General features: G+C 37.9%; 1 protein-coding gene across 6 annotated transcripts; it reads right to left on the bottom strand.

The window, feature by feature from the left end:
• Window positions 1–7,067: 7,067 nt before the first annotated feature.
• WNK3 (WNK lysine deficient protein kinase 3) lies at window positions 7,068–166,332 on the bottom strand. 6 transcript variants are annotated; one of them, XM_058535911.1, is made up of 23 exons: window positions 166,232–166,332; window positions 146,715–147,369; window positions 111,938–112,110; window positions 110,951–111,171; window positions 110,075–110,232; window positions 101,810–101,898; window positions 97,788–98,007; window positions 92,783–93,077; window positions 91,559–91,752; window positions 91,312–91,461; window positions 54,254–54,318; window positions 48,396–48,543; window positions 46,631–46,747; window positions 45,129–45,284; window positions 44,996–45,047; window positions 43,338–43,475; window positions 42,037–42,977; window positions 36,304–36,394; window positions 35,632–35,762; window positions 34,474–35,090; window positions 31,791–32,002; window positions 15,630–15,832; window positions 7,068–11,889 (listed from the first exon to the last, which is right to left on the bottom strand). In XM_058535911.1, the coding sequence occupies exons 2-23, from the start codon at window positions 147,249–147,251 to the stop codon at window positions 11,560–11,562; spliced, it is 5,238 nt and encodes a 1,745-aa protein (XP_058391894.1). In that variant the 5' UTR covers window positions 147,252–147,369; window positions 166,232–166,332; the 3' UTR covers window positions 7,068–11,559. The 6 variants fall into 6 exon arrangements, with proteins under 6 accessions (XP_058391894.1, XP_058391893.1, XP_058391895.1 ...); XM_058535910.1 differs by lacking the exon at window positions 166,232–166,332 and adding an exon at window positions 165,399–166,102; XM_058535912.1 differs by lacking the exon at window positions 166,232–166,332 and adding an exon at window positions 165,210–165,272.
• Between the last annotated feature and the right edge of the window lie 50,890 nt (window positions 166,333–217,222).

The raw sequence follows: 217,222 nt of genomic DNA, 5'->3' as shown, positions 1-217,222 counted from the left end.
TTCCAGCAAAAACTGTCAGGTTTCTATAACCATAGCTGATTGGGTGAAAGGTGGACAACTAATCCAAGCTGGGTTGATCAGAATCTCATTCTTTAGAAATTTGGAATTGGAGAAGAGAGATCAGTTTTTGTCTTAAGTGTAAAACTTGGAAGCTATCAGCAGTCAATTTTCCAACCACAGGGACAGAAGTAAAAGATGCTAGTCTGCAGAACGAGAAGAAAAATGCAGACTCTCAGAGCAGAGATGAGAGATAAGGAGTCTTCATTGTGTTTAAGTCCCAGGTTCTAGATCATTCCTGAGGCATTCTTGTCCTTGGTTTCTCTGAGGCAACCCCATATCCATATTATTACTATTTTTGCTTAAGATAGAGTTGGGTTAGAAACTACTTATGACCAAAAAGTATTAATTCAAGAACTGGTACCAGAAATGGAGTGTGGCAAATTACAGACCCTAAAATATGGAACTGGCAGAGATTGGAGATCTCCCACGTCAGTTAATGGGAAGTTGGCATTCTATGTTATTTGGCAGTGAAGCAGTTGCTTATTGCTTTTGAGACTCAAAACAGAGCAGCCCTTCTGCCTGTATCAAGAGGTCTGCAATTGCTGAGGGTCAGATATTCATGGGCTTTGCTGACTTATAGCAGTAGGACTCTTTCACTTCAAATGTTTCACTGATTAGGAAACTGGCATCTAGGCAGTTGGAATGAGGTTATCTGTATAAGCCTCCATAGTATTTCTTGTTCTCCAACTCCCGCAAATGTGATGTCTCCCTCTGTAAATGCATTCAGCTGAAATGCAAGGAAGAGAGGGCAAGTGTAACATTCCCAGAGCAGATCAGAAAAGAGGCTTCACAGCCTTGAACTCAGCCTATTATTCCGTATCCAAGCTCTGAATTGGAGACCTTGAGCAGAATGCCAGGGAGAATAAGCCAAGTCCTTAGGTAGGGTGCTAAGAAATAGAAGCTGCAACCAGATGAGCCAGGTTATTCTCTTTAGCAAATCTAAAGATTCAAAGAGCATAACTTGACAAGATTCTTGGCACTTGTTATTAGCTTCTGATTCTGAGTCCCCTCAAATGAAATCAGCAGACAGTCAAATGAGGTTTTGAGAAAGTTGTATCACTAGAAAATCATATCTGGTGGATAGGGACCATGAGCCAGAGCAGTGATTCTCAAAGTATGGTCCCTGGACCAGTACATCAGCATCACTGATGAACTGTTAAAAGTGTAAATTCTTGGGCCTCACCCCAGACCTCCAGAATCAGAAACTCTGGGGGTGGGGCCAGCAATCTGTGGTTTAAGTCCAAGATAAACTAAGTCCGACAGTTAAAGCAGTGAAAACAGATTTTATTCAGTAACTACTGTCAGTAGGGGAAAGAGCTGAGCTCCATTCTGATTTGTGCAGAGGTGACTGGGCCTTTTAAAGGGAGAATGAGGAAAGAGGCAGAAGAGCAAGCGGGGCTCAGTAAAGTCAGAGAAGTGAAAAACTACAAAGGGTTGGTCAGTGTAAATGCAATTAGGCAGCTGTGTCTGCTAGCTGGCAACTATGGAAGATAGGATTCTATCCTCCCACAGATACTGGGAGACAGAGGCCCTAGCCTTCCTGATGATTACATTTCAAAGGAATGGTCCTTGAGAGAGACACTCCAGAGTTGTAGGAGATACATATACAAAGGGATAGGGGAAGAATTCACAATTGTAAGCCCTTTTTAGTAAATGCTCTAAGAAAGGAGGTCAGGGGCCTATGTCAGGTGTCGGCAAGAGCAAACTATAAACTCTTCTGACAGCCCTGAGCTTTTCCAGATGGGAACTGGGTCATCCCAGGGATTCGGCCTTAGGCAGCTAGAAGCCATGCTAAAGTTAGGTCAAGACTCGTAGTACAGGCGTTTAAATGGAATGTTTGTGAGAGTTTTTGCAGGTCTCACTAGCCTTCCAGGTGATTCTAATGCACTCTCAAGTTTGAGAATCACTGCTCTTCTAGAGCGTTCCCTAGGCCCAAGTACAGACCGGTTAAGCAAGAAGGTGCATCAATAAATTGACTCCCATAAGTTTTTCTATGCCCATAATTTATTTCCTTTATTACTATCCAGGTGGAAATGGTGCATACTCAGACCTGGTGGCTGATAATGGTGTGCCCCTCTCCTTTCCTAAAAGAAAGTTTTGATTGTGGTTAATCTATCTTTACTATTGCATGTTAGATCTATTGGTGGCAGTTAAGTTGGTAAAAGGTTGCAGGATCAAGGGGAGCCACATTTAGATTGTCACTGAACTAGAGGAGGAAGGGGTATGTCCATGCCATGCCATTGCTTCTGGATGCAGTAGTTGCATGTGACTTGCAGTTGTCCATGGATTATATTAGGTGTGGGCATTTTTGGAATTGTAGATATGGGGAAAATGGCATATATGTTTATGGGGCTGTCAAGAGGAGGACTATAGGTAAACATCTATTGTATTATCTCCCCAGCACCCCTTTTCTACCACCTTCTCTACCTTAATCCTCCTGATTGCATCAGGAGCCATCCTTTATGTACCTTCCCAGAGAATCTGGGATTGAGCTGGAGGAGGAGAGATGAAACATCCTGGTTGCATTCGAGCACCTGATTTGTTCCTAAGGCCCAACTGCATGATCCTTGGGTTTTGTGAGACACTGCTATCTTTATAATAAATTCCTTTTTGCTTAAGCTTGTTCAAATTGGGTTTCTATTACTTACACACACGAGTCTTAATATATATAGTACAGGAGAAACTTTATGCTGGACATAGGCCATAGAGAGGGTAGAGATAACAGAGGCCAAAGCTCTGACAGCAGAAGGAGATAGTAGATGTCACAGAATAGTGGTTAAAAGTGTGTGCTTTGGAGCCAACATCTGGGTTCCAATACCGGCTCAACTCCTTATTAGCTATTTAACAAGTTACTTAACCTCTGGAGCCCTTACTATATCTGTGAAATAGGGACTTATGAATTTATTCAACAGATTTATTTGGTACCAACTACATCCAGGAATAAAGCTGGGCACTAGGAGAAAGCAGTTTTCAAGACAGTCACGGAGCTTAAAAGGGAGATGGTAACGATACTTACCTCAGAAGCTTATGAAGATTAAATTACATAGTAGAGTGCTTAGCATAATAACTGGCACAGAAAGCACCTAATAAATGTTAAGTCTTATCATGAAGGGTAGAGAGAAGGATAAGGAGGTTGCATGGAGAGTTCATATTGGACTCAGTCTTCTGACGTCTTCCACCTAAGTAGTAACTAGCTGTTCAGTTTCTGCAAGAGGCCCACTTAGCTTTCTCTATTGACCAAATCCTTGGGGCCTGTTTAAGAGGCTATCAGCTCATATGGTTATAGGAAATAATTCATTAGAAGGTCTAATGAGGCTGCTATATTGCTTGTGTTTCTTGAGCCAGCAACTGGCTAAATCGCAGGGAGGTCATTTGATTAGTAAAGGAAACAATGACAGTGCTTCTCAACCCTAGTTACATTAATATGTATATGTAACATACACATAATATATATACATAAAATATGTATACATTAATATGTATGATACTAATGTATCACATGGGAGGTTCCCCCCCCCCAAAGCCCCAGTAGATAGTTGTATGTCATAGCTGCACGTCCTTCTAGTTGCTGTATGTGGGACGCCACCTCAGCATGGCCGGAGAAGTGGTGCGTCGGTGCGCGCCCGGGATCCGCGCCCGGGATCCGAACCCGGGCTGCCAGCAGCGGAGCGCGCGCACTTAACCGCTAAGCCACGGGGCCGGCCCAATGGGAGCTTTTTAAAACAATACTGATGATAGGAATGGGACCCAGACACTAATTTTTTTTAAATTGTGGTAAAATACGTATAAAATTTATCACCTTAACCATTTTTTTGTGTGTGTGAGGAACATCAGCCCTGACCTAACATCCATGCCAATCCTCCTCTTTTTGCTGAGGAAGACTGGCCCTGGGCTAACACCTGTGCCTATCTTCCTCCACTTTATATGGGATGCCGCCACAGCATGGCCTGACAAGCAGTGCCTCGGTGCACGCCCGGGATCTGAACCCAGGCCGCCAACAGCGGAGCGCACGTACTTAACCGCTACACCATGGTGCTGGCCCCCATCTTAACCATTTTTAAGTGTATAGTTCAGTAGTGTTAAGTATATTCACATTGTTGTACAACCAAGACGCTAATTTTTTAAATAGCTCCCCTGGTGATTTTAATATGTAGTCAGGGTTGAGAACCTCTGAGCTGGAATGGAGAAACCTTACAAACGGTTAAATTCCTGAGCCTATTTCCTCATTTGTAACATGCATATGAGTGAGTCCTTTCCTATTCTTCATCTATCTATTCCAAGGTCCTGCTCCTATTTGGACCATCATCTATGCTGTACTTCTTCATTTCTGTCTTGAGCTCCTGTCATAAGACCCACCTTTTCCCCAACTACTATGACTTCAGCTCCTTCTAAACTCTTTAGTCACAGTCTTAATTCTGTCATCTCATTCTTTTATCTAGTGGTGCTCATTAATGATGGCACATTTTAAATGGGTTGTATGTTGTCTTATCCTCCAACTTAAACACTTTCACCTCTGAACCTCACTTTATTACATGATCTAGCACCTTTTGGGCCAATACCTAATCTCTTCTACCAGCAGACCTCACATTGACTCACAGGTTGGGTTGTTTTGTCACCTCTCTCTGACTGTTTCCTCTTCTCTTAAAATAGTGATATGTGAGGTCCCTTCAGTAGTCATTACTATTATTTGAGCAAACCTACTATATGCCAGGCACAGTGCTAAGCCCTTTATATGCTTTTTCATTTAGTCTCAAATCAACCCCACTGAGGCAGTTACCCTTTTTACAGATAAGGAAATTGAAGCTGAAAAGTTAAGTAATTTTCCCAAGTTCACAAAGCTAGAATACAAATCCAGGTCTGCTGGACTCCAAAAAGTATCTGTATTAACTGTAGTAAGAATCAGGGCCCATCTCCAAACCAGCCTGATTTCCCAAGTGCAAGTTTAATGGAAAGTCACCAGACATATCTAACAATAAGCATAATTAGCAAATTAGGGACAGGGGTAGCTGCCTTTACATATCTCATTTAATACAACCGCCTCATTTTACAAATGAGAAAATGGAGGTTTAAGAGGTCTGTAAACCAAAAAACCCATGCTTGTTCCAGTATGTACCCTGTATCCTCCCTTTAGGGATCACCTTAGATAGAATGCCTCAGAGTCACTGGGTCAATAAATAAAGGTAATAGATTTTTAAAAACACTTTAAAAATCCTCATTTAATCTTGAATATTTCTGATAGTTCTCTTACTCTTCCTCCAGGGCTGTTTGCATAAACATATGCATGATTCTTCTACATAAATTATCAAAGGAACAAGGGATCTGACCTCATTTGACAGTTTCCCAAGTCACTGTAGTGTGGTGAATGAGAGATGTGGGAGGAAGATTTCCAAATGCACTTTTTTCTAAAGGTGGACCATAAACGGTGTCAATATGAAAGGAAATACTACTTAATAAGTTTGTGCAAAGGACACATTTTGAATCCTTGCTCGTACCATAAACAAATACTTCTACTCCTGAAATTATGAAACAAACACTGGATATAACCTCATGAAAGATATATAAAAAGAGTACATGCTAATCCTAATAATTAATTGAAAATCTATTCTAAATGTATTAGAATTATTATTCATGCAGTACATCTGAGAGTCAGTATGGCCCAGGGTTTTTCCCATGAGCTTTGGAGTCAGACGGACCTGGGTTTGGATCCAGGTTTCATCATTTACTAGCTATGTTACCTTGGTAAATTCTTTAATCTCACTGATCCTCAAATTTTCTGTCAAGTGGAGACAGTAATAGGATAGCTTATAGGATTGTTTTGTAAATTAAAAATATCACAGGTAAAGGCCTAACTAACAGAGTAGGTACTCAGTAAATCATAGTGACTATTACACCTATGGCTCATTTACAGGTGTGGAGAAGAGGTCCAATTCAAAATTTGTTGGAGCTATAAATCAAGAGGTAACACACAGCTTGGTTAGTTTGTTCAGCAAGCATAATGTACAGGACTAAATTTTTAAAATCTGCTAACTTAGATATGGTAAATGAAGAACCAGTTTAAGCCAGATGATTGCGGTGACTATGACAGCATTTTAATAAGATAACACACTCATTTTAACACAGCCTTTATTTTCTTTTCAAAACAAAATTTCCAGGAAACAAAACAAACTACTTACAATGGTTGGGTACAAAGGAAATAAAAATCACAGTTTCAAAAACCAAAATCAGACAACTGCTTAAAGGCAGATCACTTGGTTTACCATAAAAAAAAATTTAATGTCAAGAATGATTAAAATTAAGTTTAAGAACATTCTATATAATGCTACATTCCCCAATTAAGAAAGGAGATTTCACATATACAACTAAATGTTAAGTGTAGAGAAGTGGCTAAAATCCTGCATACTTCATAGTAAATTATGCATGAAAGTTTATTAATTGCATAAACTTCCTGAGTGGCTCCCATGCTGTACTAGGTCTACATGCTTAATATTCATATCAAACAAATTACATCTTTAAGTGATTGAGCATGACAGACCTTGAACAACTAACTGCACTTTCCGATCAGTCACTATTTCTGCTGAGGGTATGTTCTGAATCACAAACCTCAATCTGAAATCTTAAGTTATAGTGGAAAAGAAATGCAACTCAAAAAAAAAAAAAAAAAAAAAGAAAACTGGAAGGATGACAAGCACGCATTTAGGAGTTTATTTTACACTGGCACATTTTTTCTCAAGAGCCCAGTTTCTCTCTTCCCTTCTTGCTTGACTTTCAGCCTTTTTTGTTTGAGTTTTTTTTTTTTTTTTTTAATTTTATTTATTTATTTTTCCCCCAAAGCTCCAGTAGACAGTTGTATGTCACAGCTGCACATCCTTCTAGTTGCTGTATGTGGGATGAGGCCTCAGCATGGCCAGAGAAGCAGTGCGTCGGTGCGCACCCGGGATCCGAACCCCGGGCCGCCAGCAGCGGAGCGCGAGCACTTAACCGCCAAGCCACGGGGCCGGCCCGAGTTTTTTTTTTAATTAAAAGAAAACCTTCCAGGATGGGAGCTGTTGGTTTGTACATTCTTCCACCTATCTCAGTTGAAAATAACTTCAGCATAACCTAGTTACTATCCCAGGCCCCAGCCTATGTTAGCTGTCAAGGACCCTGACCAATGTTTGTGTTCATCCTTCGCATACAAAGACTATTTCCAGAGTGACCTGAAAGCATTTGGCTCCATAAAAATTTCATACTAATTTCACTTCAAAGGATTTTACCAAGTTGGAGTGTCACCATTTTACACTCTAGATTGTTTGTTTAAAAAAAAAAAATTCAATCCCAAAAATTACATTTACCAAATCAATGGCCTTTTCTACACCCCATTCCAGCCCCCTTTTTGGTCTTCTAAACACAGTGGGGGAAAACAAGTCCCTAATAAACTACAGAATGAAAAATGAACAACCCATTCTAGAAAATGGCCTGCACACCACCTCAAATATCTCAAGTTTTTCTAAACCAAATAGATGATTAAATAACTGAATCCCAAACTGATGGCAAATATACCTCAGGAATGTACTTGTGCATGATGCCTGAAATACAGTATTTACTAACATTAAATATGCTCTAGTGTTACACAGTAAACATGTGAAACAAGTAACATGTGGTTTACAAACATTTGCTGAGTTTTCTGGGAAAAAAAAGGAATGCATCATTTTCATCACTCAGAAAAGAGAGCAAAGAAGAAAGTCAATGCCTCCAATAAACTTTAGAGATCGGATAAACAGTTACCACCAACTACAATTAAACTAAAAGCATACAGCCATTTTAAGGTAACAAAATATCACTGCAAATACCTAGCAGTATGCTAATATGCTGAATGACAGGCCACTGCTGTAGGATTTGTCAAATATTTCACTGTGGTAGTTAAAGCAATTTCAACCCATAGCCCATTAGGCACACAGACAAGAAATGCATCTCTCATAAAAGATGCAAAGTTACAGGCACTGGACTGTCTAATTTAGATACTTTCTTACTATTTGTTTATTTTACAAGTAAGTCCTCTGTTGCCACCAGCTGGATTTATTCCTCTGTTCTCCATTCCCAAATCCCCAAAGCTTATTTCGCAGAGGCACATGGCTCTCATCACTTAAACACAGATTGGTGGCAGAGTGATAGTCCCTCTTATCCCAAACTCATAGTTAGCACTGGGACAAAGAGGCAGGCCAGATTTATAACCTGAAAGAATACTGAGAATCAAGGCAAAAAAGCAAGTTCCAAAGGCAGTGTTTACTTGTGCACCCCAAAACAGCACTGAAAACGAGGTAGATAAACAAAAGTAATTGGACTGGAATTAAATCTGGGGCTCTAAAATGATACATCCCATCATACTGAACATAACACTCCACACTCAATCCAAAAATCGCAGCGGAAAAGTGCCTTTTAAACTTTCACAGATAATTTTGCTGTCAAACCATTAGAATTCATGCTTGATATAAAATTGGCAAGAAAAGGATGAAAAACAGAACGGATATTTGTTATATTACAGTAAATTACCTTAAATAGAGATTCAAGACTGCTACAAATATACACAGGGTTAATTGCATTAGATTTACACCAATACTGGTTTCATATTCTTATGATGTTACACCCAACTTCACAAACATAGCAGCAGGTACTTCATGATGAAATGCTCACATTGCCACATATGGAGATACAGTACTATTCATCAGACTTGCACTTTGAGAAGTAAACATGGTGGTTGGACATACAGACTACACCCCCAAATCAACTTTACAAGCAGGATGGTTTAGTACAACCTTTTTCTCTTCTACAAGAAGGAAAATGAAAAGGACAGGTTTGTGTGTTTTTTGGAAATGGGTAGAAGGCCCTTGTTATATATAGTAGGCTCTTTGTTAAGTAAGAAGGGAATTTCTGAGCTTTACCTCAAGAACTAATTATTTCTGGGAAGGAAAAGTACCTCAGCAAGGACTAAAACAGCACTATTATATGATTTAGCAAAATTATGAAATAATGCAAAACCCCTAGATAGAAAACTAGCCAACATTTACAGTCAAAGTGACTATAATCTGAATCAAACATTTAAGTAATGAGAAAAATAAATTAAAACCCACGGTGGTATGAATAACACTTTCTTCATTTCTACACAAACTCATTTTTTCTGTATTTTTAAACTTACACGTTACATATACATAACGTATACATAACATATATGTTAACCCAACTACTGCAGTCAGCATGGAGACAGCAGTACACTATTCACCATCTTCAAACTTTAGAAGACTACTTTTCTTTCCAGCAAAAAATCTGAAAAGATTCTAAATATTACAAGGCACTGCAAAAGTCTGCAGGCAAACAAATGATGAACTATATATAAAACAGAGGTGGTGGCAAAATGTGGGACATATGATGTAGAGCAGCCATTAATAAATGTAATTGTGCATGTCATCCATGGAGCTTTTTTCATCCTGGGGTACACTGTTTAAAAGGACTGCGACCAGAGAAGACGGGTTCTTAAAACCTGCAGTATTTTCACTTTAGAGGTTGTAAGTCTCAGTGTAATTACACAAAGCCAACTCTTATAATGAAACACGAGTAGTTTTAAAGAATACAGATTTTAGGTGCATTGTTTTTGTACACATGGAAAACACTCCAATGCAAGCATTTGCATTACACTAATGTCCTAAAATCACTTCAACTTGCAAACCAATACTGTCGAAGAAATTTGAAGAATCTGTACATAAGATTTAGAAAGAATCATCCAAACCAGAGTATGTTTTATGAAAAGAAACTATGGCTCTTATCAACAGCAATTCTCAAAATGCTGCCCTAGATGCCCCAAATGATGGCGACAGGATCATGATGGTGAGTGTGATGGTCAGGTAAGCAATATAAGACACATTTTTTGAAAAAGGGTACTGAATGTCTATGCAAAAAAAAAAAAAAATACACCTATTAAGTTTTCCTCATTACCTGGCAAACTCATGGAGTAAAATTTTTAGAGGAATATGGAGGAAAATCTGTTAACAGAAGGGTCGAGTGATAATTTGGAATGTTTACCAGTAGACAGAACTCATTATTAGGTAAAGGTGAACTAGAAATGACCTTGAAATCTTCAGAGTGGAAAGTAAGTGTTTTAAACATGTATATACGGTAGTCGATAAATACCATTTAAGAATTCTATTTGGGTTTCACAGACTGAGCATTAGGTAACTCTGTGACTAGCCTTTTAAGATTATTACAGTTAACCTTCTTAAAAACTATAAGTATATATTTTGACATTGCCTCCCCTCCTCCTAAAACTGGATAAAACCCAGTAAAGTGCAACTTGACAGTGATCTCGCTCAGATTCTAAAGAGGCTTCCAAAATCATCTAAGATCTAAAATCATCTAAAATGCTATAGATACTAACAAGAACTTATAACAACTAAAAAAATGGTAATCCAAAAAAAGCTAAGGGCAACTTAAATAGTATCCTTCTAGGGTCTGCTATCTCACTGCAGGACAGTGTATACCCCACATCTCTTAGAACCCTGTAAAGCCAGTGTTTCATGTGTAAGTCTCAAAACCTACCGTGTCAAGTAAATTTCATTTCAGAAGAATGGATCAATAGAGGTGAAACTTGAATCCTCTTTCTTAGGAATACAAAGATTCCCCCCAAAATGAGATTCGTATCAGCTGCAATATATCCCTTGCAAAAGAACGCAAGCCAACCAATGCCTCTCAGATGCTCAAAAACAATGCAGTGTGCACATGAGAACAAGGAGATAGCTGTTTTGAATTATTAGTGAAATCCTAAAGCGGCTACAGTATCTGCAGAATCGAGGAACTGTTACAGTTCTGTTTTTTCCTTTCTCTCCGCCTCACCTAAAACAAGGCTTCACTCCTACTGCTGTGAAGACGGGAAGAAAATCACATTAAAAGGGCTCATGTTCTATAACGGTTGACAAAGTTATTCTAATTTTATACACCAAAACATTTCCTGCAGCAAGTTACTCTGCCTTCTGTGAAAGGTAAACCTAAGATAAACATGTGAAGAATCCCATAAGACTCCGGCTGTTGGAGGGTCTCACTTCATCCAAGTTTGCGGAATATCAATTTAAATAGGTTTTATACATTTTAAAGAAAAGTATCACCAGCTGCAGGTAGCAGCAGTAAAAAATGGGGGCTTCTCAGCAATGCATGGAAAGTGTCCTGGAAATGGTAATGCTCAAGCCGAGCTTATTAAAGCATTCTGAACGGTATTTTTAAAAAATCAAGTATCAAAGAGGATAGGTTTTGAAGTGAAAAAACATTTCTGTGTGCAGTGTTCTATGTACAAACTGCACAGTTCTACAGAATGATGAGCTATATCAAATACCACATTGGAACAAAACAAATACAGTGAAAAGTAAACTCAAACGAGGGAATATACGGGAGAACCCAAGAACAAGCAAGTTTAATATCTTAGGTGTCCTGAAAATAATTCTGAAAAAAATCTCCTTTTTCTTCATCATCTACTCCGATTCATTTGGGACCAGGAGGGATCGTGGATGGATTCTGCACTGATGAAGCTGGAAACGCCTGCAAATTCATCCCTGGCTGGAACAGTCCCCCAGATTGAGTAGGAATTACTACAGACTGTTGTGGTGTTCCTGAAATTCCTACCCATTGTACTGGATACCCTGGCCCCCCCACAGCATTATACTGACAAACATGGGGCATTCCATATGAGGATAATGGCCTAGGAAATGAAGGGAGTGAGAGTCCTTGTGGCAAGGAGGTTGGGGCAGCTCCACGGATTTGGGACAGAGAAGAAATCCATGTTGATGTGTAGCCCATAGTAGATGGAGTATTCTAAGGAAAAAAAAAAAAAGATCAGTTTATTTGGTAGATGTTTTTACCCATCTGTATTCCTTCCTATTCTTTTTGGTTACCATTTTTGGAGCACCTTTGTGTGTGCTAAGCATACTTACATACCTTATTTCATTTCATCTTCATAACTACCCTGCAAGGTAGGCATTTTCAGATGAGGAAACAGAAGCTCAAAACTAGTAACACGCAACACCACTAAGCAAGTTAATAAGGAGGTGAAGATTTGAACACAGTTCCAGTTAACTCCAAGGCCCCTGCTAAATCTCTGTTCACAGTTTAGTGTCTCTTTTCCTCATGCTAGTACTACTCTTCTATTTTTATTTCCTTCTGCCAGTCCCAGGCATTATCTCATTCAGCGCCACAGACAATAGCCCATCTGACTACATATTTCTTGGGAAACAGAGGAGCATGATTTAATGTGGCACAGGGGAAAGACCCTGGCATATAGTAGGTACTCAGTAAATGTCACCTCCCTACCCCCTTCTAGTCACTATCTTGAAGTCTGACATTTCTGCTATATTTCTGAAAATTTAAATTCAAGACAATTACATTTTTGGCAGTGATGAGAAACTGTATTCCTGCCTGACTCTTCTTACCATATCATACTGTGATTATGCATATGTATAGAGATTACTGAAATCTTAGGCACATGGGAATAATAAGTCTAATGGAAATAAATAATTCTCACTTAAAAGAGAGCTTGGTATCAGTTCCAAATGCTTAGTTCTTTTAAATTGAATGGTCAAGCTAAAGCTCTTTCAACTAAAGTTTCAAACTAAATTTAGGGTAAACGTTTTTAGCTTGACTCAAGAATGAATGACACTATCTCTTGAGTTGAAAAAAGAACATTTATTCAAAGTTCAGTAATCCTTTCTTCATATCAGTGTTTTTTTCCTGTTAAAGTAAAATTAAATTTAATACTTTTGATTCAAAACAGCACATATAGGATGATCACATTTTTATAAACTTATTTCCATGTACCCATATACAGACATAGAAAGATATCTGAAATGATGTTTATCTAAAGTTAGTGACAATTGTTTCTGGGTGGTGGGATTTAAAGATGGTATTTTAAAATTTGTACTTTTCTGCATTGATTAATATTCTATAATATTATTTTATAAACAATAAAAATGCAATTTTTACTTTTAAAAAAGACTGAATTGGAGATGACTTGTTATACTTAATCTTCTCTTGGATATTTCAAAGGCATCTCAGATTCAAATGACCAAAACCAAACATATGATCTTTTCTCTACCAAAACACACTGCCTCTTTATTTTCCCCATCTTGGTGATTGGTACACTGGAATGATAGCCAGTTATACCAGCCAGAAACCTACCCTTGACACCTCCCCTCTGCCATACATCCATTCTATCCCTAAACCTGGTCTATTTTATCTCTTAAACATTTCGTGGAATCTGTTCACTTCTCTTCATCTCAACTTCTCTTTATCTGGATTACTATGACTAACTCTTAATTAGTCTACCAACATCTACCCTTACCCTCAATAATCTCTTCTTGCAGAGAAGAGTGATCTTTTCAAAAAGCAAATTGGATCATGTCAACCCCAGGGCTTCAATGGCTATCCATCTTTCTTAAAGACAAAGTTCCTTATCATCACCACTTTCAAGACCCTACCTACCTTCTTAGATTCGCTGTGCACCAACTCCTCTCTGCTCTCTTCACTTCAGCCAAACTGGCCTACTTTCAGTCCTTTCATGCTCCCTTTCCCCATACAGGGCTTTTGCATATGCTCTTCTTTCCACTTGGAATCATATTCCCTCCCCTTTTCACCTAGTTATCACCTACTCATTCTTCAAATCTCTGCTCAATCATCACATTCTCAGGGACACTTTCCTTGATTTTCCTTTACTAGGTCAAATTTCCCTTACTGTATGGTATCCTATGTCTCTCCTTTGTAGTCCTTATTACAGCTGCAATTTTGTATTTATTTATACAAGTCTGTTCATATCTAACTGTCCCACCAGAGTATAAGTTCCATGAGAATAGGGAACATACTTGTTTTTGCTCATCAAACCTAGTGCCTAGCAGAGGACCTGGCATAAAATTGTGGCAAAATTTTCTAATCAAGGCTACAGACAGTAACATGCAAGAACATTAGATAGTGAGATGGGCTCTCCACACAAAGATATAATCAACTGGACCTAAAAATACAAAATAATTACCATATGTAGGGTACTACTATGTGCTAGGCACTTTATAGGTGTTACCTCGTTTAATCATCACAGCAATCCTGCAAGGCAGGTAGGTATTATCCCTATTTTAAAGACATGGAAATGGAGGAACAAATGACTTATCTAAAGTCACACAACTAGTAAATGACTGAGCTGACACTGGAACCCAAGTCTGTTTAAAGATCTTCACCACTTTTATTCATACTCCATTTTCTACTCACTCTTCCTCCAAATATCCGCCATCATACTGCAATAAACCACCCTGTTACTAGTCAACAAAAGCCTCCATTCACATAGTACTCAGAGAATCTCTCAGTGGCAGCACAAACACATTTATGCCTTGAAATTTGCCTCTAAAGGCTTCCAATTTTTACAATGGTAATACTATCTGTGTATAAATCAGTGCCAGGAGTAAGATAAATACACAAGGCCCCCAAGCTTACACTGCTTACTAGTTTGGGAAATCCAGATTTTGGAAATTTTCATTCAATGTTAAGACTAAATGTATTTTCAGACTTTACCAAACTATATGCAATGACTATCCACAGACACATACATGTACACGAATTAACAAGACACACACACAGATATATCTCTTTCAAACATGAGGGTTCAGATTCTAAGCCCTGATTTACACTTTAACAGATTTACGCATTTTGAAAAAATGATACTTACTTTAAAAATTCAAAGACAGAAAAGTACAAAGTAAAATAAGGCCCAAATTCCACCATCCAGCATATTGTTAATGGCTTTTCCTATTTCTATGCATATAAACATATATCTAATGTATATAATTTTCCATAAATACTATATAAACACTGTCCTATAAGCCTGCCTTCTTCCCACTCCAGAATGCATTATGGACATCTCTTTACATTTCAATTGCATATATACCTGACTAAGGACATATGCAATTAACTAGGCATCTTGTCCACAAACTTAAGACGCCTTTTATAATATTCTAGCTTAAAGAGCTTTAAAATTCTTTTTCATACTGAACAAATAACATAACTTATTGGCTCTAAGAATATTGATGTACAACCTAAGATAGCTTTTCCTCAAAACTCAAACTGTTCTGGCCCCACAGGATTGAATTAACCCTTACTCCAGATGCCTTTTTTTTTTTATACTTGATGGTTTTTTTCAGGTACAATAGTCTAAAACAAGGGTCAGCAATCTATGGCCTGCCACCTATTTTTGCCAGTTGAGTTTTAATGGAACAGCCACGCCCATTCGTTTACGTGTTGTCCTATGGCTGATTTTGCACTACAACAACAGAGTTGAGTAATTGCAACCACATGGCTTGAAAATATTTATTAATTGACCCCTTCCCAGAAAAAGTTTGCTGACCCCTGTTCTAAAAGATAATTTGCTCAAAGACATAATAAATCTAGTCCAGAATAAAAGTCTTCATGTTGTCAAGTCACACCACTCTCTCATAGTGACTGTAACCACAGGCCTAATTGAAGCGATTTTTATGGTCTTAGTTCTCATAAATAAAGAGGATTGGGTATAAACAACTTACTTCATATACTTTGTTCCAGTTGTCTGTCTCTAGTTTGTGTTGACTCTGTTTAAGTTGGTTTAAACTTGGCTTAATAAGAGAATTTCCCACTGTTTCCTTTGTCCAGTCATCCACCAGTTTGTGTAAGTCATCTGTGAACATCCCCTTTTTACTAGCTGCAGATTGCTGGCATGATGCTGCATGACTCTCCACACAGAGTGGACCTATAAGAAAAAACAGGGAAACCATGAAAAGGAATTAAAACTGATAAATAAATATTCTTCTTTGGCCAACAATGGAGTTGACAAAACCACACATGGGGTACAGATAGGGTAATCAGACATTTTTGTTTATCTGAGACAGTCCTGGTTTAAAGCTGTTGTCCTGAATTAATTAATAACAGTATCCCTTTCACTCTCAAAAGTTTTCTCTTGTTTGGATGGCAAATTATATGGTATGGTCACCTTAGGTATAAGTCAAATATAATAAATAGTATCTCCAAAAAAATTAGTATCAACCCTAATCTTTTCATCATTTTTCTCAGATAGATACTTAGAGAGAAGAGTTAAAAAACAATCACAAAATGTTAAAAGTAGAAAGAACCTTAGAAGTCTACTCCAAACCATTTTCTTTATAATGGGGAAATGAGGCGCAGAAAAAGTAAATTGACATGCCTGAGTTCTTGCAATTAGTTACCAGCAGAGCCGGACCTGGAACTCTAAAACCTAGACAAGGACTCTCTCTCTTTTCAGTATACCATACTGACGTTCAACAAGCTTCAGAAAACTAGAATCTCATTTAATTTTTTTACTGATATTTCTGTTTGTTAATGATAAAAAGAATGTGTATCTATCCAACGAACCTGAAATCAACAATCCAAAGAGGCTTATGCACCCCTATGTTCATTGCAGCATTATTCACTATAGCCAAGAAGTGGAAGCAACCTAAGTGTCCCTCGACTGATGATTGGATCAAGAAGATGTGGTATATATATACAATGGAATACTACTCAGCCATAAAAAAAGACAAAATCGTCCCATTTGCAACAACAAGGATGGGCCTGGAGGGTATTATTTTAAGTGAAGTAAGCCAGAAAGAGAAAGACAAACACTGTATGATCTCACTCATATGTGGAATATGAACCAACACATGGACAGAGAAAACTGTATTGTGGTTACCAGGGGCAATGGGGGTGCGGGGGTGGGCACAAGGGGTGAAGGGAGACATATATATGGTGATGGACAAACAAAAATGTACAACCAAAAATTTCACGATGTTATAAACTATTAAAACATGAATAAAAAAAAAATAATGTGTATATACAAAAGCAGAAACAAGGATGCAGATGGTTTGCGAGGCTCATGAGTTCTGGAGCACAAGGTGTCCAAATAGAGAAAAGAAATCAATTACAGATGTCTCCATCAGTTTCCTAATCTGAATATCATACTAAGTGTTTAAATTATTTAGTACTATTATAAACACTTACTAAATCATTCTCATAGAGAAGATTCATAATGTTCCAATTCCTCTGACTGATTTACAAGCCAAAACTTGTAGAGTGGGTCTAAAATGAATTTTAGGACATACAGTCGTGAAATTTAAGCACAATAACATTTTCAGTGATTTAATAAATAAGCATGTCAAAATTTCTCATACATTTTTACGGTACCTTTTTTTTAATTGTGAAAAAATATGGAAAATGCTAAAGATAATGCAAGAAGCCTCCATATTAACACTTTCAAAGTACTCTTCTTTATCTTCTTTGAAACTTATAATAGGCCTGTGATATAGGTTCAGCAAGTATCATTCTATTTTTTGGATGGGAAGACTGGGATCCAGAAGGTAAACAGCTGGGGTGTCCTTTCCATTGTACCATGCCAACCCATGCAATAAACTGGGAAATGGATGAGGAACTTGCCTAATAACGAGGAACACGATAATCTCAATGATTGCTAACACATAGTCTGTGATTCTCCAAGAACTCTTCACTACTAAAAGCTTAGATTCAAGGAGATTAAATATGAAATGGAAACATATTAGCGAAAATTGCTTAAGAAGAATTTAACGAATTAATTGGAACATATTCACATATACAAAGGAGTTTTATAAAAATCATGTTTACTAATTTGAGGCAGCCATGATGTACCAAAATGACACACCAATCTTGTTGGAATTCCTACTTTTCTCAGACTTAAAACTCAAAGACACAAGTCAGCGTATATTAAAAATATGCATTTTTCCTGTTATCCCTCTGCACATTCATCTAATTCTCTGCCAGCTCCAGTAAGGGAACAAATAGCACAATAATGTTGGGGAACACTCTGGAGCTTGTGTTTGAAGCCTTTATAGATTGTGTTCTTACCCTGGAAAAACGTCAGCAGGTAGAAGTAAAAAGGAGAAGATAGCCAGAAACATATACACATCAGTGCCAGCGTTTCTGCCTACACAGCTTCTCTTAAGGAGTATTTTTGTGCTCATTCCTTTCAGTTTCTAAAAAATTTATTCCATAGAGATAAGTTTGAATGTCACTTCTTTAAGAACATTTCTGCACCAAGGGAAAATTCAATGTCAGGATTCTTCTTATGTACAACTCTGGTGGAACAAGTGATCTTGAAAAATCAACTGGCGGTCAATGACACTGATGCACTAGTGGCACAATAGCCAATAAGTGGAGGAAGAAATAATTAACAAACCAAAACAAGTATCTAAATGTAACAGGGGCTGAGGCAAGACTAATTCTAAGTAGGCAACAGAAACATCTACACACACATACCTTCCAAAAGTTACCAAGAACAATATGCCATACGAGAAGAAAAAAATGTTATTTGAATGTTATTCAGTGCCTAATTATGCTTTACACATTGAAGGAACATTTATTGATTGATTTCATTTAAAAGTTATCCAATAAATAAAGAGAAAGCTAAGAAAACCATCATATAGAACTACCAAACTGAATTGGTAGTCCGAAACACAGGGGACAAGAAACAAAGCAAATGCAAAAGAACTGGAAAATGAGTGATCAAATAGCAACATTAAGCCCTCATATATCAATAATCACTCTAAATGTAAATGGATTGAATTCTCCAATCGAAAGACACAGAGTGGCGGGATGGATTAAAAAACAAGATCCAGCAATATGCTGCCTCCAGGAAACACATCTGAGCTCTAAAGACAAACACAGGCTCAGAGTGAAGGGATGGAAGATGATACTCCAAGCTAATGGCAAACGAAAGAAGGCAGGTGTTGCCATACTTATATCAGACAAAGTAGACTTCAAGATAAAACACGTAATGAGGGGCAATATACAATGATAAAAGGGACACTCCACCAAGAAAACATATCAATTATAAATATACATGCACCCAACACAGGAGCACCAAAGTACATAAAGCAAATATGAACAAACCTAAAAGGAGATATTAACAACAACGAATAATAGTAGGGGATCTTAACATCCCACTTACATCAATGGATAGATCATCCAGACAAAAATTCAATAAGGAAATAGTGGACTTAAACGAAAAACTAGACGAGATGGACTTAATAGATATATACAGAGCACTCCATCCAAAAACAGCAGATTACACATTCTCCTCAAGCACACATGGAACATTCTTAAGGATAGACCATATGTTGGAAAACAAGGCAAGCCTCTATAAATTTAAGAAGACTGAAATCATAACAAGCATCTTTTCTGACCATGACACTGTGAAACTAGAAATCAACTATAAGAAAAAAACTGAGAAAGTGACAAAGATGTGGAGACTAAACAACATGCTACTGAACAACTAATGGATCGTTCGGGAAATTAAAGGAGAAATGAAAAAATACCTGGAGACAAATGAAAATGAAAATACACCATACCAACTCATATGGGATGCAGCTAAAGTGGTCCTGAGAGGGAAACTCATAGCAATACAGGCCCACCTTAACAAACAAGAAAAATCCCTAATAACCAACCTTAAACTACACACAACAGAATTAGAAGAAGAAGAAACAGCCCAAAGTCAACAGAAGGAGGGAAATAATAAAAATTAGAGCAGAAATAAATGAAATTGAAACTAAAAAACAAGTAGAAAGCATCAATGAAACAAAGAGCTGGTTCCTTGAGAAGATAAAATTGACAAACCCTTAGGCAGACTCACCAAGAAAAAAAGAGAGAAGGCTCAAATAAATACAATTAGAAATGAAAGAGGAGAAATTACAACAGATACCACAAAATACAAAGGATTATAAGAGAATACTATGAAAAAGTATATGCCAACAAATTGGATAATCCAGAACAAATAGATAAAGTCTTAGACTCATACAACCTCCCAAAACTGAATCAAGAAGAAACAGAGAATCTGAATAGACCAATCACAAGTAAAGAGATTGAAACAGTAATCAAAAGACTCTCAAAAAATAATAGTCCGGGACCAGATGGCTTCTCTGGAGAATTTTACCAAACATTCAAAGAATATTTCATACCTATCCTTCTCAAACTATTCCAAAAAATAGAGGAAGATTAAACACTTCCTAACACATTCTATGAGACCAACATCCCCCTGATACCAAAGCCAGACAAGGACAATACAAAGAAGGACAATTAATGGCCAATATCACTGATGTGTCCCATCCCCCCCTGTACCTAGCCCCCAACCCTCTTCCCCCTGATAACCACCAAACTATTCTCTCTGTCCGTATGTTAGTTTATCTTCCACATATGAGTGAAATCATGTGGTGTTTGTCTTTCTCTGTCTGGCTTATTTCACTTAACATAATACCCTCCAGGTCCATCAATGTTGTTGCAAATGGGACAATTTTGTCTTTTTTTATGGCTGAGTAGCATTCCCTTGTACATATATACCACATCTTCTTTATCCAATCGTCAGTCGAGGGACACTTGTGTTGCTTCCACTTCTTGGCTATAGTGAATAATGCTGCAATGAACATAGGGGTGGATAACCCTCTTTGGATTGTTGATTTCAGGATCTTTGGATAGATACCCAGTAGTGGGATAGCTGGATCATAGGGTATTTCTATTTTTAATTTTTTGAGGAATCTCCATACTGTTTTCCATAGAGGCTGCACCAGTTTGCATTCCCACCAGCAGTGAATGAGGGTTCCCTTTTCTCCACAACCTCTCCAACATTTGTTATTTTTTGTCTTGGTGATTATAGCCATTCTAACGGGTGTAAGGTGATATCTTAGTGTTGTTTTGATTTGCATTTACCTGATGATTAGTGATGTTGAACATCTTTTCATGTGCCTATTGGCCATCTGTATATCTTCCTTGGAAAAATGTCTGTACGTATCTTCTGTCCATTTTTTGTTTGGGTTGTTGGTTTTTTTGTTGTTCAGGTGTGTGAGTTCTTCTCATATTATGGAGGTTAACCCCTTGTCAGATATATGCTTTTGCAAATACTTTCTCCTAGCTGGTGGGTTGTCGTTTCATTTTGATTCTGGTTTCATTTGCCTTGTAGAAGCTCTTTATTCTGATGAAATACCACTTGTTTATTTTTTCTTTTGTTTCCCTTCTCCGTGTAGACACAGAGTTTGAAAAGATCCCTCTATGGCCAATGTCAAAGAGTGTACTGCCTATATTTTCTTCCAGGAGTTTTATAGTTTCAGGTCTTACTTTCAAGTCTTTGATCCATTTTGAATTAACTTTTGTGTGTGGTGAAAGAAGATGGTCTACTTTCATTCTTTTGCACGTGGCTGTCCAGTTTTCCCAGCACCATTTATTGAAGAGACTATGAGCAAAGGTATTTTTGAACTCCTGAGTTCACCACTGAACTGTGCATACGTGAATCTGATCCTATTCAGCATACCAAAGACATGAGAAATTAACTAACAGATAGACATCTGCCTAAGACTGAGACTGACCACTGGGAGACCCATATGTGGGACACATCCAAAAAGCACCACAGAGGCAATGCAACTGAACTGCTTTTGGAACAACTGACTACAGAAGATAGAGGTTGGAATTCATAAGGTAAAAATAACTGAGTCAAATACTTCCTATAAAAAAAATCAACATTCTACAGAGAATTTTAAAAAGACACCAGAATCTCATAAGAGAATATTCAAAATGTCCAGGATAAAATCCACTATGACTTGGCATACACAGAACAAAGACAATTTCAACTGATATGGGAAAAGACAATCAACAGATACTAATTTAAGGATGATACAGATGTTGGAATTATCTGATGACTTTAAAGCAATTATTATAAAAATGCTCAAATAGGTAATAATGAAAACTACTGAAACTAATGAGAAAATAAAGTCTCAGCAAAGAAATAGATATCGAGAACATAAACAAAATTTTAGAACCAAAAAATACACCATTAAAAAAAAGACCCACAAAAACAAAAACCTCTTTGGAGGGACTCAACAGCACAAGGGAGAGGACAGAAGAAAATTCAATTTTAACAACCAAGAGAAATAAGATTGAAAAGCAAACATGACTAGAAACTAAGGGACCTATGGGATAAGGGCAAAAGGTCTAAAATTTGTGTCATCAGAGTCCCAGAAGGAGAGTGAAAAAAAGAGTGTGATAAGAAAAAAATATTTGAAGAAATATTAGGTGAAAACTTGATAAATTTGGCAAAGGACATAAACCTACTTATTCAAGAAGCTCAGTGAACCCAAAACAGGAATAAACACAAAGAAACTCATGCCTACATACATAATAATTGCTGAAAATTAAAGAGAAGGAAAAAGTTCTGAAAGCAACCAGAGGAAAACAATGTATTTCATATAGGAAAACAACAATTGAAATTTTTGTGGATTTCTCATCACAAACCAGGGAAGCCCGAAGGAAGTGGCATAATATTTTTAAAATGCTAAAAGATGTAACTGTCAACCCAGAATTCTATATACAGCAAAAGTATCCTTTAGGAATGAAGGTGAGAAAAGACATTCTAAGATGAAAAAAGTTAAGAGAATTTGTCAGCATCAGACCTGTTCTCAAAGAATAGCTAAAGAAAGATCTTCAAACAGAGGGAAATGACACCAGTAGGAAACATGAAAGAGCAGGAACAAAGGAAGACCAACAGAAATGGTAGCTATCAGGGTAAATGTATTCTTCTTTTGAGTTCTGAAACTCAAGCAAAAATGAAAATTATAACACAGTGTGATGGAGTTTTCCACAGGTGTAGATGTAATACATAACACAATTATAAAGAAGGAAGAAACCTATATGGATGTAAGGTTTCTACATTCCTATTGAAGTGGTAAAAGATTTAAGTAGACTGAAAAGTTAAGTATATATATTATAATCCCTAGAACAACCAATAAAAACTATACAAGGAGATACAGAAAAAACATAATAGACAAATTGGAATACCAAAATACATTCAGGTGAAATAAATGAATAAAAAACAGAACAAACAGAAACAGATTTAAAATATGATAGACCAAAATCCAAACATATCGATTATTACATTAAATTTAAATGGCTTAAAAATAACTGAAAGACAGAGATTGCCAGATGGATATTTTTTCTTTTTTTGTGTGAGGAAGATCAGCCCAGAGCTAACATCTGTTGCCAATCCTCCTCTTTTTGCTGAGGAAGATTGGCCCTGAGCTAACATCCGTGCCCATCTTCCTCTACTTTTTATGGGACACCGCCACAGCATGGCTTGACAAGCAGTGCATTGGTGTGCACCCGGGATCTGAACCTGTGAACCCTGGGCCGCCGAAGCGGAGTGGGCACACTTAACTGCTTGCACCACCAGGCTGGCACCAGAATGGATGTTTTTTTAAAGAAACATGACCATAAGCTGTCTGCAAGAAACTCACTTCAAATATAATAATATAGGTAGGTTAAAACTAAAAGGATAAAAAAGATACACCATGCAAACACTAAGAGAAAGATGGAATGGGTATTTAATATCAGACAAATTAGACATCAAAGCAAACAAAAATAACCAAGAATAAAGAGGGACGCTACATAATGATAAATGAGTCAATTCACCAAGAAGATAGAACAATGTTAAAAGTGTGTTCAACTAACAAAATAGCCTCAAAATACATGAGGCAAAAAATAACAGAACTGAAAGGAGAAACAGACAAATCCACAATTATAGTTGGAGCCTTCTACACTCTTCTCTCAGTAAACAATAGAAGTAGTGGACAGCAAATGAGGAAGGATATAGAATAATTGAACAATACCATTCAAATATCTAGATCTAACTGACATTTATAGAACACTCTACTTAACAACAACAGGGTATACATCCTTTTCAAGTGCACATGAAACATTCATCAAAATAGACCATATCCTGGGTCATAAAACCAATCTTAACAAATTGAGAGGAATCAAAACCATTGAAAATACATTCTCTGATCATAACAAAGTTGAAGTACAAATTGTAACAAAGAGATAACAACAAGAAAAATCTTGAAACACTTGGAAATTAAACAACAGACTACCAAATAAACCATGGAACAAAGAGGAAGGCTCAAGGGAAATAAAAAAATTTTGAACTGAAAAAAATCCCCGAAAATACAACATATCAAAATTTAGGGGATGCTAGAGAACAAAGAATAAACCTTAATGTGAAAATTAAAAAAAAAAAATCATCAGGAGGTCACGAGATCCCAGGATGGAATGCATTTGTCAAAACGTAGAGAAGTTTACAGCACAAAGAGTGAACTTTAATGTACGAAAATTTAAAAAATCATTTAGGAGGTCAGAGGATTCCAGGATCGAATGCAGAATGTGACAAAAGAATCTAATCATATTACAAATGTATTAAGGAACCTCACATAAAGGGGTAGGGGAACAAGTGCTAATCTATATAACGTTGTAAATGAGTGGCACTTATAATATTAAAGGCAAAAAGAACTGTATATAAACACTGTATTCTAGTTGATAAAGGCGTTTCTCACTGGGGTATAAGTTAACAATTCTGAAACCACTATACCTTATACTGGAATTGAACAACTAAGTAAATGGATGGAGTATGGTGGGAGTCTGGTTTCTCACTGTTGGAGTGGGAGGTTACAGATAAGCAAGGAAAGAAGGCTGTAATGATCCATACGGTACAGTATTAGAGTTGGAGATATCAATATGAATGCATGTTTACCTTAATATATAGATGGTTACATATAGAAATATTCACAGATATGGACATATATGGGTTAGTATGCATACATATATTTCCTTATCTGTCAGCTAAGAGGGCCTAGAAGCAACAACACCCCAGCAGCAATGAGCACACCAAGCACTCAGATCTTGGTCTATAATCCATTCTCCAATAAAAGGAATTAGGACTCCTTGTGGAAATGGTGGCTTCTAATATTGGGCCAGGAAATATACAAGATAAGCCTAGAGCATCTTCTGATGCCAGTAAGTAAAAAAGTGTTCAAAAACAAAATTCTACAAAATAACTGACTGGTACTCTCAAGACTGTCAGGGTCATCAAAAACAAGGAAATTCTGAGAAACTGTTAGAGCCAAGAGGATTCTAAGGGGATATAACCACTAAATATAATGTGGCATCCTGGATGGGATCCCGAGACAGAAAAAGTATATAAGGTAAAAAATAAAGAAATCAGAGTAAAATATGGACTTTAGTTAATAATAATGTATCAAGATTAGTTGTGACAAATGTACCAGACTAATGTAAGACGTTAGTAATTAGGGAAACTGGGTGTGGGGTATATGGAAACTCTCTGTACTATCTTAACAATTTTTCTGTAAATCTAAAACTGCCCCCCTAAAATTGAGCTTAATTTAAAAAAATTCTTAGTAGATGCAGCCAAAGTGGTACATATAGGAAAATTTATAGCATTAAAGGATTGTAGTACAAAAAGGTCTCATATCAATAATCAAAGCTTCCATTTTAAGAAACTAGAAAAAAGAGCAAAATAAAAACACAGCATGTAGAAAGAAAGAAACAATAAAGAGCAGAAATCAATGAAATTTAAAACAGGAAAACAATAGAGAAAATCAATAAAAGCAAAAACTGGATATTTGAAAAGATCAATAAAATTGACAAAACTCTATCAAGACTGACAAGGAAAAAAAGAGAAGACACAAATTACAAATATCAGGAAGGAAAAAGGTGATGTCACTACAGATTCCTAACACATTAAAAAGATAATAATGGGGGCCGGTCTGGTGGTGCAGCAGTGAACTGCACACGCTCCACTTCGGCGGCCTGGGGTTCGCAGTTTTGGATCCTGGGAGCGCACCGACGCACCACTTGTCAAGCCATGCTGTGGCAGCATCCCATATAAAGTAGAGGAAGATGGGCACGGATGTTAGCCCAGGGCCAATCTTCCTCAGCAAAAAGAGGAGGATTGGCATCGGATGTTAGCTCAGGGCTAATCTTCCTCACACACACACACACAAAAAGATAATAATGAACAACTCTAAACACAAAGATTCAACAACTTAGATAAAATGGACCAAGTCCTCAAAAACCACAAACTACCAAAACTCACCCAACAGGAAAATCCTATAACTACTATTAAAGAATTTGAATTTGTAGTTGAAAACCTCCCAAAAAAGAAATCTGAGCCCAGAGGGTTTCACTGGAAAATTCTTCCAGACATTTAAAGAAGAAATAATACTAATTAAAACCCAAACATTTTCCAGAAAATAGAAAAAGAGGGAGAACAACTTCAAAAAATACAGAGTAAAGGACTAGGTGAACTTGCTCTTAAAACAATGAAAATATGGGCAAAACAACTAAAACCAACCATTTCAGAACTCTGACAATTATCCAAAGACAGAGAAGGAAATAAAAATAATTTACCCAAGACAAACTACAGTCATGCACCACATAATGATGTTTCAGTCAATGACGGACTGCATGTATGACAGTGGTCCCATAATATTAGTACCATTATGGCCTAGGTAACCTACACATCTAGGTTAGTGTACACTCTATGATGTTTGCACAACTATGAAATCTCTTAATGATGCATTTCTCAGAACATAGCCCCATCCTTAAGTGACACATGACTGTACTGAGGTCTGTGACATTCTAACTTGTGGCAATTCACATCCCTCCTTCTCCCCAGCTCAGTGTTGTGGTGGCCAAAAGCCAGGAGCACTGCAGCCAATGGAGAGATCAAACCTCTTTTTGAGCTCCCTTAAAAGTACCATCCCCAGAGCACAATCAATAGTTTGTCTGAATTTGCAGCAACCTGGAAAAATCTCTATTCTCAGAGTGTAGAAGATACTTGATTTCACTCAGAGCTCAGCTCAGCCCAGTCAGGCATGAGTGTAGGGGGTGAGGGGAGGGTAGGAGGCTACCCTCCAGGGCATTACTAAAACAATAGGAAAGTGCTGGCAACAACTCGGATGCCTAAGGCTATGATTTCAGTTGGGGAAAACGAGAGCCTGGCCTAGAAATGAAAAGGAATTCTAGGACAACTAGATAACCATAGGAAACTTTAAAAGCCTCTGACATATTCCTGGAAATATAAATGTCTGGCATGCCAGGAAAGACCTGAGAAAGGAGAAGGTACCAGTCACTCAATTCTGGCTGAACTTGAGTTCCTGGGCTAACAGGTGGTAAATTCAAAGGCTGTCTTGTAAACTGAAGCTTGAAGGTGTGCCTTCTTACAGAGATACCCTTGGCAAGAACATCTAGACAAGGCATTTAATGAAATCTTCGATCACCAGCTCACCACTAAATGTACTGGCCCAGGTGTGAACCCTAGCATACCAAGCTTAATATAAAAACAAATTTTTTTTAAAAGCTGGCAAAGAACTCAATGGCCATACACTACAGGGAATACAGAATTAGTCTGGGATTAGGAAAATCACTAAACAAATAAGCAGCAGCAAGAAAATACAATAGCAATAACAAACAGACAAAATACAGCAATACACCAAACTTTGTCGAGGAAGGGGGTAGAAGAATCTGATACTAGAACTGTTGCAATATATTATCTGTAATGTCCAGTTTTCATCACAAAATTAACAGACATGTAAAGAAAGAGGAAAGTATGCCACATACACAGGAAAAAAGTCAACAAAAACGTCCTGAAGGGGACCTAGATTTTGGACTTAGTAGATAAAGCCTTTAAAATCAGCTATTCTAAATGTATTCAAACAACTTAAGGAAAATATGCCTAAAAAATTGAAGGAAAGTATAACAATGTCTCACACCAGATAGAGAATATCAATAAAGAGAAAAAAATCATTAAAAAAATAGAAATTATGGAGTTGAAAAGTACAATAACTGAAACAAAAAATTCACTAGAGGTGCTCAACAACAGATTTGAGTGGGCAAAAGAAAGAATCAGCCAACAAGATCAGTTAATGGAGAAATCCACTCCGAGGAACAGAAAGAAAAAGGAATGAAATAAAATGAACAGAGTCTCCGAGACCTGTGGAATACCATCAAGAATGACAAAATATGCATAATGGGAGTCCCAAAAGGCGAAGAGAAAGGGGCAGAAAAAATATCAATGAGATCCATACCTATACATATCATAATTAAATTGTTGAAAGTCAATGTGTCTAGGTATGGATCTTTAAGTTTACTCTAGAGAAATTAGAAAAAGAAGAATATGGGGCCATCCCGGTGGTGTAGTGGTTAAGTTCACACGCTCTGCTTCGGTGACCCAGGGTTCGCAGGTTTGGATCCCGGGTGCGGACCTACGCACCACTCATCAAGCCACGCTGTGGCAGTGTCCCACACACAAAATAGAGGAAGATGGGCACAGATGTTAGCTCGGGGCTAATCTTCCTCACCAAAAAAACAAAAAAAAAGAAGAAGAAGAAGAGTAAATTAAACTCAAAGCAAGTAGAAGGAAGGAAATAACAAAGATTAGAGTAGAAATAGAGAAGAGAAAAGCAATCAAGACAATGAAACCCAAAGTTGGTTCTTTGAAAAGATCAACAAAACTGACAAAGCTTTAACAAGACTGACCAAGAAAAAAAGAGAGAAGACTCAAATTACTAAAATCAAAAATGAAGGAGGGGACATCACTACAACAAATCTTACAGAAATAAAAAGGATTATAAGAGAATACTATAAACAATTGTATGCCAACAAATTATATAACTTAGACGAAAGGGTCAGATTTCTATAAAATCACAGATACTGACTCAAAAAAAGAGAAAATCTTAATAGCAAGCGAAGAGATTGAACTAGTATTTTAAAAACTTCCAATATATAAAACCAAGATCCAGATGGCTTTACTGTTTCATTCTACCAAACATTTAAGGAAGAATTAACACCAATCCTTTATAAATCCTTCTAAAAAAACAGGTTACACACTTAGTGAGCACTTACTGAATGCTAAGTATACAGCTCAAAACTGCAAAATTTTATTCTGGTCAGAATTTTGTCTTTAAAAACTGGGGAATCAAATCTTTGTCTACACTAAAAAAAAAAAAAAAAAAAACAGCTTACAAAACATGGCAAAAGACTTGAATAGGCACTTCAACAAAGAGGATATATTGATCACAAATAAGCACAAGAAAAAGACGTTCAATGTCACTAACTGTTAGGGAAATGAAACTTAAAACCACCACGTTATACATCTAATAGGTGTATGGTACCTATTAGATTGGCTAAAATAAGGAATACTGATAATACTAAGTGCTAAAGAGCATCCAGAGAAACTGGAAGTCTCATACATTGCTGATTGGAATGGAAAATAATATAGATGCTTGGGAAAAGTTTCACAGTTTCTTAAAAATTTTAAATATACATATGACTCAGCAATCTTACTTCTGGGTATTTTATCCAGATGAACTGAATACTTATGTTCACCCAAAAAGCTGTACATGAATATTTACAGCAGCTTTATTTGTAAAGCCCAACACTGGAAACAACCCAAATGTCCTTCAACAAGTGAATAAACAAACAAGTTGTGGTACATCCATACCATGGACTATTACTCAGCAATAAAAAGTAACAAGATATTATAACACAAAATAAATTGAAGAATCACAAAGACAATGTTCTGAGTCAAAAAAGCCAGTTTCAAAAGGCATGTTTTTACCACAAGATGCCATGCTTCTGGCTCTGGTTGATTTTAAGAGGTGGTGTACTGTAAGTGCCTGACAATAAGCTTTTTTTATTGTAATGTAAGTGACTGACATTAAGCTTCCGAATGCCAAAGCATCCATTTCAAAGACATCCATCTGGAATAAACACATATTGCTAGTTATGCAACTAGAGAAACAGCTAGGCTGCCCCACCCATGAAGTTTCCCTTTTAGAAGGCCTGGTTGACCTAGATAACTGATCATTTGAGTGACCCTAGTTTTCCCTTCCCACACCTTTTCCCACTCTTATGTTTTAAATTCACGAGTCAAGAGTGAATCTGTGAAACCCTGGGTATCCCACCCTCGATTCTAATAAAGGCAGAACCCCAGGTCTGCTCGTTCTCTTTCTCTCTCTCCTTGCAACCTCTCACTGTGTGGCCACAGACATGCCCCATACCCTCCAGAACCTGTGAATAATAATCCTTGCTTTATCAAAGTTCCCTGATAGTTGTTGCTGAGGTGCATCTTGCAATCATAATAAGAACCACAAGGGCCGGTCCAGCCACACATTGGCTCTAGTCAGGGGAAATGTTGGGAGCATTCCTAGCTGATGGCATCATTTTTGATAGGCTGAGACACAAAACAGGTGGACACCTGACTGGAGAAGAGTCCAACAACAGGCCAGGCAATGGCCTCTAACCCATTACTTTGCATGAAAAGATGAGCAGGGTCAGTCAAATTTTCTATCTCTGGAATCTGACAAAGGCTAGTTAAACAGGGATCTGAAAGTAAAAGAATGCTTTGGGATCATAACAAGCCAAAGTCATCTGAAAGTCAAAGTTCTGGGGAAACAGAAACTACATAAAAAGAGCAAGCCATTTGGGAAGAAAACAGAAGAAAATAAAGTATAGCAATTAACGGTAGAGCATTAGACTGAAAGTCCACATGCTTCTGCTATTAAATCCCCAAAGCTGCCCTCAATCCAAGTCTACCCTTCAGTTCTATCTTTATGAGGATCAAAGTACAGTTCCTGTTCTTGAGTTCTGTATTAGTTTTCTATTGTTGCTGTAACTGATTATCACAGATTGATTGCTTAAAACAACACAAATTTATTATAGGTATGTAGGTTAGAAATCTGACATGGGTCTCGCTGGACTACAATCAAGGTGTTGGCAGGGCTGTGTTCCTTCTGGAGGCTCTAGAAAAGATCTGTTCCCTGGCCTTTTCCAGCTTCTGGGGGCTGCCTGCATTCCTTGGTTTGTGGCCCTCCACTTCCATCTTCAAAGCTAGCAATGTTGCATCTCTGACACTGCTTCCCTCCTCACATCTTTTCTCTGCCCCTATCCTCTGCCTTCCTCTTCCACTTTAAAGGACCCTTATGATCATGTTGGGCCCACCCGAATAATCCAGGATAATTTCCTATTTTACGTTTTTTATCTTTTTTGTTTCATAGAAGAGAGGAATTTATTTATTTATTTTTATTTTATCGAGGTCACATTGGTTTATAACATTGTGTAAAACTTCCCTATTTTCAAGTCAGTCCATTAGCAACCTTAATTTCATCTACAACCTCAATTCCCCTTTGCCATATAACCGAACATAGTCACAGGTTCTAGGGATTTGCACACGGACATCTTTGGGGGGCCATTATTCTGCCTACCACAAATTTTGTTGAGATCTCACATATATCACCCTCAAATGCCCACCTTGACTATGCACAGGTAACCAAGGAAGTCTGACCTGATTAACAACTTCTTTATTAGTTAAGTAGAGACTGATCCTCTTTTTTTCAAAATCACAGTAGGACATTTTTCTAATATTCTCATAAATAAATCAACAAAGATCTCTTACATCAGACAGAACATGACTATATTTTTAAGATTATCTTGATTAGCAACAAACTCATCAACAAACTCTAAATGCTAGACCGTGGCTCCCACTGACTGCTAACACTTTAAAAACTATTTTGGGGATTGAAATTGGGCTTCCAGGTGTTTGTTTTCCAAATGAAAACATAGAAAACATTCATCTGCTCTCTAAAATCTATCATCTATCTTTACCATTATTTCATAAAACAACCTTCAACACCAAAAAGGTAGAAAAAAAATCTCAGAATAATGTGTACTTCTTTAACTTATCTTAGCTTAATAGAAAATAAATTATATTATAGTTATTTTTCTAATTTTGCTGATCTTTGACCAGTTGTTTTTAAATCATTTTAAGATTGATTTACCTGTAGCAACTGCACCATTATCCGCTTGTGTCAAGGACTGGGGGCGACTGCGAAGTTTGCTTTTGAAAGATCTTGGTCTACGTGGTGATGCAGGTGGCAGAGGAATCTCTGATGATTGGATTTTGCTATCTTTAATTGCCCGAAGGCGGTCATAGAGCTCCTGCAGCTCCTTATTCTGCTGGGTTTGAAGATTTACCACCTCCTGAATGTGTCTGAATGAAAATCATGCAGAAAACATTTTAATGGCCCTGGCACCATACAGGTGAGCCAAGAAACTCTACACCAGTACAAGTAAACTTTAACAAGGAATTTAGATTAAGAATGTGGAAATACAGAATATTTTCACAATTTTAGGATGGGAAATGCCTTCCTAACCATAACATAAAACTAATCAGACATAAAAAGGTGAACAAATTGACAAAAACAAATTTCTAAAACTTCCATATAGTGAAAAACAATAAAACAAAATTTAAAAAGAAACGTGGTATTGAAAATATTAACCTTTTCTTTATTATATGTTGTAAGCATAAACAGGAAGAAAATGTTAGCAACATATAGTAAAAGGTTAATATTTAGAATATATAAATAGTTCCTAAAGATCAATAAGAAAAAAAGAAACAACCTTATAGGAAAAAGAATATGAAAAGGCAACTCCAAAGAAGAGTTATCAATAAATATGAGATGATGCACAACCTCACTATTAATTAGAAGAACACAATTATTTATTTATTTTTTTTATAATTTTATTTATTTTTCCCCCAAAGCCCCAGTAAATAGTTGTATGTCATAGTTGCACATCCTTCTAGTTGCTGTATGTGGGACGCGGCCTCAGCATGGCCAGAGAAGCGGTGCGTCAGTGCACGCCCGGGATCCGAACCTGGGCCACCAGCAGCGGAGTGCGCGCACTTAACCACTAAGACACGGGGCCGGCCCGAACACAATTATTTTTAAAAATATTTTTAAATTAGGGCCAGCCTGGTGGCATAGTGGTTAAGTTTTCGCGCTCCGCTTCAGCATCCCGGGGTCCGAAGGTGCAGATCCGGGGCATGGACCTACACACCGCTCATCAAGCCATGCTGTGGTGGCGTCACAATACAAAATGAAGGAAGATGGGCACTGATGTTAGCTCACAGCCAATCTCCTTCACCAAAAAAAATAATAATAATCTGATTGGAATAAAAATGAAAGGATCAGTAATATCCAGTCCAATGTTGTTAAGAAGTGGGAAAACAAGCACTTTCATATATTTTTGTCTGGTGTGTAAAATGGTATACCTACACTGGATGACAATTTTAGCAGTACCTATCAATTTAAAATGTACACATCTTTTAACCCAGCAATTCTACTTTTAGGTATCTACCCTATAAAAATACTCACATAAGTGTGTAAAAACACAAGGATGTTCACTTCAACATTGTTTACGTAAGCAAAACATGGGATAAAACTGAAATGTCCATTAAAGAGAAATTAAATAAACTTTAAATGGCTACATGCTATTCCAATGTATGGAATAAAGATTATTTGTGCAAACATGAATATATATATACACACACACATACAGGCGACAATGTTAAGTCAAAAAATTGTAGAATAACATGTATATTATGATCCCACTTTTATAAAAAGCAAAAACTATATATTTGTAAATGCACAGAAAAATAACAGGCAAGATATATATATACCAAACAGTTCACAGTGGTTGCCTGTGAAATGAGATTAGGGCATGAGAAATAGGAGATCATTTTGTGTGCTTTTTTACTGTTGTGGTATTATGATTTATAATAAAAAACATATATTTGGTCTTTGTCTCTGTTTCTGGCACACAGCTCCTAAAACCCTTGTAATTTCCTAAGTGATAAGAGTAATGGGAAAATCTTTTGTTATAATATTTGGTCTTTTGTCCTCAAATAGCTCCAGTTCCTGAAATAGCTCCAAAGTGATAAAGGTGAAAGGAGTGTCTTGTTACTCATAACAAGTCCCTTTGAATCACAACTGAGTGTATGTTAATGAAGTGACTTTTGAAAAGACCCTAAGAATGCGAGGCTGGTTGCCAGGAGAACCAACCACGTGATTATAGGGTGGGAACTTTCAGCACCTCTCTCTTCACCTCTGGGAAGGGTAGAGGAGCTGGAGATTGAATTGATAATCAGTGGCCAATAATTTAATCTATCATGCCTACCGTAATGAAGCTTCCATAAACATCCCTGAACTACGTGGTCTGAAGAGCTTCCAGGCTGGTAAACACACGGAGGTGCTGGAAGAGTAGCACTCTCAAGACATGCCCTTTCCCTTATACCTTGCCATCTGGCTGTTCCTGAGTTGTATTCTTTTACAATAAACTGATAATCTATTAAGTAAACTGTTTTCCTGAGTTCTGTAAGCCACTCTAGCAAATTAATCGAACCCGAGGAGGGGGTCATGGAAACCTCCGATTTATAACAGGTTGGTCAGAAGCATAGGTGACACTACCTGGACTTGTAATTGGCACCTGAAGAGGGGGCAGTCTCGTGGGATGGAGCGGAGCCCTTAACCTGTGGGATCTGATGCCATTCTTGTAGTTTTCAATCATAAAAAGTTTTCAACCATTAAAATGTCGCCAATTCTAAATTAGCTACATACCAAATACTTAGTTCTATAAAACCCAGGGCAACCAGATTTGTGACAAAAGGGAAACAGTCCTTACTTTTCTCGCAATCTTTGAAGCTCCACCTTCAGGTCCTCATCCTCTATTTCTGACTCATCATCACTGCTCATTGGGGAAGATGGCGAATAGAAGAGTGAGCTCTGTGTTTGAGTATAGGCTTTTTCTTCACGGAGTGGTAAGCACTGATCACTCTCTGGACCAGTCTTTGCCACTGACTTCCCTCTGCCAGCAAGAGTGGCTGAAAATTCACTATCAGAGCCAGGCTGTTTCCCAACAGTGAGTATCTCTCTCCCTTTAAGCAACAGTTCAGATCCAGACTGCATGCTACTTCCTGTGGCTGAATTTTCTTCCAATTCTTTATCTGGGGTGATGGAAGATACATCAGTCTCACAAGCTGTGTTGAAAGATGAGAAGTTGTCACCTTGTTTGGGAATTCTTTTGTCTTCTTTAAAGATTTCGTGAGGAGCTCGTAACTTCTGAGAAGAAAATGAAGTTTGTGGATTATGTGCAGCAGGTTCCACTTCTACCAAAGGAGACTTTGCTGTTTCAGTAAAGGCTTCTTCACTAGAATGGCTTGTAATTTCATTGAATGCTGGTATGTGCTCTATTCCAAAAGATGTCACTTTCACTGACTGCTGCTGAGGAACTGTAATCACCTGAGATACAAAAAGGCAAAAGTGGCTGGCTCTGCATAACCAAAGAGTAAACCCATAAAGAAATTCAGTATCAATATATGGCACAGACAAGTGGATGGTCTGCTGTGATGTACACGTATCGATAATACAAAAACTTAAAAATGTCAGCTATACCTCCCATATTCAAAGTCTTTCAATTGGGCCTCTTGGGTAAACATAGTTGGCTTCATATTGCTCAAATAAAATTCCACAATTAAAAAAATTCCACAATTAAATTTGTTGCGATTCTAAAGGATATGAAATAAGATTTATAAAAAAGATGACCCAACCACCCACCAAAAAATGACCCATTTCTGTGCTCTCTTCCAGCTACCAAAATCCCTGTTTCTTTAGACTCACCTTTACTAGGTGGTTTCAAAAGGTGAGGGGATGTGTATAAGGGAACAAATTAAATATGACAGTGTTCTACATTTAAAATAAGCATCATCTACAGACCAAGATCTTCAATACTGTTACCTTTTATAATGCCTTTGTAGAAAAGAATTCAACCAAAGACACAAACCTGGAACCGACCCCGCTGAAATGATCCACTCATCGCTTTACATCTACTCAAAGCCCTAGTATCAGCTGTGGACTCTCCTGTCAGAGGAATGGGATCGCGAGCAACTGCTGATCTCATATCTTCTGTTTCCACTGCAAGTTTTGCCAAATTGTAAGCAGAAAAAAGAAAATTGTTTGTTAAGAGTAAATTTGTTTACATTAACCAAAATGAAGAAAAGGAGAAAAAGCTTAACTCCTGCTAGACAATTAAAAAGTGTTAATGTAATAACCAACACTGTAGAAGTCCCTAACTCTAAATCAGACATTGCAAGATTTATCCCGAGGCTTAGTATCTATATGAAATGAATAACTGTAAAACCAAATTAGTTACAAAAAGAAAAATAAAATGGCAATGACATTAATGGGACATGTCACATACATGGGCTATGTGGAAAAAGTGGCAAGATTTGCGTATGAACAACAACAACAAAAAAACATAATTAAATGAAAAGTGATGTTACCTAGTCTATGTCCCTGACTGTAAGCACACTACCTTGACGGACTTTTGATCTCTTGAAAAAGCTGGTTGACTGCCGTAGCCTGTATGCCCAGCTTTTTAATTTGCGAGTCCAGGATTTCTTGCTAATAGGATTTTTGAGACTAGGACAAGTAAAGCTTAGGCCAAAATATCCACCTCCTGTCTGCAGATGAATGGCTCCACCGCTTGACACAGCAGCAGGATAGGCCTCTGGATCCCCTGGAAGTGAAGCATCTGGGGACATCTCCTAATGGAGATAAAAAGAGAAAAACCAAAATGGTAATAATTTAGGTAAGGTAGAGTAGTTTTTTATACCATTGGAGTTCTTGTATGGACTAATCAGTAATCAAAAATAGAATGCTATGTATACTTACATTACTAGTACCTTATCAGACTGAACCCGAAGTATTCGACTTATAGGAATTAAGCATTCCCCCTTCTTTAAAAATATTATTTAGACTTCAGATAAATAAAAGAGCAGAATATTAATCTTCCACCCTAGAAAATTTTTCATTATAGTAACTGTGAAAACTGAAAATTAAAACTAAAATTATTTCCTTCATATGCACCAATTTACTAAAAAAGGTTACTGAAACCCTATGCTCTTGAAATGAAATTTTTCACTTATGCTCATATTATTTAAGAGTGTTAGTTAAAGATGCCCAACACACATGATAACACAGAAAAACAAGATATCTAGGCATTAAGATTTACAGAGAAACATTACCAAATCAAGTTTCTTACTTTATGTAAGCACACAGAAATTTACAATGGACCTCAAAATTATTTCAAATTCATGCTCTAAAAATTGTTAACATCAGTCCATAGCTGGCTATAAAATCACTCTCTCCTCTACTTGTCCTCCCATCCCTCCCTGCAAAAAGCCAGAATTAACTGTTGTATTCTAAATGAATACTTTAAAAATAAATTTCCTGTAATAATTAATATAAAAATTAACATATACAACCACAAATACTTTGGGAAACATGAGAATGGTCACTACTAATCTAGAAAATTAAAAGAGTATTTAAAAGCTCAAAGAATGAGATTTAGCATTTGTGTAAAGGAAGATAGCCTAAGCAGCACTAAGTACACTGCAGTCTTGGGTAACCATTATTAACACTTAGGGCAGGTCAGCAGTTATTGAAAGTAAAATTCTGAACAATCAGTTTTTATTTTCCAAAGTCCCATTTTGGACTAGTAATAATGTCACTGACTAATTGCCCCAAGGAACTCAAGGGAGGTTTCAGAAGCATTTAACTGTTTCTCTAAATTGTTTTTTTCTTTTCTTTGTTATGTTAAGAGATGCAATCACCAATCACCCTGAACCAGTCCAAACCACACCACAAGAGCCATGCCTGCACAGATGGGCTGAAAAGTGCCCAAGAGATGACATTTGCCTCATTTTTTTTTTTCGTGAGGAAGATCAGCCCTGAGCTAACATCCGTGCTAATCCTCCTCTTTTTGCTGAGGAAGACTGGCTCTGAACTAACATCTATTGCCAATCCTCCTCCTTTTTTCTTTTTTTCCCCCCCAAAGCTCCAGTAGATAGTTGTATGTCATAGTTGCACATCCTTCTAGTTGCTGTATGTGGGACACGGCCTCAGCACGGCCGGCGAAGCGGTGCGTCGGTGCGAGCTGGGATCCGAACCCGGGCCGCCAGTAGCGGAGCGCGGGCACTTAACCGCTAAGCCACAGGGCCGGCCCCCCTTTGCCTCATTTTTAATGCTAAATCTCCGCCCTGGGAGGAGCTTAGTCCTTATTACCATAACATGCAATGTATGTGGAAGCATGTTTTCCAACTGAGCCTGCGTAAGCGATTACCCACCTCTCCCTTTTGAATATTCATTCCTAATCTGAAATATAAGGCCCCTGCTGTCCGGTGCTAGGGGCATGACCTGGGAAATGATTCTGCGAGGTCTCCAATTTCCTGCAAATAAACTCTACTTTGTGTTACAACTACTTCCCGTGGAGAGTCTGATTTTAACTCACCAGGAAGCAAACCCACTTTGGTTCGATAACAATACTGCTACTTTCATGAAGATAAAAAAAAATCTTTCAATAATATTACAATTTAGAAAGTGTTACAATACTTCCACTGAAATTGCGGAAAAGATTTTTAATAAGTAATAACTGGATCAAGATGGTAAGTTAAATACAAGTTCTAGCCTCCCTTACCAATTCAAATCCACAAACGTGACAGAAAAAACATATGTAGACACATGCATATATGATTAAATGAGGAAAAAGCAGCCCATGACATATGCAGGAACTGTTTCAAAATGCTGCAAACGTGGGTGGCAGATATGGGCAGCAGGAGAGGGCCCTGGCCAACCAAAAGGATGGGTGGTTGGTTAGAACATTTACAAAGCTGTACGCGATCAGTCTCCTATCTGTCTCTTCAACATCATCTTGTTAACTCTCCTACTTACAGGCCTTCTTTTGGTTCCTTGAACAGCTCTCCACCTGTGAATGTTACCGCCACATACAGGTGCTTCCTTGACCACCCTACATAAAGTAACCCCCCAAGTCTCTCTATCATAGCCCTTTAATTACCTTATTTGTTTAGGGTCTATCTTCCCCCACTAGAATGTGAGCTCCACAAAAACCGAGATCTTGACTTATTCGCTGCTCAGTAGATATTCACTGAATGGAAAAACGAACTGGCTGGGGTACCAAAGAAGGAACAGTCAGGCAGTTCTGCCCCTTTCCTCCCCATCCATAGCAAGCAAAAGACAGAAGAGGCATCTACTCCCAAATAAGAGTGGTGAGAGGAAAATGTTTGTGGCCAAGAGAAAGGTCAGCAATGTACAGAGGAGACCACATCCAGGAGGAAGAGGAAGCCCTTCTACCTTTGAAGACTAGCTACTGCGCCACCCTCTGGGCAGCATTAAACACAAGTTGCAATAGCCAGTGCCAGGCAGCATGTCCCACACCTTTCCCACAACTACTAGAGGAAGGCTACAGTAATTATACATAGCATTTACAGACAGAATCTTATGGGGAAAAAAGAAAAGATCAGTACCAACTAAGAATCACCAAACACTTATGGGAAATCAACACTATAAGAAAACACTAAACTCAACAAACAGAAGAATAACCAAGGACATAGCATTAATAACCTAGAGTAAGACTTCAATATCTTCAGAGAGATGTGTGAATATCCATAAGAAAAAGAATGAACTACAGTTACTAGAATTAAAAATGTAACCCTTGACATAAAAAAACAGCTGAACAGGAGATTGGAAAGAGCTTAAAAATTGAAAAATTCTCCCAGTACAAAAAGCAAAAGGACAAAGAGGTGGAAAGCATGAAATGAAAAGTGAATAGATAAGAAAAACAGGAAATGAAGAAATAAAACTATCTCTATTCACAGATGATATGATCTTACATATTATATAGAAAACCCTAAATAAAACACCAAAAGCTATTAGAGCTAATAAACTCAGCAAAGTTGAAGGACACAACATCAACACTCAAAAATCTGTTGTATTTCTATATACCAGCAATGAAAAACTTGAAAAGAAAATGAAGAAAACAATTTCATTTATAACAACAACAAAGAGAATAACAAATGGTCCTGGAACAACTGGATAGCCACATGCAACAGAATGAAGCTGGACCCTTATCTCACACCATATATAAAGATTAACTCAAATTGATCCTACCATCCGTACTTAGTCAATCAAGTGTGATGCAAAATAAAGACACTTTTGGACATTAAAAAAAAAAACAAATTAGTCACCCATGCAACATATTTAAAAATATTACTCATAGAAACATTTCAGGGTGGGGGAGAGGAATTCTAGGACATCAGATACAGTGGCAGGTTAAGTTTGATTCAGCTGTAGCAATGGACACTTAAACAAAAGAATCCATTTGACCTTGACACTTGGAAGAGTCTCCTTTGAGCAATAAAGTTTAAATGACAGAATTACATTTCATTTAATGGTTCTAGTCACATTACATGATCATCCAATAAAATATAATCATAATATATATGGTATTTATTGATTTTCAATTCTTCGAATCAACCTACAGACCAAGTGCAACCAAACGTAGACGTTATAAACTTTGCCAATGTTAAAAAGTAATTTAAGTAATAAAAATTGGGAGGTGTAGAGGAAAGAAAAGTGGAGGAAATGGAAAATATAATAATTTCCTCACTCTTCACAGTAGTGAGTCAATAGCTATTGTCTAAAATTACTAAATCATCTATGGTGACAAATGGAAACTAGACCTTTGGTGGTGAACACGATGTAGTCTATACAGAAGAAGAAATTTCAGTTCACCTGAAATTTATATAATGTTATAAACCAATGTCACCTCAATAAAAAATATATAAATAAAAACTTAAAAAAAATTTAAATTACTAAATCAAAAAATAGATAAATAAGTATATTATTTACAAGTTATTTATAGCAAAGACCACAAGAATTAAAACCAGGAACTCAGTATTTGGGGAGTGGGATGGGGTATGCGAGGGTGTTAACACAACAATTACTTTTAATTTTCTATCCATCTGAATTGCTTTCGTGTTTATACATTAATTGCATAATTTAAAATTACTAGTTTACCAAAAAATAAATAATTAAATTATATCTATTCAATGGAATATTATGCCATTGTTTAAAAAAGTTAAGTGAGGTGGAACTATGTGTACTGACGTGGATAAATGTCCATAAGTGAAAAAAATGCAGAACAGCACATGTATGTAAAGAAGAAGTACATGTATATAAATGTATAATACGTATTAATGTCTTTATAAATATATAATACATATAAAGAAGTATTTCTATATAAATATTTGTATGTTAATTAAAACCATGTCTAGAAAGATTTATTAACAGTTATGTCTATAGGTTTGGAAGTGGGGTGGATTTTACTTACATACATGCATATACTACCTATATAATAACAATAATAAAGAGATACAGTGCTAAAGATTTAGAAATATGTCTATGATATATGATATGAAAAAATCAACTTGCAGACCAATATGTATAAATAGCACAATCCTATTTTTGTGAATAAAAAGTTATAAGCTGTAAATAGATCTGTGTAAGCTTAAGTCAAGGATAAGTACTAAATAGTGGAAAAGCACCAGATAGTGGTTACCTCTGTGATTTGAAGGAATAGAAAGGAGAAATTAAATTCCTATAGTATATAACTTATAAAAAATAAGTCATGAGACTATGGATAATTCTTACTCTCTTCTTTTAAAGATTTTTCAAATAGGGGCCGGCCATGTGGTGCAGTGGTTAAGTTCATGTGCTCCACTTCGTTGGCCCAGGGTTCGCAGGTTTGGATCCCAGGCACAGACCTATACACCGCTCATGAAGCCATGCTGTGGCGGCATCCCACATACAAAATAGAGGAAGACCGGCATAGATGTTAGCTCAAGGACAATCTTCCTCAAGCAAAAACAGGATTAGCAATGGACATTAGTTAGCTCGGGGCCAATTTTCCTCACGAAAAAAAAAATTCAAATAAATTAAAACCCGTAAAAACAAGATTAAATTAAAACCATAAAATTTTTTAAAAAGGAAACTGATACCAGGCATTTTTAAGCGGAAATCTAAAAGTAAGTTCTTCCTACTTACTAAAACAATCTATAAATCAGTCGTGTTCTGTCATTAATACAAAAATAGATGTTGCTCGCAAGTTCCTAGCTAATTCACCAGAGGGCTCTCTTACCAAAGATAGTTCTACCATCTCTATTGGGAAATTCTGGACACCTGCAGCCTAGGTCAAGGCCTTCTTAAATACCTGTGACCTCAAAATCTTGTGACATAGACAATTTCATTTCAAAGGACAGAACTTCAGGAAAAAAAGGCATTTCTTTAAAAGCATACAGATAAGGAATTAGTTAGAAAGAATGATACTTACATGTAAACATAATTCGCTGGGCACAGAAGTTATCACATTCAGGTCCCTTTTGAACACTGATATGTTAGTAGGCTGACTTGCAGCCACATTGGACAGAATCTTAGAGCCTGTCTGCTGAAAATTAGGGGACCGTGCAGGACTATCTTGAATTCCACAGTGACTGATGGCTATGACTTCTGGCACTGGACAAGAGAGTGTATCTTCCGCAGAGGAAGAAAATGGAGAGTCTATGCTTTGAGTATCCTTCTGACTCTCAGGATAGATGCTAGATATACTATGCTCTTGATAGAGCAAGTTTCTTAATTTTTCATCCAGAGTTTTAATTCGATTGTCTGCAAACTCCATTTTTGGAGGTCTTTCCCCATCTGATTCCAGGACAGTAGTGGGTAGAAGGGTAGTTGGTTCAAGGCTGGGGGTCTGAGTGGGAATGACCATCTTAGGAGAACTTGATTCAGTGTTCACTGTGGTTTCTCCTTCTTGGGAAATAAACTCTGCATCCATAGTCAGCTGCTCCACTGATAAGGATTGAGGATTTTGATCAGACATAAAAGCCGGAGTTGTAAGAGAGTTACCAGCAATCTGAGTTGACCCGCCAGGAGGGGCCATAAGTACATCAGCCTGACTGGCAGCTTGGTGACATGGATACACAGGTAGGAGTATGCCTGCTTGGTTGGTGAGTCCCTCACATTCAACTGGAACCGCACGAACTGAAGTAGCAGTATAACTGGAACTACTAGCAACTGGTGCCATTATCTGCCTGTCATCTTCCACTTGATATAGTATAGCTGGCTGCTTGGTTTCTACACTGGCATATTCAGAAATCTTACCATCGACTACATCCTTGTGTTCTGATTTGGAGGTGAAAAGTGCACGCTGGCATGGATTTTCGAGAGTGAGCAATGTGTCCTGTGATATTTCCTTATTACTTGTGTTTCTTGGACCTGGAGCAATAACAAAGAATGGCTAAGCACGTATTGATAAGTACAAAGCATGGACTAGTACCCAAACTCAAAAGGCACAGGAGGAACAAGGGGGAAATAAGAACCTGTATGAACGTACTCTTATAAATAAGATTCAAAATACACAGGATCCAACCTGACAAGGGAAAAAAATCTTTTTTTTTTAAATAAATATTAAATAAAAAATGGCTTAAGTTACACCCTAATGATAACATCTTCAAAAATGCTTATGAAAATTCTCAAAAGTATAAAATACCCATGAAAACAAGTTAAAACTATGGTATATATTTTGCATCCCCATCCTCCAAGTATGGATAAAGTTGGCAGAGAATGAACGCTTACTAGAAAGTGGATGTAGCCCAGGAACTGTAGACATGGACTCCTGAAGAGAAGGGGGAGACTGAGCTTCACGGTTTCTTATTGTCTGATTGATACAGAATCGCCACCGACCAACTGGGGATGACTGAGGAGCAGATTCATCTGTAGAAAGAATTAGCAAAAATTAATATGCTAGGCAATTGTCAATACATTCACCTTATTGACTAAGGAAATCAGGTTAAAACACCAATTTGTCTTGTATCTCCATTTCTAACAGCACTATGACATGTGTAATTTATAAGACCAGACCTCCCAACCCTGACAAATACTCTAAAGAACTAAGCACAAGATATCTTTTTTTTTTTTAAATAATTTTATTTATTTATTTTTCCCCCAAAGCCCCGGTAGATAGTTGTATGTCATAGTTGCACATTCTTCTAGTTGCTGTATGTGGGACACGGCCTCAGCATGGCCAGAGAAGCGGTGCGTTGGTGCGCGCCTGGGATCCGAACCCGGGCCACCAGCAGCGGAGCGCGCACACTTAACCGCTAAGCCACGGGGCCGGCCCAGCACAAGACATTTTTAGAGAAGAATTTTAGATTCTACTGAAACAAACATCGTATCAATAACAATTAGAAGCAGGGCACTTTTTAGGGAAAAAATGGAAAACAATTTTTCCATTAAAACCTACATCTCCTGTTCTGTGTCATGATTACGGTGGTGCTTACCTAAATCTAGATGAGTATTAAAATTTACAGAACTATATACCAAAAGAAAACAAAGTCAATTTTACTGTATGACAGCTTAAAAAATAAAGTTAAATAAGCCCCTAAATCTTTATTCTTCCTTTGTAAACTTATTCAAATAAGTAATTCTCTTTTAAACTTTACCCTACTTTGTCAGTCAGAAATCTGTTCAGACTCCTGGCCAAAGAGAAAAAGAAGATCGAGGAGGGCCCTAGCATCCTAACACAAACTGAATTTCAGCGTAAATGGTATCTGGTTCCATGACTCCCACACCACCTGTGGCTTCTTGATGTTGTTATAATTCCTTCAGAGGTCCTCATTTGTCTATGGCTCTCTTCCCCCTCCCAGATACTCTAAATATACCCATGACCAGAGCTGAGAAGAATGGAGAGATAAACTCATCAGAAAAGAAAAGAGAAGACCCCATTTTTAGTCCCTGGAAGTTTATCTGGTATCTGATTTACAAAAACTTATCAGTGATCAGAGCAGAGAGAAGCATATCACTAGTGGAATGAAATCAAGATATGAATGACTATTAAAACATAAGGCAAACTTAGAACACGATGATTTTAGTTAAGAAAGTTTCTGTCCATTTCACATCAGGGGGAAAATAAAACTTACCAGCTAAGTTCAAACAGTAAAGCTGTTAAAAGTCATCAGTACTGTGACTGCTTTTCTGGTAACATACCATGTGACAACTCAGAAATAAATTAATCAGATAAAGAACCAACACTTGGAGGAAATCTGGAGAATGGTTTTACTTCTACTTTTTACTTATGGGTGATAAAGTCCTTTCAAAGTGTGGGAAAACCTACATTAACAATTTATCAAATTCCTTTATTGGCTAACATCTTTCCCAATTAAGATGTGTAAATTAAAAGTTTCCAAATGTCTTGCTTCAAAAGCCAAAAGGTAAATTTTATTAAATATACTTACTGCTGGTTTGAGTGGATGCAGAATTTATCTGTACTTGTTCAGATGATCCTGTCTGAATTAAAAATGAATAGATAAATAAAGAAGCTCCTGATACATATGCAAGAAGACCTATTTGCTAAACAATTGCTCTTACTTGGCTACTGTTGCATTCCACGGTAATAGAGTCAACTCCAATGGTTCTTTCTGCAGCAGAGTGGACGTGAAGGATCTCCAGGGCTTGACCTACAATAGCCCTCAATTCTTCTACAAATTTTTCTTTCTCACTTTCCAGCACAAAGTTATCTTCAACCTGTCCAAAAGTAAAAAGTAAGTCTATGCATGAGAATAAATTTAGTTTTTTCAAAATTATAATATTGTATCAATGGTGACTACCCTAAAGAAAAATAAATTAAAATTAAGTATTTAGATCTAAACGTCACAACAGAATTATCAAAGACCAGCAATAAAATGCCACACAATACATTAAATTATTCTTTCTATTTTTTTTATTATTCTTTCTATATTGAGACCACTGACATTTGTCAGATTGGCACTACCTACCAGAGAAGAAGCCAGCATTTAAAAAAATATCCAGCATTCTAGAAATTGCATGTCATTTGAAGAACATAACTGAGGCAATGTTTATGTTTAAAACTAGGATGTTCAAACCCCAAAGCTTTTATTTATTTATTTATTTTGGTGAGGAAGATTAGCCCTGAGCTAACATCTATTGACAATCCTCCTCTTTTAGCTGAGGAAGGTTGGCCATGAGCTAACATCTGTGCCCATCTTCCTCTACTCTACACGTGGGACGACTGCCACAGCATGGCTTGATAAGCGGTGTGTAGGTCCACGCCCGGGATCCGAACCTGTGAAACCTGGGCCTGCTGAAGTGGAATGTGCAAACTTAACCACTACCCCACCAGGCCGGCCCCCCCAAACCCCAAAGTTTTTACATCACAAATCACAAAATGAAACATCTCTAAAAGATGATAAAGAATGGCCCAGAGACAATTCAGAAAATACTATGTTAAACAAGGCAGAATTGACAAAATTATTAACTTTTAAAATGTTTAATTCTACTTGGCCAGGAATGCATACCCAAAGAAAACTGGCAGAAACAAAAGCATTATATACTTTCCTTGATACCCTAACCCATCCCGATAAAAAAAAAGGGAAAAATACTAACTTAAGTGTAACAATTCAAAGAAAATATGAAAACTAAATGAAATGATTAACATTACTTGAACACCTATATGTAAGATGTTATATCAGTAGCTAACATATTAGAATTACCTGGGGAGCTTTACAAACCATTGATGTTTATGTCTCACCTCCAAAGATTCTGATTTACTTAGGGACTCAAGCAATGGAATTGTTTTAAGCTCTTCAGGTGACTTTAGCATGCAGCCAGGGATAAGAACCACTTACCTAGATCATCTCTTAATTAAATCTCCTAATATTTTGCAGATAAATATAGTGAAACCAGAGGAAGCGCAGTGACTTACTCTTGACCATAACCAATTTAACTCTGTACAAATTTTAAAAAGTAACAGTACCCTAAAAAGAGATGGCTCTGAATAAATGAGGGGAGAGTTAGAGGGGAAAACAGAGACAGAATGCTGAAGGGAAAATAATTTGTTTTACTGTACTTACCATATAGTCTGCAATATCCTCTGGAGCATCACCATCAACATCAAACTTGAAGGTGACCATCTTGTTATTGTGTGTCTCCAGTTGACACTCCACCATGTTGTCTCCAGAGGTTGACACCTGGGCACAAACATTTCACCAGTTTAAGAATCAGTCATTGTCTTCTCTTTGCAAATGGTACAGGGAACATCTAGATGAACTCACATACAGTATGGAAAAAATGGTTTAAACTGTTCAGAATCTAACAAGATTCTGTCTTTCCCATGGTGAAATACTGCCCAAACAGCCATTCTATGACAAATCTAAGGCTCAAATTACTCAGCAAAAAATAAGTTAGAAATGTGATCCTGCGGGAAAGAAAATGGAACACAACTTTTATAAAAAGGCAAAAAATAGTCACTATAGCTATCTGCAATGCAAAGATCTAAGTTCGGTCATTCATTTCCAAAATTCTCTTCATCCCACAAATTGACTCTTTAAGCAAAAGAAAATGCACTGCTAATGGAAATATAAACTGGTCTAACCTTTCTGGATAGTGCTCTAGCAACATGTATCTAGAAACTTTAAAAATATTCATACTCTTTGACACACTAATTCTACTTCTAGGAATTTAGCATAAGGAAATGATCAGGGATATATACATAGATTTGTGTTCAAGGGGGTTTGCTGGAGAGAGAGAAATAGACAGACTCAGAGAGAAAGACAGAAAGTTAGAAAAAAACAACAGGCTGGCAGAAAGAGACAGATAGGCAGACAGACAGAAAGATACAACCTAAACGAAGAACAACAGAAGGAATCATTAAATTATTATACCTCTATACAAGGGACTACCTAAGGCAGCCATTTAAAATATCAGTTATTGAAAAATTACTTAATGACACAGGAAAATGCACATGATATATATTAAGTTTTTTAAAGGGCAGAATAATAAAATTATATATAGGGAAGTTTAAGCATCCATCCGAAACATATACCATATTGGTTAGAGATATGGGCTTTAAAGTCTGATCTGGGTTCAGATCTTACTATCACTTGCTAGTTGAATGACCTCAGGCAAATTACTTTACCTCTCTAATCTTCAGTATTCTCATTTGTAAAGATGAGCATACTACCACCTACCATATACGGTTATTGAAGGATTAAATGATAAAATGAATGAATAACATTCAGGGTGTCTACCACAAAAGAATTCAATAAAATTTTGCTACTATCACTAATACTATTACAACTTTTATAAGGCAAAATACTACACATATATACAGAAAAAAAGAGATAAAAGCAAACTAAAATATTAACAGGAGCCATCTCTGAGAGGTGGTTATAAGTCATTATTATTTTCTTCCTTTTATTTCCCCTATATTTCCTAAGTTTAAAAATTAACACATAATACTCTTATCAGAAAACTTTTTAACAGAGGAAAAGTTAACTTAGAGAGAGTTTCACAATATTCTATCTTCATCTCTGCGGCAACATTGCCCCTCCCTGACTCCCCCCCCCAGACCTCTACACACATTCTTTTTTTTTTTAATTTTATTTATTTACTTATTTTTCCCCCAAAGCCCCAGTAGATAGTTGTATGTCATAGCTGCACATCCTTCTAGTTGCTGTATGTGGGACGCAGCCTCAGCATGGCCGGACAAGCAGTGCGTCGGTGCACGCCCGGGATCCGAACCCGGGTCGCCAGCAGCAGAGCACACGCACTTAACCGCTAAGCCACGGGGCCGGCCCACTACACACACTCTTAACCAAACCATATTTACACACTGACCTGAAGGACAGTGAGCTGGAATTTAGTCCCCTTCTCCGGTCGAGGACAGGAAGCTCTTCTCTGTTTGATCCGATCTTGTTTGCCATTTCCGCTTGGGTTATCAGGGGTATTGGTGTTTTCCTTCAGAGCTGCCACATCATGATCCAAACTAGTAATTAAAAAAACAAAAGCAACTTCTATTCAATTTTTCAGAGCAGACATCATTCTGTGATTCTCAAAGACCAATATTTAACCCAAATCCGAGTTAACATCTGAAGTTCCTTCGTGGCTAGAATCATTCCATCTTGATGGTAAAATTCTAAGAGAAACTCCCAATTATAAAATCATAAATAATGAGTTTAAGGAAAATGAATGAGTACTACAATATCTTTTAAAATGTTATGACTGCACAACTGTGCAAATATACTAAAAGCCATAGAACTGTACACTTTTTAAATGGGTGAATTTAATGGTATGTAAATTATATCTCAATAAAGCTGTTTTTAAAAGTTATGAAGGGCCGGCCCTGTGGCTTAGTGGTTAAGTGCGCGCACTCCGCTGCTGGCGGCCTGGGTTCGGATCCCGGGCGCGCACCGACGCACCGCTTCTCCAGCCATGCTGAGGCCGCATCCCACATACAGCAACTAGAAGGATGTGCAACTATGACATACAACTATCTACTGGGGCTTTGGGGGAAAATAAAAATAAATAAAATCATAAAAGTTATGAAAAACTGAGATCATATTGTATTTATGTGGCAAACATCTTCTCATAGTAGTGGGAGTAAAAGAAAAACACTGCCAGTGATGGATCTCTGTGAAACCTTTTATCAGGGCATGCTCTTGATCAATTTTATCTTCTTTGTTTTGGGGATTCTTATTAATATGTTCAAATAAAAACCAATTCTCACTCAAAATATACCTGTTTATGTAATGAACTCAACAGGGGTAGAGAGACTCGGTGTGAGAGACAGGAATAGTGCAGGAGGCAGAACAAGAAATGAAAATGAGATGTGTATATATATACACACATACATACATACAATGGAATATTACTCAGCCATAAAAAAGAATGAAATCTTGCCATTTGTGACAACACAGATAGACCTTGAGGGCATTACGCTAAGTGAAATAAGTCAGAAAGAGAAAGACAAATATCAGATGATCTCACTTATATGAGGAATCTTAAAAAAAACAACAAAAACAAAAAACCCAAGGTCATAGATACAGAAAACAAATTGCTTGTTGCCAGAGGTGAAGGTGGGGATGGGGTGAAATGGGTGAAGGGAGTCAAAAGGTACAAACTTCTAGTTACAAAATAAATAAGTCATGGGGATGTAATGTACAGCACAGCAACTACAGTTAGTAATACTGTATCGCATATTTCAAAGTTGCTAAGAGAGTAGATCCTAAATGTCTTCATTACACACATACACAAATTTTATAAGTATATATGGCAATGGATGTTAACTAGGCTTATTGTGGTGATCATGTTGCAAAATATACAAATATAAAATCATTATGTTGTATACCTGAAATGAATAATTAATTATAATTATACCTCTATACAAGGGACTACCTAAGGCAGCCATTTAAAATATCAGTTATTGAAAAATTACGTAATGACACAGGAAAATGCACATGATATATATTAAGTTTTTTAAAAGGCAGAATAATAAAATTATAATTAAAACTAATTTTTAGGTAAAGTACTCTCTCCTAAAAACTAATGTTGAAGTATCTGTATAAAGATATACAAGAAGAGATCACAATAAGTTCTAAAATTTTTTCTATGTCCATGTGAAAAAGAATTTGCTTAAATACAAGTAGTGGAAGAAGATACATTAATACTGATCTTAGTTTTTTAATACTCAGAGAAATAGCAGTAACAACACCTTCAGAAGATAAAAGGGACATAATTCTAGTCAATGGGGCTATATCATTCACTTTGCAAAGTTACCGTAAAACACTAGTTTAGGGTTTGGGACAAGATGGCAGAAATTCAACTCTCCCTGTTCCTTCCCGCTAAGTACAACTAGAAAATCTGGAAATAATACAATAGACAATCACAGGACAGCACTGACTGGCTAGGGACTCCCAGGACTTGAGGAAAAACATAGCAGCTTGGCATCTCCCGATTATCCAGCCAGCAACAGACAGCAGTCCAGGTTCAGCATCTCCTAACTCCCAACCCAAAGGCAAAGGCAGCCCAAGCCCAGTGGTCCCCTGACCCCCAACTCAGCAATGGAACGTGGTTCAGGTGGGCTTGTCCTCCCCTGGTGATGCTGGCAGGAGCTCCATCAGTAGCATGTGGCCTGGAAAGCTGGCCTGGGGCAGCGGGCCTGGAGAAGTGTTCTCCAACCCCTCACTCCAGCCATGGGGCCCTGTGGTGGGGCCCAGTGGTGTCAGGTGAACCAAGCAGACCAGAATAGTACTACAAGAACTCTGAAAACTAAATTGTCATTAGAACCACAGCCCACAAAAGTACACCAGGACCTATGCACCTAAACAAGGTGACTGCCTGCTAAAACAGAATATTTAAATAGGATCCAGAGTCTCTAACATAATATCCAAAATGTTCAGGAGACAAATAAAAATTCCTTGTCATACCAAAAACCAGGAAAATCACAACTTGAATGTGAAGAGACAATCAACAGATGCCAACATCAGGATGAATCAGATATTGGAATTAGGGGCCGGCCCCGTGGTGTAGCAGTTAAGTGCACGCACTCCGCTGCTGGTGGCCCGGGTTCAGATCCCGGGCGCGCACCGACACACCGCTTGTCAGGCCATGCTGTGGCAGCGTCCCATGTAAAGTGGAGGAAGATGGGCACAGATGTTAGCCCAGGGCCAGTCTTCCTCAGCAAAAAGAGGAGGACTGGCATGGATGTTAGCTCAGAGCTGATCTTCCTCACACACACACACAAAAAGATATTGGAATTATATGACAAGGATTTTAAAGCAGCCATAATCAAAATGCTTCAATGAGCAATTACAAATACTCTTGAAGCAAATGAACAAACAGAAAATCTCATAAAATAATAGAAGATATTAAAAAAAGAACAGAATGGAAATTATAGAACTAAAAGTACAATCATAGAAATAAAAAACTCATTGAATGGGCACAATAGCAGAATAAACAGGACAAAGGAAATAATCAGTAAACTTGAAGACAGAACAATAGAAATTACCCAATCTGAACAACCTAAAGAGAAATATTTGTTCACAACTACCAAATAATAACACAATTATATATCTGGTTATGATTTATTTCTTTAGATTAGCTGGAATTTTACTGTAAATTACATTATGCATTTCTTTTTTTTTTTGAGAGAATTCATTGTTTTATTTGTTTCATAACTTCAGAAATATTTTATAATGTAAATTATACATACATTTTATAAATTATTTTTTTTTATTGGTTTATAACATTGTAAAAGTTTCAGGTGTACATCATTGTACTTCTATTTCTGCATGGACTACACCACGTTCACCACCAAAATACTAATTACAACCCATCACCACACACATGTACCGAATTATCCCTTTCAGCCTTCCCCCTTCCCCCCTTCCCCTCTGGTAACCACCAATCCAATCTCTGTCCCTATGTGTTTGTTTATTGTTGTTATTATCTACTACTTAATGAAGGAAATCATACGGTATTTGACCTTCTACCTCTGACTTATTTCACTTTGCATTATACCCTCAATGTCCATCCATGTTGTCACAAATGCCTGGATTTCATCGTTTCTTATGGCTGAGTAGTATTCCATTGTGTATATATACCACATCTTCTTTATCCATTCGTCCCTTGATGGGCACTTAGGTTGCTTCCAAGTCTTGGCTATTGTGAATAATGCTGCAATGAACACATGGGTGCATGTACCTTTGCAAACTGGTGTTTTCAAGTTCTTTGGATAAATACCCAGCAGTGGAATAGCTGGATCATATGGTAGTTCTATCCTTGATTTTTTGAGCAATCTCCATACTGTTTTCCATAGTGGCTGCACCAGTTTGCACTCCTACCAGCAGTGTATGAGAGTTCCCTTTTCTCCACATCCTCTCCAACACATATTGTTTCCTGTCTTGTTAATTATAGCCATTCTGACGGGCGTGAGGTGATATCTCACTGTAGTTTTGATTTGTATTTCCCTGATAGTTAATGATTTTGAACATCTTTTCATGTGTCTGTTGGCCATCTGTATATCTTCTTTGGAGAAATGTCTGTTCAGGTCTTTGGCCCATTTTTTAATTGGGTTGTTAGTTTTTTTTGTTGTTGAGATGCATGAGTTCTTTATATATTTTGGAGATTAAGCCCTTATCAGATGTATGGTTTGCAAATATCTTCTCCCAATTGTTAGGTTGTCTTTTCGTTTTGTTGATGGTTTCCTTTGCTGTGCAGAAGCTTTTTAGTTTGATGTAGTCCCATTTGTTTATTTTTTCTATTGTTTCTCTTGCCCGGTCAGATGTGGTGTTTGAAAAGATGTTGCTAAGACTGATGTGGAAGAGCGTACTGCCTATGTTTTCTTCTAGAAGTTTCATAGTTTCAGGTCTTACATTCAAGTCTTTAATCCATTTGGAGTTAATTTTTGTGTATGGTGTAAGGTAAGGGTCTACTTTCATTTTTTTGCATGTGGCTATCCAGTTTTCCCAACACCATTTGTTGAAGAGACTTTCTTTTCCCCATTGTATGTTCTTGGCTCCTTTGTCAAAGATTAGCTGTCCATAGCTGTGTGGGTTTATTTCTGGGCTTTCGATTCTATTCCATTGATCTGTGTGTCTGTTTTTGTGCCAGTACCATGCTGTTTTGGTTACTATAGCTTTGTAGTATATTTTGAAATCAGGGAGTGTGATACCTCCAGCTTTGTTCTTTTTTCTCAGGATTCCTTTAGCTATTCGGGGTCTTTTGTTGTTCCATATAAATTTTAGGATTCTTTGTTCTATTTCTGTGAAAAATGTGGTTGGAACTTTGATAGGGATTGCACTGAATCTATAGATGGCTTTAGGAAGTATGGACATCTTAACTATGTTAATTCTTCCAATCCAAGAGCATGGAATATCTTTCCATTTCTTTGTGTCGTCTTCAATTTCTTTCAGCAATGTTTTATAGTTTTCGGTGTACAGATCTTTCACCTCTTTGGTTAAGTTTATTCCTAGGTATTTTATTCTTTTTGTTGCAATTGTAAATGGGGTGGTATTCTTAATTTCTCTTTCTGCTACTTCGTTGTTAGTGTACAGAAACGCAACTGATTTTTGTATGTTGATTTTGTATCCTGCAACTTTACCATATTCGTTTATTACTTCTAAAAGTTTTCTGGTGGATTCTTTAGGGTTTTCTATATATAAAATCATGTCATCTGCAAATAGTGACAGTTTCACTTCTTCCTTTCCAATTTGGATCCCTTTTATTTCTTTCTCTTGCCTGATTGCTCTGGCTAGGACTTCCAATACTATGTTAAATAGGAGTGGTGACAGTGGGCATCCTTGTCTGGTTCCTGTTCTTAGAGGGATAGCTTTCAGTTTTTCACCATTGAAGATGATATTAGCTGTGGGTTTCTCATATATGGTCTTTATTATGTTGAGGTACTTTCCTTCTATACCCATTTTATTTATTCATTTATTTCCTTTTTTAACCCTTATAAGCTTTTCTTAAGAACAGAATATTATAATAATGAGGACAAGAAAATGGTCAATAATTTCACGATCCATATGATCCTCATTAACATAAAAAAGTAGAAATAATACCTACTATTTTTATTGAACATATGCACAAATAAAAGAACACAGAAGCTTCTATAGTCAAGACACGCTAAGCATCTAATGAATGCAAACTTCAACATACCTTCATCGTTTTCATGGTATTAATTTGAATATACTCACCTTCGAACTAAATCCGGTTTTAGAAGAGTTGTTTGTTGTTCAGCTCCAACTGGTTGGGATACAGGCTGTAAATAGTACAGAAATAAAACTTGTTATGGATAACAGCAAACTTTAAGCTAAAGACGCAATTTGCTATTATTTCAGAAAACATGATTGTTAACATTTCATATTTTGGTTACCTCACAAACCAGGTAAGAACATCTATACTATTGAATGTCTATGTCAATCCTATTATTGATGTTACTACCAAAGACAAAGAAAAGTAAAATGTAGCAGTACTCATCTTCACCAAGATATTTCATTAAAAAAAAGATAACATTGTTTTATATACTTTTGTTTGTATTATTTTTCAATGGAGAACACCGACATTCAGCTTCCAGTCCTGACTGTAAAACTATTGCTAAAAGGTTGCTGCCATTCCATAAGCAGATAAACCAATGCCTCAAGCTTTAACATATTGCACAGTCTTGCTCTTTCTTCTCTCTTTTCCCTCAACTACTGCCAACTATCCCTTTGAGGTATTAGTATCCAGCACCTGCAATACTGCCTTCTAGGAGAAAACTTTAAGCTCTCTAAGAAGGCAAATGCCAACCCTGTTTGAAAACAATTTTAAACATTTATCCAATCCATCCTATGCACTGCCAACTGGTGACAGGAAAATGACCTTAAAATGCAAATATACCAAAATCGATCACTTCTCTACCCAGTTTAAACGCTCTATGATGCCTCCTCATTTTCTATAAGGTCAAGTTCCTTCATATGGCAAATAACGTCATCAATAAACTGGTCCCTGCCTCATTCTCCAGCAGCATCTCTACTTGAAGCCACACTGAACTGTAGCTCCTCAGAATGAGTTGGGCTCTTCCATACGCTGTGATTCTACTTATGTTCCTTCATTTCCCTGGACTATTTCAACTCTTCCTCAGTCCTGTCCGTTTAGAAATATCTGGACAGAACTCCTATATATAAGAAGCCTCTATTACAGTAGGTTCCAGACAGACTAGCAAAATCACCTTGGGGACTCTTTAAAAAACATATACCTTAGCTCATATCTTGGTTTCTAAACTAAAAGAGATGACAGTTCCTTGGAGGAATGGCTGATTCCAGCACTACAGCAAGGAAAGTACAAGACGAGCGTGGATCATCTTGCTATGCCAAAAAGTAAAGAACTGCTCAAAGAATGATGGGAACATATTAAAAGCACATAGGAGCCAGCTTAAAGGGGGTCCCACTGCCCAAATATGGGACAATTAGGGCATCAAAATAAATAATGATAGGAACAGAATATAACTCATTCAATAAGAATCCATGAGTTCATACTGATACAAACAAACAAATAAATAAAGGAAAGCTCTTACAGTACCAAGCCAACTAATAAATATAAGGAATGATGAAGATAGAAAATCATCAATGGATGATAAAACTAGCGGGTGAAAGTTGGATGAGGAACAGGATATTTACATAGTTTCAAAATATCTCCCCACAGATTACTTATTAATTACAAAAGCAAAAAATGATCACTTTACAATGGAAGAACTTGGCAGGCCCCACTTTAACCAAGTAATTAAATTTAACCTCAGTAATATTGGGACAAACTGACATCACATGCCTCCAAATATGATAGGATGCACAAAGAACACATCATCACTTAAGGGTATTACTGACAAAAAATGCATGATCTGAATCTGAACAAGAGGAAATTTCAAACAAACTCAAATTGAAGAACATTCTACAAAATAACTGACCTTTATTCCTCAAAAATATCAACGGTATGAAAGACAAAGAAAGGCTGAGGAACCCTTCCAGATTAAAGGAGAAAGAGACAAACAACACAACTCAAGGCAATGCATGATTTTCAATTAGATCCTGGAACACGAGGGGAAAATTGCCATAAACGATATTATTTGGACAATTGGTGAAATTTTAATGTGGACAACAGATTAAATAATAGTATTACATTCATGTTAAATTTCCTGAATTTGGTCATTATATTGTGGTTAAGAAAATATTCTTGTTCTTATACTGAAATATTTAGGGGTAAAAGGGCATCATGTCTGCAACTAGCTCTCCCATGTGTCAGAGGGAAAATCATGTATGGCTGAATGGATAGATGGATGGAGAGATAGATGGATGGATAGATGGACAGACGGACAGATAGACAGATGAACCAACCAATAGATTGATGGACCATCATCCAGCAATGTCTTTTATTATGTCCCTCTATCATATGTGTTTAACATCTAACTCCAAGGACTTTGATTCATCTTTGTATTCTCAGTGCCCGTTAGCACATTGCCTGGCACATTTTAGGCTTCCAATAAATGTTTGAAGGTAGAAAGAAATAAGAAAGAAAACGGTGACATAAGAAGAAAGGCTGTAACATAAATATGTTCGTGATCCAATATTAGCAATTTTGGACATCAATCCTAAGGAAATAACATAAAGGAAGAAAAAAGTACAGAGTATAAAGTTTGTTTCCTAGTAAATGTCCAATACATGGTAGCTATCTCTGTGTTTTTATTGTAGTATTATACATGATAAAAATTAGCAGCAAGTTAGTTATCCAGGAATAGGGGAAGAGTTAGGTAAATATGAATAGTTATTGCACTATTGTGTGGCCATTGATAAGTGAAATTGTGAACGCCAAGTAAAGGCAGGGAAAATTATTTAATGATGAATGAAAAAAGCAGAAAAAAAACTGTAAATATAATTACAACCATTTATGCATATGACAAAAGCCTGGAATACTATAACAAATATAACCACTGTCATGTTAAGGAAAAAGCATTTTAGGTGATTTTTTTCCCATTTTCTTACTTTTTATAATGTTAATACATACATTTCATAATTTAAAACTTTCAAAAGATAGCAAATACTAAGTGTATAGGAAAATAGGTACTTTCATAAACCACTGGTGGGACTGTAAATGAGTAAGAGCGTATATACAAAGATTTAGCTACAAGAATGATCCTCACAACATGGACTATAGTTGCATATAGCAAAAAAAAATAGACACTTGTTTCCTTTACCTGCTCCATTAAATAAATAATGGTACATCCATACTAAAGGATATTATGCAGCCCTTTAAAAATGTGCTAAAACATATAAGATGTTATAAGAGAAAACGGATTATAAAAGAGTATGTACAGTATGGTTACATTAAAATTACATGTATGTATAAGCATATAAAATGGTCTGGAAGAATATACACCAAGGTGTTAAACAAGCTTATCTATACTCGTCTTGCTTTTTTTAATAAGAAAAAAATAAATTCAACTTTGTACAGATTTATCAACCTTCAAATATAGTAATCTCAGGGCAGGCCTTCATTATTTCAGTGCACAAAGTTATAGTAGTTTTAGACAAAAGTAAAAATGAAACATTTCACTAAATTTGAAAGACGTCTACAAAAATGACCCAGCATCTATTTGTAAATATTAGTTTTGAAACTCCTAGAAATATGACAGAACTTGATTTGAAGACATCATATAAAAAGGCAGATGAACCAACTATTAGCCATGATTCTGAGGGCCAACACAAACTAGCATTAATAATCCTGTTAGTAATTATAAGTGGTTATAAAATATAATTCCAGATTGTTGTCATAGTAACTATGTTTTGTTTCTCTCTACTTAATACACAGGCTCTGCCTCCAGATTTATGCAGCCAGATACCATGTCACTACTCCATCTTGCTGGGACTCACCATAATTCTTTAAAGTTTCTTTAATACAAACATTTGTTACATCGGATACATTTTGTTGAATCTTGTGTGCACAAAAACAGAAATCTCTTTGCCAAAGTATTTGCTCTCAATGTTCAAACAGTGATTATATTAAAGAGCTAGTTATTTAATCTATAATTAGAAGCTAATCTAGGTTACACCCAGGGAAAAAAAAATCTGAGTATGGGTTGACTAGATTGCAGGGGGAACGGGAAAGCAGGAAATGGTATACTGTGCTCATCTCTCCCCGACCTCTCACCTTCAAATCCAAAAGAAAGACAGGCACCAATCTCTTTTCCTAAGGAGACCTTGATATCTGGATATCTGAGACCTTAGTAACTTGCTAGCAAAATTCAATAAAACTAAAGTACCTCTGGGCACTTGCAGAATGAGGACAAGCCAAAATGAGAAGCAAAACTAAGCTTGGATTCCACGGGCCACACCATTCTCTCCTCTTTATCTTGGCACTTAAAACTCTCTTTTGAACTTGTTTCTAGCTCTTTCTCACCCATGATAACATGAGCTCTTTGAGGGAAGAGACAGAATCTGTAAGATTTATCACAATATTCCCAGTGCCTAAAGAATACCTGAGACAGGAATAGCTGTTCAATGTCTTTCACTATTATAATGTTCTTATTTTTATTATTGTTTTTATTTCTATTACAGCAACAAAACAACCACTATTTATTGAGTGTTTATTAAGTGCTAAGCACTTTATATACATTATTTAACTGAATTCAGCCCTTACAACTCTAAACGGTAGGTATTGTTATCTTCATTTTACCAATGAGGAAGCTGAGGCTATAAGTAATGGAGACAAACAATTGAGTCTGTAAAAGAAAGTGAATGAATGGACAAATGACACCAAAGAGTACTGAAGAGCAGAGACTCATTGTGCACACCATAGAGGCTTTTCTGTTAGTTCCTAACCCTTCTTTCTCCTTTACTTACTTCACTATTACTTGCCCTCCTCCCATCAGTGGTTCTCAGCCCTGCAAGCACTATATAATCTCAAGCGAAGGAGAGGAAGAGGGGAGAAAGGGAGGAGGGAAGGAAGAAAAAGAAAACAGACATAAAGAAAATCCAAGCTCATGCATAACATTCCAGAGATTCTTATTCAGTTATTCTGGAGTGAAGTAGACTAGTAAAACTGGGAAGGACTTTTGAACATTTCATAAACTGCCTTATTGTTTTATTGACACTAAAAAACATGTCTCTCCTATGAAGTACTTTTTAACAACCACTATTTTTATTGAGCACTTATTACATGCCAGGTGCTTCTCACATATATCTCATCTAATCCTAATTAGCCTGCAAGATAGGCATTTTTTCTGACATAATGAAAATTTTCCAACATACAGAAAAGTTGAATAATTATTCAATGAAAACCCATATATCCACCGCTCACAGTCTATAACATTTTATTATATTTGCATTAACACATATACATCTATCAATCCATCTTATTTTTTATGCATTTCAAAGTAAGTTGAAAATGTAAGACAGGCATTTTTAAAACTTCATTTTACAAATGAAAAGAACCAAAGCTAAAAGAAATTAAATGACTTTCCTCAAATCACACAGTAAATAATTCAAAGAGCCAGAGTTCAAACTCAGGTCTAACTAAAGACACAAACTGGCTCAAGCCTGTATGTGTGCTGTAGATATCTGTTTAACAGTGAAATTTTTGCTTATTTAAAGAAAATTATCACTGTATATGATGCCCACTTCCATATTTTTATACTTATAAAGAACCCTTCATCTATAAAGTCATTACTTATCTAAGTCTAGTTCTTGGCCAAGCCAAGATTCTGAATAATGAAATTTATACTAAGAAATAACTGATCCACAGTACAGTTCCTTGGATAAACTCATATAATGACGCCTAGGCTATTAAACACGCATAAAAAAAAGATGAAAACACACCAGCACCGCAAAGACTGACACGCAAGAGTGATAGAAACTAGGAAGAAGTTTCATTAATTATAAGGCAGGTAGAATTGGATTGACGAAAAAAATATACCTGGGCTTCATGCCAGGGCATCGCTAGGGATCACCTCATGAAAGGGGACCTAACTGAAAGGAGACTTATACTTCATACTTTCCCCCTAAAATCTGCCCCCAGTTGAGTTACCAAAGATCTATACCAACCAGCAAATTGATCAAGCACTGCTCTTGTCTCAGCCCTCCAAGTTTCCTACAGCTATTCAGAGAGAGCAACTGATGTTGTTTTTGTTTGTTTGTTTTGTTTTTTTTTTAATGGCAGGACTGAGAATGTATACTGGAGATGAAAAGGAGGGGACTGACTGAGCCATTTGGCAACCTGGGAGGTAGAGTCCCTACAAGTAAAGCCCAATCAGCAAGGATGCAGATAGGAAAAATTTGGTAGCCATGCATGTTGGAGATTGTAGTCTTTCATGTATTTGATTATAACAAGCACTAGAGAATTCATTATGGGGGTAAAAGTAAACCACACCTCAGTACAGAAGAACTACAACAGATCAATGCCTATTAATATGCAGAAAGTGAGGGGCCGGCCCGGTGGCATAGCAGTTAAGTTCGTGCCTTCTGCTTCGGCGGCCCGGGGTTTGCTGGTTCGGATCCTGGGCGTGGACCTACTCACCGTTCATCAAGCCATGCTCAGGCAGCATCCCACATAGAGCAATTAGAAGGATGTACAACTATGACATACAACTATGTACTGGGGTTTTGGGGAGAAAAAAGGAAAAAAGGAGGAAGATTGGCAACAGATGTTAGCTCAGAGCCAATCTTCCTCAAAAAAAAAATATGCAGAAAGTGTAGATATCCTTGTTAATATGCAGAAAGTGTAGATATCCTTGTCCTCAAGTTGTAGATCTGTGAAAGGATTTAATCATCATTCGAGGACAACAGAAGTTAAAAAAAATCTACAAGAAGTTAGAGAGTTGGGCAGGGAAGTCCAGATCCCGTAGGGCATTCAGGCCATTAAGTACAATATTGTGACTTTTACCATGAGTGAGATGGGCAATGGGACGTTTTGGGTAGGGTTGAATCATGATCTGACTTGCATTTTAAAAGGATCACTCTGCTTCTGATAATGAGAAAAAGGTTATAAAGGAGCAAAGGCAGAAGGAAGAACAACAATTAGGAGGCTGCTGCAATTACTCAGGTAAGAGAGAATAGACTAGCATGATAATGGTGCAGGTGGTGAGAAGTAGTCAGCTTGAAGATATATTTTAAAGGAAAAGCCAAAAGACTTTCTGATGATTTGATGTGAGATATGAGAGAGAGAGAAGAATAAAAGATGACCACAGATACATGGCTTGAGTAATAGGAAAACTAGAGTTGCCATTTGCTGAGATGGGGATAACTGTGGAAAGAACAGGCTTGGGGTGGTAGTGGGAGGGGAGTGCAAAAAAAAAAGTATTTAATTTTGGACATATTGAATTTGAAATGCCCATTATACATCAAGTGGAGATGTTGGGTGTATACTGGAGAAATAAGGCAAAAAAAATAAAAACAAAAACTCTTTCCTAGAACACAAAGTCAAAAGCAAAGTGGGCTGGAGGTATCAGTATAAAATACACACACACACAAACATGCATTCTCTCTCTCTCTCTCTCTCTCTCTCTCTTTCTCTCTCTTTCGTCTGTCTGCTGAGAGCCCTAGAAGCTATGATTCCCAAGTAGCAGCAAACATACCTAACATCCAGATTTTGGTTTCTAAATTACGTTCCCCACTAAAAGGAATCAGGGCTCCCTGGAGAAATTACGGATTCCAGGGCTGGGGTAGAGAAAAGTACAAAATGAGCCTGGAATATCTTGCTATGCCAGAAAGTAAGGAAGTGCTCAAAGAATGATGGAGACGTGTCAAAAGGACACAGAGCCATCCTGAATGGGCCCCCATTGACCAAATCTGGGGCACTTTAATGATCAGAATAAATAATGACAATCTTATATGACAACCTAAAAGGTCCCATGAGTCCATATTGACATAAGTAATTAAATAAATAAATAAGAATGGCCAACTAATAAATCTAAGGAGGAATGATGAAGTCAGAATATCATCAACAGATACTAAAACCAGTAGGTGAAAGTTTTTATGAGGAAAGGGATATTTACATAGTCTCTAAATATCTCCCTACAAATAACTCAAATTATACAGGGAAAAATGGCAACTTCATAGTGGAGAAGCCTGGCAGGCACTAATTGAACCAAGTAATAAAAGTTAACATCACCAATACTGGGACAAACTGACATGAGCTCTTAATATGATGCCCTGAGAAGAACACAATGTCACTTACATGTTATTCCTGCCAAAAATGCATGATTTGAATCTAATCATGAGGAAACTTCAGACAAACCGAAATTGAGGGGCATTCTATAAAAAACTAGTCTCTGCTTTTCAACACTGTCAAGAAAAACAAAGAAAGGCTTAAGAACTGTTGGAAATGGGCCGGCCCCATGGCTCAGTGGTTAAGTGCGTGCGCTCCGCTACTGGCAGCCCAGGTTCGGATCCCGGGTGCGCAGTGATGCACCGCTTCTCTGGCCATGCTGAGGCCGCAGCCCACATACAGCAACTAGAAGGATGTGCAACTATGACACACAACTATCTATTGGGGCTTTGGGGAAAAAAAAGGAGGAGGATTGGCAATAGATGTTAGCTCAGAGCCGGTGTTCCTCAGCAAGAAAAAAAAAACAAGAGGAGGATTAGCATGGATGTTAGTTCAGGGCTGATCTTCCTCACAAAAAAAAAAAAAAAAGAACTCTTGGTGATTAAAGCACACTAAAGAAAAAGGCAAGCTAATAAAAAAGAAGAGTAGGCACTTCACAAAAAAAGATATTTGAATCTATAATAATTACATGAAAAGATGTTCAACATCATTACTTATCAGGGAAATGCAAGCTAAAATCACAATATATATCAATCACATCCACCAGAATGGCTAAAATTTAAAAGAATGACAATACTAAGTGTTGATAAGGATGTAGAATAACTGGAATTCTCATATACTGCTGGTGGAAATGGATTTTGGCACAATTACTTTGGAAAACTGACGGGCATTATTTAGTATAGCTAAATATACCTTTATCCTGTGACCCAGCAATCCCACTCCTAGGTACACACACAGGAGAAATGAGTGCACATGTCCACCAAAAAAAAACATACAGGTACGTTCACAGCAGCTTGATTCATAAGAGCCAAAAACTAGAATAAATCTTAATATACATCTATAGGAGAACGTATAACTGAACTGTGGTATATTCTACAATGGAACAACTCACAGCAAAAAAATGAAACAAATTATTCATACAAGCAACAATGTGGATGAATCTCAGTGAACCTTCTAGGGAGCTGGAAATGTTCTATACCTTTGTTTGCATTTCATGGAGGAATATATATGTAAAAACTCATCAAGCTGTACATTTAAGATTAAGGTACTTTAATGTATATATGCTCTATATACTTCAATAAAAAAAGAAATATTTTAAAAAGCTGGTATGATCCAATTCTCATAAATACTAAAAAATGTGTTTGTGTATGTGTATGCAGAGAAAAATCCTGGAAAACGTCAAAGGTTTTATTTGTGAGAGGTGGGATAACAGGTAATTTTAACTTTCTTTATATTCTTCTGAATTTTTAAAAAGTATTTACAGAGGACGGAAGTCAGGATGGCGGCGTAGGCAGACTCTGAACTCACCTCCTCCTGTGGACACAGCCAATTTACAACTACTCGTGGAAAAATTACCCCTGAGACAGAACTGAAAACAGGATAAGAGGAACTCCTGCAACAACGGACAATCCTAATTGAGGTGGAAGAGGCAGAAACTCCCTTCTGGAGAGGAAAAATGCCACCTTCACAAGCCACCAGCGTCACGGCCACCCGGGAGCAGCCCACAGGTATGCAGCCCTCCCTGGAGGAGCGGGGCCCTGAGCCGGGGAGCGCCCCCGCTGTGGGCATTTTGTGGACCCAGCACAATCGAGACGAGTGGCAGAATATCTGACCTTGCCTGCTACGAAAACATTTGGGAGTACCCCCAGAAAAGCTGGTGCACAAAGAAATTAAAACCAACTCCTAAAGGGCCCACGTGCAAACTCACCCATTTCAGAAAGCAACCTAAACTCACCAGAAAGAAAGGTGCACAGTGCTTTGGTGAAAAGAGACTCACCTGATAGGCTCTGAGTGCACTGCAGTGAGAGGTGAGACCTCTCCAGGGACTGGGACATTGGCGGCGGCCATTGTTGTGGCCTGGTGTGGGCGTGCTGACACAGACACAATGAGAGTTCTCCCTGGGACCTGCTAGCCAAGGGTCTGCCCCACCCGCTAGAGCACCGATTTAATCCAGCTCAGCCAGGGTAGGCAGCCCACCCTCGAGACAGGCCCCACCCAACAACAAGCCCTCAGGCAACTTGTGGGCCTGCATAGATTGGTGACTGGATTCTCTGTAGCCTGGCAACTGTGCCCACTTCAGTGGGGCAGGGCGTGCATAAGGAGCAGGTGGAGAGCTTGGGGAGTGGCGGAGTGTCTGGGCTCCCGCGGTGGAGAGACTGGGTCCACTTCAGGAGGTCGGGGCGCGCACACGGCGCAGGACTGTGTTGACTGTGTGTGTGGACCTGTGGGTGGCAGGGCTTGTCAGCTGCAGAAGACTTGTGCTTCTCAAAGGCCATATATGACAAACCCACAGCTAATATCATCCTCAATGGTGAAAAACTGAAAGCTATCCCTCTAAGAACAGGAAGCAGACAAGGATGCCCACTCTCACCACTCCTATTTAACATAGTACTGGAAGTCCTAGCCAGAGCAATCAGGCAAGAGAAAGAAATAAAAGGGATCCAAATTGAAAAGGAAGAAGTGAAACTGTCACTATTTGCAGATGACATGATTTTATATATAGAAAACCCTAAAGAATCCACCAAAAAACTTTTAGAAGTAATAAACGAATATGGTAAAGTTGCAGGATACAAAATCAACGTCCAAAAAGCAGTTGCATTTCTATACACTAACAACGAAGTAGCAGAAAGAGAAATTAAGAATACCATCCCATTTACAATTGCAACACAAAAGAAGAAAATACCTAGGAATACACTTAACCAAAGAGGTGAAAGAGCTGTACACAGAAAACAATAAAACATTGCTGAAAGAAACTGAAGAAGACACAAAGAAATGGAAAGATATTCCGTGCTCTTGGATTGGAAGAATTAACATAGTTAAGATGTCCATACTTCCTAAAGCAATCTATAGATTCAATGCAATCCCTATCCAAGTTCCAACAACATTTTTCACAGAAATAGAACAAAGAATCCTAAAATTTATATGGAACAACAAAAGACCCCGAATAGCTAAAGGAATCCTGAGAAAAAAGAACAAAGCTGGAGGTATCACACTCCATGATTTCAAAATATACTACAAAGCTATAGTAACCAAAACAGCATGGTACTGGCACAAAAACAGACACACAGATCAATGGAATAGAATCGAAAGCCCAGAAATAAACCCACACATCTATGGACAGCTAATCTTTGACAAAGGAGCCAAGAACATACAATGGAGAAAAGAAAGTCTCTTCAACAAATGGTGTTGGGAAAACTGGATAGCCACATGCAAAAAAATGATAGTAGACCCTTACCTTACACCATACACAAAAATTAACTCCAAATGGATTAAAGACTTGAATGTAAGACCTGAAACTATGAAACTTCTAGAAGAAAACATAGGCAGTACGCTCTTCGACATCGGTCTTAGCAACATCTTTTCAAGCACCATGTCTGAGCCAGGGCAAGAGAAACAATAGAAAAAATAAACAAATGGGACTACATCAAACTAAAAAGCTTCTGTACAGCAAAGGAAACCATCAACAAAACGAAAAGACAACCTAACAATTGGGAGAAGATATTTGCAAACCATACATCTGATAAGGGCTTAATCTGCAAAATATATAAAGAACTCATGCATCTCAACAACAAAAAAACTAACAACCCAATTAAAAAATGGGCAAAAGACCTAACAGATATTTCTCCAAAGAAGATATACAGATGGCCAACAGACACATGAAAAGATGTTCAAAATCATTAACTATCAGGGAAATGCAAATCAAAACTACAATGAGATATCACCTCACGCCCGTCAGAATGGCTATAATTAACAAGACAGGAAACAACAAGTGTTGGAGAGGATGTGGAGAGAAGGGAACTCTCATACACTGCTGGTGGGAGTGCAAACTGGTGCAGCCACTATGGAAAACAGTATGGAGGTTCCTCAAAAAATCAAGGATAGAACTACCATATGATCCAGCTATTCCACTGCTGGGTATTTATCCAAAATACTTGAAAACACCAATTTGCAAAGGTACATGCACCCCTGTGTTCATTGCAGCATTATTCACAATAGCCAAGACTTGGAAGCAACCTAAGTGCCCATCAAGGGACGAATGGATAGAGAAGATGTGGTATATATACACAATGGAATACTACTCAGCCATAAGAATCGATGAAATCCAGCCATTTGTGACAACATGGATGGACATTGAGGGTATTATGCAAAGTGAAATAAGTCAGAGGTAGAAGGTCAAATACCGTATGATTTCCTTCATTAAGTAGTAGAATATAACAACAATAAACAAACACCTAGAGACAGAGATTGGATTGGTGGTTACCAGGGGGAAGCGGGGAGGGAGGAGGGCGAAAGGGATAATTCGGCACATGTGTGTGGTGATGGGTTGTAATTAGTATTTGAGTGGTGAACATGATGTATCTATGCAGAAATAGAAGTATAATGATGTACACCTGAAATTTATACAATGTTATAAACCAATGTTATTGCAATAAACAAAAAATTTAAAAAAAAAAGAAAACTTAAAAAAATAAATAAAGCAATGTTATATAATAATAATAATAAAAAAAGCATTTATAAGAAGAAAAGCTGGGGGCCGGCCCCGTGGCCTAGCGGTTAAGTGCGTGCGCTCCACTGCTGGCAGCCCGGGGTTCGGATCCCGGGTGCGCACCGACATACCGCTTGTCCGGCCATGCTGAGGCGGCGTCCCACATACAGCAACTAGAAGGATGTGCAACTATGACATACAACTATCTACTGGGGCTTTGGGGAGAAAAAGGCAAAAAAAAAAAAAAAAAGGAGGAGGATTGGCAATAGATGTTAGCTCAGGGCCGGTCTTCCTCAGCAAAAAGAGGAGGATTGACATGGATGTTAGCTCATGGCTGATCTTCCTCACAAAAAAAATTTTAAAAAATGAAAAAGAAAAGTTATTTTTAAAAAGCTATTTTCACGTGAGGAAATAAAAGGTCCATAATAAGATATATAAAAGATGTATACCAAATTTTCCCTTACAAGGATAAAGAATGCCACCTATAAGCACTTAGGAGGAAAAAGGTAACAAAAATCCAACTGGCTTAGACTTCTTTTCTGCAGCATTAACTAGAAGTCAACAGAACAAAATATCTTGTAGAAGGAAAGAAAAGGTTGTAAACTGATTTTTTTCCTACCTAGCTAAGTTATATTTCACGTGTGGATGTAAACAAAAAGTCAGTTTCAGATACCCAAAGAATCAAAAATTGCACACCCAAAGTAATCTTGAAAAGTTACACAAAGCCATTCTCCAAACTACAGAGGCACTTGGCAAAATTTAAGAATCAAGAAAAGGAAAGTTATGGTATAAAAACTGGTGTTGTATACTAAAACCGGTAATCACTTATTAAGTCCAAATTGTGAAAACCGTGTTTCAAAACTGAATGTACACATAAAAACTGAGAACGTAACATGTATAGTATGATAAAATAAAAAAAAATATTTTCCACAATTGCTATCCCCCAAAACAATAGTTTGCCTTTTCCTTAAATACCTTATAATAGTAATCCACAGATAATCAGTCTCTTAGCTCATTCCACCAACCTCTCAAACTAAAGATTTCAACTGTGCTACTATTTCAGAGGTTGGCTCCTTCCTGGAGAATGAGATCAACCTGAAAAATTCCCATCCCCCTTCAACATCCTCAATATTCCAACTAATTTACACTACAAAAGAGAGAAGGCTGAATAATGCCGCTATAAATCAATCCACATGACTAATGTCCTTATCATTACCAGTTTCAACGTTATGAAGATATACTAAGCAATATGTGCCTTTTGGGAACATTTTTTTGACAATGTTCAGCAAACGCACTCACTGTAAGACCAATTTTCCTTCAATTAGAGTAAAGTAATTTCACATAAACAAAATGTTGTGCTAAATAGCATTTTTACATAAATGGTCTAATACCCTAGAAGCCAGAATCTCTCTCTAGAGAAACGAGACATAACTGTAATTCTCAATTTTTACACAAACATTTTCATTTAATGGAATTAACTACTTTATAGAGAAAGTTACAGTGAAGATTAAATGAGATGAGCCTGCTTGACACATAGTAGGTTCTCAATGTCAGCTCCCTAACTATAAGATTTATTCCTTCAGAATGCCTCAGAAACTGGTCACATAATATATTAAAACTGTCTCTACCACAATAAACTCATGGATTGTTTTAATCACATTCACACACAGCAGGCCCATAGATGTTTCTGAACAAAATGAACATAGAGAATCTTTTGCCAATTAACATCAGCATTATCAACAGAGTCCATTGTTGATACAGTTTCTGTACTGTCTTGAAAGCACTAGAAGAATAGAAATGTAACCAGAGACAAAGTAAACATCTCAAAGGCACTGATATCTTCAGTAACTATCTTCACAGGTCTTAAACATGCTATGTTTAGAATTAAAATCGCCAAGACTTAAGTGTAAAGATATTAATTGCTTCACTGATTAAGAAACCAGAACTGAAAATTTTAATGATTCCATTGAGATCACCTATGAAATAGTAGTAAAATGGAAAATGCTAATAAGAACCAAAATTTTCAGAGTAATCTCACAAATATACAACTCAGATATGCTCATATGTAAATTTATCTGTGAAAACAATAAATATGATAACAAAAACATGATAACATTTTATTGACTCCTGATGCATTCAAAGTCTGAAATCTGGCCAATCCTGTCACTGCTTCTAAAAACAATATCAGCAAAACCTGAAGAAACACCCCTGCACCTAGTCGTCAATGCTAAACATTTACAACAACATCGCACTAAGTTATCTTTCCCTTATAATGTTAATTCACATCATTTATACAAATAAAAAAATTCTAAGAGACTGAATCAATATGGTAACAATGAACACAACATCCACTCTAATACTCTAGAAAGCAACAGAAATGATGTTTTCAAACAACTAGAATCACGTTGTAACATCCCAGGAAAACTAAAAAGTGCTATCCACAGACCATAAATGGTGGAGGATCTCCAAAGGAACAGAAACCAATAGATCATAGCCATAGGGAAACAAAATCTATGGAAACCAAAGCTTCAAACACATATATACAGGAGGAAACTACTACAAAGTTAGGAGTGACTTGGGAAGCATGAAACCTACTCAGAGGATACCAGAAGCATCAGGTGGCCTTGGGGATTCCATCTGGAAGATTAAATGGGAAGGTAAATGAAGAGCAACTGAATAATCCTATCTACTCCCAACCTCCTGCTGTGCTAAGCAGTGAGAAGCAAAGAAGTTTGCCCAAAAACTCAAGGTGGAGCCTGGGAGGAAGGACAAATCTACAGGTGACTACTGAAGAAACATACTCCCTCTACAACCTGCCCCTCTCTCACAATGACTGGAGGCAGGCAGGCTACTGTAAACAAATCAGGCAGGTGAGCAGGATCCTTAAATACAAAAGACCAGAAAACCAAGACTCACCAAACCCCTGAGAAACACCAAACCTTAGAAAAAGAGAAGCATCAAACTCAACAATGAGATTAAGTCTTTACAACAACTAACTTCAAGCAGGTACTTAACGCTGCCTGGCAATCTTACTACCATTCATTCTACCATTCTCCTAGAAAACTACGTTATACCTTCTCCTTTCTCCTCAAACTTTTAATACACACTCTCTCCCTCAAACTCATGCTCGGATGATGACCATGCTTCTATTTCACTGAGAAAATAAAAAAGCAACAAGAAGAGAATTTCCGTAAGCTCCCCTACCACGTCTACTCACCTAACAGCATTTGTGCCCATACTTTGCCTTCACCCATATAATTATGGACAACTGTCTGAGCTCCTATGCTAAGGCCAACCCCTCTATTCAGAAACTAAACTTTATCTCCTCTCACTTTCTCAAGGACATCACTCCAGTAATTAACCTTTCTCTCTTCTATCTCATCAATTTTCCCTCACTCTTAAATCACTCCTTTTATAAATATGAGGTTGAATCTCCATTAAAACAAACCCTCTCGACCAGGATTTGTTGAGATATGACCGATTATGAAGCTGGGGCAGGGAAGAACAGGATAGGCCTGGAACATCTTGTTTTATAAAAATAAGTTCAAAGAATGATGGGGACATGTCAAAAGGGCAAAAGAACCAGCCTAAAGAGTATCCCACTAGCCAGATCTGAGATAGTTGGTACATCAAAATAAATAATGATACTGTTGAATTATAACCCATAGAATAAAATAAAAATTTATACTGTTATATTTAAATAAATGAATAAATGGGGAAGAATGGAAAGCTCTAATTCAAATAATAAACATAGAATTCGAAAATCACCATAGTAATAACTGTTACAGGGAAGAATCTTCAATGGCTGCCAAAACTATAGGTAAGAGTTTTATGATAAACATAGCCTCAAAGTAATTCCCCACAAATCACTTAATCACAAAGTGAAAAAACAAAACTTTTCAGTGAAAAAGTCTGGTAGACACAGCCTTAACCCAGTGATCAAAACTAACATCACCAGTAGCAAGATAATGGACATGATGTGCCTCCTGACATGATGCACTGAAAAGAACCCAACATCACTTTTATAGTATTCCAGCCACAAATGCATAACCTGAATATAACTATGTGGAAACATCAGACTAACCCATTTTGAATGATATTCTAAAAATAACTTGCTCATACTCATCAAAATGTCAAGGTCATGAAAGACAAAGAAAAGCTAAAAAATTGTTCCAGATTAGAAGAAACTATTAAAGAAGCATAACAATAAAATGCAACCAGTTATCCTGGATTGGATCCTGAACCAGAATATTTTTTTTTGTTTTGCTATTATAAAGAAGATTCACATACTTAGAAGAAATCTTTGGAGAACAGTTAAAAATGAAGAATCTGAGAGACTTCTGGAACACCCCTTAAATATCCCACACAGTACAGCTAACTACAGAAGATATCATTGCTACTACAGGCATTCTTGAGATGCGAGGTGAAACATTGTTAACCTAGAAGTCACAAAGTTTACACACTTTAATTGAGGAAGCCCAAATCAGCTACCAATGCTGATAAATCAGACCTTCATTTTTAAATATAAAGCAACAACCAAAAAAAAAAAAAAAGACTAAACGTGGGAGGAGATTTAGCGACCATAAAATTAACAATACATACTCTATCCCAAAGGAATGGGCCAGGGACATGGAAAGAAGCAAGTTAATAGAAAGAACTCAATTGCACATCAATGGGAGAAAGGGAAAATGAATGAACTAGAGCTACATATATCAACATGGATGAATCTCATAAACAATGTTGATTTTTTTAAATATTGCAGAAGAAGGCATATGCTAGGATACCATTTCCACGAAGTTTTAAACCTTGCAAAAAAATACAGGTATCCAGGGGGTTGCAAATGCACTCGTAATTTCTTACGCTGGGTGATGGGTATGTGGGTGTTCTTTGTATTATTCTTGATATCCTTGCATATAACATAAAGATTTCATTATAAGTATTTTAAGTCAGGAATGTGGGTTAACTAATGAAATATTTTAGCAATATTTAATCCTGTTCTACAAGGGATTCTTACACGTACCAATTATGCAATCTTTAATATAAAAGAATGCACCTGACTTTTAAAAGGAAAAAAAAAACTATCAATAGCCTCATCAGTGCAGGTCAGATCTCTCATCAAATGAATTTTGGCAACAAACATAGGAAAATCCTTTCAATATCCAGAAACTTTTAGAATTAAGGTATTAGGGACCTACAATAAGGAGAAATGGAGAAATCCACAAAGTTGAAGTAGAATACTTCAACATATTTTTCTCATAAATTAAAAGAATAAATAACTGGATGAAAAAAGTAAGGATATAGAGAATTTGAATACTATAATTAAGAAGCATGATGTAATAAGTATATAGAGAACTTAGAATGCTCCTCCCAGAATGGAAAACATAAATCTTCAGCAAATAAGGCACAAAAAGTATCAAATTCCAAAAAGTAGAAAGCATAGTCTGACTATAATGTCATAGATAGAGAAATTAACAGTAAAAATCTATTCAATAAAAATTAATAATCATTTAAAATAACTTTAAGAGGAAATGAAAGCAAAAGTTTTAAACTTCTTATAAATAAAAATAAAGTAATTAAGGGCCGGCCCCATGGCGTAGCGGTTAAGTGCACGCGCTCCACTGCTGGCAGCCCAGGTTCAGATCCCGTGTGCACACCGACACACCACTTGTCAGGCCATGCTGTGGCAGAGTCCCATATAAAAAGTAGAGGAAGATGGGCACAGATGTTAGCCCAGGGCCAGTCTTCCTCAGCAAAAAGAGGAGGATTGGCATGGATGTTAGCTCAGGGCTGATCTTCCTCACAAAAAAAATAAATAAACAAAAATAAAAAATGTATAGAAACTATGGCCCAGTAATTTTGCACCAGTGTCTCCTCTAGCATGATCTTTGTCCATTGTAACATTAGTTAAAATAGTGAAAAACTGGAAACAGCCAAAATGGCCATCAGTAGGAGGAATAGCTAAATAAACTGGAGTATAGTCTTACCAATGACTACTACGGGGCAATTAAATAAAATCGAGTGTATCTATATGTAATAACATAGATATACTTCCAGGGCACATAATTGAGTAAAAAAAATTACCAAGTGAAACATGCAGTAGGATCTCTTTTATGTGCTTAAAGACAAAAACCAAACCAAAAAACAATACTATATATGGTCTAAGGGTACATATCTATGTATGTAACTACACTGAAAAAAGATCTGGAAGCATACACACCAAACTGATAACGGAAGGGACAAGGACATAGGGAGGGGTGGGGTCAAATGAGACTTCTCTGTATTGTTTTATATTCTCACCAGGAGTATATTTTGTCATATTACTTATGTAATTAAAGTAATTAGAAAAATATTTTTTTTTTTTTTTTTTTTTTGTGAGGAGATCAGCCCTGTGCTAACATCCGCCAATCCTCCTCTTTTTTTTTTTTTTTGCTGAGGAAGACGGCCCTGGGCTAACATCTGTGCCCATCTTCCTCCACTTTATATGGGACGCCGCCACAGCATGGCTTGCCAAGCAGTGCGTCGGTGCGCGCCCGGGATCCGAACCGGCAAACCCCGGGCCGCCGCAGCGGAGCGCGCGCACTTAACCGCTTGCGCCACCGGGCCAGCCCCTAGAAAAATATTTTTAAAAAGAAAAATAATGCAAATACTGTGGTACAGAATCAAAGTGACATTCAAATACTGTACTGAGTAGGGATGCAATTGCATACAGAATACTGAGGTTTAATATTTCCCTACAGAAACTGAAAACGAAACCATCTAAACAGATGTTTGATTAAATCACAACGTCAGCTGAAAAGGAACCAATCTCAACCACCAAAAGTACTAATGCACTAGTACTAACACATCAGACTACAAGAGGTAAGAAATGCTGACCTTGCAGTAGATAAAAATCAGAATAAGTAGTTTTCCATATTATTTGATAAAACAATCAAAACCACGATTGGCACATCCGAACTCATGATTCAATTCCTGTCTCTTATATGCCCTAGTCCATTGCTACACGGAGAAATAAGAACAGATCTTAGGTTGCTCACCAAACACAAGTTCATTATGAATTTGGAAGTGCTGATTAGGCCACAAGAATGATAAACATCAACAAAGAATCCTTCTCCCATTGAGGGCAGGCGGATAGAAATATCTACAGCCATTCTTAATTATTAATTTATTCAACAAACATGTAACAAGCAACTATTTGTATCAAACACCATGCTAGGTGCTAGGAATACAAAGATAAATCAGGTACAGATCTCTGCTACAATTTTCAGTTTTATTAGGGAGACAGACACAAACTACAAGCACAGCTTGCTATTTGACCAAGCTGAAGATCCCTCTCCCCTCTGCCTCAGCAGTAAAAAAAAAAAAAAAATCCAAACGTCAGAAATTCATTCCATCCCTTTGTCATCAACTCTTCAGGGTTTACTGATGGGCATACAGTGGTTACCTCAATTAAGTCAGGGATGATATTTTGCAATGACAAAAATTAGGAAAGAGAGGTTCTACTTCTGGTAACGGTCCCATTAGACCAACCTCCCCACCCTGACCCTGCATATATCAACAAAAAGTGCTGGGCAAATGGAAAAAGACAACTGCCTGAAGGCATAAGAGAATAACCAAAAGCAGGTAGAAACTGGTAGGAAGGTGACACTCGGAAGAAAGGAAGGACAGTGGATGAGTTTGCCATTTTTATGGCTTTTCACCTGAGGGCAAGCCCTATATCAGCTAAAACTCGAAAGAAAACCCACATTCTTACAAGATTAAAGCAACAGAGGAAAGAGTCTGGTAGTACAGAGCCTTCCAGACCCAGGAAGTTCCTGGTGCTCCACCATGCAGCAGAAAAAGATCCAGGCCAGGAGTCTCCTGACCCTTCAACACAATGGCAGAAGAGAACTCAGAGCATTATGTCCCTGCCCTCTACCCAGTGGCAGAGAGCCATGCAGACCCCACAACTCCTGACCTTCTATCCAGCAGTACACGGTGGCCAGGTAAGTACTTCCATACCCCAGTGACACTGGTAGAGATAGAGTATGAAGGGTACCAGCATCGGATGGCCAGAAAAGAGGCCAGGGGAAACACTCTCCATCCTATGGGTCCAGCATCCCCCATTCCCCAAATCTAACATTTGGCCGCCCAGAGAAGCACCTTCCACTCTTGGAGGTAGCATCAACAGGGACCCAGCGAGAGCTCAACCAGAGCCAGAAGACCAAGTAGACCAGAACAGCATTACAAGAGCTCAGAAAACTAAATTATCATTGGAACTATGGCCCACAAAAGTAGGGTAAGAATCCACAGGTTAAATGTAATAGGGCAAGTGCCTGCTAAAATAGATTATTTAAATATGATCAAGAGTCTCCAATCGTAATATCCAAAATGTCCAATATACAATAAAAAAAATCACATATACAAAGAATGAGAAAAATCACAACTCAAATGAGAAAAGACAATCAACTCACACCAATACCAAGATGAAACAGATGTTGGAATTACCTGACAAGGATTTTACAGCAGCTATCAGTAAAAGAGCCTCAGTGAGTAATTATAATTTCTCTGGAAACAAATGAAAAAATAGAAAACCTCAGAAAAAAACAGAACTTATAAAAAAGAACCATATAGAAATTATAGAACTGAAAAATACAATAACCTAAATAAAAAACTAACTGGATGGGCTAAATAGCAGACTGGAAATGACAGAAAACAGAATCAGTGAACTTGAGGAGAGACTAATAGAATTTACTCACTTTGAACAACAGAGAGAAGACAGACTGAAAGAAAATGAACAGGGCCTCTAAACCTAGAGAACAATAAAAAAAATTGAAAATTCATATCCAGGCATACCTCGGAGACATTATGGGTTTGGTCTTACACTACCACAATAAAGTGAATGTCGCAATAAAGCAAGTCACACAAAGTTTTTGGTTTCCTAGTGCATATAAAAGTTATGTTTACACTATTACACTATCCTATAGTCTAAGTGTGCGACAGTATTATGTCTAAGAAAACAATGTACATACATTAATTTAAAAATACTATATTGCTAAAAAATGCAAAACACCATCTGAGCCTTCAGCAAGTCATTAATCACTTTGGGGTGGAGGGTCTTGTATAAAACACAGTATTTGCAAAGTGAAATAAAGTGAAAGTGCAATAAAACGAGGTATGCCTGTAATTGGAGCCTTGGAAGGAGACAAGAAAAAATATTCAAAGATATAATGATCGAAAACTTCCCAAATTTGCCTAAGGACATAAAACAGATTCATGAAGCTGAGCAAACTTCAAACAGAATAAACTCAAAGAAATCCATGCCAAGATATATCATAATTAAACTGCTGAAAACTAAATTTTAACAGCAACTAGGAAGTAATGACACATTACTAATAGGGGAATACCAATTTGAACGACATCAAATTTGTCATCTGAAAACATGGAGGCCAGAAGGAAGCGGCATAACATTTTTCAAGTGCTGAAAGAAAAGAAATGTTAACCGTGAATTCTACATCCAGAAAAATATACATTCGGAAATAAAAGAGAAAAAAAGATATACTCAGACAAAAGAAAACTAACAGGAGAATTTGTTGTTATCAGATTTATCATTAAAGAATGACTAAAGGAAGCTCTCCAAAGAGAAAGGAAATAATAGAAGAAGGCTTGGAATTTCAGAAAGGAGAGAAAAACAACGCAGTGGATAAAAATAAGGGTAAATAAAGTACACTATTCTCCTTATGAGTGCCTTAAATCATATTTAAGGGTTAAGGCAAAATTTATAACAACATCTATTATGATGCATAACATATGTAGAGGAAATACTGGAGACAACTATATTTAAAAAGTAGGAAGGGTAAAGGGACTTAAAATGGAAGTAACGTTTCAATACTTAACTTTTAGTGGTAAAATGTCCATACCAGTATGGACCATATATATATACATGTGTGTGTATATATATAGTATTACCTAGACCAACCACTAAGTAAGCTATATAGCACAATACACTCAAAACAGTATTAATAAAACAAGAAGGAATTCTAAAAAATTTGCGAGTAACCCACAGGAAGGCAAGGAAAGAGAAACTTAGGAAAGAGAAACATAGGGAAGAAACAAAAAGCAAATAATAAAATGGCAGACTTAACTCCTAAGATATCAATAATTATTTTAAATGTAAATGTTCTAAATATACCAATTAAAACAGAGAGGAGGATTGGCGTCGGATGTTAGCTCAGGGCTGATCTTCCTCACAAAAAAATAAAAAATAAAATAAAAGAGAGATATTGGCAGAGTGGATAAAAAAACAACTATATGCTTTCTACAAAATCTCAGTTCAAACACAAGATAAATAGGTTGCAAGTAGAAGAATGGAAGAAGAGTATCATGCTAACACTAATCAAAAGAAAGCAGGAGTGGGTATGTAATATCAAATAATAGAGACTTCAGAGAAGAGAAAATTCCAGGGATGAAAAGGACATAATATAATGATTAAAAAGATCAATCCACTAAGAAGACATAGCCATCTTAAATGTGAATGTACCAAACAAAAGACCTTCAAAACAAATGGGAAAAAAACGACTGAGCTAAAACGAGAAATACATAAATCCGCAATTATAGTTAGGAACTTCAATACCCTACTTTCTCAGCAATTGATAGAATCTCTAGACAGAAAATTAGCAAAAATATAGAACTACAGACTAATATCTCTCATGAACTTAAGATCCAAAAGTCCTCAACAAAATATTAGTAAATTGAATTCAACAACATATACAAACAATTATATATTATGACCAGAGGGGTTTATTCCAAGGATGCAAGGCTGTTTCAACATTCAAAATCAATCAATGTAATCAATCATTAACACAGAAAAGGCATTTTCTCAGTGAGTCAGAAATAGCGGGGCACTACCTCAAGTTGATAAAGAGTGTGTATGAAAAATCTATAGCTGGTATCATACCTAATGGTGAAAAACTTAATGTTTTCCCCTAAGACTGGGAACAAGGTAAGGATGTTCATTCTCACCACTTATTCAACACAGTACTCAAAATTCTAGCCAGCACAATAAGAGAAAAGATTCCCAAATCCTCAACAAAATATTAGTAAATTGAATCCAACAACATATACTGAAAATTACAAAATGCTAATGAAACCAATCAAAGAAGACCTAAATAAATGGAGAGACATACTGTGTTCATGTACTGGAAGACTCAACATAGCAAAGATGTCAATTCTCTGCACATTTATATATAGGATTAATGCAATTCCTATCAAAATCCCAGCAAGATTTGTTGTAGACATAGACAAGCTGATTCTAAAATTAATATGAAAGGCCAGCCCTGGTGGCCTAGTAGTTAAGTTCAGCGTGCTCTGCTTCAGCGGCCTGGGTTTGGTTTCTGGGTGCAGACCTACACCGCTGGTCGGTGGCCACATACAAAATAGAGGAAGATTTGCCACAGACATTAGCTCAGAGCAAATCCTCCTCAAGCAAAAAGAGGACTGTCGATGGATGTTAGCTCAGGGCGAATCTTCCTCAGCAAAAGAATCAATCAATCAATCAATCAATCAATCAATAAATAAAATAATATGGAAAGGTAGAAGTCCTAGAATAGCTAAACTAATCTTTAGAAAAAGAAGACAGTGGCTGGCCTTGTGGCGTAGTGGTTAAGTTCACACGCTTGGCTTTGGCGGCCCAGGGTTCACAGGTTCAGATCCTGGGCACGGACCTACACACTGCTCATCAGGCCACGCTGTGGTGGCATCTCACATACAAAACAGAGGAAGATGGGCACAGATGTTAGTTCAGGGCTAATCTTCCTCAGCAAAAAGAGGAAGATTGGCAACAGATGTTAGCTGAGGGCCAATCTTCCTCACCAAAAAAAAAAAAGACAGTGGGAGTAATCACTTTACCCACTGTTAAGGCTTTCTATATAGCTACAGTAATCAAGACCATGTGTAATTAACAGAGGGACAGACACATAAATGAATTACACAGAATAGAGAACCCGGAAAAAGGCCCACACAAATATGCCCAACTGATTTTTGACAAAGGTGTAAGAAGCAATTCAATGGGAGAAGGATAGTCTTTTCAACAAATGGCACTAGCGCAATTAAACATCTACAGGCAAAAAAGAAAAAGAAAAACCCTCAATCTGAACTTCACACCTTATACAAAATTTAACAAAATAACATAGAACACACAGATCACAAATGAAAACCATAAAACTATAAAACTTAAAAAAATAGGAGAAAATCTCCAGGATCTAAGGCAGGCAAAGAGTTAGACTTCACATAAATGGCACAATCAATACAAAAAGAAAAATAAGAAAAATTGAACCTCATCAAAATTTAAAATTTTTTCTCTTAATTTCTTGAAAAATGTAAATGTCTATATAAGGCAAAAATTATAACATTGCACTGTGTGGGTTATGATATATGTAGGTGTTATATATATAACAATTATAGCTTAAAGCCTAGAGGGAATAAGTGGTTGCATGGTTCTTATATTTTACATGCTACACTATGAAATTACAATATTAATTCTATGTAGAAACTGAAGAATTAAGAATATAAATTAAAATCCAACCACAAAAAAATACTGAAAAGAGACACAAGAAACTTTTAAGCGTTTGGGAAATGTTGGGTATCTTGATTGTGGCATATTTCTGTCAACTCATTGAATTGTACACTATAAATATATGCAGTTTACTGTATACAAATTATGCCTGAATAAAAGTGGAAAGATCCACAGCTAACATCATACTTAATGGTGAAAGACTGAAAGCTTTCCCACTAAGATCAGGAACAACACAAAGATGCCCCCTCTCAGCACTTCTATTCAAGATGGCACTGGAAGTCCTAGCAAGAGCAATTAGGAAGAAAAAGAAATAAAAGGCATCCAAATTAGAAAGGAAAAATTAAAACTATCTCCATTCCCAGATGACATGATCTTATATACAGAAAATCCTGAAGAATCTACACAAAAAAAACCTATTAGAGGTAATAAACTAATTTAGCAAAGTTAAAGAATACAAGAGCAACACACAAAAATCAGTTGTATTTCTATACATTAGCAATAAAGAATCCAAAAAGGAAATTATGAAAACAATTCCAGGGGCCAGGCCGGTGGCGTAGTGGTTAGGTTCGCATGCTCTGCTTTGGCGGCCCGGGGTTCGCAGGTTCGCATCCCGGGCACGGACCAACGCACCACTCATCAAGCCATGCTGTGGCAGGCGTCCCACATAAAATAGAGGAAGACGGGTACAGATGTTAGCTCAGGGCCAATCTTCCTCAGCAAAAAGAGGTGGATTGGCAATGGATGTTAGCTCAGGGCTAATCTTCCTCACCAAAAAAAAAAAGAAAGAAAAGAAAACAATTCCATTTACAATAACATAAAAAAGAATAATTTAGGATTAAACTTAATAAGGACATACATATAAGACTTGCATCCTGAAAACTACAAAATGTTTCTGAAAGAAATTAAAGAACACCTAATTTAATGAAAAGACATCCCATGTTCATGGATTGGAAGACACTATTATTAAGAGACAGTACTACCCAAAGCAATATTCAGAGTTAATGCAATCTCTATTAAAATCCCAGTTGGCTTTTTTGCAAAACTTGACAACCTGATCCTACAATCATATAGAAAGCAAGAGATCTGGTCTTGAAAAAGGAAAACAAAATTGGAGGACTCATACTTACATGGTCAGTTGATTTTCAACAAGGGTGCCAGGTCTATTCAATAGGGAAAGAATAGCCTTTTCAATAAATGGGAGCTGGGAAAACTGGATATCCACATGAAAAGAATGAAATTGGACCCCTACTGCAAACTATACACAAAAATTAACTCAAAATAGATCAAAGACCTAAATTTAAGAGCTAAAACTTAAAACTCTTAGAAGAAAACATAGAGGAAAATCTACATGATCTTGGATTAGGCAATGGTTTCTTAGATATAACATTAAAAGCACAAAGCAATCAAAGAAAACATAGATAAATTGGACTTTATCAAATTAAAAAAATGTTATGCTGCAAAGGACACTACCAAGAAAGTGAACAGATAACCCATAGAATGGGGGAAAAAATTTACAAATCACATATCTGATAAAGGTCTAGTGTCCAGAATATATAAAGAATTCTTACAACTCAACAATAAAAAGACAAAAACCCAATTAAAAAAACAGGCAAAGGATTTGAATAGATATTTCTCCTAATAAGATAAAAGAAGATACACAAAGGGCCTACAAGCATATGAAAAGATGCTCAACATCATTAGCCTTCAGGGAAATGCAAGTCAAAACCACAGTGAGATACCATTTCACACCCCCTAGGAGGCTACAATCAAAAAGACAGATAACAAGTGTTGGTAAAGATGTGAAGAAACTGGAACACTTATACCTTGCTGGTAGGAATGTAAAATGGTATGGCTGCTTTGGAAAATTTGACAGTTCCTCAAAAAGTTAAACATAGAGTTACCATACGGCCCAGCAATTTCACTCTGGGTATATAACCAGATAAATGAATGTTTACACAAAAACTTGTACACAAATGTTCATACCAGCATTATTAATAACAAAAAAGTAGAAATAATCGAAATGTGCTGATGAATGGTTAAATAAAATATATCTATACAATGAAATATGTGCTTGGCAATAAGAAGGAATGAAGTACCAATCCATGCTACCACATGGATGAACCTTGAAAACATTATCATAAGTGAAAGAAGCCAGACACAAAAGGCTATATTATATGATTCCATTTATGTGAGATGCCTAGAACAGGCAAATAAATAGAAAGTAGGTAAGTGAATGCCAGGGACTGGGGGAGGTGGGGGTCGATAACGAAGAATGACTGCTAAAAGATATGGAGTTTCTTTTTAGGGTGATAAAAATGTTCTGGAGTTAGTGGTGATGGTTGCACAATCTCATGAATATACTAAAAACCACTGAATTGTACACTTTAAAAGGGTGAATTTTATGGTGTATAAATTATATCTGAATAAAAAAAATGTGCCTATATAAATAAATTTGGATAGAAATTGTTAGAACATAGAAAGAGTATATAGCTAAAAAGACAACAGAAAAATTGAAATTGGATTCTAAAAACAAGATTTTTACCCAAAAGAGGCTTGTCAGGAGGAATAAAAAACAGAGGGAAAAGAGAAAAAATAGTAAAATGGTTTATGTAAATCTTGCCATATTAGTCGTGGTCATATCACCATTTCAACAGATGCAGAAAAAGCACTTGACAAAATTCAATGTCCACTCAAGATAAAATATTTTTAGTGAATTAGGAATAAAGGGAAATTCCTCATCTGATAAAGGACATCTAGAAAATCTTACAGCTAACAGCATACTTCATGATAAAATATCGAGCATTTTCTCCCTAATGTCAGGAACAAGGCAAAACGTCCAGTATCTTCTTTACTATTTAACATTGTACTAGAGGTCCTGGCCAGTGAAATAAGCCAAAAATAGAAAGTAAAAACATAAAGATTGGAATGGAAGAAGTAAAACTGTCTCTATTTGCAGATTATATGATTACTTACATTGAAATCCCAAGGAATCAACAAAATAATTAGAACTAATAAATTGAACTTAGTACAGGCACAGAGTAGAAGGACAATACACACAAAAATTTTTTATTTTATACACAAACAGCAAACAATAGGAAAATGTAATTTAAAAAGCAAGGGTGGTGTGGGGGAGGGTGAAGGGGCACATGTGTATGCTGATGGATGGTAACCACACTTTTGGTGGTGAACATGATGCAGTCTACACAGAAGTTGAAATATAATGACGTACACCTGAAATTTATATAATGTTATAAACCAGTTACCTCAATAAAAACTAAATTAAAAAAAGAAAAGATATTGCGCCTCTAAAAATAAATAAACAAATAAATAAAAAGCAATTCCATTTATAGTATTGTCAAAACATAAAATATTCAGGAATAAGTTTACTGAAAGATGGGACCCCCTCCACACACACGCATATAAAAATATGCTAAAATCTCCGTGCTACAAAACATCGCTGAGAAATTAAAGAAGACGTAAATAAATAGAGAGATACGCCACGTTCCTGGGTTGGAAGATTCAATATTGTTATGATGTCACTTCTCCCCAAATTGATCTACAGATTTGACACAATCCCTACTTAAATTCCACCAGACATTTTTTGTACAAATTGTCCATCTGATTCTAAGATTTACATGGAAATGCAAAGGACTTAGAATACCCAAAGGAATCTTGAAAAAGCAAAGCAAAGTAGAAAGACTTGTACTATCCAACCTCAAGTCATACTATAAAGCTATGGTAATCAAGACAGTGTTGTACTGGCTTATGGATGGACAAATAGATCAATGCAACAGGATACACAGCCCTGAAACAGATTCACATTTATATGGTTATCTTACTTTTGGCAAAGGTGCCAAAACAATCCGATGGGCAAAGGAAATCTTTTCAACAAATGGAACTCAAACAATGGGGTAGTCATATGGGGAAAAAAATAACTTTGATCCTCTACTTCACACCATTCATAAAAATTAATTCAAGATGAACCATAAACCTGAATGTAAAACCTAAAACCATAAAACAGGAGAGTATCTTTGTAACTTGGGTTTAGGCAAAGGTTTCTGAGGGCAAAGAAATCAATAACCATAACAGAAAATTTTGATGAATTAGACTTCATCAAGATTAAATACTTTGTCTCATCAAATGAAACTATTACAAAAACAAATGAGCGGGGGTAGCGGGGTGCACAGGCCTGGTGGCGTAGCGGTTAAGTTCGCACGCTCCACTTAGGTGGCCTGGGGTTCCCGGGTTCGGATCCCGGGTGCAGACCTACACACCACTTACCAAGCCATGCTGTGGCAGCGTCCCATATAAAGTAGAGGAAGATGGGCATGGATGTTAGCTCAGGGCCAATCTTCTTCAGCAAAAAGAGGAGGATTGGCACTGGATGTTAGCTCAGGGCTAATCTTCCTCACAAAAACAAAAACAAAAAATGAATGGGCAATCCACAGATTGGAGAATATATTTGTAAAATATGTATTTGACAAAGGACTAGTATTATTCAGAATATATAAGAACTCCTGCGAGTCAATAATAACAACGCAAACAACGAGCAAAATAAAATAGGCAACTGCCTTGAACAGACACTTCACAAAGAAAGATATACAAAGGCCAATAAATACACAAAAAAGTGCTCAACATCACAGTCCTCAGGGAAATGCAAACAAAAACCATAATAAGATATCACTACACACTCGCCAGAATAGCTAAAATCAATGCTGGAGAGGGTATGGAACTCTCATATATTGCTAGTGTCAGTGTAAAATGGTGCAGCCAATTTGGAAAACTGGCAATTTCTTAAAAAGTTAAACAGCTATCCTACAACCCAGCAATTTTATTCCTAGGTATTATCCAGCAGAAATGAAAACATATGTTAACAAAAAGACTTATACAAGAATGTTCATAGCAGCTTTATTCATAATAGTCCAAAACTAGAAATTACTCAGGTATTCGTGAATAGTAGAATGGATAAACAAATTTGGTATATTCAAACAATGGAATATTAATCTGCAGTAGAAAATAAATAAATAAAAACTGATACACACAACATGGATCAATCTCAGAAACACATTGAGTGAGAGAAGCCTTACACAAGAGTACATATTTTATGATTCCATTTATATGAAGTCTAGAACAGGCTAAACTATGGTGAAAAAAATTAACAGTGGTTGATTCTGGTGGGATGTGGGGAGGAGACTGACTGGGGAGGGGCATGAGGGAACTTTCTGCAGTAATGGCAGTATTCTATATTGGGTAGGCAAGCTACAGCCTGCAGGCCAAATCTGGCACACCACCTGTTTTTGTGAATAAAGTTGTACTGGAACACAGCCACGCCCATTCTTTTACATATTGTCTAAGGCAGTTTTCATGCATGCAATAGTTGCATGCATGAGTTGAGTAGTTGCAACAGAGACTATATAGCCCACAAAGCCTAAAACAGTTACTATCTAGACCTTCACAGAAAAAGTTTACCCATACGTGTTCAATATTTTGATAATGGTTTGGGTTATACAGGTGTAAGCATTTGTCAAAACTCACTGAATTATGATCTGTGCATTTTACTGCACACAAATTTAAACTAAAGAAATATAAATAAATACTTGAGTTCTAGTCAATGATATGCATGCTGAAGTATTTATGAAGTATACTGATGTCAGCAACTTTAATTTTGAAATGTACCAGAAAAATAAGATGGATTGATAAATGGATAAACGGATGGACAGATATGTGATAGAGCAAATACAGCACAAGTTAACTGCAGAAACTAGTTGGTTAGTATATGGGTGTTCACGCTACAATTTTTTCAACTTTTCTGTATCTTTGAAATTTTTCTTAATAAAATGTTGGGGAAAATTTTTTAATTAGGTAAGGAAATATACAACACATGCCTACAGAAATGAACATTCCAATCTGAAATACTTTGTGAAGAACTTTATTCTAAAGAAATAAATCCCAGAATAGCATGCTTTGTCTGAAGAAACTTCAGCTGCAAAAATCTTTATTAATCTTTGATCATTCCTGTTAGGAGTCAGCATGCACACATTGGAATTCATTATAATTTATGCCCTTGATGAAGAGGGAATTTTATAAAATACACAATACTGAGATAACAGCTGTTTGGAATAGTAATATATCACTAGAAAACTCTTACTGTACAGCACACCTTTTATCTAAGGACCTCAAAGCATTTTATTAGCCAAACTCAATAAATTCAGAGTTCTTTACAGATATCTAAAGCAGGACAGAAGTGCAAAAAAAGAATAAACTAGATTCTCAATTCTTTCCTTTAATTAATTCAATCAATCCCCTGAGTTAACTAAATCTCACTGAAGTCATCATGCCCTTTTTCTCTAATTCTGTCAGGGAGGATAGCTATCTTACAAAGACACTAGATGGTGTAATGATTAAGGGCATAGCCTCTGCAGCCAGGTAGTCTGGGTTCAAATCCTGGCCCTCCTGTATGACACTAGCAAAGTTACTTAACCTCTCTGAACCTCAGTTTCCTCACCTGTAAAACTGGGGTATGACAGCTACTATTCATAGGGTTGTTGTGAGGATAGTACATGGAAAAACATTAGAACAGTACTTGGCACTGAGGAATCACTCAATAGAGCTTATTATTATCATCCCATAAAGGCAAATGCTTTATTTATAAATGTAGAACAATAAGACAACCATAGGCTCCTTATATTTTAGAACTAACAGCTACAGTGGCCTCCTTGCTATTCTCCAAACAAGCGAGACATACTCCTTCCTCAAGGCCTTTGCACTGGTTATTCCTTTTGCCTGGAATGTACACGGCAGACTCACCCTCACCTCCTTCAAGTGTTTGCTCAAATGCCACCTTCTCAACAAGGCCGACCCTGATCACCACCTTATTTAAAATTGCAACCCACTTTCCTCCATACCCTGCTCCACATTGCCCCCAATCTGCTTGCACCGTATCATATAGTTTACTTTTTATTATGGTTAGACAGACTCCCCCCATTATGCAACAAAAATCAATGATAGAAGGGATTTTTGTTTATTCACTAATATATCCCAAGTAAGTGCTCAAGTATTTTTTTAGTATCATCATCTGGTCTAACTCCTTCACTTTACAGATGAGGAAGCTCCAAAGAGACTTAAATCAAGGCCTCCCAGTGGGTAAGGAAAAGAGCCAGGAACAGGGACAGTGACTCCCAGTCCAGTGCCATTTCTACAATAGCTCACTATCTCCATGACCCTTGAACATTACAGAAAAATTACAATCATCCACATTCTTCCCCCAGGAGGCTTTACCTTTAGAATTTCTTGGCTCTGCAAATGCTGCTGTGTCTGTAACACAGACATGCTCTGAAAGGCAGTGGAAGTCTGTACTGGAATACTAAGTGTCAACAGAGGAACAGAAGAAGATGGTGGATTGGAAGGGCTAGCCCAGAGCTTTGATAGAGGGTCTGCTGTTGTAATTGTGTTTTTGATGACCCAGAAACAAGTGCTAAGCTAGAAGATGGCTGCCACTGTGGCTGGACAGCAGACTGCTGCTGAATGCACGGCTCGCTGGTGCTGTGCTAGGTTTATGTGCAGGGGACAAGTCTGACTGCTGTCTAATGCCTGAAGCACTGGAGGCTGTTCTAAAGGCTGTATTACATATTGTTATTCCACTGCCGCTGGTTGCAACTGTTCTTGCAAAGAAGGTGTAATCTGGACCATGTTTGTAATGGCCTTTAGAACACCTGGTAACGGCAGGACTTGCTTAGGTGCCTGTGAATGAGGTACCTGCTGCTGGAAAGCAGCATGTTGGCTTTACAAAGACTGCTGCTGATTTATGGGACATTCTTGAGTAGATAACTGAGGGCTTTTCTGTGCTTCTCTATGAGATGAATGAGTCATCTGGTGATGCTGAATGAAAGCAGAGTGAGAAACCTGGCTTGGTGTTAGATGTGATTGGGAAAGCTGTGCTGAGAAGTGTGGGGGATGGATCTGGGCCTGTGAGGAGACCTGCTGAATGAAGGACATCTGCGCAGGGTGTTGAAGCTGTCCTTCCACGGCCCGCTGAGATGTAATGCTAGTTGACTGGGCTTTGAGCTGCTCGTGTCCCAAATTGACATCAGCTTGGGATGGAGTGGCTGAGTGCTGGACGTTAAATAAAGGCTCAGTAGAATGTGTCTGTGTATCTAAGGTTGATGTTAAATATGTCTTTTGTTCCAACGCTGAAGAATTACTACCTTGGGGTTGTGTTAAATAGGCCTGTCACTCAGAAGTCTGTGCTACGTAAGGTGGTACTGAGTATAACTTCTGATCTGCAGAGTTTGTAATATGTACTTGCTTGCTATCAGGAGGGTTTACTGTGTATACTTGCTGGGTTATGAAGGTTGCCTGTTCAGTTGTCTGGATGGTGTAAGCAGTTTGTCCTGAATAAGAGGCATATTCAAGAGGCAGTGCCTGGTAAACAGGCTGTTCCACAGGTTGCACAGGGTAAGCTGCTTGGATCATATATGCTGGCTATCTGGAAAAGGTGACCGAACCAGAGGTTGTACTGGATAAGCAGGCTGTCCTTGGGTCAGGGGCAAATGAGAGGGCTGTACTACAGGTGGGACCAAATAAGAAGTCTGCATAGAATAGGTTGCCTGTCATCCCAGTGGTTGTACAGTGTAAAGAGGATGTTCCGGGGTTGGCAGTGAATAAACAGGCTGTGCTGGAGCATGGATTGGGTAAGTTGGCTGTGATGGGTAAGAAGCTTGTTCCTAGGGATGTATCACAAAGTGCAGCTGCTTAGGAACCTTCAATAGGAAGGATGGCAGTTCTGCAGGTGGTCCTGGATAAGTGTATTGAACAGAATAAGATGGCTGTTCCAGGGGCTGAATCACACTTTCAATACCAGCCTTTAACACTGTCGACTTGCAGGAGCTTCAGACTCTCACAGAATATAATCCTGCTGAACATTTTTCTGTGGTGATGCCATAATCTTAGGTTGTAAAATTAATGGCTACTGTTGAATAGAGGCTTGGAAATAAGGCTTCTTCAAATGTGCTGTCTGGCTTTGTGGCACTGAAGAACCTGGAGTTATAGACTCCTGATGTACCACTCGGTAAGGCTGTGATACTGAATGTATATATATATATTTTGTGTGTGTGTGAGCAAGATCAGCCCTGAGCTAACATCCATGCCAATCCTCCTCTTTTTGCTGAGGAAGACTGGCTCTGAGCTAACATCTATTGCCAATCCTCCTCCTTTTTTTCCCTTTTTCTCCCCAAAGCCCCAGTATATAGTTGTATGCCATAGTTGCACATCCTTCTCCTTGCTGTATGTGGGACACTGTCTCAGCATGGCCAGAGAAGCGGTGTGTCAGTGCACGCCCGGGATCCAAACCCGGGCCACCAGGAGCGGAGCGTGTGCACTTAACCGCTAAGCCACGGGGCCGGCCCTGAATGTATATTTTGTGAAGGCTCATGGGCCCCTGAATGCTTCCCAATGGAATTAAAAGGGAGCTGACCTGTACCAGCAACATTCTGTGCACTGCTCACATATTGGGCAGAAGAATGCTTCGACAAAGCTGGAGGGTGATTAACCAGTAAGAAACTAGAAGTCTGACTGGCACGGAGTGATTTGGTTAATGCCTGATTCCCATTTCTAGGGCCAGGCTCAAGATGAAGACCAACTGTTGGATGCTGGGAAGTCATTTGTGAAGCAGGCAACGTCTGAGAAGAAACTGCAGAAAAGACTGGTTGTGGAACTCCAGTAACTGACAAGTCTAAAGTCATAGGTTGGGCTGAAGTTTGTCCATCTGCTCCAAAGGTCAGCTGCAGTTCCTGGTACTGGTGCAAGGAAAATTCAAATTACAAATACATATACCATGCCTATTTTTATAGGACTGTCCCAGACAGAATGACAGATAAAATAAGGCTTTGTTCTAAAAATTTCAGCAATTTATCAAAAAGTTGCTAGGTATTGGGAGCAGGTCTAGTGGCGGAGCAGTTAAGTACGCACGCTCCACTGCGGTGGCCTGGGGTTTGCAGGTTCGGATCCCGGGCGTGCACCAACACACCGCTTGTCAAGCCATGCTGTGGCGGCGTCCCATGTAAAGTAGAGGAAGATGAGCATGGATGTTAACCCAGGGCCAATCATCCTCAGCAAAAAGAGGAGGATTGGCAACAGATATTAGCTCAGGGCTAATCTTCCTCATACACACACAAAAATGCTATACCCTAATGCTGGGTATAGCATTAGGCCTAAAAAAATCCTAATACCATGAGGAAACGCTAGTTGAATACAGTAAGGGGCTCACACCAGTCCCAACAATATACTGCTCATGGCTTCTCATTTATCGCACTTGCCACGTAACTCGTTCAAACCCCAGCAGATTTAGAGTAACTGAATCAGACACCTTCACACACCAGACAGTGGAAGTCCCAAGAGAAAGCTCAAAAGCATTTCAATATCATAGCTAAAGTGAACGTAGAAGCTCTCTTAAGAGAGGAGAGAGATTACTGAAATAAATACAGGTTAGCTGTAATAATTCCTAGAACTTGAACAACCATGCTCATAAAGAGATCCCAACGGTCAAAGTGCTTGCTTATGTATATTCTACATATTAGATGAAAAAGGCAGGCTACAAAATAGTATACATGTGATATACATATGTATATATAAACAAAATTATATATGTATATTTGGAAAAGAGATAAATGTAGAGGCTCTACTCTCAAATGTAAACAATAAGTTGTTTCTAGCTAGAGAGATAACAGGTGATTTTTCACTATCTTCTTTATAACTTTATGGGCTTTATTTTTAAAATAGTAAATAACACTTTTATAATAATGTTTTAAACTTTTTAAAAATTTTGGAAACACATTTTAAAATACACATACCCATATACTTATGTGGTTGAATCTAAGTTAATTTAAGTGTCCATTCAACACACTTTGCATTATAGTCTTAGAAATACACAAATCAAACCATAACATGAGCTCAATTATGAATATGTACCATAGCACCTATAAACACTAGCCAAATACCAGGCACTGTCAACTGTATCGGATTAAATCTACCCCCAGAAGACTTTAAATGCACCCGGCATTTGTCAAGTACATGTATGCTTTCCCCTACAAGACTGTGAGCTCCTTGAGGGCAAGGACCATATTTTATTTTATTTTATATCCCCAGAGATAGTGGTCATTAAAAGTTTTTCATGAACTGTGACTGACTATATACCAATTTCTTAAAGAAACAGATGCACCAGCTGCTCACTAAATCATATATAGAGAATGCCTAGGAGCTCAGACCATCTCATTCTCAAAGGGAGAAGGCATACACAGAGCATGGTAGGGTTGGGCAAAGAAAACGGGGTGATGGCAAAGAAAAGCCCAATCATGTGTCCAGGGTCCCTACCCTAGGGAACCAGGATATAGTCTTGATATATGAACTCTCAAAAAGACTGTTTACTCATTGTCAGAAATGAGTAATGCTGACTTTGAGAGTCTAAAAGACAAAACACTTATTTCTTCCACAGGCATAAACATAAATCAAAAAAGTCAAGAATTTAGATGAAAGTGCTAAACATTATAAGAGTCTATGAAATACTATTTCTAATTAACTGCAAAAGACATCCCTCTACATTCAAACCAGGCTGGAGAAGTTCAATACAAAGAACAAACCATCATTACCAAGAGAAAGAGATCCAAGTCCTAAATAAATTTTTTTATCCATTTGCTGAGTTCTCAGTTTCTTTTCCAATTATACAAGCAGTGTCTCAAGATTCTAGTTATACAATGTTAGGCACACCCTCAAGAAGAATGTCTTAGCTGAAGGAAAGCATAAACAACTTTTAGGGTTCAGTGACTTTTATATAAACTATGATGAACTTATAAAAGAGAGCCTTAGCCTGTCAGAAAGTCTACGCAGTGTTAAATATGTTTAACTGAATATAGAGCCTCTAAAATGTATCTTACCTTTATCTGTGAGACCTTCTGGACAGTTAATGGGGAAACCTGGGATTGAGAGATAATTGGAGGTCCAAGGACATGTACAGGCAAAACAGTGGACTGACCTTGAACCAAAGGCAAAATTTGGGGCTGAGGCAGCTTTGGCTGCTTCTGCAACTGTTAAATAAGAAAAAAAAAAAAGATTAAAGATAAACTCTCCCATTTACAGTAAAGATACTGATTATATATTTAAAAATATAACAGTTCACCTCACCCCTGAAATCTGCTGGTAATGTCCTACTAGCTGCTGGGATGGATAAATTTTCCCTGGAACATTTATTTCGGCCTGTGGAATGTTAGAAACCATTTGAGAGCCCATCGTCTGGTCTGAGGAACAGGCTATACTGGGCTGACTCGAAGTATCTGAGTGTTTAACTGATCCAGCTCCTGCCTCGGACAAACTGTCACCTATGACAAAGAAAATAAGCAACAGGTAGAAGGGAAACTCGAAGCACAAGGTCCAAATGGCACAGGAATTCGTAAGTGTTTCTTTAATTTTTTTTACTCTGACAACCTGAGAGAGCTTCAAATAAAATATGTACACTGCAGAATTAATCAAAAACCATAATGTAAACTCTCCTTGCTGACGGTGTAGTGTAACTAAAATTTTCTTAGTAAAACAAACCTAAAAACAAAGAATTACATAAAAATCAACTCCATTTGCTGGCCATTTCATGTATATCCCTAACTAATCTATACTAGCCATTAGGATTTCAGTAAAATCTAAGTGTCATAGTCTCATTCTCCTAGAACCTGGCTAGAAAATAATACTGTCTTTAAAGAACCATTGGTTATTACTATGAAAATACTGTGTCCTTCCAGAGAAGAGAATGTATTACAGCAGAAAAATTAGATTAACTGTTAATTTTATACTTGAGTCTAAAATAAAAGGGTCTTAAAGTCTAGAAAATTCCTTCTTGAAGAAATTGTATCTTTAGTCCGAAATTTTCTCTATTAAAGGATTTATGTTAGACCTTTAAAAATGGTAAAAAGATTATAATCCTTATTCAACTAGTATCTTGGACAAGTCACTTAGAACAGTTTCTTAATTTTTTTTTTATAATTTTATTTATTTATTTATTTATTTTTCCCCCAAAGCCCCAGTAGATAGTTGTATGTCATAGTTGCACATCCTTCTATTTGCTGTATGTGGGACACGGCCTCAGCATGGCCGGAGAAGCGGTACGCTGGTGCGCGCCCAGGATCCGAACCTGGGCCGCCAGCAGCGGAGTGTGCGCACTTAACCGCTAAGCCACGGGGCCGGCCCCTCCTAATTTTAAAATAAGAAAACTAGCTGGGTTTTCTATTTCAGGGATTTTGTAAAAAGACTGATGAAATGATAGATAACAGAATGCTTTGAAAAATACAAAAGTACTATTTAAAGATAAGGGAATACAATTACACATTTGTTTGCTTTTATAAATTGTAACTGTGTTACCTATAACAGAGGAGCAGTGCTGCCGTGATTTTCTTTGTAGAAGCTGTTGTCGAACATGTTGATCAACTTCAGTTTCTTCACATTCAGCTCCAGTGTGCTGAGCAGGAGCAGGGGGCAAAGTTGCATTCTGGTGCTGAGGGAGCACATTCCCTACAGACCTGCACTGGGAATCCCTGCGTTCTTCTAAACAGCCAGCTGGCTTCTTCTCCCTCGTCTTCTTTATCAGGGTCACCCTATCTCTAATGGACTTAGCAACAGCTTTGGAATCACTTTCATGGAAGAATCCTGACTTGACCTACAAAAAAAACCATAATAACCAAACTACATCTTTAACAGTTAAGATTTTAACTTTTTTTTACTCCCAGAGTTATTTTGTGCCCCAAAACTCCAGACAGAAATAAGTCAGACAGAGAAAGACAAATACCATATTGACTTCACTCATACGTGGAAGATAAACGAAAAAAACAAACACATAGATAAGGAGAACAGATTGGTGGTCACCAGAGGGGAAGGTGGGGGAGGGCAAAAGGGGTAAGGGGGCACATGGAAACTACGACTGGATGGAAACTAGACTTTTGGTGGTGAACACGATGCAGTCTACACAGAAGCTGAAATATAATAATGTACACCTGAAATTTACACAATCTTATAAATCAATGAGACCTAAATAAAACAATTAAAAAATAAATTCCAAATGTTATGAAATAACAGTTCATTTGTTTCTATATTCTTTCTTAATCAGACATACATAAATGCCAGAGCCTTTAATCAGCATAAGAAAAATAATACTATTACTAAGCATTGTTGAAATAATTCTGGCTTTAAACAAAAACAAATAACGATGTTTCAGTACATAGAGTCTTATTTACAGGTAATTTATGACTACCATTAAGTTTTGTGAAAGATTAAAAAGGTTTCTTTATTCAGAAACATTAAATGCCTACAGTGTGCCCAGTACTGGGCTCCAGAGACATATAAGTGACCGAACTGGTCCTTTGTCTTGTAAGAGCACACAATCTGGTAGTGAGCGATGGATACAAACTTAACTTAAAATGAAATAAGAGGTAGAAATGAGCTGCTGCAAAAGCCCTAAAGGAGCACACACTCTCTGAAAGAAAGTAGAGAAAGTGTCACAGAGGAAGGTAAACTCTGACTTGGATTAAAGCAAAAAAAGGAACTTGCAGCCTACTGAGGAAAGTGTAGATGAAGTTGAGAGATCAACACTCCAGGCAGAAGGAAGGAGGCTCACAGCAAAGTACTACACCTTACTAGGTATTAGAAGAGTGATAGAAAAGAAGTTAAGGACTGGTTGTCTGAGAAGAACAGGGCTGAGTAGCAGAGAAAATGAGGAGATGCCAGGCCATATCACTCTCAGTCCTACAATCTGCTTCTTAAAGCATGTCTTGAGGGTCTGCAGACTCGGGGAAATTTCATGGTAGTTGAAAGATGATTAAAATGTTAGATGGAGTCCATATATTCAATTTCACTCCCTCCCAAAGCTCCAAAAAAAAACTCATAGCAAATGGATTTTTAAGTTATAAACCCATAAGGACAGGAAGAATAAGAGACTGACAACAGCAACAACATTTTGGACACTTTGGAATATGGAAAACAAATAGGTAAGTAATAACTGATCTAGCAGACCCGAAAAAGGTGAACCAGGGAAAGCTGGGAATCATTCCCATTTATACTGAAGAATACCCATAAGGCACAGGAACTGGCAGTATCAGGTATTTCCAGAGCTGGGTAAAGTCAAAAGAGATGACTAACATAAGGAAGACTAAGTGAAAGGGTTTTGAGAAGCAATTAGATATTTAAGTCCCTGTGCCCCACCCTGCATTCCACCCCTTTGGGAAATTGCCTCTCCCCTAACCGAGAAGTCTGGAGTTCTGTTCTCTAGAGAGGGTGAAAGAGAGGATCTCTGAACTATGGAACACTAGGCATAGTTGAGGGTATGGCTACCATGCAGAAAACAAGAAGATTAAATGACCATATGCATGCTGAATGCCATATGCAGAAACATCCAGCCCTCTTCTTCACTTGGCTACCAAAAAAATATCAGTAACCAGAACCTTACCCTCAAGGAAGGACATTGAAAGATGCTTCTCTGGGGAATCTGGCCAATCCAAAAAGAAAGACCTAAGAATATTGATGTTAGAGATTCTCCAATTAATGGCCCACCCAGGGACCCCACAGTAGAGGTCAAAGTTAACAAGTCCAACACAAGCAAGCATACCATCCAATCAGCTTGTTAGTCCCCATGGTAGGCAAAATTATGGCCCCTCAAAGATGTCCTATCCTAATCCTCAAACCTGTAAATATGATGAAATATCACTCCCATTATTGTGCTATGCACAGTCGACCTTAAGATAGGGAAATTATCTGGGTGAGCCTTTTACCAGCTGTTGACACTAGAAAGATTCAACATGCCATTGCTGACTTTGAAGATGGAGTAGGGGCATGTGAAAGAACTGAAAAGCAGCCTCTAGGAGCTGAAAGTGACCCCTGGCTAACAGCCAGCAGGGAAACGGGGACCTTAGTCTTACAACTGCATGGAATTGAATTCCATGCCAACAACCTAGATGAGCCTGAAAGCAGATTCTCCCCCAGAGCGTCCAGATAAGAGCCCAGGCTGCCAACACCTTGATTTCAGCCTGTGAGACTCTAAACAGAGAATCCAGCAAAGCTCACCAGGACTTCCGCCCTACAGAATGGAGATAATAAATGAGTGCTATTTAAAGCCACTAAATTTGTGTTAATTTGTTACAGAGCAATAGAAAACTAATACAATCTCCCACTATTAATCATGAGCAGCCAGCCAAGAATTACCAGAAATATGAGAAAAGGCTCTAACAAGAAGATGGAGGGGGCCGGCCCAGTGGCGTAGCAGTTAAGTTCATGCGTTCTGCTTAGGCGGCCTGGGGTTCACCGGTTCGCATCCTAGGCGTGGACCTACTCACCACTAATCAAGCCACGCTGAGGTGGCGTCTCACATAGAAGAGCTACAACTCTACAACTATGATACACAACTATGTACAAGGGCTTTGGGGAGAAAAAAAAAGAGGAAGATTGGAAACAAGATGTTAGCACAGGGTCAATCTTCCTCAAAAAAAAGTTATAATAAAAAAAAAAGATGGAGCACAAAAACAACAAAGGAAAAATAGAAAAGAGACTACGCAGGAAGAACAAAAATGTCAAAAACACTCTCTTTAGTAATGTTACAGAGAGGTGTGATAATATTGCATCCACAAAACAAAGAAGATGTTTAAAAAAGGAACATATCAAAAAAAGAAGAGGAACTCTTGAAATTAAAAACATGATAGCAGACATAAAAATCTCAATGGAAGTGTTAGAAGATAAAATTGATAGTATCTGCCAGAAAGGAGAATAAAAAGACACAAAGATGGAAAATAGATAAGAACGTTGAAGAAATAGTCCAAGAAGTCCAACATTCAAATAATAGCAGTTCCAGAAAGAGAAAACAAAGAGGAAGAAATCATCAATAAACTACTTCAAGAAATTTCCCAGAAACCAAAAGACACAAGTTGACAGATTGGAAGGGTCCACTGAGTATCCAACACAGTGAATGAAAATAGACCCAAATCAAGACGCATCACTGTAAAATTTTAAAATACTGAGAAGAAAGAGAAGATATTATATGCTTCCAGAGAGGAAAAAATGGATCACATGCAAAAGATCCAGAAAACAGAAGAACTCTGCACTTTTCAATATCAATACTGAAAGCTAGAAAAGCATGGAGCATGACTCTAAATTAAAAAAAAAAAGCCAACCTAAAATGACTTAGCCAGCCAAATAATCAATTAAATATGAAGACAGAATAAAAATACTTTCATACATGCAAGTCTCAAAGAATTTACCTCCCATGTACCCTTTCTTAAGAAGCTAGCAGAGGAAATGTGCCACTAAAACAAAAGGGTAAGCCAAGAAAGAGAAAGACATGGGATTTAGGAAACATGAAACCCAATACAGGAGAGAGGCAGAGAAGTCTAGGAAGATAGTAAAGGGAAATACCAGGATGAGAGTTGTGCACTAAATGCCCAAGGCAATCATTTCAGATCAGAACAATGTGACTGGAAAGACAGACATGTTAAAAGCTATCAACTCCCAGATCCCCACTGTCATTGTCTCATCTTTCTTTTTAACCTAAGGACAGAACGCCCAGGTGAGCCTGGCTCAGAGTATCTGTACTTGGCTAATCTTGACCACGTGCTGCTGAAGTTCCTGCACAACCTCTCTTCAAGCACTGCAGCAGCCTGGACCAGGTGTGGACATGTATTCCACCCCACAGAAGTTATCTGCTCTCATTTACTCTTGGGAGCCGTGGTCATGGCGGGAAGTAGCGAAGTCAGAGGGATCCACTCCCCATCAAACCATATTGTTACCAGACAACTCATTTCTGGTCCACACAACAGCCCTGGTGCCCTAACTATGGTGAGCCATGTGTGTATTTCCCTGGATTCACGCATGACCTCACCCACTGACCTCCCCAGAAGTGGTTCTATTAAACTCTTAGGGAAGCTGAAGCCAGACTGAGACTGAGAGACTCTGCTCAGCTTATCTTCTCCTGGGCATCTTCACCGAATAGTAACTTCAGTCACCAGCTACGTGTGTGCTTGCCACTCAGGTTTTCAAAACAAAACAATATATTACTTAGGTAAACTATAACGAAAAGAAAGGAATGAGTAACACAAAAGTCAGAGTAGATATTATCTGTGGTGATGAAGGAGGGGAATGCAACTGGGAGGGGCACACAGGTGGCTTCTATGGTACCAGTAGTGTTTTATTTCTTAACAAAGGTAGTGTTTTATCATTCTTTATACTGTACATACAAATTTAACATACTCTGCTGTAAAGATACAAATTACAATAAAATCACAATTTAAATAAAGAAAAGGAGAAAAGGAGAGGAAAGAAAGCAATGAGAAGAAAGGAATCAATCCTGCTACTATAAGGGGTGGGGGAAACAGCAATAGGATTCACTTACCATTTCATACGCTACTTCCTCAGGTGTATCAGTTTCTAAATTGAAACTGAATTCTATAGCTTCATTGTCTTTGTGCTTGCCTTTCAATTTTTTAGGGTCCTCAACCCAGAGTCTTAAAGCCAGGAATGAATTTGAACAATCATATTCCTCTGCTAACTCCACCCTCAGTCCCGTATCCTCAGCAAAAAATGCATGGTTTAGTAGGTCTCTGACAGACAACCTAATAAACAAAATACATATCTCATTATCAATTCTTCCAATCATAAGCAAGATACAGAACCCTTAATTAGTAAAAATTAATTGTATCAAAGTAACAATCTCATTTTAAATTTTCTATTAATTAAATCATTAATCTGTCTTGTTATAAAAACCAAATCTTATATCCAACTTATGGATGCAAAGAAATCCCAACTAACATGCATTTGTGGTGACCTTAATTAAAGATTAATACTAGTAACATACCGAGATACTCAAGTTTAACATACCTAAAAGTATGCCTAGAGAGAAGTGGAGAAGTGCTACAGTACATCTTAGGTGGACTGAGTAGCCACTAGCTTAAGTTACCAAGACTCAAACAACAGATTCTCGGCAAAGGAAACTAAAAACTCGGAGGAGGGTGCAGGGGATAATTAGGCCCATGTGTGTGGCGATGGACTGTAATTAGTATTTGGGTGTGAACATGAGAACATGATGTAACCCATGCAGAAATAGAAGTATAATGATGTACACCTGAAATTTATACAATGTTATAAACCAATGTTACCACAATAAACAAAAAATTAAAAAAAAATTCTTCCAGATATACAAACTCTAAAGTAAATTAGAAATTCAAACTCTTTTACAAATGTTACAAATAGAAGTCATTGACCCCATTATCAATAATTAAGTTGGTGTACTTCACTGTTAAGAGAATGCCACAGGTGAAGCTAATTTATAATTTATTCAGCACAGTCCCGTGGTTTTCTTAAAGTATTTTAGTGTTTTAGGCCAAAGTATACATACAATGGATACAACTCTAGACTAATAGGGATTAACCATCTCTGAAGAGAAAAAAAGACAGGGATTCAAAAGATTCTTTTACAAGCTTGGGCAGTTAATTTCCTTTCCTTTTCTTTAATTTCCCAACTTCTAAAACCAATATATAATATCTAATCTATCTGTATTACAGACCAAGGAGAGCTAAAAGTCATGTATTCCATAATGTCTATGTAGAAAGCCCTTCCTGTACTATTTATAACAGATAAAGCATATTGACAGCATGGTATCCTCTAAGTCGAGGATTTTGAAGCTTCTACATTTTTAGTGATCAAGAGACAAATACTTAACTAAGTGTTATAAAAAGAAGAAGCTTGCTCAGACTAATTAGTTTTAAGGTTAAGGTGAGATGTGTTTAAAAAGGCACAACCAAGTTAAGCCCTCTGCCTCTCAACGAAAATTTTGCCTAGGTACTTTTACTAAGGAATAATTATAGCAATAGCAGCAGAAGATGCCATTCATTAAATACTTATTACTCTGTTAGGTATTTTATATGAATTCACTATCTTTTTAATCATCAAAATAGTACCTGTTTTGAGTAACAGCTAAATAACTTGCTCAAGATCACACTGGCTAAGTGTGAGTCCAGATTTGAATCTTAGTCTGACATTGAAGCCTGTGCTCTTTCCAATACACTAATATGTTACGAATCCTTTTGAATATTCCAGTGTTGTCTGGTAATAAATCATACTTAAAATGCTGTACAAACAACAATCAGAATCCAAACTAAAATGGCTACATCAACATAGTATTTTTAGCCTCAATTAAAAAAAGCACGCCTAGGGGCTGGCCCCATGGCATAGCGGTTAAGTGCACGCGCTCCGCTGCTGGTGGCCCCGGTTTGGATCCTGGGCGCGCACCGACACACCGCTTGTCAGGCCATGCTGTGGCAGCGTCCCACATAAAGTGGAGGAAGATCAGCACGGATGTTAGCTCAGGGCCAGTCTTCCTCAGCAAAAAGAGGAGGATTGGCATGGATGTTAGCTCAGGGCTGATCTTCCTCACACACACACACAAAAAAAGCACACCTCAACTCCCACAACTCAAAAACAACAACAACAAAACAGCCCAGAGCCAGCCCTGATGGCCTAGTGGTTAAAGTTCGGCACGCTCCACTTCGGTGGCCCAGGTTCGGTTCTTAGGCATGGAACCACACCACTTGTAAAAAGAGAGAAGATTGGCAATAGATGGTAGCTCAGGGTGAATCTTTCTCAGCAAAAAATAAAAACAATCCAATTTTAAAAAGGGAAAAGAACTTGAATAGATATTTCTCCAAAGAAGATACACAAATGGCCAGTAAGCATGTGAAAAGATACTCAACATCATTGGCCATTAGGGAAATGCAAATCAAAACCACAATGAGATACCACTTCATACACATTAGGATGGCTATTACTAAAAACAGGAAAATAACAAGTGTTGGTGAGGATGTTGAGAAATTGGAACCTTTGTATGTTGCTGGAGGGAATGCAAAATGGTGAAGCCACTGTGGAAAAAGTTTGGTGGTTCTTCAAAAAATTAAACATAGTATTACCATATGATCCAGTAATTCCACTCCTAGGTATATACCAAAAAGTAGTGAAAGCAGGGATTCAAGCAGATACTTGTATACCAATGTATACAAGTGCATGCAGCATTATTCACAATACCCAAAGGTAGAAATAACCCAAGTGTCTATCAATGGATGAAAGAATAAATAAAATGTGGTGTGTGTGTGTATGTATATATGTATATATACACATACATACACACAATGGAATATTATATTATTCAGCCCTAGAAAGGAAAGAAATTCTGATACCTGCTACGACATGAATCAACCTTAAAAACACTGTGCTAAGTGAAATAAGCCAGACACAAAAGAACAAATACTTTATGATTCTACTTATATGAGGTACTTAGAATAGGCAAATTCACAGGGACAGAATGTAGAAGAGAGGTTACCAGAGGTTGAAGGGAAGAAGGAATGGGAAGCTATTGTTTAATGACGACAGAGTTTCTGTTTGGGATGATGAAAATGTTCTGTAAATAGATAGTGGTGATGGTTGTACAACAATGTGAATGTATTTAACGCCACCGAATTGTACACTTAAAAATGCTTAAAATGGTAAATCTTGGGTTATGTATATTTTACCACAATTTAAAAAAATATATTCCTAGATATAGCCTGTTGGTACAAACACTAAGAATGTTCTCTAACAAAGCCGTAATTAAACAGCCTTTACCTTAGTGGCTTTGTATACGCTCAGGTATGCAAAACTAAAGAAACTTAGAAAACTAATAAAAATGAGGGACAGTCCATGAAATGTTGGCGGAAATAATTTCCATAAAGGACAGATCACCCTCATTAATCATAATCAATAAGGAAGTAAAAATCAAAAGACTAACCTACCAGTTAAGTCAGCAATTGTCCAAAGCTCAAATTAAAGGGAAATATAAGATAAAACTAAAGTGAGTTGTCCGTAAGAAAAACATGAATTGTGATAGAAATAAACCTAGAATACTATTTCTTGAACAAAAATAGCCCTATCAACTTTACCATTATCGTGACACAAGGACAGATGGTCAAATAAAAAACATCTGGTAAGTGGATGGTTAAATTTTTTTTTTAGCTATCATAAAAAACCATTTAAGTATACTTACCTGAAGGTGACACTACAGAAGCTCTCTACTATCAACTGTTAGGAGCAAATTAACCTGGGGGGGGATCCACTGACTGTTAAACTGATGGCTGAAGGTGATGAAAGCTTGTCACAACACACATAGACAAGCACAAGCCAAATGTCGGTTCAAGGAAAATTCAGCACATGATATCAAAGTCTAGAACGGCAATCAAGATGCACTGATACACTTCACTCTAGACAGTATGGTTTGGCTTCCACTCAAAAGACATGCTCAGCATGATTTAAAGGTCAGAAAATGACCCCGTGCAAGATAAGAGAAAAATGCATCCATCAGTTATGTCATTTCACTACATTTGCACCCACCTTTCAGATTTGTTTTGACGAATACATCCCTCGATGATTTCTTTCACTTCAGGATCGGTGACTTTATTGAAACTGGCTGGTTTTATGCCCTGGGAGAAGAAAAATGGTTTCTAGTCACAAATTAAGCAATTGAAAGCCCAAGTCAACGTGACACTTATTAAAATAATGATTTTTATCACTAAACCATATTCAAGTTTTAAATGAGATAAATATATACATATAGTATAAGTTGAACAACTTTTTTTGACAAGGATTTTTCATAGCTCTACAAATAACAGCTAAAAATTGTAAACAATCTAAATCTCCAACAACAGAAGCAAAGTTACATAAATTATGTGATATATATATATTAATATTACACAGAAACTAAAAATGTCCTCAAAGAAATGTAATAACATGGAGAATTCTCATACTGCCATTAAGTAGGGAAGAAAATAGGATCCCAAAACGTACATACAGTATAACCCCAACTAGCAAAATACAATAAGCAAGTATTTTTTGGAATCAGGAAAAAAACAATGCTATGAAAAAGCACATTTGAAAATTCCAAATAAGCACTTCTCTATAGCAAACATTCCAAATCAACATTATTTCAAAGACTTCTAGAATGGCTAGAAGCCATGAATAATCAATATATATATATATGTATGAAAAAACATATATATACACATATATAAACTTTTGAGAAATCAAAAGTTTTTTACCCTTAAGCAATACTAAAATATTGAGAGAACCTCAAGCTAATTATCGGGTTCTAGGAAGTCAGTAACAAATTAATGAGGTTCAGACAATTTAAAACATCCCTATAATAACTGTTAGCTGCCTGAATCTGTTTATTTTACATTCTATTACCCTTAATTTACGATCTTAGATTTAAAAAAATAATGCACGTAAGATCATTGCAGTTACTTAACAGAAAATTCCAAATTAAGCTAGAAGCAGAAAAGGTATAATAGAACAATTGTCATGGAATGAGGCAATCTAAGATCTAGTTCTGGGTCCATCACACTACCTAACAGGATGCAGAATCAGAAAGTCCAGTATCATATACTAGATAAATCCGGTGAGATTAGGAGTTAATTTGGACCCCAAATTCAAGAAGCCTTAATATAGATGGAAATCTGAATTGTGACACGGCATTTTTGTGACTTTAATATAAAATAATAAAGTCACCATTCAAAAAATGGAGTTATGTTATTCTACTTATAGAAAAAGCCCTCTTTGACCTTTCCATTGATCTCTTACCCACTCTCCAGCCTTCGGTAATTATTGCCTTTCTCTGCTCCTAGGTGAAAATAATTGGGGAGTTGCAACTTACAAAGTCAAGCACAAACTCTTCCACTTATGGCCATCCAACATATGGACCCAAACTAAACAGACATTCTAGCCTTATCTCTTTTTCTCAGCTCTTTGTTACAGAAATTTTCAAACATACTCAAAAGTAGAATAGTATAAGAAGCCCCACATAACTCTCACCAGCTTCAACAACAAGCAACGTTTTGTCAACCTCATTTCAACTATCTACCCCCACACCTTTTTTTTTTTTTTATTGATGTTTTAATGGTTTCTAACATTGTGAAATTTTGGGTTGTACATTTTTGTTTGTCCATCACCATATATATGACTCCCTTCACCCCTTGTGCCCACCCCCCACCCCCACTTCCCGGGTAACCACAGTCCAGTTTTCTCTGTCCATGTGTTGGTTTATATTCCACATATGAGTGAGATCATACAGTGTTTGTCTTTCTCTTTCTGGCTTATTTCACTTAACATAATATGCTCCAGGCCCATCCATGTTGTTGCAAATGGGACGATTTTGTCTTTTTTTATGGCTGAGTAGTATTCCATTGTATATATATACCACATTTTCTTAATCCAATCGTCAGTCGAGGGACACTTAGGTTGCTTCCACTTCTTGGCTATGGTGAATAATGCTGCAATGAACATAGGGGTGCATAAGCCTCTTTGGATTGTTGATTTCAGGTGCGTTGGATAGATTCCCAGTAGTGGGATGGCTGGATCATAGGGCATCTCTATTTTTAATTCTTTGAGGAATCTCCATACCGTTTTCCATAGAGGCTGCACCAATTTGCATTCCCACCAGCTGTGTATGAGGGTTCCTGTTTCTCCACATCCTCTCCAACATTTGTTGTTTTTTGTCTTGGTGATTATAGCCATTCTAACGGGCGTGAGGTGGTATCTTAGTGTTGTTTTGATTTGCATTTCCCTGATGATTAGTGATGTTGAGCATCTTTTCATGTGCCTATTGGCCATCTGTATATCTTCCTTGGAGAAGTGTCTGTTCATTTCCTCTGCCCATTTTTGATCGGGTTGTTTGTTTTTTTGTTGTTCAATTGTGTGAGTTCTTTATATATTATGGAGATCAACCCCTTGTCAGATGTATGTTTTGCAAATATTCTCTCCCAGCTGGTTGGTTGTTTGTTCATCTTGATTCTGGTTTCATTTGTCTTATAAAAGCTCTTTAGTCTGATAAAGTCCCACTTGTTTATTTTTTCTTTAGTTTCCCTAGTCTGGGTAGGCATGTCATCCGAAAAGATTCCTTTAAAACCAATGTCAAATAGTGTGTTGCCTATATTTTCTTCTATGAGTTTTATAGTTTCAGGTCTCACCTTCAGGTCTTTGATCCATTTTGAGTTAATTTTTGTGAATGGCGATAGCACATGGTCCACTTTCATTCTTTTGCATGTGGCTGTCCAGTTTTCCCAACACCATTTATTGAAGAGACTTTCCTTTCTCCATTGCATGTTCTTAGCACCTTTGTCGAAAATTAGCTGTCCGTATATGTGTGGTTTTATTTCTGGGCTTTCAATTCTGTTCCATTGATCTGTGTGTCTGTTTTTGTACCAGTACCATGCTGTTTTGATTACTATTGCTTTGTAGTATGTTTTGAAGTCAGGAATTGTGATGCCTCCTGCTTTGTTCTTTTTCTTTAGGATTTCTTTAGCTATTCAGGGTCTTTTGTTGCCCCATATAAATTTTAGTATTCTTTTTTCTATTTCTGTGAAGAATGTCATTGGGATTCTGATTGGGATTGCATTGAATCTGTAGATTGCTTTAGGTAATATAGACATTTTAACTATGTTTATTCTTCCAATCCACGTGCATGGGATATCTTTCCATTTCTTTATGTCATCGTGGATTTCCCTCAATAATGTCTTGTAGTTCTCATTGTATAGGTCCTTCACCTCCTTGGTAAGATTTATTCCTAGGTATTTTATTCTTTTTGATGCAATTGTAAATGGTATTATCTTTTTGAGCTCTCTTTCTGTTAGTTCATTATTAGCATATAAAAACGCAACTGATTTTTGTAGATTGATTTTGTACCCTGCAACTTTGCTGTAGTTGTTGATTGTTTCTAACAGTTTTCCAACAGATTCTTTAGGGTTTTCTATATATACAATCATGTCATCTGCAAATAGTGAGAGTATCACTTCTTCGTTACCTATTTGGATTCCTTTTATTCCTTTTTCTTGCCTAATTGCTCTGGCCAAAACCTCCAGTACTATGTTGAACAGGAGTGGTGAGAGTGGGCAGCCCTGCCTCATTCCTGTTCTCAGAGGAATGGCTTTCAGTCTTTCCCCGTTGAGTATGATGTTAGCTGTGGGTTTGTCATATATGGCCTTTATTATGTTGAGGTACTTTCCTTCTATTCCCATTTTATTGAGAGTTTTTATCATAAATGGATGTTGTATCTTGTCAAATGCCTTCTCTGCGTCTATTGAGACGATCATGTGGTTTTTATTCTTTGTTTTGTTGATGTGATGTATCACGTTGATTGATTTGCGGATATTGAACCATCCCTGCGTCTCTGGTATAAATCCCACTTGATCATGGTGTATGATCTTTTTAATATATTGTTGTATTCGGTTTGCCAATATTTTGTTGAGGATTTTTGCATCAATGTTCATCAGCGATATTGGCCTGTAATTTTCTTTCTTTGTATTGTCTTTGTCTGGTTTTGGTATCAGGGTGATGTTGGCCTCATAGAATGATTCAGGAAGTGTTCCATTTTCCTCTATTTTTTGGAATAGTTTGAGGAGGATGGGTATTAAATCTTCTTTGAATGTTTGGTAAAATTCACTGGAGAAGCCATCTGGTCCTGGACTTTTATTTTTTGGGAGGTTTTTGATTACTATTTCAATCTCTTTACTTGTGATTGGTCTATTCAGATTCTCCATTTCTTCTTGGTTCAATTTTGGGAGGTTGTATAAGTCTAAGAATTTATCCATTTCTTCTAGATTGTCCAATTTGTTGGCATATAATTTCTCATAGTATTCTCTTATAATCCTCTGTATTTCCATGGTATCCGTTGTAATTTCTCCTCTTTCATTTCTAATTTTATTTACTTGAGCCTTTTCTCTTTTTTTCTTAGTTAGCCTGGCTAAGGGTTTGTCTATTTTGTTTATCTTCTCGAAGAACCAACTCTTTGTTTCATTAATCCTTTCTACTGTTTTTTTGGTCTCAATATCATTTATTTCTGCTCTTATTTTTATTATTTCTCTCCTTCTGCTGGCTTTGGGCTTTGTTTGTTCTTCTTTTTCTAGTTCTGTTAGGTGTAATTTAAGGTTGCCTATTAGGGCTTTTTCTTGTTTGTTAAGGTGGGCTTGTATCGCTATGAGTTTCCCTCTCAGGACCGCTTTTGCTGCATCCCATATGGTTTGATATGGCATGTTATCATTTTCGTTTGTTTCCAGATAGTTTTTGATTTCTCCTTTAATTTCATCAATGATCCATTGGTTGTTCAGTAGCATGTTGTTTAATCTCCACATTTTTGTCACTTTCCCAGTTTTTTTTTCCTGGTTCATTTCCAGTTTCATAGCCTTATGGTCTGAAAAGATGCTTGTTATGATTTCAATCTTCTTAAATTTATTGAGGCTTGCTTTGTTTCCCAACATATGGTCTATCCTAGAGAATGTTCCATGCGCGCTTGAGAAGAATGTGTAGTCAGCTGTTTTTGGGTGGAGTGCTCTGTATATGTCTACTAGGTCCATCTCGTCCAGTTTTTCATTTAAGTCTAATATTTCTTTATTAACTTTTTGTCTGGATGATCTATCCATTGCTGTAAGTGGGGTGTTAAGATCCCCTACTATTATTGTGGTGGTGTTGATTTCTCCGTTTAGGTTTGTTAATAGTTGTTTTATGTACATTGGTGCTCCTATGTTGGGTGCATATATATTTATAAGTGATATGTCTTCTTGATGGAGTGTCCCTTTTATCATTATATATTTCCCTTCTTTGTCTTTCTTAACCTGTTTTATCTTGAAGTCTACTTTGTCTGATATGAGTATGGCAACACCTGCTTTCTTTTGTTTGCCATTAGCTTGGAGTATTGTCTTCCATCCTTTCACTCTGAGCCTGTGCTTGTCTTTAGTGCTAAGATGTGCTTCCTGAAGGCAGCATATTGTTGGGTCTTGCTTTTTAATCCATCCTGCCACTCTGTATCTTTTGATTGGAGAGTTCAATCCATTTACATTTAGGGTAATTATTGAAATATGAGGGCTGAATGTTGCTGTTTTGTCACTTATTTTCTGGTTCTTTTGCATTTCCTTTGTTTCTTGTCCCATTTGTTTTGGACTGCCAATTCAGTTTGGTTGTTCTGTCTTATGATTCTTCTAGTTTTCTCTTTGTTTATCATATGTGGTTTTGCTTTGATTATTTGTTTAGTGGTTACCTTGAGGTTTGGGCGAAAAATCTTCTGTATGAGATAGTCCATTTTCTGATAGCCTCCTATTTCCTTATACTAAGTCAATTCAGTCACTTTCCTCTTCCCCTTCTAAGTTGCTCTTGTTATACCTTATTCTATCTTGTGTTGTGGCTGTGTGTTTACAGTGATGAGGTTAAATTTATTTTTGGTGAATTTCTTCCTTTGATCTTTGAGTTTAGTATTTAAGTGGTTGCTAACCTATTCCGGTAAAGATCTACTATTTCTCTGATTTTGTCTACCTACTTTTCTCCTTCCTCCAAGCTTTGTGTTCCCTTTCTCTTCTTGTTTTCAGGCCTGAGGGCCTTCTTGAGTATTTCTTGTAGTGGCGGTCTCGTGGCCATGAACTCCCTTAGCTTTTGTTTATCTGGGAGAGTTACTATTTCTCCATCATATTTGAAGGATATTTTTGCTGGATAGAGTATTCTTGGCTGAAAGTTTTTGTCTTTTAGTATTTTGAATATATCATTCCAGTCTCTTCTAGCCTGAAAAGTTTCTGTTGAGAAATCCGCTGAGAGCCTGATGGGAGTTCCTTTGTACGTTATTTTTTGTTTTTGTCTAGCTGCCCTTAATATTGTTTCTTTGTCGTTGACCCTGGCTAGCCTTACCACTAGGTGTCGTGGTGAAGGCCTTTGCCTGTTGACATATTTAGGTGACCTGTTGGCTTCGCTTACTGGTATTTCCTGCTCCTTCCCCAGATTTGGGAAATTTTCAGCTATTATTTCCTTGAATAGGCTCTCTGTTCCTCTTTCCCTCTCCTCTCCCTCAGGAATACCTATAATTCTTACATTTCTAATACAGTTACATTTTCTAATAGAGTCCGATATTTCTCGGAGTCTTTCTTCATTTCTTTTTAGTCTTAGTTCTCTCTCTTCTTCCACCCCACACCTTTTTTTATCCTGGAATATTTTAAAGCAAATCGTAGGCATCATGTCATTTCACCCATAAATTCTCCAGTTTATATCTCTAATAGATATCATGTCATCATCCCACCTAAAATAATTATGAATAACCCCTTAGTATCATCTAAAATCCAGTCCACACTCAAATTTTCGAAGTTGTCTAAATGATATCTTCTTATAGTTGGTTTGTTCAAATTAGGATCCAAACAAGGTCCAGACATTACCTGTATGGTGCATTAGAGCTGGTGCATACCAGCTGACAAGAGCCAACTATTACATTTTCAGGAATTTTGCAAGCTGATTGTTAAACACAGCCATTTAAAAAAATTAAATGATATAAACTTATAATTAAATAAATTATATTACAAGCCAAGATAATAAATACTGAAAACACCACTCCCTAATTATTTTACTATTATTTATGCTCTTGAGGTTGTTTACATTTATTGTAACTACATGGTGGAAATACTATATAATGAGTGCCACTGTGCATCCCTTCCTAACCCTGCATTCAGTGAGGTCACATTGGTGACTTGAAATCAGCCATGGTGGGAGTATTTACACCAAGGAAATGAGCAAATGCTAGAAATCCGTACTTTTTCTTTTTCAGAGAATCAGTTGTTAAACATTTACCAGCTCACCACTACTTTTAGGTCTTTTGTATTCTGTAACAAGTCCCTCCACCATTTTTCTTTCATGAAATTGATTTGTTGGAGAAACTAAGTCATTTGTCCTACAGAATGTCCCACATTCTGGATATTGGTCTTATTTCTTATTGTCTCCCTACACAAACCTCTAGAGTCAGATAGACTTGGGGTCAAAATCCACCATTATTAGTAGCTGTGTGAACTTGAGTAAGTCACAACCTCTGATTCTCATTCTCATCATGCGTAAACTGAAGATAGCACCATCTTGTAGGGAAATAAAGATGAAAACTTGTGACATATAGCATGTATTTAAAAATGGTACCTATTAGTATTAGTTACCTGAAACACTCTAACAATCTCTTTCGTGGACTATCTTGAGCTACCCAACTGGATATGAAGTAGACCTCTGTTGAACAATCCTAACACTTTGTTTCTACCTCCCTTATGTCACATACTATACTCCCATCCTCTTATTTTTATGGTTATTTGTGAATTTATATTATTGTTGTACTAAACATGTGAGCATTTGTGGGTAGCAAATACTTCTTACTCATCTTTGTATTCCTTGCAATTTCTAACACAAAAAAATTACTCACAGCAAGGAATCAAATACTGTATCTGTTGAAGTATATTTTGAATGTCCTTTCATAATCAGGCTTTTAGAATTAGAGGAAATCGTCAAAACCATTTAGTCAATCTTTATTATTCAGCTTTGGAAAATAAGATCCAGTTAATAACCAAAAATTCTTTAGAAACAAATGGATAGAGATGATATTTGTACACTTTCCCAAACATACTAATACAGAGCATTTTATATGACCCCAATAGAGTATAGGTATATAGCATAAATATAAAGCATGTTTCATTACAGTTATGTTAAATTGAGCACTGTTATACAGAACTAGACCAAAATTAGATTTGACTAAGTTGACTTTACTAACTTCAACATGAAATGTGGAAATTTGTGAAGTAAAAAGAATAAAGTTATACCTACACTAGTTACTTTACGGTATATTTGAGCTGCATTCTGACACTCAGAATAAGGGTACTCCGAAGTAGCCATTTCCAGCATACACATTCCAAAAGCATAGACATCCACACACTCATCATAGTGTTCTTCATACATCTCTGGGGCCATAAATTCAGGAGTCCCTACAAAATGACACCATAACCACATTTATATTAAAAAGAAAATTTTATCCACCAAGATCACATTCTCTTTGCCATAAGGATTATGTGAATTAATTTCTGCTCCCTTAAAGAAAATGTATAAATATAAAATTTCTTGAACACGTGCTATATCTACATCAAGCAAGCACTTAAAGAATTTCCTTAACTTTCTGTACTGATAAAGTACAATTTGTAATGCTCAAGATTAGGTAATGATTATTAAAATCTATTTTCATTTCTATCCTTCCTTTTAGTTATTCAAATTTTTCTGAATTAAATTAGTAAACTCCTTTTCTTAAACCCTCAGAACCTTTCCATAATCTTAAATATCTCCCACAAAATAAATGCACTAGGATGCCTCTGAAATAAGTCAATATATAATAGATATTTCAAAGCAAATTCACATTCCAGGCCAGGGGTCAGCAAACTTCTCCGTAAAGGGCCAGATAGTAAATATTTCAGGCTTTGTGGTCCATATGGTGTCTGTCACAACTACTCATCTCTAACACTGTGGCACAAAAGCAGCCATAGATGATACATAAACAAATGGGTGTGGCTGTGTTCCAATAAAACTTTATTGAAAAAAATAGGCAACAGGACCAGATTTGGCCCATGGGCCATAGTTTGCTGATCCCTGTTCTAGACATACAATTAACAAGTCTCTCTTTACCCAACCAACAAACTATGAAATGTTAATCACCAATGACACTCTTAGCAAATGATGTGCGCATTAAGGTGGCTAGTCCTAGATCACCAATCTTCACAGATCCAGTGGGTCCCGTGATGAAAATATTGTCACACTTCAGATCCCGGTGAATAATAGGAGGAGTCCTAGTGTGCAAGAACTGCAACCCCTTTAAAATTTGCCTGCACCAGCTCCTTAACACCTTTGGTTTCATGACTTTAAATCGTTTTAAGTACCTACGCAAAGAAACAAAAGACATGTAAACAAACATACCTAGCTTACCGTATGAGCACTATTAGGGGAAATCATGGAAGCTAGCTGATGTTGTATGTACTATGATTGCCATCACTGAGTTGTTTTCTATTATCTGTTATAGCAAAAAATTTTAAATCTAAGGCCTCATTCTTAGAGAAGACATCCTACCAAGTTTAGCATTTTTAATCAAAAAAAGAATTTCATTCTATTCAGAGTGGCCTTTTGTGGAATGGCAGCACAATTTTAGAAAGAAAGTCCTTCTCTACTTCCTAATAACTACTCACACAGGGTCACCAGAGGGTTTAACTATATAAAATTTTAGTGCAAAGATGCTAGGAAACAGAAAAAGTTTACTCCACATTTAATAGTTACAAATATTATACCATCAAATGAAAAACTATAGTCAGAAACAAAACAATAGACTATAATTACACAGTACTGCTTATTAGATATGTGAACCTGGCAACGCCCCCAGCCTTTCATTATCTTTTACAAAATGACATTATATTATCTCTATAATGATTTCTAATTCTAAAATTCTATGATACCTCATAAATATTAATTTCTCAACATTCTTATTTTCTAACAAACTTCATTAACATCCTAATTTTTTAACCTGCCCTAAAACAGTCACTAGATTCAGATTCTATAAATTCTTTCCAGTAGTATTCTTTCACAAACAACTTTCATGACTCCTGAAAATTATTTCCAAATAAAACTCCACTGGCACTATCAGGGTCAACTTACGTCTTTAAAGTTCCTGATGTCATAAGTTCAGTTACTAATACAATACATTTCTTTCCTTTTAATATAGACTCCCAGGAATCATAAAACCGAACTATATTGGGATGTTGGAGACCCTTTAACATCTCTGCTTCTTCCTTGAACCTTTGCTGCTCAGCTTTGGTTAATTTCCGGTCCTGAAATAGAGGAACAAGTTCCAAATTAATGTATAAAAATTCTCATGCACATTTCTAACACCACTAAAAGGAGTGCTTTATTTTATTGTATTTATGTATGCATGTATGCATTTATTTTCACCAGTAAATTCTTTTCTCAGGACCTATATAATCACTGATATCCTTTGTCAGATAGCTACTTTGACTCCTCCCATACAGCAACGCAGCAGTTGCTATATTTTAAACTGTTATGAACCCACCTGCATAATAAATCACATACCTTGAAAAACAGTATGTTGGACTGAACTAAACTTTTTGTGGTAATCATTTCACAATATATACATATATCAAATCATTTTGCTGTACACCTTAAACTTATACATTGTTATATGTCAATTATAACTCAATAAAATTGGAAAAATAAATAAAAAGTAAAATTTCCTTGGCTAGAAAATAAAAACAATACCTAAAAATGAGAAAAAGTAATGAAACAGATAATAGGAAAGTTTCCCTAAAAAATCCCTGAATTTCCACAGCTAAAGGATCTATAATGTCAGGGCAGAAATACCAAAATGTTAGACACCTAGACATTTATTCTGGTTAAATATCTGAATTGCCACATATATTTCCAGACAGAAAAATAAGGTTAACAAACAGCAAAAGACCTTCAAACAGGCATTGGACCTCTAATCTGCTACATTAAATGCTAGGAGTCAAAGGGGCAATGATTACAGAATGCTGAGGGAGGACTGTGACCCTAAAAGTCTGAACCCAGACAAGCTATCAATCAAATTTATAAGGGAATAATACACACATTTGAATGAAAACAAGGAGACAGAAAGTACACCACATCACACACTCTTCCTGAAAATATTACTAAAAGAATATCAATAAAAATGTGGCCAAATAAAGTTGGGTAGAAAAGGAGGGTGTGGCATATGATAAATAGTAAGAAATTTCCAATAATGTTTACTCAGTGCTAAGTAATCATGGCTAATGTGCTTGGTAAAATTGAATGAATTTTCTGAACAGTAATTAGAAAATACATAGTACAAAAAGAACAGTCTGGAATTAAAATTCCAGAATATTTCATTAAAACCTAACAGAGAAAGAATAAAAACACTTTTTGTCTTGTGCAAGGGGGAGCAGGAGAGAAGGGACTGATAGAACTATTTTAAGTTTTGATGTTGACAGAGAAATAATCAAGTATGCGAGTTAAAAATTTAGGTAGGGGAGGGGTGACGTCAGCATCATGGTGCAGTGAGCTGTCCCCTTAGACTCTCCCTGCTAAGATACAACGAAAAGGACATTCATAGAGCAACAGAGGACATTGACACAACACAAAAGACGTCTGAGAGACCAAGGCAGACGTACGTCTGAAGGTGGAGGTGCTGGACCACCCGGAGGAAGTGGAAGGAGGCAAGAAGAGCTCCTCTCCCTCCCTGGGCAACCCTGGGCTCCGCTGCACACACCTTTGAGCGGAGAGGGAGGAGGGGCGGCCCACTTCGGGAACATCATCCCTCTCCAAGTTCCCTCACAGCCCATGGGAAAGCCCCATACAGAGGTAACTGAACTGTTGGGGAGGTATCTTCATCAAGCTAGCACCCTAGGAGAGCAGATAGTGAAGGAAGAGCAAGAAGCCCCTGGGATCGTACAGGCGAAAAGAAACCGACACTTCCCCCAACCAGCTTGGGCAGAGCGTCCGCGCACTCCCTAGGAAAGCAGCAGCTAGAGGCCAGGGAACACGGCGGGCTCAGGTTACACAGCTCTGGACCCCCAGACGGTGGCAGCAGGTGGAAGCTGCAAACAGACACTATCGCTATGCAGAGGCACAAATCCATGCCGTAAAACAGTATGAAAAAATATATTAAATCTCCAAGCCAGAAAGAAAATGACAAGCACCCAGAAATCAATCCTGAAGGCACAGAAATTTATACTCTAAATGATAGAGAATTCAAAGTAGCTATTGTAAAAAAGCTCAACGAGTTACAAGAAAATACAAATAGACAATTCAATGAAATCAGGAACTTCTTCACAAAAGAGATCGAAATGATTAAGAAAAACTAATCAGAAATGTTGGAGATGAAAAACACAATGGAGGGAATAAAGAAAAATCTGGAGTCTTTAATTAACAGAGCTGACAATATGGATGATAGAATTAGCAATCCAGAGAACATGGATACAGAAATGCTTCAGATGGAGGAAGAGAGAGAACTAAGATTAAAAACAAATGAAGAAATTCTCTGAGAAACGTCCAACTCAATTAGGAAATGCAACATAAGGATTATAGGTATTCCAGCAGGAAAAGAGAGGGAAAAAGGATCAGAGAGCTTGTTCAAAGAAATAATAGATAAGAACTTCCCAAACCTGGGGAAGGAGTTGGAAATACAATTGAATGAAGTCAACAGATCTTACAACTATATCAACGTAAAAAGACCCTCTCCAAGGCATATAGTAGTAAATCTGGCAAAAATCAATGACAAAGAAAAAATATTAACGGCAGCAAGGCAGAAGAAATTAACTTGCAAAGGAACCCCTAAGAGGCTTTCAGCGCATTTCTTAGTAGAAATCTTACAGGCTAGGTAAGAGTGGAGTGATACATTCAAAATTCTGCAAGACAAAACTTTCAGCCAAGAATACTCCACCCAGTGAAAATATCCTTTAGATATGACGGAGAAATAAAAATGTTCCCAGATAAGTGAAAGCTCATGGAGTTCATTGCCACAAGACCATCCCAACGAGAAATGCTCAAGAAGGCCCTCATACCTAAAAAAAAAGGGGAGGATGCAAAGCTTTGAGCAAAGAGAAAAATAGGTAAACAAAATTAGAAAAACTGCAGCTCTCTGTCAGAATAGGTTAGCAAACAATTATAACATCAAAGATAAAGGGGAGTGACGTCACCATCATGGCAGAGTGAACTTTCCCCTTTAAACTCTCCCCCTCAAAATACAACAAAAAGGGCATTCGAATACCAACAAAGGACACTTACACAACACAAAAGATGTCTGAGAGACCCACACAGCCGTACAACTGAGGATGGAGGAGCTGGAACCCCCAGATGAAGTGGGGACAAGTAAGGAGAAATCATCCCCCTCCCTGTTCGATTAGTGACTCCAGGTCCATGCAGCTCCTGGCGGGGTGGCCCTCTGCAGGAAAACCGTCATTTCCAAGTTCTCTCACAGCCTCTGGGACATTCCCATACGGAGCAGACTGAACTGTTCTGAGCACCCCAGAAGAGCAGACAGTGAGGGAAGAATGAGAAGCCCCTGGGAACAGGCAGGTGAAAGAGAGAGCCTCTCCCCGTGCATGCCTGGCGACTGAGCACAACCAGTTGGCCAGAGCACCTGCGGATCGCAGTGGGCTTAGAATACAGTCCTCTTGACTGTGGCAGCAGGTGGAAACTGCAACCAGATATTTTTAGGATGAGGAAAAATAAACCAACAACTGCAGGCACGATGCAAAAATATATTAAATCTCCAGACCAGAAAGAAAATGACAAGCACCCAGAAATCAATCCTGAAGGCACAGAAATTTATAACCTAAAGGACAGAGGATTTTAAATACCTATCCTAAAAAAGCTCAATGAATTACAAGAAAATACACATAGACAATTCAACGAAATCAGGAATTTCTTCACAAGAGATTGAAACTATAAAGAAAAACCATTCAGAAATGTTGGAGATGGAAAACACAATGGAGGAGATAAAGGAAAATCTGGAATCTTTAAAGAACAGAGCTGACAATATGGAGGAAAGAATTAGCATTATTGAGGACAGGAATGCAGAAATGCTCCAGATAGAGGAGCAGAGAGAACTAAGATTAAAAGGAAGAAATTATTTGAGAAATATCCAACTCATGCAGGAAATGCAACATAAGGATTATGGGTATGCCTGTGGGAGAAGAGAGAGAGAAATGAGCAGAGAGCTTTTTCAAGAAATAATAGCTAACAACTTCCCAAATCTGGGAAAGGAGCTAGAAATACCAGTGAATGAAGTCAATAGATCTCCTAAATATATCAACATGAAAAGACCCTCTACAAGGCATGTAGTAGTAAAGATGGCAAGAGTCAATGACAAAGAAAAACTATTAAGGGGGCCAGCCCTGTGGTGTAGCAGTTAAGTGCGCACACTCCGCTTCTGGCGGCCCGAGTTCGGATCCCGGGCACGCACCGCCTCACAGCTCATCAGGCCATGCTGTGGAGGTGTCCCATATAAAGTGGAAGAAGATGGGCACGGATGTTAGCCCAGGGCCAGTCTTCCTCAGCAAAAAGAGGAGGATTGCATGGATGTTAGCTCAGGGCTGATCATCCTCATTAAAAAAAAAAAAAGAAGAAAAATTATTAAGGGCAGTTAGACATACATACATACATACATACATACATACATACATAAATAAAGTACAAAGGAATTCCCATCAGTCTCTCAGCAGATTACTCGACAGAAACTTTACAGGCTAGGAGAGACTGGAAAGATATATTCAAAATTCTGAAAGACAAAAACTTTCAGCCAAGAAGACTATCCAGCGAAAATATCCCTAAGATGATGGAGAAATAATGACTTTCCCAGATAAACAAAAGCTGGAGGGGTACATTGCCACAAGACCCCCACTACAAGAAATGCTCAAGAAGGCCCTCATGCCTGAAAAAAAAAGACAGAAAGGGCATACAAAGCTTTGAGTAAGGAGAAAAATAGGTAGACAAAATGAGAAAAATTGCAGCTCTCTATCACAATAGGTTAGTAAACACTTAATTATAAAACATAAAGATAAATGGATGGAAAAGACCAAAAATAAATATAACCTCATCACTTTAAACACACACTCACAATACAGGATGGAATAAGTTGTGACAATAATAACTAAGAAGGGGAAGAGGAAAGTGATTGAATCAAATCAGTCTAAGGAAACAAGAGGTCATCAGATAATGGACTATTTCATCCATGAGATTTTTTTTATACAAACCTCATGGTAACCACTAAACAAATAATCAGAACAGAGTCACAGACGATAAAGAGAAAACTGAAAGAATCATGATACAGAACTACCAAACTGAACTGGCAGTCCGAAAAACACGGGATGAGAAACAAAGCAAATGCAAAAGAACTGGAAAATGAGCAAAAAAATAGCAACATTAAGCCCCTATATATCAATAATCACTCTAAATGTAGATGGATTGAATTCTCCAATCAAAATACACAGAGTGGCGGGATGGATTAAAAAGCAACACCCAACAATATGCTGCCTCCAGGAAACACATCTCAGCTCTAAAGACAAACACAGGCTCAGAGTGAAAGGATGGAAGACGACACTCCAAGCTAATGGCAAACAAAAGAAAGCAGGTTTTGTCATACTTATTTCAAAGTAGACTTCAAGATAAAAAATGTAAGGAGAGACAAAGAGGGGAAATATATAATGATAAAACGGACACTCCACCAAGAACACATATGAATTATAATATATATGCACGCAACACAGGAGCACCAAAGTACATAAAGCAACTATTAACAAACCTAAAAGTAGATATTAACAACAACACAATAATGGTAGGGGACCTTAACACCCCACTTACATCAATGGATAGATCATCCAGACAAAACGTCAATATGGAAATAGTGGACTTAAACAAAAACTAGATGAGATGGACTTAAAAGATATATACAGAGCACTCCATCCACAGATAGATGAGATGGACTTAAAAGATATATACGGAGCACTCCACCCACAGACAGCAGACTACACATTCTTCTCAACCATGCATGGAACATTCTCAAGGATAGACCATATGTTGGGAAACAAGGCAAGCCTCTATAAATTTAAGAAGATTGAAATTATAACAAGCGTCTTTTCTGACCATAATGCTATGAAACGAGAAATCAACTACAAGAAAAAAAAACTGAGAAAGTGACAAAGATGCCGAGACTAAACAATAGGCTACCGAACAACGAATCGACCATTGATGAAATTAAAGGAGAAATAAAAAGTACCTGGAGACAAATGAAAATGAAAATACACCATACCAACTGATATGGGATGCAGCTAAAGTAGTCCTGAGAGGGAAATTCATAGCAATACAGGCTCTCCTTATCAAACAAGAAAAAATCCCAAATAAGCAATCTTAAACTACACCTAACAGAATTAGAAAAAGAAGAACAAACAAAGCCCAAAGTCAGCAGAGGGAAAGAAACAATAAAAATCAGAGCAGAAATAAATGAAATTGAAACTAAAAAGACAGTAGAAAGCATCAATGAAACAAAGAGCTGGCTCCTTGAGAAGATAAACAAAATTGACAAACCTTTAACCAGACTCACTAAGAAAAAGAGAGAGAAGGCTCAAATAAATAAAATTTGAAATGAAAGAGAAGAAATTACAATGGATACCACAAAATACAAAGAATTATAAGAGAATACTATGAAAAACTATATGCCAACAAATTGGATAATCTAGAAGAAATGGATAAATTCTTAGACTCATACAACTTCCCAAAACTGAATCAAGAAGAAACAGAGAATCTCAATAGACCAATCACAAGTAAAGAGATTGAAAAAGTAATCAAAAACCTCCCAAAAATAATAGTCTAGGACCAGATGGCTCCTCCGGAGAATTTTACCAAACATTCAAAGATTTTATACCTATCCTTCTCAAACTATTCCAAAAAATAGAGGAAGACTGAACACTTCCTAACACATTCTATGAGGCCAAATCACCCTGATACCAAAGGCAGACGAAGTCAATACGAAGAAGCAAGACTACAGGCTAATATCACATAGATGAACATAGATGCAAAAATCCTCAACAAAATATTGGCAAACTAAACAGCAATATGTTTAAAAGATCATACACCGTGACCAAGTGGGATTTATACCAGGGACACAGGGATGGTTCAACATCTAAAATCAATCAATGTGATACCCCACATTAACAAAACGAGGAATAAAAACCACATGATCATTTCAATAGATGCAGAGAAGGCATTTAACAAGATCCAACATCCATTTATGATAAAAACTCTCAACAAAATGGGTACAGAAGGAAAGTACCTCACCATAATAAAGGCCATATATGACAAACCCACAGTCAACATCACACTCAATGGGGAAAAACTGACAGCCATTCATGTGAGAACAGGAACAAGACAAGGGTGCCCAGTCTTGCCACTCTTATTTAACATAGTACTGGAGGTTTTGGACAGAGCAATTAGGTAAGAAAAAGGAATAGAAGGAATCCAAATAGGCAATGAAGAAGTGAAACTCTCACTATTTGCAGACAACATGATTTTATATGTAGAAGATCCTAAAGAATCCATTGGAAAATTATTAGAAATAATCAACAATGACAGCATAGTTGCGGGGTACAAAATAAACTTACATGAATCAGTTACATTTCTATATGCTAATAACCATCTAACAGAAAGAGAAATCAAAATGATAATCCCATTTACAATTGCAAAAGAAAGAATAAAATATCTAAGAATAAACGTTATTAACCAAGGAGGTGAAAGACCTATACAATGAAAACTATAAGACATTATTGCAAGAAATCGATGATGACATAAAGAAATGGAAAAATATCACATGCACATGGATTGGAAGAATAAACAGTTAAAATGTCCATATTACCTAAAGCAACCTACAGATTCAATGTAATCCCAATCAGGGTCCCAATGACATTCTTCACAAAAACAGAACAAAGAATACTAAAATTCATATGGGGCAACAAAAGACCCTGAATAGCTAAAGCAATTCTGAGAAAAAAGAACAAAGCCGGAGGCATCACAATCCCTGACTTCGAAATATATTACAAACCTATAGTAATCAAAACAGCATGATACTGGTACAAAAAGAGAAACACAGATCAATAGAACAGAATTGAGAACCCTGAAATCAAACCACACATCTATGGACAGGTAATCTTCGACAAAGGAACTAAGAACATACAATGGAGAAAGGAAACTCTCTTCAATAAATGGTGCTGGGAAAACAGGACAGCCACATGCAAAAGAATGAAAGTAGACCATTTTCTTTCACCATACACAAAAATTAACTCCAACTGGATCCACAACCTGAAGGTGAGACCTGAAACTATAAAACTCCTGGAAGAAAATATAGGCAGTACACTATTCATTATCAGTCATAAAGGGATCTTTTCAAATTCCATGTCTACTTGGACAAGAGAAGCAAAAGAAAAAATAAACAAGTGGGACTTGATCAGATTAAACAGCTTCTACAAGGCAAATGAAACCAGGATCAAAATGAATGGACAACTCACCAGCTGGGAGAAAATATTCACAAATCATATATCCAACAAGGGGTTAATCTCCATAATACATAAAGTACTCACACAACTGAACAACAAAAGAACGAACAACCCAATCAAAAAATGCACAGAGGAAGTGAAGACATTTCTCCAAAGAAGATATACAGATGGCCAATAGGCATATGAAAAGATGTTCAACATCACTAATCATCAGGTAAATGCAAATCAAAACGACACTAAGATATCACCTTACACCCATTAGAATGGCTATAATCACCAATACAAAAAAGAATAAATGTTGGAGAGGTTGTGGAGAAAAGTGAACCCTCATTCACTGCTGGTGGGAACGCAACCTGGTGCAGCCTCTATGGAAAACAGTAAGGAGATTCCTCAAAAAATTAAAAATAGAAATACTCTATGATCCAGCTATCCCACTACTGGGAATCTATTCAACAAACCTGAAATCAACAATCCAAAGAGGCTTACGCACCCCTATGTTCATTGCAGTATTATTTACTATAGCCAAGAAATGGAAGCAACTCAACTGTCCATCGACAGATGACTGTGTAAAGAAGATGTGGGATATATATACAATGGAATACTACTCAACCATAAAAAAAGACAAAATCGTCCCATTTGCAACAACATGGATGGACCTGCAGGGTATTATGTTAAGTGAAGTACGCCAGACAGAGAAAGACAAACACCACATGATTTCACTCATATGTGGAAGATAAACTAACACATGGACAGAGAGAACAGTTTGGTGCTCACCAGGGTGAAAGGGGTTGGGGGGGTGGGCACAAGCAGTGAAAGGGCGCATTTATATGGCGACTGACAAATAATAAAGTACAAGTGACATTTCACAATGTTATAGACTATTATGACCTCAATAAAAAAAAAGTTAGGTATGATTTCTATTTCAAGATGGTTGACAACATATTAAATTATTTCCCCTCCATTCCTCAATCCCACCAAAATGGCAAAAGAAATATACAAATTATCCATAGTAGTGATGGAAATATAAGAAGGGTTCAAAAAAAAGATTTTTTAAAGTTAAAAAATATATACCTTATAGGAATATATTTTTATGAAACTCAAGACAGTAGAAGAAATGGTAACTTAATAGAAGCAAAAGGCTCCCATTAAAGAGTTTTGTTTTGTTTTGTTTTTTTTCCGTCATGCAATGGTTTTCATTAAAAGTCTATTGTGCCGCATCGCTAAACATATTAATACAAACTATCACCAAATTGGAAAAAATATATATATACGAGGCCAAAAAACTATTGGATTGTTTTGCGTAAGAATTAGGCTCAAAATGAACAATGTAAATGAAAAGTGTTATTTCTTTATCTTAAAGAGGTTTTTTTTTGTTAAGACTTCATAATAACCCTAATAAAGCAGGACACTAGAGCTCTGGCAATTTCATTTTTGGTTACTTTATCCACATTAGTCCTTTATGTGTATAAGGAAATATGTAAAAGGATATTCAATGCAGCATGGTTTGTAATTGTGAATAATTAGAAACAAACAAAATGTCAGTAACAAAGTTTATTACATGCCAGGCATTGCTTTAAAATTTTTATATATATTAACACATTTAGTTCCCACAACAATCCTTTAAGATAGGCATTACTACTATTATCCCCATTTTGCAAATAAAGAAACCAAGGTTAAGATGGTTAAGTAAACTGCCCTGAATCAAATGGGTCACAGTATGCTAAACTTGGTTATAAACAAATAACAGTTAAAAGAATGAGATAGAGCTATGTGTAGTAATATGGATAGACCTCTGGGACAATACTGTTGACTGAAAAAAGCAATCTAAAAAAAATTTACAATATGATACTTTGTACATAAAAAGAACCATCCAGACCAATGCTACATTTTCTAGTATATATATAATACATAGGGAAAGGACTAGAAGGATACACAAATGAGTAACTGCAGTTTTATCTGGAGAACTAGGGGAACATGACTGGCATGGAAGAGTCTTTTCTTCAGATGATGACCATTTGGTATACCCCACAGCCATTCAGCAATATCTTTTACTACATTGAATATCTATTATGTGAATATCTAAATTTTAGTCTCCTAAGACTTTTTTTATATTTAACTTTTTAATCCATCTGGAATTCATTTCTGTACATGCAGTATTTTCGTCTAGATGGTTAATCAGTTGTGCTAGCACCACTTAAACTGTTCTTTTCTCACTGAATTGAAGAACATGTTTGTTGTATATTACGTTTCCAGCTATACTGAGTTCTGCTTCCTTTCACCAATCTGTCTACTCCTATGGCAGTAGCTTTCAGTCCGTTTAATAATTGGTAAGGCAAGTCACTTTCTATTCCTCATTATTTTCTCGGCTATTCTCATCTATTTATATTCCATACAAACATTAAGATCATTTTTCCAATTAAAAGACAATCTCTTGTAATCTTAATTGGAATTACATATATATATATATAAATTTGGAGAAAACTGGCACCTAAAAGCCATCTAAGAACATGGTATATATCTTTCCACTTGTCCAGAGTTTCAGTAAGATTTTTTTGTGTGGTGGGCAGGCACGAGGAGAAAGCTGATACTCTCTCAGCTTCTTTTCTCCTGAGCCACATATTTAATTTTATTTTAAAATTTACATTTAGTAACATTGACTCTTTTTGGTGTACAGTTCCATGAATTTCAACAAATATATAAAGTCATGCAACCACTGCCACAATTAAAATACAGAACAGTTCTATCATTCCCCCCAAAAAACCTCCCTTGCACCATCCCTTTATAATCAAACCCCCTCCTCACCCTTAAACTCTGGAAGCCACTGATCTACTTAATATTTCTATAATTTTACCTTTTCCAGAAAGGCTTATAAACGGGAAGAAAGCATATATAGCCTTCTGAGTTTGGCATCTTGCACTTAACATGATGTCTTTTACACTGATCCATATTGTTGTAAGTATCAATAGTTTGCTGCTTTTAATTGTTGAATAGTATTCCACCTATAGATGTACCACAGTCTGCTTATTCACTCCGCAGATGAAGGACATTTGGGTGGTTTCCAGTTTTGGGTGACTACAAATAAAGCTACTATAAATACTCATGTACAGGTATTTGTGTGAAAATAACTCATGTACAGGTACTTGTGTGATCATAGGTTGTCTTGGATAAATATTTCAAGTAGGATTGATGGGTGATACGGTATGTTAAACTTTATAAGAAACTGACAAAGTGCCAAAATGGTTTTACCATTCTGTATTCTCACCAACAATATATGAGTTTCTCCGCATGCATTATCCTCACCAGCAGTTGGGACTGTCACAGTTTTCTTTGGTTGGTTTTTAGCCATTCTAATAGGTGTATTGGGGGTATCAGATTATGATTATAATTTCTATTTCCCTAATTGTTAATGATGTTGAACATCTTTTCATGTGCTTACTTGCCATATGTCTGTCTTCTTTGGTGAAATGTCAGTTCAAATCTTTAGTCCATTTTTTAATTGAGTTGTTTTATTTTGTTGAGTTTTGAGAGTTCTTTACAGATTTTAGATACAAGTCCTTTGTCACATATGTGATTTGAAAACATTCTCTGCCAGTCTGTGGACTGTCTTTTCATTCTCTTAACAGTATCTTTCATAGAGCAAAATATTTTTATTTTTATGAAGTCCAATTTATTGATTTATTTTAATGGATCATGTTTTTGTTGTAATATCCAAGAACTCTGTGCCTAACCAAAAGTCAAAAAGATTTTCTCATGTGTTTTGTCCTAGAAGTTTTACAGTTTTATGTTTTACTTTTAGGTCTATGATCTATTTTGAGCTAAATTTTGTATAACACGTGAGAGTTAGATCAAGGTTCATTTTTTTGAAGATGCACGTCTGATTGTTCCAGCACCTTTTTTTGAAAAGACCATCCTTTCTACGCTGAATTGCCATTGCACCTTTTTTCTCTTTTAAATCACTTGACCATATCTATTTGGGTCTATTTCTGAACTCTATTCTGTTCCACTGATCTGTGTCTATCTTTTTCCCAATACCATACTATACCTTTAGAGTAAGTCTGGAAATCAGTTAATATGAATTCTTCAACCTTGTTCTTCTTTATCAAAACTGTTTTAGCTATTCTAGTTCCTTGCTTTTCCATATTAATTTTAGAATCAGCTTGTCAACACCTAAAAAAAATTCCTGCCAGGATTTTGATGTAATTGTCTTGAATTTCTAGGTCATATGGAGAGAAATGACATCGTAACAATATTGAGTCTTCCAACCAACCCATTTATTTAGGTCTTTGATTTCTTTTATTGGTTTTTTTTTTTTTTTTAGTTTTCAGCATACAGATTCTGCACATACTTTGTTATATTTATATTTTAGTATTTCATTTTTTTGGTGCTATTATAAATGGTACTTTTAAAAAATTGCAATTTCCAATTATTCATTGCTAGTATATAGAGATATAATTGGTTTTTGTACATTAACCTTGTAAACCTGCAACCTTGTTAAAATCACTTATTAGTTACAGGAGCTTTTCTTAGATTCCTTGGGATTTTCTACATAGTCATGTCATCTGTGAGTAAAGACAATTTTATTTCTTCCTCTCCAATCTGCATTTCTTTTGTTTCTTTTTCATGTCTTATTTCACTGGCTTTGAGAGCCACGTTGAGAGCATCATACTGGAGGTGGTGAGAGCAGACATCCTTGCCTTGTTAGAGAAAAAGCATTCAGTCGTTCATCATTAAGTATGATGTCAGCTGTAGGGTTCTCTATTTTAATAGATGCCCTTTATCAGGTTAAGGAGAGTCCCTTCTATTGTAAGTTTGCTGAGTTTTTATCATAAATGGATATTGAATTTCTTCAACTGCTTTTTCTGCATCTATTGAAATAATAATGTTTTTCCTTCTATAGTCTGTTAACGTGTCAAATTACATTGATTTTCAAATGTTGAACAATCCTTGCATTCCTGGGAAAACCCCACACAGTCATCACATGTTATCCTTTTTATATACTGCTGGATTCAATCTGCTAACATTATGGTTGAATATTTTTTCATCTATGTTCATGAGGGATATTGGTCTGTAGTTTTCTTTTCTTGTAATATCTTTATTTGTTTTTGGTATCAAGCGGGTGGGCTTTGGTTTGACTCTTGCTCTGCTGTCTTGAGGCAATGATTGCTCTGAAAAAGTTAGTATATAAATGAAGGCTCGGGCCTCCACTTTGTCATCCTATAGCTTCTAATTTCCTCTCTAGAGGGTCTTCCAAAGAGCACATATAAGAGACTGAGATTTTCCAGGTATTACATTCTTTCATCAGCAGGAAGAGATAAAGTTACCCCTTTTCCAATGTTTCTACTGTTTATTTTCTTATCTTATTGATTTTGCTAAAACATCCACAACAATATTGAAAAACATAACGGTGATAACAGTCATCACTGCCTTTTATTGTATTTTAATAAAAACAGCTTTATTATCTCATAGCTTAGAATGTTTACTGAGTTTTGTTTTTGTTTTCACAAATAGTTTAACATGTTAGAGAAATTTCCTTACAATTCCTACTTTACTTTTATTTTTTAATTAGGAGTGGCTGCTGAATTTTATCAAATGTTTTCTCAGCACCTACTGATACCATATGGTTTGCTGATAGGTTCCTGACACAGAACAAGTCTTAAATCTTAAAAGGCTTTGGCCTAACTAGTTGTAGCATATTATTTTTTTGATCCACTGGTGAATTCTATTTGCAAAATTTTACTAAGGACTTTAACATCTACATTCACATGTGAGATTAAATTATAGTTTTCTTTTTTTGTACAATATAAGATTTGGTATTAAGATTATACTGGCTTCATGAAATTAATTGGGGTTAAGTAGTGTTAACACTGGAATCACTTGTCATTTAAAGGTTACCTAGAAATCAAGCTCTGAATCTACTTGCTCATGATGTGTTTTTCCTCTTTTTAAATTATATAAAAATTACGGCATAAAGAATAAGGTACTAACAACCAGCTTTGCTGAATTTTAACATTTTGCCAAATTTGCTTCATTTTAACAAGACATTACAAATATAGTTGAAGTCCCCTAGATACCCCTCCTTGATTCTATTCCCTTCCTTCTCTTCCCAGAAGTAACCACTATCTTAATTAGGGTTTTGATCCATGCAAGTTCTTAAAATATTTTAAATTATATGCTTATATCCATAAGCAATATAGTTTTACAAGTGTTAAAACTTCATAAAGGCAGTTACCATGCGGTATTTGTCCCTTTGCAAATTATTTAGCTCAATACTACATTTTTTATAGTTATCAACTTTGATATATATAGTTCATTTATTTTAACTATTGTGCAGTATCTCATTATATAGTTCTACCACAATTTATCCATTCACCCATTGATGTACATTTAGGTTGATCCAAGTTTTCTCTATTATAAACAACGCTGCATTGCATATTCTTAGATGCCTCCATGTCCTAGTATTAAGAAAAAAATAAGAACTTAAATCACCTTTCTATATCTTCTATAATAACTGGCCTATTCAACTTTTCTACTTTTTCTTGGGTACATTTTGGATTTATATTTTGTTTAGGAGTAATCCATTACTTGAGATTTAAAATGTGTTATCAATGTTAAAGATAGAATCTAGATGGTGAGTATTATGGATATTCTCAGCAAATCTTTCAACTTTGCTGTATATTTGAAATGTTTCATACTAAAGTGTTGGGAAAAATTTGTTGTCAAAGTTGCACATCCTATTCTCTTATAATTCTTTTACTCTTTTCCAGAGCATGGCTATGTTTCATTTCTTCTGTCATATATTTTTGCCCTCTCATTTTTCTTCATCAGGTTCATTAATCATTTTTCAGAGAGCCAAAAAGACTAGAATTTATCCTATTTTTATGATTATAATTTTTTATTAATTTCAGTTATCTTTATTAATTCCCTCTTCCTTTATTTTGCTTTCTTTTGCTATTATTTCCCTAATGTCGTAAGATGAGTACTAAATTCCTTCTAGTTATTGTTCATTAATAATGAAGACATTTTAGGCAATAAATTTTCTTCTGGGTATAGCTTTTGCAATGATCCACAAGTTTTGTTGTAATGCCTTCTCTTTTTCATTAATTTCTAGGTAGTTTATAATTTCAGTTTTGATTTTATTTATCAAAATTTATCTAGGAGTGTGATTTTTAATCTCTAGTTAAGAATCTTTCGGTTATGTGTTTCATTATTTATTTCCAATTTTATTGAGTAATGCAGAATATAAAACCTCTTTAACTTAAGATTCTCTTTGGGCCACATATTTAACCAACTTTTTTAGTGGCTTATAGACTATAAAAATGTATATTTCCTATTTGAAGGATATAAAGTTCTATATATCCATCAAATGGAGTTTGTGGATTATATTATCCAATTCCTCTATATTTATTTACTTTTTGTCTGCTATATTTGTCCTATGCTGAAAGAAATGCACCTGAAATTTCCTACTATGGCTATATGTTTATCCATTTTCCTTGAATCTATTAGAGGTTCTGAGTTTAAATTACTAGCCAAAATATTTTTGGTGCCTAGAGGTCTTGGATATATCTTCTTAAACTGTGAAGTAAATAACTTCACAATATCCTGGTTAATGCTTTAGTTTTACTTTTTTCCTTCTGTGACAGATATTAATATTGCCACTCCTGCTTTCTCTTTGCCTGTTTATACCTTTAGCTTAACCTTTCCTTATCAATGTTTTAAGTATGTTTTCAGTAAACAACACATGTGGGTTTTGTCCTTTAACCCTATCTAACATTCTGAGTTTTTTAACAAGCAAATGCAATATGTCCACATTTGATATAGCAAATGATATACTTAATTTTACTCCTTCCATCTTATTTTAGGTTCTTTATTTATTTTACTTTGTTGTTTCCTTTATTTCTGTTAACTTAGAAGTATATTATGTTTTTTTCCATTTTACTAGTGGTTAGCTTCCTTTTCTTAACACTCAAAATCAAACACTAATAAAGCAAAGTTGCAGATAACAAAAACAACACTCAAAAATCAGTTGTTTCTATACACTAAAAGAAATAATCCAAAAAAAAATTCCATTTACAATAGGATCAAAAAGAATAAAATACATAGGAAGAAACTTAAGGAGACGAAAGACTTGTAACACTGAAAACTACAAAACATTGCTGAAATTAAAGAAGACATAAATAAATGGAAACACATCCCATGTTTATGGATTAGAAGATGTAATAGTGTCAAGATGTCAATGCCAAAAGAGATCTGCAGATTCAATGCAATCCCAACAATATTTTTTGCAGAAATTAAAAAAAAAAAATTCTAAAATTCATATGGAATCTCAAGGGACCTCAAATACCTAAAACAATCTCGAAAAAGAACAAAGTTGGAGTTCTTGATTTCAAAACTTACTACAAAGCTACAGTAATCAAAACAGTGTGATACTGGCATAAAGACAGACATAAAGATCAATGGAATAGACTACAGAGTCGGAAATAAATCCTCGCAGGGGCCGGCCCCGTGGTGTAGTGGTTAAGCACACACGCTCCGCTGCTGGCAGCCCGGGTTCTGATCCCGGGCGCACACCGACACACCGCTTGTCAGGCCATGCTGTGGCAGGCGTCCCATATAAAGTGGAGGAAGATGGGCACAGACGTTAGCTCAGGGCCAGTCTTCCTCGGCAAAAAGAGGAGGATTGGCATGGATGTTAGTCAGGGCTGATCTTCTTCACAAAAAAAAAAAACAAGAAAAAAAAAAAGAAAGAAATCCTCGCATATATGGCCAACAAATGATTTTCGAAAAGGAGGCCAAGATCATTCAATAGAGAAACGACAGTCTCTTCAACAAATGGTTGCGGAAACTGGATATCCACACGAAAAAAGAATGGAGTTGGACCCTTACTTTACACGATATACAAAAATCAACTCAAAAGGCATCAAAGACCTAAACATAAGAGCTAAAAATATAAAACTTTTAGAAGAAAACAGAGGGAAAAAGTTTCATGATATTGGGTTTAGCATTAATTTTTGGATAGTGATATCAAAAGCACACAAGTAACAAAAGAAAAAGTAGATTAATTGGACTCAATAAAAACTGAAAAATTTTGTGTATCAAAGGCACTATTAAGAGAGTCAAAGGCAGGGGCCAGCCTGGTGGCGCAAGCGGTTAAGTGCGGGCTCTCCGCTGTGGCGGTTCCTGGGCGCGCACCAACAAACCGCTTGTCAGGCCAGGTTGTGGCAGGCATCCCATATAAACAGTGGAGGAAGATGGGCGTGGATGTTAGCCCAGGGCCAGTCTTCCTCAGCAAAAAAAAAGAGGAGGATTGGCAGATGTTAGCTCAAGGCTGATCTTCCTCACAAAAAAATAAAGAGAGAGAGAGAGTCAAAGGCAATCCACAGAATGGGAGAAAATATTTGCAATTCATATATCTGATAGGGAATTAATACTCAGAATATATAAAGAACTCCTGCAACTCAACACTCAAAAAGACAAACAACCCAATTCCAAAATGAGCAAAGGACTTGTCGGTCTGGCACTGTGGCAAAGTGGTTAAGTTCCCATGCTCCACTTCGGTGGCCTGGGGTGCACAGGTTGAGATCCCAGGCGCGGACCTACACACTGCTAATCAAGCCATGCTGTGGCAGGCATCCCACATATAAAGTAGAGGAAGATGGGCATGGATGTTAGCCCCAGGCCAATCTTCCTCAGCAAAAAGAGGAGGATTGGCAACAGACGTTAGCTCAGGGCTAATCTTCCTCACCAAAAAAAAAAAAAAATTAGCAAAGGACTTGACTAGATATTTCTACAAATAAGAAATACAAATGCCCAATAAGGACATGAAAGGAAGCCCCATATCACTAGTCATTAGAGAAATGCAAATCAAAACCAAAAGGAGATACCACTTCATACCCATTAGGATGTCTATAAAGATTAAATAAATAAATAACAAGTGTTGGCGAGGAGGTGGAAAAATTGGAATTCTTTTGCATTGCTGGTATGAATGTAAAATGGTGCAGCCACTGTCGAAAACAGTATGGCGGTTCCTAAAAAATTAAACATAGAATTATCATACGATCCAGCAATTTCACTTCTAGGTATATATCAAAAAGAACTGGGGGGGGGGCGTGGCTTAGCAGTTGGGTGCGCGCGCTCCGCTGCTGGCGGCCTGGGTTCGGATCCCGGGTGTGCACCGAGACACCGCCTCTCCGGCCATGCCGAGGCCGCGTCCCACATGCAGCGGCTGGAAGGATGTGCAGCTATGACAAACAGCTATCTGCTGGGGCTTTGGGGGGAAAAATAAATATAAATAAAAAATCTTCAAAAAGAACTGGGGGAGAGGGAACTCAAGATGGCGGCATGAGCAGACTCGGAACTCACCTCCTCCCGTGGACACAGCCAATTTACAACTACTTGTGGAAAAATTACCCCTGAGACAGAACTGAAAATCGGATAAGAGGAACTCCTGCAACAACGGACAATCAAAATTGAGGTGGAAGAGGTAGAGACTCCCTTCTGGAGAGGAAAAACAACGCCTTCACAAGCCGCCAGCTTCACGGCCACCAGGGAGCAGCTCACAGGTCCGCAGCCCTCCCTGGAGGCGTGGGGCCCTGAGCCGGGGAGCGCCCCCGCTGTGGGCATTTTGTGGACCCAGCACAATCCAGACGAGTGGCATAATATCTGACTTTGCCTGCTACTAAAACATTGGGGAATACCCCAAGAAAAGCTGGTTCACAAAGAAACTAAAACCGGCTCTTAAAGAGCCCACACACAAACTCACCCGTTTCAGAAAGCATCCTAAAATCAGCAGAAAGAAAGGTGCACAGTGCTGTGGTGAAAAGAGACTCACCTAATAGGCCCTGAGTGCATCTCGGTGAGAGGTGAGACCTCTCCAGGGACTGGGACATTGGCGGCTGCCATTGTTGTGGCCTGGTGTGGGCGTGCTGACACAGACGCCATTGGAGTGCTCCCTGAGGCCTGCTAGCCAAGGGTCTGCCCCACCCGCTAGAGCACCGATTTAATCCAGCTCAGCCAGGGCAGGCAGCCCACCCTAGAGACTGGCCCCACCCAACAACAAGCCCTCAGGCAACTTGTGGGCCTGCATAGATTGGTGACTGGATTCTCTGCAGCCTGGCAACTGAGCCAACATAGCGGGTGGAGAGTGTGGGGAGGTGGCGGAGTGTCTGGGGCTCCCGCTGTGGAGAGACTGGGTCCGCTTCAGGAGGTCGGGGCGCACACACGGGGCAGGACTGTGTTGACTGTGTGTGTGGACCTGTGGGCGGCAGGGCTTGTCAGCTGCAGAAGACTTGTGTTTCTCAAAGACCCACACAGGGAGTTTGCCCCACCTTCCAAAGCCTGAAACAATTGGGTGCTCCTGTGCCTGAGGCCAGCCCCACACAGCTGCAATCCTCAGAGAGCTGACAAGAGACCTAATAGGCTAGAGGCTTACAGCAACTGTAAGACCCTGAGCCAAACAACCTGCCACACTGGGGGCCTACTCACTTAAAAGAAATACTGCAACACAAATGTGGTATTAGACTTGCAGCCAACTGTGTTGGGGCTCCCCACACCTGATAAAGAGACTGAACGGCCCACAACAACTACAAGCAGCTGAGCATTACAACAGCTGGCCAGGAGCATAACTCAGCCTCCCTGGGCGCCTACAGGGAGAGCGAACAGGCCACAACAGAAGGACACACGTAGCCCACATAGGGGTCACCCCTGGAACATTGAGAACTGAGGGAAGCACACTGGAAGCCCCCTAAGGCATCACTTACATAAGGTCACCTATCCAAGAGCAGGAGACGTAGCTGACCTACCTAATACATAGACACAAGTACAGGGAAAGAGGCAAAATGAGGATGTAAAAGAATACATTCCAAGTAAGGAAAGAAGACAAAACCCCAGAAAAGGAACTAAGTGAAACAGAAATGAGCAACCTACCTGACAGAGAGTTCAAACAAAGAGTGTTAAGGATGCTCACTGATCTGGAGAGAAGAATAGATGAACTCAGTGAGAATGTCAACAAAGAAATGGAAGATATAAAAAAGAACCAATCAGAAATGAAGAATACAATACTGGAAATGAAAAATTCACTAGAGGGACTCAAAAGCAGAGGAGAGGATACAGAAGAATGGATCTGTGAGCTGGACGAAAGACTAGAAGAAATTACCCAAACTGAACAGGTAAAAGAGAAAAGAATTAAAAAGAGTGAGGACAGTCTAAGGGACCTCTGGGACAACATCAAGTGCACTAACATCTGTGTTATAGGTGTCTCGGAAGGAGTAGAGCGAGACAAGGGGGCAGAGAATCTATTTCAAGAAATAATAGATGAAAACTTCCCTACCCTAAGGAAGGAAACAGACATCCAGGTACAGGAAGCACAGAGAGCAACAAACAAGATAAACCCAAAGAGGCCCACACCAAGACACATCATAATCAAAATGTCCAGAATTAAACATAAAGAGAGAATCCTAAAAGCCGCAAGAGAATGTCAAGTTACATACAAAGGAAACTCCATAAGGCTATCAGCTGACTTCTCAGCAGAAACCTTACAGGCTAGAAGAGAATGGCATGATATATTTAAAGTGCTAAAAGGAAAAAACTTACAGCCAAGAATACTCTACCCAGCAAGGTTACCATTCAAAATGGAAGGAGAGATCAAAAATTTCCCAGACAAGCAAAAATTAAAGGAATTTGTCACCAAGAAACCAGTGCTACAAGAAATGTTAAAGGGACTGATTTAAGGTGAAAAGAGAAGACCACAAATAGGAAAAATTATCTATTTCCATGATAAGAACGTAATGGATACAAATGCACAACAAAGAGGTTAGATATGATACCAAAAACATGAGGGAGGAGGGGAGTTAAAGAGTACAGCTTTCAGACAGAGGTCAAACTAAAGTGACCATCAATTCTGTATAGAAGACGAAAGGAACAGAGAAGGACTATTAAAACACTGAGAAAAAAAAAGTTAAAAAAAGGCAGTAAGTACATACTTATCAATAGCTACTCTAAATGTCAATGGACTAAATGCTCCAATTAAAAGGCACAGGGTGGCTGATTGGATTAAAAAAACAAGACCCATATACACGCTGCATACAAGAGACACACTTCAGACCTAAAGACACTCACAAACTGAAAGTGAAGGGATGGAAAAAGATACTCCACGCAAATGGCAATGAAAAGAAAGCTGGGGTAGCAGTACTCATATCAGACAAAATAGACTTTAAAACAAAAACTGTAAAAAGAGACAAAGAAGGGCATTACATAATGATCAAGGGAACAATCCAACCAGAGGATATAACACTTGTAAATATCTATGCACCCAATGTAGGTGCACCTAAATATATAAAGCAATTATTAACAGACATAAAAACAGAAATAGACAGTTAACACAATAATAGTAGGGGACTTGAACACTCCACTTACACCAACGGATAGATCATCCAAACAGAAGATCAATAAGGAAACATTGGCCTTAAACCACACACTAGAACAGATGGACCTAGTAGATATATACAGAGCATTCCATCCAAAAACCGAAGAATACACGTTCTTTTCAAATGCACATGGAACATTCTCCAGGATTGATCACATATTAGGCCACAAAACAAGTCTCCATAAATTTAAGAAGGTTGAAATAATACCAAGCATCTTTTCTGACCACAACGGTATGAAACTAGAAATCAACTACAGGAAGAAAATCAGAAAAGCCACAAATACGTGGAGATTAAACAAAATGCTACTGAACAACGACTGGGTCAACGAAGAAATCAAAGAAGAAATCAAAAAATACCTGGAGACAAATGAAAATGAAAATACGACATGCCAGAACTTATGGGATACAGCAAAAGCAGTTCTAAGAGGGAAGTTTGTAGCAATACAGGCCTATCTCAACAAACAAGAAAAGTCTCAAATAAACAATCTAACAATGCACCTAAAGGAACTGGAAAAAGAAGAACAAACAAAGCCCCAAATCAGTTGAACAAGGGAAATAATAAAAACGAGAGCAGAAATAAATGAAATAGAGACTAAAAAAAACAATAGAAAAAATTAATAAAACCAAGAGCTGGTTCTTTGAAAAGATAAACAAAATTGACAAACCTTTAGCTAGACTCACCAAGAAAAAAAGAGAGAAGGCACAAATAAGTAAAATCAGAAATGAAAGAGGAGAAATTACAACAGACACCTCAGAAATACAAAAGATTATAAGAGAATACTATGAAAAGCTATATGCCAACCAATTCGACAATCTGGAAGAAATGGATAAATTCCTAGAATCATACAACCTTCCAAAACTGGATCAAGAAGAAATAGAGAATTTGAATAGACAAATCACCAGTAAGGAGATCGAAACAGTAATCACAAACCTCCCCAAAAATAAAAGTCCAGGACCAGACGGCTTCCCTGGTGAATTCTACCAAACATTGAAAGAAGACTTAATACTTATCCTTCTCAAACTCTTCCAAAAAATTGAGGAGTGGGGGAAGCTCCCTAACTCATTCTATGAAGCCGACATTACCCTGATACCAAAACCAGACAAGGACAACACAAAAAAAGAAAATTAGAGGCCAATATCACTGATGAACATCGATGCAAAAATCCTCAACAAAATACTAGCAAATCGCATACAACAATACGTTAAAAAGATTATACACCATGATCAAGTGGGATTCATTCCAGGTACGCAGGGATGGTTTAACATTCGCAAATCAATCAACGTAATACATCACATTAATAAAATGAAGAATAAAAATCACAGGATCATCTCAGTAGATGCAGAGAAAGCCTTTGACAAGATACAGCATCCATTTATGATAAAAACTCTGAATAAAATGGGTATAGAAGGAAAGTACCTCAACATAATAAAGACCATATATGAGAAACCCACAGCTAATATCATCCTCAATAGTGAAAAACTGAAAGCTATCCCTCTAAGAACAGGAACCAGACAAAGATGACCACTCTCACCACTCCTATTTAACATAGTACTGGAAGTCCTAGCCAGAGCAATCAGGCAAGAGAAAGAAATAAAAGGGATCCAAATTGGAAAGGAAGAAGTGAAACTGTCACCATTTGCAGATGACATGATTTTATATATAGAAAACCCTAAAGAATCCACCAGAAAACTTTTACAAGTAATAAACGAATATGGTAAAGTTGCAGGATACAAAATCAACATACAAAAATCAGTTGCATTTCTGTACACTAACAAAGAAGTAGCAGAAAGAGAAATTAAGAATACCATCCCATTTACAATTGCAACAAAAAGAATAAAATACCTAGGAATAAACTTAACTAAAGAGGTGAAAGATCTGTACACCGGAAACTATAAAACATTTCTGAAAGAAATTGAAGAAGACACAAAGAAATGGAAAGATATTCCGTGCTCTTGGATTGGAAGAATTAACATAGTGAAGATGTCCATACTTCCTAAAGCCATCTATAGATTCAATGCAATCCCTATCAAAGTTCCAACAACATTTTTCACAGAAATAGAACAAAGAATCCTAAAATGTATATGGAACAACAAAAGACCCCGAATAGCTAAAGGAATCCTGAGAAAAAAGAACAAAGCTGGAGGTATCACACTCCCTGATTTCAAAATATACTACAAAGCTATAGTAACCAAAACAGCATGGTACTGGCACAAAAACAGACACACAGATCAATGGAATAGAATTGAAAGCCCAGAAATAAACCCACACATCTATGGACAGCTAATCTTTGACAAAGGAGCCAAGAACATACAATGGGGAAAAGAAAGTCTCTTCAACAAATGGTGTTAGGAAAACTGGATAGCCACATGCAAAAAAATGAATGTAGACCCTTATCTTACACCATACACAAAAATTAACTCCAAATGGATTAAAGACTTGAATGTAAGACCTGAAACTATGAAACTTCTAGAAGAAAACATAGGCAGTACGCACTTCGACATCAGTCTTAGCAACATCTTTTCAAGCACTATGTCTGACCGGGCAAGAGAAACAATAGAAAAAATAAACAAATGGGACTACATCAAACTAAAAAGCTTCTGTACAGCAAAGGAAACCATCAACAAAACGAAAAGACAACCTAACAATTGGGAGAAGATATTTGCAAACCATACATCTGATAAGGGCTTAATCTCCAAAATATATAAAGGACTCATGCATCTCAACAACAAAAAAACTAACAACCCAATTAAAAAATGGGCAAACGACCTGAACAGACATTTCTCCAAAGAAGATATACAGATGGCCAACAGACACATGAAAAGATGTTCAAAATCACTATCAGGGAAATGCAAATCAAAACTACAATGAGACTTATTTCACTTTGCATAACACCCTCAATGTCCATCCATGTTGTCACAAATGGCTGGATTTCATAGTTTCTTATGGCTGAGTAGTATTCCATTGTGTATATATACCACAGCTTCTTTATCCATTCATCCCTTGATGGGCACTTAGGTTGCTTCCAAGTCTTGGCTATTGTGAATAATGCTGCAATGAACACAGGGGTGCATGTACCTTTACCCATTGGTGTTTTCAAGTTCTTTGGATAAATACCCAGCAGTGGGATAGCTGGATCATATGGTAGTTCCGTCCTTGATTTTTTGAAGAATCTCCATACTGTTTTCTATAGTGGCTGCACCAGTTTGCACTCCCACCAGCAGTGTATGAGAGTTCCCTTCTCTCCACATCCTCTCCAACACTTGTTGTTTCCTGTCTTGTTAGTTATAGCCATTCTGACGGGCGTGAGTTGATACCTCATCTTAGTTTTGATTTGCAATAAACAAAAATTAACTATAGTAATCCCCCTTTAAACACAGACAGACACAGACACACTACTGTATTAATGATAACCACTTTGATAAGGTAACTTTCACACATCACCAATGAGGAGAGTTCTTACACAAGAAAGGAAATGATGAACCACAAAAGGCAAACTAGAGAGCAGTGATAGCTAATGGAGTTGACATAGTCAGAAGCCAGGAAAATTGTAGTCTACAAAAATGATCCCTAAATCTTACTGTCTCTAGGTAAGGCCACCAAAAAAGCATCAAATATCAATTTTCAGTGTTATAAATATTAATTTATATGGCTGATAGATATAATAGAGGTCAAATACAAATTTACCAAATAGATTTCAACTACTCCACACTACTTTAAAAAGAAATACTGCCCTTTACAAATGTTAACTAAACACTTAGTCTATTATAATATATGGAATGCTAAAAATGTACACAAAACCTTTCCTGAGACAAGGCACAATACCAACATGACTAACCTGCATATGTATTTATTTAAGATAAGAAGCATTTAATTTCCAAAAAGTAAACTATGGCCTTATCAGCTATGTCTCAATGCAAACACCAACAATGAACTACAGAACCAGGTCATAGGCTGCATGGATCTGTTTCTGCAAACATGAAAGAAGGAAGAAATCATCAACAATGATATAAAAGCTGTATTATAACAAAACTAGTTTAAGTAAGGCTGAACACTATGAAAGCTTCAAAATAGTGCTTAACTTACCAAGCAGTCTACCAATGAATATTCTGGGTAAATATGAGGTTGCTCAGTATTTTATCACTATCATTTATTGAACACTCAAACATGTGCCACATGCTTTATAAGTATTATCTCTAATCCTCAATATTTTATTTCTCAAGCTGAGCAGTAGATACACAATTTCCATTACTTTATTCTTTATTCTTTTTTGTATATCAGGTTTATTATATTTTTCTTTTAAAAAAAAGTGAAAAACTAAGGCTCCAAAATGTTAAGCTACTTATCTTGCCCAAAGTACCTAACTGGCACAGACAACATTGGAACCCAGGTCTGGTGTAACCTGAATCCCAAGCACTTTCTAGTTCATCACTCTGCCTCTCAGAAATAGAATTCACAGCAATGACTGCAGATACTTCATTCACAAACCACTTTCCATGGAGAGACGGTATAGCACCCCAGAACTTTATAAAGCTAAATGAAATAAACACACACTAGGGCAATTATAACTTGTAAATGGTAACATCAAAGTATTAATCAAGAAATCAGCATTTAATAGTCATAGTGTGGCCACAGTAGTATGTTAAAGCTTTTAGATAGCAATGGTATTAATACCTTAAGAAAAGTGCTCATCTATGGTGGTCAAGATAACATATGGAAAGGGGAACGAACCACATACAGACCCAGGTTCAGTTGCCTTCCAGTACTGTTGAACAAAGAGGAAGTCCTCATCCAGTCAGGACTTGAGCATCCAGTTCATTTGGTCGGTCTATTATCTCAGCAGGAGGACACACAGGAACATCTAGTTCCTTTGTTCTGACTCTATAATTATCAAGCCAGCTTCTGATTATAATTTACCTTCCCATGTATCTAACCTACAGACCAACTACAGCATTTGACTTAACAACTATATTCCTCATTCTAAATTAATAAATTTGTGTCCTAGATTTAGGCATTTGAGTTAGCACAAGGCAGTCTCCTTTTTCAAAGTGTCCAACCACATCTGGACACGGACAAAAGGTGAAGCCCAGACATTGAACCATGGCAACCCAACCATGAAACTGTTCCTCAAAGGCGCCAAGCTAGGGAGTGGCCTTAAAGGACACCACTAACTAGAACGCCTTAAGCTTCAGCTGTTTAATGTTAGGAACCTGATTTTAAACAGGGTCCATTTAAGAAACCATTTGCTATAAAATAGTTAAAAACATAAAAGAATGATCTTCTCAAATAACTAAAAGGGGGAAATTTTTAAGTCATCTATGCAAATGTTTTATATATATAATTGGTGGAATACAAATCCCTGCTCTACCCCTTTGGGTAAGTTACTTTATGTACCTAAACCTCAGTTCCGCCATCTAAAAACTAATCATCCCTAGCTCATATACCTGTTTCAAAGACTAAATAAAATATTCAAATTAAGTACCTTTATAAGTGCTCAATTAATGTTATTTTTGACAAATGGAAAGTGTATGATACCACTATTAATAACTTAAAATATACTCAAATTCCTTAACCACAAATTCCCTGATTGTTGGGTTTTCAGAAACTTAACAGGCATACTTAGGAAAAGACTACATAAAACTAAGAGGTAATTCCAATTAATAAACGTAGAAGGAATGTGGGAAATAGAAACTCACCATTAGAACACCACAGTAATACTTAATATGGGCAAGATACACTAACGGATGCCAAAACAATGGGAGAGAGTTTGAGGAGAAACAGATACTTGCATAGTCTCAAAGTATTTACTCCTAAGATATTTATTAATCTACAAAGGGAAAAGAATTAATTTTACAGTAGAGAAAATCTATCAGACACCACCCTAACCAAGTGATCGAGGTTATCATCACAGTAATCTACATCAATATCATGTAACCCCTGCTATGATGCACTGAGAAGGATGTATCACTTCTGTGGTATTCTTGCCAAAATTCATAGCCCAAATCTAATCATGAGAAAACATAAAACAAAGCCAAATTAAGGGACAGTCTACAAAATAACTGAGCAGTACTCTTCAAAAGTTCAAGATCATGAAAAACAGGGAAAGACTGAAGAACTGTCACAGACTGGAATAAACTACAGGGACATAATTAAATGCAATGTGGGAGCCTGAACTGGATCATAACATTAAAAAAGGACATCAGTGGAAAAATTGGTCAAACTCAAATAAGTTCTCTACTTCAGTTAATAGTATTATACTAATATTAATTTCTTAAGTTTTGATAAATGTTCTCTGGTTAAGATATTAACATAAGGGGAAACTGAGTGAAGGGCGACTTTCTATACTATCTTTGCAACTCTTCTGTTAGTGGTAAATTATCTCAAAATAAAAGTTAGAAAAAGAAAACTAAGTAGTAAAGGAGTGGTATCCCTGTTGCCTGCTACTCCCAACCCTACCATTTCCTTCAAACAAACCTATATTTAACAGTCCTTTCATCTTTTCACTAATTCCAATCTCCAAGCCTTCTTCTCACTGACTATAAACTCCCTCTAGTGCAAGCTTTATGAAAACAAAAAATGAAAGTAGACCATTACCTTACACCATGCACAAAAATTAACTCAAAATGGATTAAAGACTTGAATGTAAGACCTGAAACTATGAAACTTCTAGAAGAAAACATAGTATGCTCCTCGACATTGGTCTTAGCAATATATTTTCAAGCACCATGTCTGACCGGGCAAGAGAAACAATAGAAAAAATAAACAAATGTGACTACATCAAACTAAAAAGCTTCTGCACAGCAAAGGAAACCATCAATAAAACAAAAAGACAACCTAACAATTGGGAGAAGATATTTGCAAACCATACATCTGATAAGGGGTTACTCTCTAAAATATATAAAGAACTCATGCATCTCAACAATAAAGCAACTAACAACCCAATTAAAAAATGGGCAAAAGACCGGAACAGACATTTCTCCAAAGAAGATATACAGATGGCCAACAGGCACACGAAAAGATGCTCAACATCATTAACTATCAGGGAAATGCAAATCAAAACTACAATGAGATATCACCTCACACCCGGCAGAAGGCTATAATTAACAAGACAGGAAACAACAAGTGTTGAAGAAGATGTGGAGAGAAGGGAACACTGATACACTGCTGGTGGGAGTGCAAACTGGTGCAGCCACTATGGAAAACAGTATGGAGATTCCTCAAAAAATTAAGGATAGAACTACCATATGATCCAGCTATTCCACTGCTGGGTATTTATCCAAAGAACTTGAAAACACCAATGTGTAAAGATACATGCACCCCTGTGTTCACTGCAGCGTTATTCATAATAGCCAAGATTTGGAAGCAACCTAGGTGCCCATCAAGGGATGGATGGATAAGGAAGATGTGGTATATATACACAATGGAATACTACTCAGCCATAAGAAACGATGAAACCCAGCCATTTGTGACAACATGGATGGACATTGAGGGTATTATGCAAAGTGAAATAAGTCAGAGGGAGAAGATCAAATGCCATATGATCTCACTCATTAAGTAGTAGATAATAACAAACAAACACATAGAGACAGAGATTGGACTGGTGGTTACCAGAAGGGAAAGGGGGAGGGAGGAGGGCGAAAGGGATAATTATGCACATGTGTGGTGATGGATTGTAATTAGTATTTGGTTGGTGAACATGAAAACATGATGTAATCCATGCAGAAATAGAAGTATAATGATGTACACCTGAAATTTATACCATGTTATAAACCAATGTTACCGCAATAAAAAACAACAAGAAAAGAAGCTTTATGAAAACAGGGCCCATGTCTGCTTTTTCTCCTCATAATGTCCTTAGCAATTAGCACAGTTCTGGACCATTGTAGGTACTGAATACTTATTTGTTAAATGAATGGCAGCTATGTGTATTGTATTAACTTCCTATTGCTGCTGTAACAAATTATCACAAATTTAGTGGCTTAAAGCAACACAAATTTATTATCTTCCAGTTGTGGAGATCCACAATGAGAAGAAAGTCCACACAAGTCCACAAAGAGCCTCATTAGACTAAAATCAAGGTGTTGACAAGGCTATGTTCCTTCTGAACACTCTAGGGAAGAATCTGTTTCCTTGCCTTTTCCAGCTTTTAGAGATTGCCCACATTCCTTGGCTCATTGTCCACTTTCAACAATACATCACTCCAATTTCTGTTTCCATCCTCAGATCTCCTTCTGACTATGGCCATCCTGCCTCCTCTTATAAGGACCCTTGTGATTACACTGGGACCACCCAGATAATCTAGGATAATCTACCCATTACAAGATCTTGAATCACATCTGCAAAGTCCTTTTTGCAATGTAAGGTTAACATATTCATAGGTTCTAGGGATTAGGATATGGACTCTTTGGGGTTCAACTATTCAGCCTACTGGATATATCAATTTATCTTATTTATCAAGCAAATAGTTAGCTCAAAACTACCTCACTGAACTAACTGGGAAAATTAATGATATTTCCCAGACCACATCTAGTCTCCCACTCTCACCCTTTGTCATTTTATGAAAGCATCTGCCTTTGGTTTATACTTATGTGACTAGTTTTTAAACAGAGACTAGAACATATATGTTTAAGCAAGCTTTATCCCTCCTCCCTTCAATGTCATCATTCTTTGTCCATGAGAATACTCCACTTTGAGGGCTGGGTCTGATGAAGATAGTGGGAAATCAAACCAAATAACACTATTTGGGGTGTGCCTACATGTAATGGAGTATTTTCTTGTATGGCTCAAACAGAATCCGGAAATATTTCCAAGAGGGTCATAACAAAATATTTTGAGAGCCAAAGTATCCCAGAGTGAATACTTTGGACAATCATATTTATTCAGAAACAGAAATCCTAGCATATATTTAATTACCTTTTCCTTTATTGGAAATTCAGCTGTTTTCACATTATTATCTAATTCTAATTTCACAATTAAATGTAGGGCTGATGCCTAAACATATACTCCTCCCCAAAGTGTTTTTAGATGATGAATGAAAATAAAATGGAAATGAGTGTATCCACAGTTTGATAGATGGTTTAAGTGCACAAGTATGGGTTTTTAAACTGTTACTTCCATTGCATTGCTTTGAATATATTCACTACTACAATGAAACTGTATTAGAATGCTCACTCAACATGCTAACCCGCTACAGTCAATTGTGTCTTTCTATTTTTTAACTTTCTTTTCAGTGCCATTTTTGGTTCAGTTCAGAGATGACAGCTAGAGTTGTCAGATGCTACTTAAAGGAGGCCCATTTAATTACCCTGAGAAGCACACTATCACATATCTGACCCCACAGTGAAGCTTATTACAAGCACACTCAAAAACATTTTAGAAGCAGTCAAATAACAAAAATTTTCAGATATATATGTTGTTCCTTCACTTGGAAAATAGCCCCATTATATGAAAACTCAGTTCCATCAAGAAAACAAATGACAAATGTTCCAATGGAAGTATTTTTCCAAGTTATAGTATCGCAAAAACTAGTTGTATTTCCATATGTAAAAGCAGACTGCTGTTGATTTTCAAGTTGTTAGTGGAAGAGGAAACTATTACAAACTCTTGTGATTGACTCCTTCTAAGAGTCACTAAACAGGCCTTTCAGTAACATCTGACCAGGTCTTTCAACATCTTGAACTAAAATAAAGAGTCTTCTAAACAGCACTTAGGACTGATAGCCCTTACCCACAGTAAATTACCAATTTACCAAGTAATATACCAAGTTCTTTACAAAGAACATTAGGTCACAGTCTTTCCACTAATGCCTAAAAAAATCAAGTTATGGAAACCATAAAATATGACAAACTGTTGAGATGCAGATGTTTATGGCCAAATCCTAAATCTGACCTACGTCATCAAAGGGTTTGTTTGTTTTTAACATCCTCAAAGTCAAACATCAGCAGTAAAATCTATTTTTTCTGGTTTTGTGCACTGTCATAAGGTCAATGTATTCTAAACAAACAGATATGGGGCTTTTAAGAATTGCTACACAAGGCTCAAATATCCACAATGGGGGGAATGCCATCAAGAAAAACAGGTATAAAAACCTTTTGTTGAGTTGTGAATTTCAAATCAGACATGCAAAAATAAAATTTAAAACAAGAAAAGAACTGCCTAATTTCAGGGGAGAAGATTGAGCAAGAGGTGGTTTAAGTGCAATATAGTTTACATATTTTAATGACGTTAATAAGTAGAAAATATGTATCAATTGATAACAACAAATACCAATTTTATATATTATATACACATATATATAAACAAAGATTGGAAAAGAATCTACAATAATTTAAACATTTAAGCTGCTCACTGAGATGTTTTTCTACAAAATTGCTTAATTATATTATAAAGAAATAAAACTTTATGGAAAAAATATGAGAAATTGTACATTACAAACTGCAGAGTACTCACAGGAAAGTAATTAAAATATGATGCTCTTATCCTTCTGGGATGCTAAATAAGTTAGTTTTTCTTAATTCTAAATATGCAGAAAATGAACTGACATCCAAAAATTATATCAACTAAATCCACGAATTCTGACATTCCTTTCAGAAGAGAACATTGCAATTGTTGTTCTCTGTGTAAATTAAAATTTACTTTATATATTTACAACATGTGCTCCACATGAGAGATTCCCAAATCTGGCTATGTATCCAATTACTGGGGAACTTTTAAAAAATAAGCTCCTGGGTCCCATCTCCTGGAGATTCCAATTTGGAAAGTCTGGAGTAGATGGCAGGAATCAGTATATATGATATAATATAAAGCTCATGTTGGTATATTAAGGGTATTCCTCCTCTTATTCAGCTAGCTCTGGGAACTGGTCCCTTATTTCAGAGCTTTTCAAACTCTACTGTGCATACAAATCACCTGCAGATGTCACTAAGAGGCAGATTCTGATTCAGCAGGTCTAGGATGAGGCCTAGGAACCTGCAGTTCCAACAAGCTTGCAGGTGATGTTCATGCTATTGGTCCAGGGACCACACTTTGAGTAGTAAGACCTTATGGGATCTTTCAGTCTTTCCACTGGTGAATGACAGATGGCATTCCCCTAGGCAGTTCCTACCACTAGAATATTTTCTTTAAGTTTTACTTCAACATCCTTTCGCATAGCTAGAATATACAATTTGCAAAATACTTGACATATCTTTATTATGTTCCCTAGTACCAAGTTAATGGAAGTTATTTCCTTCATTTCCAGAGTATCACTAAAGGGTGAGTGTTACCGACGTCACAATGCAGAGATGAAATTAAAATTTACATCGTTTTCAATATATATACAAGGATGTTGATCACAACCATGATTATAATAGTGAACTATTGGAGAAAAATAAAGATGCCCAACAATAGAGGACTGACTAAATAACTTATAAGGGCATTTATTAAAAATAATGATGTAAATGCACAATTACTGGTAATGAAAAGATGTTCACGATAAGAAGAAAAAAGGTTTTGTAAAATCTCATAATACAAATCCATTTTGTGGGGGTAAAAAACATACAGTCATATATCCATTTATGCAAACGTAAGAGTCCACAAAGATATATACTAAAATGCTTAAAACATCCTCAAAGTAGTGGAATTTCAGGTGATTTTGACATTTGCTCACATTATCTAATATTTCTACTATGACATAGACCTTATAAAATTCTTAAAGGGTAAAAATAGGGTGAGAAGAAAACCAAGCAAACCCCACACATGCACACACCTTTCAAGAACTACTAGATTGGCTTAACTGCTAGATAACTTGCATTCCAAAGAGTCATCAAGGGACTTCCTACATTCAAAGCACTTTGAAAGCTTGTTAAAATTGCAGTCTTGCATCCCACCCCAGACTTACTGAATCTGAATCTCTGACGATAGGCTCTGGAATCTTGCTTATGAAGCAAACACTGACTCTTATAAATAGGAAAGTTTGGAAAGTTAGGTGTTAAACAAAAAGCTTCCTAGAAATGCAGGGACCTGGACTAAATTTCAATCTATCTAAATGGCAACCTATAGCAAATTCAGAACAGGTGAAATCACAGTACATACTCACACGCACAGAGACCACCAGAATTTGAACAACAACAAAGACCTATACTTAGTGACTGGCTTCATTCAATCTTAATTTTAAGCATCTCGTGTGAACACTGACCATTTCCCATGAGCTAATTGAGGTCACAAAGGTTTTCCTTATATTTGATCTACATCTATCTGAAACTATTCTTATTATAACCCCTTCTGTGATGTTCTCTCTCTCGAGTCCTTCATTAGCTAAAAGTACCACAAAAACACTTTTTATGGAACCAAATATCTAGGTAATTCAAATATTCTCCTGTTGTTTTCATTTCTCCTTTCTAAATACATTCCAGTTGACTAACCTCAGTAGATTCTGGTGATTATTTCTTCCAGAGATCCTCTTTGAGGTAAATTCAAAGGCATGGGGGAGTTTATATTAATAGAAGTCCGCAAAGAATCAAGAAAAACATTTCCTGTTTTGAAAAACACCACATGAACCCCCCAAAATTTGTTGAAAGAAAAAGAGAAAACAGAGATACCACACTGAGTATATCCCTAACATATCACACTCTCAAGTATTTAGCATAACAATCAACTCATAAGGCATACGTTTACTAAAAGTTTTCAAAATGAGATGTTAAGAGTTTGGGGAATTTTCTAAGGTTAATAAATTAAGAGCATTTTACTAAAGAAAGCCATGATAGACTTTTTCTCCTTTAAAAGAGGGGGAAACAATAGGAGAAAAAAAGGTTGGCATGAGCTCCTAAGAGGATCTAGGAAAGGAACATAATTTCAGGGAGGTGGGGGACAAGCCCATCAATTTAGTTTAACCCAGGATACATTTTAATCCTGGATCACTCAGAAGGCCAGGCCAGCTAAACTTGGAATTTATTAAAACCAAGAAGATTATATACCCACCTGCAGCTCACACCAAGCAACCTCAACCCATGTTTCAGTGTCCAGTCCTTTATATACTGTTTTAAATGCTCCTCTTCCCAGCTCTATGTCAAATTTCAGGAACCTGCCACTAGGAGAAGTAGCCACAGCCTTCATTTCTGCTTCTTCTTCCATTTCCTTTTCATTTTTCTCCTTGAAACAATCTTTTGAAGATTCTGAAGTTGCCTTTGAACACTGTTCGTATTTAATTTCTTGTCCTCCTCTTAGCACATCTGTAGGAAGCTTTTGTACTCTTGGAATATTTGTTGCAGGCTTTATTCTCTCATCTTTGGAGGAAGATTCAGCAACTTTGTCATCTTCTGTCATCTCAACACTCTTTCGGAAGAATCTCTTCCTTTCTATGGTTTCCCCAGAAGCAGACCAAGTACTGTTTTTTTCCTTTAGTCTAGCTTCTACTGTCAAAGTTGCTGCAACCTGAGGAACTCTGTTTTCCAATGAAACTCCATCAGGTTTCTCAGAATCTTCTGTGCTAGCTGGCTCTCCTGAATCAGTAGCCATTGTAATTAAGGTTGGCACTAAAATTTTTCCTGTTCCACTCTTCAGTCCAGTTACATCTCAGGTATCACAATTATCAGAATGGACTTCCTTTTATGTGGTCATATGTTTCCATAGCAACCTGAAGGGGAAAAAAAGGATATTTTAAAATCACTCCACAAAGGAAATCATTAAGGAGAAAACAAGTCACCTGATTGTTTAATCCCTTTTTTAAAAACAAGAAGTTTGTTCTTTTTCCTGTCCAATGTTAGCAACCAGCAGGCTCCAGGGACTGCGTCTTATCTTGTTTACCACTGTAGTCCTCAGTGCCTAGCAGACTATTTGGCATATAGCTCAGTAAGTTTTCATACTGCCTGAATGTTGGTTAGGAACCTAGTTCTCAGTCCCATCTATCAATCCATCATATTTAAAACAAGTATCCAAACCCCCAGTTCACTTAGCTACAAGGTAACACACACAATAAGCAAAACAAGCACATAATTTCTCAGTAGGTGGTTTTTGTCTAAAATTCTGGAATTAATCCAATAGTAGTTTTTTTATTGTGGTGAAATATACTTAATACCAAATTTACCATTTTAAGCATACAATTCAGTGGCATTAAATACATTCACAATATTGTGCAATCATCACCACTATCCATTTCCAGAATTTTTCCATCATCCCAAACTGAAATTCTGTATCCATTAAACAATAACTCCCCATCTCCCCATCCCCTGGTAATCTCTATTCTACTTTCTGTCCCTATGAATTTGCTTATTCTAGGTACTTCATATAAGTGGAATCATATAATATTTACCCTTTTGTGTCTGGCTTATTTCACTCGGCATAATGTTTTCAAGGTTCACAGATGTAGCATATCAGAATTTACTTCTTTTCAAGTCTGAACAAATATTCCATTGTATGCATATACCACATTTTGTTTATCCATTCATCTGGTCAATGGATTGGGTTGTTTCCACCTTTTTACGCTGTGAATAATGCTGCTGTGAACATCCAATAGTTTTGAATAATGCAAATACTTGTTTATGAGCTTGCCTTCAGATTTTAACAGAAAGAATCTACTGTCAAATATTAACAAACTATACTAAAATAAATGGCAAGAAAGACTTAAAAATATGCAACCTCTCGGGGGCCTGCCCAGTGGCATAGTGGTTAAGTTCGTGCACTCTGCTTTGGCAGCCCGGGGTTTACAGGTTCAGATCCCGGGCACCAACCTATGCACCGCTCGTCAAGCCGTGCTGTGGCAGCATCCCATATACAAAATAGAGGAAGATGGGTACATATGTTAGCTCACAGCTAATCTTCCTCAGCAAAAAGAGGAGGATTGGCAATGGATGTTAGCTCAGAACCAGTCTTCCTCACAAAAAAAAGGCAACCTCTTGAACCAGCAATTCCACTTATAGGAACTTGCCTTAGAAAATAGTCAAGAATCTGTGCAAAGATATAACTATAAAGACATTCATTATAGCACTTACAATTTGGAAAAACTGTAACCAAACATAAGACTAATAGGGGTTTAATTAAATACCTCAAAACGAGATCAGATACAGCATTAAAAAAACACTGTAGTTTTTAGTGAGGTGAAAAGACATTCCCTATATATTATATGGTTTAAAAAAAAAGAAATATATACAACAAGCTTCCATATATACATAGACACACACACTATATTAACTCTGAATGGTAGAATTATGAATTTTTTCTTTCTGCTTTTCTGTATTTTCTAAAACTTGCCACAATTAACACATGGAAATATGTGAACATATAGGGAAAAAAGTCTTTCAAATGAATACCAATAAGAAAACTCCTCCCTTCTTACCACAAACATGCATCACATAGTTAAGCCTGTATACCTCTTATTATACTTTGTGCCTTAGAAGGCACAATTTGTCATGTCAAATCAAAAATAAACAGAAATATAAAATTTGAAAAATTGAAGAAAAACAACCCTGACCTAAAACAAACAAAATGGGGAGAAATACCCCAAACTGTTCTACACATCAACACAACTCCTATCAAAATCCCAGCTGGTTTCTTTGCAGATATTAACAAGCTGATGCTAAAATTCATATAGAACTTCAAGGGACCCAGAATAAGCAAAGCCAACAATCTTGAAAAAGAACAAAGTTGGAGGACTCATCCTTCCTTCCCAATTTTAAAACCTACTACAAAGCTTCAGGATTAAGACAGTGTGGTACTGGCATAAGGATAGATGTATAGATAAGTAGAATAAAAATAGAGTCCAGAAATAAACCCACGTATTTATAGTTTATTGATTTTCAACAAGGATGCCAAGACAATTCAATGGGGAAAGAACAGTCTTTTCAACAAATGGTGCTGGGACAACTGGATATCCACATGCAAAAGAATGAAGTAGGACCCTCTAAGAAAGGTTTCCTGGAAAAAATGCCTGACCTGAGTCTTGAAGAAAGAAAATTAGCTGATCCAAGCAAAGGGAAGATCACAAGCAAAGTCATGAAACAGCAGAGAGTAAGCGTATGAGTGGTACCATGAACAGTTTACTCACATATTAAAAGCAGGCAGACGACGACAGAGAGGCAGATAGTCACCAAGGATTTCTATACCATACAACGTAAAACAAAGAGACCAATTAGAGAGCTACTGCAACAATCCAGGAAAGAGATGCTGAGGTTTGAATCAAAATAGTAGCAAGAGGGATAGATTCAAGATACATTAAAGAAGTACTAAATAGAAGATTTACTGCCTGAATAAATATGGTTGTAAGGGAAAAGGAAGAGTCTATGATAACTCCCAGAAATTTGCCTATCAGATAACATTACTAGGACATAGCTGTGTTGATTCCAGAGCTAAGAACTAAATTAAGGACTCATGAAGTGGTCTATGAGGTTACACTGCCAAATCAATATACTTCAAAAGTCACTTAATATGACTAGCATTGCCTGCAAGTGAGAAAAGGTAACTAACAATGCCTCAGTTAGGTGGAGGTTTTTTCTTTAACTTTTTATTTTGACATAATTTTGGACTTGGGAAAAAACCTGCAAGAATATACAAAGAATCCAGTATACACTGCACTCTCATTCCCCAAATGTTAACATTTTAGGTGGGATATTCTTAAGTAAGAGTAATATTATTCACTTCACTTAACCAAAGGTCACTTTTCCAGAAACCTCAAGAGCAAAGATCCATAAGACAAAAGGACTTCTAAGCGGACAAAAAAAGGTAAAAGCAGAGAATTACTGTAGAACCTCCTTTAAAAAATGAAATCTTGGGGCCGGCCCGGTGGCGCAAGCGCTTAAGTGCGCACGCTCCGCTGCAGCGGGCCAGAGTTCGCCAGTTCAGATCCCGGGCGCGCACTGACACACCGCTTGTCAAGCCATGCTGTAGCGGCGTCCCATATAAAGTAGAGGAAGATGGGCATGGATGTTAGCCCAGGGCCAGTCTTCCTCAGCAAAAAGAGGAGGATTGGCAGATGTTAGCTCAGGGCCGATCTTCCTCACAAAAAAAATAAAAATAAAAATAAAATAAAAAATGAAATCTTACTTGGAACCCTAAAATAAAAATAGAGGGGCAAGTAAAGCTGCTCTGGTATAATTCTAACATGTGTGGCCAAACTATAAGATAAGAAGCAACAAATAAAAGGGATGGGGAAAGCAGTGTTCCCTCAGTCTTTTAAAAACCAACCCTAAGACAAAAAATGTTACTAGAGACAAAGAGGGACATCTCAAGAAAAGATTAATTCATTAGGACAATATAACAATTATAAACATATACATATCTAACAACAGAGCCCCAAAATACATTAAATAAAAACTGAAGAGAAATAAAAAATTCAATAATAACAATAGAAGATTTTAATACCCATTCTCAATAATGGAGAGAACAACTAGACAGAAAACCAGCAAGAACCTGGAACACTTGGCCAATACTAGCAATGAACCTGACCTAACTACCATCTATAGAACACACCACTCAACGAGAACAAAATATACATTCTTTTCAAGCACACATGGAAAAATCTCCAGAACAGATCATATACCGTGCAATAAAATAAATCTCAATAAATTTAAAAGGATTGAAATCAAACAAAGTATTCTCTCCTACCACAAAAGAATTAAATTAGAAATGAACAATAAGGATAAATATATAGATCAATGGAATAGAATTGAGAGTCTAGAAGTAAACTTTAACATTTATTGTCAATTGATTTTCAACAAAGAGCCCAAGACTATTCAATGGGGAAAAACAGTCTTTCAATAAAAGGTGCTGGGACAGCTGGATATGCACATACAAAAGAATGAAGTTGGACCCCTACCTCACACCACACAAGAAATGAATTCAAAGTGGATCATAGACCTAAATGTAAGAGCTAAAACTATAACACTCTTAGAAGAAAACACTGGAGTAAACTCTAGTGACTTTGGGCCTTTTCATCATAGATCCAATAGCTTCTTGACCATAAAACAAGAGTTTCAGAACACAGGCTTTGGAATGGGATAAACTTGGAATCAAATCTTGGTTCTGCCTCTCACTCCTCAGAGGAGATTTGGGGCAAATTACTTAACCTCATTCATTCTTGATTTCATTTGTGAAGTCTCACAGGACTGATACGAAAATATATATATAAACTACTTAGCACGGTGCTTGGCACAATATAATAATCAATAAATGGAAGCTTTTATTTTCTACCTCTTAATAACCCCTAGGGGCAGCACTATATTAAAGCACCATTCAACAATACTCAAGAAAACATTAAATGATTTTCAGGAGACTCTATTTAGTAAGACTGAAAAGTATATAATACATTCTTTTAAAGCTTTCCAGTAATAAACCATGTTGGCATTGCTAAGGGAGTATGCTTCAGTGACCAGGATATCTCTTCTACATTTAGCAATGCAGAAACATAGCTCAGTGAAACAGTCCACAAAAATCAAGCCTCAAACCTCAAGTTTCTTACTGAGTTCAACAGCTATATATCATAACCTATGTGTGTTCATTTTTTTCCTTCATAAAATGGTCATGCACTGATCTAAGCCCTAAGAATATGTATAAAGACAACAGCAAAAGCACTTCTATAGAGACTGAAATTATAGGAAAAATCTCACAAATTTGTACCCTATACCTACTCCTTTAACACATTTGATATATAAGCTTGGAACAGTTGAGTTAAAAGTTCAAAATAACTAACACAACTGAACATCAAAAAAACAAACAACTCGATCAAAAAATGGGCAGGGGAAAGGAACAGACACTTCTCCAAAGAAGATATACAGATGGCTAACAGACACATGAAAAGATGTTCAACATCACTAATCATCAGGCAAATGCAAATCAAAACTACACTAAGATATCACCTCACGCCCGTTAAAATGGCTATAATCACCAAGACAAAAAACAACAAATGTTGGAGAGGATGTGGAGAAACAGGAACCCTCATACACAGCTTGTAGGAATGCAAACTGGTGCAGCCTCTATGGAAAACGGTATGGAGATTCCTCAAAAAATTAAAAATAGACCAGAAAGAGAAAGACAAACACTGTATGATCTCACTCATATGTGGAATATAAACCAACACATGGACAGAGAAAACTGGACTGTGGTTACCCGGGAAGTGGGGGTGGGGGGTGGGCACAAGGGGTGAAGGGAGTCATATATGGGGTGATGGACAAACAAAAATGTACAACCCAAAATTTCACAATGTTAGAAACCATTAAAATATCAATAAAAATCAAAAAAAAAAAATTAAAAATAGAAATACGCTATGATCCAGCTATCCCACTACTGGGAATCTATCCAACAAACCTGAAATCAACAATCCAAAGAGGCTTATGCACCCCTATGTTCATTGCAGCATTATTCACACTATAGCCTAGAAGTGGAAGCAACCCAAGTGTCCCTCGACTAATGATTAGATCAAGAAGATGTGGTATATATATACAGTGGAATACTACTCAGCCATAAAAAAAAGACAAAATCATGCCATTCGCAACAACACGGGTGGACCTGGAGGGTATTATGTTAAGCGAAATAAGCCAGAAAGAGAAAGACAAACACCGTATGATCTCACTCATATGTGGAATATAAACCAACACATGGACAGAGAAAACTGTAGTGCAGTTACCAGGGGCAATGGGCATAGGGGGTAGGCACAAGGGGTGAAGGGAGACATGTATATGGTGATGGACAAACAAAAATGTACAACCAAAAATTTTACAAAGTGATAAACTATTAAAACATCAATAAAAAAAAAAGTTCAAAATAATTTTTCCCCTGTAGCTTTTTGTGGTTCTACCCATGGGAAATCTAGCGTACAATGAGTACTTTGTCAATCAATGGCTCAAGAATTTCTTCAGATTTTAGAACCAGCAATTGAAAAGATGCATATTTAAATAGTCAAAATTACACAGTAAATTTTCTGTTAGCAATCTTCTCTCTCTCACACATTTGCATATTCACACCAACAAACATTTACCAAGTGCCCAAGCACTGTGTCAGGGTCTGGGGATAAAAGAAAAGTCAGTCCTTGTCCTCAAGGAGCCTACAGTTTATCTAAGTTTAAGATATACCACTGTTGACTTCTGGTTCAAGAAGGTGAACTGAATACCTATATCTCTTGTATTTTTCAAGACCCTGGAAAAGTGATGGTAAAAGAGTACAAAAGTATAAATCACAAGTCAAGGACACGAATGGAAAATGGCATAGCAAATACAAGATTTCAATAATTTCTGACAGAGAGCAGACACGAAAGAATTGGCTGAAAACATAAATGAAAGGATGCTACAATCTAAAATATATAATAGAAAGGGTTCCAACCCAGGAGGGAGCAGACTTGCAGGGCAAAAACCCAGAGGGGCTCCACATGCAAAGACTGTTCCCAAAAAGAGCCAGAGTGAGAAAAAGGTCTGAATTAACTGAAGGTCTGAATTATGACATAGTTGATGAACTCTCCCCCTGAAAGAAAGAAAGCCCTGCATGCAGAACACCAAATTCAACAAACCAGGAAGAATAAGGGCACCCCAGAGCAAAGCCCTCTGCCCTCTGGTATTTAGGCCCTCCAAATGTAACAGCCAGCTGCCCACCCACTCACCCCAAAATAAAGCCTACCAGTTGACAACCCCGCCTAGGTACACAGAACTCCCAGTTAGCCCTTCTACTAGCTCATTCTTAAGTATGAACAGAATCAGGAGACAGTCATTTGAAGAAAATCTTTAACACAGAAGAGAAAGATCAAGAAAAAGAAAAAAAAAAGTCCTTGGAGGAGCTAAAATAATTCAAGAAACCATTTTTAATTTAATTTTTAAAAATATAATATAATCATAAGATTCAAAAATCAAAGACAGAGGTATATAATGGACAGGTTCACTCCCAACCTTGTTTCCTATCCACTCAGTTCCCATCACTCCCCCAAAAGGTAACCACTCATTAGATTCTTGTGTAGCCCTCCAGAGTTTCTTTAGGCAAATAAGCAAATAATAAATATACATTCTTTCTCTCCCTCCCTTTCTACACAAAAAGTAGCATAGTATATACCAAGCTTTTTTTTATAGTCACAATAACTTAAGATACTTTTTTCCCTGTCAGTATATAGAAGTTCTTCATTCTTATTTTTTAATACTTACATAGTATTCAATTATTTGCTATGACAGATAACACTGCATATTTCATTTTGCATATGTGTGTATATATACATATATATATATATATATATACACACACACGCGTATGGAAATTTCCTGAAATGGGATTGCTAGATCAAAGGAAATTTGCATATTTAACTTTTATTGACGTATACTAATATATCCAGAAGAGTACACATAATACATGTGTATCTTTATATAATGCTGCCAAACTACCATCCGTGGTCATTGTACCAACTTAAACTCCCACCTGCAATGTATGAGAGTGTCTTTTACCCCAGAGCCTTCACAAGAAAAAAGGTGTTATCAAAAGTTTTGATTTTTAACACTCTGATAGGTTTAAAAAGGAGATCTCAGTGTGGTTTCAATTAGCATTTATCTTATGAGTGAGGTTAAGCATCTTTCACATAAACAATAATTAAACTTAGGAATAAGCCAAGAATTTCTATTATCATTGTTACCACTTAAGGAAATAAAATGAATATTGGAAAGTAAGAGACAAAACTCAAAACTTGCAGACTATATGATTATCTAGAAAATCCAAGGAAATCAACTAAAAAACTCTGACAGGAACCAATAAGAGAGCTCAGCAGAATGGCCAAAGACAAATCCAACAAACAGAAATCAATAATTTTGCTATACATCAACAACAATCAACTAGAAAATGTAATTTAAAAAACAACTATCCTAAGGTGAGGGCTCCAGGGGCAGGAGGCACCATGAGGGGAAGGGGCAGGAAGGCTGCCTCGGAAGGAGGTGAGGTCACTGTGATTTTTAAACAATATTAAAAAAAAAAACAACTATCCTGGTCATAAGAGCAACAAAGCTATAAAATATTCATCTAGAAATAAACTCAAGAAGAAATATGCAACACTTATATGAAGAAAACTGTAAAATTTTACTTAAGTACTGTACATAAAATATACCTTTCTTTGGTAGAAAGACCCAATATCAGCATCTTCACAAACTCCCCTCTCCCAGATTATTCCAAAGTCAATGCAAACTCAATCAAAATCCCAAAGAGATGTTTTTGTACAAAATTGACGAGCTGATTTTAAAAGAGTACAAGGAAAGCCAAGAAAATCTTGAGAAAGAAGAACAATGAGAATTTGCCTTACCAGATATTACATATAATATAGCTATAGTAAGATAAACAATGTGGTTTCAACACAGAAATAGACAAATGGACTAACGGAGTAGAAGCATTAGTACAGAAACAGACACATGTATGTATGGGAGTGTAGTCCATGGTAAAGATGGCATTTCAAATTTGTGAGGAACAGATAGCATAATAACTGGTGTTGGAATAACTGGCTATCCATTTGCGGGGGGGAGTTAAAGCCCCACCTAGGGCCGGCCCCGTGGCTTAGCGGTTAAGTGCACGCGCTCCGCTACTGGCGACCCGGGTTCGGATCCCGGGCGCACACCGATGCACCGCTTCTCTGGCCATGCTGAGGCCGCGTCCCACATACAGCAACTAGAAGGATGTGCAACTATGACATACAAGTACCTACTGGGGCTTTGGGGAAAAAAAAGGAGGAAGATTGGCAATAGATGTTAGCTCAGAGCCGGTCTTCCTCAGCAAAAGGAGGAGGATTAGCATGGATGTTAGCTCAGGGCTGATCTTCCTCACACACACACAAAAAAAAAATAATAAAAAATTAAAAATTAAAAAAAAGCCCCACCTAAAACCAGTCACAAAAATAAATTCCAGGTAGATTAAAGAGCTAAAAGTAAAAAACAAAACTATATAATACTAAAAGAAAACAGAGCAGAATGTATGTCTAATCTGAAGAAAGGCTTTCTTAAAAAGACAAAATGCAAGACCATTAACAAAAAAGCTAATACATTTGGCCATTTGACCACGAACAAGGTTAAAAGATAAGCAACAGACTGGGAGCAAACATTTGCAACATGTATAGCAAAGCATTAATATCTAGAATACATACAGAACTAAAAAAATCAGTTAGAAGAAATACAAATGGCCAATACATGTATGATAGGGGATGGCTCAAACTCTAGTAAGCAGGGAGATGCAAATTCAAACAACTAAATATCATTTTTTGTCCATCAGATAAGCAAAAAAAAAAAAATCTGTTAATATCACATTTTGAGAAGTGTATGAGAAATTCGGCACTCCATGCACTGTTGCCAGATAAACTGGAATAGCCTTTTCATATGGCAAATTCCAAGTATCTAGTGCATACTTGTCACCTAGCAATTCCACTTCTTAGTGCCTACCTGAAAACTATTCCTGTATGTGTACAAATACGTATGTACAAGGATTTTTTACTGAAGCATTGTTTGAAACAGCAAAAAAACTGAAAAGAACTTAAATATCCAGTTGTAAGAGAATGTTGAAACAGTGGTACATCTATACTTATTAATAATATGCATCTTCAATAATATGCATATTTAAAAAATAAGACATGGATATATACTGATGTATAAAAATCTCCTACACATATATACTATTAAGTGAGAAAAACAAGTTATAGTACAATATACATCTATATATCATTCATGTAAAAAAACACACAAAACTTTATATTTCTAAAGGTACTCATATATGTGTAAATGCATATAAAAAAGACTGGAAAGATACGCTCTAAACTGATCCTAGTGGTTAAAGAAGCATGTGGCATGAAACACTATGTATCCACTCAAAAGAATGAAGTGAACAGACATACTGACATGAAAAGAGCCCTAAATTATATTCTCTGGGAAAAAAGTAAGTCACAAAATATGTTTTTTTTACTTGTACATGCACATACATATGCATGTAAATACAGAGAAAAAGGACAGTACAAGTTCACAGTCAACTCTTAACAATGGTTACTCACTGGGAGGGCAGGAAATTGGGTAAAGGGGGGTCTTAAGGTTTTACTCTACCTCTACATAATTTTAATCCTTTAAAGCAGAATTGTCCATCAACAACCTGTACGGGGCCAGCCCAGTGGCGCAGCAGTTAAGTGCTCACGCTCCGCTTTGGCAGCCCAGGGTTTGCAGATTCGGATCCCGGGCACGCACCAACGCACTGCTTGTTAAGCCATGCTGTGGCGGCATGCCATTTAAATAGAGGAAGATGGGCACGGATGTTAGCCCAAGGCCAATCTTCCTTAAGGAAATAAGGGGAAGATTGGCATCGGATGTTAGCTCAGGGCTAGTCCTCCTCACCAAAAAAAAAAAAAAAAACCCGTACAAAAGAACTGGTTAAGGATATTATAATTTCTTAAAATAACTGCAGGAAGGACAAAACAAATAGGATATGTACAACATATATTCAAATGAATATTATCAGTTAACACTTAGTGAGTGCTTTGTGCCAAGCACTAGAAGCCCTTTCATGCATTTTCTCATGTAATTATCACAAGAATCTTGAGGTAAATAATATTTTTATTCCCATTTTACAAATGAGGAAACTGGGCTCAAAAAATTAAGTTAACTTACCTAAGATCACACAGCTAGTAAAAACCAGGGCCAGAATTCAACCCAGCATCTGACTCCCAAGTCCACTCTTAACTACTCATAATGTGGGGCCACATGTGACTTGGAGCCACATGCACACACTATACACAACCCTGAATTACACAGAAACACATACACTGCACAACCACATCACAGTCCCTGAGAGTTTATAACACTAAAACTATCTTTTTCCTCACTTCCATCCTTCAGTTTTGCTTTGGCAAAGTCATTTCCTCAATTAAAGATGCCTGTTTTATGTGAAAAAATTTCTGGGTCCAAATTAGAAAAGGGATTGAAATCACCTCCATCTTCTTTCATCATCAAAATTAAACCATTTCTACTTATCAATCACCTACTCCCAAATCCCTAATTAACACCTTTCTCTGCCTAACCCTTAGTAACAGTGATGGCCAAAGTACATACAGCCCTCAGGCCAAACCCACCCCACCTCATTGCCTGTTTTTGTGCAGCAGGTGAGCTGAGAAAGATTTTTACATTTTTAAATGGTTGAAAAAAAAATCATAAGAAGAATAGTATTTCATGACACATGAAAACTATTCAAAATTCATATTTCAGTGTTCATAAATAGTTTTATTAGAACATAGCCATGCTCATTCACTTACATATTGCCTATGGTTGCTACCACAGCAGAGCTGAGTCGTTGCAACAGACTCCATGGCCTGCAAAGCCTAAAATATTTATTATCTGGTCTTTTACAGAAAAAAGTTTATCAAACCTTGCTTTACAGTTTTGAAAAGAACTTTTTCTATTTAACTCAACTACTCCTAACAACAACCCTGAGAGCTACTTGGTATTAGCCTGAATTCTGAAAATTAGAAGGCTCAGAGCTTGAGCATCCTGCCCAAGTCACAGAGCTGGTAAGTGAAGTAGAGAATTCTGGAACCCTGGTTTTCTAGCTGTAAATCTAACATACTTTCTACCACACTACCACTTTCTAAGAACCCAACCCCTCCTGATTAATCAATGAGTTTAGACATTTGATGCTAAAATTTACCAGATGGGTAGAGACATAAAAGCTTTAAATTGGTGGGAAAACATTTCTCAATTGAGAAACTTTGACTCAAAAAATATATTAATAGAATACATTGCATTTCATATGTAGTTGCATAATTTACAAAGTATATTTTCTCATTTAATTAGCAAAGAAACACTGCAAAATAGGTAGGGCTTTTGTTTTGTTTAGTAACAAATAAGGAAATAGATGCTTACAAACTTGTACAAGATGATACTGAGACAAGACCAGAACCCAGGTTGACTCCAGTGACATTTCTACTTGGGAACACTGTCTCTTCTCATAAGGAATGTACCTGTTTTTTGGTTTTTTTTTTCCTTAGAAACAAAAAGCAGTAACTCACACATTTGAATTAGTAAGAAACCTCAAGTGTTATTTTAGAAGGGATAAGTTAACAAGTTAACAAAATAACAATTAACAGAAGGGATACTAAGAATTGCCAGTCTCAATATTTGGATCTCTATTCATCTCCTCAAAGAAGCCTTCCAAACTAACCTCCGGAGCTAAAGAGGCTCTTTCCCAACATCCTAGCACCCTTTTAAAATTTTTCTTCTTAGAATTTACTTTCTGAAATAATTTATTTGTTGACCATCTGTCGTCCTCCACTGTAACGTAAGCTCAAAGAGGGCAGGGTCAGTGCCTGCTTTGCTTCCTTTTCATCTATCCCCAACACATCAACCCTGGCACACTGAAGGAACACAATAAATGTTTGTTGAACGAATGGTAGAACCTACAAACACATCGGGTAAGTCATACTCTACAATTCACTTGGGCTAACAGCTTCAGCGTAAATTCTCAGTGTGTTTGAAAGGTCCCTTAGTAAATGAACCGCATATCTTGAAGGGTTTCTTCTCTTGCCAGAAACCTTCAAAGGCTAACTCTGAATGGAAATGCCACAGTGGCCCAGCAGGACAAAAATTATTCTCTGGGCAGCAGTGGATATAATCAGAGCTGAACTATCACCTCATAGGTCTTTGAGCTGATCAAGCAGATTTCCCATTCTTGTATTAAAACATATCTCCCAGTTTTTTAAAAAAATTCAAATACATGTCCCTATTTTAATTATGCTTAACTAGAGGCTGAGATTTACCAATCAATTGTGCTGTGCTAAATTTTAATCCTCATTTTTACAAGTAACTAAACTAAAATAATCTTACATTATACCTAAATAAATAGGATAATAAATGGGTGATTAAACCCTAAGCTACAAATAAAAAGTCTCCACAAGGAACTGATTGATATATGTTTTGGTCAAGAAATTGGTTCACAATCATAAACTATATAACACATAGTTATGATTGCTTTTAGGATAAATCTAATGCCAATTTCTGGTTAATTATAGACTAAATCTGCTTTTTTCCTAGTTTTAAGCAAGGACTGCACCCTACACAAACAATTTGAAAATAAAAATAATACTCTTTATTAAAAAAAAAATCACTTATGTAATTTTAGCATAAGGATTGTCTAGCTTGCCATATTGAAATTTCCTGATCATGAAAGTCTCAAAGAGCTCTAGAATACCCCTATACTTCAAATATAAGGCATGACCTTCAAAAATGCATTTAGAAACATTTCTCCCCCTCAACTTCCCAGAGTGATTAGATATCACCACAAAATAGCTTCATTTAACTAATATACACAAATAGCATTGTGTATTATGTATTTTATAATTTAAAAAACTACAAGTTAGTCCAAATGCAAAAGAATGAAGCTGGACCCTTACCTCATACCATATACAAAATTTAACTCTAAGTGGATCAAACACCTAATATTAAAGCTAAAACTATAAAACTCTTAGAAGAAAACATAGGAGTAAATCTTCATGATCTTGGATTTGGCAATGGTTTCTTAAATATAACACCAAAAGCACAAGCAACAAAAGAAAAAAATAGACTGGACTTCATCAAATTTCAAAACTTTTGTGCATCAAAAGACATTACACTATAAAGTAAAAAGACAACTCAGAGAATGGAAGAAAATATTTGCAGATCATATATCTGATCAGGGTCTAGTAACTAGAATATATTTTTTTAAAACTCTTACAACTCAACAATAAAAAGATAAACAACCAAATTAAAAAATGGGCAAAGGACTTAAATAGACATTTCTCCAAAGAAGAAATTCAAATAGCCAATGAGCACATAAAAAGATGTTCCACATCATTAGTCATTAGGGAAATTGAAGTCAAAATCACAATGAGATACCACTGCACACCCACTAGTATGGCCATAAAACACACAAACAAACAAACAAACAAAAAATGCAGAAAGTAATAAATGCTGGCGAGGATGTGGAGAAATTCAAACCCTTATACATTGCTGGTGGGAATGTAAAATGGTGCAGCCACTGTGGAAAACACTTTAGTGGTTCCTCAGCAAGTTAAACATAGAATTACCATACGACCCAGTAATTCCACTCCTAGGTACATACTCCCCAAAATTGAAAACAGGTGTTCAAACAAAAACTTGTACATGAATACTCATATCAGCATTATTCACAAAAATAAAAAGGTGGAAAGATCCCGAATGTCCATGAACTGATGAACAGATAAACAAAATGTAGTATATCCATACAATGGAATATTTGTCAGCTATAAAAAGGAATGAAGTATTGATACATGCCACAATGTGAGTGAACCTCAAAAACATGCAAAGTGAAAGAATCCAGACACAAAAGGCCATGTATTGTATGATTTCATTTATATGAAATATCCAGAATAGGCAAATCCATAGAAACAACAGGTTAGTGGTTGACAGGTGATGGGGGGAAAGGTGAATGGTAAGTGACTGCTTAATGGGTACAGGGTTTCCTGTTGGGGTGATGAAAATGTTTTGGAACTAGATGTACAACATCGTGAAGGTACTTAATGCCGTGAATTGTACACTTTAAAATGGTAAATTTTATGTTATCTGAATTTTATCACAATAAAAAAGTTACCACGCTAAAACAGAAAATAACGTGACCTCACTTCTATTAAAAAAAAAAAAAAGTTCATGAAAAACATAATACAGCCCTGGAAGAAAGGGGCATTAAACGCTCACTTCTGCAGTAAGTTAATCTCAACATTTTCCAAACCAAGTATCTCACGACATGCTCTACCAAAACAATTAAAAATGGCATCAAATTCTACTTTTGAAGCTTTGGGAATTTCTGAATGAATGCCTTTAAAAAGGTCCTTTACAGTCATCAAATATCTCCTAAGAGTGCCATAAATTTTATGATCTCAAACAAAAATGGAAAAGATCCACCCCTAAGAAAATATTCTGGCTTTTAGCCAAGAGACATAATCAAGTATATCTGCAAACAGAGCTGGTCTACTTATACCAAGATGGGAGACTGAGAAAGGAAGTGTTTTCTCTTACACACAATTCCCAACCCCACAAACATAAACACAGAAATTTAGGCCCTCCATTAATTATTTTTTAAGTAAATTATCTGACTAGAAATCTGATAGTAATATAACAGTTCTCATTTTCTTTACTTCTGAGTACCCTGGTTCTTTGCAACCATTGGCTTTATCACTTACTGGCTAAGCGATCGACGCCTTAATGAAAAGAAATTCCTTTACTTTACAGAAGAAAGTTCAAGTCTGAGTTACAGAAATTTAACTCCTAAAACATTATAGAATAATTACATTAACAAATGCAGACTTGTGATATGAGGATCAACACTGGTCTAGAAATCAGAACTCTAGAGTCTACCAGTTACTTACTAGGGCAAGTCTTATTTTTCTGAGCTTTATTTACTCTCAGATGTAAAAAGTAAAATAACTTTCCCGCCTGCCTCCCAACAGAAGTACAGTAATAAAAATATGTACAAGGTATGATGGGACCACTAAAGAGGGGCACCTAACCTAGTTTGGTGGAGGATGCTAGGAAAAGGAAAAGGGGGAGCAGGAAAGGCCTTCAGGAATAGCTAATAACAGAGGTTAGTCTAAAAAGAATGAGTGCAAATTCAAAGGGAAGGGGAAAGAGAGAGCATTCCAGGTTCCGGGGCCCAGGGCATCAGGAAAGGCTTTCAGGAATAGCTAACAACAGAGGTTAGTCTAAAAAGAATGAGTGCAAATTCAAAGGGAGGGGGAGAGAGACAGCACTGCAGGTTGCCGGGCCCGGGGCATCAGAAGCAAAGGCAGAGAGATGAACACCACAAATCTGTTTGTTATTCCCCTTCTTAAACAGTCAAGGGCTCCTAACTCTGCAGAGGAGTCCTTCACTCCTGCCTCAAAGATTCCAGCCTCATCTCATTCCACTCCCCAAATATACCATGCTTATGCTTTCCAGCCTCAATACTTGAATGTTCTTCCACTCCAGGAACATCTAGTTCAAAACTGGGAGACTACCCTGCCTGCCAGAGTTGGGGCAACATTTCCAGGCTCTCATGGTGCTTTTATACTTCTGTGCTACTACTTAATACACTAAGTATTCATCTTAATCTAAGAGAATATGAACATAGTATTAACTTTTGTATTTAAACTCTGGGTAGCCAAAACAAGGATTACACTCTTTCCAACATCAAAGCAGAATAAAAGAAAAAGGGCATGGGAATGTTCCCAAATTTGCAACTTTTCCAAGATAAATGAATATATGTCAGTAAAGTCTGTAAAACGTAATCATAAAAGTTAAAAATCCATAAACTATTAATCTTGACCCAGAACAGATTGAGACCATCACAAGATATCCTTACCAGAAGATAAGTAATGTATTCAGAGAACAAAATGTCCAAGTAATCTGCTGTAATTTAAACTCACACTAAAAAGCAAGTGCCAATTTTCAAACAAGGTAAATTCAGAATGACTAAAAAAATCATGTATAATTATTTTAGCGCTCAAAATCAGCTTTAGCGCATTTTAGCTATCCTTTAATGCAAAAAATCTTTCCTTTGGACTGTTGATTTTACACAATTTTTAAACTCAATCCAGAGGATAGAAACTGTCTAGAAGACACTTGCTGTTCTGTGTCATATATCAAGACCTCTTCAAAAGTTCTCTTGGTATTACAACTTACTATAGATGAAAAACAGGTAACAATGCCTCCCAAAATTGGATGCAATCACTACTATACAGATTTTCAAACCTCCATGACTATTTATTCATATAATTGCTTCAATCAACGGTAACTCTCAAGAAGGAATAGCCATACCACTCGCATTTGTTTTGAGGGTTCAATTTCATTTTAACAAGATCTATCAACTCCCAAGATACGGAGACAAACACGTGCAGGATTTCCACTCACATCCCACTACATAAATGTTTCACCACTCAAACTAGTCAAAAAAACTCTCTTTCAGTACAGTGAAGCCACTTCACCACTTTTATCCTAACCCCATCATACCATCTCCTCCCCATCACCAACCTGTCGGTCACAGAACACACCACCCGTTCTCAAATAACAACTCTCAATCTCCTTGAACCTAACCCATTTACACAACTAGCCAGCAATATCCCTCACCCCGACCCAGTCCTATCGACCTTCACACACCAACCGAATCTCCAAATGAAATCCACTTTCCCCCACTCCATTACCCACTGAAACTCAACTTCCCACACCCGAAGCGATCTCCCCTTTCAGTAGCCTCAATCTCTCTTAAATAAGATCACTCAGTCCTTTGTCAACCGTCTCCCGCCCCCCTCATGTATTCTCCTCACCTTCCCCGTCCCCTAGTCTTCCATCAACTCCCAAAGTTGCCAGCCCCTAACAAAAACGAAAAAGAAAAGACAAAAAACGCACCTCAACCTCAAACCTGCCTTTCCCCACTTTCCTCTCTGAATTTTCCTCTCCGCCTGTTCGCTCACACCGACAGCAGCTCCGATAACCCTGAAGACCCGAGCCTGGCCTCGTCCCATACCTCTTGGTGAAGGCAATCACCCTGCCTCGGTCAAGCAGCCTCCACTAGGGCGCTTACTCCGAAAAGACTCTTGGCCGCCGCTGCCTCCCTCCATTCATCCTCGGCCCATTCATCTCTCAGCCCGATCCCAGACACGCCCCCCGGCCTCCTCCCTCTCTCCCAGCGCCCCGGCCGGCCCGGGACCCTCACCAGATTTGAGGCTCTCGCGGAGGGAGACTGACTCTTTTCGCGTCTCCCTCGCCCTCTTTCAAGCCTTGACTTGCCCCTCGACGAGGCACACCGTAGAACACACACATACACACACACCGCCTCCTCCTCTATCGCCTCCACCGATGCTTCTTACGCCCCTCCTCGATGGCTCGAGCTCAGCTCCGCGTTGTGTGCGCGTGAGCGCGCGAGCGTCTCCCCGCGAGCCCACCGGGCCAGCTACGGCCGGTAGGTGAAGAGCGGGCGGGGTTAAGGGAGTGGGGTACGAGCCCAAGCTCGCGCTCGCCCGGGAGCTGAGCAGGCGCACGCGTACTCCAGCCAGGGAATTCAGATGGAAAGAGGGGGGCAGAGGGGGACAGGGAAGGGAGGGGAGGGAAGGAGAGGGGGAGGGGCGGAGAAAGCCGACGGAGCAGCCCCAACTCTGAACGGCCCCTATCGCTGCGAGGTGCCGAGTGGCTAGCCAACTAAAGCGTGCTCACTCCTCCCCCGCCCTCTTGAACGCGGCGGGAGAGGGATGCGCGTCGAGGAGAAAGGCTTCTCTCCTTTCCAAAAAAGAAAATCTCAGGAAGCAAGGGGGCCCCTCCTGTGTGTTCAAAAGCGCTCTCTCTACGGCTCCTTTACCCTCTCCCCTCCAAAAAAGAAATTACAAAGTCCAAGCACACACTACTTCCTAGCCACCCACCGCCCACTCTCAGTTCTCTGCCAGCCTCTAAATGCGGGTAGCTCTCCTGAGATGTGGTACCCGCCGACACCTTTTCGCCCGCTACCCCGAACTCCCTTTTTCCAACTCCCGGCTTTTCTCGCGAGACCCATACCTGCCGGCTTCGGGATTAGAAGTCGAAGCACAGATTTACAAATACCGGCCTCCTGGCTACGTTGCGAGGGCAACGGCCACGGCATGTTCCCCCCCACCCCCGACCGCAGTGCGCGCGCGCAGGGGCTGGGCAACAACGAAAGCGAGGATGGGAAAGGGAAGCTGTGAAACGGATTTTTGACCGCATGTAAGCGCTAGGCCTGGGCACGTGCCCAGCGCCTCGCGGGCGGGTCCGGAGTACCCTGGGAATTGTAGTTTTTGTTCCCACCTTCAGTCCCACTCCCACCCTCAGTCTTAGTTAGGCCTCAGGCCGGGAGGGGGATTACCGACGCCATTTTACCGGGAACAATGGCCCTCGGCCCGAGCGGTGGCGGGTGGGGGAGGCAGTTATGTTTTAAGAGTTCAGTTAACCTCCCCTGGCCCCTCGGTGCCATAGCAACGCCTTCAGAAACCTGGCCACGCCCCCTCGCTGCTCCGCCAGGCTCCTAGACTGCGCGCATGCGGAAAGGCCACCTACCCCTGGGGCTGGCTCTCAGCATCTCCTACCGTCCGTCTCTCAGATTCTCCAATTGGTAGTGGGTAGTGACTGCTATCTCCTTCGAGCTTTCACTACATGTTAACCTCCGCGCAGCGGCTTTATTTAAGAACTGTTTCGTGCACGGTATCAGGCGTAGTACCGTAGAATTGTTTCTGTCGTTCTCACATGAACAATCCTGGCTCCACAGGGGAGGAAACTGAGGCTCAGCCAGGGAAAATGGACATGACTTGCTCAAGTTCACACAACTATGTATGGAGGAGTCAGAACTTGAACCCACGTGTGATCACTCCAGAGCCCATGCATTTTTCACTCCCCTAAGCTGCATCTGGTGTCACAGCCCCTGAATGAAAGCTCCTAAAGGGTGGGATTTCTTTCCGAATGCCCCTGAAGCCTTAGCAGGATGCCTTGAGGGTAGGCGGCTGTGTGGAAAATGCCCAACCTCAGGGCTCTATCACTGAGTTATACCAATCTCTCTTCTGTCCACCACTTGCTTTTTTCTTTTCCTTCTGTAGGCCTCGGAACCTCGGCCTTTTTCAGCTCTTTAAAAAACCATCAGTAAATTTAACTCTGAGGTTTCCTGAGTCCAAATGGAGTGGAATGGTGGGAGGCATCGTAGCCTTGTTTCTTGTCTCTGCACCTTTCCTCTTGAATGTTGCTTATTAATCCGAGTATTTCCAGAACATGTAAGGAAACCAGACCATGCCCTTAATAAATTTAAACCCCCATCTTCCAATTTTGACAATGGAGGGAGACTGAGGAAATGAAATTCGGGGCTATGAGGTCCAGCTATTTTACCTGTAGAGATCTTCCTTCCTGGGTAAATTTGGAGGAGCAAGGTGTAATGTCTCCAAATAGTGCAAACACTCTACCTTAAAGTTCTCTGCATTCCAAATTAGCTGCAGAATGGATGGGGTCTCCCAAACTCCTTCTTTCCTCACTGCCCTTGAAGATAATCCCTTTCCCCTGTTGAATTGTTGACTACTTTGAGGAAAAGAGGAAGCATAGCCAGATAACCACCAAAGGGCAGTTTCAAAGGTTACCAAGTTGTTCCAAGTTTTTGTAGGTCCTAACTCCCACTGAGATGGTAAGGAGAAACTTGTGCCCACCATTTTTATTTTTCAATATCACCCTACTCGCACCACCACCATACACATCCACCTTAAGGAAAATCAATAGGTACCTTCCTCCGTTGTAGCCTGCTCCTCCTACTTCATCTCTGAGCCTGATGATGTAATCAACACAGAACAATATGTGGAAATGTTAGCCCTTCAACCCGCTCAGATGTGAACCCTTTCAAGAAGTCCCTTTTTGACATTTGCTAAATAACTATAAAGTAGTGTAACTTTTACAAACTTCAGAAATTAGAAAATCAAACAGGTGTGTACCCCGTCCAAGTACAGGCCCTTCTCAATTTAGGCCTTTTATTGATGTCTGTGCTCTTCTGTTTGAAGCAACCTGTCCATAACTCAGCACAAATGCCACTATAGGCACAAAGGGGATTGGGCAATTATAGCTAGTCAATAATGGGTGGCAGAGAACATTCCTACTCATTTCCACTGACTTTCAAGTGGCACTTGTGATGTTTCTATACATCAAATAGAAAATTTGACTTTTTTGTGTGTGTGTGTGTGAGGAAGATCAGCCCTGAGCTAACATCCATGCCAATCCTCCTCTTTTTGCTGAGGAAGACTGGCTCTGAGCTAACATCTATTGCCAATCCTCCTCCTTTACTTCTCCAAAACCCCAGATAGTTGTATGTCATAGTTGCACATCCTTCTAGTTGCTGTATGTGGGATGCCGCCTCAGCATGGCCAGACAAGCAGTGCGTCGGTGCGCGCCCGGGATCCGAACCCGGGCCACCAGTAGCGGAGCACATGCACTTAACCACTAAGCCACGGGGCCGGCCCCTTGACTTATATTAGCCACTTATAATTTGGCTTTACATTATTCCAGGAAAACATCCTTCCAATAATCTAGTTCATCTTATCTGAAGGCTCTGGTACCAAGAAATTACAAAAGCCTTCATTGGAACCATTTTTAGACCCCAGCATCCCAGCAGATGGGGATGCAGATCTCCTCCCTACCACACAGGATGGCAACTCCTTCAGTCAACAAGGTGGAACCAAGATGAACCTCCAAGTTTACAGTTAGCTGACTACTACAGCCATGGGTAGAGTTGTGATTATTTCTGAAACTCAGTTTCTGACCCTGAGCCCTCCTTTTACCAGGTTATTGGGAAAACAATATAAGTCATTCTTGATGTTCTTTTTCCTTATCCCAGGTGATGCCACAGTTTGGGGATCTTATGTAGTACCCAGGCATGGGGGTGGAGAGTGGGGGCAGAATACAGTTATATGCTTCTAGGTCCTTAGATCCTGTCAGTTACTGCTGAGCCCTCTGCCCACATGGATCTTTTCAAGTGCTGTTGTCCTCTCCAACATCTCTGCCACAGTGGAGGCACAGAACTCATTGCCAAGGTTACCTGTTCGTCCATCTACCTAGACATTCCACACAGCCCTTCCTCTCTTGAATCTTCCTGCCAACCAAGCGTTGTTTCTGGGAGTATATGCTGCTTGAGCTTCCACAGAGCTCTCTCTGCCTCTTCCCCGCAGCGAGAGGGGAGTGAGGAAGAGAAGAATCTTTTTTTAGGCTTATGCAAATCTTTCTTCCTTCTAGTTTTCTGGCCCAGATACTTTGTCTCTGCTCCTGAACCCTAATCCCCCTTCCCTAGTACTTACACTTTTTGAACACAAAAACCAGAGAAACTGGCAGAGTATTTGTTTTCCTGCCTTGCCACCTCACTCCCCTTAGATACACCACAAAGCTGACTACTTTGTTGCGGAGTAGGGAAAGGGGAGCAGGCAGACAAAAGGGGAAAAATACAGGAAAGAAAAAAATCCATTTATATCTCAAAATAATATTGCAGCCACATTCTCCATCTATTAAATCTTAGCATCTCAGCAAAGAAAATTTACTTCCCATCCAGATGCCCCCTGCTCAAGACAGTAACTCCCAGGGCACTGGGGAAATTTCTCACCTGTTAATGTCCTCCCAGGAGGCTCTCTTTCCTCGCAGCACGAGGTGAGTGTCTCCTGAGTAAGAATAAGCATCACCTACCTCAGAAATGAACAGCTATCTTTGGTTTAATGACTGACTTGGAAACACTCCACCTTTCAGATTGGACAGTGCAATTTCTCGAGCCTTACTATAGAATCTGATCTCCTCTTCCTACAGACAGTCTTTCCTCATGTGACCTAGGCCATATATCAGGGGGCAAATTTAAGGTAAGTGCCTTTGCCTTGGCAACTGACTCTTGGAGAACCTAAAAAAAGAGTAAGCCCACATCACTTCTCTAAAACTTGGTAAGTGTCTGGAATCTCAACTCTTCTGCAAAGTCCCCATGTGGACAGGATACAGAACCTGAGTTGGAGTTGCTGGAACAGCCTTTTCCTTCTCCAGAAGAAGATCAGTTCTTTTAGATATGTATAGTCTAACATAGTGTATTCTTCTGGGAATCAGAGAATTCAGTCTCCTGGGCTAACAAGGCTGCATTTGCCTGTCTGCCTTTCCTTCCTCTCTCCTTTTCTCCCTCCCTCCTTCCCTTCAACTGACTCTTCTGTATCTGTTCCAACATTCCATAATAGTTTTTCAAAGCAATCTTGTTACAAATCCTTCATGTAGCAGGAATGAATCAGAGTCTACCACTAAGAAGTATAATAATAATAATAATAATAGCTAATATTATTTACTATGTAAATAATTTACTATGTAAATGAAATAACATTTACTATGTGCTTTATACAAACCCATTGAATCCTATGGGGTAAGTGCCATTATTAACACCATTTTTCAAATTAGTAAACCAAGGCACAAAGAGGTCAAATAACTTGCCCAGGGTAACACAGCAAGTAAATGGCAGAGCTATATTTGAACCCAGTTAGTTTAGTTCAGAGTTCAGGCTCATAATAATTTTGTTGTATCTTTCTTTATTGTCTGTGATTCCACTTAATTTTAGACTCCAAGCCCCTCATTCCATGGGGCTGGTAAAATAACCTCAATTCTTCTTGACATTCCTCCACCCCGGGCTCATGCCACAGTTCTGGGCTATTACACAGTGCTGAGGCCTGGGAGTGGAAGTTCCTTAAGTCCTTGGTCATCAGGCAACACAACTTAGCAGTCAGAGGTCCATTGCCTCTGCCCACAGTGTTTCTTTACAGTCTGGCAGGCCCATGTTGCATTGGGACCCTGCTGGTGGCTTGGGAATTTTTGTTAAGGCTGCCTAGTACAGCCCCTATTCTCTCAGGTTTTCCTGTCTACCCAGGGATGATGCCAGGAAGCAGGACACAGGTTCTATACCTAGGACCCATGGGTCTTCCTGATACCATTACATTATCCCCAGCCTAGGGAGCAGGAAGGGCTAGAATCTGTCGCTAGGCTGGACAAAACCCTTCATATTTTCTGGCCAAGACACTTTGTCTATGCCCCTAATCCTCTTCCTCTAAGGACTTAGCCTTTTGAAACACAAAAATAAAGAGATTGGCAAGTGAAATCTGCTTTTAGTCTTGCTGCATCCCTTCCCCTGACACAATAAACCCTGGGTGGGGAGGCAGGTTGGGCAATAACTACAGAAAACATAAAAATATCTATTTTAATTCTGTGCAAAAAAGAATAGTTTATTTAATAAATGGTGCTTTCAGAATTGGTCATCCAACTAGAAGAAAGCAAAGATCCCCTTATGCCATATGCAAAAATAAATTCCAGATGGATATTCATTTCCCTGCTTTCATCCATTGCTGATGAAAGTATGACTCACTACTACCTTTTTTGCAAAGTAATCTGGAAGAATCTGATAAAATTAAAAATCTACAGTATCAGCTCAGAATGGTTTGGGCTGCAAGTGACAGAAAATCTGACTAGTAGTGGCTTAAACAAATAGAGGTTTGTTTTTCTTTCTTACATAACAAGAAATCTGGAGGGATACAATGCTAGCATTGGATCATCTGCTCAACAAGGTCATCAAAAATCTAGACTTTTTCCATCCTTCTACTCCACCATCCTTGACATATTGGCTTTTTGTCCCTAGGCTTTTTACTTCATGCTTGCAAGATGGGCTGCTGAATCTAGATATCACAACTGCATTCAAAGGCAGAAAAAGGAGTGAGGGAATGGCAGTGGCTAGGGAAGCAAGAGAGGTGCCACTCTCCTTTGTTCAGACAAGGCAATTTTTTCCAGACATCCCCCAGCAAACTTACCCATACATCTCCTTTGCCATGACTGGATCACATGTCACATATAGACCAGGGAATGGGACCACCTTCCTTGAGATCAAGGTTTTCTGCCTAATACCTGAACAAAATTAGCATTCTCTTAGCAAGAAAGAAGGGGGAGAATACCAGCTGATTAGGCAACTAGTGTCTGCTACATACGCTTACGCTTTAATCAAGCTGTTTGGAGTCCATTCTACAGAAATAAAAGCACCAAGAAACTTGCACGCCCGTCAATAGAGAAATGGTTGAATAAATTGTGGTATATCCACCCTAAAGCATATTATGCAGCTATTAAAAATAATGACTTATATTTATTCCTTTTGACCTGGAGAAAATTGTGAAACAGTCCATAATTTTAATAATGGTTACCTCATTTGAGAGTGTATGCATTTAGAGGTGGTTAGCACATGTTACTTCTGTAGTAAAAATTTTACCTAGCTGAAATGGAAATGGCATAATTACGTCTTTTACCATAATTTCTTGAGAGAAAATTGCTTTTGATTTGTACAGTTTTAAACCACACATGTCTTTTCAAGAATACATCCTTGAATATGCCAAGGAGTACTTGTAATTACCTTGGTAGACTATTGCTATTAAGAATGCTGGTTAGTGGTATAGTTAAGAAAGACTATTGGACTGGGAATCAGGAAACCCAGGCAAAATAATTATACTAATGCTGCTACTTGCAGAAAAAAGAAGCACACAATTGTAGTCCCTGCTTCTGGTAGACTTAGAATGCAGATGAAGAAATAAGGTATAAACAAGTGAAAGGGAAAATAAGAATTCGAGAATTGTTACAGGGTACTGAACAACTAATTGACATGTGCATGTTGCTTGTAATAAGTGCTACAGGCATTCATTCATTCATTCATTCATAGGATTTTAATGCATAAGCCGGGATGTCAGAACTTGCCTGGGTAGCTGTCTCTGCATTCTCCTTTTCTCAAAATTGGTGTCTGAAACTTATTTCTCATCTGGTTTCCTGGTTTTGGTGACTGATCTCCTGGCTTGTTGTCATCTACATGATCTGCCCTGTGCATTGGGCCCAGGGCCCAGTCTTGCTCTTCCCTGTCCCCCTCCTTCCCAGAGACCAATCCTAAAAGCTGTCCTGGGAATGGCTGAGTTTGTGCCTCTTGCTGTCAGATTTCCATGATGCCGCTTACATGGATCTAAATTGTACCAGCCACCTTGTCAATCTCTCCGCCTGTGGCCCAGTACCACCAGTCCATCTCTCACATCAGCCATCAATGATCTTTCTAACTCATAGATCCATCCATATCATTTACCTGCTTAAAACCCTTCAATGGGCTTCCAGCCATGATGGAATAACAGGGACCAGATTTACCCTCTGCCTTAAAGAACTAAAAAAAGACAAGATATATGGGGAAAAAAAGGTATTCAGACATTGGACATCAGGCAGTACAGAGAAGTAAACCCTGAGAGGTGGGAAACAAATGAGATGAGTTCTACAATTGCCCCAGCTGACCCCTGAAGAGAATTTCCAGGCCACAGTGCAGGGAGAGGGGATTCAAATGGAGCTTGATGTTCTCCCTAAATTGAGGAGCTGGAGCTTAGGACTCAGGGAAGCCAGGATGGCTAGAATTCATAGCCCAAAATACCAGAGAAGAAAGAGCTGCATGGAGAATAGAGAGCTGCGTGGAGGAAGAACTCCAGAGAACTGCAGAGGGTTCTCCTTGAATCTTCAGCTGAGTACTGGTCAGCACATGTGTGTGAAGAAGTTACCTAAGGCTAAGGAGAGAATCACCTAAACAGACCAGGGGGAAAAATTCTTGGGACTCACGTAGAGCTGGGATCATTCATGTTTCCAACATCAGAGTGGAGAAAACTTGAAATACGTGGAAAAGTACTCAGAGGCATATTGCCTCAGTAGTAAGGCAAAATTAGCCCTAAACTAAAGACTACTCTGGTCCCATCCACAATGCTTGAAAGCAAGCCTTAAAAGGATAAAATTGTTTCCAAGTAACTTATCTGTGTCCTAAAACAAAGCTCAAAATCATTTAAAGGAATAAAAAAATAAAATCCAGCGCCCAACATGGTAAAATTCACAATGTCTGAGGTCCAATAAAAAATTATCAGGCAGACACAATAGCAGAAAAATTCAACCACTAAGGAGAAAAATCAATCAATAGAAAGAGACCCAGAAATGACACAGATGATAAAATTAATTGAAAAGGACATTAAAACAGCTTTTATAAATGTATTCTATATGTTGAAGAAAGTAGAGTAAAGAGTGAGCATGTTAAGAAGATAGAAGATATAAAAAAAAAAGATCCAAATTTAGCTTCTGGAGATGAAAAATTCATTGTCTGAGATGAAAAATACAGTGAATGGGGTTAATAACCTCATTATTTTCCAATAAATATTTGCTGAGGTCCATAGAAGAGATAACACAGTTCTTGAAAGTAGAATGTTTTCAAGTGTAAGGCTTACTTGTGAAAGGAGGAGCTTCTGTTGCAAATAGGTTATGTTGTTTCCAACAAGAAGTCTGCTATCATGCTTATCATTGTTCTCTACATAAAGTATCTTTTTTTTCCCCAGGGAAAGAGTCACCCTGAGCTAACATCTGTTGCCAATCTTACTCTTTTTTTTCCTTCCCCAAAGCCCCAGTGCATAGTTGTATATCCTAGTTGTAGGTCCTTCTAGTTCTTCTATGTGAGCCACCACCACAGCATGGCAACTGACAGACAGGTGGTGTGGTTCCGCGACTGGGAAACAAACCCAGGCCGCTGAAGTGGAGTGTGCTGAATTTTAAACACTAGGCCATCAGGGCTGGCTCATCTTTTTTTTTTAAAAAAAACAAGTTGCTTTAAGATTTTCATGGACTTTGGACATTGCAGAAGAAAAGGTTAATGAACTTGAAAACAGCAGTAGAAATTATCTAAAACACACAAGAGAAAAAAAGACTGAAAAAAATGAACAGAACATTAGTGAGCTGTAAGATAACTTCAAGGGGCCTTAATATGCATGTAATTGAAGTCCCAGAAAGGGGGTGGGGGTCATAAAAAATATTTGAAGAACTATTGGCTGAAACTTTTCCAAATTTGTTGAGAATTAGAAAACCACAGATCCAAGAAGCTCAAAAAAAGCCCAAGCAGAAGAAACATGCAGAAAACTACACTAAGGCATGTCATAACCAAATTGCTTAAAACCGATGATAAAGAGAAAATTTTAAAGCAGCTTGTTTAAAAAAAAAAAGATACTTCATGTACAGAACAATGATAAGAATATCAGACTTCTTATTGGAAACAATATAAGCTATTGGGAACAGAAGCTCCCATCACGAGTAAGCCTTACGCTTGAAAGCATTCTACTTTCAAGAACTGTGTTATCTCTTCTACGGACCTCTGCAAATATTTGTTGGGAAAAAATGAGGTTCATTTATTTATTACATTCATTAATTTAACACACTCTGTGCTCAACTTAAGGTGAGAACCTAGGACAGAAGGCTAAGTTAGGCCAAGTCCTAGCACTTGAGCTTACAGTTTACTTAGGGGTCCCCAAAAAGTTCTGTAGTTTTATAATCTTAAAACAAATTTTGAAAAATTCTGGCCATTAGTTCTTCAAATACTTTTGGTTTTAATATTGAGAAGAAGGACTCGTTGATAATGACTTTCAAAGGATTGAGCAGGTAGTTTTCATGTTGACTTGTGACATGTCTTTTCAACTCTCTTGACAAATTTGTCCAAAGGAAGTCAAACACTAGCTTTCTTTTTTCATTTAATAGCATTCTATATAGTCAGTTGTGCTCCAATCAATAGCTCTGTGGAGCTGTGAACTTCTATGATTCTGGAAGCCCATATGTATCGGTAATCTATACTGATTCTAAGTCCAAAATCTAAAAAACTTCTCCATTTCCTTTATCATTACACTGTATCTTTTTGAATCAATTTTCAGTCATCTGTACATATTCTTGTACCTTGTCCTTTTCCTTCACAATCAAATCCTCTGTTGACCAGCTGCTCTAATATGTTTGTCTCAGGAGTCCTTGCTTTTGACATGTTTAATGTTATTAGTCTTTGTCTAAATTATAGTATTAGCCCTTTCAGTTTTTTGGCTTTCCATTTGTATTTTTACAAAATAACAAGAGAAAATGTAATAAAATATTTGAATCACTGTGCAAAATCTGCTCTACCAAGATGGCTTCATTGTAGGAATTGGAGGCTTGGCTGGCAAGCAATAGTTTGAAATGTTTGTCGTCTGATGTATTCAAGTTCAAATTCAGTCCAAAGAAAATGATTTGGGTATATTAATATATAATGTATGACTGTGCAGATTTTATAAAAGTCAAATGTATAAAAGATGAAAACCTGTGAAATCAAATAACCCTAATACAAAGTAGAAAGCAATGTGTACTATAAAAAGATATCCAACTTAGAAGAGCTAGGGGAATTATGGAGGATCAGGTAGAGGCAACATTGATATGGGCTTGAAAGAGGGCTAAGATTTAGGCAGGCCAAGATGGTAGGAAAGGACATTCTAGGTGGAAGCCAAGGCTTGGATATTGGAAGTTTGTAACTTGGGTTGGTGGGAAGTGTTGAACTTTTCCTTATTTCCACCTACTCCACAAATGGAGATCTTCTGATAAGGTTCAAGGACATATAATTGAATCACTTTCTTGGGGGTGGAGCTTTATGAGACAAGAAATGAGAGATAAAAAGCTGTTGCTTTGGGGATCTCTACTCTGGCATAACTCTATCTTGACCTTCCCCTTGGACATCTTTCTCTCTCTAGTTAACCTGTTGGATTGTGCCTTTTCTCCTGTGCAAGTGGTGTGGTAGAAATGTCCATCCCTAGACCATCATCCTTCACTGACCAGGCTAAGTGGGAACTTGGATGGAGTCCAAAAGATTGGAGGCCTGGAAATGGGAGGTGAGAGTGAGGCATGTTCTGCTCTAATCCAGGGTTTCTCAACTTCAGTATTGTTGACATTCTTTGTTGTGGGGGCTTTTCTGTGCATTGTAGGATGTTTAGCAGCATCCCTGGCCTCTACCAAGTAGATGCCAGTAGTACCTCTCCCATACACAGTTGTGGCAACAAAAAAATGTCTCCAAGCATTTCCAAATGTCCTCTGGGCGTGAGGGAGGGAGGGGACAAAATTGCCCCTGGTTAAGAACCTGTAAGGCTTGTGAAAAGGTTTTCTGTACCTCCTACTGCTCATAGTCTGGGTAGTAAGATTGAGAGGGACAGAACTCAGGGTATGAGCCCAGAGGGAAGGACCAAGGAGCTTAATTGGCCAATCTCTAGTTTAGACCTTAAGCTGGAAAGATTCATCCCTTTTAGACTCCTTGTGGCTCATGCATGCTCTAGTTCCTCTTACCGGGGTAAGATCTGGAGATCTTCCCGATCCTGCATTGCAAAGTTTCTTCTCATAGAGCACAATCAACATCTCATGTGGCTCAGCCACCTGTGGTGAATATATACACACATAATGTGGTAATGCCAATACCTCTGCTTACTGTCTGGGGAATGGTGGTGGATGCCTCTCAGTATCTTGTGGAAGTTTGGAGGGTGGGCAGAAATCGTGGAAAGGGGACTAATGATCTCTTACTGGCCAGTTTATGGATCTTGCCATCTGACACATCTCAGGGTTGGAAAGACCAGGGCAACCCTCAGCTTCATCTCAGCAAGAGCTGGTCCTGTACTTTTCCTCAGGACTTCTTCCCAAAGCCAAACAAAACATAGAAACAGAATTATAAATTCAGGCTCCCCAGGCCCCCAGGTGAGATCCCTCTGACTGAAGAAAATGAGAGAAAGAAGATGCTTTGGATATATTTGGGCATTTAATTTTTCCTTGGGAATAAAAGATTCATTTGCTCATGGAAAGGACTTGATCTTATTAAATTTTATTGGGTATTATGTGAGTCATTGTAGATATTTGATACACATTGTGAAATCCAATATGTAGAACTGGGTTGGATAGCAGGTTCATTGTTTTCAATTGCCTCCCACCCCCACCCAGCCCCACACCCCATACTCACTTCTCACAGAGCCTTCCCACAGCCCCACTGAGTGGGCAATGGGCCATTGTCGCCTCATTGCCAGGCTGCAGCTGATGGACCAGTGTAGACACCTAACCTAAATTGAGCTAATCAGCTTCTCTTCCCTTAGAATTTGGAAGGGGCCTCAGACACTCCAGTTAGCTAGCTACAGGTGCTGGACTGGTAAGGATATAAGTTTGGAGTTTGAGAGGCCATGTTGGGCCACATGAACTCATGAGCTGGCAGCGAAACTGAGTCTTCATCCAGTCTGTTTAGTGTCTGTCTCCCCTACAACATTATAAGCTCAGAGAGCACAAGACCTATGTCTCTTTCGCACACCACTGTAGTCCTAGAGCTGGTACAGTGCCTGATGTATAATAGACACTAAATAAATATTCATTGAATATAGTTATGACCAGCTTTACCTTGTAAGAGTATAAATTATGGCTTTCTCCAATTAACTGTTTAATCATTCATTCACCTTTATTAATAGGAAGTCACCATCTCCCTTTTGAGGCCTATTGCCCCCTAACTTGATAAAGAACCCAGGTATCTATTCATTGCAAGGTGATGAGTCCTAGTTCTAAACTCTAAGCAGAGGGAGAGAGAACCAGAAAGTCCAGTCAGTCCACTAGCACCATTGCTTCTCTTGCTGTCTTCCCTGGTCCTGCACAGTGCAAGAGTTTATAGTAACAATTTTATAGCTCTTTGACTTAATTCTTCATGCTCATCTGTTGACTCTCAAAACATACCACTGTGCCTGCCAGGTTCAGTCGGGCTTTGAACCTTAGAACCAGCTCAACCCCCAAGAACCCTTAGGTCTAGTGTTAAGCCTGGATAAGCAGCCCAGATTCTTGCTGCCTTTAAGGTAATTTCTCCTTTGGGACCACTAGCGTCCTTTCTTGCCACTACAACAGATGTCTAAAATTTTAAATCTAGGGAAGAAGGGATTGGATTTTTTGCCCCATCCCTTTCAGAAAGCCTCTTGCTTTCTTATGCAAATTAGTCTACTCCCTCCCCAAGACTCTCCAGAACTCTGAATAACATTACTCAAATACAAAAAAAAGATCTTGTTATTCCTTGCTAGGAGTGCCTTCCTGCCTTCCATTTACGTGACTTAGGGAACTAGCCAAATGATTTTTTTCTATTAGAAAAAATCTGCCCAGAGTGAGTCACAGTCTTCATCTCTAGACATCAAAGAGATTGGGATAGTTTTTTAAAAACTCTACTTTATTATGTATCTAGTTATAAAAGAACAAACAAAGGTGCAGTTACCTGGAATGTGCTTTCAGCATAACTCTTTCAGGAATCTACAGAGGCAGTAGGTCAAGGATTTGGGTCAACAGGGTTCGAACTGTCCTCTGAAATACCTAACATGCAAGGGCAAGAGAGAGGAGTATCCACTATGACCTCATCTTAACTGCAAAGACCTTATTTCCAAATAAGGTCACATTTCCAGGTACTGGGGGTTAGGACTTAAGCATATCTCTTTTTTTTTTTTTAAATTAGGCTTTTTCTTTTTTAAATTTTATTTATTTATTTATTTTCCCCCCAAAGCCCCAGTAGATAGTTGTATGTCATAGCTGCACATCCTTCTAGCTGCTGTATGTGGGATGCGGCCTCAGCATGGCCGGAGAAGCAGTGTGTCGGTGCGCGCCCGGGATCCGAACCGAGGCTGCCAGCAGCAGAGCGCGTGCACCTAACCGCTAAGCCACGGGGCCGGCCCTTAAGCATATCTTTTTGGGGGACATAATTAAACTCACAACAGAGGCTAATACCCACCATCTGTGTTAAGGGTTGTGTCTCTTGCTGCTTCCAATCTTTGAGGTGCTAGAGATATGCTGTGTTCTGCATAGGAGTAGGGATAAGTTCCATCTCCACCACTCTGTGTTTTAGAGGGTCCCTTGTAAAATCAGCTCCTCGTATTCTGCCTGAAACCTCTTTCTCCAAAGAGTTCAGACACAAGTCCACAGAGTTAGTCAGGAAACAGGCAATTATATATAGCAGAGTGGGCAAGAATGTGGGCTCTGCAGTTAGATTTTCTAGATCTACTGCTATGTGTGATGTTGGTTAAATTAATTAATCTCCTTAAGCCTTAGGCTCCTCATTTGGAAAGTAGGTATGAATGATAACCTACCTCATTTGAGGATTAAATGAGATATAAGACATATAAAACGTTTAGCAAAGTTCCTGGCACATGGTAATTGTTTAAATGAGTATGAACCCACCACTAAGATTAAACATATTAATATATTTCCATAATTGCTGCAGATATTTTTACTTTTGAAAGAAATAAAACATTATAGATACTTCTAGATACCACCTCACATCCCTTTCCCCTCTGTCCCTCCTCAGAGGTAACCATCATCCTGAGGTTGGTATATATTATTCCAATGAATGTTTTTATACTTTTACTGCATATGTCAGTAGCCACACACAGTATTTACCATTGTTTTTGTATAAATGGTCTCATAGTGTATGTATGATTTTGCAGCTTGCTTTTTAAACTCAACATTGTTTTCCAGATTTATCCAACTTGACTGCTGTAGGTCTAGTTCCATTGCATATTATATTCCACTGTATGACTAAATCACAGTTGGTTTATCTGTTCCTTTACTGAGGGAGAGTTGAGTTGGTTCCACTTTTTTTGCTATTACACATAATGCTGCAGTGAACATCATTGCAGTGCTCCAGTGAACATCCTTGCACATGTCAACTTATACTCATGTTTGAGATTTTTTTCTAGGGTAAATACCTAGAATTAGATTGCTGGGTAATAGAGGATATGCATCTTTAATTTTTCTCCAACATTTTTTTATGAACATTTTCAAACACTCAGAAAAGTTGAAAGAATTGGACAGTGAATTCACATGTACCCACCACCTAGATTCTACAATTAACATTTTACTGTACTTGTTTTGTCACACATAACTATCCTTCTACCCATCCCTCTATTAATCCATCAATCCATCTTATTTTTTTGATGCATTTCAAAGTTTCAAATGTCTGTATACTTCATTCCTAAATACTTCAGCACACCCATCATTAAATAGAGTTCAATATTTGTTTATAGTTCTTTTATCTTTTGAGGTAAAATTTACATATAATAAAGTACACAAATCTTAAGTGGTAATTCAATGAGTTTTGACAAATGCCTGTACTTGCCTTGTTGATACTCCTTTCAAAACATAGAATATTAGCATCAACCCAGAAGGTCTCTTCACACCTCTGGGATCTGGATGTCTGGCTTCTTTCACTTAATGTTGTGTTGGTGAGAGTCTTCCATGTTGTTTCATGTAGAAATAGTTTATTCATTCTCATTGCTGTATGTTATTCCATTGTGTGAGTATACTACACTTTATCCATTTTACTTGTTATGAGCATTTGGGTAGTTTCCATTTGGGGCTATTATAAGTAGTGCTGCCACAAACCTTCTTATGTATGTCTACTGATGAACATATGTATGTATTTCTCTTGGGTATATATCTAGAAGTGTAATTGCTGGGCCATTGGGTATGTGTATGTTTAGTTTTAGTAGTTATTGCCAGTTTTCCAAAGTAGTTGTACCATTTTATTGTTTCCCATCAAGATGTTCCACATCTTTGCCAACATCTGGTATTGTCAGTCTTTTCCATTTTTCATACTGGTAGGTGCGTAGGGGTATTGCATTATGATTTTAATTTGCATTTTCATCATGACTTAGGAAGTTGAGCAATTTTTCATATGTTTATTGGCCATTTGGGTGTTCTCTTTTGTGAAGTGATGGTTTTAAGTCATTTTTCAAGTGGATTGTCTGCATTTTTCTTATTGATTTGTAGGACTACATTATGTATTCTTAACATGAATCTTTTACTGGACATATGTATTTCAAATATCTTCTTCCCCTTCTTGTCTTGCCTTTTCATTCTCTTAACAGTATTTTGATAAACAATAGTTCTTTATTTTAAGTAGTCCAATTTTTTCCCTCTGTGGTTAGCACTTTTTTGAGTCCTATTTTAAAAATCTTTGCTTATCTCCAGATAACATTTTGAAATATTGGTGTTTTTTTCCCTGTATTTCACCATTTGCTTTTCTCCCTTTCTGGTAAATAGCAGACTCGGTGCTTCATTGCCTTCTAGGAAGTATGTGGCTGAGCTGAAAGCAGATTAACTTGCAAGATATTTGAACTTTCTTTTCCAAAATCCCAAGCACATTAAGGAGAATTGGGTTTGAGGGAGAATGGGACTCCCATCAGATTCAAAAGAGATGTCTCTTGGACTGCAGGGAGAGAAGGTGGGAGAAGTCAGCTGGGACCTGGGCCTTGCTTTCCACGGCCTCCTGGTGAGGCCCCAGAGAGGAATGGCTGCTTTAATGAACTTGAGGGACAGGAATGCAAGGCCTGAGGTTACAAACAGTACAAGAGATTTCTGTGTCCCAAGGCTGGCACAGAAGCCACAGAGAGACTGCCAATCTAAAGATGCCAAGTGAACAATGTCCCTCAGTATTAACCTTTGAGGACAAACAATCCTCCTCAATACCTACCCGAGGTTTGGCATTGTGTAAGACCCTAGACCAGTTACAGAAGACCCAAGAATTATATTGACCCCCCTTCTTGTTGCAAAAGAAGTAGCTGTATCTACTTCCTTATGTGGCAGTTTCTGAAGTTTGAGATTGATTTGAGAAAGGAGAGCATTAAAAACTATTTAAAGATATAGACATGGAAGATGGATGGAAATTACTTGATGTGAACTGCAGGTGAAAGTATAATCTTCTTAATAAATTCCAGTTTTAGCCAGCATAGCTTCCTGAATGATCTAGGATTAAAATAATAACATAATTTAAAATGGAAGATTTTTTTTTCTTTTTCTCTGAATTGTATTCCTTTTCTTGATCCTCTTAGGAGCTCACCAAACTTTTCTTCCTCCTGTGTTTTTCCTTTCCATTTAACAAATGAACGTTTTTTAAATCTTTTTTTTATTGTGAAATTTTTGTTGTACATTATTGTTTATCAGTCACCATATAAGTGCATCCCTCCACCCCTTGTGCCCACCCCCCAACCCCCTAGCCCCTGGTAACCACCAAACAGTTCTATCTGTGCGTGTGTTGGTTTATCTTCCACATATGAGTGAAATCATGCACCGTTTGTCTTTCTCTTTCTGGCTTATTTCACTTAACATAATACCCTCCAGATCCATCCATGTTGTTGAAAATGGATAAGAAATGAACTTTTTTGCTTTCCTTAGATGTAAAAAAAGCTCTTAATTTTTCATAATAAAAAATAAAAATATTCCTAATTTATTTTTAAAAATATTTTAAATGAAGTAATATTTGATGCATACAAAAGAATATTTGTGATTTATGTTTAAGTTATAAAGCTTAATAATAAAATAAACTCCCATGAACCTACCATCCAACTTGAAAACTAGAACATTACCAATAACTTCCATTTCTTTGAATGTTTCTCTATATCCCATCCCCTGACTCTCCACATAACTAACCACTATTTTGAATTTTATATTTATCATTTGTTTACAAAAGGTTCTATTGCCTATGTATGTATTCATAAATAATATATTGCTTAATTTTCCCTATTTTTATAAATATAATATCATGTTCTATGCAGTCTTCTGCATCTTGATCTTTTATTATGTTTCTAAGATTCATCCATTTTGTTATATGTAGCTGTAGTTCATTCATTTCCAAAGATATATAATATTCCATTGTGTTCACATATCACAATTTATTTTTCTCTCCATGGACATTTAAGTTGCATCCATGTTTTTGCTATTGCCAATAGTGTTGCTGTGAAATGTCTCATAGTACACACGTGAAAGACTTTTTCCAGGGCATATACCTAAGATTAGAATGTCTGGGTTGTAGAATATGGGTATGCTCAACTTTATTAGTTAGGTAATACCTGAATGTTTCTGAAGTGGTTGTCCCAGTTTACATTCCCACCAGCCAATATTTATAAGCATTCCCCCACCTATCACTTTGCGTTGGCAGACTTCTTAACTTTTGGCAATCTAACATGAGTAAAAGTGGCACCTCATTGAGGTCTTAATTTGCCTCGTTCTGATTACCAATGAGATTGAGTATTCTTTCATATGTTTATTTTACATTCCTGTTTCCTACTCTGTGAAATGCCTGTCCTTTTCTTTTGTCTATTTTTCTATTGAGTCATTTTTTTCCATTTTAATCTGTGGGAGTTCTTGATTTATTTTCTGGATACTAGTCCTTTGTCAAGCATGTGTATTGCAAGTATTCTCTTTACAATTTATAGCTTTGTGATTTCACTTTAGTTACATGTCTTTTGATGAACCAAATTTCTTAATTTTAATGTGGTCTACATTAGTTATTTATCAATATGTAATAAATTACCTCAAAACTTAGCAGCTTAAAATAACAAACTTTATCTCACATTTTCTGTGGGTCAGGAATCCAAACATGGTTTAGTACCTGGCTCAGTCTATCATGAATTTGCAGTCAAGCTGTCAGTTGGGGCTGTAGTCTCATCTGAAGGCTTGACTGAGAGAGGACCCACTTCCAAACTCACTTATGTGATGGTTAATGGACCTTGGTGTCTTGTCATGGGTGCCTCTCCGTAGAGCTGTCTCATGACATGGCAACTGGCTTCTCTCAGGGAGAGAAATCTAAGAGAGAGAGAAAGTGAGAGAGAGACTACCCAAGACAGAAGCCATGGTGCTTTTATGACCTAATCTCAAAAGTGCCATCCTCTCACTTCTGCCTTATTGTATTTATTAGAAGCAAGTCACTAGATCCAGCCCACTCCCAAACAGGGGGATTATACAAGAGTGTGAAAACCATGAGGAAGGGATCATTGGGACCATCTCAGAGGCTGCCTACCACATACACAAATTTATCAATTTTATCTTATATTGTTAGTGCTTTTGTTTCTTGTTTATGAACTACTTCCCTACTCTAAAGTTAAAATATGTTCTCCAATGTTTTCTTCTAAAATTTTTTGAGTTGTCAATGCCCTCCAGTCAAAGACCACCAGTAACACACCTGTAATTGAACAAGTTGGGTTTATTACTCCTTGTAACAAGGGAGAACACATACCATGAGGAATCAAGGGGTGTCTCAGTAAGATTGTATTAGAAAATACCTTTTATTGGAATTGAACTTTGGTTGAGTGATTTGGAGGAGGGTCTAAAAAAGTGGGAGTTTGGTCTATATTGGATGCCATCAGAAAGGGAAGGGGGCAATTCTATCATTAGGTATCTCAATAAATCTTATCTATGGGGAAGGGAGAATAGCATAAGGCTAAAGCTGTAATTGGTAAAGAAGTAGAAGTCACTCATTTCAGCTAAGAGAGGGAGCATTTGGTACTTTGTGAGGGGCACAGTGCTTAGACAAAATTATGAAGTGACCTTGTTTTGTCTCAATTTATCATGGTCTCAGAGTAACCTTGTCTGAGGTTGGTATTCTGTGTTTATGTATAAACAGGAGAATAACATGACCTAGCTGGGAGTGCCAGGCCAGCTTCTGAATGTCAAGGGCTGCTCTTTTTTTTTCTTTTTCAAAGTTTTGCCTTTGTTTTTAAGTGTCTAATAAGCCTGGATTGGATTTTCTATATTGTATAGTATAAGGCACCATTTTTTTCTTATGTATAGCCAATTGTCTTATTATCATTTGCTGCCAAATCTCTGGTCTTTAACTCCCTGTTTTGAGAGATGTTAGTAGATGTTGTTCTGAATAGATTGTTTTACTAATACTTGAGAGTGTGATATGTTAGGGATATATTCAGAGTGATATGTATTTACCTTTTCTCTTTCTCTTTAAACAAATTTTTGGGGGTTTATGTGGTATTTTTCAGAGCAAGAAAGGTTTTACTTGATTCTTTGAGGACCTCTATTGATATAAACTCCTCATGCCTCTGAGTTTACCTCAAAAAAGATCTCTAGAAGAAATAATCATCAAAATCTACTGAAGTTAGTCAACTGGAATGTGTTTAGAAAGGAGAAATAAAAGCAACAGGAGAATGATTGAATCACCTAGATGTTTGGTTTCTACCACATAATAAATGTTTATGTGGTACTTTAACTAACAAAGGACTCAATAGGGACAGAACATCATAGAAGGAGTTATAATAAGAATAGTTTCAGAGAGATGTAGGTCAAATATAAGGAAAACCTTTGTGACCTCAATCAGCTCATAAGAAGTAGTTAGTGTTCAAACAAGATGCTTAAAATTAAGATGGAATAAAGCCAATAGCTCATGGGCCGGCCCGTGGCTTAGCAGTTAAGTGCGCGCGCTCCGCTGCTGGCGGCCCGCATTCGATCCCGGGCGCGCACTGATGCACCGCTTCTCCGGCCATGCTGAGGCTGCGTCCCACATACAGCAACTAGAAGGATGTGTAGCTATGACATACAACTATCTGCTGGGGCTTTGGGGGAAAAATAAAATAAAATAAAAAAAAAAGCCAATAGCTCAGGTTGGTTGTTGCTGTTGATTTTAAAGAATGTAAAGGGACCTTAGAGATGAGGTAAATACTGGGTCCCAGGGAGATATGGTAACTTATCTGGGTGCATTAGTCACTGAACCTGAATCTAGACCTTCAGTAGTATAATATTCTATTATTATGAGCTACCATTTATGGATCACTTACTATGTGCTAAGTGCTTCACTTATACTACTGTGTTTAATCCTCACAGCAGCCCTGTGAAAATTGGATACTCTTGTTATCATCACTGTGTTACTAATGGAGAAAGAGAGGCTCAGAGAGATGGAATGGCTTGCCCAGGGTCACACAGCTGGTAAATGACAAGAGCTAGAATCAAATCTAGGCATTCTCCCTCCAAAGCCCATGCTTTTGATCACAAAGCACTACGATATGCCTTAGTGGTAGAAAAAGCAGGCACTTTTAATTCAGAATAGCAGAATTCTAATTCTGATCCTTCTACTTAATAGTTGTACCACCTTGGTCTAATTACTTACCCTCTCTGAGTTCCAGTTTTCTCACCTGTGAAATGAGAATCATACTTGGCCATAGTGGTTTGCTGTGAAATGCCTGATAACTCTATGTGGACACTTGAGTCATGTTGGTTCTGATTATCTCTTTCTTCCCTTTGCATCCCAGCTCAGTTCTCCTTTCATTGCACCCTGCTACCTCCTACTTGATGTAACATTAAACTCAGCAGCTAAGGTGATCTTGTTTCTTGCCCTTCAAATTCCAGTGGTCTCTGTGAGTGTGAATGTGTATGTGTAAAATACCATGATTTCACCCATTCTGAATTTGCTATAGGTTGTCATTCAGATAGGTTGGGACTTACTACAGGTCCCTGGATTTCTAGGAATCTTTTGTTTTAGTTTGTTTATATTTTAAGTGAATTACTCATGGTCACTCAGGGCATCTGTGGCAGAAGTAGGACTGGAAGCCTGACTCCAGTATCCCAATCCAGAGATCTCTCTAAGAGGTAAAAATGAAATACTAATCAGATCTACCATTTCGTTAGCACTTATTAGGATCTAGGCACTATTCTATGTCACACAGATTAGGTTTTATATATCTCGCAGCAACCTATATTCACTTTACAAATGAGGAAACTGAAGCACAGAGAAGGAAAGTTATTTGCCCAAAGTCACACTGCTAGCAAGTGGCTAAGTCTGAGCTAGAACCAGGCAGCCTGACTCTAAAGTTTGTATATGGTATTATACACTGCCTCCCAAAAAGAAACAAAGATCTTGGTTAATATGCACCGACCTCAACTGGTGCCAGAGGGGGTTGTAGAACTGATGTCACATTCCTTTCTCTCCTCAACCCATTGTAAGTTGTTGTTGGTCCTCACCCCTCCAGTGAAATTGCCCTTGGCAAGGTCACCAGTGAACTCTAGGCTTCGGACTGTATTCAATACTTCTTTTTTTTTTTTTGAGGGTATTATGCAAAGTGAAATAAGTCAGAGGGAGCAGGTCAAATACCATATGATTTCCTTCATTAAGTAGTAGATAATAACAACAATAAACAAACACATAGAGACAGAGATTGGATTGGTGGTTACCAGAGGGGAAGGGGGGAGGGAGGAGGGCGAAAGGGATAATTCGACACATGTGTCTGGTGATGGGTTGTAATTAGTATTTGGGTGGTGAACATGATGTAATCTATGCAGAAATAGGAGTATAATGATGTACACCTGAAATTTATACAATGTTATAAACCAATGTTACTGCAATAAACAAAAAATTAAAAATAAATAAATAAATAAAAATAGAACAAAAAAAATTCAATGCTTCTTGATTCTTATTTTAATCAACAACTTACCAACTGTTATGGGCTGAATGTTTGTGTTTCCCCAAAATTCGTATGCTGAAATCCTAACCCCAATGTGATGATATTAGCAGGTGGGGCCTTTGAGAGGTGATTAGGTCATGAGGGTGGAGCCCTCATGAATGAGACTGGTGCCCTTATAAAAGAGAACCTAGAGAACTCTCTTGCCCTCTCTGCCATGTAAGGACATAAGGAAAAAATGGCTGTCTGCAACCTGGAAGAGGGTTCTTACCAGAACCCAACCATGTTGGCACCCTGATCTTGGACTTGTGCCTCTATAACTGTGAGAAACAAATTTCTGTTGTTTATAAGCCACCCAGTCTATGGTATTCTATTATAGAAGCCCAAACTGACCAAGACACCAATATTCAATAGAGTTAATCATTCCATTCTTACAATATTTTCTTCTCTTTATCATCATGACACTGAAAGCTCATAGTGTTTCTCTCATCTCACTGGCTGCTCCTTCACATTGTCTTATGCTGACGCCAGTTTTTTTTTCCCAGCCTCCAAACTTTGGAGTGTTTAGGGCTCAGTCCTAGGACATTTTTCCAGGTAATCTCATCTAGTCCTTGCACTTTAACTACCATCTATATACTAATTACTCCCAAATAGACATCCCTAGCCTTGACTTATATCCTGAACCCCAGACTTGTATATTTAACTGCCTACTTGAACTTTCCACTTGGATGTCTCATAGGCTTCTCTAATTTACCATATCCAAAATAGAATCGTGATCTTCCCACCACTACAAACCTGCTCCTCCTGCACTCTTTCCCATCTTGGTAATGACAACTCCATCTTGGCAGTTGCTTAGACTAAAAATGTAAGAGTCATCCTTGATACCTCCCTTTCCTTCACACTCTACATCAAATCCATTATCAAGTCCTCTCAGCCCCATCTCCAAAATATATTCTAAATCTGTCCACTTCTCACCATCTACACTGAGAAATCTTGAGAATCATTGATAAGAAAAGTAAGAGGAGAAGGAGCATTTGCATTTTCCCCAATCAGGGATCAGCACATTTCCTGTACCTACCCATGGCAAATGAGCCAGGGGTGGGGAGTGAAAAGCATCCTAGTGCTTGCTGCCATTAATCATAATTGAAGTCCACAGTGTGATAGACTCACTATTAGCTTCTTTATCCACTTATTCAAAGGAAGATTTTTTAAAAAATTTTTTTATTGATGTCTTAATAGTTTATTACATTGTGAAATTTTGGTTGTACATTATTGTTTGTCAGTCACCATATAAATGCCTCCCTTCATCCCTTGTGCCCACCCCTTAGCCCCCTTGCCCATAGTAACCACCATACAGTTCTCTCTGTCCATGTTTTGGTTTATATTCCACATATGAGTGAAATCATGTGGTGTTTGTCTTTCTCTTTCTGGCTTATTTCACTTAACATAATACCCTCCAGGTCCAGCTTTGTTGTTGCAAATGGGATGATTTTGTCTTTTTTATGGCTGAGTAGTATTCCATTGTATATATGTACCACATCTTCTTTATCCATTCATCAGTTGAGGGGCACTTGGCTGCTTTCACTTCTTGGCTATAGTGAATAATGCTGCAATGAACATAGGGGGTGCATAAGCTTCTCAAAGGAAGACTTTTTTAAAAAATTACTTTATTGAGGTCATACTCATTTATAACATTGTGTAATTTCAGGTATACATTATTATTTATCAGTTTCTGTATCGTGCTCACCACCAATGGTCTAATTTTTATACATCACCATATATATGTGGCCCTTTGCCCCTTTAACCCACCCCCAATCCCCTTCCCTTCTGTTAACCACTACTCTGTTCTCTTTATCCATCTGTTTGTTAATCTTCCAACTATGAATGAAATCATACAGTGTTTGTCTTTCTCTGTCTAGCTGATTTCACTTAACATCATATCCTAAGGTCCATCAATGTTGTTGTGAATGGGATGATTTTCTCCTTTTTTATGGCTGAGTAGTATTCCATTGTATATATACCACATCTTTATCCATTCATCACTTGATGGGCACTTGGGTTGCTTCCACATCTTAGCTATTTCAAAGAATGCTGCAATGAACACAGGGGTGCATAAGTCTCTTTGAATTGTTGATTTCAAGTTCTTTGGATAAATACTCAGTAGTGGGATAGCTGGGTCATATGATATTTCTATTTTTAATTTTTTGAGAACTCTCCATACTATTTTCCATAGTGGCTGCACTAGTTTGCATTCTCAGCAGCAGTGTATGAGGGTTCCCTTTCTCCACATTCTCTCCAACATTTGTTATTTTTGTCTTGGTAATTATAGCCATTCTGACAGGTGTAAGGTGATATTTCATTGTAGTTTTGATTTGAATTTCCCTAATAATTATTGATGTTGAACATCTTTTCATGTGCTTGTTGGCCATCTGTATATCTTCTTTGGAAAAATGTCTGTTCATATCCTCTGCCCTTTTTTTTTAATTTTATTTATTTATTTTTCCCCCAAAGCCCCAGTAGATAGTTGTATGTCATAGCTGCACATCCTTCTAGTTGCTGTATGTGGGACACGGCCTCAGCATGGCTGGAGAAGTGGTGCGTCGCTGTGCGCCCATGATCCAAACCCGGGCCGCCAGCAGCAGAGCACACACACTTAACCGCTAAGCCACGGGGCCAGCCCGTCTCTGCCCATTTTTTGATTGGGTTGTTTGTTTTTCTGTTGTTGGGTTGTATGAGATCTTTATATATTTTGGAAATTAACCCCTTGTCGGATATATGATTTGCAAATATTTTCTCCCAGTTGGTGGGTTTTCTTTTTGTTTTGTTCATAGTTTCCAAAGGAAGATTTTTAAGAAACTCCTCAGGAGCATTACACACCTTGCCCTCTAAGAATGTGGAGAGTGTTCTTCTTATACCTTTGTATCTTTCCACACATTCTCTCTTTTTTTTTTATAATTTTTATTTATTTATTTTTCCCCCAAAGCCCCAGTAGATAGTTGTATGTCATAGGTGCACAGTCTTCTAGTTGCTGTATGTGGGACGCGGCCCCAGCATGACCAGAGAAGCGGTGCGTCGGTGCGTGCCCGGGATCCGAACCCGGGCCGCCAGCAGCGGAGCACGCGCACTTAACTGCTAAGCCACGGGACCGGCCCTCCACACATTCTCTTACCTGCAATTCCCTCTTTATACTTGTCTGCCTAGCCAACTCTTAACTCCTCCTTCAAGTTTTAATCTAAATTTACTTTTCCCCTAATTTATTAAATGTTATGTATAGACCTGGCTATGGCCTTAGGTGTTAGAGAGATAAAGATGAATGAGACACTGTAGCTTCACAGTTTCAAGTAGCTTCACAGGTTGGTATCAGAAAAAGAAACATAAAGGGACAGATACAACAAGGAGCTACAGGTGCTATGACAGAAGTCTAAATGGATTTCAATATGGGCATGTCCACTTCTACCTGAGGGCATCACCTGAGTCTGGAAAAATAAATAGGTGTTCCTCAGATGCAGAGACAAGCAAGAGAAAAGACACAAAGGTGTGAAACAGCCTGGTGAATCCAAGAATTTTGAGCCATTCAAAATGGATGGCACATTAGGGTGATAGTTTGGGTGGTTTGAGAAATGAAGGTCGTGAAGTCTATAGTGGTTAAATCATGAAGAAATGTGAATGCTGAGATGAAGAACTTGGGTTTTATCCTGTGGGTAAGGGAAAGTCATTGAAGTTTTAATCAAGGGAGTGATCTGGTCAAATTTGCATGTTAAAGAGATGCAGTTGTGCCAGTGGTTTTCTGGAGCTGTTTCCTACCATCTCCCAACAGGGACAATTCTTAAAATTTCAGGAATTTTTCAAGCAAATCAATGCATTAGTAGCTTGAAATCAGTCACTATGCGAATATTTACATCATGGAAATCAGCAAATGCTACAAATCAGAGCTTTTTACCTAGAGAGCCTGTTGTTGAATATTTAGCCATTGTGGCGAGTGGACTGGTGGAGGAATATTGGAGTGAGAGAGGCAAATGCAATAATCAAGAAGAGAAATGTTGAGACAGAGTTAGGGAGGTGGCTGTGGGGATGGAGAAAAGGGAACTGATTTGATAGACCTTTAGTCGTAGAGTCATCAGGCCTTAATTGGAGGAATTGCGTAGGGAGCAGGAGAGATAACTGCAAAGTTCCTGGCTTAGGTCATTGTGTGGATGGTAATGTCACCAGTTAAGGTAGGAAACATAGGAGAAGAAACAAGCTTGGGAAAAGACAGTAAATTAGGTAAGACTTGTTGAATTTGAAGTGCTTATAGGACATTCACAGAGAGATGTCCAGTAGGCAAATGGAGATCTGGGTATGGAGCTCAGGGTAGAAACCTGGGCTGGTAATAAAGATTGGGCATCATCTGCATAAACAGCCATGACCCATGGCCTTTGTTTAGTTCACTGACTTCTTTAAGAATCTTGTGCCAGCTCTGGACGTTAAGAAAATGCACATTAACTCTATTTTTTGTGTATTTAATTGCATTGAGAATAGCAAATAAAATTTATCTTTTCAAATAATTATCTCTCTCACTCTCATTTGTTATGCAAAAAATAAGGGCCAGTTCCCGGGGAGGAGGGGTAAAAGAAAAAGAAAATAAATAAAAAATATGAAATTAAAACAAATACAGGGCCGGCCCTGTGGCTTAGCAGTTAAGTGCACGCGCTCCGCTACTGGCGGCCCGGGTTCGCATCCCGGGCATGCACTGACGCACCGCTTCTCCGGCCATGCTGAGGCCGCGTCCCACATACAGCAACTAGACAGATGTCCATCTGTGACATACAACTATCTACTGGGGCTTTGGGAAAAAAAAAAAGGAGGAGGATTAGCATGGATGTTAGCTCAGGGCTGATCTTCCTCACAAAAAAAAAAAAAAAACAAATAAAAAAATCCCCTAATTCTGCTCAGAAGTAAATTTAAACCAATGATGTATAAAAAGAATTATAACCATGATCCAGTGGAATTTATTCCAGGTATGCAAGGCTGGTTCAACATAAGAAAATCCATCAATATAATCCATCATATCAACAACTAAAGAAGAAAACTCATATGATCATATCAGTTGGCACAGAAAAAGCATTTGACAAAATCCAATAGCCATTTATGAAAAAACTCTCAGTAAATTAGGAATAGAGGGGAATTATCTCAAGATGATATAGAACACCTATCAAAAAACCTTTTATTTTATAGATGATATAATTGCCTTAGTAGAAAACCACAAGAAATCCACCAAAAAAAACCCCACCTAGAATTAATAGGTGAGTTCAGCAAGGTTGCAAGACACAAGATCAACACACAAAAATCAACCACATTTCTATATACTAACAATGATCATGCAGAAACCAATATTAAAAACACAATACCACTTATAGTCATTCCAAAGAAAATGAAATACTTAGGGATACATTTAGAACATGTACAAGATTTGTATGCTGAAAATCATAAAATGCTGATGAAAAAAATCAAAGAAGACCTAAATAAAAGGAGAGAAACCATGTCCATGGATTGAAAGACTCCACATAGACTCGAAGATGTCAATTCTTCCTAAATTAATTGATAGGATTAATGCAATTCCTATAAAACTCTCAGCAACATTTTTGTAGACATAGACAAACTTATTTTAAAACGTATGTGAAAAAGCACAAGCCCTAGAATAGCTAAACACCCTGGACAAAGAAGAATAAAGTGGGAGGAATCAGTCTGCCCAATTTCAAGACTTATTATATAGCTATAGTAATCAAGACTCTGTTATTGGCAGAGGGTTAGGCACATATATTAATGGACCAGAATAGAGAACCCAGAAATAGACCCACACAAATATGCCCAACTGATTTTTGACAAAGGAGCAAAAGCAATTCAACAGAAGGATAGTCTTTCAACAAATGATGCTGGAGCAATTAGACATCCATAGACAAAAATATGAACCTTGACTTGAACGTCACACCTTATGTGAAAATTAACTCAAATGGATCATAGATTTAAATTTAAAAAGTAAAACTATAACACTTTTAGGAAAAAGCAGGAGAAAATCTTTGGGATCTAGGGCTAGGCAGAGTTCTTAGACTTGACACCAAAAGCACAATCCATAAAAGGAAAATTTAATAAATTGGAATCATCAAAATTTTTTTTTACTCTATGAAAGTCCCGGTTAAGAGTATGAAAAGACAAGCTAGAGACTGGAAGAAAATATTTGCTGTCCACATATACAACAAAGGATTAGTATGTAGAATATAATAAAGAGCTCTCAAAACTCAATAGGAAAAAAAAACAATTCAACTAAAAAATGGACAAAAGATATGAGGAGACATTTCACTTAAGAGGATATAGAGGCGGCAAAGAAGCACATGAAAAGATGCTCAACATCACTATCCATTAGAGAAATGCACATTAAAACCACAGTGAGGGGTGGTGTAGTGGTGAAGTTCAGCATGCTTCGCTTTGGCGGCCTGGGGTTCATGGGTTCAGATCCCAGGCATGGATCTACACCACTCACTGTTGCAGGCGACCCACATACAAAATAGAGGAAGATTGGCACAGATGTGAGCTCAGGGCCAATCTTCCTCAAACAAAAAGTGGAGGATTGGCAACAGATGTTAGCTCGAGGCCAATCTTCCTCACCAAAAACAAAAAACCACAATGAGATTTCACTGCATACCTATCAGAATGTCTAAAATAAAAACAATGACAACACAAAATGCTGGTGAGGATGCAGAGAAGCTGGATCACTCATACATTGCTGGGAGTATGAAATGGTATAGCCACCCTGCAAAAGAGTTAGGCAGTTTCTTAAAAAAAAACTAAATATGCAATTACTATACGACCCAGCAATTGTACTTCTGGGAATTTATCACAGAGAAATGAAAACTTATTTTCACACAAAAACCTTACGTGAATGTTCATAGCAGCTTTATTTGTAATAACCAAAAATCAGTTCAGATGTCTTTCAATAGGTCAATGGTTACACTAACTGTGGGACATCTGTATCATTGAATACTACTCAGCAGTGAAAAGGAATGATACGTGCAACAACTTGGATGAATCTCCAGGGAATTACAGTGAGTAAAAAAAGCCAATCCCCAAAGGTTACGTATTGTATGATTTGATCAATATAACATTTTTGAAATGATAGCATTTTATAATTGGAGGACAGATTAGTGGTTGCCAGAGTGGGGATGGGGAAGGGACACAGTAGGGAGGTGGTTATAAAAGAGCAACATGAGGGATCCTGTGGTGATGGACACAACACAGGTAATAAGATTGTATAGAATTTAATACACACAGCAAAACTGAGAAAATCTGAATAACATCAGTGGATTGTATCAATCTCGATATCCTAGATGTGATATTATACTATAGTTTTGCAAAATGTTACCACTGAGGGAAACTAGGCAAAGTGTACGAGGGATCTCTGTATTATTTCTTACAACTGAATGTGGATCTACGATTATATAAAAACATTTTCAATTTAAAATGTTTAGAGTAAATTTAGTAAGAATTCTGCTGCTGTTTTTCTTGAATTATGGAGTGATCTTCGACATGACAATTAATTCTAACTTTTTTTTTTCATGGAAACAAGAAGAAAAATATAAGCCTAGCTTTATATGTAACAAACAGATTAGATCTGCCAGAGCTCACTTGGCTAGATGAGAATGCTATGTTAAGAGAAAGCAGCTTCTCCAAGCCCTTTGGGTTGAATTCAGGTTGCATCGTCTCCTGTTGTTCAAGTAAATGAACTCTGAACTACTGATCCCATTTACATCAGCAACAAAATGATTAGAGCTCCATGTTTCAATTTTTAAGGCTGTCTGAAAGAAAGAACCTTCAAAAATACTTATGTAGCATTTCCAGTTAACTAAAGACTTTTGTACTCAGAGAAATCAATAGGACATTGTCACTCTCAACTCCAGCCTATAAATACTCATCAGCACTAGAAACTTAGTGAGATTATATATCTCGATCTGCTATAAGACTAAGGGAGCAATATGGCTCTTCTTGAAAGCCAAAACTAACTGTAGGCTACAGAAAGTGATATAGGTAGTGAATATTAAAAATTAAAAGGGTCTTCTGACTAACACAAAACAATTTTGAAAAAGAACAAAGTCAGAGGACTAACACTTCCTGATTTTAAAACTTACTACAACACTACAGTAATCAAAACAGTGTGGTAATGGCATAAGGACAGATATCCAGATTAATGGAACAGAATTGAGAGTCCAGAAATAAACTCTTACATCTCTGGTCCATTGATTTTCAACAATGTTTCCAAGACCATTTAATGGGGAAAGAACAGTTTTTTCAACAAATGGTGCTGGGAGAACTAGATATTCACATACAAAAGAATGAAGTTGCACCATTACCTCACACCATATACAAAAATGAACTCAAAACGGATCAAAGACCTATATAAGAACCAATATAAGAATTAAAACTATAGGGGCCGGCCCCATGGCGTAGTGGTTAAGTGTGTGTGCTCTGCCGCTGGTGGCCCGGGTTCGGATCCTGGGTGCGCACTGAGGCACCGCTTGTCAGACCATGCTGTGGCAGCATCCCATATAAAGTGGAGGAAGATAGGCACAGATGTTAGTCCAGGGCCAGTCTTCCTCAGCAAAAAGAGGAGGATTGGCATGGATGTTAGCTCAGGGCTGATCTTCCTCACAAAAAAAAAAAAAGAATTAAAACAATAAAACTCTTTGAAGAAAACATAGGAGAACCTTGGAAATGGCAATAGTTTCTTAGACATGACACCAAAAGCACAAGCAACAACAACAAAAAATTGATAAATTAGACTTCATCAAAATTTAAAATTTTTGTGCACCAAAGGACACTATCAAGAGAGTGAAAAGACAACTCACAGAATGGGAGAATATATTTGCAAACCATACATCTAATAAGAGATTAGTATCTGGAATATATAACAAACTCCTGTAGCTCAATGACAAAAAGACAAACAACCCAATTAAAGATGGGCAAAGGACTTGAAGAGACATTTATCCAAATAAGATATACAAACATGAATCAAAACCACAATGAGATACCACTTTACACCTACTAGAATGGCCTTAATAAAAAAAAAAAAAGAAATTAACAAGTGTTCGTGGGGATATGGAGAAATTGGAACCCCTCATACATTTCTGGTGGCCATGTAAAATGGTGCAACTGCTGTGGAAAACAGTTTGGTGGTTCCTCAACAAGTTAAGCAGAATTACCACATGATCCAGAAATTCCACTCCTAGGTACATACCCAAAAGAATTAAAAACAGGTTTTTGAATAAAACCTTGTAAACGAATATTCATGGCAACACTATTCACAAAAGCAAAAGGTGTGGAAACATCCCAAATGTCCATGAACTGATGAGTGGATAAACAGAATATAGTATATCCATACAATGGAATATTATTCAGCCATTAAAAAGGAATGAAGTACTGATACATGCCACAACATGGATGAACCTTGAAAACATTATGCTAAGTGAAAGAAGCCAGACACAAAAGGCCGCATATTGTATGATTCCATTTATATGAAATAGCCAGAATAGGCAAATTCATAGAGACAGAAAGGATATTTGTGGTTTCAGAAGCTAGGGGGTGGGGGGAATGGCGAGTGACTGATTAATGGACATGGGGTTTCCATTTGGGCTAATGAAAATGTTCCAAAAATAGATAGTGGTGATGGTTGTACTTAATGCCACTGAATTGTACACTTTAAAATGGTTAAAATGATAAATTTTATGTTATGTGTATTTTACCACAATAAAAAATAGAAAGAAAAAGTAGAGAGATCTTGCTGAAACAGCTAAATTAAATATCGTTGTCCTCCACGCCACTATACAAAATGTTACATGACATACCGAATAGGGTAAGGAATTGCCCGGAAACCTGTTAGATCTGCAGAGATGGTAAAATTGACAGCATAAGAGGGCCAGCCCAGTGGCATAGTGGTTAAGTTCGTGCACTCTGCTTCGGCGGCCCAGGGTTCGCGGGTTTGGATCTTGGGAGCAGATATACACACCACTCATCAAGCCATGCTGTGGCAGCATCCCACATACACAATAGAGGAAGATGGGCACAGATATTAGCTCAGGGACAACCTTCTTCAAGCAAAAAGGGGAAGATTGGCAACAGATGTTAGCTCAGGGCCAATCTTCCTCACCAAAAAAAATAAAATAAAATAAAATTGATGGCATAAGCAAGTCTCAATACTGTAAACGTGGAAGCTATTGGGATAAAGATGGGACCATCCCCCCCTTTAAAAAAAACTAAAAATACTCATATATGTGCCAGGAACTGTTCTAAGCCCTTCCTAAATTAGATTCATGGTATCCTTATAAGAACCTTATGAGGAAGGTGCTATTATTATCTCCATGTGCTACAATGTCTGGATTAATGAGGCCACTAACTAAGGAGTATGATTGCATTCGTTTTAATTGCTGTGTAACAAATTACCATAAATTTAGTGGTTTAAAACAACACACACATTTATTATCTCCTGCTTTCTGTGGGTCAAGAGTCTCAGCACAGCTTAACTGGGTTCTCTGCTTCAGAGTCTTACCAGACTGCACTACAGGTGCTGGCTTCTTCAGAATCAGCAAGGGAGAGTCTCTCTGACTCCAGTCTTCTAAGGCAGAGTCATGTAAAACATAACATTATCACAGGAGTGACAACCAATCCCCTTGGCCATGTTCTATTGATTAGAAGCAAGTTACAAGTTCTGCCTGCACGAATGCACGGACATCAGGAGGTGGGAATCTTTGGAGGTCATCCTAGGGCCTATCTGCCACAATGACTGAGCAAATAAATCCAATTCTGGTTCCCAGAGAGTCAGGATTTAAAAGATTTTTAAAGGATTTTAAAAATTCAAAATTTTAAAATAAAAGAAATTTCCCCAGAAGAGATCCATCTTCAATTTGGTGGCAGGAGGACCCTGTAGGCCTCTTGCTTCCTTGACCAGTTTTGAAACTTGCTCTGGCTTTGGCTTGAATTTCCTGCCAAGATGGCCATACCAACCAGTACTTTTAAGGACCTTACCACCTCCCTTCCACTTCCTCATGGCAATTGTCAAGTGATTCCTTCAGACTGAGGCTCCTACTTCATTACCTAAAAACATGACAGTTGTTGTTTTTGGGGCTATCCAGTTTCATACTTTCCACTGTGTGTAGTCTTCGCAGGAGGGGAATTCCCAGCACCTGCTTCCCACTGCTGGCTCCCATTACAAAAGCCGATGGGGCCAGATTCTTTTTTTACCTCCTCTTGGTATAGACATGGTGTGGGCACTTGACCCAAATTTGGCTTACTTTTAGGACTTTGAATCCTGAGTGAATGATGCAGTAATGGAGGAAACTTTGGCAGTGAGTGTTTGCTGCAATTCCAATGATGTCACAAATCTTTTTTTCTTCCCACTCTTCAGGATCAATAATCAAAGAAACTTGTGCAACCGAGCGTATCCTAAGTCTATTCCCTAAATATCAGCTTTGTTCCCCTGTGGGGGTGAGTATATTATATGAGACCCTCTAGCTAAGGTTGCACTTTTGGTTACCAGAGAAAAGTCATAGATTAATTCATTCACCAAAAATTTATTCAGCATCTGCTTTGGGCCAGGCACTGTTCTAGATGCTGGTGATACAATGAAGTACAAGGCAGACATGGGGCTCGTCTCTCATTAGGTTGCGTCCCAGTAGGGCAAGACAGATAATAAATAAACAAGATAAGTAATAAGTTATATGAAGAAAATAAAATAGAAAATAAAACAGGAAAATGTAAACAAGTGGGATTTGGGGTTGAAGTGAGGAGGATCACGTTTGATAAGGTAGTCAGGGAAGGCCTCTTTAAGGAGATGACGTATGAGCTGAGACCTGAAGGATGAGGAGTTAGTGATGTGGATATCTGGAGGAAAAGAATTCCAGGCAGAAGGAAAAGCAAGTACAAAGACCCTGAGAAGAAATGGGCTTGGGGTGTTTAAGAAACAGATAGAACACAGGGGTGCATGTACCTTTGCAAATTGGTGTTTTCAAGTTCTTTGGAATAATTAGTATTTTGGTGGTGAACATGATGTAGTCCATGCAGAAATAGAAGTACAATGATGTACACCTGAAATTTTTACAATGTTATAAACCAATGTTACTGCAATAAACAAAAAAATTAAAAAAAAAAAAAAAGAAACAGATAGAAGTCCAATGTGGCTGACATAGAGTGATTGAGGGGGAGAGAGGTAAAAGTTAAGATTATAGAGGTATTGGGAGGCCAGATCATGTACGACCTTGTAGGCCACTATAAGGACTTTGGTTTTGACTCTGAGTGAAGTGGGAGCCATAGGAGGATTCTGAACAGAGGAGGGATGTGATCGACTTAGGTTTTCATAAGACCCCTTTGGCTGCTGTGAGAATAAGTTGAAGGAGGCAGGGCTGGAAGCAAGAACAAAGTTGCTATTTAGGTGCTGTTTGGCTATCATTGTGTGACTTTGAAAAAGATGCCTCCTCCAGGTGGATGTAGCCCTGTGGCACTTGGCTTAGAGAAACAGGCCTTTGCCTAAAGAGAAAGATGTCCCTTCTTCCTGCAGAGGCAGCCCCACACCATGGTGTATGACTTAGGACCAGAACACAGACTGGACTTCAGCTCCTACTGTACCCTTCAGCCAGATGTCCTTGTACAGTGCACAAATCACACAGCTGTCTATAGCCCTGATCAAAGAGACTGGTAGGGGGCCAGCCCCATGGCGTAGAGGTTAAGTGCGCGCGCGCTCCACTGCTGGTGGCCCGGGTTCGGATCCCAGGTGCGCACCAATGCACCACTTGTCAGGCCATGCTGTGGTGGCGTCCCATGTAAAGTAGAGGAAGATGGGCACAGATGTTAGCCCAGGGCCAGTCTTCCTCAGCAAAAAGAGGAGGATTGGCATGGATGTTAGCTCAGGGCTAATCTTCCTCACCAAAAAAAAAAAAAAAGAGAGAGAGAGAGAGACTGGTAGGAGGCTGTTGCAGTAATCCAGATGAGAGATGATGACAGCTTGGATCAGGGTGGCAGCAGAGTGGAGGGAGGAAAATGAACAAGGGATATGCTAAGGAAATCCTTAGCTCTGGGTCCCAGTCCTAGCCCTGGGAAGAATGGAGTGTTAATTGCTTCTCTGAGAGCAGCTCTAATGTCCACTAAACATGTGGGCTCAGACTCATTACAGCCTTAATCAACTCCTCTAAGGGAGGGGTGGAGGTGGTTACTCTGAAGGGGAGGAATTTCTCTACCCATGGAGAGAAGCCATAACCCCCAGGAAGCTTGGCCCCCAGGAAGGATGACAGCCAATAGGCTGCCCTCCCAAGGTAGTCCAGGAGCAGTTGTGCATCTGTGCAAATTGTGAGAAATGAGGATGTTAATCCCCACTTAACATTAGAAGGTTGTTGTGAGGATCAAACATATGTTCAAAGCAGCTAGACTGGGCCTGGCACTTAGTAGGCATTCAGAAGACCTCAGCCCTCGTCCTAGTTCCTCCATGGACTCACTGAGGGATCTTAGACATATCACTTTTCCTTTATGAGACTCAGTTTCTTCATTTGTACAATGGATGCAATATTCTCTGCGAAGAAAAAGTTGGTGGAGCAGATAGAATGAAACCCTGGATGTGAGGGAAGCTCTTGGAGAGCTGGCCGTGTGGTAACTGGTGGCATCATGATGTTGCAGCCCTTCTTTCTCTCCTCACTGTGCCACTAGTTCAGTCCTCATCCCTTTTGCCAGGACTTCTGAAAGAGACTTCCAGCTGATTATGCCACCTTTGGTCTCCTTGCTGCCTGATCTAGTTTTCCTGACTCTCAGCTCCAGGTATGTTTGCCCTTGTTCCAAAACCTGCATTGGGTCCCTAAAGCCTACCAGATTCGTAGGGGGAGGTGACAGCTAGGTGCTCTGAAAGGACTTGGACATGACAGAAATAAGATTGCCCAAAGAATGTGTAGTGGAGTAGTACTCAGAAAATGGTGATCATTCCCCCAGAGGGGTTAGAGAAGCCGGTTCCAACCACTTTTCTTTACTCTTTCTTTTCTTCCTTTATGTCTGTCTTTCCTTCCCTTTGTCTTTCTCTGACGTCTTCTCCTTCCTGGCCTCCCTCTGTGTTGCCCCTTTCTCTTTTCTGTGATTCAAATTTCTGCTTTTCTGTTCCTCTGTCTCTCTCTTCTTCTTCTCTTCAATGGGTTGGTCTTTGGTTCTATCTAACTCTCTGCCCCACCCCTACTTCCTCAGCTTTCTTTGTCTCTTGTGTCTGCTCCACCCCCACTCTACCCTTCCTCCCTCCTCCCAGGTTTAAGGATGAGCAACGTCTGAGAGTCTGAAGCTCCTGCAGCTGTGCTGAGCCACTGGGGCCTCCCACCTCCCAGGCCTGAATAAGACTGAACCTCAGGAGGGGCCAACAGGGAGGGGTAGCAGGAAAAAAGGGGTGTTGTTACACTTGTAGCATCCTTTTTTGCCATTCATTTTGGAGGAGAAAAGTGAAACAAACGAGGAATTTAAAACTTCCTCTTTTGTCATGCCCCTGATGCAATTAATGACGGTCTAAGAGCATGGTTTAACTTTCTAGGAAAGAAAACTCCTCTAAGAAACCACATCATTTAAACACTAGATTTGCCTGGACCACAGCATCTGATAAGACAATGAAAACAGAAAAGGCTTTTAAAACCAATTTAACCCGCATATAAATGTAATTCTAATGAAGAATCAATAGTCTGGTGGATCATTTTTCCTGCTACTCCTTGGAGAAGCTTAAAGAGACTTTCAATCAATCAGGTGCATAGTGAATAAAATGTTCTTTTTGAAATAAATTGAGTTGACTTAAAGATGAAGATTAAGTAAATAATAGCCAAGGCGGTACATGGTCTTGGCAAACATTCTAAGGTGGTTCTCTGGTGGCTGCTGTTTAGGAAACACTGATCTAATGAAATCAATATACTGTAATGAGAGGTGGCCAAATGCCTACACAAACTCATCAAGGCTATGAACACATCTGAAGGAAGAATGATTCCACAGACGAGCATGCCCAGCCTTCAAAAGGAGAGACACAGAATTAGAAGAGTGTGACTAGTTCTGTCCAGAGGAGAAAGATTTGGGGATATTGCTTACTGATTTTTGGTTGCCCAGACCCACTTCTCCCCCTTCCTTTGTTGTCTTTATGGAATTCTCTCTGACCCACTGTAGCAGGCCCTGTTGGTTGCCCACTTCTTTCAGGCTGTCAGGACCCTGCTTTGGTTCCAGGGACCACTCTTCCACTATGTGATTCAGGACTAAGTTCTGATTGAGTTAAGCCAATGGTTCTCAAAGTGTGGTCTGAGACTCCCTGGGGATACTCAAGACCCTTTCAGACTGCAAGGTCAAAACTCTTTTCATGCTATTATCTTCATTTTTCACTTTCATTATTTCACAAGTATAAGGTGGAATTTTCCAGAGGTTACATGATATATCATGATTTCATCAGAGTGACATCATGTTGCTAGTTAATAGAATGTTGTTTGTGTATTCTTGTATTTTCTAGAATTTTCTAAGGTTTAGCATATAAATATATGTTTTTACAGATTAATTCAGTTTAATATCAATACTTCTACTGTGCTGTTACTAGCTATCTTCACTTGTACCTTCTGTAATCTCTGTAACTTTATTATCATCCAAGATATCATTACTTTTAAATCCCAAAGTTTTCCTTGCATCTATGTGGAAACACAAGAAGTTAGTACATTTTGTCGTTTTGTTTTGCAATCATATATTAAAAACTACTCAGTCTTAATTTCTAATATTATAAGAACTGGTAGCTATCACTCATATAAAGAAAAGCTTTTTGAGGTCTTCAATAATTTTTAAGAGTATAAAGATGTCCTGAGGCCAAGAAGTTTGAGATCTGTTAGTTTAAAACAGTCATAAGTGTCCCATTCTTTTTCCTAGCAGTTGGTTAAAGGAGGAGAATGTGACACTGTCCTGAATCATGAGACTGAAAAAGAGATCCACTGTGAGTTGGTATTATGGGAAAGATTTCCTTGATCTGAAAAGGAAACACACAAAGAAGCAACCATTCCTTGGTTTGTCTCTTGGTATTGTCCTGTCTGGAAGTGATGCTGGGACTCAGCAGCCAGCAAGGCAAGGTAGCCTTTAAGAACAGTCAGTGCACTGAGTTTCACAGAATGGCAAGGTAGAAAGGACTGGATCTTTGAGGTACTGGATTAACTAACCCAGAAGCCCCCCTACCTTAGGACTTATTTTGTGAAATAATACATTTCTTTGTTATTTAAGCCAGTCAAGTAGAGTTTGAAGTTACTTGCAGCTTAATGAATGAATTAATTATTTGATATACTAATTGTATGTAGTCTTGGTGGGACAGTAAAACCCACTGTGAAAACCTAAATAGGCTAGATATTACCTCTTTTCTCCTTAGTGTGTTGAGGGGAGTGGGCTTATCACCTAAGCTTAGCCAACCAGACACTATCTTTGAATCATGAGCAAAGAATACAAGGATGGAGGGAAGAGTGAAGTTGTCCACTCTCCACAGCATTCCTGCAGCTCCATTATTTCCTGCCCTGCCCTCAGCCTGGTCCTCCAGTCACATATGGATTCTACAAGCACAGAATTGATTTCTGTTGTTCACAACCAACAAACTTAACAGAGATGCAGTGTCGGAGAGAGGAATATACCAGTCACTAAGAGGTGCTCTCTGTTTCATTTTGTTTCATCAGGCGAATATCACTTAAGACTCTCCATCTCTCTTGGCACTGGTTCTCTGCTCAACCAGGCAGCCACTCCATAAATTAATTAAATGGCATGTGTTTTGTGGAGTAATTGAGCATACTGTTTGCTTGTGTCACCCAGCCCTGAGTTGGATCAACTCTGTGTGTTCTTGAAAGTGAGGTTTCTGGACCCACATGGCTGAGACTCACAGGCCTTGGATTATAGAAGATGAGGAGCTTGAACCAGCAATAAGTAGGTCATTCATTTAGACAGTCAGCAAATGTTTTGAATATCTAACTGTTCTAGGATGGGGATACAGCAGTAAACAAAATAGACATAGTCCTTGTCCTTGTGGAGCTGACATTCTAGTTGGAGACACAGACATTAAACAATAGATTGTAAAAGTATTTAACTGCAATCAACACTAAGAAGGAAAAGTACAGGGTGCCTTAAGAATGTGCGGTTGGGCCCCAAGCTGGTCTGTAGTGTCAGGGAAGGTTTGCCCTGAGGAAAGCACATTCAACATTAGGCAAAAGGGTGAGGGAAGCATTCTAGGCAGAGAGAACAGCATCTTGTAAAAGTCCATAGGTGGTACGCTAGGGGAACAGAAAGAAACTCCTGGTTGTTGGGGCAAAAAGTGAGGGGGAGAATGGGGCCAAATGAGGCTAGAGAGGTGGCAGGGGCCAGAAGTGACTTTGTAGACGAATCTTTCTTTTTAAAAATTTTTAATTGTGTTAAAATACACATAACAGGGCCGGCCCGGTGGCTTAGTGGTTAAGTGCGTGCGCTCTGCTACTGGCAGCCCGGGTTCGGATCCCGGGCGCGCACCGACGCACCGCTTCTCCGGCCATGCTGAGGCCGTGTCCCACATACAGCAACTAGAAGGATGTGCACCTATGACATACAACTATCTACTGGGGCTTTGGGGAAAAAAAAGGAGGAGGATTGGCAATAGATGTTAGCTCAGAGCCGGTCTTCCTCAGCAAAAAAAAAGAGGAGGATTAGCACGGATATTAGCTCAGGGCTGATCTTCCTCACACAAAAAAAATAATAATAAAAAATAAAAAAAATACACATAACATAAAACTTACCATCTTAAACATTTTTAAGTATACAGTTCAGTGGCATTAAATACTTTCACATTGTTGTACAACCATCACCACCATCCACCTCCAGAAGGCTTTTCCTCTTGCAAAACTGAAACTCTGTACCCATTAAACAATAACTTCTTGTTCCCCCCTCTCTCCAGCCCCAGGCAACCACCATTCTACTTTCTGTCTCTATGAATTTATCTACTCTATGTACCTCATATAAGTGGAATCATACAGTCTTTTGTCTTTTGTGACAGGCTTATTTCACTTAGCATAATGTCCTCAAGTTTCATCCATGTTGTAGCAAGTGTCGCAATTTCCTTGGGCCAGTCCTTCTTTTTTTTTTTTTTTTTTTTTTGTGAGGAGATCAGCCCTGTACTGACATCTGCCAATCCTCCTCTTTTTTTGCTGAGGAAGACCGGCCTTGGGCTAACATCCATGCCCATCTTCCCCTACTTTATACGGGATGCCGCCACAGCATGGCTTGCCAAGCGGTGCATCGGTGCCCACCCAGGATCCGAACTGGTGAACCTCGGGCCGCCGCAGTAGAGCGCACGCACCTAACCGCTTGCGCCACTGGGCTGGCCCCGGGCCAGTCCTTCTTAAACTGTAATTCTACTGCTCCTTGGACCCACTTTGATTAGCGAGGTTATAGACCATGCTAAAAATCTTGGGATAAGATCTTGAAATCTTAATCTTTATGCTTTTCTTTTTTGCCTTACCTTTCCTAACTCTTCCACTAGGAGACAAAAACATCCATGTTTGTATTAGTTTCCTAGGGCTGTCATAACAAAATACCACAAACTGGATGGCTTAAAACAACAGAAACATTCTCTCACAGTTTAGGAGGAGAGAAGTCCAAAACCAAGGTGTTGGAAAGGTTAGTTCCTTCAAGAAGCTCTCAGGCAGAGTCTGATCCATGTCTCTCTCCTGGTTTCTGGTAGTTGCTGCCAATCCTTGGTGTTCCTTGGCTTGTGGATCCATCACTCCAATCTTTGTCTCCATCTTCACATGACCTTCTCCCTGTGTGTGTGTCTTCTATGTTTCTGTGTCCCAAATTCCCTCTTCTTATAAGGACACCAGTCATTGGATTTATGACTAATCCAGTACGACCTCATCTTAACTTGATTACATCTGCAAAGACCATATTTCCAAATAAGGTCACATTCACAAGTTCTGGGTGGACATAAATTTTGGGGAAAGACACTATTCAATGCAGTACATTGTTGCCTCTAAGGGAATTTGGAATTAGGATTGTTAGAGAAGAAACATAAAGAGAAAGAAGTAGATAATCAGTTATTTGTTTTGTTTTGCTCCTAACTTAGACTTTTGTACAAAGTTAATGCACTTTGACTTCGTGCGAAAGAGAAATCCTTGATTGGAACAGAACATATTATAATAAAGATTGGAAAGAGAGGAGAGGAAAATAGAGACCACCTTGTGGAGCTCTCCCTCCACCAGATACTTCTTGAGAGTCTCTTGATCTGGTAAGGGGTAGTAAAGAGTAGTGACAGTGACCTCGGAGGAGGTCAAGGGGACTAAGAAGGAAGGATTGAATAGGGTGATCATGAAGAGGAGCACAAATAGAGTGAAAACAGTGCTAACCACTGTTGGTGGCAGCTCAAGGAAGTCCCCAGTGAAAAGGATTGCTCCTGGTGTATGTAGCAACAGGAGTGGCTATGGCACCTAGCAGGGCAGTGCAAAGTAGCAGAAGGGTCCAGGATAAGAAGGAAATCTGGCCAGGATAAATGAGATTCTGCCAAGAATCTTCAGAGATATTAGGGGACATACTGGATTTTCCAAGTGGCTAGGATTTGAGTCATTTTATGAGAATATTAAAGAACTAGGAGACCATATCAGGCTGTACTTTTTGGGTACATCAGGCAGAAGGCATTTAGATGACTTTGGTACCTGTCCAATAGCATTGCCTTGTTTTAAAGCCTCTAGAGGGGTGTCACCTGAAGATGGCGGTGTAGGCAGACTCTGAACTCACCTCCTCCTGCAGACAGAGCCAATTTACAACTACTCGTGGAAAAATTACCCCAAGAGAGAACTGAAAACTGGATAAGAGGAACTCCTGCAAGAAAGGACAATCCTAACTGAGGTGGAAGAGGCAGAAATTCCCTTCTGGAGAGGGAAAACACCACCTTCACACGCCGCCAGATTCACGGCCACCCGGCAGCAGCCCAAAGGTACGCAACCCACCCTGGAGGAGCGGGGCCTTGAGCCGGGATTGCCCTGGGTGTAAGCATTTTGTGGACCAGCACAATCAAGACAAGTGGCATAATATCTGACTTTGCCTGCTACTAAAACATTGGGGAGTATCCCCAGAAAAGCTGATTCACAAAGAAATTAAAACCGGCTCTTAAAGAGCCCACACACAAATTCACCCATTTCAGAAAGCAACCTAAAATCACCAGAAAGAAAGGAGCAGAGTGCTTTGGTGAAAAGAGACTGACCTGATAGGCTCTGAGTGCATCACAGTGAGAGGTGAGACCACTCCAGGGACTGGGACATTGGCAGCAGCCATTGTTGTGGCTTGCTGTGGGTGTGCTGACACAGACACAATTGGAGTTCTCCCTGGGCCCTGCTAGCCCAGGGTCTACCCCACCCACTAGAGCACCGATTTAATCCAGCTCAGCCAGGGCAGGCAGCCCACCCTAGAGACTGGCCCCATCCAACAACAAGCCCTCAGGGAACTTGTGGGGCTGCATAGATTGGTGACTGGATTATCGCAGCCTGGCAACTGAGCCGACTTTAGCGGGGCAGGGTGTGCACAAGGAGCAGGTGGAGAGTGTAGGGTGGTGGTGGAGTGTGTGGGGCTCCTGTGGTGGAGAGACTGGGTCCACTTCAGGAGGTCAGGGCATGCACACGGGGCAGGACTGTGGTGACTGTGTGTGTGGACCTGTGGGCTGTGGGGCTTGTCAGCTGCAGAAGACTTGTGCTTCTCAAAGAGCCACATAGGAGGTTTGCCCCACCTTCCAAAGCCTGAAACACTTTGGTGCTCCTGTGCCTGAGGCCAGCCCCACCCAGCTGCAATCCTCAGAGAGCTGACAAGAGACCTAAAGGCTGGAGGCTTATAGCAATTGTAAGCCCCTGAGCCTAACGACCTGCCACGCTGGGGGCCTACTCACTTAAAAGAAATACTGCAACACAAATGTGGTATTAGAACTAGCAGCCAACTGTGCTGGGGCTCCCCACACCTGATAAAGAGACTGAATGGCCCACAACAACTACAAGCAGCTGAGCATTACAACAGCTGGCCAGGAGCATAACTCAGCCTCCCTGGAGGCCTACAGGGAGATCAAACATGCCACAACAGAAGGACACACATAGCCCTCATAGGGGTCACTCCTGGAACATTGAGAACTGAGGGAAGCACACTGCAGACCTCCTAAGGCATCACTTATATAAGGTCACCTATCCAAGAGCAGGAGACATAGCTGACCTACCTAATACATAGACACAAGCACAGGGAAAGAGGCCAAATGAGGAGGCAAAGGAATACATTCCAAGTAAGGGAAAAAGGACAAAACCCCAGAAAAGGAACTAAGCGAAACAGAAATGAGCAACCTACCCAACAGAGAGTTCAAACAAAGAGTGTCAAGGATGCTCACTTATCTGGGGAGAAGAATAGATGAACCCAGTGAGAATGTCAACAAAGGAATGGAAGATATAAAAAAGAACCAATCAGAAATGAAGAATTCAATACTGGAAATGAAAAATTCACTAGAGGGACTCAAAAGCAGAGTAGAGGATACAGAAGAATGGATCTGTGAGCTGGACGAAAGACTAGAAGAAATCACCCAAGCTGAAAAGGTAAAAGAAAAAAAAATTAAAAAGAGTGAGGACAGTCTAAGGGACCTCTGGGACAACATCAAGCACACTAACATCCATGTTATAGGTGTCCTAGAAGGAGAAGAGCAAGACAAAGGGGCAGAGAATCTATTTGAAGAAATAATAGCTGAAAACTTCCCTAACCTAAGGAAGGAAACAGATATCCAGATGAAGGAAGCACAGAGAGCACCAAACAAGATAAACCCAAAGAGTCCCACACCAAGACACATCATATCATAATTAAAATGTCCAGATTTAAAGATAAAGAGAGAATCCTAAAAGCCACAAGAGAAAGACAAGTTACCTACAAAGGAAACCCCATAAGACTATCAGCTGACTTCTCAGCACAAACCTTACAGGCTAGAAGAGACTGGCACGATATATTAAAAGTGCTAAAAGGAAAAAACTTTCAGCCAAGAATACTCTACCCAGCAAGGTTATCATTCAAAATGGAATGAGACATAAAAATTTTTCCCAGACAAGCAAAAATTAAAGGAGTTTGTCACCAAGAAACCAGTGCTACAAGAAATGATAAAGGGACTGAGTTAAGGGCAAAAGAGAAGACAACAAATAAGAAAAATGATCTATTTTCATGATAAGAGGGTAATGGATACAAATGCACAAAAACGAGGTTAGATATAATATCAAAAACATAGAATTAGGGAGGAGGAGAGTTAAAGAGTAGAGCTTGCAGACAGAGGTCAAACTAAAGAGACCATCAATTCTGTATAGAAGAAGAAAGGAACAGAGAAGGACTACTAAAACACTGAGAAAAAAAGTTAAAAAATGGCAGTACATACATACTTATCAATAACTACTTTAAATGTCAATGGACTAAATGCACAAATTAAAAGGCATAGGGTGGCTGAATAGATAAAAAAGCAAGACCCATATATATGCTGCATACAAGAGACACACTTCAAACCTAAAGAAACTCACAAACTGAAAGTGAAGGGATGGAAAATGATACTCCACACAAATGGCTATGAAAAGAAAGCTGGGGTAGCAATACTCATATCAGACAAAATAGACTTTAAAACAAAAACTGTAAAAAGAGACAAAGAAGGGCATTACATAATGATCAAGGGAACAATCCAACAAGAGAATATAACACTTGTAAGTATCTACGCACCCAACGGAGGAGCACCTAAATATATAAAGCAATTATTAACAGACATAAAAAGAGAAAGAGACAGTAACACAATAATAGTAGGGGCCTTTAACACTCCACTTACACAAACGGATAGATCATCCAAACAGATGATCAATAAGGAAACATTGGCCTTAAATGACACACTAGAACAAATGGACCTAGTAGATAGATATAGAACATTCCATCCAAAAACCGAAGAATACACGTTCTTTCCAAATGCACATGGAACATTCTCCAGGATTGATCACATATTAGGCCACAAAACAAGTCTACATAAGTGTAAGAAGGTTGAAATAATACCAAGCATCTTTTCTGACCACAATGGTATGAAACTAGAAATCAACTATAGGAAGAAAATCAGAAAAGCCACAAATACGTGGAGATTAAACAAAATGCTACTGAACAACGATTGAGTCAATGAAGAAATCAAAGGAGAAATCAAAAAATACCTGGAGACAAATGAAAATGAAAATACGACATGCCAGAATTTATAGGATACAGCAAAAGCAGTTCTAAGAGGGAAGTTTATAGCAATACAGGCCTATCTCAACAAACAAGAAAAATCTCAAATAAACAATCTAACAATGCACCTAAAGGAACTGGAAAAAGAAGAACAAACAAAGCCCTAAATCAGTAGAAGAAGGGAAATAATAAAAATCAGAGCAGAAATAAATGAAATAGAGACTAAAAAAAAATAGAAAAAATTAATAAAACCAAGAGCTGGTTCTTTGAAAAGAAAAACAAAATTGACAAACTTTTAGCTAGACTCACCAAGAAAAAAAGAGAGAAGGCTCAAATAAGTAAAATCAGAAATGAAAGAGAAGAAATTACAACAGACAACTCAGAAATACAAAAGATTATAAGAGAACACTATGAAAATCTATATGCCAACAAATTTGACAATCTGGCAGAAATAGGTAAATTCCTAGAATCATACAACCTTCCAAAACTGGATCAAGAAGAAATAGAGAATTTGAATAGACCAATTACCAGTAAGGAGATCAAAACAGTAATCACAAACCTCCCCAAAAATAAAAGTCCAGGACCAGACGGCTTCCCTAGTGAATTCTACCAAACATTCAAAGAAGACTTAATACCTATCCTTCTCAAACTCTTCCAAAAAATTGAGGAGTGGGGGAAGCTCCCTAACTCATTCTACGAAGCCAACATTACCTTGATACCAAAACCAGACAAAGACAACACAAAAAAAGAAAATTAAGGCCAATATCACTGATGAACATTGGTGCAAAAATCCTCAACAAAATAGTAGAAATTGCATACAACAATACATTAAAAAGATTATACACCATGATCAAGTGGGATTTATTCCAGGGTTGCAGGGATGGTTCAACATTCACAAATCAATCAACTTAATACACCACATTAATAAAATGAAGTATAAAAATCACATGATCATCTCAATAGATGCAGAGAAAGCATTTGACAAGATACAGCATCCATTTATGATAAAAACTCTGAATAAAATGGGTATAGAAGGAAAGTACCTCAACATAATAAAGGCCATATATGACAAACCCACAGCTAATATCATCCTCAATGGTGAAAAACTGAAAGCTATCCCTCTAAGAACAGGAACCAGACAAGGATGCCCACTCTCACCACTCCTATTTAACATAGTACTGGAAGTCCTAGCCAGAGCAATCAGGCAAGAGAAAGAAATAAAAGGGATCCAAATTGGAAAGGAAGAAGTGAAACTGTCACTATTTGCAGATGATATTATTTTATATATAGAAAACTCTAAAGAATCCACCAAAAATCTTTTAGAAGTAATAAACAAATACGGTAAAGTTGCAGGATACAAAATCAACATACAAAAATCAGTTGCATTTCTATACACTAACAACAAAGTAGCAGAAAGAGAAATTAAGAATACAATCCCATTTACAACTGCAACAAAAAGAATAAAATACCTAGGAATAAACTTAACCAAAGAGGTGAAAGATCTGTACACCAAAAATTATAAAACATTGCTGAAAGAAATTGAAGAAGACACAAGGAAATGGAAAGATATTCCTTGCTGTTGGATTGGAAGAATTAACACAGTGAAGATGTCCATACTTCCTAAAGCAATCTATAGATTCAATGCAATCCCTATCAAAGTTCCAACAACATTTTTCACAGAAATAGAACAAAAAATCCTAAAATTTATATGGAATAAGAAAAGACCCAGAATACCTAAAGGAGTCCTGGGAAAAAAGAATAAACCTGGAGGTATCACACTCCCTGGTTTCAAAATATACTACAAAGCTATAATAACCAAAACAGCATGGCACTGGCCCAAAAACAGACACACAGGTCAATGGAATAGAATCAAAAGCCCAGAAATAAACGCACACATCTTTGGACAGCTAATCTTCGACAAAGGAGCCAAGAACATACAATGGAGAAATGAGAGTCTCTTCAAGAAATGGTGTCGGGGAAACTGGACTGCCACATGCAAAAAAATGAAAGTAGACCCTTAGTTACACCATACACAATAATTAACTCAAAATGGATTAAAGACTTGAATGTAAGACCTGAAACTATGAAACTTCTAGAAGAAAACATAGGCAGTATGCTCTTCAACATCGGTCTTAGCAACATCTTTTCAAGCACCATGTCTGACGGGGCAAGAGAAACAATATAAAAACTAAACAAATGAGACTACATCAAACTAAAAAGCTTCTGCACAGCAAAGGAAACAATCAACATAACGAAAAGACAACCTAACAATTGGGAGAAGGTATTTGCAAACCATACATCTGATAAGAGGTTAATCTCAAAAATATATAAAGAACACATTCATCTCAACAAGGTAAAAATTAACAACCCAAATAAAAAATGGGCAAAAGATCTGAACAGACATTTCTGCAAAGAAGATATACAAATGGCCAACAGACACATGAGAAGATGTTCAACATCGTTAACTATCAGGGCAATGCAAATCAAAACTACAATGAGATATCACCTCACGCCTGGCAGAATGGCTATAATTAACAAGACAGGAAACAACAAGTGGTGGAGAGGATGTGGAGAGAAGGGAACTGTCATATACTGCTGGTTGGAGTGCAGACTGGTGCAGCCACTATGGAAAACAGTATGGAGATTCCTCAAAAGTTAAGGATAGAACTACCATATGATCCAGCTATCCCACTTCTGGGTATTTATCCAAAGAACTTGAAAACACCAATGCGTAAAGATACATGCACCCCTGTGTTCATTCCAGCGTTATTCACAATAGCCAAGACTTGGAAGCAACCTAAGTGCCCATCAAGGGACGAATGGATAAAGAAGATGTGGTATATATACACAATGGAATACTAGTCAGCCATAAGAAACGATGAAATCCAGCCATTTGTGACAACATGGGTGGACATTGAGGGTATTATGCAAAGTGAAATAAGCCAGAGGGAGAAAGTCAAATACCGTATGATCTCATTCATTAAGTAGTAGATAATAACAACAATAAACAAACACATAGAGACAGAGATTGGATTGCTGTTTACCAGAGGGGAAGGGGGGAGGGAGGAGGGTGAAAGGGATAATTAGGCACGTGTGTGTGGTGATGGGTTGTAATTAGTATTTGGTTGGTGAACATGATGGAATCTATGCAGAAATAGAAGTATAATGATGTACACCTGAAATTTATACAATGTTATAAACCAATGTCACTGCAATAAACAAAAAATTAAAAAAAAATAAAGCCTCTACAACGTTGACACTCCTATCCCATTCATTCATTCAGCAAATGTTTGTTGAGCACCTGCCATGTGCTAGGTTCCGGGGATACAGGAATGAATAAGACAGGCCAAGTCCCTGTCCTTCTTGGTGTTTTCTGGCTGAGACGAGAGACACAACTAATAATTACATAAAAAGATATGTAGATTGTACGAATAGCTTTGCATCTCCTGAGATGCAAGAATAGTCCCATCTTTTATATTTCTCCAAATTAAATGAAAACTGGCTTAAGCTTTCATGGGCCAGATTAGCAAGAAGTTCAGTACCACACTCTGGCTCTTCTTTTCCTCTGGCTTTTCCAGGAGTTTACATAGTCCACAAAGGAAGGTGGCCTGATGTCCACACCTCAGGAGAGAAAAGCCTCTACTTCCCTGCCTGCCATTGTGCCTCATTGCCACAATGTATCACTGTTGAACACTGGTCTACTTCCATCTGACACTGCTGGTCTACTTCAGAGCAAAGCTTTGCTGACTCTACCTTCTAGCATAGGTCAATGCGGTCCTTCAAAGTTTCCCCCATGTTGCAGCTCTAAGTGACCGGTGTCTTCTGCCATACACTCAGGTCTTCTCCTCAGAGACCTCACTGCCTCAGAGGCACTGGGTTCAGATTGAATCAGGTATTTGACCATCACAGACCCTCTTCTTTCCATTCGCTAGGAATTTGTCCCAGGAGTTGAGCAGTTTTCCTTGTCAAGCCCTTGAAATTCCCTTTCTTGGGCAAAATAACTTCATTGCCTCCAAGGAGGTCCCAGATCTGATGAACACACAAAGGTTTGTTAACCCTTCCTTGGAAAAATACCTTCCAAACCTCACCCTCCCAAAGACCAAGGGTCAAATGGATGTTTATTTGATTCTTGGTCACCCAGCATTTGTTCTGCATTCCTTTGGTAACAGCATCCTGATTTGGGAGATTTTAATTATCACTTTTCCCATTGGATATAGTCTGGAAGGACTGTCAACTATGGTATTATGCCCTCCTCTAGTCAAGGGACGGGCACATGACCCAAACTAGACCAACTGGATCTTGAATAGGGCAGCGCTTCTCTGAACTCTAATGTGCATGTGAATCACCTGGGAATCTTGCTACAATGCAGATTCTGAGCCTGGGGCCTGAGATTATGCATTTCCAAAAAGCTCCCAGATGATGCCAATGCTGCTAGTCTGCAGATGACCTTTTGAGTAGAAAGGGAGTAGAGTGAGCAAACAGCTGGAGTGCCTTCATCCAGATGCAGCAACCTTAAAAGACCATCAGTATAGAGCTGCTCTGGATCCTGTCCTTTCTTTCTTTTTTTTTTAAATTTTATTTATTTATTTTTTCCCCCAAAGCCCCAGTAGATAGTTGTATGTCATAGCTGCACGTCCTTCTAGTTGCTGTATGTGGGACGCGGCCTCAGCATGGCCAGAGAAGCAGCGCGTCGGTGCGCGCCTGGGATCCAAACCCCGGGCCGCCAGCAGTGGAGCGCGCTCACTTAACCGCTAAGCCATGGGGCTGGCCCATGGATCCTGTCCTTTCTGACATGAATCTTCAGCCTTTCCTTTCATTCTGCCAGCTTCCTATATTCTTACAGTAAATTATTTTTCATATTCAAGGTGACAGAATTGATTTCTGTTGCTGGCACCCAGAGGAAGGAAGGAGGAAAGGCAAGGAAGGAAGGAGGCATTGAAGGAGGGAGGAAGGGAGAGAGCGAGCAAGTTCCCTTCAGTATGCAACTGGGTCAAAGTACCATTATCTCTCCAAACAGCCAGCACCTAGTTTTCAGCCGTTGTGTGCTGCTGATGTCATCAAAGACATTCTATTTTGTGAGCCCCTGTGGGAGACTATTAAGGCTCTTGGATGTCTTCAAAATGGTAGAAAGTTTCTTTGTTCAGCAACAACTAGAAGAAAACTTTGGGGAACTATGTGCATAAATGTTTGACTGTTCATCTAGTTTTGCTGCTTTGGTAAAGAAAGAAGGTCTGCACATCACTGTGATTCTTTGCATTGATGTCAAATTCTCCGTTAATAATTGTTCTGTTCATCAAGTTGCTAGAAGGCTATGTTTGAAAGATTTGGCATTACAAATGCAGTGGTTTATTAAAGGCTATGTGGCAGGAGGGAGATATGGTTAAGGAGTGATCTGAGCTAATGTCCCAAACTCACTGTTCTCACAATTCAGGTACACAGCTGTAAGACAAAGGACAAGTTTCTCAGTGTGTACCTGAGAGATTGTTACCAGCTGATAAGGAAAATTCAGAAAGTTCTTCCTTAAAAAATAAAAATAAAACTAGACTTAACATCTCTGTGAGGGTTAATCTTTGAATAAAGCCCTCGTATGAAGCCCCTGGTTCCCAGAGATGGAATGAATGCCTGAGGACATAGGCATTATTGTAGATGAGGCCCAGCAGCTGGGAATTTCAGGAACTGTTCAGCTTTGGTTTCTTCCAGGCAAGGTAATGGAACA

Source organism: Diceros bicornis, chromosome X (assembly GCF_020826845.1).
Source record: "Diceros bicornis minor isolate mBicDic1 chromosome X, mDicBic1.mat.cur, whole genome shotgun sequence".
NCBI lineage: Eukaryota > Metazoa > Chordata > Mammalia > Perissodactyla > Rhinocerotidae > Diceros > Diceros bicornis.
Note: the sequence above shows the minus strand (reverse complement) of the source record. Positions and strands in the feature narration are given on the sequence as shown.

Excerpts from the sequence above, each read along its gene's own strand:
- WNK3 (XM_058535911.1), bottom strand. The coding sequence starts at position 147,251 with ATGGCTACTGATTCAGGAGAGCCAGCTAGCACAGAAGATTCTGAGAAA. Across the intron at positions 110,233-110,950 it reads ATTTGCTAAGAGTGTCATTG|GGACTCCTGAATTTATGGCC; the intron begins GTGATTAACATT and ends GTCATTTTGTAG. Across the intron at positions 101,899-110,074 it reads TATACCGTAAAGTAACTAGT|GGCATAAAACCAGCCAGTTT; the intron begins GTAGGTATAACT and ends TTCTTCTCCCAG.